Here is a 288,358-nt window from a genome sequence, read left to right as displayed (position 1 = left end):
ATTTGGAAGATTATTTTGCATCTCACTTCACCACTGTTGTTTTCTGTTGAGATATTATAGTGTAATGCATACTGCACATTGTTATTCAGATAATTATGTACAAAACACCTTATGAATGCATATTTTTACATCTTAGATGATTTTAGATGGGAGACCATATGGAATAGATACATAGAATCTTAATTTTGTCCTCATTCCTATCCTATATAGATTCCTAGAAAGTAAAAATGGGAGATAGCAGTATCATCTTCATTTTCCCTAATGCTACTTAATAGTTTTGTCACAGGTCTTGGAACATGGCTTACAACTGCTGAGGCTTTCTTCTTTTTTGTGCCTTTCTGTTGATTGCACAGATTTCCAAGAGAGTGGCTTAATTTAGGTGCTTAAAGTTTTCAATGCCCTTGTCTATCGTACCACTTCCTATAGATAATGGTGATTAATAGTGGGATCAGATTCTGTGGTCTGTATGGAATGAATGATGACAACTGTAGGACAGCAGGACAAGTGTTTGCATCACTTTTCACAGTTATATTAGAAAAACTATTGATACGTGACTCCTAGTGGTAGCTAAGGTAGCTTCATAAATTTACTGAATGCAGACTAGGTTTAATTTCCACCTCACCAAGATTTTGTAGTTATATTTCAGGAGCTCCTTTTAAGACACTGTAAGTTCTGTTCAGTTCTAAACTCTCATTCACAGAATCTGTCTTGCTTTATGAATTATTTGTTGGGGACAATAAATTGGGAAAAATATGGATATGGACCATAATAGGATATTCACTGGAAAGAACTTGATATAACACAAGTTCACTAGCCGATTAAGCAAAACATCAGTCAATGACTGATTTCGTATGCACACTGTAGGCTCAGTTGCAGAGTGCTGTAGGTAAGCTGACCTAAGCTTACCTTAAGGTAAGTTCAGGATGAAGCAGTTTGTAGAAGACTTTTCTAGAAGAACTGGGTGTCTCTTTAGGTATTCAGAGGACTGATTTGGGGGAAACCCGGCTGTTTAAATTACGCTGGTGACCGAAAAAATAAGTCAGTGTAACACAGTGATCGCCCAGCAGAGGGAGAGCTCAGCACGGGAATATCCCCGCGGACTTCCCAGGCAGGGCGGCCCCATCCCGGCTCTGCTTTTGCTTGCAAACAGTTTGGAAGATTTAATAATTCATCACTGCTTGTATTTACCTGGGAACTATGGTTTGCTCTTTCCCTGTTACATGAAAAAACTTAAAAAAAAAAAAAAAAGAAAAAGAAAAAGAAAACTGAGAACTCTGGTTTTGTTTTTATTCTACTACAGGTATAGCTCTCGTGGCTTACAGGGAGTAAAAGAGAATGTTCAGTTTGCAAGCAACTTTTTTTTGGATTTTCACTCTTCTGAAAAGATAAAATAGGATAGAGAGGATAGAGGGGATCATGCAGGTCTGGACTCTTGCTTTCAAACAATGAATCATGACCCACATTGCCTTACCTCTGCCACGTTTTGGATTTTAATCTTCCACTCCATATTTTCTTCCATAAGAAAATGAATTATATTGTTCATATTTTTATGTTTACAAAGACAAAGAAAATTATGTCTCAGCCATCCCTGCCTGATAACCGTCTAGCCTATTTTAACAGCTTAGGAAGCGAGCAAACAATATGCTTTTGCTATTAATATTTGTACAGCAAATATACTATACTACATTTGTTTGTGGTTTTCATTTAGAGTCAGATGTCTCCGTAGGAGATGGAAGTGTCCGTAACTTCAGTGAAAACCTGGGCCAGAGCTGCACAACCAGCAATTCAGGTATGTTTCCCTTCTGTTATTTAGAAATTACAAAATAAGCTCTGGACGGGAAGCACTCTGTGAATGGTCTGGAACAAAAATTAGTGGAAGGCTTTCACTGTGAACACTAGTTCACTGTATTTAGATGCCAGACTTACTCTTATTTTTTTGGAAAACAGATGCCATTTTTAAGTGTCTGGACCTAAGTCCTAGCCCCCAAAAGAGTTGATTTACTGAGCTTGTCTGGGTAGGTCTCTAGACATTGTCATCATATGAAATAGTCAGTGAGACAGAATGATAAAATCACATGGGCTGAAGAGACTCACAGAAGTCATCCAGTGCAGTCACCTGTACAGATATTCACAATGCTGCCACATAGACGTGTCTTTTGCTCTCAGAAAGGAGGTAGATTGTGCCTGGTCCCTGCACAGGGTAAGTGAGAGGGAATAGAACATGTTTTAGAAGTATCTAATTGTGAGCAGAAGCATTTCCAGGGTACCTGCAGAACAGTAATGAAGGTCTACGTTCTACCTAAGTATTTTAGTAGCCCTAATTGTAAAAGCAACCTAATCAATGGGGATTACTATCTGAAGATCTTTGCAAATCCCACATTTAAACACATGTGCAAGTTTTAAATACAGTTTTAAACTAGATATTGGGCCGTGTTTACATAATACTTAGCAAACAGGTATTATCTTGCTACGTATAGTTTGAGCCTAATTAAACACTGCTGTTGTAAATGACATGCCAATATTTTTTCTTCTTTTTTTTTTTTTTTTTTTCTCCCAAATCTTAGACCTCAGGCAGAACAAATTTGTAGCTGCCCACCATGGTGATCAGCCTGTTTGCCTACACAGAATTCAAAAGCTACTCTTTGGAATCTATCCTTTCTAAAATTTGTATTGGGACTGTGTCTTGTAAAAGGGCTAGAAACAATTTGGGTACCTTTCAGTCCAGCTCTGCCTAATAAACCTATAAACATCATGTAAATGTTATATATGATATGCCTGCAAAGCGCTTACTATAAATACTTTTAGTTTCAAGCTTTTTAAATATTAAAATCCACATAATCTATAAGTATGCAGAAAATTTAGGGTAGCTCAAATCTAAATTGCTACACTCTAGCTAAGATTTTAGTCTATGTATTGCTAACTCTTGAGAATACACTTTACACTTCTTCATGAACTGAGGAGACTCATAAGTCACATTGTATTTTTTTCCTCATTGTGTCATATGAAATGTCTGGGCACGGAAACTTCTCTGTTTTGGGAGTGGTCACACTGTATCAGTTGGTCAGGTCAATCCAGGCTGCTGGTGTGTGGCAGCACATATATATGTGTGGCCTGATACTTTAAGATTCCTGAAATATCTCCCATTAAGTAAATTGGACATTTACTATGTCTAGTAACCAGCATAAAAAAAAAAAAAATCACTACACTTTGTTGAAGAATGCAGAACAGATTTTTTTTCCAGTGTTTACTTTCTATATGTTTTGTTTACATGTGGGCTTTAAAAACAACTACTTAAAAAGTTTTTAAAAACATTTATGCTTTTTAATCATGCCTAGTAAACTCAGTGAGAACAACTAAGCATCTGCTAAAGAGATGCAGATGAACTTTGAGATATTTATGGATTTTATAATTTGAAATTTTGCAGTGAGGCTGCTGTATTAACAAAGATGTTTGGATGGTGTCTTAATACATTGATATGTTTTGGATTTTAATGCAAAGAATCATGTGGATTCAGTTCCAGTTTTCTGTGCAAGGATCATTTCACATTTAAGAAAAAATGGAATTAGCAATTCATATGAGCCTTGTACAAGGGCAGACAACTCCCCTAAAGTTAAACTGTGCATTATGAAAATCCTTTAATTATTACATTTTTTAATCTGTGAAAAGATTCCTGTGTGAGCCTTTGTCTAAACAGGGGCTGAGGAAGTTAGGAAAGAGCTAAGTTAAATATTTTTTAGGCCTACACCGTTAATTGAGGATGTTAAGGAACTGAAATTTAACCAAACAGATGGGTGATAAAGTGCTAGTTTCAATATGATTGAACTATTGAATTTAGCCAACCAGAAAGCAAACAACGTTCTTCCTCAAAAGAGAGTAGTAGAAGTCAGATAATTGACAGCAAGTACTCTTTCGTGCAAATTTCCCTGCGTTCCAGGTAGCCCTGCACTCACACTAAAAGGCAAAACAAGCAAAAAACACTTAAGAATGGCATTCAGATGTTTCCATCAGCAGTATTTTATCAAGCTTCATTACTTTCTGTTAGTTTAATTTTATTTAATGGAATCAGGAATACTAGAAAAATATACTTACTTTGTGTGTAATGTCTCAGTGATAATAAAATCCTCATGATTCTTCACTAAATGATATCAGGGAACAAAACTATATGGTTTTTTTTCTCTCATTTTTTGTCTAGTAGAATGAATTTGTATCTTTTCTTCACTGAGGGCAGTTAATAGATGGAGGGTGATCTAAACATATTTGTAGAGGAAAAAAAACACAAAAACTCCATTGAAATAAATCCTTCTGATATTAAGGTATATATAATTTCTGACTCCCTAAATATATGTAAACTCAAGAGACTTTATATGCTTTTCTTACTGCTTGAAATAATTCAACAACATTTTTCTACTTTTAAGTTTTGAACACTGTTTGTTTCATCTGTGAGCCATAGATCTAAACTCTGCCATTTCATTTTAAATGAGAGATGGAAGGCTTTGGCCTTAGGTGACAAATGTATATGGCTTTTTAATGAACAGCTCAATGGCATTATGTATGAGTCAGGCTAAGAAGCAACATAATCTACCATGACTAGGTGTGATATGTTCTGCAGTTAGCTCTGTCTTGTATGGGCAGTTGAATTTTCTTATCTATTTGATCATTATATTTTATAAGTCCCTTCATCATTTTTAAGTGGTCCCTATCTCTTTTTCTCTCTGTGGCTCCACTCTTGGAAGTATTTAAAAAAGTAGCTCCCTTGTGACCAAATAAATTTCAGTATTGATGAAGGAGAACATCACATAAATTTGACTACATTATAATAAATACTGCAGCTCTGAACACAACTTTTGTTGGTCCCTGTGCTACTGAACTGTATCTTTGAATTCATACATAATAACAGTCATGTCAACATAGACAGGTGAAGACATACTGTGGCTTATTCCACCTATTCAGATTGGTGACTGGATATAAGCAGTTCTGATCCTGAGTTGCACAGGTCCACAGAGTAACATTGTCTGTCCTAATATGCCCTGTTTCTATTTATTCAGAAGACACTTGATAGTAAATCAGTATTTTTCTCTTTGAAATTTTTTTTCAATATTCTGATATATGTTTTATGCCTCCTGTTTGATACTTATATTTCTTTCTGCCCTTAGATGAAGATGAAGAGAAGAGGAGAGCTTCACCTGAGCCAGATCTGACCCTGAGAGATTACCAGATGGAAGTTGCAAAGCCAGCACTGAATGGGGAGAATATTATAATATGTCTCCCTACAGGCACTGGTAAAACCAGAGTGGCTGTTTACATTACCAAAGATCACTTGGATAAGAAGAAAAGAGCATCAGAGCCTGGAAAAGTCATAGTACTTGTTAATAAGGTATGTTAGTCCACATTTTTAAGACTAATAATTTTTAAACATCATGCATTGTTAATATAGACATTGTAAAATGAATATAAACACAATTCGCAGCTTCTCTAGATGTAGCTATGTTAAAGACACACAGCTCTAGACTGTCATCTCCTTTGCATCATCATCCTGGTGCAAGCTCAAATTATTTCAGCGTACCCCACTGCAAGTGCAAATTTAGATGTGCCCTAATAACCACATTATTTTAAAAAGTAAAATTTCAAATTAGAATGAATTTTAAAAAATAAAAATATTCTTCACATTTTGTGTTTCAGTTTGGTAATGAAGGCCATCTAATGAGTCTCACAGTAGTTAAGGAATATTTTTTCAGATTTTCTGATAGCGGCTGTAATTTTTACAGTTAAATTTAGTGCATATAAATTAATCTTCTACTGTAATATTAAAATATAGAAACACATTTAAGAACTTTATTGAAATAATAAACAATATCCATATCCTCTTATAAGAGTAAATTTTATAGCATGTTATAAGCTCAGTTAAAGAGCCAGAGCATGCATGGCTTGTTCATTCTTTCTAAGGCACAGATAAACCAAGTTTCTTGGGACAAAAAAAGTTTCACAGGAGAAACTGGAGGGGAGAAATAGGTTTGGGGATTTTTACTGCTTGGTTTTGTTTTGTTCGGCTAACAACATTTCTGGCAAACAGGCATGTATTTTTAATCCTGTGTATGCTCTGGTTTAAATTCTTTGGAAACTTTTGTTCAGGTACCACTGGTACAACAGCATTTAGAATCAGAGTTTCATCCATTCCTGAAGCGTTGGTATCAGGTTATTGGTTTAAGTGGTGATTGTCAACTGAAAATCTCATTTCCTGAAGTTGTCAGAAGAAATGATGTCATCATCAGTACAGCACAAATCCTTGAGAATTCACTGATAAATGCAGACAAAGAAGATGAAGAAGGTGTCCACTTATCAGGCAAGTTTTTAATTCTGAAATTTTTACAGAAGGAATAAAAGTATGTCTCAAGTCTGGAAAATTGCAGAGTAAAAATGTGTCACATTCAGTAGGTTTTTTTCAATTTACTCATTTTATAAATGCAAGCGGGAGTCAAAACCAGATCTTAATTAATGAGCATGCAAATTTTTCAAGCCAAAATTAGACTCTTATAGTTCATTTGTACTAAATATTTGTTACGCTTCCTGTTTTATCTCACTCAAGCACAAGTTCGTGCATTTACAGTTGTACTGGTTCCACTTTACAAGCTTGGTAGAGCATTGAGTCCTATCACATAGAAGCCATAAACAGGATGAGAAAAACCATAATAAAAACTCAAATGTAGTTTGTAGTTTGAGAAATACAATGGAACACAAGATAAAAGCCAATCTGTTATAAAAGTAGTATTCTTTAAACTCTTAAAATTTTGCTAACGTACAGTGATATTACTTATAATGTGTGTCTCTCTGAGCTTGGCAGATGTAATAGTTTCCTACAACAGATGAAGGAATTTGAAAACAAAATATAAAGAGGCAAGATTGTTTTCCCAGAATACTAAAGTGGCAGGTATCTATGGGAGATCAGAGAAGAAGTGGTATTATGTGACAATGACATAGAAATAATGGAACAGCTGATGACTTCAGCTCCAGGATCTGGGCTGCAGTGACCTTCCTCTGTGAGAAGTTAACTTCTCCCTCTATTTGCATGCAATCAAATCCTTTTCAGATGGGGCAGGATGTAGCTGAGGGGAGACCTATGATATTCAAAATAATGGACCTGAGATAAAAGGAAGTATTAGTCTGGATGTTACAGAGAAAGCAGAGAAACCTGAGGGTCAGTCTGTGTCTGTCAGTGCCTAGTGCTGACTGCAGTATTGCTTGATCCAAAGTAACTCTTGCAGAGCCACTTGGGGACATCAGAATTGCCTCTCCTCCTTCAGAATGCCTTGTTATTAACCTAGGCAGAGTACCAGAGATTTTCTTATTCTTATTTCCTTTCCACTGCACCTAAGTTAATAAACTTTCCTAAATCTGAATAATTTTGTAATCTCGTATAGAGGCATCTGAACATTTATACTGGAACTGCTGACCAGTTTAGAACTGGGCTAAGTCCCAACCAGCTTGTCTAACAAAGTGGGTTTTGAATGGGTTGCACACCTTGCCAAGTTTCCTTCATAAGGAGCTACATTTTTTCCAGAGCTGAGGTGGCCCTGCACCTCATTTTTGCTCTGTGCTATTACACCTGTGCTAGGAAGTTTAGCTGGACCAAAGCCAAGAAAGCATGAACACAGCCAGCTCCATTTCTATGGCTGTGACTTGGTTAACTTGCAGCCTATATAAATCATCCTAATTAGTTGTAAGTTTTTTATTCCAAACTTCTGTGCTTTCTTTTTTCATCTGTTTCCACAGAGGTCTGCATTACATGTTATGTGGAATTTCAGCCTTAGTGAAATGGAAGGGGGTCTCTTAATTGTATTTTACCAAATGTTTACCCTTTTTGCCAAATCTAAAATCACTGTGTGCGTATATGTACAGCTTCCATCCACACTTTCCTCCAGCACTACAATTCCCTAATACATTAATTAGTCAACACCATCCTTACCTGTTATAAGATTTAGTCACACAAATTCTACATTTGAAATAAAATTGTTAATTGTAGGAGTCTTTTTTTTTTCCAGATTTTTCCCTTATCATTATTGATGAGTGTCATCACACGCAGAAGGAAGGTGTCTACAACAATATAATGCGACGTTACTTAAAAGAAAAGATGAAGAACAGGAAGCTGGCAAAAGAAAACAAACCACTGATCCCACAGCCTCAGATTCTGGGACTTACAGCCTCACCTGGTGTAGGAGGCGCAAGATCCTACTCAAAAGCTGAAGACCATATTCTGAAAGTAAATAGCTCTCACACTTGCAAACCATCAAAGGGCCATTGTCTTGTTCAAGCAGAACTTTTAAAGTCGGCATTAGGCTCCAAATATACAATCTAATTTTTTTTTTTCATGTGTATGTGGAAGTTCAGCTCATGGGCATTCAGAAAATTGACCCACTACAAATTAATGGAAATCCACATACAAATAAAGTTTACGTTACAGGAAAGTAGGGTTGTTGAAAAGGAAGTAAAAAGATTGCCTCACTTGAAAAACATTCTGAAGTTAAGATCAGGGGCAAGAAATCCAAAATATAGTACGGTTTTACAATTACTAAAACATTTATTTTTCCATTGATAGATTATAATTTACTGTGTATTCCTAAACACTAGACAGATGATGTATTTTATACCTGCATATCTAGAGTGACTAAGCTGAGCTTTTGTGTGGACCAAAAAAATGAAAAACAATGTTGAATACTTATACAAAGCAGAAAACACTTGTGAGATACAGGTAGCATACAAATGTGTTTTGTTTTTTTCAGTTATAATTACTCACTGAAAGGGGAGTATTGTGGAGTTGCATGAACACCGGAACAGAGATAATTTGTTAAATTCTATACTTAAAGAAACTATATTTTACTTGAAGTTAATTGGATTTACATTAGTAATACAAAAGCCCAGTGATACAAAAGACTCCAGTGAAATCTCCTGACTAGTAACTTGCACAAGAACAGAATGTGATATTGAATAGGTGAGACCTATTCTACTTTTATTCTGTATTGAAGTAGGTAGAATTGTGACAAATTTTGGCAAAACTTACTTTCAATGGAAAAAGCAGAAAACTCCTTTTCATCAGCTCTGAGATCCTAATGATAGGATGCTGGAGTTTGTATCTAAGCAAATGTAATCCAAATATGCAAGCTGAAATAGATAACTACAGCTGAAGACATTACAAAGGTTATCTGCCAGACTTCCTTTCTTGTTTTCTCTGCTCATAAAAATTGTAAGGTTTCCCCTTATTACTTGAGACTCAATGACAGACATGTATGTATTTTCTCCTTGGAAGAGATCAAAAGCAGAAAAGTCCAGTTCAGTTGTGCAGTTAGCACAGAAATGTTCTCTGCCTTCCTGTTCCAAGAATCATAATTTCAAATTATTTTCTACTCTCATAACAGGTCTTACTTTTACAATTAATCCTGAAATTTTTTAATTTTTTTTTATTTCACCATTGTTTTTATTTATTTTGTGCTCCAAAATCTACTCTTCCAAAGTACTGATACTATATTTTCTTTTTCAAAATACCTATTTTCCACTCCCATCTACAAATGTTTTCCTGTATGCAAGAATCATTTTTCATGCCTAAAAATTAACTTGTGCAGCTTATCTCAAATCCTTTTCAAAGACTTGGCCTTTCTTATGCTGATAGAGCCTCTATCCATTTTTTTTAGGAAGATAATAAAGTTATATAAATATCTAAATGAGAAACCCTGTTGCATTAATTCAGTTTTCATGTGGAATAACTCATTCAATATTTAAAGAAATAACATTTGGTTTTCTCCCAGATCTGTGCCAATCTTGATGCATGTAGAATTATGACTGTTGAAGAGCATGAGGACCAGTTAAAGAATCAGGTGAAGGAGCCGTCCAAGAAGACTGTGGTTGCAAATGACAAAAAAAGGGTAAGTTTTTTCAAACAAATCAGTATTAAAGTTGTATTTCTGTTTAAAAGGATGTTGTATGGTATCAAAACCTTTTGCCCAATGCTCTTTTTCTATAGACTTTTGATGATCCATAGTCCTAATTTGAATATTGTTGCTTTCCTCTGTATGGAAAAGTATCAGTAAAGTTAAATAGAGCTAATTTTTTACTTATGTCAGTTAAATTTTTAAGTGTCTGGTCAAAAGACCTTCTGAACCATAGTTGATATGTTTGTATTGGAGTGACATTATATTCTGTTTAAAAAGTGTGATTTCACAATATAATTTGTTTAATATTGTGAACTATATATTTCCATAACACTAAATGTATTTAACAACCTTACTTGTTTTTTAATTGGAGGTTTAACTTTTTAAAAAATTACTCAGTGTGGTACTGGGCAAGTACTTCTGTTGCCAGAAGATGCTTACTTACTTTGCTAATCAATGTATTTCTAGGATCCATTTAGAGAGAAAATTACTGAGATCATGACAGAAATACAAAACTATTGCCAGCTCTATCCAAAATCCGAGTTTGGAACTCAGACATATGAACAGTGGGTGATCAGAGAAGAGAGAAGAGGTAACTGCATAGCAAATATACCCAGCTTTGGATTTCTTTGGGTCATTCTATACACAGACATGTTTTTGTGGTTTTGTATTTTTTTCGCTTCTAGCTGCAAAAGAAGAAAAACGCAAGGAACGTGTTTGTGCAGAACACTTGAAGAAATACAATGATGCTCTCCTGATAAATAACAGTATCCGAATGGTGGATGCATACAATCACCTAAATAACTTTTATAAGGAGGAGAAAAGTAAGAAGACAGTAAGGAGTGATAGTGATGATGATGACGATGAACCAGCTGTATCAAAACAGGATGAAACAGATGAATTTCTAATAGGTTTATTTCATGGTAAGTTTGAAATACATTGTGATATTTAATATTTGAAATCCATAATTATGCACTAGCATGGTTTGCATGGGCCCATTAGTTATTACATCCTAGAGATTGCTGTGCTGTTTATTATGACAGTACCTTGATGTCCCAGTTCATACAGTTTTGAATACATTAAACAACACCAAAGTGGGGTCACGTCACAACGTGTAATAGAAGTTCCTCAGCTCTGGCCTAAGGGCTCTTTCTTTTTGCTGCCAGTAAGTAAAAACTGTTCTCTGCTTTCCTCCAAGGAAGTGTCCCTGAGGAAACTCTGACAGATACATAAAATGTGTATTCCAGTAGACACTCTTGAGGGGCAAAAGGTTGAGCAAATGGAATACAAAAGTAATGAAATGATGGGTTCTTAACCAATGCTTTCTACCAAATTTTTTTTTTATACTAAGAAATAGGAGTGATGACCTTGAGTTAGTTTCAGGTAAAGAGCACTTAGTGAGAGAATTAAACAAAGGATAAAGCCTCAAAGACCAAAGTTAGTTGCCTTTTTTTCTCAGATCATTCACCTTGGAACTGGGATTCATTCAGTCCTTGACTCATGAATCTTTTTTGTTTTTTCAAATTTAGACTGTGATCATTGAGAAATTCAGGAAGTGTTGAAAAAACTTATAAAAATAGGTTATATAATGTCAGTGTGTTTTTTTAATAACTCTTCATACTTTCTTTATGCCCCCTTATTTAGAATTTCAGTACTGAGCTATTTCTAAGAACAAAAAGTTAATTCAAAATGAAAATGAGTTTTCTAGATTGTTTTTATTTCCACAGATAAACAAATTTCAAAGAAATTATATTCCAGTTTGTTATGATTTTACTACTAAAAGTTCCAGGAGTAATAGAAGAAAAACTAAAATTTTTCATCTTTTAAGAGCAAAATTCATTTTTTGGGGATAAACCCCATGGAGACATTAGTGTAGGTTTAACTAAGGGGAAAATTGTGGGAGTTTGTTGTATCTACCTACTTTTTGTATGGCTTTCTATATGTTTGATTACATTCTAAAATATGAATAAGACTAGTCAGAAAGCCACTCTCTAGGTGGTGGTGTAGTTTTATGGCCGTTGAGTACAATTGCATTGGACTAGATGCACTGCAGTAATCTGCACAGGGTGATGACTTCAGTGAGAGTAGTAACACACAAGGCCCCCACCTTAAAGTATTCTTGCTGAGTTTGCATAATCATCTGACAATGACCTACACTTTTAAATATTAGAAGTTTTTTTAAAAATGAGAACACATGAGGAATCTTCCCTGCTCATGGTCAGTAGAGCCAGTTGAAGAGAGTCATTCATTTATATTGAGTATATTGAAACATCTAAGAGCATAAAATGTGCTCATCCTGATATGTACTATATTACATGTTTCTAATGAAGGTTCCTTCTTTAATTAATGTCCCAAAGACAATTTATGTCTAAATTTATAAAAATATTATCAGCTCTGAGGCTGTGCATATTAATCTGTTTCTTCTTGTAAGTCTTTTTTCCATTATTTTAAAACTATTTTGCAAATATAAGCTGATATTTAGCCCTTTAATACAGTGCACTTAACTGTACCACTTGTTTTGTATAGAAAGGTTTTTTCCTTTGATTTATTCTCACCATGAGGTATAGTGTACAATAATGGTAATTTATTTGATTGATTAGTGTGTTTTTAATGCATATTAACTCATTTCAAAAATGACTGGTATGCCACAGTTCTTCAAACTGAATGTGAATTAGCCATGCTGAGAGTATTATATAGAAAGCTGCTCTTTGCTTTGTTATTTGCAGGGTTTTTTCTAGAGCTGTAATTTTACATGGTTACTTTTTCTTAATTTACATCCATTATTTTTAAAGCAAAAAAGAAGTGGCTGAAAAAGTTGGCTGGAAAGCCAGAACATGAAAATGAGACTCTAATAAAGTTGCGAAATACTTTAATGGAGGAGTTCACGAAGACTGAGGAACCTAGAGGAATTATTTTCACAGAGACTCGTCTAAGTGCCTTTGCTCTATTCCAGTGGATTCAAGACAACCCAAAATTTAAAGAAGTGGGAATTAAGGCCCATTATCTTATCGGCTCTGGACATAACAGTGAAATGAAACCCATGACTCAGGTACAGAACCATACATTTCAACATTGCATCTTGTACATGATTTCAGAAAACAGCTTGGTTTATTACTAGACCAGTGGAGCCTAGAGTTCTGGTTTCATACTTGCTAGCAACTTACCTTCATAAGCTGCTGGATAGGTGAATAATAATGTTGGAATAATTTCATTTCCACAAGAAAGAAGGTTTTTTTGGTTATGGATTCTATGGCAATAGGAGTAATCAGCATCCATTGCCCAGAGTAGTATATAGTCAAAAGGGGCACAAGCTGTAGTGAGGCATATAAAGGAAAAGTAAACAAAATGGAAAGAGAAAAAATGCAATCATAAAATGAGTTTATACTTATCAGGACAACAGTATTTAAAATGATATTTTAGTTATTGAATTAAAAAATAAAATTACAAAGTTGAATATGCTTGTCTTTTTCTAATACCGTGGCTTAATCAAATTATACCAGCTTATATGCATGCTTCACACTGAGACATAACCATAACTTGCCAGAATTCATAATGAAAATATCACAATTGAACACTCAATTGTGTTCATCTTGTACCATTGTGTTGATTTCATACACCACTTGCAATTTAAACATTTTCAAAACAAAGTACATTAGTATTGTGAAACCTCTCTTCTATTCTGCTCTTTACTCCCCAAAAAATTGCTACTTCAGCTTTTAAGCAAAAATGGTGTGGTTTACTGTTGGGCAGAACCCATTTTCTTCAGCTGCTCTCAGTTTCAAAAAAAGTTAGAAATTGTTCCCTCAAAAAGTTGCTTGTTTTCCGTGGAAACCTGGAATTTAATTTGTAGCCCACATTGCACAAAGAAAACAATAGCTTCTGCATTTTGAAACTGAATATAGCAAATAGCAAGTTTCTGTCCCTCTGCTCAAGCTGGTGACAATACCCAGATGATTCAGAAGTCTATTTTTTGGATGCTTTATTTTTTAAGTGTATCATTGTTGTGCTTTTTGGTGCTCCCCAGATCACTAAAATTATTATCTCCATTTATTATGGGCAATTTTAAGTGCTTTGGAGCTAGACTTAGAAGCCTATACTTTGATTGGACATGACTGAAGTGGTAGAAATCCAGACTTCTGAATAAGTATTTAAAGACTTTAAAAACAATAGAACAACTACATTATCAAATCTCCTAGTACCTGTGACATAGGCTACAAACTCCCAAGCTCAGTTACCTTAAAAAGATTGGCTTCTGCTCCCTTCTCCCTCAAAAAAAGATGCTAAACACCTATTATATTCAATAGGAACTCCTCATTTGTGATCTTGCAAGGTGCTTAAATGCAGTTGTTAAAGCCACATGACGTTTGACACTCAACTTGGAAATGATGGGACTATAATTACTGAAACTTGTTATTGAAAAAAGAAACTTCTACTGAAAGTTAGTATACTGATTTTTTATTTCTTTTTTAATTTACAGAATGAGCAAAGGGAAGTTATTGATAAATTCCGATGTGGAAATTTAAATTTACTTATTGCTACTACTGTAGCTGAGGAAGGCTTGGACATCAAAGAGTGTAACATCGTTATTCGCTATGGCCTTGTCACCAATGAAATTGCTATGGTGCAGGTATGAATTTTCTGCACACACAACTTATTTTTAATACTGCTTTTCTGTTTGGAATGTGCAAATGGTGAATCGTATACCTGGTGTTTGGAAATAATTTTGAAATACTTGAGGGCTAAAAGAGAAAACGCTCTTGCAACAAGGTTCATTTCCAGTTGCCACCCTCAGTCTGTAGGCAATATAAAATCTGCCTCCATGTTTTAATGGTGTAGCATCCATTCAAAGTTCTACATAAACAGTAAGCTCTTTTAGTAGAAAAGGTATGAGAATATGATCATCAGACCAGTTGATATCAGAGAATTTGTACCACCAGTATATGTACAGCAAACCACCAACAGCTAAAGAGAGATAATTACATATCAGAATATCAGTTTGACCATGCTCTCATTTAACTTGTGAGCACAAATATTTATATATTTAATATTTAAATGCATGTTTATATTTTGGTGACAAAATACAGTTTAAGCATTGCAAAATGTGCTAATCACAAATCTCTGAGCAGTTTTCACAGGTATCATTGACAATAATGCAGAAACACTATATGTTATTCACTGATTCTTTATCTGTCTGAGTTAAATAGAAAAAAAATGCTCTTTGGAGACACTGCATAAGGAATAATACATGTCCTCCATCATGAAACTAGGAAAAAATGTTGTGTGATGTCATAGGGAACATTGTGCTGTTTATTGTTGTATTGCTCGCAAATTGTAGGCTCGCGGTCGAGCTCGAGCTGATGAGAGCACCTATGCTCTTGTGGCTCCGAGTGGCTCAGGAGCTGTTGAACGTGAAGATGTTAATATTTTCCGTGAGAAAATGATGTATAAGGCCATTCAGCGTGTCCAGAAGATGCCACAGGAAGAGTATTTAAACAAGGTATTTACTACAACTCTGCACTTTCCCACTAATTTATATTGTATGAAATACTTTCTATTTGAAGTCTACTTAGAGAAGGAAAACTTAAAATAATATTAGTTACTACATATGGCTTTGAATTCTTCTGTAAGTATTTGTTGTGTTTTCTAGTCCTTTAGAAAGGTCTGGTTTTCTATTGGTAAGGGGGGAAAATTGACTGGAAGTCATGTTGTCAGTGAACTCAGTAAAATAACTGGAAAACTATTGCTGTCATTCCACCAGAATGTTACAGTGGTCTTACTGATCTGTTTCTAGATTCAGAATTTCCAGTTGCAAAGTATAGTGGAAAAACAAATGAAGGCAAAGAAAGATCAGCGCAAGACATACAAGAAAAATCCTTCACTAATAACATTCTTATGCAAAAATTGCCACAAAACGATATGTTCTGGAGAAGACATACAAGTTATTGAGAACATGCATCATGTCAGTGTGAAAAAAGATTTCCAGTAAGTGTTTATGAACTACTTTATCTCTTTCAGGCAGAAACAGATTTTCTTTTCAGCAAGGCTCTAAAAGAGCCTGTAACCCTCTAGGCCCTGGGAGGAAAAAAAAAGATTATTCCAATATTGTCAGGTCCTAGGCTCTATAGAATTTACAGTTAAGGAGTTTGAATGAAATGTTTGTTCTTACCCCTGATTCAAGGTGAATAGAGTTTGAAACTGAAAAAAAGATACAGGTTCTGTGGTAATAGAATCTGTAATAGACCTGGTAATAGGTCACTTACTATGTAGTATGGTATGTATTCCACAGTGTAAGTGGTCTTACAATTCTAACAGACCTGGGATAAGAGTTTGCCTATGGCCAGGTACTTAAATAACATACTGCCACATGCTGGGCATTGACAATTGTGTATTTAGAGGATGTTCACACTGGTGACACACCCCCTTAAGTTCTCCCAGTGATGCTTCTGATGCTATCTAATTTGGTAAACAGAATCACAGAATCACAGAATATGCCGAGTTGGAAGGGACCCACAAGGAGTCCAACTCCTGGCCCCACACAGGACCATCCCTAGGAGTCACACCATGTGCCTGAGAGTATCATCCAAAGGCTTCTTGAACTCTGTCAGGCTTGGTGCTGTGAGCACTTCCCTGGGGAGCCTGTTCCAGCACCCAACCACCGTCTCGGTGAAGAACCTTTTTCTGATATCCAACCTAAACCTCCCATGACACACCATCAGGCTGCTCCCTTGGGTCCTATCACTGGTCACCACAGAGAAGAGATCAGTGCCTGCCCCCCCCCTTCCCCTCACAAGGAAGTTGTAACTGCCATGAGGTCTCTCTTCAGTCTCCTTCTCTCCAGGCTGAACAGACCAAGTGACCTCAGTCTCTCCTCATACATCTTCCCCTCAAGGCCCTTCATTATCTTCATTGCCCTCACTTGAACACTCTCTAATGACTTAATATCTTTCTGATATTGTGGTGCCCAAAACTGCACACAATATTCAAGGTGAGGCCACACCAGCACAGAGCAGAGCAGGACAATCCCCTCCCTTGACTGGCTGGTGATGCTTTGCCTGATGCCCCCAGGACACGGTTGGCCCTCCTGGCTGCCAGGGCACTGCTGACTCATATTCAACTTGCCATCGACCAGGATCCCCAGGTCACTTTCCCAGCACTGCTTTTCCACATCTCATTCCCCAGTCTGTCCATACATCCAGGATTGCCCCATCCCAGGTGCAGAATCCAGCACTTTCCCGTGTTGAACGTCATATGATTGGTGACTGCCCAGTCCTCTAATTTGCCCAAGTCTCTCTGCAGGGCCTCCCTGCCTTTAAGGGAGTCAACAGCTCCTCCCAGTTTTGTGTCATCTGCAAACTTCCTTAGTATCCCTTCCAGTCCTATGTCCAAGTCATTTATGAAGATGTTGAAGAGCACAGGGCCCGAGATGGAGCCCTGCAGAACTCCACTAGTGACAGGTCTCCAGTCTGATGGTACCCCATTCACTATTACCCTCTATGCTCAACCTGTGAGCCAATTGCTCACCCCCCCACCATGATGTGTATATCCAGCTGTGTGCTAGACATTTTGTCCAGAAGAATCCTGTGGAAGACAGTACTGAAAACTTTACTGAAATCTGAAAAGATTGCATGTGCTGGCTTCCTTTGATCAACCAGGTGGGTTACCTTGTCATAAAAGGAAATCAGGTTTGATAAGCAGGACTTTCCTCTCATGAAGCCATTTATGTTAAACTCTGTTAAACTTTTCACTGACCTGATGGCAGCAGATTACCTTCTTTTCCAACTTATAATGCAAATTAAGAGCTCAAGAAAATAGTTTAATTCAACTTAATTTGCATTTACTTACTATAGTAAATTTGTAACGGGTATCATACAAGCCAAGTCAGATGTGCTTTACTATCACATAACAGAGACCATCCTACCATTCCATCGTACCAAGATACTGCCCACCAAAGTTCTCATTTCTTTGAGACCTATCATTGGTATATTTTGTAAAGACATTTTGAAGAGGTACGAGAAATTAGTACCTACATATTGGAAAAATTAAAATTGAGCAGCAGCCCTAAATATTAAAGTGTTTTTCTGTGAAATTGCCTTGTCAGCATAATGTTAACTGACAATTCAAATACAAGGTAATTATTCTTATAGCTCCTCTGCATAGGCTAATAGTAACCATCAAGATCAAGTACTCCCTAAATAAAATGATGCAAGAATGTGCACATACCCTGCAGCTCTGGAGAGTTAATCCAAATCATTCTGTTAAGGGCTAATGTAGAACTACAGGGAATAAAAAGAAAACCTCTAACTTTCAGGTATTATTTCTTTGACAGTTCCACAGCACCTGAAAAAAATTAACTAGATCTGTCTCCTATTATAACAGAGAGCCTTCTGCTCCTACTTTAGACTTGTGAGGAAGGATGCAGCTCCTGAAATACAGTGAAGAGACATGGATTATACATATATTTCATCATTATGTAGGAGCATGAAGTATGACCTTGCATTTTCTCCAACTCCTCAATGTACACAACAGTTAGAGAGTTTATGACTTTTTAGGTTTCGTATCTGTCTTCAGCAATTGTAGTCACTGTGTGTTTGTAGCATTGAATGACCAGTGTATTCTGATGGGTGCTGTCTGACTGTTTTTCAGAAGCCTTTATCATACAAGAGAAAATAAGACACTGCAAGATAAGCATGCCGATTACCAGACAAATGGGGAAATTATATGTAAAGATTGTGGACAAGTGAGGAACATCTTATTTTCTTACTCTTATTTTGTTGTATTTATTTCTGTCTAATGATCTTGTCTATTTTATCTGAAATGTAATTTTCTTATACTTACAGGCTTGGGGAAATATGATGGTTCACCGAAGCCTTGACCTACCTTGTCTGAAGATTAGAAATTTTGTGGTTGTGTTTGCAGACAAGAAAACAACAAAGCAAATTTTTAAGAAATGGGGAGAACTGCCCATCAGGTTTCCTAGTTTTGATTATGCAGCTCATTGTCCTTCAAGTGATGAAGATTAAGGCCTTAGAATGAAAATAAAAGCCCTTTTCAACTTTCTCAGTTCATTAGAAGTTCCTGTGTCCTACAGGGAGTGCTGCATTATAAACAGTGTGAGAGCTCCTGGGCATGAGGAAACTGTGTTTAAGGGGAAAAGAAAAACAAGGAAAGAGAAGGACAGTCACACCTGCACTCAGATTTGCACTGGTACTCCTGGATAAAGATGAACAAATGAATTGAAGTTGTGTATCCATGGAACAAACTCCTGTCTCTTCATTACAAAGTGACAGTGCTTCAAAAGTGTGTTAGATGACCTGTTGTCAATCCCAGAACACTGAAGAGACAGCTTGAGATGTGCCATGGTGATTATTTTATGGTTTTCTTCCTTTTGAAGATAAAGTATCTCAAAAGAGGAGCCATGTAAAGGGAACAGATTACCCAAGGGTTACTTCTGAATCGCTGTTACTTTGTCAGTGTTTTCCTGACTGAATTCTTCCCCTCATATACTTAGCTGTAAGCTCACACATTTTGACAGACTGAAATTAAGTTTCCTTTAGAAGACGTTTCAAAAAATCAAGCCTTTAACCTGAAATTGATCAATTTAATGTCCGAGAAGCACATTGCCAAAGTGACTTTCTGTGTTATTTCATAGGATTGTTAGATTGGCTACATAATGGTGTATGGGGGTTTTTCAATAAATTATTATAATTACCTTTGCCAATGCTCATACTGTTTTTTCTCTTCCACTGGAAGTATTTTGACAATACCAACACCATGGTTTCACCCTAGAAATTTAAAGGGTAGTGGTATTCTAACTGCAAAAATAGCATAATCTGCCTTCGTAGTTATCTCATGGACAGATTCCCCAGCCTACTCCCCCACATTTGTAAGTATGATATTGAACAATGGAAGGAAGATTTGTTGTTACAACAGTCAGCTTTGCAAATTCAGGATAAAGTGGTATGTATACTGGCAAGGACATGTAAACACTTCAGTGGCCCCAGGTAAAATTTGTAAGTTAGAATATAGTTGAAAAGTATATCCCAACCAAAAAAAGAATCTTATTATGTCTAGATCTGTAATTGCTCTGCATTTTTAAAAGTGATATAAATACTGTACAGTTTTAAAATCAGATTTGATTTCAGGTTTGCATCAGAACCAGATTTGGGGTGGGTTTGTGGGTTTTTTTTCATATTTCTGGCCTTGCTTCAGGGGGGGGGAGAAAAAGCCAAATTTCTCACTGAAGAGAAGTACATTTCAGACATCACCAAGCTAATTCAGGCCATATTGGGATTAGCTACTTACTTATAAACAAATCATAGCATTATGAAATAAATATACACACTGATGAGTTTTCACTATAGCAGTTTTGCAGATGAGAATGTGCTTAAACTATAGAAATTGTGGTCTGTGTATAAATTGAAATTATTCCATAACAGTGATTTATACACATAAACTACTACCTTACAACTGTAAAAAAAACTAGAAGTATTGAGAGTTGAGATTATATATGCAAAGATGTTTCAAGACACAGCAATTCCACAGGTATTTTTGAATGATACAACTAAAACAGGAAACACCACTGGGAGATGGGGAGTGTAAACAATTTGTAGTGTATGTGTTTTACATTTGGGTATTGAGTCATATAATTATATTTGTACCTTTTGTGCAGAGTAGAATAAATATGAAATCTTCACCAACTTCATTATTCAACATATTAACTGATAAACCAACATTTATCAGTTAAAAAAATTCTCCTCATGTAATTATTATTCTTAGAAAATCTTATTATCTTTCTTGTATAGTAGTATCTTGCTTAATACTGAGCCTTTGGCTACTTTTAGAATATGCCAATTTAGCATTAAGTGCAGGACAAATGCACTTAGTCTGAGAATGTGACTATCTAAAAATGTGGGAAATTGATAGATTACACAGGATTGTAATTTAAGAGGTATTTTCTTCAAGTGCTCAGAATCTGATGAGATGCTATGAAATATACTAAATTAATTATTAGAATAATCTGTCTTGGGAAATAATCATCATCCAGATCATCTCTTGATTTCTATATTAACAAGTTGTTACAGTTACATAAATGTAACATGTAACATGTACACTGTACGTAGCATTTTCAAGTGTCTGAATTAATTTATTTAGTACTTTTAAAGAAGTGTAAAACCCTGGTAAAAAGATGATATAATTACATAGATTGGTGCTGGGTCTTCGATCAAATAAATTTCCGTGCCGAACAGATTTTCTGCTGTCTGAGCTTTTAATGCTTCCCTGTACTGAAGCAACAAGAGTATATGAAGATGAATTTCTGCATATATGCTACAGATCTGTACGACAAACATGCCGGGGCTACTTGTAGTTCACCTGCATGCTGCTGTTATACTTCCAGTTCGTGGCGTAACTCGGCTACATTGTCACCAAAGCTTAAAGAGTGTTTGCACAATCTCACTTCAGCATAACCTCTAATGAACCTCGAATCCTGCTGGTGTGTAGGATGAGGAAGTTCCAGTCAAGTTATTGTCTCTGAGTGGGGTTGTAAAACACACCTATATTGTTCATCCAGGAAGTGTGAAGTTGTAAAAAACAAGCTAAATTGCTATATTTTATCTGCTAGTTACCTCTGCATTTATTGCCTTTATGGACCCAAAGTCCTCCAGACAGTGTGACAAATCATGATTGTATTTTCTACTTACAGCCTTTATTTGTTCTCAGATGTGGAAAGAAGAAAAACTTAGTCACTGTGAATTCGTCTGGCTATGTGTGTGGCTACTTAGGAACTGGTTCCACTTCAGTTGTATTTTGCTTATTCTTCCTAATTTTGGTCTCATGTAATGCACAGCCTACATCTGTAAATCTCATTTCCTCACTTGTGAAATGTAAATACTTTAGTAACCTTAGAGTACTTGCATAACTGTTTGTATAGTTGCTGACCAAACTGAATTTTTTTTGTTGTTCCATAATTTGTCCATTTCTCCAAATGACAGAGCTTGTAAATATCATTCTTTGACAGGTAAATTTTGTTTTGCTTCTAACACTGCCACTATTGTGAATCTTACTAAAGCACATGGCTAGATAATTAGACTTCCAGAGTAGACAAATACATAGTATGAAGCAGCATATAGTCATTTTGCAAAGCCTTTTGGATCATATGAGTTTGAATCACTTCCTTTGAAGCATTCTCTAACTGTGCATTCATTAAAAGAAGCTGCGTATTTGGAAAGGAAAACTAGGCTGATCAAAACCTACATTTGCAGTTTTGTGATGTTCTGGTTGTCAGAAATAACCAATGTTGGTAGGAAACAAACAGATTTCTCTGAACCATGTTATTGAAAATACAAATGGCATTAACCACAGAATGCTAGGAAATAAGTATCAGTTTAGAAATATGAATATGAACCATGAGTTACATGGGGAAAAATACATTTCTCACAATTCTTTTCTGTTATGGAAATTTTGAGTAGTTGCAGTACTGTCTTATTAGGAAAACTACTGCGTTTGAGCTCAGTTCTGCCCTTAATATACAGTGTATCAGGAATAATGTATTTTAGCCTTTCCAGCCTTTTTGTCCTGCATGGCTTATATCAACAGGATGGATCTTAGACACTTTATCTTATCTAACTTGTACTTTGCTGTTGTGACAAGAACTGGGGAGAGAGGTGAACTGAGTGTGTGTATCTGTGTGTGTGTGTATATGTGTGTGCATGCATGTGCGTGTGCATGTATGCATATCTCTGTGCATGTGCGTGCATGTGTGGCTATGTGTGTATGTATGTTGCATTTATGTGTGTCTGTGTGTTTGTGTGTGTCTCTGTGTGTATTTATGTGTGTGCATGGGTGTCTGTGTGCATGTGTGTGTGCGTATGTCTTTATGTGTGTCTGTGTGTGTTTATGTGTCTCTGTATGTGTGGGTGTGACTGTGTCTGTTTATGTGTGTCTGTGTGTTTATGTGTGTGTCTGTGTGACTGTGTGTCTGTGTGTTTATGTGTGTGTTTGTGTGTCTGTGTAACTATGTTTATGTGTCTGTGTGACTGTGTTTATGTGTGTGTTTATGTGTCTCTGTGTTTATGTATCTGTGTGACTGTGTCTGTGTGTTTATGTGTGTTTGTGTGTCTGTGTAACTATGTTTATGTGTGTCTGTGTGACTGCGTTTATGTGTGTTTGTGTGTGTTTATGTTTATGTGTCTGTGTGACTGTGTGTTTATGTGTGTTTGTGTGTGTGTTTGTGTAACTATGTTTATGTGTGTGTTTGTGTGTGTTTGTGTGACCGTGTCTGTGTGTTTATGTGTGCATCTGTGCATTTATGTGCGTGTGTGTCTGCATGACTGTGTCTGTTTATGTGTGTGTTTGTGTGTCTGTGTTTGTGTCTGTTTATGTGTGCGGGTTTAAGTGTGTTTACGTGTCTGTGTGTTTATGTGCGTCTATGTGTGTTTATGTGTGTGTGTGTGTGCATTTGTGTGTGTCCGTGTGCGTCTGTGTCTGTCTCTGTGTGTGTCTGTGTGTTTGTGTGTTTGTGTGTGTGTGCGTGTGTGCGCGTGCGTGTGTGTGTGTCTGTGTGTGTGTCTGTGTCCGTGTGTGTGTCTGTGTCCGTGTGTGTCTATGTGTATGTCTATGTGTATGTCTGTGTGTGTGTCTGTGTGTCTCTGCGTGTGTCTGTCTGTCTGTCTGTCTGCCTGTTGGCCGCCAGGGGGCCCCGCTCCCCCTCACCCCGCCCCGTGCGCGGCCCCGCCCGAGGGCAGCCCCGGGTGCGGGGGTGGGGTTGGGGCTTTGTGGGTTCGGAGTGCGGGGTTTGGGGTGCCCCGCTGCTCACGGCGCTCCCCGGCCCGGCTCCGAGGCACACCACGAGTTAGAATATTTGGGTAAAGTCAGTGTAATGAGCACGGCATACTTCGCTTTTCGAGCGTTTCCCCCCTCTGCTGAGGGATGGTTTATGTAACTTGACACTGCGGTCTTCGGATTTTTCCCAGTTTTCAGCTGACCGCGTTGGAGTGGGCTGAATAAAATAGGTGCAATTGGTGGTTTAAGAACTATTTCAGAATTTCCTCTGGGCCAGTATGTATTTAGTTCTCTAAGCTCTCCTACGTAACCTATAGAAGGGCATAGTTTTCAGGCAAAAACAGTAATTCTCCTCACATGTGGAAGACATTAACAGTATCCGTTTCTGCTGCTTGATTTGCATTCTTGCACTATAATTTATTTCAGAAAGTAAACATATGTGAATTACATATAAACAAGCTATAGAATTCTATTTTAATTTCTCTGTAGAGAGCAGAAATAAGGTCATGGCTATGTCCTGAGAATGTGAAGATTGCCAAAAAATACAGCAGAAACTTTTCAGAGAAAAACAGTGCATGTCAAGCATCTGATGAGTCATAAAACCTCAAGTTAGTGTAAGCAGATGTTGGTTACAGCTCACATTGATGGGAAGTACATAATCACCACCCCTATAGCCACCCACTGTCCATTTCTGGTCCAAGAACTTCCCCAGAAGTGTGTTTTTAATTTTATGGAAACCCTTTGAAATTTGGCACAGTTTTCAGAAGTATGTAGGAAAAAAAAGTCTGCCAGAGGTTTGGCCTCCAACTGTGAAAACAGACACTGCCTTTTCAAACTCGTCTCCTAGATCTGCTGACCAACACCCAGAAGAGAGAATTTACATTCTTTAAGAATACGGCAGGAAAATGAAGGTCTGTATGCTCTGAATTCAACTTCTGATAACATTTACATCTTTTGTTTTAAACTGTCAGCTGTTACACAAGGCCAGGCTCTGATATGAAAATGTTTGTTTTAAAGAAAAAGGAAAGGGAAGTTTTTTCATATGTGCTGCAGGGACGTTTTTGCTTTTTACTTGGATGGATTACAGCAGTTAGAGAGTGGGAGGATTTAATTTGCCAGCCATAGAAGTATGCTTCAGGCAATATTAGAAATGTAATTTTTTTTTTTCTGTTCTGCAGACCCGGCTAAAAATCATATTTGGTGTGGTTATATGCCTTTTGCTTTCCTTATTACTTATGTGTATTATACTGCTTCCATCAAGAGGTAAGGCATTTCTAATCTAATGTAGTGTAAAACACAGTATGTTTAGCTACTGTGACTTCTAAAGTTCATGAAAGTTCATCAAATCATCTTTAGGATTGTCCTGTCAGAATTGTTCCAGCTTTATCACTTTACAGAAATGTACTGACAGCTGAAATATCCTGAAGGTGAAATTGAAATGCCAGCAGATGTTGAAACAAGGAACTCTTTGAAGTGAAAAGCACCGAAATTAACTTTATTGTGCATGATGTATAGTGTTCTTAGTCAGGACTGCAAAAATAATTCTCAGATCTCCTCATATTATGTAATTTTCTCTGTTAGGAGTTAGGAGATTCTCACAAACTGTTAGTAATTTTCTTTAGCTTGGTGAGTTTGTATTTGGTTTTAAATGGTTGTGTAATAATTACAGAAGTTCTGCATCCAATTACAAGTTAAACATTTTGTTGTAGGTGGGGTATGATAAATTATTTGTGAATATATTCAGGATTGTATTTGAAAATTAAAGTCAGCATTGTATAAAATATGGATGGATAGTTTGCTCTAGTATTATTATGCCAGCTGTATCTAAATCAACCCAGTGTGATCTGCTGAGTCCTCTGGTGAAGTCTGAAGTAAGTGAGGTTTGAAATTTTGAGCATGAGTGGCACTAACTTGATGGTAATTTTTTCTATGAGAGGGGGATTAGGAGCAATACAAGTATTTACATGGCCCTTTCACTATAGCAGATTAATTGAATGCCTCTGAAATAATTAACATTGTAATAAAAAGGTTGTATTTGACTGAGAGTATCTATTTAAAGAGTTTTATTTCTATTATTATTCTCTGTTCATGTGTGGGCAGGGTGACTGAGATAAGGAAATTGGTTTTGTATTTACAACTAAATGTTATTAAATCAACCATCTGCTTAATCTTGTGAAAGTTAAGTCCTATATTTAATATGCAGGTTTTGTCTAAGGTGAAATCTCCTTCCTACCTGATATTTCTGTGAAATATGGTTATCAGGGGTTGTTTTGTTGAGAGAAGTGTTGGAGGTTTCTGAAGCATGATGCTGAAGGATGATGCTGCTGTGCGGCACGTGAACGTGAGGATGGATTATACCAAGGTGGTATGCAGTTCTGTGAGACATAACCACCTCACAGTGATAGTTTGGACTTTGACTATCAGTGGTGGGGTGTCAGATTTTTTGGCTAGCTTGAGCATGGCAAAATCTGAGTTTTCACTACTAGGTAGATGTATCGTATGGGGTCAGACTAACCCATACCAAGCCTGCATGTTAAGACAGGGAGGGCAGAATATTTTTATGAGATTTAAACAAAAAAAGAATAGTGAGGAAACAAAGAGCCTGGAGACCAAGGATCAGTTTGGCAGCCTGAAGAAGTTGCTGAAGATGATGGATGGTACTGTAGGAGGAAGTGAATTTATTTTTCCCTTCTGAAGTTATCAAATACAGCTCACTGGCCTCTTCAGTACTTGAGCAATTATGAAGAACTCTTGTCATCTCTATAGTTTCTTGGAATAGTGACTTAGTAACCAGTCATATTAAACATCACGTTTAGCTAATAAGGATAATAAAGAAATTTTCTTACTTCACATAGGATGATAAAGAAATTATCATACTTCACAGAATGCTTTTGAAGGAGCATTTTAGACAATTGTTGACACACTTTAGACAATTGTGTTGAATGCACAATTATATTGTGCGTGTCACATTATGGCTTCTTATTCTCAGGTGGAACTGTAAGTGCTACAGTTATCTGTTTGAATGCCTCGGCCTTTTTGAATGTTAGTTGTCTACTGATCAGCTGTAAATAGAAGAAATATAAATTAATTTTACAGTTACAAATTTTGCAAGTTGAAGACAGACAGGAAATGGCTACATAGATGGAATGTTGTTTGTACATTCCACCTTTACCACTACTTAACTGAAAGGATGTGGCAATCTAGGAAGACAATTACTTGCATATGAGAAGTGTATAGACACAGAACAAATAAATTTCTTCTTAAGAAATAAGCAAAGGAAAATGTCATTTATAATTCTAAAAGAACTGGAAGTATTGAGTTATGATTTTGTCTGCAAAATTTCTAGTTATTTCATGTTCTTCAAACTTCTCAAAATGTGATACCTGGTTTTGGCTTAAACATGCAAGAGTATAAAAATGTCAAAAATTCTCAAAAGTTATACTGGAAAAAAGTTTTCTGTTTGGAGAGGATATTAAGAGGGAAATACTTGCAGTTATTGCACAATTTCTGTGGGCCTCAGAAGAGCAAGGTGGGCAATCTCAGTATAGCAATTGGCCTCTGTGCCTAAGAAATTACTGACCATTTTTTGATGTGTCTTTGAGTACATGTGGTGTGATTTACCTGACTATGGTAATCCAGCTATGATCACCAAACCCCAATAGTTCGGAAAGGTTCTTTTCACCTGTATACTGGTGTACCTAGTCCTGTTCTTCTGCAGCATAAACAGGAAAAAAATATCAGTTTGCAGTGGAAAAGCTATAGCAGAACCACAGGCAGAGTTACAATCAACAATGCATTGCTTAGGCTCCAAATTAATCTTCTCTTTTGCTATTTTTAATGAATATCCAGAATCATGTCTGTCTGTTTCTGTTCCCAGTGTATGGTTGGCCTAGGCCTGAGACCAAGTCCCTCATTCTCCGACATCTCAGATGAGGTGATAGGGCATTCCTCTCAGCCAGGAAGGGGTGAGCAGCCAGTTCTTAGGAAGTGGTATTGTTCTTTGCTACACATCAGCCAAATCCATTTTCTGATTCAATTAATACCTCCCTGTGTTCTGATGCCAAGTCAAACCAGGTTGTGTCCATCATTGTGGAAGGGAAGAAAAGTACTTCCCGCCAGGAATTCAGTTGCTGGCACCAGCTGGAGGTGGTGCTGTTAGTTGCTGCTTTCTAATTGAAAACGCCTGGATATTTAGTTGAAAATGCCTGGATATTTGACTGAAGACAGAAATAAAGTTAAAGAGAAAATCTCATCTTCTTGGCTGTCTGTCAAAGTTAGCATGTTAAAATCAGAGTTAATAAACTCTCTGCAGTTGCTGAAGTTTCTTGCAATTGAAAATCAATAGATTACCATGACAGAGTGCCTCCACCGCTCTGGTGATTCAGTCTTAGCAACAAGTTCAGGTTCGGATATAACAGTGTAAACCTTGCTACAGTGATCTGCACACTGGTGGCATAGAGCTATAGGGTATTAGAACAGAGTAATAAAAACCAGTATTAAGATGAGTTAGCACTTTAACAGATTTCAGTCTACTGTACTTGCACTCACTGTAGTATGTGACAATACTCCTAGGAGGCACTGGGTGGGCCTTTTCTTCCAAAATCTAACTAGTGCTTTGAAGAAACTCTACATTACTTTGATTCTTAGACTAGAATTAAGTGCTTAATCTAAACAGGCTCTGTTAATTTTCTGTGCTTATTCACATGCTGGTGGCAGAATAAAATCTCTAGTTTAGGACTAATTTAAAAGGGGTTATCCCAACAATCTCACCTCTCCAAGTCTATGCTTAGAAAAAAAGTATGATGACTGTAATACCATGCTGACCAGTTTTCTTTCGGCTAGTCCTCTAATTGATGTTTGGCAGTGAATGCTAAAAAAATACATATAAAAATACATATATGTTAAATACATATAAAATACATGTATGTAACTACATATATAAAAATAACATATACAGAAACAAGAATACTTTCAGATTATTATGTACACTTGCTTTAATTTGGCAGGAGTAGACACAATTTATTCGGATGCACATTAGAACATGTTGTGGAATAAGCCAGTAGGCATTTGAAATCTAAAACAAGGGTTGTGCTGGTTTACCCACATCCAGTCTTTGAAATGGAATAATCCTCATAATACAAACAGAATTTCACAGTGATGGATTGGTGTGCATAAAGTTAATGTGAGTTTAATATAATTGAAAGTTTTGCTTTCTGTTTTTTATTAAGCTCTCTCATGACGATGAACTGAAAAGTAAAGTTATCTGCATAAAGCCAGTGGCAATTATTAGATGTTTACATACTTTTATCATCACAGTTATATATGTAAGTCAAATACATTCAAATGCAAGAGTGAGTAATTATGATCATTGAATATATAAAGCAAGTTACACTGTGAAGCAAAACAACCAGTTGAGTGCACAGAAAAATACAGAGCTGCACTTTGTAAATGAGAGCAAATGGACGACAAAGGATTAAAACTGAGACAGCAGGGTGGTGAAGGGAAGCGAGCAAAGCTGAAATTTGGTGAGCTTTCATTTCTGTAGTGGTTGGCTCTCCTTTTTGCTTCCTATTTGTCCCTGGGCATCTTTTTTCATCTTTGTTATTTTATAGAGAAACAAACCACAATGAAAGAATTTACCAAGCCTGCCAGCAGCCATCCAATTTAATGTCTATAGAGTGTTGCAGACATGTAAAGTACTTTTCATGTTAGCATCTGTTTTGTGAGCAGAGATTTTGGGTACTGTTATTGAACAAGTCTTTAATTACAGAAGAAGGAATCGGCAACAATTGTAGGAAACTATATTAAAGATGCTACTGATATCTTCTGTTGCCTAGAAACCAGCATTCAAAATTATAAGTGCTCAAGTGAGAAATAGTTGTGTTTGGATTTTTTTGCAGTCCAGTGGTAGAAATTCAGAGCTGAGTGGACACATTTTGAAAATGATTAGTAGTCATAATAAATCATCACAGAATATTAAGTATGTAAGGGTGAGATAGCTAACAGAGTGAAGGTTTAAATTAGAGCTGTGAAAATTAGACCAGTGATGACAAATGTGTGTTATTGCTTGTCTTTATAGTGCAAAATCCTCTTAAACTGAGAGAAGGAACAAGGAAATTTTACCAGATTAAGGTATGAAGAAGGACTGCAAATTTAAGCCTCCTATACACACAACCTTGGAAACAGATCTTAACAGGAGATTTCTTTTGCTAATAAGCTTATTCACTTAGAGAATATAAACTGAAAGATAGTGATAATTAATCATCACTCAATATAAATAGAATTGGGTTCTTCTTTGGAATTATTTTCTGTGCATTTTTTAAGAGTCTGCCATCTTCTATGTTTATCATTAGTGTATCAAAGATCTCTAATATACAGTCATGGTATTAGCAAGCGGAATTAACTTCATTTTGACCTTCTTGGGATATTTTCTGGACATATTGCTAGCTCAGAGTTTATATGGATAGGTTTTTTCCTATGGATTGGCATTCAGTTTTATTTCTTGTGACAGCTTTCTTCTTCATTAGTGCAGGCAAGGCTTGTGTCAACAGTCAACCTGACATGTGTATTCTACAGTAAGTAATAGTCACTTAGCAGAAAAAAATATGTATTATCATTACAAAGTACCATAGAAGATAATATGAAGAAACATTTCCCAGGAAGTCAGTGTGATCTTAACAGAGGGGGCAGCTGTAATGAGCAATTGATGGAGCATGATATGAAACCCGAGGGCAGCGAGTCATCTTGATTATCTGACTGTCATCTGAGAGCTCTGATGGAACAAACAGGGGAAGTGGCAGAGATCTACTAAGCTGGTGTGTGACATCCCCACTACCTCTGAAGACCTTGGCAAAAGTGCCCTTGAATTTAAAGGAGAAAAAAAGCCCATACAGAATGCCTAGACTTGAAAGCTGCCATTATTATGCTGCTGAACTTTAAAAACTGGCCTTTATCAGAAAAGTTCCTGTGTCTTTTGAGGATTAAGTATTTTGTCTACTCTCACTCTTGGAAACTGCATAGGTTCTGCACAGGAACTGCACAGGATAATCCTCATCCAGTTGATTGTCCTTGAATTTTGTTTTAAAATCTGCCCTATCTTAAGGTTTTTAGTTTTGGGAAGAAACATAGACCAAACCACAAAACCAGTCACAATTTTGTGCATTATTTTAATGCAGTTATCTGACCTGCTTAGAAATCAAAAATCTGAGTACTTTTCTTCTCTCCAGAATCATTGTCAATTTTCTTTTGCAGCATTAAATAAAAAGTTCAAATTTGGGTTCATTCATTCATTACTTCTTCACATTATTTTTGCCTGCATACCTACATTGATTTTTTCATGTGGGTACTGAGAAATATATGTAGATGGGGATTATTTTGCAAGCTTTATCTCCATCCTCTAACAATGGCTGATGAGGCATTTATGAGATTTAGCAGTAAAGGTTTGTAGGCACATCCTGTTGTTTGACCATCTGCTGAACATGTGCAGGTTCCGATTAAAATAGTTGTTTTTACAAGTTTGTGAAACTCATGCTTTAAGGGGAAAGAAAAAAAAAAAACAAAACCTTTAATTTGTCATTTGTGTGAAAAAGGGTTGGTTTTTTTGGACTCACAGGGTCTACAAATAAATGTGTTTGACTGAATAAATGACTGGGTGAAATAAATCAGTTTGACTCGTTTCTAATTTTGTATTCCTAAAATTGAATCCTTCAGAGGCTAAAGGACCTTATCAGAACAGTAACAGAGAACTTTCCTTTCTGCTGTGCTTATTCTTTGTATGTTTCCAGGATTATGGTATCCTCACTGTTCCATGGTACTAAATATAGAAAAGAGGAAATACTGGACTAGTAATTATTTCTTTTTCTTTTTTTTTTTTTTCCCATTTTCCATTAACAGAAACTTTCTGTCTTATTCTTAGTTGTCAACTCAGATGATGGTCCCAGAGCTCTTACACTGGAGGATTATTTGAGTGGAAACTTCCAATATAAAACATTTTTTCCATATTGGGTGTCAGGTAAGCATAATCTTTTCTCAAACATAGATAAGACTTTCTAATATATATTTCCAGACTGGTTTACACAGACTGAGAAATGTATTTTTCCTCCAGCTTTACTGTGAATGAATCCTAACTATGAAATTAAACCATGTGCTAGTCAAAACTTACGGTTGAAATTTACTATTCTGTCAGTCATTCTAGAAAATCCAGGTATTCAATGTTTCAACAGACATGTTTGAGTCAAGTATAAACTATAATTTTACAGAGGCCTTCAATGTTTTATTTCTTTTACTGTCATGTTCATTGCAGCAAGTGAAAGAAATATGTCAACGTGTCAGTCATTCCTTAAACAATCTCCTTTTTATGTTTTTCACAGCATTTTTTCACTTACCATTTGTAATGATTGAGGTATTCTGTCTTACAGGCCCTGTTCCTTGTTTTCAGTAGTACCTGGCTCTGCAATGAGCCCAACTGTTCTTATCTCATTTAAGGAATGAGATACATTCAGTTCTGAAATTCCTGAGTTCCAGGGCATTGCATTGAAAACAAAGCTGAGTTTCTAAGTTCCTTACGGTAGAGGGCAAAGACATGAAGTTAATTGCTGCTGATAAATGTGACTGTGTGTGTCGGAAATACCGGTTTTGTTATCATTGAATTGCAGCAGCATGGAAAGGCTGGAGCTGGACTGGTTTGCCTTCAAGCACACACATCACTATCACTCCTATCGATGAGCTGCCTCAAGCAGTTACTGTTCTCTGCCTAGAGCAAGAAATGTAGTGCCCATTCACTTGGATTCTTACCAAGCTGGTTTTATCCCACAATTTTAGAACTGAAATGAAACCTTATAGGACATTGCTAGCAGCAGTTAAAATTTTACAATTAACAATTTGAAGTATGTTGATATGACTTGTATGATTTAAAAATTAGGTCACAATTTGTTAGAATTATATCTGAATGTCTGAAGGATGTAGGCTGCCTATCACTTAAACCTAATATTCTTCTTCCCTCTTTATAGCTTTCTCACTTAGACTTAGCTTTCAACAGTCACAAAGCTCACACAAAAGTCATGCCATAGATTCCATAGATAGTCATGCCTACAGCATTCCATATGTCTACTTCTCTTCTGAAACAAGGAGTTAAAATTGAATATTTCATCCTAAGGGTGTCTGAGATTAGCACAAATGCTATTACACGAATCACAGAAGTGTGCTCAAAAGATCCAAGGGTGATCTAATTTCCTAAAAATGAGCACCTCACACAAGGTTTCAAGCTGCTTTTAAACTGTTAGTCTTGCTCTTTAACTACACAAAGTATGTAATTCCTTCTCTCTGTTTATAGAAGTGAAAATAGCAATCTGAAACTAAAATTCTGATCTTTATTCTCTACCAACCTATGGCTCAGGTCTCGAGCACAGGTAGGGTTAAATTCCATTCTTGGTCAAGGCCACTGACCCTCAACCCTCACTTTGTAGAACTTGCGTGAGTAAGTAAGGGCAGTGTCACTTATACAATGTCAGTTACATGGTACTGCTGTTGTCTGTGGAATATACAAATGAGAATGTTCTGGTAAAATGATAAGGAAAGATATTGAACATTTTCTTTAAAACATTTACATTTTGATACTGACCTTCTATTGGGTCTATCGCTGGCATTCTTGATCAGACATTGCTGAGAATAAAATCTGGAATTTACTTAAAAAGTTAAGTAGCTGATCCTACGTGCAGAGTATAATCTAGAGAAGGTAGTCAAGAACCTTGAAGACAGTTTCTTGATAACTCTGTATTTGGCCTTATTAAAAGAAAAACATTTTCTATCTAGATACCAAAAGATATTTGCTCAAAATCTATTCATTAAAAGGAGTATGAACACATTGATAAACAGCTTTGTTCTGTAGTAACTTCTGTGAAGGTAACAAACATTTTGTCTTGTTTATAAAGATAATGAGTATCTACATCAATCTGCAGAAGATGATATTATTCTTTACAATGTTGAAAGGAATTATGCAACTACCATCATGACTAACAGAACAATGGTATGTACCTTTTTAATTAATAAAAAGGCAGAAAAGTGGAGTTGCATTTCAAGTACCAGTTTAAAAGTGAATGAGACTAGAACCTAATCTACTTCTCAATCTTTCAGAAACAAGTTAATGCTTCAAATTATGTGTTGTCATCAGACCAGTATTTCATAGCTCTGGAAAGCAATTATTCAAAGGTAATAACTTTACTATATCTCTTAATGAAATATTTCATTTAATGAAGTATTTTTTTGGTTGTGATTACCATAGATAAATGTTTTTTGGTACTTTCTTGAGATGGGGGTAGGCTGTGAGAAGGCAGCTGATTATTTGTAATTAGATTATCTTTTTCCAAGCTAATAGTGTTTTCTTGCTTAATTTATGCAGCTGTGGAGATACTCTTATACAGCATCATACCACATTTATGATCTCATATATGGGTAAGGCCTGATATTTCTTACAGAGGGCTATGGTGAATACACTGTAGTGTATTGTGCTTGCAAGCTGAAAAACTGTAGTAAAGTGACTACCACCCTGCTTTGCTTTTTGCCTGACTCTATCAGGTTACTTATTCACTTAAAAAAAACATTCCCTAAGAAAATCATGCATTCTTTTCATTTACTCACCCAGGTATCTGGATTGATTTATATTCCATGCCGTAATACTTTCACTGCTCAAGGCTCTAATTTTTTTTCTTCTTGGCATAATTTTCACCCACCCTGTCTTGGCTGCTTGAGTCCATTTCAGTCTCATACCTGATGTCTCCATGCCCTTCTGCTAATTCATTCTTTTTATCATTGATCCAGTGTTTAACTTTCCTAAAATATTCACATGTCCCTTAGGGCTCCAGAGATCTTGTGACAGTTCATCCTGCATTCCTCAAAAGTTTACAGCTTCTTTTTTTTCCTCTTTCCCAAGACCTTCCCCAAACCACTCCTCTTTCCACCCAAATCCAAAGGAGGTCATGTGCTCATCTGCCCTGGTCACCTTTTTATGCCATAAGTAGCAGCGTGACCAAATGCTTCTTAGTTCTGAGCAACAGGGGCTGCCCTGAGCTGCACCATTCTTAGGAAACTGTTGGCTCAAGGTGACAGGAAAAGGTTGCTTCAGGCTAATGTGAGTGGAGAGGTACTGCATGTGGTTTGTGATCCTTAACAAATGCTGTAAATGCCATTGTAATGCTTGGCTCAGCATGCTGTATCCTGAGCTCACGTTTCCCAATAACTTGCTGAGACTGTAATGCAGACTGTAGGTGGAGCAAATGACTCCTTCAAATGTGCAGCATTTGAAAAGAGATAAGGCTGGCTTCTTAGGCTGTTGAATAAGTTTTCAAAGGGTTAAGTTTAAGCCTTTGCCAGAATTCGTGAACACCATCATGTTCCTGCATGTCTCTGCCTGCCTTAATTGTGCATTGCTTGAGAAACAATAAGCAGTTAGAAAATAAAGCCATTCATGAATTTTTTATTAATGTACAGCATAATGATCCATTTGCACTGTGCACGAAAAGCCATCTCAATTTCTTTCCTTTTTTTAGTGGTTTTGTGACAGAAAATCAGCTTCCACATAAAATTCAGTATATATCCTGGTCACCCGTTGGACACAAATTGGTTAGTAAAGATAATTGTTAGAATGAATTTGCTTTGTGTGGTTAGAAGACATTTGTCTGCCTTCGGTTTTTATTTTGTTAGGCCATATTTTTGACAGGCTCGTGTTTATTAATCTTGGTTGTGAGCAAGAATGACAAAGAAAAGTTTTAACTTGTTAAAATTTAACTTGTCTGTGTCTCAATAGAAGATAATCCATGCTCTCAGCTATGTTATGTGTTTCAGTTTGCTCACTGGTCTCTTATGAAGAATTGACCAAAATAATTGTATATAGGATTAAATGGAGTTTCAAGGTCTGAAAACTGATAGATTTTCCTTTGACACTGTATAACACATGAATTTATTATGGAGCTTTAGACATGCAGTATTTAAAATCTGTTCTAAAATTTTTAGTCTAGGAAATGGCTGCCAGATTCTTATTACAACAATGTTGCTTTCTCTTTTTTTTTAATAGCTCCTTGATAGCCAAGTGTATATTTCTCATTAATTGTAATAGAACTATCTCGTAACAAGTTTATAAACTTTTTTTATTCTTGATTCCAAAGCATCAGCCCAATAATAGTGTTTTTTTAAGCTGCTTATCCACTATTGACAAAATATATATGCAAGAGAAAAGATTTCAAGCATTTCAAAAAATACCCAAGGCTAAATATTTAGCCCAGGGGGATAAATATGAATGAAAAACTTATTAGGATTTTTTTTCGTGTTCTACCAGAGTATTAGTTCTCTCACATTAAATATTGTTATTTTCTTTATCAAGAATTCAGAAGACAGAGCACAGTGAAGATAGTTTCCTATCTTTCTAGTAATAATAGTCTGTGATGTTTTTATAAAATACTCTGGAATTGTTCAAGGCCAGGCTGGGTGGGGCCTTGAGAAACCCAGCACAGTGGAAGGTATCCCTGCCCATGGAAGGGAGGTCGGAACTAGATGATCTTTAAGGTTCCTTCTAACCCAAACCATTCTATGATTCCTTGTATTGTATCTAAGAGTTTCAGGGATTGCTTTGTTTTTCATTGGGAGCACAAAGTAGTTAAAATGTTATGGTGATGTTGCTAACAAGTGCTTACAGCTTAAAAAGGCGGGATTTTCTGAGGCTGATGCTTCTGGTGCCGGTTTCTTAACCCCATGTCAATTCATTTGATTGAAATTTAGAGATATCCAAGACCTGCATTTAGAGATATCCAAGATAAGCATTCCTTACAAGAACTCTCTTTGGGCAACCGATTTACTAGAAAAGAACAAACGAGCCCAGACAGAGTAAAGCCTTTTTTTGCCTCTTCTCACTTCACGTAGGCCTTTTGTCAGATTTGGAAAAGTCCAATTATTTTCTTTTCAGTCACTTTGTATTTGTTTTTATCTTCTACTTTTGGTGGAACAAGAAGAAAAAGTCACAAAACAGTTTGAGGGTCTCTTAAAAAACAGCAATTTGAATGAGTTGCAAAGGTTCTAATTTTTTTTCATGATTTTCCACACACAATGTATAATTTATTTGCTGACCTACCCTTGAGAAATTTGCAAGGGCCATTAGTGTAGCATTTATTTCCCTTTCTGTATTCATTAGGTTGTCCTTGTGTAATGTAAGAGCATTGACTGCAGAAGATTGGAATCTAACCCCTGTAATTGACTACACTCATAAGAAATACTTTCTCTTCTTTAGGTGTATGTATATCAGAATGATATCTATTTGAAACAAAGTCCAAGAGAGGCACCAATTAAAATAACTAGTGATGGAAAACAGAATGAAATATTTAATGGGATTCCTGATTGGGTCTATGAAGGTAAGTAGATCTTGAAGGGCAACAACTAACATGATAAATGCTTTGTTTAGATTACCCAGTTCTCACAATCCATTCCAAAATATCTGTGATGATACTTTTTTAGAGCCCTAGGTTACTCCATTTCCTTATTGTATTTGCTGTACAATGGCTGAATTTTGTATGCATAGTGCGTAATCAAACTACTGAGTCTTTGTTACTGAAACTGTGTCAGAACTGTACAAATTTGGCTTCCTGCTGATGCACAGGCAGTGGCTGTGAATTAAGCTTTAATGGGAGTTTTAATTTTGGTGGAAATTTGGCACTTCAGTGAATCCAAAAAAGTTAAAAAAAAAAAAAAACCGAAGACATGGACACAAGAAAACCCCAAGTGGGTTAAATAGGATCTGTATGCCTGTTTTGAGAGTTCTTAAGGCTTCTCAGAATTAAGATGTATTGCGGTATGTTTGATGTTATTTATTTATTGTAACTGTCTTTACATGTCTAGGTTGCTGAGTAGAATGCTAAAATAGATTAGAAGATAGATTATAATGATAAACTATTATTTTATTTGTTTTTCCTCAGAGGAGATGCTAGCAACAAAATATGCACTGTGGTGGTCTCCAAGTGGAAAATATTTAGCATATGTACAATTTAATGATTCTGACATACCAGTTATTGAATATTCATATTTTGGTGAGGACCAATATCCTAGAAAAATAATTATCCCATACCCAAAGGTATGTTTTATCATTCTTTTGACTTCCTTTCTGTTGAGAAATAAGTTATGAAAATGATAAAATTAACTGTACTTAAGAAATTATTGTATTACAGTAGTTAAATCCATTGTGATTTAAATGAAAGAAAACAAACTTGGGCCAAGTTCTGAAAAGCTGTACATACATTCAAAACTGTAAATATAATATCAGTGAAATAAATTGAATTACTCATGCAAGTAAAAAGCCTGTGCAAAAGTGCATGTTTGCATAGTCAAGCCTTGTTTTTTTCAATTCAGTTTATTTATTGTGATGTGCTAAGTATGCAGTTGTTATTTTTCATTACAGTAAATAAATTATGAGTTTGTTTTTTTTTTTAAATAAAGGCTGTGACAGCTTCAGTTTATTTGCATACTTCATAGGGCTTTTTGATCTCAAGGGCCTTAGGATTTCAATTGCCTTCTAGTGCCAGATCTAAGGCAAGACAGTTTTGGGTTGGCATTTCTTCAGCATGTGTTAGAGAGCTCTGCTGACTCTTGTCATGTTCATATGATTGGAAGGGATCATATTAATGTGTCTTAAGAAGTTGCTCACCTGTCAGCTGGGTGGGTTACAGCTCTAAGGTAAAACTGGATGGTTTAGACCACACATGGAGGAGAATTGAAACACTAATAATGTATGCAATGAATAACCAACCATGAAATCAGTTTAAGCAACCACTTAACAGCTGGGATCAAACAGCACTTGCAATCATGTGAATGTACTCCTGTAGTTTTATGCCAAAGTAAGTGTAGTGTGTGCTGCAAAGATCCACACTGCAAACAGAACACTGGTTCCCATCAAGCACGTTTTCCATGTAGAAAGGCACTAAATTTGACTGTTTAAAAGGTTTTCTTCTTTATATATTAAATGATGCAAAAGTAAGTAATGTACTACTGCTGTAGTGTCACTCTGAGATCTTATAGGACCACATTTGCCCTGTTATACTCAACTGAATATGCATTTTGTAACATATCTACTTTCTTGCAAAAAGTGTTGTAATTTTCCTCGATCTGAATTGTTCGGAGCCTGGTTTGAATAACCTGATACATTTTCTTTGAAGGCTGGGGCTAAAAATCCTACTGTTAAAGTGTTTATTGTAGACACTACTTACCCTGAAGTGTTTCATCCTAAGGAGGTGCCAGTTCCTACAATCATAGCATCCAGGTAGTGTGCCCTCAAGTATGTTTTTTTGTTTTAAAAAAGTTTTTGCCTATGTGTTTTAAATGCTTGAACTTCTGAGTTGTTCTGTTTCTAACAGGGGACTGCCATATTAATCTCCTAGAAGGATCAGAAGCTAACTAGAAACGCTGTATTTCGATTTAGCTGTCCATATGATACATTGTTATAAAGGACAAAAAAATACCCTAAAACAATGGAAGCTTTGCTTCTTCCACAGAACAATATGGGGTATTCAGTCTGGAGCAATGCTGCTATATTCCTATTGTTTAATAACCACCATTTCTTTCTGGTTTTATTTTTTAGTGATCACTATTTTACTTGGCTTACTTGGGTAACAGATACTCGAATCTGTGTGCAATGGCTAAAGAGAATCCAGAACTTTTCAGTCTTAGCCATTTGTGACTTCAAAGAACGTTCAAATACTTGGGACTGTCCAGAGGTAATAAAGTTGGAAATATAAATTTAAAATTGCTGAAATTAGCATTTACTAATCCCTGCCATAATTGCATTTTACAGCATTTGATCAGATTCATTTTTACTAGTAGTGATACCTTTTTTCAATATTTTAATTGCTGGAGAAGGGCTGAAAAAATATTATTTACTCCAACAAGAAATTGAATCACCAAAATATTTTTTTGGGGGAGGCTTAAATAACAACCAAAGCAACAAACCCCAGAAGAATGCTATTGAGAAGCTTTTAGTACTGTTGTTTAGTTCCTCCTTGCTTCATCATATCCAAAAGTGGAACCATACATGATCTGTATCATCTTTTAAAAGAAAATCTAATTATACCATGTTGAAATTTGATGCTAAGTCTGACTAAATCATGTCCTTTATGATTAATGTTAAATTAGTTGAAAGAACATACTGATTAAAAGAGGGGAGCTTTTCAGGAGGAAGAAAGTCTTCTCTCTTATTAAGTCTACATTTGGAGAGAGCAAGCAAGTTTTCAGAAACACAAACAGATCTAAAAGAAAACTTCAATCTAATTGCAACAATAGCTCTACCTTTTGTTTAAATATATCATTTTATGATTTAGACAGTTTGGAAGGAAAATGATGTTCTGCTAAGCAGAACAGAGCTCTGTAAAGCCTGAAGAGTGTAGACACTGATAAATTCATATAGATCCTAAAGGAAAGACAACTCTAAATTTCAGTAAATCTAGTATAGAAATCTCTTTTATTGTCTTTTAGTATTAATGGTGTTTGCTTGTCTTGTTCTTCGGGTTGATGGTACAGAACACCTATAAAAACTAGCATTAGGATGAAACCTTGAACTAATGGAAAATAAAAGGCAAGAATATTTATAAAAGTGTTCTATATAACTGATAAATTGTAAATTCAGAGTTTATTGACACAGCCTTTTCAGGCTGAAAATAATGTTTATTCCTCTGTGATACAATAATTGTTGCAAATTTAAAGGGATGTTTAGGTCCTGTTATTTCAAAAACATAATCATTGAAGTAGTTTTCCACAGAGAACTATCATAATATATTAGGAAAAAATACATATTTCATGCAACATTTGAAGTATTTCCTACATAATCATTCCACTTTATAAGTACATTAACATTGAATCTCTATCTTGCCTTCACGTAACCTATATTTTAATAACTACATATTTTAACATACAGAAAAAGGTGTAAGGGTTCTAGGACTCTACTATAATCCACCAAAGTACTTTAACACAAACTTAACTTTTAGCACATAACCAGTTTTATTTATGTCAATAGGTCTGTTTATGTGTTTAAAATTAAGCATGTGCTTAATTGCTTTGCTGGAACCAGACCAGACCAATTAACATCTTGCAGGACTGTGTTCATGATCCTTGTTTAATTGCATTTCTCCATGAAACCTTATTTATGGAGTCACTACTGACGTTTCTATAATTCTATATTTATACAGTGATACAATGCTTTTATCACATTAAAGTTTGCACAAATGGCCAATCGAAGGAGTGTGAACAGATGGGAGTTCTGCATTAGCTCTATTTGCCATTAGAAAGTATATCTCTCTACATTTCCTTTGGCAAAAATAGTTCTCTTGTTGAATTCAGATTACATTGAGTTTCTAATGTACAACAATCATGCTAAGATTTATGTACTTGAAAATAACAAAATATAATCTACAAGATGTTCCTAAAGTGTAGATTCATCAGAAATGTTCACGTGTTCAACTCCTGCTCATGTGAATAGGCTGTAGAAATAAATATTACTTTAGTAGAACTATTCATGTGAGTAAAAGCTAGGCATGTGTTTGTGAAATTGGGATTTCCTATAAAGATGCCAGTTCTCTAATTAAATTCTGTAAATAATTTAATATACAGAAAAATCCCATAGAAATCGAGGAGACTACTCATATGAAAGAAGTTAAATATATCCCTAATGTACTATGTCATCAAGATCTGAGTCTTAATTTAAAGAAAGGAAAATAAAGTTAGGATGCAGCTATAAAACAAGATATCCCATTTTTCTTATCTTAAAAAGAAATAAAATCTATCTTCTCATTTAATAGCTCAGTAGAGCCCTTGCAAAGTACTAAACAGTCTTCTAAGGCACAAGTACCTGCAATTTTTTTTCTTATTCTTCTTTATAAATGCATTATTTGCAAGATTTTGTAAAATCAGGCCCTTTATTATCTCTAAGCTAAGCACCAGATCTGGAGACCCTAGATTTTTATGTTCTTTTAGTTTAAGTATTTGGCTTTTATTTTTAAGTTTTTTAAGGTTTACATTTAAAAGATGTACCCAGCAGTCACATCATCCACTGTTATAAATCAACATCACAGCTCTTAACTGAAAGAAAATATGAACCAGCTGAAAATCTGAAGTAGACTTTTAATATTATTATTCCTGAAATTATTTTATTTGGGTTTTTTACTGAAAAATTCATGAGATTAAGAATTTGTTCATTCTTGTTTTCAGTCAAAAAGATAGGGTTAAAGTAATTACTCTAGATTTTATTTAGCTCTGATGATAACTGTTTAAAAAAAATAGTTTAACTAACATAATTACATTAATACAAGAATATTTACTGCAGACAGCCTTCAAGTCCCTGCAACTTTACAGCAAGTATTCTAAAATTCTCTTTTACAGGTGGCTACAGATTTGTTTATTTGAAGATTTTGAATCTCCAGAAACTCAATCTTCTTAAAGACTGTACATTTGATTTTGTTTTTCAGAATCAGCAGCACATAGAAGAGAGTCAAACAGGATGGGCAGGCGGAGTAGGTTTTCTTGTTGTACTCTGGTTTGATTCACTGAAAAGCTACGGCTTTCTGCATCTTCCCATCAGTGTTTTGAAACATGAAGCACCCTTCTGAGTCATAACAACACTACTGCTTAAACCTGTTGCACTGTAGGACTGAGACTTTTAATACTGTGCTAGATGTAGTATCTGGCTACCTGCTTTCTGAATTTAAAAACCTATTTCTGCCTCCGTTTGAAAATCTTAGACCAACTGACCAGACACAGCACTGAAGGGAGGGAAGTCATGAAAAGAGGTAGATTTATAGTGCAATGTAATTATTAGAAGCATCCTGGAGGCTAAGGATAGATGTAAAACTCCTCTGATGACACTAGGGCAAAGGATCAGATTGGCTATCATAGTACTTGAAGAGTAAAACCTGCCCATTCATAACAGTTTTAGTGCCAAGTGCTGCACATCTTCAGCTGGTGGGAGCCTTCAAGGTAAGACACCCCACTTGCAATGGTAGGTGATACTTCTCTGTATCTACTTCTAAGCAAAAGAAGTTTTTCTCCACCCAGTAGAGACAAAACACATACCTTTCGAAACTTGCAGTGAAAACAAGCCTTCAAGGAAATTTTAAGAGCGTGAGATCAGTATTTACAATCATATAGTCCAACTGTGAATATGTACTACTGCTTATGTTTACTTATGTTTACAGGCAGGGCAAGTTAACAGAACCCAGTGTGCAGAACCTCACACTGTGCCTGAATGTCTTGCAGTGGACTTAACTGTGAGCTTCATTTTCAGTACACTGTCCTTTAGGAGACGTGTTTTAATATGAAGAGCACACATTTACAAGGATTAGTTATTTTACTTCATCCTTTTCATTTTTTGCCACTTCTCTTGAGATTCTCATGGCAGGTTTTTATTACAGCTAAAGAAATTACACATATGCATAAATCCACATTTGTGGGGTGCTTGAGGTATCTGTATTATCAGTTTAAGAAATTTGACATGACAGGTTAGAAATTGTAATCTATAATGACTGGGAGATTGAATATCATAGGTCCCCTTTGAACTGATTTTATTATGTGCACTATAATCTGTTAAACAGCTCAGACAGTCTTATTTACATCTCATCTACTGTTTTTCTTCCATTGTTTCAGTTCTTTGTTTCTACACCTTATTTTACATCAGACAGCAGTTCATACTACAAAATTTTTAGTGACAAAAATGGTTATAAGCATATTCACTACATCAATGGCTCTATGGTAAGTCAAGCAAAGTGTTCTACATTGATCTACTGTAAGTTCCTGAAATAATGCTACAAAATTCAGTAACTTAAATATTTTTCTACACAGGAGAATGCAATCCAAGTTACAAGTGGAGAATGGGAGGCAATATACATTTTCAGAGTAACAAATGATGCAATGTAAGTGTCATGAAGAAAACAGACTGTAAATGATGTCAGTAAAAGCAACACAATCATTTGAACACCATTTGTTAGCTTGTTAGGTTATAACTAGGTATAATTTGGTTTTTATCTGAATGCATCCACTACAAATTCGTATACAAAGGCACTGCATAGGTTTGCAAACATGGTTTACTTCTGAGAGATTCTTTGCAAATTGTCCTTAATTTTCTATTTAATCACCTCTCTTAGACATATTTAAAAATACTTCATTTATTCATGTGTTTAATCCTTACACAATTTGCAGTTACTTGTCTTTTTATGATGCCTCATTCAGCTTACTGTATAGATAGATACAGCTTACATAATTGGAATGATTAGCTCATGAGAATTAGAAAGAACTATTTATATGTCTTATGTGTCATCTAATCATAGATTGAGTGAGGATTTATTAAAATAAAAAGTATATAAGCATTGCATGCAGAAATCTCAAAAAGTCTAAATTAACTTCCAAGATGGCTTTTCATCTTGCTGCAGGTTCATAGGTCATAACTTTGTGGATTATTTATTAACATATAAATGAATTTACAGTTTCTATTCAAGCAATGAATTTGAAGGCTATCCAGGAAGAAGGAATATTTACAAGTAAGTGTTATCAACATTATCTTAATGATAGTAGGTTGATAGAAGATATCTGAATTTGTTGATAAAACAATTTAATTTCAATATGTTTAAAATGTAATTTCACAAGTATTGTAAGTAAATCTCAGATTATATCTGAGAATTGAGAAATAACATCTAGGATTTAAATACACTCTTGGGAAAAAAATCAATAAAGAGACCAAGCATTTATTTTTAAATTGAACAGTTCTGAAAGTACAATTCCTGTATTCAAGAATGTGATGCAGACACATGTGAAGTAAACTGTAGCAAAATAACTATTTATTTTATTTTTCTCCTAGAATCAGTATTGGAAGTAAACCTATAAGAAAACAATGCATTACTTGCAATTTAAGAAAAGAGAGATGTCAGTATTATACAGCAAGATTCAGTGAACGTTCTAAGTATTATGCCTTGATCTGTTATGGTATGTATAGCATGGAAGCGGATATATAATCAGTTGTTCTTTCAAATTTATCAGTGCTGTAGTTAATACTATAGTTATGTGGTTAATACGTATGAACAGTGAGGTCACAATCTAAAAAAAAAAAAGAAAAAAGTATCCAAGGTTTCCCTTTTGTGTATTTCATATAAAGTTTACTGTTCTTCTGATTCTGCACTGACTGATCAGCTGAAAAGTTCCTTAGAATTTCTGTTGAGCAGAGAACCAAATGTAGCAAATAACAACACCTTTCAATCATTCCTGCACAGAACAGTCAGTAAGGTCGTCACCATGTGAAAGGCGCACACCTTCACAAATACGATGTGACATATTCTCAGAAGAATGTTTCACATTGTTAATTCTGCATTTGCCTTATGTAATCACATCTCAGGTATTAACTAGATGTCACTTCATCTCTAGGGTGGAAGAGTTTGTTAGTGGATTTAAAGTTCCTTCTATTATGTTTGCTAAGCAATGCCTGTATGTATGCAAGCCTTTGTACGCACAGTACCTTATGTATATCGTGGAGCAGGGACTTGTGGGTTACCCAGCAGAGAAGATTCAGATCTGTGTGTCAATTTAAGCTCTTTAACTCCTGTCAGTTACCAATGTTAATGTAATATACACTACATCACCAAATTCCAGCTTCAAACTGTAAAGTGCCTTCTTATGATTCTTATGACAGGTCCTGGGATTCCCATTTCTACCCTTTTTGAGAACCACGGTGATAGAGGTACTGCAAGTATCCTGCCTATTTCTGACCAATTGTTATACTCCTTGATCTTCACTATGCAGATCCTATAATACAATATTTAGGCTTGTAATCAAGAATTTTTCATCTTATTTGATATTAAAATATCTATTATCCTTCTAAATTTGTTAATTAGTGAAATCCAAGTATGAATGAAAACACTGATGCCTTTATTTTAATTCCTGAGTCCATCACTTTTATAGGATCCTGATGTTTTCCCTGTTTATCCATTATAGATAAAATGAACATCAGCAACTCTTTGTCTACCAAATTTTGAGTCAAACTTTGTGGAAAATACTGTGCTTCACAGACTATTCCTTTTCATATTTGGATGAACAAAAGACTTCTTGCTTTCTTTCATGAGGCAACACTACCTTATACAAAAGGCAATGGTGTGCTATTTAGAGTTTGACCCATTGTGCTGTACTAATTAGAATTTGGATCAGTGACTTGCGCTTTAGCCATCAGTAGAGATGTCAGGGAAGAGCAGAAGTTCTTTCAGATGATCAGTTCAAAAAACTGCTTCAGACAAGGTGTAATTATTGATGCAAAGTGGAATCTTCAGCAAGAAACATTCAGAGCCCTCATTCTTTAAGTAGCCTGTCAGTGAGGACTGTTTGCAACCAAGCCAAGGAGGAACTTTCTAACAATGAAAATATTATTTGCTCTGAAGTGAATTTTCTGTCTCTGTCCCTTCTTTTTCTCTAAAAGTTCATCTTCATCTTAAAGCCCTCAATGTTAAGCCCTCTTAAAGCCCTCCCTGAAATGTTACAAAAACTAGCATGATCCTGTATAAAATTTCAGTGACTTAGCATTCTCCTTCCTTCCCCAATAATCACTGGAAACAAATTGGTAGTTGTAATGGTCCTTGCAGTTCATCCTGTATTGATAACCCAGATCACTATTAACTGAGTGATGTCTGACCAGAAACATAAAGACATGAAAACATAAGGAAGACAAATGCCACAATATTGTTAAGCTAAATTAATCTGTGGTGCTTCAGGTAGAAATCAATTAATTGCAATATAATATTTAGACTCCAAAAGCAGTTGGTACATCTTAGTTTTTAACTACTCAAAAATGTTTGCAGATGGAAAAGATTGGTTAACATGTCTATTGCAATTATGCTATAAAAACACTGTGTTCTGATACTTCTTTTGCAAAAGGTTTAAATACAGTTCATGCATGGATTTTTTCATATATAACCTATTCTCATAGGTCTCTGTTTTCCCTGATTCATTATTACCTTGTTTATCAAGGGCCCCTACTACCTTATCAAACTGTGAAGTGCATGAAATGCAGCTAAGTGCCCAACTACAATTATGTGTTTCTTAACCTCTCTGCAGGAGAGAAAAGTTTCATGTAATGCATTTTCACTACTGGTTTCATGATGACTCATTCAACTGTGCTATTATTCTTCAAGAATAAAAACAAATTCAGGCTTGTCTTAGACTTTTTCATTACCTTTTTTGGATTAATTTTCCTTATGTCCCTTGCTTTCATAATCTCTTCTGTGGTACAAAACTGTTTTTAGTAAATCCATTTTCATTGCAATTGGCAGCATTTTAATATCATCCATGAATTTTAGTAGGATATATGCAGGTAAACTAATATACACCAATTTGGAAGCTCCTTCCAGAATGTCTACAATTCAGTTGTGGTATTGGACAAATTTAAGGAGTTTTGAGGGGAAAGGGAAAGGGTTCAGCTTAGTTTGGGTGAGTATCCAAAGCTAGGATGATCTTTCAGCCATACAAAAAAACACTTGAGGCTACTTGTCAAGAGTACTTTGAAAGAACAAATTCCACTGTTATATTTCCAGCATTTCCTGAGCAGTACTATCGAGCTCAGTACATATTGAGAGAAGAAGACTTCTTGTATTTTTTTGAGCATTTCCAGAAACAGGGAGGTGGGGAAAGGTAAACTAAAAAAGAAAAATCTCCTGCAATTTTAAAAGGTTCTTTCATTTTGAAAGTGAAGCTAAAAGTCACAGATTTCCATTATGTACAACATTTCTTCATCCATCACTACTCATTGGAAAGCACATAAATAAACAAGTAAGACACATGATGGGATGAATTTTGCATTTCCAGCTCCCACTATTTTAAAAAAATGGAGTGAGGACTCTGCAAGAGGAAGAAGTTTCTTCCATAACATGTGGGACTCAAACATTTAGAGGCAACATGTGAAATGATTTGCATTGCAAAATGTACATCTTATAAAAATCTAATGAGTATTTGTGCACTGCAATACCAGTGTTTTGCTTTCATTTAGCTATGTGATCAAGCCCAGTTAGAAGTGTCTGAGTGGATTTTATTACTCTGCTTGTAAAAGTCAGATTTCCTTTCTGTTCTAATAACACAAAATAAATGAATGTTAATTAATGAAGAGAAATTAACAATAAATCAGTAAATAATTCAGGCATTTCTTTTACTTAGAGCTCAGAGTATTGGAAGACAATAGGGAATTACAGTCTGCTTTGCAAGAGATCCAGCTGCCAAAAGAAGAAGTTAATAAACTTGAAGTGGATGGTATAAGTAAGAATTACACATGCTTATTATACTTTTTACTGCTACCATTTTAATATTTTTCCTTAATTTTGTGATAGTAAGTATTGTCTTTCTGTAGAACAAACTTGTTAGCCTGTCAGATTGGGAAGAAGAGGCCTGGTTCTGCCCTGCTCAACAACTAATTTGTCTTTGCCTCAGGGTATCTGTCAGTAAAATAGTAGCTAAAATACAGCTCTGCTTCACAATACAATTTTTTTAAAATTCTTTAATACTACTAATAAAATATTTAAATATTGTGTAAAAACTATATAATGTGGTGGTAATAAAATGTGAAATATAAACTGCTGTTCATGTTTTATACATTAAATTCATTTGCACGCACTGATCTTTTCACTAGTGACTTTACAAAAAGTATTCCGTGGTAATAAATTAAAAAAGTTTCAAAAACTAATTTCTGGTAATCTTAGCAACTGTTACATTCCTAGTTATGCTTTTCTAGGCACCTGGAAAAACTGAGAACTAGGCTTTTGTGAAATAATAATTTTATGCATAGCTAAATTAAACTAAATGTGGGTACTTTATTTCTTCAAAGTTGTTCTTCAGCAGCTCCATATAAACAGTTAATTGCATCAGTTCTGTATTTCACAGTTCATGTGTTGTGTAATGTGTGCTGATTCATGTTCATATACTCTTACACCAAACTCTGGATTATGCGTAAAGGAATCATTTTAACCACTAAGAATATAATTTTAATATGTCTTTTCTAGCTTTGTGGTACAAAATGCTTCTACCTCCACAGTTTGATAGATCCAAGAAGTACCCTCTGCTTATTCAGGTGTATGTAACACTTCCTTTCTTTGAATTTTGTTTTGTCAAAACCCCCATACTTTCTATAATTTAACAAAACCTAGTACATTTGCAACATTTTAGGAAGTAAAAGCAAAACTACGTAGTTCTGTACTGTCTGTTGTGGTGGGTTTTTTTAATATATTTCTGGAAAAGAAATTTAAGCCAATGGAGATGGATAAGGTTTTTAATGTTAATCTTAGCATGGTAAAGGTTAGTTTCTCAGAGAAAGGAAAGGCTAAAAACATGTGGGCTATTCCTTGTAGTTCTTAGCCCTGTAGCTGCTTCTGTTTATTATGAGGCAGTCTGAAAGTATTGATTTCAGCTTTTTTAATATGAAAAATACAGGAGCCTGCTTAATTTTTTAATTAAAAAAAATGCCTAAACTATGTGGACTGGCTTCTCTAAGAGCATTGGAAATAATTTATTGCAGGCAAAAAAGGCAATAAAAATTGCAGTGGAAAAAAAAAACATAATAAAAAAATATGCAGAAAGGAGAAATGAGTAGATGTAATAAACTTTGCATCATTTTATTAACTAGTGATGATCCAAAGGTCCAAGAATGCTTAGTATGTGTGAATGAAGTTTAGAGTAGAAGAGTCCTGTCCTTAAGGTCAAATGTGTATTTGCTTTAGGCCATTCTCATGAGGAGTGTCTCCCTGTATTGCTCAGCTCTATAGGGTGTGTTCTGCCCACAGCTCCAACAGCACATGATATTTCTCACTGAAACAAATAAGGTCTGGTGATGGCCAGAAAGTGTAAAGAGCTCTACTTCTTTCTTCTGTTTTCTTTGGTATTGCTGCATGTGGAGATCAAATGCAGAAAAGCACCAAAAAGGGCTATCACCCCTAAGGAATGTGGAGAGAGAAAAGAACTGAGTCTTTGAGGCATAACTCTTCCAAAGATTCCCCTTAGGACAGTCACCTGATAGTGCACCCCTTAACCTGAGCTAAAACTTATTATTTTCCTTAGGCATAAGACCTAAATGATTAAGATAGATTTTAGATAGCAAAATCTCATAAATATATGAAAATGTTAGCTGAATTGTTTGTCTACTGGGCTCTCTGAACAACAGACACGCAGCAAAATATATGTGGAGAAAATGTTAGCATACATAGCATGTATAGCTATAGTCCAGTGTCCAGTAACCATTTATAAATGAGTTGAAAATGTGTGAATTTTCATCCTCAGGTATGGAGGACCTTGCAGTCAGAACGTGAAGGAAACATTTAGCATTAGCTGGATAACCTATCTTGCAAGCAAAGAGGGAATTATTGTTGCTCTAGTGGATGGCAGAGGGACAGCTTATCAAGGTGACAAAATTTTGCATGCAGTATATCGAAGACTTGGAGTCTATGAAGTGGAAGACCAAATCTCAGCAGTGAAGTAAGTAGACTATCTCCCTGTAAAACTGTTGTACTTACATGTCTAGAAGTAGTAATGTGAAAAAAAAATATTAAATTCTCAGCCTTTCTTCTGAAGAGCTGAGATCTTCAGGAAATAACACTTGTAAAAATAAAATATTACTGTTTGCTTCATGTCAGTGAGATTTTGGGTGGTATGAAGTCCATATACCACTAAGTCCACATCTGGACCTCACCACTTCCATTGTGTTAGAGCATCATCAAAAGCTTCAATCCTAGGCCTAAGGAAATACAAGTGAAAGTGGTGAGAGGTAAGCCAATGTATTATCCATTATCCTGAAGTTTTCCCTGTAGGGCAAACCCACCTCAGTGACCATAGAGATCCACAATGATTATCTAAAGTCAAATGTGAAGTTTGTAGCAAAACCGAACCTGCCACAAACCTTCTAAAGGTCAGTTAGTCATAAACTTGCATGCTGTGCTATGCATAAACTTGCATTATAGGATAGTTAAGAACAACAGAAAGTGCCTGAGGTCCCCAATAGGTGTTCCCCAACAGCTGCTCCTTTGAATCAAAACACTTAAAAGTGTTCCCAGAGAAAATAATTCCCTATGCAGAGTTTTGGGGAGGGAATGAAAGCTGAGGATTGTAAAGAAAGACTGACTGGTAATCTTACAGATGCAGTAGCACTGCTAAAGTGAGCAGTTAATTTGTTAATTTTTTAAGTGTTAATTTGAACCCCACAGAGATGAGTACAAGGCAGGAATATGGAATTTAGTCTAGCCTAAGGAATTTGGCCCAGCAGAGTATGGATAGATTTCCAGGTGCAACAGTAAGTACCCTCTTTCCTTCAGACCCGAGTACCTTAGCTAGAAATTGGATGTAGCAATCCAGGCCTTCACAGCTTTCTCTGCTTGTTTGAGAACACTGCCTGTACTTAAAAGTGTGTGTGAGGAGGATATCTGCTCCTTCCTCTTTCTGCCTTGTGATAATTCGTTTCCTACTCAATGATATAAACACACCATTTTCCCTTTCAGTGATAAATGAAACAGAATAGCTGTATATCATGTCAGGTTTTTTCTATTAATCTATTATTTTATTTTCTTTATTGAAAGTTTAGGAAGAGTGGCATACTTTAAAATATCACAAGAATGGTTTTTCATTACTCTGAATCATCACTCAGACATGAAATGTCAGAGACAGAGGGAACCTAAACTGATTCTGCAATTGCAAAATCTGCTGAGACAGGCCATGAAGAAATGACCTCAGTTTTCACACTTTCCAGTTTTCTGTCAGCACCTAAACTAAATTTTTATTCAGTTAAATGTAGTGCATTCCATCTTCCTGATCTAACACATGGTTTAAGATGCATGATTTTTAGAGAGGACTCTATACTCTAGAGGGAAGTTCTTGGAATGGCTTTTACTGTTGGAGGAGCCTTGGGGATTAAGATAGTAATGTAGCAAAACTGATTCATTTTTTTGCTTTTCTAACTTTGTCCCACCCAGACAGTGTCCTGAATTTTGGCTGTTGTCAGTCACTCGTGCTTGTCCTAATAAATAAGGCTAATATGTGTCCTGGGATATATCTGAACCTATTTGGTTTATCTGTCACTGTCAAACCTTTATGTTCTTTTGCCTCATGTCTTTTCTTTGCTGTTAATAATACCTCTCTAGAAATACAATCTTCAGACTCTGATGCAGGATATTTTAGGACACCTAATATTTATTATTCTCTTTAACCTGTTTGACTGTATTTCAAGCTCATTACCTACTTGGAGTGTTAGAAGATATTTTCCTCCTTATTGTTTTTTATTATTATTATTTTATTATTTCTCCAGGGAATCCCTAATCTCAGAGGCTGATACTGTGCCTCTCAAGAAATAAGAGGGTAAATAACCAGGTGGATTTTAAGTATAGGAAAAAAGAATTCTTTTGCCAAGAAGCCAGATGAGAAGAGTCCTCACCCACTGGAACAAAAATTATTATGATGAAAGTATTAATTTCAGTATTTTTTCTTCTTTCAGGAAAAATTCTTCCCTTTCCTCTGAAATACCTATTAATTGAATAATTGTTGCTTTGTAGAAATCAGACATGCTATGCTGTATATCAGTTTGCACAAATTGGTGGAATGTGTGGAAAAAATAGAAGAAGGACTATTTTTTGCTATTTTTTATAGTATTAGCAATCTTTTGTAATAATTCATTTATTTCTATGATTTTCATTTATTTCTATGATTTTCTTTTCCACAGAAAATTTATAGAAATGGGCTTTATTGATGAGAAACGAATAGCAATATGGGGCTGGGTAAGTAAGTGATTGAGTTTTTTGTATCTAGCTTTAAATAATCTTGCAGTATAATTTTTTTAACTCTTCCTTATTCTGTATGAAGTTTCTTCTACCCATGCATAATGGTATTACCAAAGGGGATAGTTCCTATTGATGCTTATGTACTTACTATTGCAACAGTGCAAGCCCTCAAAAAGGAATCTTTGGCAGCTCAAGAGGGAATTTTGAAAAGCTTATGTCTAATACATTGTTTGGACTTTAAGTGAAGCCAAATTGAGATGTTTTAATTGGCTTCACTTTTAACTTAGGGACTTACTGGCATGGTTTCAAAATTCAAGTATTGTCTGTTCTGATCCGAGATTAAAATAATGAGAAAAGTCCTATGACTATCTCTCATGAGAAAATGTGACCCTTGCATCATTCTGAGTCACTGTGTACTTTTCTGTAATGGTCAGTAGGGATGAATGTGGGTCTGAGACGTTTTCAACTTTGATAGCTTCACCAAGAAGTGGAAAAATTGAACAGTATGGGAGTTATTTCAAATTATTAGCTTTGTAACACTCCCAGAACCTTTAATAGACAAATGTACTGCAAGTCTTTATTAATAAATGGACATATTCCACTGCCCTGAGGCACTAAGAAATAGAGTAGCATACCTCAAGTACAAATTTTAGGATAGCACTGCATTCTAATAGGACAAAAATAAATTATTGGAATAGTTGGAGTTGTTTTTCTATGCTGTCAACTTCAAAGTAGGACCATTCATAAAAATGAGATGCAGAGCTATTAGTGGTTTTAATGGGAGAACTGAAGCCATCTTCAGTGACGGCACAAATGCCCCGCAGCCCCTTTAGAGAGATTTTTAAGAGGTTTAGGCCATTTGACTCAGTTGTTCATGTTTATTGTGAAGGGCTGAATCAAGAATGCATAGGCAGAACTGCTGCCCTGCCTCCCACCCAGCTTCAGCATAACTTAATTATACTGTATGGGAGAACAAGCTGATAAGCAACACCTGAGGGTGTCATGGATTAGGGATGGTACTGTCAGGAATGCTAAAGGGAGTTGGAGGCCACACTTAGTCCTTCTCTGAGTAAATTAGTAGCAGCTATCCAGCAGTAACAGGTTGCACCAACTAAAAAAACTTACAGAGTAAACTGGTATGTTAGACACTAATTAACATTGTCCAATATTTTTCTCCACATACATGTTTGTTTTTCTCTAGTTATCATCCAGAAAGACCTCTTATTTCATTCTCTTTAACTGCCTGTCTTTGCCAGGAGAATTATTCTGATCTTTCCCTGTTTGGTTTGTTTATTTTTGCTGGGGTTTGTTTATTTGTTTTTGTTGGCCCAGTTTCATTGTAAGAGGTTTGCTCAGAAACATTCTAGAGGATGGATCTTTTAAGTTTCAGTTCAACTCTAAATAAAGAAATTGCCTGATCTTAGATAGCATGTGAGCAGGGTTGCTAAAATCTTTCTATGAAGTTTCTACCAACTAATATTTAAATTACTTTGATCAGACACTGCTGTAACACCAGGATAAAACAGGTAACAGGATAAAACAGATGAAATTAAGTGACACAGACACTTAAAAGTGTTTAATTCTAGAGTAACATTAGATAATTTAAGGCCACATGAAAATATTTTAAGTCACATCATATTTTATTTCACCACAGTGTTTCCAGAACCAACTAAGAGCTTGCACATATCTAAAACATTGTATCCCAGTAGCAGATATATTAAAATGATGGCACTACTGACAAACCTATCAGTGTTTTTTCCATTTTTCTTTCTATTTATTATACCATTTCCTGGTCCATAAGCTTTGAAAGGAGTTGAAAGGTGTTTCCTTATTTATAGCCTGCAGCTTGACAGATACGCATGAATTTGTACTTTCAGTCTAACCAAACTTTTCAGGACGGCAAAAGCTCTTAAATAACCCCTAAAGCAATTCAGGTTGTGAACTCTATCTCTCTGCCTGTTACAGCGAATAGATTTATCTGCCCAATCCTAATCCTTTGCTTTATAGCCTTGTGGACTGATTTTTAAAAAGATCAAATGAGCAGATCAAATGAGCAGGAAAAATTCTATGAATTGGTGTTTCTATTACCATATCCCTCACTAGCATTTCAAGCTGGAGTGTCAAGAGAAGAGAAGAACTAACTTAACTTTTTTACAAAAAAAATGTGTAGTAGTTTTGCTTATTTCCCTTAATCTATCATATGCTACTGAGATAATCTTCAGAATTGTTCATGACACACCCCATATTTTTATCCTTCCCTCCATTCCAAAGTAAACAAAACCCCACTATTTCCCAAAGACCTTACATGAGCTTTTCCAACCTCGGTTCCATGTGCTATGGAGAGCCAAACCAAAGGCTTTTTATTTACAGCATTCTCCTGTCTCAGAAATTAGCCCCACACAGTTTCACAGATCTATTCTGATAGCCAGGCTTACTTACTAGAGCTACTATTTATTTATTTACCTACCTAACTTCTGGCTATGAACTTATTCTTCCTTTCTGGGTCTCAGTTTGAGGAATCAGGCCAGAGAATAATAACAGGAACAGTGGCAGGCAGTAGAGGGGAATTGCTCTAACTTCGAGTTCTCAAGTAGCTGAGTCTGTTAGTACTGATGATTGTGTTGGTTCAATATGCCAATCACTATCAATAACTAGGTAGTTTGTTAAGGGAGGGAAAAACCTATAGCTCTTCTTGAGGTGAACATTGAAAGGATGAGAGGCAGAGAACACAAGTTGTCATAAGGGAAGTTTTCTTTAGGTTTTAGGAAAAGAAATTTATGAAAACAGGGATCACTGATGAAGTGGATTGAGTAGGGAGGCTGTATAAAATGGATGTGACTGATTGACCTCATTTAAATCTGAAGTTAGCCCCATTTTGAGATATAGGTTGCATTAGATTACCATGAAAGACCCTACCAACTTAAATTTTTCTTTGAATAAGTGATAATAAGAGCAGTATCCTGTGATATGCATTGAAGAAGAAACAAAAAAGAAGTGATTCAATAAAATTGTCTAATCTGTCTCACAAGGAGTCACATCAGATCCATTTAAAATCACTGATTTGTTTTTAAAAAAAGCTTTTATTGCTTTGTCTGCTATGCATTCAAAGCAAAATATTTACTTTGGAATTGATTTATATGAGTTTGATTCTTCACCAGTAATTTTAAACTGTCTGTGATTTCTCCTTAGTCCTATGGTGGGTATGTAACTTCTTTGGCACTTGGATCTGGCAGTGGAGTATTTAAATGTGGAATGGCTGTGGCTCCTGTTTCCAGCTGGGAATATTACGGTATGGAAACTGATCGTAAATACTGATTTGGAAAGCAAGATGTAGCATTTAATGGCTTCTTAAATGAAATCATTGCAGGAGACTGGTGATTTGAAATGTAAAGATGTTGAAATTACTTAGACATAAAACTCTTAAGACCTTAACTTTAATGTTTTCCTTGCTGAAAATAACTCACTGCAACTGGCAGTTTGGAACAGACTTTGTTACATAGAAGAAGGTATGCCCCAGTAATTCCATATGCACATCTGTAACAGTAAGTGTGTAAAGCCCTCTCGATAAACTGCTATAGTAAGGAGTGATCTTCCTAAAAATCCTATTAAAACAGTATCACTGAATTCAGAAGCAGCTGAACTGATTTTTCTGCCAGTAATGGAATCACAGTGCACTTCAGATACTCAGATGACCTCTGTCAGGAATCAGTATCTCTGAAGACTGCAAGGTTATTTCCCAAAAGCAGTGGAAAAGAGAGGGGCTTTTGTGTCTGATATAATTTTTTAAAAATTAAATATTTTTCCCTTTAAATGTTTCTCAGCCACACGCTCTGTGTTGTTGTGTTATGATACGTATTTTTATTTATGTTTATGGAATTAGGCTCCAAACTGTTCAGAGGAAACAACTCTCAGAGTATACTCCCAAGGCCTTCCTGTGTGAATAAAACAGGCACATATTCATACTTGCCGACCTGTTAATCTTTTGGCATAGTGTAAAGGAACCTTAGTGTAAAAAAAAACATGGCATGCATGTTTTCAATGAGTAAAATGTAGCACTTTGAACACATTTACTTAGCATATGGTCGTTTGCTAAGAAGTCTTGGTTATGAAAAAATTTTTTGGTTAAATGGAAAAGATTCCTTCCCTGACTGCTAGCACAGACATTCCTTGTATTTATGGTGTTTTGCAAACAAAGGGGGAAATATTTGTATGACACAGGAAGCATAGTCTTTATGTTTTCACAGGCATCAAGATTTTTTTTAAGACATTTTTACTCACGATCACAAAATTATTACCAAAATGCAGGCATAAAGCACTGTTTTTGCAGAAGTCCTTTAATAAAAGAAGAGTTATAAAAATTTGTCTAAGAATTAAAAATTGAATGCAGTTTTTTAGTTAAAGTAGATTAGATCTGCACCATTGCAATCTTCACTTCAGCTGAATTTTCAGGAGGAAGTTTAAGAATCTTGCTAAAAACATGTTGTAAAATCCAAACAGGCAAACGTACCTCTACTAAGGAAGGAAGGAAACAGGAGGAAGTCATGAGTCATAAGTTTTGGCAAACAGAGGGCAAAACTACAGGATGCTACATATTTGAGTCTCTAAGTAGTATCAGTATATCAGAGAATGTACTGGCCCCATAGAGCTTCTAAATTCTGTCCCACAGTTTTAGACGCACAGATTCTGGACCATAATCTTTTCTCAGGAACCATCCCACCCCTCTCCATTTTGAGTCAGAGTTAGTAACAGCTGAACAGTTACAAGATGTAAAGGGAAATTCTATTCAGGGATAATGTATGTTAAAAGCATTAAATCTGTGACTGTTTGGTTAAAATTTATTTAAATTTATCTCCTTTTCCTTCTTTAATAATTGACAAGCTGAATCTTCCACTTAGTCATCATAATGCAATTCTGCTGACCTCTGTGAACTTGCTGTAGCTATACTGCTAGAAGAGAGTGGAGAATTTGGCTCAGAATACTGTAGAAATGCCAGCCATTCAGAAAGAGTCTATTTTATTGAAAACTTAAGCCCAATATGGTTGTTTGACACTGTGTTGACAACAGATATTGCACATTTTCTGTTTTCATGGAATGATAAAGGATTTTGATAAAAGATAGGCTACTTGGAGTTTTTGGTATGTAGTATATATATAAATTATCTTCAGAAGCCTTGTTTGGCTGATCTGGGAGACATAGTACACATCTCTAGCACTCAATGATAGCACATGTAAAGGATACATAATAAACCATGGGAACAAGAGTATATTGAGTCATTTTCCTTTTCTAGTAGGATTCTCATTTCTATTTTTTAACAAAATTATTCTAATACAGTGTATCAAACTGGACAACAAGATAGACAATCCCAATTTGTAATGATTACAATGGCAGTCACCTCTCTTTTGAAAGGGAAAGATGCCAGGTCTTCTTTGTCAGAAAGCCCTGACTCCGTTAAATAAATAAAATTCTTGTAATACTGCAGCTTGACTGCTCAATATGTGTCAGTTACTTTTTCAAGGCAAGGTCACAAAGAAAGTAATGTTCTGGTAGTGACAGCTGCTGTGTCAGTTTTCCATAAATTTTCATAACAGCTCTTAGTTAAAGTACAAATACCAAGGCAGCTCAAAGATAGATGTTCCTACCGATTTCATGGTGATAGATATTTTTCAGTTATTGACATATATTTTGTCAAATCTGTTAACAGTCTTTGCTGTAGTTAGAAAAAGGAATTGAACAGAGACCTGAACTGCAATGGGCCACTTTTTCAGTTCATGCCTGTATCCTTTCCAGCTCCTCCAGTTGCTGCATATAGACACTCAACAGGAAAAGGACAACATACATATCCATATTTACTGTATATAAAAATACAAATCCTCAAATACTTTTTTAAGGTATCAGAATTAGTCTATGTCATCTTTCCACCATGCACCTTTGTTGGCTTATTGGCTTATTAAATGACTTCTGGAGTTCAAGCCAATAACATAAAGCAGTATCAATTAATTGCCTTTATCCACAAAACCTTCTGTTGGTTCCACAGCTGAGTATTAAACCACTGTTTCTGCAAAGAAGAGAGAACAGTCATTAATTAGCCTTCTTAGTTGATTTTTTAAAATATGTTTAAATTTTGTATATTATGAGGAAACCAAGCTGAACAGAGACAGTTAAACATCATTTAATTTTCTATGTGTCACTGAAGGCACAAAAATATCTGTACTTTCTCTATCTATAGCTTTCTTCTTTAATTTCAGCATCTATCTACACGGAACGATTTATGGGTCTTCCTGTAGAGTCCGATAATCTTGAGAACTACAAGGTGAGAATTCTGTATGTGTTGATCTGAATTTGAATCACACTTCCATGGACAAGTAGAATTGTGAAGAAAGAAAATGACCCACCAAGTCTCATAGTGACAGTCCTGCAGTAGCTAAGCTACTGCTGTGAAATTCTTATCTCCATAATGAATTGTGGGTTTGTATTTATAAAGCCCAAAAATGCTAAATTGAAATCCTTATTTTCTCACTTGGACAAGTCAGACAGTTCTATCAGTGCAAACCATTACCCTAGGAAAGAACTCAAGTGAGAGAGAGGCACTAAATATCAAATACGTTTCTGATAGCGTAGAGATGCTTGTGATAGTATAGACAGAGAGCTGCAAGCCAAGCTTGCCCGTGGAGATTCACAGATTCATAGTTTGGAATTAACCTCTTAGATCATAGTCTAACCACTAACCTATCACTGCCAAGTCCACCACTAAACCATGTCCCCAGTGCCACTTCTACACATCTTTTAAATAACTCCAGGGATGGAGATGCAACCACTTCCCTGGGCAGCCTATTCCAATGCTTGAAAACTCTTTCCATGAAGAAGTTTTTTCTCATATCCAATCCAAACTTCCTCTGGCACAATTTGAGGCCATTTGCTCTTGTCCTGTCACTGGTTGCCCAGGAGAAGAGGCCAACCCCCACCTGGCTACAACCTTCTTTCAGGTAGTCGTAGAGAGCTATAAGGTCCCCCCTAAGCCACCTTTTCTCCAGGCTAAACACCCTCAGCTGTTCCTCATATGACTCACTCTCCAGACCCTTTACCAGTTTCACTGCCCTCCTCTGGACAATCTTCAGAACCTCCATATCTTTCTAGTCATGAGGTGTCCAAAACTGAACACAGGATTTGAGGTGTGGCCTCACCAGTACCAAGTACAGAGGAACAATCAATTCCCTAGTCCTGCTGGCCACACTATTTCTGATACAGGCTAGGATGCCTTTGGCCTTCTTGGCCACCTGGGCACAGGCTGGCTCATGTTCAGCTGCTGTTGACCAGCACCCCAGGGCCTTTTCTGCCAGGCAGCTTTCCAACCATTCTTACCCCCGGCCTGTAGTGCTACATGGGGTTGTTGTGAGCCAAGACCAGGACCTTGCGCTTGGCCTGATGCAGCTTGTTCAGATGCCTTGCGCTGCCTGATGCCTTGTTAGATGCCTCTATAATATATATATATATATATATATATATATATGGCTTCTCTTGTAATCTCAGATTGTTATGAAGTCACTGCTGTCATTATTTTGTCAGGTCAACTGTTTTGATTGTTTTTCTACAAGGTAATGAAAACCTTTTAGCAATGTGAGTGAATGAGTGAATGATTTAAATTGAAGTTGCTGAACTATTCACTTTTCCTCTCAACAGAATTCAACTGTGATGGCAAGAGCAAAGAATTTCCAAAACGTGGAGTATCTTCTCATCCATGGAACAGCAGATGGTGAGGTTTGCAAATGGCAGAACAAACACAGAGCCAGAATCCCTTTGTTTGAAAAACATTAAGCATCTATCTGTGCCTTTGATTAGAGTCAGTACTTAGATCTTTGGTAGATTTCCATTTGACTTATTATAAGATGCTTTCTCATTCTTAGTAATGTCAATTGTATCACTTGATAATTAGTGGACACAACTTAATGCACTATAATTTTATGCTTTGTGGTATTTACACATTTCAACAGGCAATCTCTTTTTTTCCTTTTTTAGATAATGTACATTTTCAGAACTCAGCACAAATTGCAAAAGCTCTGGTTAATGCACAGGTGGATTTCCAGGCTATGGTAAATAATAGACTATTCATTTTGAGCAGTGGTTCATAACTTTATCAATAAGCTTATCTGACACTTGGCAATATTTTAATAACCCAGTTCAACAGAACATAATTCAAAATCTGGCAATTACTAGTGCATTTGTTACTCTTCATAAAAACAATTTCTCAATTTCTTCCCCAAAGGATTTGCCTGCACTTTTTTTTGCCTTGCCCTTTGCATGCTACCAGGATTTCCCCTTTGTCAAGAATAACTTGGAGGCTTTTAAAATGAGCCAGGGAAAAGAATAAGAATCCAGCCTCCTTATGAATGTTGTTGATAGCTAGTAAAGGAGATGAAAAGAGCTGGCTTCTGGGGCCAAAATCTCACTGGTTCTGATAGATTTTATCTTGAACTGGATTTGCCTGCCACAGGCATGAGGTGAAACAAGCAAAAAGGGTATAAGGTATCCAAAAAGTATATTCAGGATCAGGAAAATAAAAGTTCTCTGAAAAGCTTGCTTGGGGTAGCAGGCAAAGAGAGAACCATATAGGCAAGAGGTTACAGGATAGAAAGGAGGAATGAGTAGGGGGAAGGTAGTTCTGACCTACATGCTAACCTCTGCTTCTAAACCTTTTTTCTCAGGGCTATTAACCAAAGTGTTTGCTTGCTATCAAATATACTGGCCTTCTGCTTGAGTCCAGTTTCACAGGACCATGAACCCCCGGAAAAGGGATCACACATCTCCCTGTACTTGGGGTTTGTAGGCCCTTTTGTGTATTTTCTGCCTCCTTCACTAATATTGAGCAAATCTGGGTTATTCCTTAAGCATCTGGAATACTGTATGGAGTTGTAGTCATCCTGGTTCAGCTACAGTGGAATGGCAGATATTACTGAGAGTTAACATAATTTATATATGTATTTTATTTCCAGTACACTATTCACTATGTTCATGGCTCTGCTGTAATATTTGTATATTACAATATTTGTATATTAGGATATTTTTAATAGAATTCAAAAAAAATTAACTGAAAGTTTGTTGCTTAGAGCCCAGTATTTATTCCTAAGCAAGACTATGACCCCTATTGCCCAGGCTATGCAGCAGGTTGAGGACTTTTCATCCCTAAGGGCATCTCAAAGCTCTTTTGCCTGGCTTGATACAACTGACTTGTAAGTACTGAGGCAGTAACACTTACTCTTAGGTTACAGAAGGTTTAGAAACTTTTTCATCAAGAATATTAATATATTGGGCACATATGAAAAAACATATGAAAATATATGAAAAAAATTTTCGAGTCCCTCTGTTTTCTTGTGGCATTCACTTTCTCCTTTATGGTAAGAAAATACATTTCTTGTATTGCTTAACTCTGCTGAATTGAAAACATAACATAGGAGGTTTATGTTTTGGTTTTTTGTTTTTTTTTTTTTCAGTGGTATACTGACCAGAACCATGGAATTCCAGGGCTTTCCAGCAAACATCTCTATACACATATGACCCACTTCCTAAAAAAATGTTTTTCTTTGTCTGAATAAGTAGGCTATTCAGAGCATCCTAAGGCATCTGAGACATCTCTGGGAGAATGCAATGGTAACAGTGCCCAAGTTATATAGTTTTCAGGTGAATTGATAGCAGGAACTTTGAAGTTTTAAACTCGATGTTTACATCCACTTTGGATATTATATATTACCAAATGTTATGGAAATACATGTTTTGACACATGTAACACCTGTTTGATAGAATAAATAAAATCAGAATGTAAAATGTCGTGTGCATTTATTGCCAACTTGCTTAAACTTACGTTCTGCAGTCCAAAGAAAGGTGTTTTGTTGCAAAGACACACTGTCAGATTAATATGTTTGCATTTGTTAACTATAACTGTAAAATGGGAAAGGACAAAGAAAGCAGTACAAGTACCTAATTAGCATCCTAACAAGAACCAGTTTCTCAAAATTCATTTCCAATTTCTTGAAAAGAATCCAAGTGGGTATAGCTGAAGTTTGGATACTTTTTGAGAGTATTGAATGCTGTGTTCAAATTTTATTCAACTCTTATCTGAAACCTTGATTCTGCAAAACTCTCAGTGTTCAGGTTTAAACATGAAAGCAGGACATTCATGATAACTATTTTATCTCAGTGTTTTTTCTCCCTGTATTCAAAATATGCAAGCCATATTTGCCTGTTTTTAATCTCTAATCATCACCTCAGCATTCAAATTAATCTCAGTGTCATTCATCCCAGACTGAAGGGGAAGGATCAAAGGATTATGCAAGCTTTCTTTGCTTTGTTTCCAGTGAAACTATTTTAGGGGGTCTTTTAAAAATGATAGAAGCTAATAATGATTGGAATACTTGTATTCTTTTGATTAGTAATTAAATCAGTCCTGTCATAATATAAGAATATTAACCAGATAATTGGCAAGAGATCCATTGTAGATTAGATGATTCCTTTTTCACATGTTTAAAAAATTCTGAGGTAGCCTACTGCATAAGAACCATGGTTTGTCTAACACAGTATCTCATCTCTGCTATTATTGGGAGTACAAAATAACCTGAAAAAGATTGTGTTGCCTTCCTACAAAGCAAGCTGCTTCCTAACTCTCAGTCAGAGATCAGTTGCTGCTTCTTTGTGGAAAAGCAAGGGGTTTCATTTGACTTTCTTGACAAAAACATGGGACTTAGCCAAAATAATTAAAATGTGGAAGTGATTTGCTATGTAACAGCTTCCTTCGTTTGTTAATGGCAATATCAAATCTGATTTTCCACACATGAGAACATTCCTTAGATACATCTTTATGTAAATGTAGTTGCCAAGCTGTTTGTAATGGTTAAATTATACTTTGATGGGAACTCTTCAGAAAATACTCAATTAGTTCAGGTTTTTTTGGAAACGCTGCCAATTATGTGACGTTAATGAGCTTTTTGTTGGTAATGTAATTAAAATTCAACTCCTATAATGGCTAAAGGAAAAATTACAGCTCTAAGAAAGTTAACATTAAGCAAATATAACATGAAGTGGGGCTAATTAGATGTTGATTATATGGTCCTATGTGCATTTGCTGCACACAACAGTAGTCTCAGAAATGTGATTATCTTACAAATAAGGAATACAATTCAGTTGAAAATACTGAGATTTAACTCTGAGTTTCTTATATTGATACAGCACAATGGAAATCATCGCAACACTGTGGTGAAAGAGATAAAAATCTTATCCCAGATGCTTGAAGGTTTAAGATACCTGAATATGTCAGTGGCAACCCAGAGCAATTTTCGAAAGAGCATGGTATCGATCTCACATAAATATCAATATATTAAGTTCTCTTTCAATTTCTGCACCTTTATTTTATTTATTCTTTTGAAAATCCTATAAGCTCTGGAAATATGGGCAGATGACTTGGCCCTTTGTGGATACTATGAGTAGTAGAATGATGCAATGTGTTGTTCACACCCGGCCCACAGGTCTGTTGTCAGAAGCTTCTGGAAATATTTGGAATAAGGGACATTTCAGGAAAATCTGTGAAATAAAATAACAGAAGGTACCACTTTCTCAAGGTGTGGGTTAGCTGTTTCATTATTAATCTGCCCTGAAGTCTGTTTGTTTCCTAAGGCAATGAGAGTATACATCTTTCAAACTGTCTACAATTTAGTTTTAGGTAACAGTTGTGGGGATAAAAAGTGAAAAGAAAAAAAAAAGTGAATCTTGCTGCTATCATTTTTCCTTTGTTGTTTTTCATGGTAATTTCTTTGCCTTACACAGTGTTCTCACCAAAGAAAGGGAATATGTCTCCAGTAGAGTGACATTTACACTGAGTTGCTGAAATAATGTCTAACCTGAAAGCTTTATGATTGAGCAACCATGTGTTTTGATGACCTGGGGGAAAACATCCTAGGATGCTGTGAGTGTCAAAGAAACCCTCTTAAAAACATAATACAACATCAAGTTGCTGTCTGGCCTGTGCTAATGACAGATAATATTGCAGTCAATCATAGAAATGGTGCCGAGCACCTCAAACCTGCCCTTGCAGTATCATGGAATCACAGTATGGTCAGGGTTGGAAGGGAACTCTGGTGGTCTACTTATCCCACTTCCCTGTTGAAGCAGAGCTACCTACATCCGGGAGCCCAGGACTTTGTCCAGATGTCTTTTGAATATCTAAAAGAATAGACACTCAACACAACCGCTCTGGGCCACTGCTGTCAGTGCTTGGTCACTCTCATGGTAAAAAAGTGTTTCCTTATGTTCAGACAGAACATTCTATATTTCAGTTTGTGCCTGTTGCCTCTTGTTCTGTTACTGGGCATCACTGTAAAAGAGCCTGGCTCAATCTTCTTTAGACCATCCCTTCAGATATTTATACACAGTGATCAGATTCTCCCAAGCCTTTTTTTTTTCTCTAGAAAGAGAACTTTTTCTGTTCTGCATGGTTATCTACAAATACAATCCATGTTAAAAGCATTACCACAAACACTCACTGGACCTTCAACAGCTGAAGGTGAAAGGGCTTGTCCTGAGGCATCAAGCTGAAGCTAACAAAGTAAGTTTAAGGGTTAGCCTTATATATGAATAAAAAGTGTATATAACTATGCTGCAGACATAGAATATGGTGTGTAAGAGCAAACACTGGGACACAATTTGAATTTAAGCTAAGCTCTTATGACAATTTTTCTGAGCTGATGAATGAATGTCCTCACAGTTTCGCTGCCCACTTTAAAATGTTTTAGAGGATCTGGTTTTCAGAAAATGCTAAGCATTTTCTGCTCTTCTTTTGTCTTTTGAATAACACTTTCACACTTCAGATACCCAAACACACCACTTCAGACCATGAAACTTGTCTTCAAATATCTGTCATACAAACAAGGTATACAAGCCTCTGAAGATTGGACATAGTTTTTCTGAATTAAGTAAACAGGCCCTTGATAAATACCACAAATAGAGTTGTTTACAAGTCAGTTTCTACTGTAAATCTTCTTTTGCTTTTACAAGATAAAAATAGAGCAGAAAAGTAAAAATTGCTTTCTTCTAGGAGCTGAAGTGTACATAAATATTAGAAAGCCACTGATTCCACTCCAAACCTGTTTTCATCATCTACGTCATTTGCGCTGTGTGAGCTGTACATATCAATGAACGTGCAATCCTCACACTTCAAATATGGAGCTACGTCATTCGCTTCACTTAGGATTACTGCAGCTGCAAAGAAGAAAAGGCCTGAAGAGAAATTTACTAGAAAATCTAGTAAAACTCCAGCCAGGTTCTAGAATATGGTTGGTGTTACACTCATTTTACTCAGACATCAAGTCAAAATCAGACTGCATTCAATACTTTCCAGTTTGCCAGTCAGTTCCAATTACAAGGCACAGCTGTTTAGAACATTTTATGGAGTCATTTGAAGGCTCTATATTTAATCTGAATAATTCATAGTATTTGCTAAGAGCATTTGGTATTACTTTCAATTATGAACATTGTCTTCTCAGAATGTAAAATAACTAGTACATATTTGGCCAGCTCTTCTGCTTGCGCAAATTGATGCAGCTCCATTGACTTGCAATGGAATGATTCCAATTTAGTGAGTAGACAGTGGGCTACAACATGGTTACAATAGCTGTCTATCCTGAGGTACAAACCAGTCAGCATCCATGGAGTTGCATGCTGTGGACAGGCTTAGAGACCCTAAACTAATCTTCCATGTCAGAAAGCCATTCTTGCTCTCCAAAGGGTAGCCATGGAGTTGTATGTGTACAAAGGTACACATTTGTGTGTTATGCACAACTACACATGTATGTATACAACATGTTGTTTCATGTATGCATGTATTTACACAGATATTCTTCCTATATTAGTTGCACTAATTCTCAGAAGGCTCTTTTGGCTGAATATCATCTAGCAAGGATAGGAAAATGAAAGGGGCTGCAAAGCCCAGCCCTCTGAACTCAGGGTTGACAAGGGTAGGGAGAGAATGCTTTCTGTGCAATACAAGAAAGTAAAGGGTATGGGCCTGTAGTCATATACTAAGATACATCCTCCTTCCTTTAGACATGGAATGGATAATAATATAATAACAATAAATATGTAATGAAAAAATACACAGAAAAATTTGAACGGGTCACTTTTTTAAAAGCATTTGATAGGGATTTTTTACTTTTTACGGTCAAAATTCAGCAAGTTCTTAATTCATTAAAATGTTCAAATCTTGACAATTTGAATTTTAAGTTATTTTTTATTGTACCAGCAGTTAACGAGTTGAGAGAAACATCCTGGAAAATTATTATGTTCAGAGTGTGCTAGCCAGTTATAACAAATAGATGGATCCTATTTTTCTGAAAAGCCATGTCAACTGGAATTGTCACTGCTAGAGCATCAGGTTCAGTGTGCATCTGCTAAGAATTCTGCTTCTTGTTTTAATTCTTCCATAACTTTCCCTGCAGAGATTTTGTCCAGTGAGTGCCGTACACTGTCCTGAGTAACAGACATTACCAGGTACTGAGATGATGGTGCAGGAAACTGATCAACCCCAAATGCAGTGAACCAAAGATACAGATTTTTTAAGGACTCCAACTGAATCTTGAAACATGACACTTTCCTGAAGGCAGGTCACTTTCAGGTTCTGTCTCTTAGTCTGACTCAAAGTTTTGTCTCATATGAGGACTATGATATAGAGGAGAGTGAGGTTGCCCTTGATTTTTGCTAAGAGCTGCCAACTAACTACTGTATTTTAAAACGTGAGAGGAAAAAAACTGAGTACCTATGCATATTTCATACACATGATATAATTTTCTGCTTCTGTTTGGTAACTCTTGTTTGCTGTGCTCTTGAAGTATTTACTGTAGACTCGGTTTTGGCAACAGAAGGTTGCATGATTCTTGGTGGCAGTTCACTTCTTTCCTGTATTTTTATTTTCTGTGTATCACTTGAAAAACAAATAACCAGTCACCTTCTAAATTCTACATGATATAGCCTCTCTAACAACCTGCCCAACCAGGTGCACTGAGGTGCTCTGTCTCATACTTTTTGCTGGAATCATTCTACTGTAAACAGAGAACTCTATATGACACAAGAAAATAAACTGAACTAAACAAAAAGAGAAAAACTGTCTGTTTCCTGGAGGAGATGACATCGTCTCACAATCTGTATTGCCTGTTTAGAAAGCTGTCTTTAACTCAGGGTGTAGAGAGAGAGCTGTAGCAATCTAAGACAAGTGTATGTGTGTCCTCCTGGAGCAGAGCCGGTCTAAAGGGCCCTTTGATCCCCATCTGCTGCGCTGCCGGGGAACTGCAGGGTCGTGCAGTGTGGCCTTCGCGGGAGACGCCGGACTGACTGGCTCCATGGACACACCGTGCCTCTAGGATGTGGTACTGGGCTCACATTTAGACTTTGATGTTTCATCCCCTACATAACGCTCATAAACTTTAAATAGAAAGTAGATTAAAAAATAATTCTGAGATAAAGACAGCAAAGTATCTCAATGACATCAGCATCTCACAAAAATAAGTAGATTTTGGGGTATGAGATTGTTCGGCCCCATCAGCACCATGTCTTAGACATTACACAGTTGTGTGCCTAGGGAAGGTTGGTGTATGGAAATGGTAATTCTGCTAATTTCAAACAACAAATTATGAAAAGCCAAGTTTAATAATTATGTATGCAAGTTTGTATATTCTATGTCAGTCAATGACTGGGAATCCATGCCTTTGAACGGATGTGAAAAATACAATTAGAAGCAGGAAGAAAGAGGACATGGGTAAGAGAACATGTGGAAAAGAGAGGGAAAGAAGTAGTAATTAAAAACAAATGCGTAAAATAAGGCTCTCAGAAATGACTGAACGTACAAACAGAAGGCAGTGATGAGAGGAACCAAAGCTGTGCACTTAAATTTGTAGCAGCAGTATCAGTAGACACTTGTATTGCAGCTAGAAATGAAAAAAATAAACCATGAATCTCAGTAGATGAATCAAAGAGCATATAAAAATTATTCTAAAGAAAAAATTAAACTTGATTATGTGGACTGTGTAGTGAGACAATGTTTCCCTACACCCATACTGTGGTACCACAACAAGGTATTTAGGCTAAAGATCTAGGAAAGATCCATTAAATTTTGCTTGCCACACTAACACTACAGTTATGAAGCTTATACACTGCCTCAATTGTATCATATGGGCTATGCCAATCTGATTATGGTCAGCCGGCAGGAAATTACCTCAATAAAGCAGATTCTTTGTTGACTTCAAGTAGCAGTGTTGGAGGAAATAAGAGGGTTTGTTGTGATGTGTATGCCTTGTGCCACAAATCAGACCATGGGCCACTCCATACTGAAGGACAGGTTGTCATTCATGTTCAGTGAGATGTCCACTGTGATTCCAGAACCTTCCCTCTACTGAACAGAACTGAAACTCAAGGTGGAGTCCTTCATATTTAATACATTTTCTGACTGCCTGGCCCCTCACAATTGTAATAATAATACTATTTAATTTTTGGTGCCCTTTTGCATTTTGCAAAGGACTATCATGATGTATGAAAAAAGTCTGTAAAGGAAAACTTCTCCAGCAGCTTTTTTAAGAGGTGTGTATCTCTTCCTTCACTGCTGGGATAAAAGACCCATATTCAAGTTCTTTTCAGCTGCCAGAGCCATTGACAAGCTTTTAGTCAATCTCTCCTACCTGTCTCTTTCCTGACTCCCTGAGTCAATCTTTCTATCATCATCAGATGGCCAAAGGTAGTTTTCTTTGGCAATGCTGCCCCACCACAACTATGAAATTGTCCCCATTGCTGAATGGTTTACATCTTTACATAGAACATACACAGATACAAAGCTCAAATCTGTTTTGGCTTTTTTTATTTTCCTTGTAGGGAATGGAAGTGTGAGCAACAGGTTTATCTTGCATAAATCTATAGGCCATTGTGTGAAAGTCAATTTATAATGAATGTTTGGCATACAGTTCTCAAGTGAGTATGAATTTTCATATAGTAGCATTTGCAAAATTGGAATTTTACAGCTAAGGTTAATCAAAACTTTTATTAAAAAAGGCATTGCATAGTAGCCATCACTGCAGAACTTCACATCTCTTTGTGTTTGTTACATTGGCACAAGATTACTTGAAGAATCATTCCAGGGCTTTGAGGGAGTTGTATTGGTTATTGTTAACAGTCTATTAAATTTATAAACCTTGATTTAAAATTGATAAGTGAAGACGATGCTATTGATGTCAACAGAATCAGGATTTTAAGTGTTAAATGTGGCAAATCAGAAATTGGAGAAATTGCTGCCTTAATCCAGGCACCTTTTGCCCACTGTTTGTCACATTAATGCCCTCCTGTTTGATATTTACTTCTTTGGACATTGCTACCTCACTCCTTTTGCAAATTCATGTTAGCATTGATGTCATAAAGTAAGCAGAGTGAATGTGTGAAATTGCTTGTAAAATCATCAAATGAAATGAAGAGCAAACATGATGACTTTTTTTTTTAAAGTTGAATAAGGAAACTGTCAGCAATGATGCACTCCTGTAATGCTTACTAGAGCTGAACAGTATATATATAAGTCTGTGCAAAAGAGGCAGCTAGGCAGAGCTCAGGATCCTCAAGGCTTGCCATAGTTGCAGAAGAGAGAGTAGCAGCTCTTTCTGCAACTGCCACATATCACTTCAAAGTATAATAAGGTAAGATTTATATGAACTATCAGTACAATTTATTTGAGGAAGCTGAGTGCATTATGTGCATTGTGTTGCCCAAAGTTTGCAACAGAGGTGTAGATCTTTCAGCAAATAGGTGTTTTCTTCTGAGGTTATGCTCACTGATATTTGGAGTTAATGACATCATCATTTAAATCTTTTAATGTATGGAATTAGTTCAAAAGTTAATGATTTGAAAAAGGGAAATCAGCAGTTTGGTTTGCAGAATTAACTGAAATCAGGAAGATTAACCATGAGAACATGAAAGTCAAGCATTGTAATAAGAATTTAAATGTCAGATACACAATTATTGATTTTTATATTTTTATATCTTTAGTATCTTCTGTAGAGATATTTAATTAATGTGAGTTTAAAAATATTGACTCCTTAGAGATACTGCCTAAATATGAATCAACAAGGATTAAATTAGCAGCATGCAAACAAATTAAATGGGTTTATATAGACACTGATTTAAAACTGTCCAAGACCGATTGCCACTCCATCACCCTACAGATTGTCACTCCACTGCCCCACTTTTATTAATTTGTCTGAAGCAACTATTATTTTCATTCAACTGAAAGATAAAAAAAAAGGAAATTTTATAGGACAGAAGTAAAATTCAAGTCTTTCAATAGTTATTGTGATTATTGTCTAAAATTTAATTTAGTCTTCCATCCTACTATGGAATTCCTTAGCCTAGAACTGTTGTATCTTACATAACTTTTCACAAAGAATTATAACATGGTAGGTAAATTGGATGTAAAGTACCCAAAAAAGTACTTTATTTATAATTAGAAATCATTACTATTTGCAAGCAGTTTCATGTCAATAGAAATCTATTTTATTCATTCATACATTTTCATATGAAAATATTTCCCTTTGTACTACTGTAATGTTATAATTTGTATTTTTAAACTGGAGAGAGATACAAATCTGACTTTTGAAAGATTTTTTGAAAACTCAATGAAATTAAGCTAGTTAAAACTGCACATAGATACAAAAGATACCTGCAGTAAAATATATTGGAAAAACTAGCAAAATCAGCTTGAGTAAGGAAATATTCAAATAAATGTCTGATCAAGATCTGAGAGAGGTATTTGCTCCATATTTCTGGTTGTTCAAACTGAGATGTCTTAAATTTTTCATTTCCAATCAGAAAGAAATAAATACATTTTCATTAGTCTAATATGCATAGGAACAAAATTCATCTGTGTAAGATTAGCCTTAGTTTTCCTGCACCTTGACAATGAGATTCCACACTTTTTAGCATTATACACTGGTAACCCAAATAACTTAGAGCAAATAACACCTTTCTGTTGATTGGGAAATTAATTGATTAGCTGGCATAAACTAAGCAAATGTTATTTTGCTGATCATCTCTTTTTCTCTATAAAACATGTTTGTGTTATCAAGAAGAAAATTACAATTTTCTCTTTATAAACTGTAGCCTCTTTAACTTGTCAAAAACTGGTGTTGCTGGTTTGACTTACCAATAGCAAGTAATAAATGAACAAAAAAACCTGATCCTAAATTTTTTAAGAACATATTTGACAGGAGGTTAGTAGTTTTCAAAAGAGCTTATTTCATTAATTAGGGTTCTCTTACTTGAAAATCATATTAATGTCAAAAAGCTTGAAATCTTTCTTTTAAGTAATCTCCCAATTTGGATTCTGAAAAATTTAGAAAGAAGCTGAACGTGCATTTAAATTTAAACATATTCTTAAGGGATAAAGTTGCCAGTGGGACTGTTCACATTTGAAAGTCCTATAGGCCTGAGACATAAGAGCTAGAGCCAAGATAAACTGAAATCACTGAATATCTCTTTACTGACTACAATAACTTTGAATTATTTTTAATAAGTTTTATATAAAGGAAAAACTTTTGATGTTTGATATTTCATTCCATCTCAGTGACTTGCATTTATGGCTAATCTGGATCATGGTTTAAAAAAGCTACAGGCAGCTGTGAACTAGTTTTCTTTAGTTTTTCAGGCTACATGAAAGTATACCAAACTGCTAGCCTTCTATTAAGCACAGAACATTTACTTATGTATAATAATCAAACTTTATTTGGTGTCTAAGTCCAAGTTAACTCATTTACAGTCGTATCAACTAGTGTGGGGGTCAATCAAACCATTTTTGTGACCACAACAGTGTTATTTCCCAAAGAATCGGGAGAGCTTTTGTTCCATTGCTGGAAGCCTATGACATGTGAAATCATGCATTTTTAGTGATAAACATTGGATGTCAGTGTTGCACCATCAAATTACAGCTCCAAATGAAACAGTGAAAATGGAGCTTAATACTATCATTTGGGTTGTAATAAGACTGACTACATCACCGCTATGGTATATGCTGGTACAATAACAGGGTATGGTATGTTCATGTGAAGGAATCAAATCTCATATACCAGGACACTGCACAAGGCAGAAATGAATCTTCATACACGCTGCTGAATAAATAAGCAACACTAGCAGTGGCTTCTGTGAAGAGAAGGAAACTGATTCCATTGCTTAATAGTAAAATCCATCAGAAAATCTTATATTTCTGATATTATTCATTAAGATTCTCTTAAAAATTTGGCCTCTCAAAGTACCAATAGTGATACATTCTTCCTAACTGTTGGTTATAATACCTGCTAGCAGTCAAGCTTTGCATCTCTAACTACAAGTTATTTTATAACAGATGGAAGAAACAGGTTTCATAAAAAATCTGCTATGAAGGGGCAGACTACTGGGGCAGAGTCGAAGTCCTACAGCAGTAAGATTTTTGTTGCAGGAATTTACTTTTTCAGAGATGTTCATATAGCCCCCTCATTTGCATTGCTCAGTGCAGAGGCAACTGTAAATCTCAAAATAGAGTAATCTCCACCTTCACTACACATTATTCTCTCATAACTTTATTATGGCTTCCTCTAGGCAATGGTATACTTAAATTCAGCCACTTGTGTCAAGGCATTATAGTAGAGAATACATATATTTTCACTCAGACTGCCTTATTTTATAAATCATTGAATTACAGTAAGTTACTCCTCCAGTGGAGCCACTGAAGTTTGGCACAGATTACACTGGGGAGGGTGGGTTTTGACTTGGACTGACTTTGCAACCACTTTACTTCAATGCATTCATCTGTCCTATCTCCCTTTGTTTTTCAGACTGTATCATAAACTTTCATAGGAAAATTTAACAGATGCCAGAAGGGCTTTTTCAAATACACAAGTATCAGCCCAAGTAAATGATGAAATTATTCCCAGTGCCTTTTTGCTGATGTGAACTCATTGCAACTTCTATTACCTTACAGCAGATTAATACCGTGATCCATAATGATTTTAAAGTTAGAATGAAGGAGCATTTGCTGTTCATCATTCAGTGAATGAGCATTTAGCCATTGAATGAATGGCATATTCAATTGCTTTGTGAAGGTCAAAATTACCTAACCAAATTTTAAATTAATTTTCTTTTATATACTTTAAATGTTCCAAAATAATTAAAATAAAGAATATGTAGTACTTCAATTTGCAAGTAGATTTCCTCTCATTTCTTCTTTATGCAAAGCACTTTTGAGTCTATTGATAATAGACTCATAGTCCCTTTTGCACAGGGTTTTGTGAGCCTAAAATGAATAGCATTTCTTTGTTCAACAGAACTTGTCCAATAGGGGATCATATGTCAACAGACTAATAATACTGCATTAAACAATGAAAATTGCAGCAAACACAATTTGGGTATTAGAGAATGCCTTATTCCCATTGGGGACTACTAACTAAAACTTAAAACTGTACAACTTGCATGAGTAAACAAGTCACTAAAGCAAGTAAGGGAGTCACAGCTTGGCAGTGGATCACCAAAGCATTTGTACAGACTGTAATACTCTGGACTGAATGTCACATTAAAGTCAATGAGACTGGCCAAGTACAGTGAGCATGATGAAGACACATGTAATAATGTGGTCATTTCTGTGACACGGACAAAGCCAAAAGATTCACCTGTAACAATAAGAATTATATCTGGGATACAATATTTTCTGCTTTGTTTTATTACCTTTAATATGAAGTATATACCCCATATCTCATGTATCCCACAAAGGCCCATAATGGAAGCCCTTAGCTGAAATACAGTATTATGTCAGTAGTACGACAAACAAAACTTGACATTTCACATCATGAATTGAACACAAGTCAGTGTGCGGTTAAGTATTCTTTTTTTGCCTAAGGAGTCACACCTATTAACAAGTCATTTTTAAGGCCAGAGGCCCACTGCTGCCACATCTGTTCTTTCAGGAAAAAACAACAACAACAAAAACAAACAAACAACAAAAAAAAAACAAAAAACAAAAAACAAAACAAACAAAAAAACCCACACAAAAACAACAAAACACACACACACACACACAAAAAAACCTTTTAAAAGGAGGGTGCAGGGTGAGCAGGAAAGAATAGGGAGCTGCTAATGTGACTATCATTGACAAAGATTTGCTTTTTTCTCTAGTGAATGAGCTGGGGAAAAAATCACAGTCACACCAATACCCTTAGTTTTGCAATAAAACAGTATTCCAGATCTAGTGCTTGGCATCAGCAGAACACGGAGTAAAGGAAATAAGACACCTTTATCCTCATATTGCAAAAGAAAGTGAGGATGCAGTTGCTCTCAGGTTTCCTTGCATTCTAGAATACACATTAGAGCCTAAAGACTGGAACAGAGACTACATCTTTTGAATGCCTACCCAATCATGCAAGTGTCATCCACTGGACATGGAGCCCATCCTTACAGGGTCTTAATATATTTCTTCAAGTTTGGATGAGAATTAAGAATGTTTATTTTTTATGTAATTCATTCAGACATATGTAAAGATTATTAAATTTTTCTTTGTTGCCTTACTTCTGTTTTGACAGAAAATGAAAATGAAAAGCATTTATTTTGTTGCTGGGCTCCTTTTAATGATAGTTCAAGGCAGCTGGCAAAATCCTCTTCAGGAGACAGAGGAGAAATCAAGGTAAATTCTTAAGATCAAACTTCTAGAAATACTTGGTCTGAACTTTTTTTTTCTTACTGTTTGAAGCCAAATATACAATGACTTAAACACAGTTTTACACAGTGCTTAATCTACCATTGGAATTGGCAATTTTTTTCAATATTGCACAGCATAGCAGAGATGTTTTGGGTATTAAAACAATAGCTGAGTCAACCAAGAAGACTGTGTAATTGTGCAGTATCCAATCTGCTATATGGATCCATTTTACTAGACAACTAGTGATGAATATGTCACTTTCTTTCACTTTGTGACAGTAAAAAATAAGATTTTTAAAAGAACAGTCAATGCACCTGTAGAACGTACTGTGACCATTGCCAGTTAACAATGTCTAAACTTTTCACAGATCATTCAAAGCTTCCCAGTCTGAACCATTAGATGAATCTAGACAGCCGAATGAAGTGAAACGTCACTCACAAGGCACATTCACCAGTGATTACAGCAAGTACTTAGATACTAGACGAGCTCAGGACTTCGTGCAATGGTTAATGAGCACTAAAAGAAATGGGTAAGCACTTTGGTCACACTGAAATAGATCTCCATATACAGAACCAGCCAAATATCTAGCTAAGTTTTTTTGTATCAGCTTCCCATTACAGATCATGGATAATCCTTGAATAAATAAAGTATTTGAGAAAAATTCATATATACAATCACAGAATCATTTAGGTTGGAAAAGACTTCTAAGATCATCGAGCCCAGCCATTAGTATAATGTTTATGTATTATTAAAAATGAGAAATATGTGCAAAATCATTCAAAAGGACTTAGTTGAATCAAAGTGCAGTATCAGTATATTACCTGATATGCCACCTAAAAAGATTATCTCAGCCTCTTTGGGGCAGATTGTTTCAGTGAATGAATTAAGTTCAATAGGAATAAGAGACATATATATAATGTACAGGTCTGGGCCATTAGGCCTTAACAAAACTTTCCTATCCATGGATACTCTAATTCTGATGTTTCATTTGTGAAAAGGGAGCTAAAGTTTAAGTTTTGTTGTCCACTGGATACTTTACCAGTATCACAAGTATAAGTTGGCATGTTTTTTAAAATATACTTTGATTAAACACAAACTACCAAGTTGAAAGCAAGAATGATGTAAAAGCATGTTGGTCCTGTGTTCTAGAGAAAATCTGTCCACAGAATCAAAAAATCTATTACAATAATGCTTTTAAGTTTCTCTGGAAGTCTTTAAAGTATAAAGGAACAATTTCTACACATTGTATTAATTTAAATCAATATGCATTAATATAATGAATATGATATTCATCTATCAATTATAGTTTTTTACAAAAACATGTAAATAACCAATAAAGGCTTATGCATGCTCTGCAGTGTACTAGTAGTAATGATCTAATGATTGTGGAATTACACTACAGCCAACAAGGACAGGAGGACAAAGAAAATGACAAAGTCCCGGACCAGCTCTCCAGGTATTCTATTTGCCACAACTTGTTACTCAAAACCAATCTGACCTCATTTTCAGTTAAACAAGAAAGAAAACAACTAGTATTCTTTACAAGGTTACCATAGACCAAGAAATATCTATGAAAAGATATTATCTCACAGCTGCTTTGCACAAGGAAAGAGGAAATGTCTCTATGTTATTTATTCCTCTACCTGTGTTCTACAGCTGTATACAGTGGATCCAAGGAATGCAACAGGGTGAGAATACGTTTCAGAAAAGAATATTCCAAGTAACTGAATAGAGAATAACATAAAAAGAAAAACTTGGTATAGAAAAAGTCTGGGAGAAAAAAAAAAAAAAGAGGAAAAGACGAGGAAAAAGTTGAGGGAAAGAGGAGGAAAAAGTTGAGGAAAAGAAAAACAGTGAGAAGACTAGTGAAAGGAAAATGGCCAGGCAACAATTTGCAGAGAGCTGATTAAACACGATGCAGTGTTCAGTCCTAAGCACTCAGTCTTATGTTACATAAACCACTCATTACAGAAAGGAGAACAAGACCTCCTGAAGGCCAGACTTTTATTTCTTGACTGTGGTTTTGAGAAAGAGTTGGGGGGATTGGAAATTTTAAATAAACAAAAGAGATATGAAACAAGTGTTTTTGCAAAACAGATTGAAATACCTATATTAATTCTTTCTTTTATCAGAAATTCCCAAAAAGATAGCCCAGATCACAAAGATCCTTAATTTCACAGTGTCAATATTAATAACAAATCTGTAGTAATGTTTCAGCTTCACTGAAACAGCATATCTGAACAAAATTAACATTTCATTAAAAATGTTCCAAACAACTCTAGTTAGCATGCTGATGAAAAGTGCAGATGGTACTAAATTAGGAGGAATGGTGAAATCCAGAGAAGAAAAAATAATAGAAGGAGATAGAGGCCCTGAAAATTGGGCAGAAATTAGCAAATTCTGAAATAGAAATGCTAAGGAAATTATTAGTGGAAAATATTCCATAATATGTGTACTTAGTGCAGTTGGCCTTCCTAAGAGTCAGTGTGACATAATTTTTATGTTGTATCAGGGAAGGAACCACAATGAGGTCTAAGGAGGGAGAAGGCAAATGTCTTCAATAAGAAGGAGTTGATCAGACTTGAAATTTTTCCAAGATTATGACTTGGTCGAGTGATTATTAAAAGGGTGTTCAAAAACAACTCAAAATGTAAACTTGAAAGGAATTAAGTCTGAATGGTTTGGCTAAGAAATAATGAAAATGAAGATAGGAAGAGAGCTGAATGGAAATGTTTAGGTTAACACAAGAGGTAACAAAAAGCATGTCTGTATAATACAATACAATTTCTTGATCATAACTAATTAATTTAGCAGAATACCATTCCAATGCAGCTATAATTGCTTTCTGCACCTGAACTTAGTTGTTCAGAACTAGTGCAGGAATCCAGACAAAACTGTGTTGCATACTACAGGCAATGCCTTCAGAACTGAAATATCTCAAGAAAAAATATATCAAGACTAATTTGAGAAGCAAAAAAAACCCTCTGTCTTGTAAGAAATGCTAGTCTGATGAGTGGGAAATTTAAATCAATAAAGTTTTTACGAAATATTAAGTTCTTAAGCAGACCTACAGTATTGCAGTATTGTATTCCTACTGTATTCTTTCAGCAATGCCATCTCCAAGCGTCATGCTGAATTTGAGAGACATGCTGAAGGCACCTATACCAGTGATATCACCTCTTATTTGGAAGGTCAAGCTGCGAAAGAGTTCATTGCTTGGTTAGTGAATGGACGAGGAAGAAGAGAGTAAGAATCCATCCATTCCTATTACTAAATTTTGCCTTGCATTTTGGGTTAGAAATCATGTCTGATGAAACCTTGATGTGTTTTTGATCATTCTTGCTGTACTTCATGTTTTTCTTTTGTAATAGAGGATATTCTGTGGGTATTCCAAATATAGATTTTAAAACAAACCTGCTCAGTATGCTGTTACACTCTAAAAGGTCAAGTTGTATTTAAGGTCAACACATCTAAAACTAAACCAGACTTTCCTCTACCTACCACCTTTCCCCCTTCACGTAACATCGTTTGCAGTCTCTTTAACTATCATTGATATGATTCAAGTCAGTGTCATCTTAAATTACCTTCTCTTTTTTCCCTTTTACCGTCAACCTTTTCCTCTGCAATATTTTCAAGATTAAATTTTTACCAGTGTCATCAGTTGTACACCATATGCTGGTGATCATTCCCAGTAATAACTGACAACTTCTTTTCCTCTTTCTATGCTCCTCAGAGTCTCCCCAAGTTTCTGCTGCCAAAATAACTATCATTTCCTATATTTTCCTTTTTAAGATGCCTCTAATTCTTTTGCTATGGTTTGCGGTTTCCTGGACACAGTGCTCCTCAGTTTTTACCTACCATGACTGATTTCTTTCATTTCTATCTTATTATCCACATACTCATTGCAGATTTCTCAATCCTTTTCACTTCATGTACTCATGACTTTACATCTTTTTTCATGATGGTCTTACACTTAGAAGAGCATTACCTTCAGTCTCCTGCAGGGACCTTCTGTCTCATCTATTTCCAACCCTGCCTGGTTAGGAGCTACACCATGCACATGCCACTCCCCACCTTTTAAGTGTTCTGTACTTATTTGTGCCTTTAGACTGTAAGCTCTTTGGGGCAGGGATTCCAGTTCGTCCTCTGATTATATATTCTACCAGCTGTAAAGTACTATGTAAGTCTCTTGCACTATATAAAAGTAATAATAAATAATAATAATTATAATAAAATACAATCTGTAAGACAAGATTGTGTGTTTTAGTTAAGGGACTAAATAGGTAAAAAGTAAATTTTGTAAATAAAGACAATTTCCTGAAAAAAACAGAGTTAAATAAATTAGGTAAGCTATACAGAGAAGGGAAAGGCTGGTTCCTCTTCCTAGTGATGTTCAGATTTGCACTTGTTTTTCTGTCATGTTTTATTTTCATGAGCAGAATCAGGTATTTCTGTATCAGTTTGAGAGAAATACAAACTACTGTGATGAACTGAACTTAGAAACCTAGATAGGCAATTAAATGTAGACCAACCTTCTGCTTTCCAATATTTAGTATTATTTGTGGTTGCAAATAATACAACCTTGTGTACAGCCTTCCTTGAAATGAACCAGTCTGTCTGTCTTTGGACCCAGAGCCCAGTGTGCTTCAGCATCAGCCCACCTTAATGGAACTCATTAAAATCTTCCTATATTTGATGGCATGAAACGAGAGAGGAAAGTTTTCTAAATCAAAGTCTTGACATACTGGTTTTTCAGTCAAAAATGAATAGAACAAGGGTCAGGATCTGATTCTAAAAATAAAATGCTACATTCTATGATTTTTACAGCAAACAAGCACACAGATTTTATACAGGTGCTTTAACTGAGCTATTTAAACCTACCTCCATGCCCACCCCCCAAAAAAATTGCTTCTCTTGATATCTACATTCTTATGCAATATAACTGTAAGTAAATAACTAGAACTCAAGTCCAATTAAAACAGAAAAAAGTATGAAAATTTGACTATAATATTTTAATAGTGATACTTCTTAAATAACATTTCTTAGTAAATCTACTGATGCCTAGTCTACATGGCATAGACATTGCACTGAGATATGTTTTTCCATGTACGGCTTTTTCAAAATTACTAAAAAGGAATTTAGACTCACTGGAAGGAAGTCCTCTGTTTTGAAAATAATGCCTCAAAAGATGTTCTGATAGGCATCGTGCTGTACTGAACCAGAATGTCAGGCTCAACCCTTAACTCCTTAAAATCACAGGAAATGTGCAGTGTATAAGAAACCTGTAATAAGGCCCTTTTAAATGGTTTGTATATTTTGATTTGCAAATTGATTGATAATTTCTTCCCTTTGAAGTTTCCCAGAAAAAGCTCTTGTGGCAGAAGAAATGGGTCGAAGACATGCAGATGGCACTTTCACGAGTGATATCAACAAAGTCCTTGATGACATGGCTGCCAAAGAGTTCCTAAAATGGTTAATTAACACAAAAGTTACCCAAAGGTGCCTGATTTTTATACTATACTTAATATACTGGGGTTTAAAATGTATTTGTCACACATAAGGAAAATACTAATTTTTCTCTTAAGTATTGATGTATCTCTTACAAGCTTTGTTGCAGACAGATTAACAAGGGTAAAACACTAAACTGAACTCATTCAAAATAGTATTTGTATTTTGTATCAGTGGTCAACCTCTCTAATAGTTTCCTATTTAACTTGAGAGGAGCTTTGCCACTGAATGTTGCCCTAAGTAAGGTCATCAAATTATTGAAAAATAAAGCTCTGCTTTGCATGGGCATTATAAAACCAGAAATATTTATTGGTAAAATTACACCAAATTGCTTGTTCTTTAAAGGCTGTGATATAAAACACTGCCTTAAAATGTGGCTTGTTATTAGGGAACAGTAATCTGAGTTCCTGAGAGTTAACGGTGAAGAACTCTGCTTTAGTTTGCCTATATATAGGCAAGATGATTTCTATGTGAGCTCTGTGAACAGGTTAGTATTTAAGAATTATTTGTTAAAATCAACTAAGCATTTAAAAATAATAAAATGCCAACTCGAGGCACATGTGAGTGGCCAGATTTTTTTAAATGTTGGATGTCCACTCTGTAAAATTTAATTACTCTTAGTCTTTGCACTACTGAAGCACCCAAAATGACTAGTTGATCTTGGAAATCTGAAACGACAAATATTTTCAAGGTATAGTTAAAATACAGTTTTTCTTAACATGATACTATTTTTGTGTCTGTAGTTCAGCATTGAAGCAAACAATTTAGAAAAATAATCTAATAGAAAGTACTACAAAGTTTTTCCTTTAGGAATAATTGTTTTCAATCTGTTATTAGAGAGAGGCATTGACAGGTCTGTGGAACTAACATCTGCTCACTCTTAAACAAAAAAAAAATATGTTCCAAACATATTTCATAAATCTTGGGAGACTTAGAATATTTCCTAATTGCTGCTGCTTTTTTTTTTTTCCCAGAGACCTTCTGGAAGAATACCAGTAAAAAGGCAGAATAAAATGGGATAAATGAAGATCTTCATTGCATCAACTGCCAGTTATTAAGAGATTCTGAAATCTGTATTCTGTCATTTACATTTGGTGTAACAAAGCTATGTCACCTTGCATGCCAGGAAATAATTGTACTATAGTTTAGTGTTGCCAAAGGTTTATATATGGAAAACCTGATATCTAAGGGATGGTTTTCTTAACCGTTTAAGACTGTGAAAGTTTCATATCTTCATATTTTCCATTTACTAGGACTAAAGTAACTCCATTTATATTTAATGATAAAATTATTTTTCTAAAAAGTTTACTTCTACACACAAATAATTCAATCACCAATTATATGTGTTATTCATGAGGAGCTGGCAGTTACAAATGCCTGAGAAGTGAATATCCCTCTTAAACCTTTGTTATAAAAAGGCTAAGCTTTAAGGATATTGAATTATAGCCTTAAATAAATTTTTTCAAGCTTCTTTTCTGTTGACTTTTCATGGTATATCCCTTGTGCCTCTTTACACTCCATTTAATTTTATTCTAATATTTTAGTGTCACTGAGATCTTGAAAGTGGTTTGTTTGGAATGACAAAACAAACTCAACATTTTGTTCTGTCACGTTTTCCCTGTAATGATTCCCAGGAAAGAGCTGTGTGAACTCTGAGTTACCTTTAGTTGACAAAAAAATCATGTGAGATGAAGCTAGAGGAGGAAACACGACTGAAGAGACAATTATTCTTAGTAAGTATAAATTCTGGTTTCTCAGCAAAAGCAGGAGGATGGCTTTGAAAAATATTAAGTGCAATATACTCAATAAGTGATGAAAATTGCCACATAATTTCTTCAAATTTTATAAGATTTCCAAGTAAACCCAACTCAAAAGGCCCCCTAATCTGAGTTGTATTCTTTCCTGCCTTCTTCCTCTGAAAACCACTTTGTCCATCATCTCTTGCATTTAGCAACATTGTTTGGGACTTGTCAGCACAACCGTCATTTCAGTAACCTGTGCCTTCTCCAGCTCGGTAACAGAACATTTTGCATGCAGATCTCTGCGTTCCCAGCAATCCAAACGCTTATACTCTCAGCTGGCCAAAGCATGGTTTTGTAGGTATGATTGTAGCTGCAACTCTCAAATAGCCACAAGTGCTGTTACATAGCTCTTACTTCCAGTGACTACCCAAAACTCCTTTTCTCCCCTCGCTATAACAGCAATACAGCAGGGATCTATATTAAAATGTCCTAAAGGGCAAGTGTTTCAACAGAAAGCCAATGGGCTTAACAAGTATCAAGTAGAAGTTGATGTGAAGCAGGACCGTTGCTGAATCAGAATTAGCACCTATAACTTTTGCTAGGAATAAAGTGTTTGTAAAATGAGATTTTTAAAAGCATCTGAAACTTTCAGTGATCTAGAATTTTTGGAAAAATACTAGACTGTACTTCCAAAGTGCTACAGGAATTAATATATTGTAGTTTCAGATCAGGACTGATCACATCCAACTTGGCATCTGGAACAGCTTCTTGACAGCAACAGAAAGCTGTTCTAAGATCCCAACTTTAAAAATTAAAACTCAGTAGAACCTTGCAATAAAAAAAACCATAGTAGCATCCAAAATACCACTGGAAATTAAAAAAAAAAAAAGGGGGGGGTATGTATACATATTTTACATATTTGTTGCTTATTTAATCCCATTTGTGTATAATGTTTTGGGTCCAAGTGCCTCTGGAACTACAAAAAATCAGTTGTACACAGTTGGATACACACAGTCCAGGCTAAAATGGTACTAACAACACAAAGCTTCAGTTTCCATAGACTGAATAATTGTCTTTGAAATGTTTTATTCCATTATGTCCAGAATATTTAGTGCTCTGAAGGACAGGATTCCTAAGTTACAAATCCATTTTCCTGTGATGTCTGTCACCAGGGTATTTGAGCTCCTCCTGGTGATGGCTTTGTCAGCTATGAATATACTGGATTTTCCACATTTTTAAAAATTGTATGCTTTAGGAGCAGAGAGGTATTTAATTTCTCAAATTTATGCCCCTTGTCTGGAACACAACAAAAACATTTAACCTTTAATTTTCTAAGTCCCAATCTAGAGCATGAATCAAAAGAAGCCCTTTCTTCAGAAGAGATGAAGCTGAGCTTGTAACCAGAAATTCCAAACACATGTTTTAGCTCAACAAGATTAGGATTTACATATCCTGAAATCACAGAGCAAGTCCACATGGGAATAATCATGAGTTATGTGCCAGATGTTTCTCATACATGCTACATGAAATTCAGGGAATGGTACAAATATAGGGAGAAATAAGTTACAGACACTTTGTCTTTACTACACAATAGCTAGAGTCCTCTGCGTATCTGCACATGTGCTACCTATGACTTCCAGGTGGCCTTATATTAAAAAGTGTTCCCAATATTATCTCTTTTATTAACTGCATTTTATTTGCTGAATGTGCAATATCCTTCCTTTTCCACACTATTTACTAAGTATCTGGAAAAATAAGCATAGTGAGGTAAAAAAAAGACAACTGGGATTAATACAAAAAGAAATTTACAGAAACCTGAGGTATTCTAATCATTAAACTGTGCTCTGTGGACATGTGGTGAGAATCTACAGTTGCCTGAAAAATAATTTGATAAAGAAAAATACATAAACTTGAAAGAACTGAATGACAGCTGCTACTAGCCACATTGAAATGGTTGTCCCAGTGACACAATCACATAAAACAGGATTTTTTCTCATTAGCTTTCCTGATTTACAGTTAACACTCTCTTCACAATCCTCTCAAACAGAACCAGTGCAAAGACATATTACAAAACTTTCCTTATGCCATTTCAACCTCAAACGCGAAGAAAAAATAAAAATTATTTCATAAAAAAACCCAGACATTTTTAATATATTTGTAGACACTTCTAGTCCAGCAGAACTTGAACACTCCACAGTGCTAATAGCACTTTTGCCTTCTCTTCCTCACAGCTCATTTGAAGTGCTGTGAATCTGTACAAAACTTTCTCCAGTACATATTTTGTCTCCCATAGTCACACATGGAGACACCTGGAACACATTATTGCACCTGTAAAGTAGACTGCACACATTTTATTCACAAACAATTTTTCTTACTCTGCAGAGAGCTTATGTTTTCCATTTTTCCTGTTTGACTTCTCCAAATATTTCTGGAGGAATCAAATGTATAAACAGACACATAACAAAGTTTTAAGTTTCACTAGAGGTCTGAAGAAGACATTGCATCTGGGAAAGCCAACCTTCAGGCTGAAATCTGTGTTTGTTTCTGTCTAGTAAATAGATCTTTGCAATCATGCAACTTCTTTATGAATACACTTGTGTTGAGCATACAATATGATGAACAGCTACGGCTTCTCAAATTTTGTCATGTAGCAGCCACCACTGGTTATTAATTTGTTTAATCTCTTGGCATCATATTAATATGTATTTGATTGCAAAAGAACACCATGGTATTAAGTAACTTGAAATATTTAGCTGGAGGAACTTTTTAAGTCTCAGGCTATCACAAAAGACAATTTGACAGAGCATCAGAAGCACAACCATAACAATTGATCAGAGAGGAGGAAACAAATTTTTTTCAAGGTGTAAAGAATCACTGCTAGAAACTATTGCAATTAAGTGGAAAACATATTCTGCTATACTGACTCTTACAAGATCAGTGAGGTGGTTCTGAGTACAGATTCAAGTCCCATAAATCTCTCTGGCATGACCAGAGTCAGAAGTACTGTAGATTATTAACAATTCGATCTAGGTACAGGAATCCAGATTTGCAAAGGCACATAAAGCTGTGAGCCCACTGAAACAAGCAGAAGCCAGGTATATATTTTGCCAGCATTGGTCTCTTTGCCTCTTTAGAATTTAGTACTAAGAAGCATTAAAACCTTGCAGATAATCTCTCAAAATTTTATTAATCTGCAACTTGGCTATGAAAACCTTGGTACATTTTATCACAAGACTGACATAATTTGACCATGCTATACTTTGAGACACTGTGATGATCACTACTTAAATGTTCAGGGGGGGGGAAAGAAAAGCCTAGATTGGCTGAATTATACATATGTTGTGATTCGTACTCACCCGGAAAAGGTAAATTCACCCTGGGGTGAGGGGTGGTGGTTTTGTTTTTCTTTTTTATTGTTGATAAGACTAGCAAGTGCAGTGTATACTAGAGAGATATTTAAGTGGAGCTGTAAGACATTCTGAAACACAGGTCATGCATCTCACAGCATATAATGAGATAGTAGTTTGAAAAGTAATGTAAAAGACTGCCACTTCACTGTGATTTTTACTTTATAGTAAATTTATAGTAATTTTATAGTAAAAATTAGCTAGCTGTAAAATTGCAGTGTGTTAGATCTTCCATGGTAAACTTACACTGACCTACCTGGAATCACTGTCAGAGCAGATTAATGGAATTCCTAAGGTAAACTGATATAGCCACCATAGTGCAAATTCATAACTAGTAGCAACTGCTACCTTCAAGGGGAATGATAGTGACCAAGAACATCATCTTGTATCTAGATGAGTCTAATATCTTCCATATATACTTATCTTTACTGTTTGTAAGTACTTTGGGTTATTCTAAAGGAGATTTATCCATCACAAAAAGTTATTAATCCACTTCCAGACAGTTTGCTTAAGAAACAGCAGCAAAATACTAAATGCTGTGCTCCATCTGCATGGAGCAAGGAGGAACGAAGGTACAAGCAGCATAAGCTTACTGAAAGCTCTGAGAAGTATTTTGAAGGCAAGACTAAGAACATTTGCTGTTTCCCTTGACCTCTCTTGCTTCAGCAGATCATATACTTTTTCTGTTACACTTCTCAAGTTGTAAAAAAACCTGCACCTCTCTCTGGTAACTGTTAGTGTTCTGCAAATAGAGGGGGGAAAGCTAAGACAGACAAAAACAAAGGCACCACTTATAATTACTTTTTTCAGGGTAGAATTCTCTTAAAATAATTCCCTCAGCCTTTTAAACAATTAGAAGCTTTAAAGTTTGGGTTCACAAGTTATTCTATCTTTTCCACCAATTAGTCCTACTACCCCAGCACATACTCAAAATTCTCCTTGGAAATTGAATTATCTGATGTGATAAACCAAGGTCCTCTTCAGTGCTAAATTTTAAACTTTCATCGTACACTTCCATTTTCTGGTCTTCATTTAAAATCCCAATTTGCAGACTTACAAATCTATCTCCAGTGCAAAACAAATAAATATAAGCCCTTCCTGCAATTTTATCAGTCCTTTCATGACTTGATTGCCAGAGAAAGAAGTTCAGAGAGCAGAAACTTTACAAGAAATGCTAGTGTTATCAAAGCATTGGGCGCTTTGCCACCAGCGTTTGAAGGCATTTAATTTCTGGGCCGTTATCTGATTTCCGACAGAAATCCCTCCAGTGTCCCAAGTCCCTCCTCTGCCGCGCACAGCTGTGTCTCCGCGCTCCAAGGGTGTGAGCTGACAGAGGAACCGCCGCTCAGACCGCAAAGCCAGCAGGAAACCCGGGATCTTGCACAACTCCCGGTGCCTGCCGCTCCCAAGGCAGCCGCCCCCAGCCCCCGCCCAGGCGCCGCTCCGAGCAGAGCCGCGGGCAGCGCCGGGCTGCAGAGCCACAGCCCGCCGGCACCGCTCCCACCGCCTCCTCCGCTCCGCTCCTCACGATGCCGGTGGGTGAGGGAAAAGCGGGGGAGTGGGAAGGCGGCAGCGTAGGAGGGTCCTGCGCGACTGCCGCCTGACGGGGCTTCTCCTTTCAGAGCTTCCTGAAGTGGCTGCTGGTGACCGTGGGGGTCGCCGTCGCGGTCGTGGCGATCACCGTGCCCCTGGTGCTGCTCACCGGCAGTGAGTGCGCGGCGGGCGGGATGGGGAGGGATGGGGAGGGAGGGGGCTCCCGGTGGCCCGCCGGGGCTCGGAGGGGATCCGCAGCCGCGCCGCCCACGGCAGCGGGGGGAAAGTTTCGCGGAAAGTTTGTGCTGTAGAGGACGGGATCCATAAAACTGGAGCTCCCGAGTCCGGGAAACTGGGAGGTGCGTCGCCAAGAGGGCGTCTCACCTGGGAAGATAGTGGGCGCGGGGAGAGTTAAAAAGACCCTTATCTCCCCGTGTGCGCTGGTAATAGTTATAACCATTATCGTTTTCAGCATTTTCTGTTCTTGTTGTGGCCCCAGGCTGTCGAACTAGCCGTAAAATGCCAATTAGTCATTTTTCTGGGGTGTATTGAAGAGGTAAGATTATATTCCCTCTCGTTTGCTGTGTTTGCACTTTTGTTAATGCCACTGAGTGATGTTATATAAACAGCACAGTTACAGAGGTCAGAAAAGTAGAAGAAGATTTGGAATGCAGTTTTGGACTCTGATCGGTTTGTACTTTTCAGGTTGCCCATGTGGCTCTGGATGTTAATATGAAACAGCATTAAATCCTCATTAAGCAATGCCTTGCTTCCAGCTGGTAGGACAGAGCTGCACCTTATTCTCATTTTGTGTTCTTACGATTAACAGCTGAGCAGTTGCCATATGTAGAATCAGCACTGCAAACTCTAAGGAAGTGTTTTCTAGACTAGACCTTTGGTGGTCCACCAAAGGTGCACCCCAAGATGCGTGAAGATGCGTGTGCTGATCTTGACAGTGTGTTCAGAAATGAACACAGCAATTTTTTATGTGCACAGAAAGTTCTGGTGGGTTTGTTGTATGTCATTTAAAGAGGTGAAGCTTGTGTCACTAGTGCTCAATAGTCCCTAGTGCACAATGTAGCATAACTTACATGAAACTGTTTTGCAGTTCAGCTCTATCAGTATCTCAGTCATTAAAAACTAGATTTTCAAAGTCCAGATATCTGAATTACATACCTTCTGGGCTAAAACTTTCATCAGTGGATGCTGACTCCCTTTTCTGTTATTTTTGGGCAGCTTTTTGCCACTTATCTCAAAAAAGCAGGTTTTTGAAATGACAGAAAATGCTCTGAATTTCACAAGTTGGGAAGAGCAAGAGAAAGGGTCTTGATAACTTATCAGATGGATATGTGCAGGCATAACACCTAGTGAAAGAATTCAGTATGCAGGCCTGAACTCTGCTGAAGAGATGGTGCTTGTCTATCTTGATGCCAATTCTGTGTCTTACTGTGAGTCAGATGGGTTTTCTTCCTTTTAGCATAGGAATTCTTCTGCTGTAGAAGTGGCTGCAATTCAGGACCAGTCACTCAGTTGTATAGTAAATTCATTTTACTTCAAAGAAACACTTCTGTTGTATGATATACAGAATACCACCATGCTGTCAGCCTTGGCTTACATCGTTTTGGTTGTAGGAAAACGAGGCAGTCTTTTTACTGTTGGCTCAAATTAAGACATAGGAAATTGCCTAGCATGCCCCAGTAGTTCACTAAGTCTCTCTGGATAAAGTATGGATTGAGATGGAGTGGTCCCAGTTCAAAAACTTGAATTCCTGTCTCTTCCTAAATCAGGCCAGCAGTGACATCTGAATAACAACTGTGACCATTGTAATTCAGGAACTGCAGGGTGCTTTTGAATTTTTAACTGTGCTAAACAGATGTTTTCTGTTAGCTGAGGGTGTATAGTTGGTGTTCTTATAAAGTAGTAATTTATAGGTTAGAGCACTTAATGACTGACAGTTTGATTATATGGTTTTTATTAACAACCATAAGGGCATGTGAGTTAGCTGAGGATGCCTCCTGGGCCATACAGGTACTCGCCTGAGTACGAAATGAAAATGGCAAAATTACATTTGGGATGAGCAGCCCGCATGACTGTGACTATGTGGGATCAAAGTCTGCTCTGATAAAAATCTTTATAATTGCAATTAAGTCTTTATTTCATCCCAATTGTTCAAACATTGTGCAGGGAGTGAAAATGCTGGTTATTGATACAAACAGATAATTTTGAGTTTGGCTTTCTTACATCTGGTGTGCAACTGTTTTCCCTTCCACACTTCTCAATGTACTTCCCTGTCATAAGCTTAGTAGTCTTGCAGCACATAATTAGTTTGATAAATGGGCTCCAGTGCTGTGAAAGGTTGTGCAATTTTGCCACTCCAGAGGAGTTCTGGCTTGTTGCCTGGCCTGTAGGCCTGGCAAGTAGAACTTCTGTTTCTTCTCTTGCAGCTGTTTAGCATGGAGAAATACTTCAGACTTAAATTTGCAAAAAGTCTCCCTAATTTTGGGTGCAGCCCTTCGCTATTTACCTTGAGGGTCTTCCCAGCCAGAACTCTGTACACTGTGTTTCCACTGCCTATTTTGACACCTTATTTTATATTTAAAACCACATGTGACTACTTTCATCAAACAGTTTAATCTCAAAATAGCCTCGGGGGTTGTATTTGAAGTCCGTTGACTAAAGCATTGTTATGCTTTGAGGTGCTATCCAACAGGTGACTATGGTAACAAGTGGTTACCTTTAAAGTATGAGTTTTTTCTAAAAAAATTTTGGTCTGTCCATGATGCACTTACCCATTTACTTTCCATGTAAAAGACAGATTGAAACATCCCTAGTCCATGTACCCTTTATCTCTTCTCTGACCACAGTTCTTGTTCTTCTGGCCAGCTGGGCAGGAAGTCCAGGAGCAGGAGTATGAGCAGCAAATGCTGAGAGCAGGAAGGAGACAGTGCAGTATCAGGCTGCTGCCATGAGAAGTCATAAGTGGCCTTAGAGTGAGGTGTCCTGTACAGCTGGTACGGCTTCCTTCACTCACAGGTCTAATTCTCTAAGGGTGAGATATTCACTAAATCAGAAGGTCATCACTGTCATGATTAGGTGATACTGTTTCTGCATCTGTGGTCTTCTAATAGAAATGTGCCTAGAAGAGGCTGGAAAGCGCAGTTAATGACCTTAAGGTGTCTGAGAGTTCTTTGTGAGTCTGAAAAGATAGGGAATGGAAATGTTTTCCTGCTATACGTCCTTGACTTCTGTCACTGTCATTTAACTCACTTATCTACCCTAATTCAAATGTTGAGTAATATCAAACTAAAAAAAAATTATCAGCAGTGGATTGCTATTTACAGAACTCTTCTGCTATTTTTATTTCCTTGCTTTGCATGAGATGAGATAACTTTGAGAGGGATTCTAGAGCTATTGATTACAAAGTTAATGATTACATCCCTCTGGGATAGTCTCTGCAGCCCCGCAGAGTGGCTCTTGGATGAACTGCCCCAGGTGTTCACTCATTGGTTGTGGTCTGTCCTGAATGTCCTGTATCAACTCCTGGGTAAAATTCTGAATGAAGTGAACCTTTGGCCTGACACAGCAAAGTAGTTTTTACATACTTTTTTTCTGGAAACGTACTTCAGTGCTCTAATCGTCACGTATCTCAGGCAGTAACTGTGGGCTTGAGTGTACATGAGGGGGAAGAGTTAGAGCACTTTTTTACACATGTTGGAATACAAATGAGGGGGAATAGGAAGGTTTGGAAAAACTAGCCTGAAATGTCTCCTACTTTTCTAACCACTGAATCAATTGGGTTTCTCTTGCATCTCTCCTGCTGCTCCTAAATTACATTCTTAGACAGCAGATTATTCTCACTCTTGTTCTGCTGTCACTTTAAAATTGAGATAATCATTCACCTTTTCTGATTTTTAGCATCTCTCTATCCCTGTCTCATTATTGCTCAATATCATGCTTGTACTTGTCTTTCTCTTTTTGTGTTTTTTTCCAGTCTCTCTCTTGGTAGTGGTGAACATGCAGTAAAGCTTCTATTATTCCTGCTTTATATAGTTTTCCATCACTTTAAAGTTGGTTGCATGATTTCATACACTTTTTTTTTTATTATTATTACATATGGAAATTATTAAAATGCACCTTGACACCCGGAATAAACAATACGTATACCAAAAGTAATTTGTCAACATCTATAGGTTTTGGTGTGGTGATTATCATACCATAACCCTTACACAATAGTTAACTTCTTGTTTACTTTATAGATGTCCTGGTTGTGGCTGGGAATCAGGTAATTTTCTTCCTAGTAGTTGGCACAGAGCTCTGTTTTGGATTCAGTGTGAGAATAATGTTGATAACACACTGATGTTTTGGTTGTTGCTAAGTAGTGCTTACTCTAAGTCATGGACTTTTCAGTTTCCCAGACTTTGCCAGTGAGCAGGTGCACAAGGAGCATGGGAGGGAGCATGGCCAGGACACCTGACCCGATCTGACCAATGGGGTATTTCATAGCATGGAATGTCATGGTCATATAAATGGGGGGGAATTGGCTGTGAGATGCCGATCACTGCCCAGGGACAGGCCCTGGGCATTGGTCAGTGGGTGGTAAGCAATTGTATTGTGCATCACTTGTCTTTCTTGGGTTCTTTTTCTTCCTCTCTCTCCTTTTCATTACAAATATTATTACTATTATTAGCAATATTATATTTAACTTTAGTTCAATCATTAAACTATTCTTATCTCAACATATGAGTTTTATTTTTTTCTGATTCTCCTTCCTATCCCCACTGAGGGTGGGGAGGAGAGAGAGGAAGAAAGCGAGTGGCTGAGTAGTACTTAGTTGCCAGCTGAGGTTAAACAATGTCAATACTTTACACCTGCAGAAAGGGTGACGTTCTAATAAAAAATTCCAAAATGGAAACAAAATTGTTTAACAGCCTCATATTAGTACTACTTACATAAAAGGTTAAGAGCCTTCTTCCCAGAAGGACTTACTTATATTTTTGCTGTTGTGACGGGGGTATTATGATGTTATTATTTCCAGTATATCACTATGACAGTAGAAATATGTACGTACTGCCAGGAGTGAGAATAGGATAGAGATGAATCACAGAATCATTAAGATTGGAAAAGACCTCCAAGATCATCAGGTCTAACCTTTGACCGAACACCACTTTATCAACTAAACCATAGCACATCCAGTCATTTCTTGAACACTTGCAGGGATGGTGATTCCACCACTTGCCTGGGCCCTTTCCAGTGTTTAACCACCCTTACAGTGAAGAAATTCTTCCTTATGTCCAGCCTGAACCTCCCTGGTGCAGCTTGAGTCCATTTCCTCTTGCCTGGCCTGGGAGAAGAGGCTGACCCCCACCTGGCTACAGCCTCCTTTCAGATAGTTGTGGAGAGGGATAAAGTCACCCCTGAGCCTCCTCTTCTCCAGGCTAAACAACCCCAGCTCCCTGAGTCACTCCTTATAGAACATGTGCTCCACACCCTTCACCAGCTTCATTGACCTTCTCTGGTCACACTTCAGCACCTCCGTGTCTGTCTTGAATTGAGGGACCCAGAACTGGACGCAGGACTTGAGGTGTGGCCTCACTAGTGCCAAGTACAGGGGGACAATCACTTCCCTAGTACTGCTGGCCACATTTCTGATACAAACCAGGATGCCAGTGGACGTCTTTTTCTGTTGGGCAGCTTTCCAGCCAATCTTCCCCCAGCCTATAGCGCTGCATGGGGTTGCTGTAACCAAAGTGCAGGACCCAGCACTTACTAAACCTCAGACAGTTGGCCTTTTGCCATTGATCCAGCTTGTCCAGACTCCTTTGCAGAACCTCCAGCAGACCAACACTCCTACCCAGCTTGGTGTTGTCTGCGAACTTACTGAGGGTGCACTCAATCCCTTCATCCAAATCAGCAATAAATATATAAAACAGAACTAGCCCCAGTACTGAGCATTGGAAGCTAGTAATTTAGAAAATTTGGAATTTAGAAAAATAAGTCTGGATCTGGAATAGTCAAAAAACAAAAATAGCAAGAACATTTAGTCCTCACAGCCTCTCTGAGGAACCCAAGAGTGAAAGAAGTGGTTGTGCTAAAGTATGAACATACATTGATCTGTATCCAATCTTCAAAGCCAATAAAATGCTCTTGAATGTCAACAATTACTTTATTTTGTCAAAAAACCCTGTTTGACCCTTCTTTTCAAATGGAATCTGAACAAGGAGAACCAAAATGCAGAATTCAATGTATGCTGAGTCTCTTTGGTTGGTGGCATAATGTGGATAAGTATGAATATAATGGTAATGGCCTATCTTGTAAATTAAGAAAATACTTCAACTAGAACTTCTACGACTACCCCCTTACAGCTTGGCGTACATTTTCATATTCAGATACTACGTGGAAGGTGTTGACAGAAAATGAAATTTTAATTTTATACACAGCCAACAAATCTTAATAGTGGCCTGATTTTTTAGTAATGAGACCTTAGCAAAATATGTATGTCACCAGGGGGAAAAACATTCATCAGTTTGGAAAAATCCCTAAACCTGTTCATCAGCCACCTGTCTTAAATTGCTTCTCCCTTTCCAAGAGAGTTTTCTTGCTTTCTGAAGCTGCTCTGATTGAAAAGTACACTTTCTCAATTAGGAAGGAGAGAAGTCATATTCCCAACTAGACAACTCTGTGTGAATATCAAATGCACACTTGTTCATAATCCATCAAATTATATATTCAGTTAATATCGAATAATTAACCTGAGAAATTAATATTCTTAGAGACACTTCAAGAGCAGTAAGTCTAGCCTAATTTTTTAGAACAGTCCAGTTTCAAATGGCATTGAGCAAGCATTTTTTTTAACCTTTGCTGAGCATTTTAAACTAAAAATCACTGTTATGTCTCTTGATTTTTATTGCAGCACTGGTTGTACAGTCTGTGCTGTATATATACAATTTGCTTATTGCTTGGAAATAAGAGTAAAGCTGTAATAGCTAATATAAATATCTTCCTGCTGTGTTCCATTCGACACATGTATTTAACCTGCAGAAAGATACCCTGGAAAAATTATTGTGAGGTGTTTTCCTGTGTGTGTCCCCAAGGGCTTTGCACTCTTTTTCTTCTTCACTATAATGAAAGAAGAGGCAGTTCTTAGGGATGTGTTAAGTATCTTGGTTGATTGGTCACCACATCTGTACTTGAGTGTTTTTATCAGTTGCTTTTATTCTAGTCTTTTGATTTAACCAGTTGAAATAAAAATTGCTTCCCTTCTGGAATGTGTAGGTTTGTATGAGGGAGGTTTTAGGTTTCCATTAAAAGAAAAAAAAAAGGTAGAGAGGAAGCAGGGAGAGAATTGCACACCTGAATTTAAAAACTGTAGTCTTTGTTTTCATAGGAAAAAGATCACAAAGACTCACAGACCAAGTTGTTGTTGTTGTTATTATTGCTATTACTTTTCATATTTTGGAAAGAGCAGCATGTGTGTTGCAGCCAATAAGAAATATTTTTCTCAGAGGTTGACTGCAATGGGCTGAAGCCAGTGACCAAACTCATTAGCTTAACTGCGTTCAAAGTTTCACTTGGTCTTCTCAGAGTAACCCAGTTACTTGGCTTTAATTTTCCAGTCAAAATTGTAACATGGCAATAAATATTAAGATATCTTGATGAAAAACACATCAAGAGAGGAATAAATATTTAACCAGTTATTTCATCATAAGCTTATTAGAAACTGCTTGTGATTTTTTTTTTAGTTAGACCTTCCCTGAAAATTTTACTGCTTCTCAGATTTATTTTTTTTTTTGAGACATTTCTGAAATTTGAGTTTAATCATAAGCAGATAATTCACAACTGAAGGGTTCAGGAACAGGAACAGCAGTATTACAGAATATGTGATCAAGTACAGCAGCCACTTTCTTTTTAGGGCATCTTTCAAGGTCTGTACATTTACTCACATGGATGTCACTTTTCAATCATATGGACAACCTTGCCTGTCCACCACTCTGTTTGAGAGTACATGATGAGCATGTACATCTCTGTTTTGTGTGATCCACCCCACAGTTGATGTCTGATGCAAATATTAGCAGGTGGGGCTCTGCAGCAAACCTCCCAGAGTGAGCATGGGGAGAAGGGCACTAAGAGCGCTTCTTTTCAGTTTTTGAAAGTACAAGTACAGTACAAGTATGTGTTTGCTGAAATAAGATGGCTAGAGGTCTTTCATTCATTTTTGTCACTGTCAAAAAAGTATTTTCATTTCCATGAGTTTGTTGAGTGATTTTATTGACACTTTGATGCTTGCTGAATTCATCTTGCGGTAAAGTTTTATTGTCTTCCTACTGCTAGTACTTTAGAGGTGTTTAGCTTAAACACTTTAATAACCAGCAACAAAAACCCACTCGGTAGTCAGGTTAAGAAGCTGGGGTGGAACAATTTGCAGCAACATCAAAATCTCTCTTCTGTCTCTTTTTTTCAGAAAGTCCCTCTAAGCCTGATTCACGAAAAACATACACTCTACAGAATTACTTGAACAATGACTATTCATACAAACTATATGATCTACAGTGGATTTCAGGTAATTAATTTATAGATACAACTTAAATGTTAAGAAAATGTACTACCTTCAGTAAACACATATCTTCAGTAAACACATATGCTGAGGTGACCACTGTATCCTGAAAAACAGTTAAATTATTTAATAGTACCATTATAGAACAGTGAGTAACTCAAAGAGTTGATATTTCCCCCCCTTAGATACATGCTTACCTTCATGGCAAGCTATATTCTCCTACTGCTAAAAGTGCATACTTTTGTGCTTTTTGGTAGAAGCATGTTTTCCTCTGAAGCGTGTCAGCTTTCTCTGCATTGGTCTACCAGGGAACAGGAGGACACAGGCCACTTTTCCTTTTGAATATGCCTAGTGCCCCAAGGGAAAGAGATGCTAGAAAGTGGATGCTGTGAGGACTACATTTTGTGAACATTCTTGTGCTATAAGCATCCTTTAATTACTGAACTGGGAAACACAACATTGACCAGATTTTTGAATTTTATTTCCTGCTTATAAACATAAGGGGAAAAGAGAAGTAAATGATAAACATTTTACTTATTTTTTATGAGCATCTCTCTTGTTCTTCTAGGAAATCAGTATCTCCATGAAACAAATAATGGGAACATCCTACTTATCAGTGCTGACAATGGAACATCATCAGTAATCTTGGCGAATACAACATTAGTATGTTAACTTATATGTTATATATGCAGACATTGAGAAAGGTATTGAGTTTACTATTTAGTTCTGCACATTTCTTTGGAAACAGTGCTTGATGTGTTCCTTTTCCCCTTCCTTTGTTGACAGGATAAGTACAAGGCAAGCACAGCTATATTGTCTCCTGACCAAAAGTTTGCTCTTCTGCGGTACAACTATAGAAAGGTACAAGTGCACTTTACATCTGAGGATGAAACTGGGAAATAAAGGTTTGAGAACAACTGAGAGGCTGCGAGAATGTGAGGGAAATGCAGGAGGAGGGCTGAATGAGATGGATATATGTAGGGGAACAGTCAAGTTGAGCAGGCAGGAGGAGGAGAAGAGACTGGTATTATCTGTGGGCTTGTCAGAAGAGACATTACTGCCTGAGAAAAGCATCTGGATAAAAAGTGGATGGACAGTTATCACAAGAAGAGCGAGGCTGGATGGTTCATCTGGGAAGACAATCTAGAAGAGTAGATAGGCATGGCTGTTCAAGGAGTTGTGTGGGTAAGGAGAAGTGATGAGTAGATATGCTGGTACATCTGCTTGTACGTGTATGCTATATATATATATATGTGGTTGTTACATTGTGGTGGTAGGATGCAAGAGTTGAGAACTGAGGTGACTGAAAAGCAGCATGTGCTTATAAGAGAAGGCTTGTGCTTGGAGTGGACTTGTGTGTCCTTGTTCCCTACTGTCAGCAAGCACATGAAAAGCCTCCAGCAAAATGCTTCACACTGGCTTGATGTCGAACTGTGCAAGAAAGGTCAACCTACATTTATGCCAGGTGGCATGAAAACCTGGCTCTGTGTGCCAATTGAGGAGCCTGATGGAGGCAATAATTTGCTGTACAGTTTGTGCACTGAGAAACCAGTAACTTTGTGCTTCTTTCCTTTATTTTTTTTTCTAGAAAGCTGCCCTGTTTTGTTTGTAAAAAGCTCAGTGCTGACTTCTGCAGTGTACAAATACTTGAGCACTGTGTCATTGAGCTCTGTCTACATGTTCTGGCCTGGCAGTCCAAGAATGGCTCTTGCACTGTGCCAGGCACAGTCCGTGCACTCAGTCGTCACTTTTTTCAGTTTTAGCTTCCTTGCTGCATTACCTTAGCCAGTTACCTTTCATCTTTCTGAATTGTTCAGAATTATTTAACTTTTCACTGCATCTTTAGTGGCCACAAAATGCCTAATATTTTTCCAGCCACCCTACACGTCACGTCTACTCATAATTTATTATAAGTAATTGCATTTTTTTTGTTGCATTCATAAGAGTTAATTTTATTTTAATGCTGAAGCAAGATCTTTTAACCTTTATATAATAGTGTGATTGAAAGTTCTGTTATTATTAATCTTCATTGCAAAGAAACAGAGTAACAAAATGAATCATGTGGATGTAGACACTTGTTATGTAATAGCCATCTGGTTATGTAGTACTAAGTTGTTGTTTTATATCTTAATACAAATATTCAAGAACCATCATAGAAGATAGCATTATCGTAACATGTCAACACTGTGGGCTAAATCAAACCTCTCCAGCCAACATGAACATGTTTAAATGTCTGCATTATCATCATCGTCTTTCTCTCTCTAAGTGCCCACAGGGGGATACAGACTTCAAGAGGCAGATTTCTGAGAGAAGAGGGTTATTTCTGTGACAGTATGAATGGGAATAGGTCACCCTGTACTGGAGGAACTGCTACAGACATACTGTGGGACTTGTGAGAACTACTATAAGATGCCAAGTTCAATAATACGACTTGAAAAATGAGACAGAAAACAGTAAGCAAGCCAGTAAGGCACAAGGAGGAGAATTTACTCTGCATAGTGATGATAGTCTGCCGTGTAGCTACAAGGATTTCTGAAAATCTCCATCATCTCTGGTGTCTGTATATCTGTCCTTAATCAATCAGTGGCCTCTGTCATAGTGAAGACCCCAGAGGGGTGGCAATGCTTTAGTCTTTTCTTAAACCTTGTAGAGATCTGTTACCCTTGTATGTTCATTGTGTTCTGTCTTAAGAAAAAGCATGAGGAGAGTTTCAGAGGTAATTCAAACTGCAAGAGATGTGAATCCTGGTGAAATTTAGTTTCTTAATATTAAAATAATTCTTTTACAGTTGTGGAGGTATTCCTTTACAGCTTCATATCACATCTATGATTTCAGTAGCAGGTCAGTAATCTTTTCACGTGAGATGTGGTTTTAAGATTCTTTTGCAATGAAATGTCATTTCACTGATTTCTCTTGGCTGCATTTTTGTTTTGTTTTTCCAGCTCTATTCTAGCTGATGGACTACTACCTAATGATACACAATATCTATCCTGGTCACCTGTTGGTCACAAACTGGTTAGTAAAGATAAGTGACACTTTATTATAAACAGTCATTTTCGTACACGTGACATGGAAACTCACATTGTCTGTACTCTTGAGGTTTCGGGACTTTCCTACTGCTCGATAAAGTAGCTGAACTTGTTTCAAAATTGACTACTGTTGCTGGAAAGACTCCAAAATCCCTCTGTGTGTTTTCTTTTGTTCTTTAATGAAAATACATTCCTGAAAGCAAGCAGTGGCCCCAGTAGTCATGTAATGCACAAATGCACAGGAACTTCATGTTATTACAGTTGCAGACAGGAGCTCATCCCTTTCAAAGGCAGCAGCATTACGAATGTCTGTTTAATCATCACTGTGATTTTTATCTCCTAATTATACAATAATCAATGAAGTTTTACTTGATGAATGCATGTAATGAGATTAGAGGATCAAAATCCTCTTGTACGCTTTCCCACTGTCCTTTTCTTTCTCCACTCCAATCCTTAACGGTGAAAGCCACTGCATTTGCAAGGCTTGTGTATTCCCTGTGGTGAGCATTGGATCTGACTGTCACAGGAGAATGTGGTGCCTGTTTATTCTCATTGCTTGTAGTATATGAATTATAGAGACCAACTGTTGCAAAGCAGTTTAAATTTAGTAGTAGAATGGCTAAGGCTTAAGTAAAAGGGTAGGCCTAGAAAGCAACACATTACAGTAGTGAGTTAAGCAGCAGCCTTGTTCGTGGGAATAGAATGTACTGAAGAAGTAGAAACAATAATCAAAAGATGTAGTCAAGCATGTACGTAACGATTTGTACCTTAGATGTGGTAAGGGTCTGTTAAACAGTTCTAGGGGGGTAAGGCAACTTAAGCAGATTTATGATTAGAGTAGATGATTGTTAATTGTTATAAACTACTGCACCTGGGTTGCTATAGAAACTGTAATTGTTTTAGCCGTGAGAATACATGTAAACTTGTTTGTGTATAAAAGTTGAACTGAGAACGAGGGTCGTCGGAATCCTGACTTGGGGCGTTAGCCCGCAGGTTCCCGGGGCCCCGAATAAAGCACCCATAAACCGGCACTCTGTTGGTTTGTGTCTTTGTTTACGGGCAACACAACCACAGAAGCACAGGAAGTCAAAAAGAGCTTTCTGCATCTTGTAGCGAAGCTCTGGAATAAAACTGTGTTGTTCAGTTATTGGAGAGAAAAACCAGGGGTTATTAAAGAGGCGGGCAGGTGCCAAAACCTAGAGGAGTTCTGAGTGCTGCTGCAGAAATGTACTGTCTTTGCAGATCTATTGGTAGTGCTGAGACCCCAGTCAATGTTTTACCAAAGCACTGATAGTTTTGTTTGAAAGACAAATTAGTGAAAAACAACTCCTGGCAAAGGAAAATAGGCTTGTATATTGGCAGAAAATGAATAGCAAGGTTTTCAGAACTTGTTACAGTAGTCATGTCACTTAACGTAGTTGACTTGTTTTTTGCAAAAAAACAAGGTTAAGTTGCTACACCTGGTTTGTATTTGTAATTCAAAGTTTGTTAAGTATCAATGATTGGGGAAATGCAACTTTTAAAAATAGTTTCTGTCATCTGTTGTGAATTTCCCAGTAGATAAAGTAAAGAAAGGAAGCAGGATTTATAATAATAGTAATTGTCATCATGATGATGTTTTGCAGGCATATGTTTGGAAAAATAATGTTTATGTAAAAGCTTCACCAACATCAGCAGCTGTGCCAGTCACTCAAAATGGAGAAGAAAATAAAATTTTCAATGGAATACCAGATTGGGTTTATGAAGGTAATTATGTCAAGCAAGTCTTACTTTATATTATCATATAAACCTTTGGTTTATTGTAGTTATTATTATTGTCTTATTTCTTATACCATTGAAAAGTTCAAATTAATCAAAATTTCTATTTTAAAAGAAACATGCATCCTTACCTGAGCTTAATACCTGGCTAGTGTGAGGATCAAAGAATGGAAATGAGTTTGCCTAACTTGCAGTGCATCACTGGAAATTTTACTATGTGACTTAACTTCATATGATAGATTATAAATATTGGTCTAATGTCTAATTTCATAACCCCAACACTTTACAGTTTGGTTTCTGAATTTCAGTTTAAAAAAAGATATCCTATTAAAAACTTAAGAGAACAGCACCTAGGATAGAAGAGCCAATATCAATTATAACTTAAATGCATTTCTGTTTCTTTCAGAGGAAATGTTTGGCACCAATTCTGCTCTGTGGTGGTCTCCAAATGGCAATTTTTTGGCATATGCAGCCTTTGATGATACAGAAGTTCCTGTTATAGAGTATTCCTTTTATTCTGACGACACCTTGCAGTATCCAAAGACCATCAGAATCCCATATCCCAAGGTCAGTGTTATTTATTAAACATGTTTGTTCTACAGTTTCATTAAGAGAGTAGTCTCATTTAATCAGTTCCTGCTAATGAAAATATTGTCTGTCTCTCCTCAACAGCTTGCTGTGATTACTCTTTATGAAGTCAACAGCATCTGGCAATGTTAAAGTATTTTATTATCTCCAGGGTAAAGAAAAAGGAAAAAAGAAGTATGATTTAAGGTTTTGTTGTTTCACCATAAAACTTGGAGGTAGCGAGTAGATGTTGGGAAAGAAAAGCTCTCAGGGAGTTGAAGTTGGTACAAAGCATTTAGCAGATGTACATTATGTTAGGGTTGTGTGTGGTATTGATAATGAAATCTTCTTCAACTAAGGTAGCATTTTCAGTTGTTGGATGCTTCCTGTAAAGGGAGGAAGAGGAGGAATCTGCTGAAGGAGTTTCTTTGCCCACGCCTAAAGGTCTTCCAGTTTTAGCTGTGAGAGTGAAGCCTTTAGCGTAAGCAGCTCCTTCTCCTTCCCCCCTCCTCTCCACATGACTTTATGCCCACTGCTCTTGCACAGTTGGCACTGGACTGAATGGGGTGAGAGTCAAAATGCTCTAAAAGGTTCTTTCATATACTCCACATGTGAAGGGTTTCATGTTTAATACAAGACTTACCTGTGTGAAGTTATTTGACATATACAGGATTTGGATTTATCAGAGCAATGCGCTTAAGACACAAAACAAGTACAAATTACACTTAGAGAACAGCAGTTGCACTACAATGCTGAGTCTCAATACAAACGTTCTCATAGCTGATCTCCGTTATATGCTCGCCATCACAGTGCTGGGCATCCCTGTTGCTGGGAAGGAATAGATGGGTCGAAACCATCTCAAGCCCATCACTTTCTTTAGTTTTTCTGTTCATCACTGAGGTTTTATACTCTGTGTTGGCTTAAGGCACCAATATATACCCCCCTCTCCCTCCCACCCCAATCCATGATGGTCTGGCCATCTTGGAAAGATATTTCCACTCTCGATTAGCTGGAGCAGAACAGCTGATAGAGCTGGCTGATCACTCAACTGTTATGGCTGTTTGTCTGCTGAAAAAGCTGCCCTCTTCATGCCAAGCTCAGCTTCCTCTGCAGCAGCCGTGGTCAGTCACTCCAAAGGTTCTGGAGCACATGGCCTTTGCCTGCCCACTTGCAGCCTTCCCCAGAGGGGTCACTGACACTCCACATGAGTAGCTGGGCTCACTGACAGCTGCAGGTGCTCTGTCCTGAGCATGGTGCATAAGAAGAGACGTAGATGTAGAATGAAGTGCCAATTTAAATTACACATTCTATTACAAACCCATTTTGTTTGGAATATTGCTGACTTTTGGAGGTGGATCAAGTACAGCTACCTAACTGTTATGATGGTGAGTTAACTTCTAGAGAAGCAGCCCTTACTGACAGAGTTATGTTGCTCCCAGTAGCACTACATTAAAAATAGTGGAGTACATGCTGCAGTCACAGATTTTATTGTGATATAGGTAGCTGTGATGTGCCTTGTTAATGTAAGGTGCTTTTTCCATGGAGAAGCACTTTACTGTGTGTTAGCAATGCATTTGACTCACTGTTAGGTACTGTGTATGGCATGAAAGATGAGATATGGTCAAATACTGCTTTGAGTACAGCAAGCCCAATGTAGTTATGAATGTTTGTAAATGTAGTAGTCTTTCTTATCTAGAAATGCATAAGTAACACTTTTGTGTAAAGAAAAGGATAACTTATGCATCAATCTTAAAAACTGCATTTAGGAACTTGTTTTTTCACATGTTTGAAGTCAGCTGGTTTTACCCTTCTTTCTGTAGTAACTTATTCATCTATAATTTGAAACACTTAATTCACCAAGAATATTCTCTCCTCAGAAGTACAATTAAAAATTTTTTTTTAGGCAGGAGCTACAAATCCAACTGTGCGATTCTTTATTGTGGATACCGAGTCATTACCAGATTCCACCCCTGTTGAAATTACTCCACCTACAGAAATAAAATCAGGGTAAGAAATTTTGATTCAGTATTTGATTGGGGTTTTTGTGGTGGGAGAGGAGGAGCTTTTATATGTGACCTCCCTATATTCAGTGTATGTGGCAGCTTTTCCCTGTCATGCAGCTCTGGTAGCAACAAGATTTACCAGAGAAAATCTGCACAGAGATTATTCTCCTAGTGATTATATATAGATGGCATATTCCATATATGTTATATTCAGAATGTGACAAGTTCTTGGCTCGTCACATTCAGTGGAGTCTAACTATGATGAAGTCATTTCACAGTACAACTTTAATATGAGCAAGTTTTGGTATAATCAAATTATAATATATGTATTCCAATTCACTGGGGGGAAAAAAGAAACCAAAACAAAACCTTAATGGTAAGTGAAGATTTGATTTCATTGGAAGCAAACTCCTTGCTAAGGCAAGGTATCATGGTTGTCTTCAGATTTATACTTAAGATGTTTGTTTTCTTTGGAAACATGGTGAAAATCAGCACCTCTCACAGTAAATGGAAAATTGTATTTCTCAAAATGCCACTGGAAATGCACAACATGATATAAATGTATTTTGTAAAGAGCAACTACATCAATTTAAAGTGCATGCACAGAGAATTTAATATCCCGGATCTCGGGTTTTGTTTTTTCTTTTTAACAGTATTGTGGAAATTGTTTAGAGGTTTGCACTTACAAACATGATGGGTATGAAAGCACAGGTTATACTGATAAACCAGAAAAAAACAAAGGAGGTCTGTTAGCTTTGCATAAAATGTGCATTTTGTACATGGTGGCCAAAAAGCTATAACTGGAATATCAGTGCTCTCCCATTTCAGTCGTCACCACAGTCTAACTAACATCTGTGTGTTAACCAAGATATGCGAATTTTTATGAATATGTTGTTCTTTATCCTTCCGTTACAGTAGCACTGCAATAGCTGGATGTTACATAGCTGTCATGCACCGTTTTTCTCCAGAATTTCAATGTCTCAGAATTAAAAGCCTGTTATGTTTAGCTTAATGCTGATTAAGATCTCTGTTGTTTTAGAGTTATGTTTTACCTTTTGTTAACACCTTATGAAAGTTGATGTGGGGACAATAACCATCAGCTACCTTACAGCCTCGTACTTATCTGGCTAAAACAGGCATGAGTTACATGGAGTTAATCCATTTTGAAGTGAATGTAGCACTCTGCAAATCAGGATTAATACAAAGATAAATCAAGTCTTGAATGATGAGTGCAAGGATCAAAACTTACTCTTCCTCCCAGTCGCTGATCCAAATAATGGTCAAGTTTCACCATATGTGTCCTGCAGAAGTTGAGGTGGCCAGAATGAGTCTTGGGGAATTTTGCAAGAACAAAGGTACATGAGTAGGAAAAGGCAAGCGATGTGCAGTGTTGCTGTTGGGTAGTTTTGCTTCTGGAAGCACAAAGTAATGGATATTTACATGGTGTTTATATTTATACCACTGTATGACAGAAAAGGTTAATTTCGGTGGTGGAAAATTCTGTTTGTACTTCCACAGAGCTAAATTCTGAACAAAACTATATTTGAACTGGTGGTGTACCTCACCCCACCTGCCTGGTAGGGGATGTTGAGGGGCAGTGCCCCTGCAAGTGGTTGCCTGTTACAGCGTTATCCAGAGCTTGTATGAGCAGCAGTTGTACCCCCACATTTGAAGTGCACTTCTGTTTCAGAGGAAGAGTTTTATTTGTCAAGAAAAACTGCCAAAATCTGGAATGGCAGTGCTTTGCCATATGATGATAGATGAAACCTGACATTTTTTGCATGAATGACCAGCACGAAATCCATATAGTGTTTAAACACCATTTTTGGCATCCTGGGTACAGGGGGCTCCTGTTAGCCAACAGGAGGCTGAAGGGAATGGACGCTTTTTGTCTGAAATGATCTGTCCTAAAATCAGCTGACTTCTGAGTAGAGAATGTTTGCAGAGTATCCCTCTCAGCAGCAAATGAGGAAGGGCAGTGCAAAACTACTGTACTCTACGCTTGAATTAATTGCAGCTTAGTTAACATTTTGTGGGTTGTTGAATACTGAAGGTGCATTCCCACTCTCAATAATAACAGTAAGCTATTTATTACATTATAATAATAGCTTGATTATTAATTGATTTTTTTGTTTATTAATTCTTTTTTCCTTGTAATGTCCATCTTGTCTGATGAATGATTTATAGTCACCAGAACTGTTAATTTCTCTGACTTTGAAGCAACGAAAACTATGGGACTAATTCCCCTTATACAAAACAAGGGAAACCACTATTATAGGTACATAAAGAATGGCAGTTTCTTTTTTCTTTTTTTTTCCAAACAAGCTCCTGCAGAGAGCCAGTGGCAGTAGCAATTAAATGACCTACTGACTTCCCAGTCAAATGTAAATGCAAAAATAGACTTTATCCAAACAGGATTTTGAAACTGCAAGCCAGAAATAAATCTGAAAGTTGTCGGTAACCAGTTGGCATATATTTTTAATCAATCCACACTAATTGTAGTGTTTCGCCCCCCAAACCGCAGTGATCACGAAGATACTCTTATCACAAAATTTCCCACACATTTTTGTTAACTAACTTCGGGGAAAAAGGGAACATGAACTTGGAACTAAGTCAAATGTGCAAATTCCGGTTAAAAATGTATACTTGCCTTGGAGGGGAGGTTTGTTTTATTTTAGTTCATAAGGCTTCTAGGAGATAGGAGAGATCTAAAATAAGAAAAGACAGTACATCTAACAAATCGTAATGGTAAACAAAACCACTAAATTTGATGTGGTGCCTTTTAAAAATTAATATACAGGAATATCCATGAAGGTGATTTTTTTTCAGATACTCCAGTTCTTCATGTCAACAGGTTGGTATTCTGAAGATTAAAGTAAAATATTCAAATAGTAATAACTGGTTTTGATATGATCTCTCCCTCCATTTTAACTAATGGAAATAACTACTAAATTAAACAAAAATATGTATAATTCAGAAAATGCTTACAAGCAACCAACTTCATGCAGCTAAGGGTAAAATTTTGAAATCTAAGGCACATACAACTTAACATTCAGAAGGATTTCTTATAGATGCACACAGTACATTTATGGAGTAGCTATTATTTTATGCATTAGAGAACAGTGATCCGGCTGTTAGAATTTAATTGCAGTCTTTCTGGAAGTCGGTTTGTACAAACCATCTAATTCTTTATTGTATCTCTGAAAATAACCAAGGCATCTACTAGCAGAAAAAACAATTGACAAAAAAATGGCTCAATTAGGTTTGCATAATTGTTTGTTGTTGAAGAGTAGATTGAAATGAAAATAGCCAGATGAGTGTCATTCAGTGAATTTCTGAATGCTATCGTATGGTATGCAATTACAGAGAGGATTTTAAATATCTAATGCTGTTGCTGTTTTCAGAGACCATTATTTGAGTGCTGTAACATGGGTGACAGATGAAAGGATTTGTCTGCAGTGGCTCAGAAGAATTCAGAATTTTTCAGTCCTCACAGTCTGTGACTTTGAAAATGCTAATTGGTCATGTCCACAGGTAAGAAAAATTAGGTGGAAGAGTTCCAATGACAAATGAAACTGAAAAGAAGTAGAGTATGTCTGTATGTTTTTCTTTGTAGAAATAAAGCCTGATGTAAAATAAGCGTAATTGCAATGGGATTGTTTGTTTTTTCTTAGGGAAAACAACTTACGGAAGAAAGTACAACTGGCTGGATTGGCAGAGTGAGTGTTCAGTTTCTAAAACTGCTACATGCTAAATAACTCTGATAATTAAGAAAAATTCATAGGAACATCTTGCATTTTGCAGTGCCTCTTTTGTGCAGGTCCAGTCCTCTCGCTGCATTTTTACATGTACAGGAAAAAATGTTCTCAAATGGAGTTGCTGTGCCACCCTGCCCCCTGAGTTTAAGCTTTTTTTGGGGGGGAGTATGGGGTTCTGAACTCCCAGGCTGGGCTGACAGTGTAGCATGGGCTGGAGCTGTAACCATGTCCTCTTTGACCTGTGCATCATGTTGACAGGACAAGGGGTAATGCTTTAAATTGAAAGACAGTAGGTTTAGATTAGATATTAGAAAGAAATTTTTTACTGTGAGGGTGGTGAGGCACTGGAACAGGTTGTCCAGAGAAGCTGTGGATGCCCCATCCCTGGAAGCATTTAAGGCCAAGTTGGATGGGGCTCTGAGCAACCTGGTCTGGTGGAAATTGTCCCTGCCCATGGCATGGGGGTTGGAACTAGATGAACTTTAAAGTCCCTTCCAATCCAAACCATTCTATGATTCTATGATTACATGTTCAGCTTGCCAAAAAGCATAGCACCCTTTCCAGACTCCTTTTGACTTCTGACCTGCTGCTTTGGTAGCAGTAGGTTGTGGGGGGAAATGCAGGAGCTAGGATTCAGAATTCCCTTTGTTCTGGGGGAGTTGCCAGCTATGCTGGTTTAGCTGCTTTCCAGTCTTCCTGCCACCTCCAGAAAGATCTACAGAATAAAATGTATAAAGCATATCCTATAACCTTTGAATCATATTAGAAGAAAGGCATAGAGGACAAAAGTAATTTTTTAGTATTTTAGATTGCTACAAACTATTCCAGGTTCTCATTGGGGCTATTTATTTATTTATTTCTCCCCCACATGAAATAGCCATTGAAGAGAAGTGGGGACAAGACGTATATAACTGACCAGATTAAAATTTCATATGCTTCTGCCAAACCAGTCGCTGCTGTCTGGATGATGCTTTCCAAGCTGCTTCTCAGTCCTTTTGTACATGGTAGAGAGTAGGCACCTAATGAACTACACAGAAGATCTGGGGGAAGTGAAGCAGAGATGCAAAAGTTCAGACTTGGAGGGAGAAATGAGTTTCAGAGTTTTTGATGAGAACACAGAGTACACTCCACTCCCGCATTTTCCACACACTGATTATGCTTTAGTCACTAATTCACTTTTGAAGTCAAAAATGAGAGTTTAAAGAAATGCAAAGAGGGAGGCAACAGCAGGGATGAAATCATCCGCAGTATGAAGATGAGAGATCAACCCACCTGCTGTCAAATTTGATATGGAAAGGAAGGCCTTAACGCTGACACATTTTGCTTCTCTGCAGCAAAGGCTTCACAATTAGACAATGTGATGATCAAGCTGCAGACTTTGTAAACAGTTGTGCAAAATGAGAGGGCAAAATGCAAGTCTGTGCCATCAAACTAGGTTGTTGGTTTTTTGTTTCTTTTAAAGAGACAACCCACTTCTTAGGAGCTGTTGGAAGAAAGGATAATCTCACTGTATGATTCCTGGATTTGAGAAGGGAGTGGAGAGTAGGGAGAATTGAAGAGGGGATAGGCAAGGTATATTTATTCCTTTCTTTTCTTTTTACCTATTTAGGGATGATAAAATAATACTTGACTGATAAGGAATATTTTTATACATATGTGAGATGTATATTTACACATACATAAGTATATACAGATTTCAGTAAATTATATATATGTGTAAAATATAGACATAGTACTCTCTTTGTATCTGTAATGGATTTTGGGTTTGGTGGTTGGTTTTTTTTTTTTTTAATAGAGATGAAATTACATTTAATCTAAGAATGCTCAGAAAAGCCTGTGTAACTGTAAAAGGCTTCCAGGTCATCAGCTAACTTAGAGCTTGCCAGTTGAGTTTAAGGAAAGTCACACTTTGAAAAAACAAGACTGTTATAAGGGAAAGGCTAGCAAAATATTCAACAGGTTACTTTTTGAAAAAATATTGCTTGGGAAAAAGGAGAGATTATTTGCAGCACATGGGTTAGGAAGATTTAATTTCTGTCATTGCTTACTGAATGACCAAAGGCAAGTCACTTCAGCTTTCTGTTTCACTTTCCATTTCAAAATGGGTATAACATCTCAGAGGCAACTGCATTGTGTCAGTTGTGTCATTTAACTCATTAAAAATCTGATTTTAACATTTTGATCCTTTGGACATTTATCACAGAAGTATCTTTTATTTCACTCAGCTCAGTTTCATTCCTCTCTTTCTTTATACCATGTGTAGCACATTCAAATGGCAGTCAATAGAAGAATTAATTTCTGTCACTCTCAATTGATAAATGGATAGTTCCTTTATGAAAATATCATTCCAATTTTAGTTCCATGTCATTCTGTAATCACCTACTTACTAGCAAAATTTCCTCTTGGAAAGCAGCTTGGGTTTGGGTTTTTTCCAAGAGAACAGGACATTTTTTACTGTTAAGCTAAAAAACCAAATTGAGTTCAAAGAATTTGTTCACAAACACATTTTAAAATGTAAAATTCGTGAGAAACGTATTTGCAAAGTTCACATTTTTATAGGTTACAGCTGCACTGGACAGAATAAAACAGTGACTTTGAAAGTAGATACACATATTGTTTCCTAAAATGTAAAAAAATATGAACACCTGAAGTACGTCAGATTCAAGGGAGGGGATACAGATCACTGCCAGGGCCAATACTCAGGAAATTCTGCTGCTTAAGGAGCAAGATAATATTTTAAGTGTGCTTACTTTTAGGGTGATGGCTACGGGTTCTACCTACTAAGTCAGTAGGCAAAAATTTTTGCAGTACGTTCAGTGATGCATTTTTTAAAGTCCTGAGACTCACGGTTAGAGATATCAAAACCTACATTTATTGTTTTGGATCTAGAGTTTTGTTTTTTGCTTTAATAGACATCTCTCTTATGTTCAAGTTTCAGCCATCTGTCCCTTACTTTGCACCCGACAATGCTACCTACTACAAAGTCCTCAGCAACACAGCAGGTTACGAGCACATCTATTACATAAATGGCTCACAGGTGAGTAATAATGTGTAGGACAGTCAGTGCTGGCTTGTGGTTCTCCTGGTGATCAAGAAGCTTCATGTTTTACTTTTTACTTTGCCTTCCCCCCCATTTCAGGATCCAGTACCTATTACTTCAGGGAAGTGGGAAGTAATCAGCATAGAAGCTGTAACAAATGACTTTTTGTAAGTATTTGTAAATAAGCTACTAATTCCTGTCATAAGGGCTGGTAACAAGGGTCTAAGCAAGCAGGGATGGAGAACAGGGAGAAGGTGTCATTTAACTCATTAAAAATCTGATTTAAACATGTAAGGTAAAACTTTTGAATGTTGTAAGGTACTGTAAATATTTTACCAAAACCAATATGTTTTGCTTTTATAGATACTACATTAGTAATGAAAATGGTGGAAAACCAGGAGGAAGAAATCTCTATAAGTAAGAAATTTTTTTCTGCACTGTGGTAAAACAGTTGTTAATGAAAAGAAAATAAGAAAAAGCATTGAAAACTTAAAGATTGTGAAGTTCAGTCTAAGGTGGGATCCTCTATAGGATATTTAATGAAAATCGGTGTAAGAGTATAAACTGCAAAAATAATGAAAATATTTTTCTGTAAATTTAGTTAATAAAGGGAAATTGTGAGAAGAAACAACCAATCCTCAAGCAACAAAGCCCCAAAGAAAACCTCTCATGCTTTTTTTACTATGATTATAATTTCAATATTAATTGAACTCAAAAGTTTAAAGTCTGTTTTCTCTAATCTTTAAATCAGTTAATCACTTCTGAATTTAAACGCTTCATTCGGCCATCTTATTTAAAAAGTATATATTAGTTTAGCATAGCTTAAAAAAAAGTAATCTCTGAAATGAAGCTCAACTACTTTGCAGAGTGCTCTTGGAAAGCAGTCCAAGTTCTACTAAATGTGTTAGCTGTGATCTGAATCAAGAAAGATGCCAGTATTATTCTGTGTCCTTCAGCAAAGACGCACAGTATTATCAGCTAAATTGTCTTGGTGAGTATATCTGGAATTAATTGACATTAACATGACTCACAGATTAGTTGGGTGGGGAAGTTCACTTCATCAGGATCTTGATATGTACTGCTTAACAATGATATGTGTTGATAACACTGGATAAATTCATTGGCAGTGGAAAAACATACTGCCTCCTAGGCTCAAAAGCACCTTGACAAATATTACTAGGATAAAACTTGTTAGTTCTGTCTGTCAGTGGACCTGAAAGAGCTGCAAAACACTCCTGTCCAGTGCACATCTCTTCAAGAGCTGCATGTGGAGCTCTGCCTGCAGAAGGAATTTGGAGGCTCTGAAAGCATGACAAGCAGGAGGCTGGGTAAAGAGCAGTGCTCCATGTGTGGAAATAAAATTAAGATAGATAGTGCTGGTCAAAAAAAAAATCCAAGTAATGTAATCAAGGTAAGCAGTGGGACTATAGTCTGTCTCTGACCTGTAAGTGCTTGTGCTAGGTAGTACAAGGGATAAATTAATCAAAGGGTAAGAAAAATGAAATCTTCCCTTAAATGTCTTTAAATTGAAATATATGCTGTTTTCTAAGATGCCAGGATCTTCCTTATCTGTGGGCTAGAAGGACAGACAGCAGAGAGGGAATTGTTCTGTCAGGTTGTAAAAATGGGTGAAGACTATTGCTGTGGTCTCGGTGACAAGGCTTACTGATTGCCCAGCCGTGGTCCACAACCTATGCATAGGCTTTGCTAAAGAGTGGAATTTCAGTTCTTCAGTACCTCGCAATAATGTGGTTCATCTGCAGACAGTATGAATATTTTGTGGGATCCTGTGTCTTGAATTTGGGCCCTACTGAGTTAAAATCCAGCTTGAGCAGACTGGAGGGAAATGAGTTCTGAGCTTTTATGATTCACCTGTTTCCAATTACTTTATGAGAGTTGTGTTTCAAGACAGCATGCACACATGAAGGTTTTGTGCCCAATTAACAGGTCCTGGCCTGCCCATATCTACTCTGCACAGAAGCAGTGATGATCAAGGTATGGAATTGTCTTTAAATCTAATTTGTGTTGAGCCAGAAAATTGCACTGTAAATTTATTTTAATTTTGTTGTCATTGCTTAGTATAGTAATAAAAATGTCAATTATAAAGGGTAAATTTAATTTCAAATAATTACCAGAAGAATAAATTATATAGCTTGGCATACCTTTATTCATAGTTTATTTAATATTATTTTACATTGTGCTAGAAAACAGTGAGTAATGTATGACTTGTTTACTGGATAACTGCATTTAGATTAAAAACAGAGAAAAGAGCTTTCTGGTTCCTAAATAACTGAAGGAAAACTATATTGTAAATATTGTAAACATTGAATCTGAGAGGAAAAACAAAAACTGCAATGTAGGTTGCTGTCATCTCAGATTGAATACTTAGTGGCTCATAATTAAAGAGCTTATTTAGAACTTATTATAATTAAAGAGATTATTTGAAAATAATGTATTTAATCTTTGAATCTTACTTACTCTGTTATTTAGTCCTCAGATACTTGAAAAATAACACTGAACTGGAAAATGCATTGAAAGATATTCAGATGCCTTCAAAAAAATTTGGCTCCCTTAGTGTAGGTGGATACAGTAAGTTCAAAAACATCTTTTACCTTTCTATCCCTTTTTCACCAAGTGCTTCAAGGTCTTCTGCTGAAGAACATGACAGAACAGATGGGTGTAGTGGGGATTATTGCAGTTATTCAGCACTTAGAGGCAAGATGATTTTTTTTTGAAATCCCAAAATATTCTTATCTAAAATGTGCTTTTTCCATAGTGTGATATCTTGATGTTTTTGCGATGAAGTGGCTTAGCTCCTTTTTTTTTCCTTTATAATAAACTGAAAAACAGAAGTCTCTAAGACCACATTAAATAAAAAAAATAAATAAGAGAAATGAGGGTGGGGCACAAAGGTCATAAGCATTATTGAATTTAAATTACATTATAAAGTCAAGTAGGTCTTAATTTACAGGTGCAAGTTGCTTTGGCTTGGGTTAGCAGGTTGGGAAAGTGGAGAAGTTCAGTTACTGTGAAAAAAGCAGGCACAATTTAAATGGAAAAGCTTGAAAAAACCTATAAGCATCATTTCAACATCACCTTTGGTTTTGTGTGAGGGAACATTCGGATTGAACAGCCACATTCTTAAAAGCACACTCACGCTCCAAGACTACATAAACCTCAATACAGACTATAACAAAATGCTAGAATGTTAACTGTTAATGCTTTGTGAGTGGTGCTCCTTAGAATTTGGATAGAGAGACATTCTTGGTGTGGTCATAGGTTGAGCAACATCAGATAGACCATCAGTGGAAGGCCTGGCACCTGTCTAAACTGTTCTTGCTCCAGCCTTTGCTACTAGCTTTTCTCTTCATGACAAACTTCCTCTTAAAAAAACGGATGATATTCTTAATAAAATTGTATTTTACAAACCTTATTGGGTTTGGTCAGTCATTGCTTACTGTTCCTTTTGATACCTCCCTTCTTTCACTGTTACCTTATTTTTATAATAACTCTCTTTATCTTTGTGTTTTCTGTCTTTTATTTCTGTCACATTTTTACTAGGGCTAAAGATGAAATCTTCCAGGCAAGATGGAGATTTAAAGATGTTCTTCGTGCTATCAGTTGTATATTCACTTTTTTTATTCCTCTTTGTTCTTACTACTTCATGTCTTCAGGGTAAAAGCTTTTGGGTAAGGGGAAACTATTTTTAATGTCACAAGTAGGAGAAATAAATCCATTTATCTAGTCCCACTTCAAGTTTCAAGTCTGCTTACAAATCCCTTTATCTAATTAAAGAAGAAATCCACCCCTATGACTACAGAGTACACAAAAAAATTAAAATTAGTATTTTAATGTGTTCAGTTTAGGTTGGTACTGTTTCAGTGTTCTGATGCTTTGCATATTCATATCTGGGCAAATTTCTTTAAGACTCGCACTCTGACTATTCCTGCAGTGTAGTCCATCAGCATTTGCTTTGTGGTTCCTTTGCAGCACCAGTTCTTTTAAAATTCATGAGTGAACAATTGAGCCATTCGGTTTGCAAAACTTAAATGGTGCGCATTTAAAATATTCAGCTAACTCTCAGCCAACTTGGGTGGAAGGAATAACATGGATGGAACCGGAATAAGTGTTGCTTCAGAAATAATAGATACTTGGCTATGTTTCTGAGATGCTTTACAAACTGTCACGCAAAGTCTATCTGGCAGGTTCAAAATATTTAGAATTGCTTTCTATTGCTGAGAGAGAAACTTTATTTTTGAGCCTGTGATAGATTTACCACTGTAGAGACATAAAAAGTTTTACATGTAAGCTTAGAATAATGTTACAAAACAGCATGTTGAGTCCTCAAATTTTATTGCTTTCTGCTATCTTAACTGTACAAGATTTTAAAATAAAAATAGACTAGCTAGGAACTTTTACCTGTATATATTAGGACAGCTTCAGATGAAACTGCTTTTTAATTTTTAGGGGACGGCTCAAATGTGCTCTCGTATGAATTGCAGTGCATGTCAAATTATTTCACTGGAGAACTGACCTAAGTAAAACTCTTTTCACTTTTAGACCTGTGGTATGAAATGTTACTGCCTCCCCATTTCGATTCATCAAAGAAGTACCCTCTGCTCCTTGAGGTGTAAGTTTTCAATTACATGGCAATGTTGTGTTAATAATCACTTTCATCTACTTCAAATGCTCTTAATAAGATCAGGAAACACAAAACTGGCATCTTTTCTAATTACTTCTTGAAGTAGTTTTAAGACAGAATGAAAAATTGAGGTATATCCTAATCCATGGTAGATTCTTGTACCATAAGATGATGTAATGCCTAATGAGCACTACTCTGTCAGTGGCACTGAGGCAAATACATTCTATATCTGATTTAAAAGCCAGGATGTTAGTGTTAGCTTACCTCCTCCTCTGCTCTTGAAGATTATTAGAAATAATCTTCAATGAAGTGACATTCCAGAACGAAACCTTGAATAAGCCTTGTATCCTAAAGCTGAAGTAGTGTGTGATGTTGCATTTTCTCTGTGACATTTGACTGTCAGCTAGTGTTAACAAATGTCATCCTGTGGTCAGGATTGCATTTGCTGTTGTTTTTTCATAATTCCAAGACCATGAGCACGTGGTGTTTGGTCTGTTCTTCCTCAGGCACTTCTCTTCAGGCTGGTATATTTTCTTCTAAATAGAAATTATTGAATTTTAGCTATTCGTGGAAATAGAAATGTTAAGCTTTTCCTCTTTTTACAGAAAGCTGACTCTCTAAGGAAACTAACTGTTATTTCTTAGATACATCTTTATATAATGTAATTTGGTAGCACTGTAATACTTTTTGATATGCCTGTTGAACATTTTTAATGAGCAGCCAATGCTCTTGGCTTTTTAAGACTTGTTTTGGTTTCAATAGAAATTTATTGACTTACCTGGACCTTTGTCAGGATCACCTCTGCTTCACAGTGATCAGAAATTCCTTCAGAAGTATCAAGATCCGTAGCTTGAATTAAAGAATTCTGAGTCGTTTTTTCTTTGCTTTTAAAACTGCTAAGAATGGGTTATAGAGCCATAAGTGCATTCTTCCATTTCTTACTCTGTTGAACAGAGAAGTGCAATGCACAGAATTTTACCATCAAGGCACTCAGAGTATGATTTCATATTGGTCAAGTGTTTCTGAAATATTTTTAATGTAAAAAATTAAAATTATAAGGTTTTTTCCTTTTTCTCATCCTGCATAAGAAAAAGTTTAGACTGATGAGACACTAGAAATGCAGTGAAAGGTACTATTCATTTTTCAAGTGAAAGCTATTTGTTGATTTCAGACTTAAACCAAATAAACTTTGAGTGAATGGAACAGAAATAGTTAGAGAACATTACTTTGAAACTCAAGAAACAAAAGCAAATTTAGCCTGGATTTCTGATAAGCTGCTTAAAGTCAAAATAATGAAAATTTCTTATTAGAGCAGAAAGCAGTAAAAAAGGGAAAAAAAATCCAGTCTACTTTCTTGACTGGCTGAAGTTTTAGAAAAGCATGCTGCTTTCAGTTCCAGCAAAGCAGCAGTTTGGAGTCAGTCAGTGATGCTTTTCTTGTTTATTCAGTTGAATTTAAAAGTTTATCCTGCTTAAGTGGCCAAAAATTGTCAGTGATAATTGTATTTCAAATGCTTGATGTGAGAATATGTAGAGAGTAAATGCCTGAATTCTGCGGCACTTTTCACCCAGCTATGCAGGGCCTTGCAGTCAGAAAGTAGACTATACCTTCGACCTCAGCTGGGCTACTTACCTTGCAAGCACCGAGCAGATCATCGTGGCCAGCTTTGATGGCAGAGGAAGTGGATACCAAGGGGATGAAATTATGCATGCAATAAACCGAAGGCTGGGAACATATGAAGTGGAAGATCAGATAACAGCAGCCAGGTGAGCTACAAGGAAAGGTCAACACCTGCTCCTTCTTCTATGTGCCTATTGTGCAGGGGGGAAAAGGGTGAGGGTTTTGAAAGGTCATCTTGAAATTATTGGCAAAAACATAAACATAACATAAAGTCTGCATTAATTTTGTTCACTGAAGTGTGTCATTTACAGACCAACCATCATTTTATGCTTAAAAAGAGAGAAGAGTTACTGCTGTAATACAAATTTACCATATCTCTTATTTTATGAAGCGGATAACTGTCACATTAGTAGAAGAACACACTACAAAGGAACTTGGAGATAGAAGTTTTACTCCAAGCTTTTTGCAAGTTTCTGTTGTGGTGAAGTTACTTGCATGAAATACTCAGCTTTTACATCATAGTTCACGTTTATCATTTGGTTTATGTTTGTAGAACATCACTACTGTTTATCACAGTAGAAATCTCTCAGAATAACAATACAGTGGTTTTACAGGGGTTTCTGTTTGGAATTTTAAAATATCAAGGAGTTTAAACACATAGCATTTCACAATCTTTTTGATTTTTTTTTTTAAATGGTGACTGGATTTACATGTGTCAGCCTGTCCCTTTCTGCTGCAATTTGATCGTTGTGCATCTTAAAAAAAAAAAAAAAAGACAAAGAAAGGCAAGACAGGTAGTGAAATCTAACCTAATACGATACAAATGTCAGTGAGTGTAGTTCAAGGGGTTTTAGAGTGTCACATGCACAGATGTTTTTCTGAATTTCCTAAAGACACACGTACCTGAATTATTGTATGTTTTCATACGCAGTTACTGTGATGAAGTGGGAAACACTTATTTCAACAATAGAAAGCAGCAGATTTGATGGAAAACAGGCACGTCTGTAGAATGGCAGATACTTGCAATCCGTTAAGTGTTTAATTATTCTGTTTGCTTTCAGAAAATTTTCAGAAATGAGCTTTGTTGATAAGGACAGAATAGCTATTTGGGGTTGGGTAAGTACTCAAATAATTTTGACAGGCATATTATTTAATTATAACAGCTGTTTGTTGTGCTTTGTGGGGGGTGCTGGAGCACTTCATGTGAGGCACCTCTGGAGTCACAGCACAATCCAACAACTGAACCAATGAAGCGCATTTTACAAATGCCTGTATACAGTGCCCCTTTGCAATCATTCAGGAGCCTTTGTAAGAGAAATTAGGACTACTAGAGGGATTTAAAACAATTTAAAGGGATGCTGCCAAGTTCCTGTGTACAGGATGAAGCAACACTAAAAAGAAACAAAATCCAGTATGTATTCACTAGTATCTCTTTAGTTGGATGATTCACTTTTTAAAAAAAACGTGAAATTTTATGTGAACCAGCTGTGTGGCATGGTTATTATGGTACTTGCCAGATTTCTCTAATTTGATGCATCTTTAAAACCTGTCACAGTAGATGGAAGTGTTTAATAGCATATAGATATCCCCTCAGCTGCAAGGCTAAGTGTGTATGTAATGTTAGTGATTCTGGTACTGAACAGTCCTCTGTCCCAGGCTGATGTTTCGCTGCTTTTTTTGGTTAACAGGGAGAATTCTTGCATGTTCTGTTTAAACATACTATGTTTTAAGTATATGCAGGATTGTATGCAGGATCTTGAATTAAATTGCTAACTGAAATTTGGACACTGCTGGTGGCTGGCACTAGTGAATAAATTGCTTGATGGCAAGATGATGATGAGGGTGCCTTTAGCAGCTTTTCTTCTGGATGTAAACACCTCTGTTATATGAAGTCATGTGTAGTAGTATTAATTGTAGTGGGAGAAAAATTCTTTCTGCAGAAATTGAGGACAATGCATTTGCATCTTAAGTCCTTAAGAGCCTCAGGATGAACAGTTGAAGAGCATTCGTCTTTGGAGCTAGGTTGGGATTATGCACTCGGAATACTGAACCTGTGGGCAAACAGATTTTCTTTCTCTCTTGAGTTTTCAGATTGTCAGCCTCTCATTGTCAGCCTGTCACTGTGTACATTAATTATGTTTGCCATAGATTCATCAGTAATATCTTTACTGTGAGTAAGTTAGGCATTTATACAGGGGTTTAATTACTAAGTGCATGTGTTACTTTGGTGATCTCATTGGGTAGACTTAAGAACTAAGTTGGAGCAAACATATAAGGACTATCAACTAAGATGCAATTCCATTTGCCTGTAATCTGGTTTCAGGACACTAATGAGATCCAAAAATTGCTCCTTTTTGAATGTGGGTGGGCACATTTTCCTAAATAATCCCTTCACAGTATTGTGAGGGAAGTCATTTGGGCGGTCGGTGAATGCATATAGGTATCTCGTTGCCTGGATGCTCAAGTGTGTCAGATATTTACTCAACTGTGTATCAGGCTAGACTGCAAGTAAATTTTCTGTGTGTACTGAGGAGTGTGTTGCTGCACAGTTCCTCCCACAGACTCAGCAGAAGATCCTTTGCTCCCAGTCACAGTCTTGCTCTTGACGCTTTGGGGGAGAGTTAGGGAGCGAGCTGCCATAGGCCTGCTCCTAGGGAACTGTAAATTTTTGGATGCCCTGTTGCAACTACTCATCAGGCACACTGTGGGACAGAGCTCTGCTTCCACCCACTCCCCCAGCACGGGAAGGGACACAGCGGTTCAGCAGTGTCTTGTTTCCTGTCTTTCGCTGCTGCCTACGGTGCTACCAAACACTGTCATCCTCAGCTGAGTCACAGTTCAGCAGCGCTTGCGCCCTTTTTCCCCAGCAAGTTCTCATTCATCAGTGCCACAGCTGCCATGCGCTGTTTGATGCCTGTTTCTCCGACTGAGCAGGCTGGCTGAGATCTGACCCAAATTCAGAATGGAGTTCATTAATATGAAAAACGCTGAGCCTATAAATGCCTGATGAACTGTGTAGCAGATGGGCCCCATCCTTTCCTTTCCGACTAAAATAACAGCAATGTTTTCTTCTCAGTCTTATGGGGGATATGTGACCTCCATGGTGCTTGGCTCTGGAAGCGGCGTGTTCAAGTGTGGAATAGCGGTTGCCCCCGTGTCACATTGGCAATATTATGGTATGTGATGGCTTCCTCATTACAAGGATTCCCATATGTCTTGCAGTGCACACGCTGCAAAGTGTTGATTCATAGCACAGAACTTTGATTATCTACTAGATGCCATGTAAATGCCACTTGGTCTGTTTTTATGAACTTGTGGCTACTGCATTTCAAAATTAATTCAATTTGCTAAATATTAATTCCCATTTTAAAAAGTCAGATCCATAATTTCCGGCAATCTCTAACTTTTAATGAAGGCTAAATTATTGTAATATTTGTAATATTACTGTAATGTGCCTGTGTTTGCTTTGCAAAGCTGCCATGTGTTCTGATACCAGTATTGTGTGTCAGAAATCCACCATTAGGTTTTGCATCTTCAAAATGCAACTTCACTTACAAGAATGAGCTGTGAGGATTAGCATTGAACTTGCATTGTAATTTACTATCTGAAAGTAACAGAATAGGATTTGAAGTGTCTTAGCGTTTGGGGGTTTTTGGTTGTTTCAGTTTGTAAAATTTAGATTTTATAAATCTAATTCATCTTGAGAATAGTTTGATGTCAGGAAAACATGATCAAATGGGCAAGTCTGTATGTGCTTCAAGCTTATAGTGCATAATGCTATGCTTGAATGAGGCTACTAAAACAATTATATAGGCCCTCCTCCTAGATTAAAAAAAAAAAATATATATAGTTATAAATGAGTGCTGGTACAATGTGACCACATTTTGATATTTTTCTAGTTTGGATTTGTCCAAAAGCATTTGAGAGAAAGCTTTCCCTGGCAAACCTCTGCTAAATAAGGCATAATTTATCATTGTGCAACTAGTGCAGTGGCTGTGTAATAGCTAATTCAGCAGATCAAATCATACTGCCAGGTATTAGCAGTAGTCTGTTGAGGACATAGTGATTCTTCATATTTGGGACATGAATATTATAGTATGACAGAAAATAGTTTTTCATGGTCAGGATCTCTCAAATTCCACTTTTAGTTGATTAGATAAAGAATTGTGGAGGCATGCATATTCAACATGAAAAATCCTCCAGTGTGACAACTCTGATGAGAACTCAAATGGACATTAGAATATGGCAGCAGAGCTTTGACTGTATGACTTAAAACAAAGCAGCAATCTACAAAAAGGTAACATGGTGAAAAATGTGTGGAAAATCAGAGATACTTAATTTTTACTGTGTATAACAGAGCCAAGATGAATCCTAATTTACTACCACAATTTCTTTTTATAGATTTTTGGTAGTAAAAATTTAGATAAAAAAGCTAATTTTTTTTTCAAATGCTCATTATTTACTGCAACATTTTCAGTAATTTTGTAAGCATTACTGAAGGAATAACAATAGGGAAACACACAAACTACTGTATTAATATTCAGCATTCAGGTGTCCATGGCAACAAGAAGATTAAATATTCTGAATAATGATGGTTACCTACATGCCTCATTGTGGAAAACCTGGTTGCTTTTATTTTGTGCGGTTTTTTTTAGTTTCCAGTATGCATTATTACTGTTTGTATTCGTAAAATTTATGGTAGACTGAAAATGAAGTAGCAGATTCTAATTTTTTTTTTCTTAATTACAGATTCAATATACACGGAGAGATACATGGGCCTTCCTACAGCAAGTGATAATCTGCAAAACTATTATGTAAGAAAGAAATTACTTTATTTCGTTCTTTAGTGTTTTGTCTCATATCTAAATAACTGTATTGTTCTTTAAACAGTTTAGTTCCTTCCCCATGGGAAGCAATAAGTTTGCTGCTTCTTTCCAGCTAGAACCATTGCGTTGTGGATTTAGAGGCTGTAGTCTCATGTGTTTGGATTTCTATGAGGCAGCTTCTTGATAGATGGTGTGGGTTTTCTGTTGTTTGGTGTGTTGAGTTTTTTGGGTTGTTTTTTTTTACATTCAGTTCCATTTGGGTACTTTGCAGACTGTAAAACAGGCTGTAAACACTGTTTTATTTTAATCACCAAGAAACAAATTTGTTTTAAAATTTAATATGTTCGTGGGCAAACTCTGCTTTATCTTAGACATTTTCCACCAAAACAAATGTACTCTCAGTCCTTCTGAAATGTAATTTTTTTTTTAAAATGGGGATGTTAGAACTTTCCTGCTTAAGGTTTTTTCAGGGAAAGCAAAAGCTCCTCAATACTGGAAAACTTCGGCAGGTAGGCAAGTCTGTCTGTACTGTGATCATATCAAATTGCAGACCCACTGAGAGCCAGCAGTGTCAGGGCTGGAATTTTGGCCTGATCTTCGTGAACACGGGGTGTCCAAAGTTTGTTCTAGAATTACCTATGTTTGCACAGCAGTGAGGGAATTTCCATGTGTCCTAATGGAAGCCAAATACATTGTTTGTCCTTTTTATGGCATGATGAATCGTTTGCCTTGCTCTTCTGTGTGCCAGTTGCTTTTTCTTACCTCAAGGGCTGTTTGAGGTCACAGGTAGCTGGGCACAGGGCAGAGCAGCAAAGCCTTCTGTTAGGTTAAACTTCAGGTCTAGGTGAAAATACAGGGGCTATTGGAGAACTGTGAGGGATCCAAGAGGTACTTTGTGCCCTGGCTGTTAGAATGTTTCACAGAGGTGTTCAGCCCTGGTGATGCTAGAACCAAGCACTGATGTTAGAGGAAAAAGATGGGGCATTTCTTGTGTTTGGGTTGGTAAGTAGGCTAGAAGACAGTTTAGCACTAGTTATGTGCATTAAAATAATGTGATGGGTAGGACGAAGGAGGGATTGTTGCATTGATTTAAAAGTATGATAAAACATATAAATACATACCTATATGAACTGAAACATCTGGTTTGACATATTACTACAGTAATCTAGTTTTGTCAACTGCTATATGAGGCATTCTGGTCAAGACTGAGGACAATGATAGAGACTGCTGGACAGCTTGGTACTGTGTTTGCCTCTTCTAACCAGTGAGCTCCTGGAGCCCACCAGGGACTGTCCAGCAGCCTGCAGCCGCCTGCCTGCCTTTTTCCAAATGTATTTCTTTAAGGCAGTGGGAACAGTAGGAGGTCTGCGAGGTAGCAGTGTAAATACAAGTTACTGTCGCTGTGCAGAACGAACGTTAACACTCTGGGTGCACAAAGTCATTCACCAGCTTCACGGCACAGATGGCAACAGAGGACTGTTTAATCCTTTCAAGCCAGGAGTCGAATTTTCTTGGCATAGTATCTATTGCTGGCAATGGCCACGTTGAAACTGCCAGTACCAAAGAGCTAAAGGTTTCAAATGTGTTACTCAGAGGACTAATTGGGGAGAATGGTGGCTAGATGGAGGAGGAGTAATTGCATAGATCAGATTGTCACACTTCGCTGCTGCTCGTGGAGATAGGAAAATGCAACTTATATCCTCATTTGTTAAAAGCTTCAAATTACTTTTACTTTACTTTTAACCTGGAGGGGTGGGGTAGCTCAAGACATGAGTTGGTTGCTTTTCATGTAGCATCAGTGAAAGAGTTGTGGGATTTTGTTGTTGCTGAAGACCCTTACTGACTTCAACCCAGCATGTTTCTGGCTTACAGCCCCTTTGTTCTATGTCCCAGTCCCAATAGCCAGCCTCCTGGCCCCTTGTCGCTGATGAGAGCTGTTTGCTGAACTGAATGTTTTTAAAGTAAATGCAAAATATGTATTGAAAGCTCTCCTAGCTGAAGCTGTTAAAGCATTTTTTAGCTGTTAACTTTGTACTGTCAGGTTTGCCTGCTGCATTATATATTCTCTCATTATCCTACTGCATCCGCTATAAAGCTGGCATGAAAAGTGAAAAGTTGCGTAAACTCTGTACTATGTGCCCTAATTTAAAAGAATGAGGCTGTGTACACACCTGCTTAGAGAAGATGCACACTGCTAGGCACCTTCCTAATGTGAAGTGTTATTAATGACTGAATATATATTAATGACTGTGAATATATAGACTCAAGAAACTAGTTGTGGTAAGAGGGGCACATCCTACCTTTGTATTACTGTAACATAAGGTTTTACATTTATTGAAGGCAGAGAATCTGAGATGTTAAATATTCTTTTGTCAAGAATCAAGTCTGAGGGATGACTCAGACTCCTAAGCAGGCTAATTGGGTGTGCTCAGTGTCTTTTAAGGTAGTTGTAAACTATTAAAAATTAGAGCTTTGTAAGAGAGGAGCAAGCATGAGTGGAGCTCCCAATATAATTGTGTAGAGATCCTAGGCAGAATGGCAGAGAAGCTGTCTACCCAGAAGAAAAGTCCCTGGTGAATAAGACTTGAGACTAAATCAGGGCAGAGCTCTAGAGGTCAGATGCAGTAGCCATGTAAAGCATACCGAAGAGACTGTTCAACTTGTGAGAACATTATTTTGCAGTTCACTCTGAATTTGATATGCTTTTGGCAAGTGTTTGAAACAGTCATAGATTTGGCAATCTTTTTCTAGCAGATTTGAAATGTTCAGTCCTTAAGAACTGCTGCATCATTAGGTTATGCAAAACAGGGTACAATTTTGTAAATATGCCATCTTGTACTGATTTGACATTTGTTCTATTATCTGAGAATATGCTAAAGGGAGAGAGACCTTCAGTTTCAGCCAAACCTTAACTTGTTTGTAGAGTGCTGATAAAATGTTGACTGCTGCGTGATCTTTAGAAAAGCCAGTTACACTCAGCAGGGCCCAACTCTCAGTACTTGTGCATGTTACCTTTCTGGAGCCTTTGTCCCAGCAGTATAGCTATGAAATGGAAGGGTAAATAAAGTTGTATTTATTTGCTGTGCACTTGAGGTTTCTTCAGCTGATGTCGCTGTTGCTTTATCACTGTGCCTAACTTGAGATTGCTCTCAATCTTGCAACCTTCTTTAAGGACAGAGATATACTCTGTCCTTAAAGCATGCTTTAGGGAAGGGACTGTTCATGTTGAGTATGAGTGCAGCAAGTGAAGCATCACAAGTGATAAAAATGCAGAGAAGGTATCTCTTGTGCTTCTTCTTTCTGAAATATTTTTACAAATAACTTTATTTTGTTTAAAGCTTGGAGGGGAAAAATGGTGACATCCTTTTTCTAAAACTGCTTTTGCAAAGTCACGTTCTCAGAAGTGTAGCTAAAGTCAGGCTTCCACTCAGAGAAGGTTTGCTTAAAACAGCATTGACTTGCTGGAAGAAAGCTTAGAATAGTGATCTATCAAGTTTCCCTCTACACATGTGGAAAATGATGCACTCAAAGGATACTGCTTGGGTTTTTGGTTTGGTTTGGTTTGTTTTTTTTCTTTAATATCACAGGGCCATTTCTTTCTGAATTGATTTTTTGGTCAACTGCTTTACCAGTGCATCAGTCCTCTCTCTGGATTTTGGCACTTGGAACTAACTGTTCTTGTTCCATGATACTAAATCATTTCCATGGATAGCATCACGCTTCCACTGCATGTGGATTTTTATATACTGGATGAGATTTCTGGTGCTCTGCAACCTTTGGCTATCAAAAGAGGGCAACTGCAGTGTTACAGACTGGAGGGTGGGGTTTTTTTCTCTCTGCTGAACTTGTTTTTTAGATTTAGTTGAATAAATACAAAGAATTCCTTTCATGTATGAAAAGGTTGTGGTACACTATTCTGCCATGACAAAAGGAATTTAATATTTATACTTGCTTTGAAGATTCATGAGTGTACAAGAGACATAAGGAAATTAGAACACTTCTGTGTCTTGGCCATATAATGTATTTGACTTTTTGCAGGTATTAAATGCAAATCCTTGTGCAAGGATACAGCCTTAGTACAAGGTGGGGAAGAAAAAAACAACCCACTACATTCTTCTGCTCCTAACTTTTACTATATTTTTTCTTGCCAGAGTAGCTGGTTGTTTTATCAAGCCTGAAAAGTCTTGTCTCTATTGTCTCTTTTCTTCTTTCCCTTCTTGTGGCAGAGCACTATGGTATTTCCTTTCCTTGCCCAAATTAAAGATCTTATTTGCAATCTTTAGTGTCTTCATTCTTTAGTCACAGTAGCAAGTTGGGGCCAGTGTGTTCTAGGGAACGTTACTGTGTTTTAAGTTCTTTCATTAATCTTAGTTGCTGATTATTTCATTTTTTCATCACTGTGTTGTGCTTCCATTCCCAAAATGTAGCTTGAGTTCTATTTAGAGATTTGGTTAGTGTGTTTTTCCTTCAGGTATTTCTTATTTGGAGAGAGCATTATTTTAAACTTCTTTAAACAACCCAATTTTACTTGAGTCTGAGGAACTATTTGCTCTGTTGCCTTCCCTGCAGGTAAAGTAGTATAAATTTCAGTGGGGAAGATAACGTGTGTAGCCTCTGCAGGATCTACTCCCTGCTATCATAGGGTGCACTGTTGCCATGGCAACATTTTTTTTAATTTGTCTGCAGTCACACAGGAAACCTATGGCAAGCGGTGTGCTGCAGGCTAACAACATGTTAGCAACGCATTAAATGTGTACCTCGCTCGTAAAACTCTTCCCCTCTGGAACTGCCTGTTACTTTGCAGCCATAACCCTTGGTAATAATTGCAGATGGGTGTAGAATGATTTGAGTGTAAGCACGCTGCTGTTGGATGTGTGACCACGCTACTTGGTGGTTCGGAGAGGGGAAAGCAGGCTTTATCTGAAGGACCCCAGACTGTGTCAGCAGGAAGCAAAGTCAGTTGGTAGCAAGTCATCTTCTAATAAATAGCACCTTTTTTCTTTTTTTTTCTTTAATTTCAGAATTCAACAGTAATGGCCAGAGCTGAAAAATTCAAAGAAGTTGAATATCTCCTTATTCATGGAACAGCAGATGGTGAGTTGCAGTTAATTAGACATTCTAGTATTACAGACAGGTTCGCAATTCTACTACTGACAAAACAAAAGCATGAAGGGGCAAGGCTGTTACATTTATGTCAATAAAATAATACTGCTTTTTGCAACTAATCTGTTTCAGTCAGCAGTGATGGGGAGTCTAGAGTGTTCATTGCTTTGCTTTTCCCCCAGAGTATTACAGAAGCAATTTTTTGTTTACCTTTTTCCTCTTCCACTTTTCAGATAATGTTCACTTTCAGCAAGCAGCACAGATTTCCAAAGCTCTCGTTGATGCCGAAGTGGATTTTCAGGCAATGGTATGGTCCCGTTTTATTTATCATTATACAAATGAGTTTGTATTATGAGAATAATAGCATGAGCTCCCTGTGGTTAGGTATAAATTCACTGCCATCTTAAATGAAAGTTCACGTACTTGCATTTCACGTTCAGTAACTGAAATCTGTACATAGAGCAGCTATGTATTTTCTGCATAAGAAAAACTCTTAAGCAACTCTTTTTCATATTTGACCCTGTTTACCTAATCTTTCATTTTGTTAAACTTTTTGTGTTCTCAGACAAACAGCCAGTCCAAATCTTTGCATATACCCAAGTGCAATGAATATTACCTTACAGATAGAAGGAAATGTTAGCTTCAGCTAAGTCCATAATAACCTGTCCATCATGTTTGGGGTTCACTGATCTTGTAAGACAAGCAGTTATTTTCCCCTTCTTATACTGTCTGTGGAAGATCTCAGACTAAGGTGTAAGCTCTTCCTTTCGTACATTCTCCCAACCACTGGGGAGCAGTGGTAAAAAGGATGAAGTATAGAAAGAAGCCAAGTGGACCAGTGCATGATTGTCCTTCAGCCAAACTTGCAGGGCAGACAGGGGAAGAGGTGAGATACCCCTCTTAACAGAACAGCTGCATCTACTCTCCATGTGGACGAGCCACGTGTTCTTTTATGCCTTCGGCATAAATACATAGTATATCACACACACAAAGCCAGGACAAAAGTGTCATAGCAGCTTCCTACTCCTTCATGTCTTTGCCTCCATGCTGAAGGCCTCATGCTGGGATAATTTGAAATGGCTGCACACGTTATTATGTCTATCATGTTTGATTTATATCATTTAGATGTAGCTACAACTAACACTCTCTGTATTTCTCTTTCACACAGTGGTATACTGACAAAGACCATGCCATCTCCGGTCAAGCACATAAGCATATTTATACCCACATGAGCCACTTCATAAAGCAGTGTTTCTTGCTGCCCTAGAACCAGCATTTTGCTTGTTAGTGATGGTACTTCTCCAGAAAAAAACTCTAGATCATGTACTCTGAGCCAGTACAAATCAAGATGAGATAGAAGTTAGCTCTTGGGATACCAGTGTACACAACGAAATGCATATCTTTATGATTTCTGTTGCCAAGCAACTACTGCATTTTTATTGATTGTGGTTAATCAGGTCTTAACATCACCAGAATGATGTTGCAGACTTCTAGGAAGCATAGTACTTCCTTGAGTTTTTTATTAGTTTTTGACATTTCAGTCTAAATGAGAAGCCATGCAGTTTGTGTATTATGGTAATGAATGATAAAAATGCCACAGAGGAACCAACATGGAAATCAGTTGCAGAATATAAGTAAAGATGTTTCCATCAAAAGTGAAATGTACTCTGGGATCATTTCTGTGAAAACACTGACAAAAAATTTTGAAGGAATTCTGTAAGGCTTGATAATTATTTTTTTAGAATCATCATCAGGAATACTGTGATGTTAATATTTTCTGTGCAGAATGAAAGGCTGTTTTTACTGCTGTTCCTTAAATTACTGTCTTCTCTGCAATCTCTTGGATTACAATTGTAGAAGTCTTGCAAGGAAAGCATGTATCCAGCTTTCATCAAACATTTTGAATGATACCTACTTAAACCAATGTCACTGCATTTCTCTGTTTGCTATTATTATATAGAATTGTGATTTTTTCTTATTTTTATAGTAAAAAAGGCTGCTACTGTGGGAATCTACTCTAGTAGAATCTTCCCTGGGAAATCTAGAAGACCACCATTGGTTTTTTTTTAAATGTAGAAGTTTCTTATTTACTGATGAATAGGATCTGTTCCTTACACTCAAACATAAAACATTACAATGAAAAATAGTAGTCACTTAAAGCAAGGGCTGGACCATCACTCTTCTGTGAACATGCTCTTTGGCAAACCTGCTTTTCCTTACAGCCTACCAGTAAATGTCTGTGTTATCTTCAGCATTCCCAGTAGGCTTCTCCATCTGAGGATAAGATTACTTTTCTCAATTTCACATAGCTAGAAAAGATGCAACCCGCTTGTACTAAAAACTGTTCTGCTTTAAAATAATAAAGACATTAAGTCATTAAAGAAGGTGTAGTCCATATAATTGAAAATGTTGCTTTAGAAAAAAAACCTCATAGAGTTTTTACAAAAATCCCCATTAATTTTAAGGAAGACTTACAGTGAAGCTTCTGCTTTTGTGTAATGGTATCATGTAATGGAGTGTGACATGATTATCTAACACTTAACTTCTTGATATTACATGCCAGCATGTGATTATATCTGTATTGTGGGTTATTAGTGGCATTAGGTGTGAACGTAAAAGTACAGTGCAGACAGCTAAAGCGTGGGGGAGAATGTTAAGACACTTCGTGCAGCTTATCCTTAAATGATAAAAGAGAAAGGAGGCTGAGGTACAAAATAAGGGGTTTTTTTTTCACAAACAAACCACCAATCACTCGACCCACAAAATAAGGTGTTGGGGTTTTTTTGAAACACATTGGAGCTAGCTGGGTTTTACAAATACCATCTTGGGTTCAAGGCAGGAGTGGTTCTAATATAGACTGGCACCACTATTAAAGTTCTGTAGGAGTACAGGCTGTCAGTTGTCTCCAAGAGGTTATAATATCACATCTCTCATTCTTTTGACTCAAGGGAAAGAAACATAAATCAATATAAGGTAGATCACAGCAATACACAGGTTATAAAAAAAGATTATCATTATGAATTTAAAGATGGCTTGTGTACACAAGGTAATAGTTGGGATTTATTTTAATATTATCACTCACAGTGTCATAAAGACAAAAAATGTATTTCTGTAATCCAAAAAACTACTTTAACTAGGCTCTCATTAAATAACTGCAAGTATTAGTGTAATCAGAGAAGGATTTTTTAAAAAAATAACTAGAAATTATATGGTCTGGGTAAGTCTTTCACTAAGTAAAGATGCAATTCTTTGCATCTGATGTAACTTAATGATGCTAGCATCTCACTGGGAAGCTCTTCTGTACTCTTATTACATAGTCCTCTTTTAACTGTCTTATCTACAAGCCATAACAAAATACAATGCTAATTATCTTAAATTTCTTTGTCTGGAAAGCAACTTATATCCTGTTGATAGAGAATGATGCAACTTTTAAAACAAACAAAAAAAGGTTTTATTGCTATAATAAGTGTCCTAATAAACATCAATTCAGTGTCAGATTTTTCACTCTGGTGGAACTCCCTCAGCTCCAAAAATTATGCAAGCATTAGGATAATAGAGCTGCCTCAGGGAACTGAGAACTTGCTTGAACTGCATGAGCATGGATAAATACCTAAAACTGAGGCCGCAAAACAAAGTCAGCTCATTCCATTATGGTACAAAGCCAGAAATCACTTGTGCCTAAAAAAGTGCCACATGCTAGTTAGTTAGGCAGCTACCAATCTCCTTCTTGCTCTGTACTTTTTTTCCTATGTGAAAGGGATACTTAAGTTTATTGTAATACACTTTGTGTAAAATCCTAACAGAAGTAGCTGAAACCTGAGGTGTGACTGTTACCATTCTTAGGCTGGAAGGCTTATAGTCTTTGGTTTAAAAATTGGTGAAGAAACTCAAAGGGATTTAAGTAAAATGTAATCAATACTGTAAATAATACTGGGCTTTAAGGCCTAAAAGTTTTTCAGTACCAGAAGTTTAGGGTCCTGAGAAGAGCGGAAGCACTGAGGAATTTTCAGTTGTATGACCTTACCTATTAAATTCTAAAAAGACCTAACCACTCCTGCATGGTCTGCATCATCTCTCTCAGGAGCAAGGGGGACCAACTCATGACTAGTAAATTCCCATTCTTTTCCTCCAACAGGGCAGCTGTGTGCTATCCCCGATGTCACACTTACTGTTAGAGTCAGAGCAAGTCACCATCAAATACACCCAGTGAGCCAACACTGGCAGTGTTGCCTGTTTCAGTGAAATGGAGCAATACTGGGCTCTAGCATTCATTAATCTGTGAAGCAAAATGTCAGGTAGACATTTTGAATACCATATGATATTGCAAACCTGTTTTGAGTCTTGTAGTGTAAAAATAAAATTGAAAATTAGTTAGGATAAATATTTATTATCACATAACATATCTTAATTGTGAAAAACACAATAGTCTATTCACATGTACACATAAGCTTTTGTAATAAATTACATCCAAGAAATTGAGTAATTTTGACCAGGAATATGAAATTAGAAGTAAATATAGCACTACATCTGCTTTATATTGTGTGTGATGTCAGAATGTTAAGATTAACATTGGAATAGCATTTAAATTCACGCAAAACCAGAGTGTTTTAAAATAAAACTTCTCTGAAATACTGAACAGAAATACAGAATGCCATTGAATACACTGACTTCTTAATATTCTAAGAGTTGGTCAAGTGAAGCTAATACATTTTGATTGTACACATTATCTGTAACAAAGTCAGCAACATGTTAAAACACCATCAGGCTGCTTTCAGGACAAACCAGTATTGAGCTCCTATACTAACCTTAAAACAACTGGAATCTTACAATTTATCATCAAGTACACAAAACAAAGCATTTAACCTTAATGCATCAGCATTTTTTCCTAAATTTACAAATACAAACATTGAATTAAATGTAAATCCTTCTTTGTGTCCACTAGATATTTTTTTTCTTCATAAAAATGGCTTTTAACGGGCTTTAATAATGTTAAGGTAAATTTAGAACAGTGACCCTATTAAGTTTGCAGCAAAATGCAATTATTTATGGCTAAAATAGTAAAACATACACCCTCACATACACAAAAACATTAGAATACTTTAAATGTGGATGGGAAAAATTGCTCAGATGAGGTGTATAGAAAGATTAGTATTTTGGAAAGCTGGTGAATGTTAGAGCCCTGTGGATGAATTATTACAAAGATTGCAATAATACAATTCTTATTTTTAGAATTCAAAGTAATAGCATAATAATGAGATTTAGCCTTCATTTTAATAATTTAAAAATTTACCTTAAAAAATTTAAAAATCAGTGAATTCCAAATAACACAGTAAAACTTTAGCTCCACATCTCTATTCATTCAATACCTAATCTTGCAGTCTTTTACACAAAAGAACAGCTTAAAGGATCAGGCAGTAACAAATTCCATTACGAAAAATGTCTTTGTAATAGCTTTAAAGCCGCATTTTACTTTGCAATGTTGTTTTTATCTTTTAATCAATACGTACTTGATGGAATAATGAAGAGCTGTAACAAAACAACAGCAGGATACCCATTTAAGTATTATACACAATCTCTGAAACTAAGAGGTTTACAGTTGTTAGAAGACAGTATAAATATGCCCTTTATGTGGTTGAATTTTAGGCAATAAAGAGGAAGATTATTGGGCAGGTGATATAACTGCATGTGGGGTATAGTTTGTACAAAATTTTTCCTATTATAAAATAATGGATTCATTAATGATAAAATGCATTTGTTTGGCCTACCATGGCAACACTCATACAATACAAGATACTGTCATCACAGATTGCATTTTAAGAAATACTGTACCCATGTTTCACATCAAAGGGTGTTTTTTGACTAAGGTGAGAAAATGTTTCAATATATATTTTTTTATATATATATATATAGGACTATGTTCCAGTTACATACAAATTTTAATATTAGATACACTGTATTAAATCAAGGAATACTTCCCAAATACAGAATCTGAACCCTGCAATCCTCATTGCAAGAGTAATCCATGACTTCAAAAGGACAGTTCAAGGAGGAAAGTAGTGTCCTTGTTAGTTTGTTCATAAGGTCAGATCAGTTGTTATTTTATAAACTTCTTAATGTTTGCTTGTCAGTTTGGGTCTCCTGAAATTATTTACTAGAGTTAGGTGATGTTTTAAAAAAATTGTAACTAGGGTTTTCAAGTTCATCCTGAATGAAGATTATTAAGTATTCTCACACAGAAAAAGTAGCAAAATACAGTACAAACCTATTAACAGGGAAGTTGGATTTAAAAGAAAATTTGCTTGTTACAGTTCTGATACGAATACTGATAAATGGCCAATATCAGCAATGAACACAAAGATTTTTTGCATTGGCTACTGCAGACATTTACACAGATACTAGACAAGGTAGACAAGGTGAAATGAGACAAATATTGCACTACATTACCTGTGCTAGTTTGAGATGAAAGACAAAAGTTACAAGGTAAATCATTTCTATGTAGTGGTTGTGGCACTCCTGTCATTCGTTTGTAAAAAAATTACTTGAAGAACAAGTCATAGACAAGTCTCCCGGTCAACACCTTTCCCTGAGTCAGCTTTCTTCTCTTTTCTGATTTCAGCACTAGGAAAAGAAGGGGAGGGGGGAAAGAGTTATAGTAGCATTATCTTATGTATATTAATGATCTAACCGAAAACCAACATTACACAGATATTTTATTTTTCATGCTGCATGGCACAAACTGGGAAAGCAAGTGAAAATTTCTGTGCTAAATGGTGCAGAAGACATCAGCCAGCATTTTAGTGACAAGGTAGGTAGAGAAATTAAGATGTACAGAGACAAGTCAGCCAGCATGCAAGCAAAGATAGCCACTTTTTTTTTTCTTTTTTTGGCAAATACAGCTGTTAATTTACTAAATAATGGTAATGGTACAGTTCTCAGACAATACCAGCACATTCTTAAATGGCACAAACAAGAGGTCACAATAAGTATTTCTTGTCTTTAAAATGTATTCTGTTGCTCAATGTACATTTAGAAGGAATGTTTCTGAACTAGGGCAGTGCAAGCCAATTTCCAACTAATATTTGGCTTTCGGTCTTGATTGGGGAGAGCAGAAGAAGGCTGGGGAGGGTGAGGCAAGACAGTATTCCCCATCTGGAGTTTAATACATACTTCTTCATGTATACATTATAAAGAAATAACTTTAAAAAAAAAAAGCCTGAAAGATCACACAAAAGCCATATCGCTCAGAACTCTGAAACCAGAGTTCAAATTTGGATTCGGCTTTTTTTTTTTCCCTGGTTAAAACACTGTTGATTTGCCTACAGAAAGCAATATATGTACAAAGCAAATGTTTTGGGTTTGAGTTTTTTTGGTGAAGAGGTTCTAATTTACAACAGTGTAAATAAATAAAAAGTCATGTTCTTGCAATGAGTCTCAATCACACTATGAAAATGCAAAGGGGCTTCCACAACACAGGCAAACCAAGCCTTCAACAAAGAGTGGCAGGGTATCTAAAAAAACCCCAGATGCTTTTGAGAACAAACCTGTAGCAAGCACATAACCTACCAGGTTTCATGGGAATAATTCCTTAACTAGAATGAATGAGAAATAGGCTGAGTTACACAAGGCTTAAAGAAAGCAAGATCAATTCTCAAATTCTTAAGGCAATTCATGCACATTTTTACAATCATCTGACATTTTTCTTCACATAAAAATTGCTTTAAGGATACAATTCAGTTCAGCCAAAGCTTACTTCTATGCCTATGGCAGCTTCCAGAGGTGTTAATGGAAATAGCTAAAGAATACCAACTTCTGCCACTTCAACTGCCAAATCTGTCACCTTCTGTAGAGCAGTGATAGAATTGGGTATGTTACACTTTCTGCACACAAAGGGTATGCAAACAAATTCCAGGGGTGGGTGAATTTAAGGTGCAGCAGTACAGCAGGCAGGGAGTTACCTGTGCTTAATAAAAGCAAACACTGAGGTGTTGTGTGCCTTACAGTGTATAATATTTCCACGTTTTAGGTGCCTCTGTGATACCAGGAAAGTCTTCTTTCTATTTAGGATTCACATCTCTGAGCATCTCCTGCAGATGTGGGCTTTAATGCCTTGAGAAATTTGGAAAAAAAAAAAAAAAAAGGGACAAGACCAGTCTTTTACCAGTAAAATATGTAACTGGTGGATCTAAAAGGGAGTTAGAGCTCTCTTCCTTCCTACCAAAGGAGCAGTCTAACATGCCTCAGCAGGAAGGTTTGAGAAGATGTAGGATTTGCATATCTTCAAGTAGAAAAGGGAACTCATACCATCTACAAAGTGACAGATGTCTTTCTCCAATACTTTAAAAGACCAACTAAGTCTGCCTTCTATACATGGTCAGATCTTCTGCATATCCTTTGAAATTGCTATCTGAAGGGCTTAATATTATAACCAAAGACAGTGGAATATTTAATTACATGTATCAGAGAGGGCTGTGTTTCAGAAAGGTGCCTTGGTGTTCAATTCTACAAAGACAGGGTCAAAGGCAGACTTTTAGGTCCCTAGGAATTTTAATAATGAAAAATTAAGGTTGTAAAGTTGTAAAGTTCATGTGTCCCTATTGTTAGGCAAGACTTGACTGAATCTCGTGTAAGTCCCCTCTTTAGACACTAAAGCCTGGGATGTAAAAACTGTCAGACACACTAGGCTAGGGGCTAGGGGCAGATCTTATGATAGAAATTATCCATGTATCAGGCTGGGAAGTAATTTGTATAAATCCTTCCTGTCTAAAATCTCTCTTTGTAGATGATCATAATTTATAATTGGCCAAGTCAACTCCGCATTTAATTACTACAAGAACTTCTAGATTTTAAATATTCCAGAAATCACCCATGTTGTTAAATGGACTATGCCATGCATAAAAGGCATTACATGAAATCATAGTACAATATCATAATTTAATTATCCCCATTTAAAAATATTTTGGGATATTAGTATAAGAAAGCAGACCTGACAGCAGGAAAGGGAGTACTAAACACTTCGTCATTGAACTTTGAAAGGCATCAGGAAAATTTTTTTCAAAACATGATTTTTCTCCCCCCTATTGTAAAATACCCTTCACTGAGGGATTTGTGTAATCTAATACTGCTGATCTTGATCATTTGCAAAAATCATCTTTACAACTGCTACCATTCCAAGCTTTCTTTCTTCTCAGTAATTACCTAGAATTTAATTATATATTCATGCAATGATACATGCATTATGGTTTATAATGTTTCTGTAGTTCTGTCGCTAATATGATCTAAGTTTAAAGTTGTCTATGGTTTTTCCTTATCAGAAAGCAAGACTTCCAGATTTAAAGTTCTTTGAATCTACTCCTGTGTGCGAATCTGAGACAAGGTAGAGCACATGAAAATGCAGGATTTCAGAAGTTTTTAAGGCTGTTCCTTTACAAGAGAACACTCATACCTAAAATCATAAAAGTCTTTTCTCCTGAGTCTTTGATTTCATGAGCAAAGATACAAGAACAGATTGAAAACGAGCTCATTAGAGAATTACTTTCTATTATACTGCAGTGGAAAGGCCATATCATCTCTTACCAATGTTGTCTGTAGCCACAGTCTATTTGGATGCTCAGAGAGTTTTTGAAAATTTCAGGTAAAACCAGTACATGTTTACATAATCTGTCCTACCATCAAAGAAAGCAATATCCACCAGAAAAATTGCAACTCCTACATACCCAGGGGGTGTGAATGTACCCCATCAGGTTCTTTACTTTCTCCAGGCTATTATAGCCTGGACAGCAGAGGCACTTAAGGTAAGAAAATCCTCCAGTACATCCTTCTTCCATGCACCACACTGATTTCACTGTGACATGTGTAGGGTAGAAGGCAAATCAGAACTATACTGTTATTTTTACTGTCAGTGAAATATCATCAAAATGATCACATTAGTGGGCCATTCCATGGGTTTCTGAAATGAAGCTTCTCTGGTCATCAGCTGTTCAGTCTTGTTTATGCTGTTTAGGGAAATAAACAACGCTGAAATGCCATTTTGGGGTGACAAAATTAAAAAATGTGTATCACTACAAATTTTTTTCTTACTGCATTTTTTCACCATAAAACAATCACTAGCTGTTTCAAACACTGAGCTTCTTTTGAAAAGTACATTTAGAAATGGGCAGAATATAATTTTGTATTTTAAAAAAGATTATCTAGGAATAAATTCAATTTAAAATTTAAATACACTACATCTAAAGTTACTATTTTTAATATATATTAAATTTCAAGTTTTAATATTTGGGGCTTTTAATGAAGACATTTTACATTCCCGTTTGAAATTTCATTCTGTCTCCCCAAAAACTACACAAAGTCAAGTCATTTGGGTTCCTAGGTGACACCATTCTGAATTGGAAGACACAAAAAAAGGAAAAGGTTGGGGACAGGGTCTTACCTTTGGGAAATCAGCTTCTAGAGTGATTAGGAAGGGGAGCTTATGACAGAAGTGTGATACGAAACAATTAAATAGAAAATAGTTAAATTTTAAATTTATGGAGTCAGAGGAAAAACTCTTAAAAATCACACTGTGCTTGAATTTAATATTTTCTCATTCCTGTAGTAACTCTGCAGCAAAGATAAAACATTGTGGCTTCATTTTACATTTGGCTGGACTAAAATTATTTAACTGTTTTGAGTACAAGTGAAGTAGGCAGAAAAATGAAGTGATGCAATCTTAAAATTATTTTCACTCCGAATATTATTAGATTGCATTCAGAGTAATGGGTTCTTCATACAGCTATTTCCAGGGTGGTGATGATCACTTCTTTGTCAAGAGGAAAGAACAAAAGCAAGCAGAACAGACACAACAGCTGTTGTGCAATATCCAGGTGGAGGCCGGTGGTTCATTACACAAGCATCAAACATGCTCAACTTCATTTTCCACTGGAGCATAACTAAGTACCATGCAAATATCTGTAATTTATTTTTTTTTAATAAATAGGGAATTTGCATTTTGAGCTCAGAATATTATGACTGGACATAAGAAATAAAACTGCAAGATGCCAGAAATCTTTCTAATCCCTAGCAAAATATTCTAATATTGGTTTGACACCAATATATAAAGTATAATGCAAGTATAATATAGAAAGTAAAAAAATTAAGACCTTTTAGAAGGAAAGCTTGACTCCTTATCTTTTGCATTCTCTGACGATATCAACAATGTCTTCCACACAGCAGTTTTTGCCATTTCGTCAGAAATGTTTATCACAGATGGGTCATCTCTAGACAAGAACAAAAGTAAATACACAATAAAACAATCAGTAATCAGCAATCTTTGCTACTTATTAACTCTATAAAAAGTTATTGAAAATTGATAGTGATGACAATAATTAAGTGCAATGTAAGTTAAAGAATTTTGTTAAACTTCAAAAGTCCTGAACAATTACTTATATATTTTCTTAGAACATCTCAGCACTTTTTTAGTATTTTTCTCCTCCAATGGCAATTAATCACAGTAACATCAATAAAACATAGTGTCACTCCCAACTAATGGACAAGAGAAAAATGAAGTGTAAATTAAATATTGCCCAAGATCTCACAGCATGCCAGCAGCATAGTTGGACTAAATATGAATCCCAAGAGCTTCTAACAGTTTTCGAAGTACTTATGATCTGAAACTCCACCCACTCTTAAAACAATTTTAAAAGCAATCAAAAACCCTGACAAAAATAAAATATTTAAGAGATTTAATAAAAATGCCCCAATTAAACTGATCAGTAGCTTTCAGCAGGACTTTCCAGCCATTATGCCCTCTGCTTTACCTGGTCTGCTCCAAATAAGTATTTATACACTGAAGAATAAAAAATCTTAAATGTGTTAAGGGTACATTATTCCTGACTTCATGGTTTACATAGAGCGTGACATTCATTAAGCCCTCAGTAAATGTGCTGTCGTGTTTTGGGGAATCACTTTTAACAACCAATGTCTTGATTCTTCTTTTTAGCTATAAGACTGTAAACCTTACAGTACAGAGAGTCAGATATTATCCAGGTAGCTCTACCAACATAAACACACTATAGATCAATATAGATCACACCACAAGATAAATTAAGCTACATACTACTAATATAAATTAGAACAAAAAGGTATGGACAAAAGAAGAAAAAAACCAGACCATTAGTAGCATGATGAATCAAAAGGAATAGACTGGGATTTTTCAGACACAAGACACTGATTTACATTAGGAGACATTAGGGTAATTTTGTGTTAAAATATAAAAGAGGAGCCCACTGTGAGACAGTGTTCCTATGAATTCAAAGTTCATTGATGTGTCACCAGATATTTCAAATCTTTATTAAGAATTTCTTTCTCAAAACTGTAAATTATATTAATTCCTTATAGGCTGGTCACATGTATTATTACCATCTATAACATAGATTTTCATGCTTTTTAAGCTGAGTAAACTCTGCATTATGTCTTATCTACCCTGGACAGCTCTTGATTTCTTCATTATCTTATACAGATAGTGTCTTAATTAGAATGTTTTAAAATGTAATACTGTAAGAACCTAGTTTTTCTGCTGTGTGTTCAAAACCTGTCCTAGCTCCCTGCTAGCACCAGGTTGAACGGTTTGACACGCTCTACATCTTCCTTTTGTACTCTGTGTGTCAGAAGCCAAAGTTCATTGTGAACAGTCTGATCCTGCAGTCCTGCCCTATGGAAAATTTCAATTAGTATGTCCTTTTCCTAGGGACTGTGAGATCATGTGGAAAGACTAGAAAAGGGCTGAGCTTGTTAAATGCTGCAGTATATAGTTCAGTTCACCTATCTGTACCAGACAAACATCCTCCTGACATTGAGTAAGCATTAAGAATAAACACTGTGGCATGTTGATTTTATTTGTTTAATTGCAACTCACCTAAAAGAGGAAAGGTATATTTTACCTGTAATGTCCTTCTAGTGGTAACTGAACAGTCCCTTCCTCTTCCATTGCTAACATACTTTGCTCTTCCTAGAACAAAGGAATTTAGACATGAGACAGGGTATGATGTTGTAAAAAGTGAAATTTATGTACTTTAATCCTCTTTCCGTTTTCTTTAATATAAAGTATTTATTCGAAATTCTTAAAGTAAGGTACTTTCCAACTCTTTTAATTTAAATATTTGACATTTTAAATTTTCTATTTTAAAAGATGCATCTTCACTTCATATTATTTTATAATGCCAAATAGAGCACTGTTTTGTAACAATAAAGAAAGAGGAAAAATAGTAACACTGAGTGAGCAATTGTATGGTGAATTTTAAATAATTAATTTTAAATTAATAACAGGATATATATGTTGATGTTTACATGCAAAAATTAGGGAAGTTGATTTAAGTTTGAACACACAGTTTTAATACTGATAAAGTTTTATTTCAGTGAAAGGTAGTGAAACAAGATACCCAAAATTAGTTTGCACTTGAAGAGAACAAGGAGATATAACTACCAAAATTCTTTTTTTTTAAATAATTACAAATTTGGAAAATCTGTCTTAGCAGGATGGAAGAACAAAACAACACCCCTCAAGCACCATGTCCTGCCTGCATAAACAAAGAAAAACAAGTTTCTGTCCTTCAGATATCAACTCAAGGCTCCACAGCTAGGAGGTTAACATGCCTTTGCACGACTGTAACCATCAAATCCTGCTCTAAATTGTTATGGTGTGTGTGTATGAGTGCAACAGACACCCAGAGACCTTCACAGCTTTCTTCCTTTTGTTAGATGGCTTTGTAACAGTTTTTGCTGGTGCCTGTCTGAAAGCATGACTTGATTCTCCCAAAAAGAGAGCTTACCATTTTCTGGCAGGTCACCAAACCCCCACACACTGATTGTTGGTATTAGCTGGAAGAGCCAGTACAATTTTCCAAACCTCTCTACTCAAACATTTGTTTCTTCTGTGCTTCACTATTACAACTATTATAAAAGTCACAATATTTTTTTTCTCCAAATGGGACAAGTTCTTTGTTCATTCTTATCTCAGAAAGACTTAACTGGTTAACATTAAAGTGGCTTCCAGAGGAGGTCTGTGAGGAGAAGGCATGTATCATATCCACTGTAAATGTGCAAAGCCCTGGAAAAACATGGCCTAAAAATATAAAAACAACTTAAGTGATGAAATCAGGATCCAATCAAGTAAGTTTCAGATCCTGTCAACTATACTTCTGAATATTCTTGTGGGTAGAATACTTCTATTTTTAAAAGCTGTGTGATAGCAACTCTCCAATTAATTCCTTAGGCTACATGTCAGAAGTTTTTTATTACTAGTTAATTTTGTCATTTCTAGGCTTCACAGCTTCAGAAGTTTTTGACAGTTGAACAGTTTTAATAATAGCTCCAAATATTTAGAAATGCCAAAATATGTAAAAATAACCTCTCAAAATAGACAGTGAATGAAATAAAGTAACACCAGTAAATCAGATTTTCCCAGTTTTGTTTTCTGATGCCATGCAGTCAAGCATGGGAAAGAAAGTGACATATAACCAAAACATAAGGATAACACGGAATTCTTTACAATAATCAGACCCACATGAAGAGAGCTACCTTGGTTACTTCTACTTCTACTATGAATTGTGATGACAACAGATACTGTGATTTAACAACTCTCTTCGTCTGCTTTGATTCAAGGGAGAAAACAATGACTCATATTTTAATTTCATCCTGGTAGTTTTAAAGGCACATACTAAATAGTAAATAATCATCATGATGTTTTCCACCTCGGTAAAATCTTTTCCCCAAAACATACTCCATGACAGTATGTTGAATGTGTCAAGGAAATCAAAGTCATAGTTCTCCAGGTTACAGATGAGGCACTGAGTTGTCAAATGTCACAGAAGAATCCTAAAGGCAGAGAAATCTAGTTTTCATAGTTACACGTTCAAATTATTAGCCCATGTCCTATTTCTTCAAATAGACCAACTAATGGGAATCCTTAACACACACATTTCACTGGCCTCAACATCTCAGGGCATCCCTAAGCATAAATTCCTGATTTATCCATTCACATTGTCTAATCTTTGCAGTAGCCTTGTACCACCAAAATTTATTCCTCAAGGGTCCTGGGCTTTTGCAGAGGCTTTCAGAGCATCTTAGAGGTCATATGCACATCTATCCCCAAAGCCTAGAAATGACCACTGACTGCCAAGACTACAAGGCATTACCTGCATATTCACCTCCCAGTGCTGCCACAGCCTCACACTGTGCTGCTATACAAAAGTGCTGATGCAGGACACATGAATCCCATTTAAAATAACTTGGCACCAACATATTCTACGTACTGCTCCTGCAGTTAAGTGTTTCACCATTAGACTTGTCCCTCACTTCTTTTGGCCCAGTACTGAGGTTTCCTAGCAGTTGACACTAATCAGGTGGCTGATACCAGGGGGAGAGATAGAGGCCTTTGTCCTCTGTCCCTCACACATAAAGTTACTTTATACCTCTACAGTTTTATATGATATTCAAACAAGCAAGTAATGAAGCAGCAGCTAGATAAAAATGCTGTAAAATAGATGCAAAATTGTTTAGAAAGCTACAATCAGAAAGATTAGTGTTTCATTGTCAAAATACAGGAACATTTTGAGTGGAAATATGTAAGAATCTGTCCAGTATCAAGTAAGAAATTATAAAAGCATGTTCTTTGAAAGAAGATGAGGAATCCAGATCTGAAACAGCCAACTGAGTGGTAATGCCAAAGGCTGTAAGTCAGTCTGAGGATTTGGTTAAGAGGGTTAGCAGTGTCACTGACCTTCTCATTACACAGTAAAAGTAAATTGTTTCTGCAGCAGCAGAAGGATAACACGGGCCTAGAGTGTAACTGGGATACTGCACAGCGTTATGACATTGCTGAGAAAAAAAGGGCACAAGGTGATGCTGTGTGACCTGTGTATGGCTCAGAGGCAGCTGGGACATGCCACACCCCTTAAATTCTGCAGTTGTCTCTTCAGCATCTCTAGTGAGAACAAGACTAGTCCCAGTGCAGCATCAAAGTGCCCCAGGCATCTGAGGGCTTTCCTACAGACATAGGTTCATCTCTGCACATCATCTGAGTGGGTCTCAGAAGCAACCCCAGGAGCACTGTGGATAATACGTTATATGACAGTATGGCAGCTTAAGAATCTACATCCCCACCGAAGCTTATCAGATTTGTAACCTTAAAAGCACTTATGCAAAATATGAAAATATTATACTTAAGACACTGTTAACAAGTCTGCCTGTTGCATGGAATGTGCCGTACTTACAGAACTTTCTGTAAATATCTGAAGGAGAAATTGATAAAATGCTACACACCAAAAACACTTGAAACCATAACCCACCTCTTTCTCCGCATCTTCCAGTTTCTTTTTCTTGCTCTCAGGCATCAAATCATCTAACCAACTGAGCTCCCGCTTGGTAAAAAAGAAATCCATGAGTTTTCGGACAAATACCAAAGCTAGGACCTGCAAAGATATCAATTCAAAGAATTAGGAAATTAAGCAAGTAAAACAGACAAATACACTTGTAGAGGAATACTTTCAAAAGTGCCCAGTTTGCAGCTACAGTTTTATCCTTTAATTTGAATAAGCCAACAGCTGGTATTCCTTTGTTCAAATGAAATATGGCTCAAAGCATTTAACAATCATTGAGGTCAATAGATCTCTTCTATTTTCTATTAGTGAAATAATTAGAAATCACTTAAGCAGAACACTTATTTCTAGCAAGACACAGAACTGTAAAGCCCCTCAATGAAAAGTGCAATCAACAGTCTTCCTTAATGAGTGAATGTTCTTTCTGTAACAGGATTGAGTACTATCCTTAAATAAAAAATATAAAATAAATTTTAATACTTTTCTTTAAGAGAAGAATTTTCCCTAAGAGAATATGTAGTTGGGCTATCCACACAGATTTAAAACAGAGGTTACATGTCAAATTTTTCCTTACTTAATAAATTATGAATTGTCCTTGAACATTGAATCAAAGCAATATTGTAATTATCTGCCCGCAATTAATTTTTTTCTTCAATAATAATTATTCACAAGTGAAAAGGGATTTTTAGAGGAAATAAAAAATTTCATACCATCATAGGAAAGACAATGGCAGCTCTTGAAACCTTTATAATCCAGAGAAGCACAAGACAACTCAGCTGAATTATAGTGAAGAGATGGACCTTTCTAAGAGGAACATGCCTCAGATAAATGAAATCTGGCTGATGTTTTGCAGGCATCCAGAATAACTTTATTCTGTCAAAAAGCTGAAAGAGAAAATTTTGAAAGTATGGATCAAAATGAGCTGTAGGATCATCTATGTTGGTATTCACACACTGCCTAAGAGATGCTGAATATCCAAAGAATCTGGCTTGTGATTCTAAAGGCAAAACTATAGAAGTTCAGGAGCACAGAAGAGACTATCTCAGTTACAATCATGAGCCTTTAATCTATACTAGTCCAACAGTGGCAAAGGAATCTTCTCTCTCACTGAGCCACCACAGTAAGAATGAGAATCATATTATTTAATTACTTGGTTAGTCAAACTGAATGGAAGCTGGCGGGATCTCTGGATCCTGTTGGGCATATGCACTATCACACTACCTTTCTAATACATTCTACATTTTTTTTCTCAACAACCGAGCTCTGCCTCCTTTAGCACCTAAAAAGTTGACCACAAAGGGATCTCTTCAGTCTTTTATTTCCTGTGAAGGAACGACCTTTTTTTCTTTTACTTCACCAGACACTTTTCATTTTTTTCTTTTCCATGTTCTACTTTATTCACAAAACCAGAAACAGAAAAGAAAAAAAAAAGAATGCCAGAAAGCTGACTGCCATGCTGTTAGGAATGTAAGAGGCTCCTATTTTTCAGACCTATTTAGCTCCATACTGACCCAAGACTTTTGTGTCAGCTGCCAAGGCACAGTGATGATGGTGATGCACCATTGCTCCCTGCATGAATGAGCCATGCTATATTCACACAGCCTTCAGGAGTGTCAAGTTTCAGAAATTTTTACTGAGCATGTGCGAACTGCATTTTTTTTAAGGTTTATAATTTGGCCAGATTTGAGCAGATTTTCACAGAAACAGCAAAAAGCACATCCTCTCACAAAAGCCGTCTTATCAAATCTCAATTCCTTGTCCCAGCTTGGGGAGGGAGAAAGAGAGGAGGATGCTATCACTTTTCCAAGTAAAGACAGCCAGATTTTAGTATGCTTTAAAAGCACTCAGTAGTGTACTTTCTCATACCCCTGTTCTGAGAAACAGCTAACCATAATAAATTGAAATTATTTAAACTTCAGTAAAAGCCAAACTACACTTCTGAGAATATCAACCCAAATGAGAAGAGCTAGGCAAAGATATAAAAGAAGAGTCTCTGAATAGAGACCACCAGTCAAAAAAAGAAGTGTTCCCAGCTTTGCCTATAAATATAGAGGTAAAAATAAAAGCTACACACTTTTAACTTGCAACTGAAAATTTAAATATAATGAAAGAAACAACCAGAAATTTCCTTTGCTTTTTGAATTTCACAACCTTTTGCATAGCATAACTTGTGTTTTCACCATGTGATTGTTCTTTCTCAATTGTCTTGGAAGGTGTATCGATGCCTCAACTTTCAGTAACAAACAAAGGCACACTTGAAAATGTGTTTGTGTCAGGTGGGCTGAAGGATTTGACAATGTGCCATTTAATGCTGCAGGACAAATGGTACACAGGATCTCACTCCCAGCCCCAACCTGAATGCTGGAATGCCTGGCTTCTGCCACGTAGTCCTACTTAAGGCACCACAGGAATGCTGCCCTTCCACTAGACTTGCCCTTCATCCCTGAAGAACTGTGGCTTGCAACAGTTCCCCCTCCCTGCCTGAGGCATTTATTTGCACAGGAAAGGTCTTCAAAATTTCACTTATGTTAGTTTTAGGGCAAGTTAGCCAAAAGTCTCATAAAGGCAAAGTTCAAGATCAGGTGTAGCCCTGCAAAGGCCCTAACTTGGAAGCTAAAAAGGCAGCAGGCAAGCAGGTGAATCGGGAGGTAGGAGAGAGGGAAGAGCTCCTGATAGTTATTACTCGGTTTTTAGGACCAGGCAAAATTTCCTTGGTAAAAAGAGAGAACAGCACCTAAAAAATAAAATAAAAAAAAAAAATGGAGCACCTTACCTAAAGGGAATACTCTATTTAGAGAGAATCCATTTTCAAGTCAGTCACTTTCAAAAATTTAAGGTTGGCAGCACTCTTTTAAGATTATACACAAAAGATAACACAATAATGTATAAGAACAGCTATATTTTTTATAGAAAGTATCATCAATAACATGCTCATCATAAATCCATTTTACCTGAATTCCCTTTAGAGATGAAGCACCCATGTAAAGAAATACTCCATAAAGTACTGGCATAGGAATAAACTGCACAAACAAGCAGAGAAAGGGAAGAGCATATTAAATACTACTTAACAATTTTAAATGCTTCATGAAAGACATCTGAAACAGTTGAAATACAAAGAGCCATATGCCTGCATTAATCAGACAAGTTGTAAATTCAGAGTCACTCAATTACAAATTAATAATGTTTCTCAGAGTATAAAGCATAAGAAGAATCTGGCTCCGTAGTTTTATTTTCCTCTCATGGCTAGTCATTACAATATACTTTATTCACTATTAATAAAATTAACAGATCTACACAGAGACATGAAAGTGTTAGATATATACTTAAATTCTTTACTTAAAAGACTGCTCGGGAGAAGATCTGAAGACTAAAGCTATAAACCTCTGAAAAATATTCAAGAGACACTAAATACTTCTTACTGCTAAAAGAAATATTTCGTGCTGTAAGCATTTAAAATGGGTGAATAACTTTTATGGAATGATTTTGTAAGAGACTATTTTAAATGTTCAGGTTCTCTGCATATAGTGTTTAGGTAAAGGAGTATTTCCATAGATAAATATTTGTTTTAAATACTAAATACACAAAATGCATGTTCTGTGTGTTTTCAAAGTGAGAATTTTATGATATACTTAATAAAATACTACTGGGAAGTACAAGTTCTAAGGGCTTACTGCCTTCACTGTGACAATATGCAAGTCTAAATTCTGGTTTTACTGAATCCAGTGGCAAAACTCTTACTGATTACACAGAGGTCAGATAATTCTTTAAACAGTATGAAGTGTATACATGGTATTATATATGCATATAACCAGACACCCATTTGAGTGAGTTCTGTTGAGTACGCAGGAAGCATGAGATAATCTCCATGTTCATTTCCAAGACACAAACCACAGAACTTCTCTTCCAACTGTGAAAACATTTTTAAATTACCCAGAAATCACAAAATATTTTTAAATTTTCTAAATAAATTTAGAATTGGTATAACAAAACTGTTTCATGATAATTTGCCATGGGCCCAAAATATAGACTAAGTGTGAATCTTCATCTACTACAGGTCAGTGGCAGAATTCCCTTGGACTTCAGTCAGGCCAGATTTTCATTGCAAGGTTTTTGTTTAAAAAATGCTGGAAGTCCCTAGCACATTATTATGCTAAATTAGAATTCCACTTTAGACTACCATTGTGTAACAAGCATTATGCTAGTTAGTAATGTGCCTGAAAAGAGCAGTCATTAAATAGTACAGTGACAACAATGAAATGTTCAGTGCAGTATTCTTTAACTATTCCTTACTTCCCCAAATTACCTTTAGGATACTTGTCAAAAAGACAGATGAGCCCATAAGGACAAAAATCATGAGCCCTGTGACTCTTTGCTCCCGGATTCCAAGAAATTTTGGCTGCTCCCCTGGAGCGGAGCACTCCGATTCCAGTTTTAAGCTATTCACATGGGAAATAGAGAGGACAGTGGCTGCAACAAACCATGGCAATCCCATAATAGAGCACACGCCAAGCATGACTGCCACCATGAGTAGGTCAAGATGGTATCCACATCCTTTCTGTTAAAAAAAAAAAAAAAATGACAGCAAGAAGATATAAAAATGACATCTGAATTAAGGAGAACACTCCTGGCAGGCATTCCTAATGAACAGCTAGAGACAAATAAAAAATTTGTGACTTGTAGAAAAAAAATTGGTTTCTTCTCTGTGTTATCCAGGTTGGGTCAGTAGTGATGGTAAACTGGTTATCCAAGGAGAATTCACACTAGTTCACAAGAAGTGCTCGATAGTATTGGATTCTTTCCAGTTAAGCATACATATCATAAATCCACTTTACAGTGGGCACCAAATAGCTCTCCTGCTTATAAAATAGATACTAGCAAGACACTGGAAAATGCATAAATTTTCTTTCTTAACTAAATCTCTTTTGTGGATAACAGTAAGCAGAACATCCAGATGCACTGCACATTTTCCACTGCACTAACCTTAAGAGACCCTCAATCCATTCTTATACAGGAGGCAGGAAAGTATGTATTTTATTGTTACCTACACAAAAATTCTTAAGTTAACATTTGCAAAATCATTTTATGCTATAAAGGGCCATGATACCACAGTCATCCTTTTAAAGTTTTTAAAGATGGTAAGCACATGATAGTAATACATTTGCACTAATGTACTTCCATTGTATCTAAGAGCAGATAGCGAGAAATTAGGAGAAATAAAACTATACATTAAATTAAAATATAAAATCAGGTACTGTTTTACTGATTTCCTTCCTAGAAAGTAATATCATAAACATCCATATGGAAAGTAAGTACAAAACCTTTTAGTTTGGATCAGCTCTGTAGTAGTCGAATACTACATGAATTTACCAACAGGTGGATAGTGTTTTGCTTTTATAGTAGAGCATAAAATTTTTTTGTCAAATCTTCAATACATTTAAAAACCTGCAATTACAACTTGCACTTGAAAAGGAGAAATAATGAATGCACGAAGCTTGGTTCTATAGATAACTGTTACCACAACTGAGCAGGATATTTCATTTAAATTTTAGTAAGTATCCAGGACCACCTCACAGATGCAAGCAGGAGCTCAAGCTATTTTCCTTTAAAAAATCAGGGAATTAGCTATCCCCACAAAATTTTGCAATATGGCAACAAATCCAGTGTCACAGTCTGATGAAACAGTGATGTTCATGCAAACAATGTGAATATGTTGAACCATAATCTTGCCTGTAAACCCATGCAAATGCCTTTTGACATAAAAAAAGTAACTAAACTAAACTTGGAAAGGTTTGCTACAGAGACTGCCAAGAGCTGAAATGTACACTATCCAGAATTTGCTATGGGAAGTATAAAAAAAGAGGGGAAAATGAGTTGGAAGCAAACAAATCATTTCTTTCTGAAGACAACTTTTACTTCTAAAATGGGAAGCGTCTGGGTTTATGAAAATGTAAGCCATATATCGAAATGAAAATGCCATCTTATTTGCTTACATTATTTAAAAAGGGGGAAAAGTAAAGAAAATTAAGAGAACCAACTCCAGCAACCTTCCCTCACTCCCCAAAAGCGCTTATGAGTCTTAACTCCAAGACACATCTTGACAAACTCAGAGATGTGTCAAATACAGATATTAGTTACATGCACAATGCACTCAAAGAAAGAGTTTAATTCTAAATCCTAACAGAGACACCTTTTTTTACCTTCTGACACATTTATGAGGAATGTATCTGCTAATGCATACAGAATCCGAGAGCATTTCCTCACATTCATACATGATCTGAGGAACCTGACATATGGGAAGAAAAGGAAGCATAGCAACAGGTGATGCTACACCAGACCCCAGCAAAACTAAAACGCAGCAAGACAAGGGGGCAGCCAGGAGGACCATCTGACTCCCAGATGCCAGTGCTGAAAAAACACATTCCAAAGCTTGGCAGCAAATTCCTGCATCTGTCAAGTTAACCACATGCAATGCTATGGATTGACATGAAGAGCCAGGCTGACAAAGAGGGCAAAAAAAGAACATATCAAATGTCACAATCATCCAAGAAGAGGCAATGCAAAGTGAAGGTTGCAAATGCATTTGCTAAAGCAACTTGGGATTGGATTGCTGCTTATTAAAAGTATGTCAAAAAAAAGCCTAAGCTTTCTGCATATACATGTACAGAAACCTGCTGCTAGATTTTGCCCAACAGTTTTTCAGAGGGGTGATGTCCCTTTTTCTCTCTCCATCTGTAGGCAACTAAAGTGTTAGAGAACAGAGCAGGAAGTTGTCCTATGTTGTTTTAAGAACCCATTGTGCTTCTAAGGCTCAGTTTTATTCTTCTCCCTTCTTTAAGATAAGAAAAGCATTTAAAAAAAAAAAAAAAAAGATGAGTAGAATCACAGAGAAAGATGAAGAGATGAAAAAAGTCTTGCATTACAAAATAAGCTCTGAGTAGTTTTTCAAAATCCAGTCCAGTAGAACAACACTGTCAATACCTGAAAAGACAATCAAGATGGTACTTAAGGAAATCATTAACGTGAAGATATTTTTCCTTAAGTGAATGGGTAAAAATAAAGCACAGATGATAGCACCTTCTTAATTGAGAATCTGTATTGAGATTACATTCATAAAGACTTCTGTAAGGCAATAAATCACTGACACAGGACACAGGTACAACAGAGACCAAAAAAGAAAAAGTATAACAATTTAAAGGGGTGCTGTATAACATTTAACAAACTAGCATGCTCAAGTAGATGATCTCATGTTACATAATCTGAAGAAAACAACAGTGAAAACATAAATTTTGACTGAATACCTTTAGTTTGTGTTCTTTTCTATTGATAATGACAGCTGTGATCTGCTGGTCCATAAAGATAAGGATAGTACAAAGCAGGGCTGGAATTACAGCAGCTATCACTGTCCACCAAGGATTAGGCCCCAAAGGAGTAATAAACCAGCCACGATCATCTCTGGTGGGCTATAAAAACAGTCATGCATGACCAGTCAGAACTTTAAGGATTATTTACATTTCAGCTTCACAAGACTACATACAAAACATTACTACCTATATAAGAGCACTAAGAAATGCTAAACTTCCTATGATACCCAAACAAGAAATTACACATAATGAAACCATCTGGAATGTTACAGGCTTGGTTGCATTTGATACAGTGAACCCAGAATTTGGAAGAAGCCCCAGAACGTTACAGCGGTCTAGGATTTGGGTGATTTGAGCCTTGCTAATCTTTGCAGAGATTACATCAGAAAGCATGAAGGGGCCTGAAAAAAACATGAAGAGGCTCACTTAAATGATTCGTACATCTAAGAGGTTGCATAATACTTGGAGAACACAAAAATTTTAGAATAGTATCACTACTCCCTGAGGATAATAAAAAACTAATAAACCCACTATAGAGATTATTTTGTAAAATACTAAGGCAGTGCAATGTATCAACAACTTACCTTAAAAGCATTTGGAACCTGAAGTTTTGGCGATGGAATCCCAATGGCATAGTCAATTAAAACCATAGACAGAATAGTGAGAAAGACAGCAAAATCGCTGACAACAGATCGTACCTACAATTATTGAGAGAAATTACTATTTTAACTAAAACATTCACGTATTATTTAAGATTTTTCTTCACTTTTTTAAGACATTTTGTGCTTACAGCTAAAACAATGTTTATTCTGATGCAAGCTTCTAATAGAGAAAAGATGCAGTGTCCGCTTCAGCAGTTTACTGAATTTGCAATGCAGATGGAATTTATACTTACATATGACTAATGACAACCTTTGAATTAAAATAATGGCACACACCTTTGTTGGGAAGTATCGACTAGTTTTGAACTGCTTCAGTGTGGATGACAGCGTTACTGTGGAAAAGAATAAGATGACAGACCAGAAGAGGACATCTGGAACATAAGGGCCATGATGACCACAGGCTCGTCCAACAAACTCCCCATGAAATTTTTTACATTCCTATTAGGGAGAGAAAAATAGTATTGCTCTAAGAAGTATCTGTGCTTACACTAATATTTTCTGTCCAATTTCTTTCCTAAATTGCAAGCAGACTCTATTACTAGAAATAGTACAAGAATTCTTATATATTTATTTTTTTTAAACTTAAAACTCACTATGTTTGCATTTAGTCTGCACAGAAAACACTCAAACTCTCAAAAATAATCTCTTTTTTAATCAGTATTAAATGATGAAGTCACTAAGACATACCATAAATAAAGAGATTAATATAAAACCAGATTTATTTCAAACTAAGTTCACTTATTTATTTTCTGTTTGCAAATACGGATTTACACTTACTAATTCTTTTCAAGAGTGGAAAGCAAAGTTCAAAAGCCACCAAGAGAAAGGCTGCTCCTGGTGCATTGTCAAGAACTGCTTTTTTTTTTAACTTCACAGGCCTAGCAATTGAAGAAAAAGCTATTTAGAATGTGCAGTATCAGACTAAATGTTGCCTAAAAGGGACCAAGACATTTATTACCACATGGGGGCAGCACATTCCACAAATTGTCTTTCTCTTAAAGAAAAAATCAATCTGATAAAGTACCAGAAAACCCTAAATCTGTAACATTAATTCTATTCAATATAATTTATGATCAATTATGGAGATACAGTAGAAAACATATCCAGCAATTCTCCATTACCATGCTTAGTTGTCTAAAATCATAGAAAGTAGCTCTAAAAAAGGAGCTACCAGCTCTGGACTCACAATTCTTTCCCTCTCCTTCCCAGTGCCTCCACACTTATTAAGAAAAATGAAATGCAGCACCCAGAATCAGAGATTCCTGGCAGCAATATCCTGCCAGATCAGGATCCTTTAGTGTTAGATTAAGTGGGTCATTGGCTCGTCAGACTGGCATCACAATACTGTGGGCTTGACATGTTATGAGAAACTTTGGCTTTGAACAAAGATTGGCTTGGAAAAAAACACAGTTGCTATTTGATGACTGTGAGACAAAGGAGTGCAAAACCTTTTATATCGGTATAGGAGTAAACTAGGGATAAATATGATGCACTTCCAACTGATGAAATAAAGGTTTCAGGTGGGGAAAAAAAATAATCAGGAAATCCGAAAGAAATTCTCAAGATTCTGGGACATCAAGTATAAAACTTGTCCTGGCCTGAGCTAGACCTTGATTATCTACTGAAAATTATTTTGTCACCAACAGAACAAGCATTTTGCTCATACTTGTTTTGTCTTGATAGCAAAAGAATTGTTAGTCCTACTGTTGTTTTTTAGAGAATGAAAATCCACATCTTCAGAAACTTGGAACATTTCAACCAGACACAAGAAACTACATGAAGATATGAGACGTAAAACAGACAGTGGGGTGAGTCTGACCAAATATTTACAGGCAGCAAGGTCTAATCTCTTACTGCAGTACTCTTGAACAGAAGTTTCTTGATGATTCTTGCAGGAAATAAAGACACAAAAGTATGAAAAAAATTCAGTTATTTCTTTGGCAACTATAGGAACTAATGAGAAAAGTTCATCAGATACTGCTACCTAGGTAAACTCAAATTTTGGTAATAAACTTTCACAGAAGTTTTAAAGGGTTTTATATAATGCAGCCAGCCTTTTACATTTATAGTTAAAACAAAATCTGTTATTTTAAATCTCCTCAGCTGCAAATGTACTCTGAAAAACACTGTCAGAGATCTGAGAAAGTGAGAGGAGGAGTCTGCCCCTGCACAGATGCTCTTAGAGTGTGCTGCAATTTTGAGAATATTCATTCTGGACTGCTGGAATCCCTTAGGCCAGCAGTTCTCAACTTTCTCTCTGCTGTGTCCACGCCAACAGAGTTAAGGAGCAATTCTTGCTCAGAGCAAGCCATGGAAGAAAGCTCTTGATTAATTCACAATAGGAGAATAGGAGTTCTTCTGCATTCCCATCTTTGAAAGAAAAAACAGTATCTGCTGGAGACAGTCCACTAGGTTGGCTTTTAAGTGTTCAATTTGATTATGCCTGTTGATTGGTTAATTCAGTTTTGTTTTTTGAGAGAGCTGTTTAGTTTGGTGTCTTTTGGACTCAATTCCCTTTGACTGTGCAATGAAACAACCCATTTTTGAGAAAAAGTGATGGCCCAATCTCAAAATGACACTTATCAAGTTGTAAATGTTACTTTGAAGAAGGCAAATTTGAAGTAATAAATCCTTTAAACTAAGAAAAGTGTACCACTTAGAAGCTAGTTACGCATCCACACAAGCCCCGCAAACTGTTGCTTCTTCCCCTCCCTCCCTGGACAAAACAAATATTACAGGCATATGTAAGAAAAAATTGGTCACTGAACAGCAAATGTTACAAAATTTCTCCCCTTCCTCTCTTTTATAGCCTGAACAGTTGCAAGAATGTTTTAGAATGTTTTAGGGGAAATAAATGCTTCTGAGTCTTTCTACACAAGGGAACTTTGCGTTTGCCATCTGGCAGAATTAGGACAAATCCATTGTCATGTTTAGACTTAATCTCAGCCAAGCTCTTGTGTCAAGGAGGTTCCAAAGCAGAGCACAAAATGCACACACTTGCTTTAACGTGTACTATCAAAGGTCCAAAATGCTTACAAAAGGAGATAACACTATAAAGTCCATGTAAATTTTTATTAAGTATATTTTATGCTTTATTTAAACAAATATGATCACAAAAACATGGTATTTTTTTCAATATATTTGCTGCAGTAGGAGAGACAGAATTATTTATACCTATGCCTTTATTTATTAAGTTCCAATATTTCACTTACTGACACAGTTAGGTTCCCCCATGGCACATCGGATGCAGATATATTGTAGTCCTGCCAGTATCGTAAGGTTTTATTGCTAGGATTTTCTGGCTCCACACAATTGCATCTGAAAAGACAAAATATTTTTCCTTAATAATAAAATATATATCAGATATTAATCGAAATTATCAATTTTATGACATATTGAAATTATGCTGTACTTTGACAGAAAAATTTAGTTTACATGAATTCTGTAAATGCATGCTTTGAAGCAGTTTGTAGTTCAGTAGCTAGTGTATTACTAGAGTATAATTTGCCGTGAGGTGCATATGCATATATAGTACGTAAAGTGACATATTTAAACCACTGTTCACATTAAGTTTTACCACCCATTTTCCTCCTGTTCTATTGATACTTCTGAGTGCAGTTTGTAATACTGAGTATGTGCCAGTTCTGTTCCGCCCCCTTATACCTAAGATTTCCCTACATGGCCATTACATGCTATGTACAGTTCCAGGCTTATACATTTCCCAAATAACAAACTGTCTTTCTCTTTACCAGAGAAATGCTTTTGCATACAGAACTGTCAAACTACTCAGTCAATTGCCAGGGCTCTAAGAGTGTTGGCATTATCAGCACCAAAAACTCTGTGAACTCTATGTCCACTGATTTTCCTTTCCCCACAGCTGCTGTAGAAGCATGCTCTTCATTTTAAATTGTGTATTTTAACATACAAAAGGTGACAAGGCAATGTGGGAGGACAATACTGCAAATAGGTAATTTAAAATCAAACTTAAGCCTTTAAAGCCTCTGAAGCAACTGTGGGAGACATTTTCTTTGACAAAGCCTTCAAAATACACAGGATACTTCATAGGTTCCAAGATGACAAGTGTCCTTTTCAGTTCTCCTTAAATTAATCCTACATTAATAATCTATAGTACCATCCAGCCTGCTAGTATTTTAATGTGCTTATGATGGCTTTAAATAGATTATGTACTCTCTGATAAAGTTTTCAAGAGTAGCTGGGGACAAGATAACATCTAACTATAGAGTACAGAGTCACTGAGCATGCATTTGCATTAGCTGTAGCAGAATATCAGTTTATTCACTTACATATACCATCTATTTTCCTGTGGCTGTTTAACTTTCCACAAAATTACAATACTCATCCTGATTTGTACAATTTTCTATATAAGAAATTCTACCATCTACATCGTGAGTACACAACACTGCCATTCTATTTCAATTACAATACTATACATGTGACAACAGCCGCATTTAATATATAGAAAGGTAAAGATGCAGGTTGTCTTTGAGCAATTCCTCGCTTTTATTTTAAATGCAGCTATTTATCAAAGAAAGAGAAAACCCTTACAGCCCATGAACAAAAAGCAAAATAAAAAAGCAACTGCATTCAGAGAAATAGAGGGCCTGAGCCAAAAGTCCTTGACTGGATCTTTCAAATATATTTAATAGGCTTTGGATCAGGCCCTAAGTGCAAAATGATTGCGTGTTCAATGCGTAGCTCAAATATTACAAAATGGGTTAAATGAAGCAGGTCACTACTAGTGAGCTACAGTAGCATTATAAAGCCAACAAACGGTACAGCTACATTATCGCAAGGGAGTATTGGATGTTCATGCAGCGATACAGAGGTGGCTATGTCAGGTTACTGCTGTTCTCTGTGAGCACAGGAGCTTCTTGGCCCCTGATGTCCATCGCCGATCGCAGACTGGGCAGACGCTGGGCCATGGCCCATTAGGGTTTGATTACAGTAGGCCAAGGTGACATGGGCTGCTCAATCAGTCACTTCCTCACTAGAAGGGAAGACTGTGCCTGTCGCCAGCACTACATGGTACAGCTACACTTGCTGCAAACTGCAAAATTACATTTAAAAGTTAGAGGAGCCAAAATTTCTATTTCCTTAGAAACATGACAAATGAAGCTATAGTTTAACACAGCTCAAGTAATTCATCTTCAGATGAAATCATCTGTTTATTTCTATAGTAATATCACTTTCCTTTTTCTCAGCATTCCAATTTGGTCTTTACCAAGTTGCACAGGCATTTAGTGATGGCAGACTGATCACCAGCAACTAAGTGACTTCTGCAAACTCCACCCACACAGACCAAAATGACCCTGCACACTGCTTTTGTCACTGAACAAGTGCAGAACTGGGCCCTAACTGTAGAGATCAGATCCTGCTTTCTACTGAGAAGACCATTCAAACAATGATTTCAGTCTTTTGAAATATATATACAACATTATATTGCTTTCAGTATTGTAAGTGTTTTGGCAACACTGACATTTTGGTGTGAGATTGTACCACGGTATGACTGTCTTCCAGCATCACACTAATTGCTTAACATTAGAGAAATGTGAGATAGTAAGACACTCCCTGTCCAATCCAGAAAACACAAGTGCAGGTACCACTCAGTGCCACAACACGAAAACATTATCTACTGTGTCATTTCATAACACATGTAATTGCTTCAATAATAACTATTTCCCAACACAACTGACCTGCAAGGAGAAACTCACACTAGTGAAATGAGGCTTTCTAGTCTAATCGTTTGAATATTTTAGTCTCTTTCATTGCCATTTTTCACTTGAGAGCTGTTGGAAGAAAAAGTAAAATGCACTGAATTTTTAATACTAATACACCCTTCTATTTTCCTGATAAAAAATGTATTTCTTCTTGGATGTTCAAAATGCTCTTAAGTTCTTGTAAAGTTGTTTAAAGTGCTGAGCACTTGTGTACTATGTGGAGTTTATGCTATTACCAAATGAGTAAGAGACTATACATACATCTATATTTTCTAAGCAACATATTCAGCTCTAAATACGGTACCATTCAGCAATGTACTCTCACACCTTGTAAGACAGCAATCATCTTTCTTAGGCTAAAAGATACAGAAGGATTCATTTGATTCTCTTTCATCATGGCTAAGAAGAAACTGGTTTCTTTCACGGCTAGAAAAAAAGTCTTTGCTGCCAATCTCAACACATCCATTTCATCACACTGATGACAGAACAATTCTTTTTGCATCTTTACACTTCTGGCTACTGCAAGACATTCTGATCTCCTGGTAGCAATTTAGACATTTAAACATGGGTGCCTGTAGACTTCATGGTATCTGTGACATCCATGATGAGTTGGCACATACGAGAGGGTCTGTGGCGACTCGTGCCTTTGTTTTCAAGGCAGCTGGAGGCTGAGAGATCTAAAATGGTACTAGGTACCCAGTCACAGGTCACTCACTATCTTCTGTATTTAAAATGTCCATAATTTGCAGGTAGGCAGAAATCAGCAGAGCTTGCTTTCTTCTAGGGTATTTAAAAATCTAATACACCCTATTATAAAGTGGCTTATAAGTCTAAGGTATATTAATAAACCATTTCAGACAAGACAGTCTTCAGAAAATTGCAGAGCTGTTGTAAGATTAGAACTGACAAAAGGAGAAAGTAACAAAGAGTAACAGCCTGAACACGCTAACTGGAAAAATGACCAGAGGAAGGACTCTTTATTGTCTTTACGCCTTCCAAAGTGCTCAAAAAATCTCTTGCAAATCTCTGACAAATCAGGATAGCTGTCAAACTGGCATCCTCTGGAGCATTCTCCTCTCTCCCTTTTGCAGGTGGATCAAAATTTCAGCTAAATCTTCAGCACCAATCTAACTGTAACAGTATAGGCACTTGTTTCTTAAGTCTCAATTTCATTAATTTCATTGCCTTGAGGCAGCCATCATAATTTCACTGCATGCAACATCTCCTACAACTTGTACGGTTTTCAGAGAACAGAGATAGGATCTGACAACAGCAACTTCAGGACATCTCAAACAACTAGCAGTCTTCTTTGTTCCACAAAGGGAATAGTTACTACTATACTTAATAGCACCAAAAAGACTGTAGGACTGCTCTTTCTTTGGACAATGGGAAAGGGAATATCGGTTAGTAAATTAGAAACCTGGTTTTTTATACATAAAGTTGGGTAATACTTCTCCCCTCCTTTGTAGATCAGTAATAAAAGATAAATATCATGGCTACTCAACAACTAGTCAGCTGAAAGGTTCTGTACTAAATCCACTTTCATCCTGACTGTAACTTTCTGTTTAATGCAAAACAAGAAATGCATTACTGCCTGCGTCTATTTGTTCCATTGAAATTAACATCGGTCTGGTCCTTCCAATCCTTCCAAAATCCACCTTTAACCCCTGATTCTTCAGGTTGCTTCTTCATCATTTTCTTCTCTCTACCTGGTCACGCACACTCTGCTCCCCACACAGATTTTAAATATGCAGCATGGTGCCAGTCCAGCTTTGAACAAGAGCTTCAGACCGTGTTTTTGTGAGTACATAAAACACACTTAAATGGTGCAGCTCCTTTTTAAGCCCCATGGCCATTCATCTCTAAGGAGTTGCCATTTTTCAGTATGTTCTTTTCAAGACTAGGAGGTACTTACTATTGATGGTTTTATCCAACTCACAAGGCACTGGTTTGGATCTCCTATTTTTCCAGCATTTACATATTGCAAGCTATACCTATTTATACTTACTAAGGATCTGATCTATAAAAGATGCAACTGCAGCTTCTTCATGATTAGTCAATATACCATTTCCCCTTCCTAGAAGGGCAAAATGTCTTTCTCGCTCACTTAAGATATCTTGAGAATGAGATTTTCTCAATATGAATATCTATAATATTTTAAAGACTACAGGGAAGTATGACAAATAAGTTGCAAAATGTGCTTGTTTAAACAATATGTCTCACTGAATATCAGAGCACATATTTGGTAATGTGAGTAGGAAGTTTTTCCCCTAACACAGAGGATGCTCTACGAGTATGCTGTGCACAAAACAGAGAAAGAATAAGATGACAGTATGAAATGGAATATAACTAAATTTGTTTTAAAGTAAGGTATATTAGAATATATGTGTAAGTATTCTTTACGTTGCATTTACAAGGTTGAAGGAAATATATCAATAGCAGAATGCTGTGCATGTTTAGGTTGTGTCCAAATACACCATTTTCAAGTGTATTATGGGCATTCACAGAGTCCTTCTGTTTGTCTAACAATTGCTATGGGAAGGGGACAACAACATCATAAATGATGTCTTCTCTGCTATCTTGTACCTACAACACCTGTATATCCCTGGCATTATATTTACCATATTCCTTCTCATGCCAACATCCATAACTAAATCAAAGTCTCAGTGCAGAAGAGACTGGAAACAAAATAATTAATAGTGATGGAAAACGAAATTGTCAGCTAAGTTCTATTCTCAGTATCACGAAATCCTTTCACAGCACAGCTGTCATGGCAAGACAAGATTTTTTCTTCATTTATTCATGAGATCTGCCATCCTGAATTACGACCATGAAGTTAAGTAGCCTATCTGACAGTCACGAACATCAGCAGGCATCCACATATATTCTCTAAGGTTGGAAGTCTATATAGTTTAGTTGGTGAAGCTGAGGATGAAAATAGAAAAGCCTATAAAAAGTACCAAAACAATGCCTTCAGCAGCACAATAATTTCACAGAGAGAGAGAGAGAGAGAGAGAGAGAGAGAGAGAGAGAGAGAGAGAGAGAGAGAGAGAGAGAAATCTGAGGCAGGGAACTGATGCTAGAGTGAAGAAATCTCAAAGAATCAGTTTCTTCAGATCACACATCAGGAAGAGAACGTTCTGTCAAGGGGAAAGTCTAGAAAACAGATTTATAATCACATTGTAGCTTTTTTGTAGCTTTGATTTGAACTCACAAAGGTTGGCTTTTATTAGCTGCCTGATGCAGCATGAAGTCCATGCATTCTTAGCAGTACTATGGCATGTAACTGCCATACATAGAAGTTCATATGCAGTGTAACTATGTGGGGTATTGACAATTCATCTGAAAGCTTTCACTGATAAATATTTCTAGGATGCCACTTTCCCCTGTTTCCAAAGCTAAAAAAAACATACACCTGAGGAGAAGAGATTCAATATAATGCTGATATGGAAATAACATATTGCCATACATCATAATGCTATATGGTCAGCTTAAGTTTCAATTGTCCAGGTGTGGTGCATCAGTACACACAAATGTACTATAACAAAACCATACAAGAATTTTTTATAAGCCTTTCTAGATTTTGAAGGCATTGTGTAGACCAGCTACCAACAAAAAACTGAATGCTGTGGAGAACTGCTTAACAAGGAGATCTATTTTGAAAGTGGAGGGGATGAATAGTAGGAAAGAATAAAGCAAAGTAGCCACTCTCTGGCTTCACATGAAGGAGAAAGAGACAAACAAGTCAATTGGGTTGGGCAGGCATAGGGAAGTCCTAGAATAAATAGAATAAAGAAAAATAATGTCTAGATTCCAAGGTTTGTCAAGAAGCAAAAGGGAACCAGCAGTTAAACTCAATGACAGTAGTTGCATGGTTCTGGGAAGAAGAGGGATATTCTTAGGGAAAGACACACAGGATATAGCACAGTTATTTAACTGTAGGAAAAAAACTATAAAGGGGAAAAGAAAAATCTATATTCATATCTAAGTTCAAAGAAATCATTATAGGAATTGGAATTCAATTACATGCCTGGGATTGTAATGAGCACTTCTGTGCTTATCACCACTGATTCTTCTCATTCCACCTGCAGCTTAAGGATACAGGGTATAAACCAATCTAATTTGCATCCAATAATGATGTATTTAGATTAAGTTATATAAATAATAGAAGATGTAAAATTTCCTTGTGCAAACAGTGGTATGCACAAAACTAATCTTCACAATGCCTTCTAAAAGCAATGGTTTCTATAGCCTGCAAACGATACTGAGATTGACATGATCTTGGCTCTCTAATTACATCAGAGTGGGATTTTCTACTCCTAATGCTTAAGTGCATGTCAATACCAAGACAGATTGCAATATGCATATTACTATGCCAAGAAATCACTTTAAAATTATTCAATGTAATCTGTTAATAATTGAGTAACTTCTGGTAAAGATTTATTAAAAACAACATGAATTCATCATTTTGAAAAAAGAATTAATAAAAAATGAAAAGGTATATAAAGTCCCAAGATCTAAGCACCTCACACTGAGAAATAACTCATCTTCTGTATTCTAAGATAACGGTCTTAAAATGCTTGTGTTTTAAATACTGGGTTGCTTTCTAAATCACATTCCTTTCATCCACAATTCTTATTCTGTTTTCCTTTTGAGAACGTGTTTTTTATTCGCTCCAGTTTGGGGTTCTCCTTTCCTAGCAAAAATAACATTCTAATATTTAATATATACATTAAAACTGATGGGCATCAGCGTTCCAGACAGGATTCACTAACTGGAGATATATTTGCTACAGGGGTAGGAAAAAACAGGAGGAAGAGAGTGCAGAAATAAGAGAGTTGCTATGCCAACCTACAAATGCTAATGGCATGACAAATACAAAAAGGTCACATAAAAAAAAATAGAAAGAAAAGCCCTGATCAAAAAGTATGTGCAATTTAATTTAATAAACGATGCAGCTACTCTATTCAAATTCCTTCAAAACAATGCAGTTTAAAAATAAAAAGTAGCACACAGTAGCACACTGAAAATGAGGTTGTCTTTGTCCTTCTTTTGATTTAGCTCTTATTCTTTATCATTCATATCAAAAAGATGGTATTTTAAGAAAAAGTTACATATATAAATGCCGAATGGATTTGCCTGCAAGCAGATCACCTAAAGATTAGGACTAATACTTAAACACAGAGTAACAAATATAATAAAAAAATGAGTAAAAAGTGCATTAGGTCTAGTTTTACATTAATTGGATCATGCAACAAAATACATTTCTGTCTTCTTGAGACAGAATTCTGTAACTCAAATACCTATCTTCTACTTAAAATGGCAAAATGCTAGATACAATTTTTAAGACATCTTTTAGGAGGATTTTCAGCCAATTTTTAAATATTTGGTTCTGCTTGATTAAAAATTTAAAAATAAATACAAAACCAACCCAACTGTTCTGAATGTTCTTTCTATAGTCTTCTAAGGTTTGTTACAGCAGATAGTAGTAATTATTCCTGTACTCTCAAATATAAGAAGAGATGCATGCAGTACAGTCTTTTACATCAAACTCCTGCAACAGAGACTGTCTGTGACAGAATTCAAACCCACCAAAAACACAGAAAGGGTTTTCTTTCTCACTTGAAATATGGTTTCAATCTAGTGAAATAACAACCATTTTAAATTACTACTTTCTTTGTATTTCTAGTACTCCACAGGAGAGCACTAACAGCATGCCAATGACTTTTGCTGGGTCAAACTCATGTCTTCACCAGGGCAAAGGAACAGTAGTGGTATGTAGACAGACTACCTGTGGACATGAGAGCATCCTTGGAAAGCCCATGGGAGAGGATAGGAGGGCTGGGCCACAGCATACACTGAAAACTTTCAATATATACAAGTCTTTTGACCTATTTATCATCAATTTTTTGAGTGGGCAACAGGTAGGATACAGAACACACAGAAATTTTACAGTATAACCTGAGTTTTCTAGCATAGATTTGCAGATCCAAGACAAAGTTTTTCATAAGCTTTGGCTGAGCATTCAAAGAGAAATGAGTTACTCAACCTTTTGAAGTTCACCCAAGGCTAATTAAAGAACTGCCAAGGCTTTACTAACAATTAAAAACTTGTCTTTAAATCCCCAAAGAGGAAAATGCAAACAGCTGTTTTAATTAGCAAAACAGCAGATACTAATTAGCTTCTGTAACAGAGTATGCTGGTCCTTTAAGGACAGGACCAGTTTCAGCCCAAGTTTGTTACCCATTTAATCTACAAGTAGAAGGACTGGAGTCTGATGCTGCAGCAAAAGCTTCTAATTCCTTCTGAAATAAATATTCCCCATCCTCAAGTACACAAAAGAGACAGTTTTATTTCAAGTAAACTTTTATGCTTATCCATCTTTTAGTTTCTTATCTTTCTGGAACTGAGACAGATATTTAAGCATGGACTGAGGGTTACTTGAAATGTCTTGTGATGATCTCATGGGGATGATAAGTGTGACACCTCATCTTCTGGGCAAAAGGCCACTGTATCTGGACAGTCATATGTGAATATTTGCACCCGTGGAGTTCAGGTGGCACCAAGTCTGCTGCGAAAGTACTGGTCATTTGGGCAGCTGAAGTAGAGTTGTTCCAACTGAGCACATCTTTAGGTTCTCCCAATCTTTTGAGATCAGTTCTGAATAACTAAGAAAAACTAAGAAAAACTCAGATGAAGGAGAAAGGAGGGGAGAGAACAGAAGAGGCTGGAATTACCATTTTGCTGTTCAGAGCACAGATCCTTGGATTCATCAGATATGCTCTTACAAGATAATCAATATGCATTGATTATCCATACACTAGCATTTCCAATGAGCAGTTTTAAAGTTAAAAAAAATGTAAGTAACATCCCAGAAGAGCTCTGATGCTTGCTCATTTTTGTATTAGCAGGGTCAGTTGCTATGGACCTGATTGATAATAAACAGGATATTGTTGCAAGTAGAAGATACAGTATAAATGCCAAATGTGAGATGTAATGCAAGACTTTAAAAGTCAACTTAATTGTATTATCTACACAGAGTGAAAGAATAACAGAGAATATAAGTATGAAATAATAAACTCATAAATAACTACAAAAATACTATATCAAATAATTTTGGTTTGAAACCACTAGGCAGTGGTTAAATCTTTCTTCCAAACATTCAGAAGACACTTGTCCTTAAGGAATTCTGTTTGAAAAATCTAAAACTGTCGTGCTGTAGGACAGGACAGGTCAATAGGTGTAACTGGAGATGACAATAGCTGCTCTTACACCATTCTGTGTGCTCTGCACATTCTACACTCAATGAAGAGAGTTACCAAGGACAGGCAGAAAGTAAATACCATTCCTCAAAAATCAATTTGGGATTCTGATTAATAAGTGGAATTCTAAGTAAAACTTACAACATTTATTTGTGAACAGAAGGACTAGGACGACAATCCACAAAGACTGTGCTATATGAAGATCTTCAGAGTAAAATACCTACCTCATAAAAGTTAAGTTAAATAAGAGAATACAACCTCAACTGCATGCTTGGTCTATTCTTGATGTTTATTGCTTTCTCTTCAAATTATTATTCCTTTGTCTACTGATTAAACTATTAGAGAGGAACAGAATTATTTTCAGCATGATGAGAGAGTATGTCACAGCAGAACTACAGTTTCTCTGACTTAACTTGTTCTGTGAATTAAGCTATATAATGTACATTCAGATTCAGGATTTGTTAACTATTCTTGTAGTGATGATATACACAAAGCTCAAATGTTTTCTCTGTTGCCGTGTTCTGTTTTCTCCAGCTTAAAATGCAAATGAGACATTTGGTTGAGACACTCCTATTTTTCCAGTGAACAGAAGATGTGGCACTCTTCAAGCATTGTTCTGTTAGGGCCCCACCCTGCTCATGCAGAGGGTTCAAATGGATTCAATGAAATAATAAAGACATTTCTGGAGAGGGATTTTCATTGAAAATGCTTTTTAATGACATTTTAGTTGCTGAGGTGACCAAGCTTGATTGGCCTCAGGAAAGACTAGGATTTTGTTCTTTACTAGAACAACGTTTCTGTTCTCATATCACAGAAACAAGTCCATGAGGTTTTTCTTCTAAATGAAACTATATTGATAAAAGCAATTCACTTTTTTATTCCCCAAGTACAATAGTACCTGTCTGAACTCCACAATAAAGTAAAACTGCTTAAATGGAGTTAGTTAAAAAATCTTATTATTAAGAAAAAATTGATTATGACGTAATCAATAAGCACTGAGAAGCACCTCACAATTTCAAATCCACTTCAGTTCTTGGAGCTTGTACCTTAAATGCCAGAAAGTTAAAATAAAGGAAGTACATCAATTTATATCCTTTATAGATAGGTGAACATTTCAATTGGAGAAAAAAACAAACAAACAAAATCAAATAATATATGATATACAAACATTGCCTGAACAGCCTGTCGCCAGTAGAAGATTATAAACCATCAGTACAAGGTTACAGGAAGAGATGACTTAGCTAAACCTCATTAAATAAAAATGTGAATAGAGACCTAAAACTGAGGTCCCTTCAAGTCCTATTTTTAATTCTAGGACTTCCAAATTGCATGTATGGAAGCTTTTTGAAACTCCAAGTCAAGACATTTTTACTTATCTTAAGTAAATGTATCTTGCTTGTACACATACATCCAGTAACTACCACTTCCAAATGACAGCATAATAGCTTCAACATCTTAAGTTTGCAACTACTGCAAACTTGTCCTGCTGTGCTCCTCAAGGAGAAAACAACCCATTTACAAAACCTAACAGTTTAACAGAAAATATCTTACTTACGAGTACTTGGTCAGCAGATCTAAATCATTATGCATGTTGATTGGATATGTCTCACTGAGATGAAACAGCTTCTCTAAGGCCTCATAAATGAAAATGATGCAGATAAGAGAAGCAAAAGCTTCTTCGGTAAACCGGGTAATGTAGCAGACTAGGGAGCTCGCATCAGTTGCAACAAGGATGATGCACAGGATTGCAGTCCACAGCCCAATGCTAGCTCTCAGGGAAAGGTATGACAACCCATACTCTCTAAAAACAAGGAAAAAATTAAACACACTTAATATTTTTTCCAGCCACAGTGAATGGAGACAAGGCAGCTACAAATTTTCCTTTCTAGAGACAGTCTTAATCAGAAACTACATACCTATGTGAACTGAAGATACTGTCAAGTCACTTCCTGACCAGAGCTCTCCTCCAAATTAACAGGACACAAAGACCTCTATCTCTACTAAAGCAAGTCAGAAGCTTTGAGAGTAGTCACACACATGAAGCGTGTGTGACTCACTTTTTATCCCATATCCTCCTTTGCGAACAGCCAACACCTGTCAATTTCTTTTTAAGCTGTGAAAAAGTAGCTGTAACAACTTTCATCAAAATTCTGTATGCTTATTGCATATGATAATAGAGCTCCAAACACACCAGGTGACATTAGCACAGTGAACTGAAAGCTCTACCTGAAGGTGCTAGAAAATTTATTGGGGTGCTAAGTGGGTCTCTCATTCTATGTTGTTCAGGAGATCATGGTGTATAAGCCCCATCACAGCAGTGAGGCAGAAAAGCAGACAGGATAGCAGAGAAGCATGATGGCTTCCAACATGGAGATGTAATTTTTACCCACACTGTGGCAGAGATATGTCATATAACATAAATGTGAGTATGTGCTGTTCTGGCATGACACTTCACTCCGGCATGGTCTGTATTAGTGACTATTGAAAGATGGCACCACTTCCACTGCACTTACTTCCTTGGCTTCCTTGGTGAGAGGTAACACCTTTTGAGTTAGGGATGAGATAAACCAGCGATTTAAATGTATTGTCTCAGAGTAGAAAATGATAAAATAAAAAACAAACAAAACCCCAAAAACAAATAAACAAAAAGCAAGCAAACAAACAAACAAAAAAAAAACAAACAACACCCTGAAGCTGACATTCCCTTCAAAACAAACAAAAAGCCAACAATTTCAAAGTCAACCTTTCTGCATCACCACTGACTTGTCTCAGTCACTGCATAATTTTCAGACTCTGAAAGCCTAAGCAGTGCACTCCAATACAAATTGTTGACTATTCTGTTGGAACTTTGGGATCAGTGCCTCTACTATTACCTAACATGTGAAGGATGACATATATCATGATCTTCACTTACTTGCAAAATTTGAATAAGATCTTCTCAAACACTAAAACTGGTCCTGTGCTGCCAAGTATAGTGAGAGGCTGTCCACCAAAAAGGGAGTAGGCAATTCCAGTCATGGATGCTCCAAACAGCGATTCTATTGCACTCTGAATATGATACAAAGAGAAGTGTCCATAAATTTTCAAACAGGTTCTTTTTGCAATGTCTTAGTCTGTAGCCTTCCAAACACTGAAACACCAATATTTAAAGGTGATTCATGCAACAGTAAGAAAATACTAACCACAAACCTAGGAATGCAAGTTTGTTTTAAAAGTTCAGATTTAACACATACTATACGACCTTCAGTTGCTTCTCCCAGCAGACCACCAAATGTGATGACAGGAGACATGCAAGCACAGTAGAGAAACAAAAATGATGCCAGACACTGCAGACTGAGAGCATCCCTGAAGTCACTCCAGAAGAAGGGAGCTTTTCTTTTGATATCTAAAATCAATCCTCCAAAAAATCTAAAAAAAAACACAGAAGAACTCAAATTAATTAAGGAGGCATACCAAACTTTCTTCTATAGTATTGCTTCAAACATAATGCAGAGAAGCTACTGTTCCTTGATCAAATGATACATACTCTTATACATCCTTCCCAGGAAAAAAGGTTTCTGAGAAGCCTGTCTTGGTAACTTCAATCAGGAAATTTTGTTTTTTAAAAAAATTAATTTGCCTGTTTCTTTTATAAAGTCATCTAATCATCCAGGCCTAAAAGTTCTGAACAGTTGCTTGCTCCCATGCATTAAACCCTACGGTTTATTATGTGAAATAATTCCTTACATTTGTATAATCAGAGAGCTATCACAGTACCCATTTTCCCACACATCTACATATAGAGCTTCACATTCTTTACTTGAGAATCTGTTCCTAAATACAGTGGATTATAGAATTGAATGTACACTACCATTTTTCAAGGACAAGTGTCACCTTTTGTCAAATACACTATGCCAAAAAATATTTAGGAACAGACACTCCCTTACAGTATACCATACAGTTAAATGCTCTTTTTCTTACAGGCACACAGTGTATCAGATGCTGCTGAGATAAAGAGGAAGATGCAGCGCCACTACCTCCTAAATATTAAAACAATCCTTCAAGCTGTCAATTAGCAGGTTTCACTGGTGAGAGAACAGCTTACAGCCAGACTGGCCATCACCTCCCCTGCCTCCGTGTGTACACCAGCACTGCAGCTGAATCTTTAGTTTCATGCAAGTAGGAACAATATTTAAATATCAAGAGGCAGCAAGGTAAAAGAAAAGTCTATCGCCCAACTACACTGCACTAAGGCAATTGCTGACAGCCGAGACACACCACACCATACCGGATGAAAGAAATAAAGTATTCCTTGGGTCAAATTGTTCATTCTGATGTGTGTATATTGCAGCCACCGTGATAACCATAGCCTCATGTACCAGGACATACCATGGCTTACTGAGGTAAGAAAGAAATGCCAGAGCTGCACAACTCAGAAACTTCAACCACAAAACAACTGTAAGTATTCATAATATACGGCACATAACTATTTCCAACTTTTCCTTCATGCTGTACAGAAACAAGAAACAGTAATAAAGTTTAACAGAGGTCTGACCTTTGTAACTGACAGAGAAAGGAGCCTGCAATAAATAAATTGTGAAAACTCAAATCCCTCTTGCCCTGTCCCCCTCTCTACAAACTAGCATGTTTTCCTTTTCAACTATGTGGTAAGTAAATCAGGAAAAATGACTGAAAGAAATCATGTGCCAAAACAGTCCTTTGAGAGAGAAAACTGTGATTCCTTTGGAAGTGCATCACTCAGAAAGCTTAAGATGTTGCGTATGTTTTCACTAACTTTCCAGTGCGTTGCAGTTCTGGTCCAGAGTGTCCCCCAGGATGTTCTGCTTCCCCATGGGCTGCAGTACCATTTGGCACTCCCGGGATCTTACGCTTCTCCTGCCAGAAGGAAAAGATACTTCTCATGGGTCTTAGCATCAAAATATAATTATAGTAAAAAAAAAAGGCTCTGAGAGTTAAAAGCTTAAACATAAAATTTTAAGATTCATCAACATAAGCTGTAGAGGAGCTTTATTAAACAGACAGTTAATAGTAGAAGGAATTGTGATTCTGTGAAATTTAAAAAATTGATGACAAAAATTCTTGTATCAGAAAACATTTTAAAGAATAGCAAGCTTTGATAAATTCTTGCAATAGGTAAGAACAAAAGCAAACCATGACTATTTGGAATAATCAAAGATGCTTATGGCCAATTATCCCTAAATTTAAGATCTTTAGATACAACTGTCTGTCTGAACTACAGGAAATGTCATCACTATCCTGTTTGCTTCTAAGTCAAGGGCTCTCTTAAAGCAAATTAACCTAAAACAAAAAGAGGATACAAAATGTTTACATAGTGACTCTGCTAAATGCTAAACTAATGAGACTTAAAACTACACAGTAAAAATTCATCATAACATTTAACAGTGTCTGAATTTTACACTGTACAGACCTGGGAGGGAACATTTTTAGGTGGTTCTATTCGAATTGTTGGGTCCCACTCTCCAGGAGGGAGAACAGTAACCTGATCAAGAAACTCATCAATTCCAGACACCAAGTCATTCCGGTCTTTTGCTTTGTAAGCAACATCATGGAATACCTGTGAAAAATCGAGAAGGGTGTGGGAAGAAAAAGAGATGGAAAAAGAAGCTCTCTCTAATGTTTTCCACAACGACCCCTTTTCTCTGAAATAGAAGGCACTTCATACAGTTCCCATTAAACAAACAATTCCAGCTTCAATTGACTAAAGTTTCTGGTATATAGTTCTCCTAGAAGTTCCAGCTGCTGTAGAAAAACATCCTTAAGGTTGATAAATATTCTAGAGATTTTACAGCTTAAACACGATTAAATCCACTGAAAAGTAACTGTGTAAAATGGAATCTTCTCAGTGAAGATATCTTCTCTTGTGAATCTTGTTTCTCATTTTGCTATCTCCTTATGGCAACATAATCTGTTAGAGGATCATGAAATGAACTAAAATGCTCTTTGTGTATCAGCAGAATGATTAGCCACATTTCATCGGGATGATTGGAAATTACCTACTATACCTTTTCAGTTAGTACAAAAAGACTAAAACCAAATCATGAATAAAAATACCTCATCTGTCATTAGTGTTGCAATTGATCTTCCAATTTCATGGTACTGTTGCCCTTTACCCAGTGGTCCAAGAAGAATGAACAAAAATCTGCAAATGAAAGTTAAATTTTAAAATTTCTAAAGGATAGATGGTTCGAAGTAACTATAAATACTACAGAAATACTTATCTAAAAAGTGGACTAGAAGAATCTATAAGACAAACATGATATATAATCTCCCTCAAGATCCTCGCACATGCATTTAAACATGAAGCTCTGCTTAGAAAAAAATGTGAAAATAACTTCCAAAAATATATCATAAGCTTAACAGTCAGTCTTGATTGAGAGTATCAAAACCTCCTTACATAACAAACCTTATCTTACATAATAAATGCAACTATAGTCTAAGTACAGAGCATATTAACATTAATTTATTTAATTCTGTTAATTCAACAGAATTAACTATTTTATGGTTGCATGAATTATTGCAATATTGGGGAAGTTAAATTACCCCAAATAAAATAATTTTTAAATTGTTTTTACTCCCATTAAGGCTTTAGACAGCCTATATGTGAGGCTGTTGGCAAGTAAGGTTCTATAAAATGCAGAACATTGGTTCAAATGAAACAACTGAAATTCTGTTTTGCTAAAATGCACAAAGCTTACATTGACTTACATTACTAAATTTTTTTTAAATACATAGTTTTGCAGAAATTCTTAATTATCCTAATTTGTAATTATTTATTTTTCTTTTGGCCAAAAAAAAGAAATAATCAAGAAATCTGTTCTTTTCCTTTTGGTGTGTGTGGCTTTTTTTTCCTGTGGGAATTTGGGGAGGTTACCAGGAAAGGCTACAGAGGGTTTTTTTCAAGGCCAGCTCAGTTCCTCAGTGTTCCTCATGCACACGCAAAAATTAGAAAACATTTTAAAAGTCATATCCAAAGTAACTACAAAGTAACTACAACTTAAAGAAAATTTTATACTGTTTATCTGGCTAGGAGCAAGGATCTGAGTCTCAGCCTTGCATTTCATAGCATTATGCTCCTTCCTGAGTGTCACAAACAACTGGAATGCACTACTGCCTTCTGTCAGAAGTCTGCTTTCATAGAAACTAAAAGAGGGAAGGGGGAAAAGAGACAGAATATGTGTACAGACATATACACAAATACAAAAAAAAAAAAAAAAGTGGAAGATTGCAATAATAATTAAGTCGATGAACTCAGAAATGGGAGAATCACTTCAGAGTTTTCATCTGAATTGACTTTTATTTTTAAATTCCTCATAATTTGTTTTCAGAATCAAAGTACTTCATCAGAAAAAGTCTCAAATTAGAAAAAATTAATCTAATAAAAATTTATGGTTACAAGTCACATTCTCTACCATGCAACTATCAACAAAGTAACTTTTTGAAGAACATATTTACTGCCTGTTCTCCATCCATTCATTCACTATCCCTAGTCAATCAAATCACACAGTTTGGTTTTTTGCCTTTTCTCCATTCCTTTTTTCATTTTTTAGTTCTGGACATAATTACACAAGTAGTTTCAGTTCCAGATAAAATATTCTAAGAAGCTGAATATTTCACCTTAGTATTTCATCTGCAGTAATACTAGTCTGTGTAGGATAAACTGTGTGTTGTAATCTAACAAGCCTCATTTCTACTTCCGCAAAGTACACACAAAACAGTATGTTTCTGAATATACCCATACATCATTTAGAGGATCTGAGGGGTGTCTCTGTTAAAGAATGAACCAAACTCATAACTCAGTAAATGACAGAGCTGAAGGTTACATCACCCTGTCTCCACAAGGTGCTCAGAAAAACATGAAGTGAAATAAATCCAACTGTACCTTGTTGGAATGGGAACTTCAGCTAGTCCTGTGAGCAGCACTGCAGGAGACAACCTAACAAAAGCAACAACTGCACGGTCCAGGAACTCTAGTTCACCAACTAAGATGTTTGATGCTTCAGCTCCAGGTGGTATCTTTTTCATGAAGTGTAGGTCAACCTGGGAAAAGTATATTAAATTAAAACCTGAAAGCTATTCACATGGATTTTTTTTTCCCCTGATTTGTTGACAGAGACTTTGTGGTCACTGCAACATTAACCATAGTTATTTCAATTACACAGTGCCCCCTGTTCTTGTCATTTGAATAATATCTTTTTAAATAAAAATGTTTTTCAAAACCAAACAACTTGACTTTAATTATTGGATTAATTTTTGTTGAAAACAGAGTACTGCAGAATTAACTTTTAAAGAGAACAAATTGAATTAAAAACATTGTTAGGAATATAGGATTAAGTTCCTAGTAAAGCTTTTTATCAATAATCATAACAGCATCAATAACTGAATCAATAAGTCAAAACAGCAGAAGAAATTAAGATGCCTTATTTTTCCATAACTAACAATTCTGGAAATCATTAATTCCTAGTTCACAGGTGCTGTATTACAATCTCAGTGAGAAAAACAACATGTTCCACTACACATAATTTTCTAAGATGTACTTTGATTTCAGGTTTAACAGAAGATAGTTGCCCTTCTGCTGAAAATAACAGAAAATAAGCTATGATGACCATGACTGTCTCAAGAGCAAATTGAAGAACAAAGCAAAAGAACAACTTTGGAGTTTTAGGCAGTGATATTGACTTTTGCAGGATGATAGGAAAACACAGAGACACAGTTTCATCATGACACTGCTATATCAGCTAGAGGTATTTGGCTAGGAATGTATCAATCTAGACTGAAGTCTAGATTGTAACAAAGTCTCTGTAACAAAGACCACACGGAGGAATAGAGTATAAAATGTATGTCTGCTTTAATTATGCACCAGTATTGTCTACATTTCAAAATGCATGAATTTTGTCATTTGCTTTCCTTTTATTAATCTAAACACAACAACAGCAACCAAATCCAATATAAACTGTTAAAGTGGACCATTTTAATGTCTATCTTACAGCCATCTGTCAGTACTAGTTTGCATAGTTTTTGGTAATATTTAGAAAATTGTTTTCTTGCAAATGGCTCTGGCACTAAATCAGAATTCAGATATAACACAGTTGCCTGTGTAATGAAATCTTAGTTTATTGAGATCACAAAGAGATATCTAATGCTTCCCTAAGCTACAAAGATGACTGAACACCTCACAAAGCTAAACAAGCATGAAATCAACCTGTAAGGTTGGAAACCAAGTACTTTTTTGAGGTAAAGTATCAGTGAGGTAAATTCTGTTCTTCACTCAAATCACAAATTAACTCTTCAGGATTAAATACAATACTAAGGTTCACTTTGTACCTAATTTTAGTGTCATAGGTCATTTATAGCTCAGAGAAAGAAAGCAATCTTTCAGGCACATAGCAATGTGCATTCTGTACCGATTTTAACATGTGAATGGACGGATTTAACATTTAAATACATTTAACATTTAATGTCTCATGTAAAACATGCCACAATTGTCACCTTGAGGTCACTCTAACATAGAAATTACAAGATTCAAAGCTGAAAGAAACATTCTGTCTCCTGTGTACCAGAAAGTATTTTCAGATGTTTCTCGTACTATTTATCAGCTTGAGACTCTAATACCATTTAGGTAGTGAAGAGAGCCCCAGTTGAAAGGAAAGTAGCTGGCAGAGGAGCCAGCTACAACAGCAGAGATGGCCCTGCAGGGCATTTAGGGCAATGGAGGAAGCTACATATTTTGAATGCTTCATCTAAACTATCCATTATACATCTCTTATCCTAGGAGAGCCTGATGTGCATCATGATCTGCACCCTAACCAGAGTCACATTCATGACCTGATACTAAATAATCCTAGCAAGCTCCAGTTAAAGACAAAATCAAGCAACTAATGGGGAGGCCACGCCCCTCCAGAGCAACTCAAGGACTGAAAAGAGCGCTGGAGGCCTGTCCTGAAACCAAACATAAACTGACATGAAGACAAAGAGAAAATACCCAACATCCTTTCTTACTAAAACTGTGACACATATTAATCGAATTTATTTATAAGAAGGGTCAACTAGCATTCAAAACAAGTCAGTTGCTTCATGTGGTATTTAAAAGACCAAACTCTGTCAGTATGGGATGAAGGTTGATTCAGAAATAGTGTTTCCATGTGGAGCACAGGAACGTTGCTATGAGAAGCGATGTGGGTGCAGTTTCTTAACGCATTTTGTATTTCAGGACTAGGGTTCCCTTCAGTCTCTGGCATAAAAAGTATAAACAAACCAGATGCTGTTCTTAAACCATCACCCCCATTCTGCTCAGACACGGGGTAAAGTGGTGCTGTGACAAATCACCACTGAGAATACAAAGTCCTAGGGGTGGCAGCAAAGAAAGAGGAGTGACACATTTACAGGCTCATTACAAACTACATCTCCCTCTCCATGCTACTGAAGGAACATTCAAGAGAGCTTTCAGTGCCTGCCTGACATTCTTCATAGATAGATACCAATACAAGCAGCAGTCTCACTGCTGTATCCAGATTAAGTCAGCTTTTTGAATCAACTCCAAATTTGGAATATTAGAAGTAGCCCAAAGGAGATGGATTAGCAGGGAGAGAACACGTGAGGTAGTCAAAGGTCCTTTTTTTGTAGAAGATAAATGAAATTAATATGTGGAACAAAATTAGAGCAAGAAATCACAATACTCAAGAGAAAATTAGTGTACTGCTCTACTTTCCTCTCAATCTGTGCAGATAATTCCAATTAGAACCATTGGGAGTTATTGCAATAGCACATTTCAAGGGGAAACTGTACTTTACTTATGTATCTTCGAAAGAATAAATGGATCTATTTAAAGGCAGTCAAAAAAAGGTATTAGATTACAATTCTTTACTGTTATTTCATTTCTGCTAACAAAAGTTGTTCCTTTCATATTCCTGACATCCTTGTTGGTATCTATTACTGTTGAGGCTAGTGAAAGATGAAATGTTGATCTCTTCTCAGGCTAGTTTAAATAGGAAGAGCACTTTTGATAAGCAACACTGCAGCACTACAAAAATAATGAGTGAAGGATCAAATGATGCAGCTCTCATTCTTGTTTAATACAAACATCATGCAGAGTTAGATAATTGACTGGGATTTGGATCCTAAAACACTCAAAGCAACTAGGGAAATGTTCAAGAAAAGCACTACTGAAACTAATGGCATTCCCTTCACCCCCACATAGCTTAATTTTGAATAGACAGCTTTATTTATATTTTATATCCTTTACAAAGATTTCCAACTTGATATTAGAACGCTTCCCAAAACAATTAGTTTTACTTAACACTTTTAATATAAATATCAGGAAACAAATGTCACATTTGACTTTTTAAAGCATTATAATCTTATTTTGAAATATTTTTAAAGGATTAACATTACATATTTAACAATCTGTCACTATTTATAGATGTCCTTGCTACCTCTGTAGAAATGTCATCCATATTACATCCCCAGCCAGCCTCCTTTCTTCCCATTGTCATTGACAAAAAGATCTGTTTCCCATCTTCATTTCAGCCATATACCATTTCTAGTCTGGCATGTTCAGTCAAAAACTCAAATGGTGCAAATAGTTACTGCTGCTAGGAAATAAGTCTGGCACCAGATGGAGCAATCACATAACTCTACTTTTAGCTCAGCTGCACTAACATTAAGATTTCACAGACTCAAAGTGCTGCTCTTCAGAATTTTGGTTTTAATCACCTTTCTTCACGTACTCAACTTTTGTTGTATTAATCCATCAGCTGAAGTCATCTATCCCTGTCAGGTCTATCATCTGCACCCAATGTGAACAGTTTAGGTACATATAGACTTCTTAGACAAATGATGATTCTCCTTTACACTAAAGCTGAGAAGCTGTTTGCTTTTCTTTGCTATCTAGCATTGAACTGTCATTGCAATCTCCCCTACGGAACAGTTAACATCTTTTGCAAAGTACATTGAAATATCTTGGCTTGCCAGAAGAATTAATTTATAGGTTTATAGAAACACATTCTGTTTGAGACATCTGGAATCCACGAGTTCAGGTTATAAAAAGCATGGTTTGCATTCATGTATCACTTCTACAAGGAGGAAAAATTGGAGATAAGCATGAATTATAGGCATTCCGAATCACTTTTATTACTTAGACAATTTTCTGATAGTTTGTAAAAATTGCCCTTACAAATATACACCTATGATATTGTCATAATAAATTTAACTATGTTCCCAAACTGTGATTTCCTGTTACCTATAATTTAGCAAGAAAATGTAATATTCTTTTTTATCACACACAAACTGTGTTGCAGTGCACACAAAACTTCAGTGTTGAAGTAAAATCTGCACTTTACAGCTTTTTCTGACTCACATGGATTCATTTTATTTAATTGAAAAGATCTGTTTGGTAGTCGGGAAGCTCTCTTCACCATTAGTGAACACTTACCTTGCTAAAGTCAACAGTGCTGTTTTCTCTGCTCACATCATTTTTGTTTTCAACACAGGCTGGAGGAGCTTGTGGGGAAACAATCTGACCTGCTAAAGAAAGTATCATTATTACAGAATACTAACAATTCTATAAATAAAGCAACATCTAATGATACAATTGTAAGAAATCTGCATACATTTCATATCATATGTATATAATGCATCTAAACACAGCATTTTAATTACAAACTTATTAAGAATAGCACATTCTCAAAAGACAGAACATTCATCATGTGCAGTTGGGAATTGGAGAATATAATTTAGAAAATGTAAAAAATACTCCTGGATATTAGAAGACAAACTTTTTATACCAATTAAAGCTTTTGATTCTTAAGATATTATATCTGGGGAGAGTGCTGCCTTCACATAGTTTTTGTAAGTAATTTGAGGAGCTGCCAATTTGGGGCAATATCTGTCTACAAAAGTACTCCTCATTGAATAAAACAGGATTACTAATTTTCATAAAGTTACTCGTGTATAAGAATGTCCTGATTACAACAACAGCTACAAAAACAACACAAAAAGGGGTTGGTATAAAAATAAACAAATTGGAAATTAAGCTAATTTATAAGCTCAGTATTGAACAACATGATTATGGACATGTGTAAACCAAATGTTACAGCAATTACATTTTTAAAAAATTTCAGTGCAGATTTAGTAAAGTATTTTAAGTTTTTATATTTTAATTTTTTAAAATTTTAAAGTTAATATATTAAAAGTTGAAATATCACACAATGAGAAGCGTTTAAATGCACCTCAGTCTTGCATAAGCAAAGCACAAGCCTTGCAACCAGCAAAATTCTGCTAGCAAAAGCTCAAAAAGAAAAACAGGATTAAGTGACAAGTATACGACATACAAAGCATATTTTTACTTAATGCCAACATTGCCCCTGTGCATGGCCAGAGGGTGTGGGAGCACACAAACCCCACAGGGTGACAGGCCATGCCCTGCTTGCCTTCACTTTCTCCCTCCCTGGCATGGCAGAAGCCACACACAGCTCTGAACACCACCATGAAGTACAAGAGAAAGTACCAAATATATGAGCCAACTATCTCTTACTGCCCTAACACATACCCAGGAATAACTACTGAGTCCAACTGGCCCAGAGTCAGCATCTCGTGCCCAGCATATATTTGTTTCCATAGCAAATAAAGTCTCTCATATGACTGAGATTATGATGTGAAAACATTGGTTCTCGTGAAAATCAACCTAAACTTGCACAGTAACAAAGACCATATGTTCACGATATTTGAAGACGAAGACAGTCAGAAAGTCCTAAGCTAGGCACATTGTCTGGGCAATTCAAAAAGCCACAGTGTGGCCTCTCACACCGCTGTTACACACATTTGCATGTCCTCAGCCACAGCCAGGAAACAGAGAGGTTTGCAGGATCCAGTCTGAACAGGACCAGAGACTTGCAGGAGTACCTCAACCACTGCCAAAATGCTGAAGTATCCAGCTTCTGTCACAGCTGAGCACCACAGCATTCCTGACTAAGTCTGGTCATGAATTCCCAGGTGAAACACTTTCTCAAGGAAAAGGTTGGTTTTCATATCGACATCTTATTTTCCATTAGACAAATCTCCCATGGTACAAAACAGTTTTTAGATGCTTGTGCTGCATCCTGGCAGCACAGAGATACTGTACTTTGATTAGGAAGTACAGGAACATAATGTTTTAAAATGAAGCACTAGAAATCTTATTATTAAATGTATCCACCTTTAAAATGCAAATATGTTCATTTTCTCTCTGATTCAGGGCAAGGACAGATCAAAATAAGAACAGAAATCAGAGCTTTTGTTCAGCACTACAGTGAAATAAACAGAGAATGGCAAAAATACCAGACGTGACAAGCATGTTAACTTAACCAACTAGATAAAAATAAAGTCACAATTAGAATTTACATATGACAAGAATATAGGATTTATTTTAGAAAGCCACGTATCAATGTAACTTAAAGGAATTCACGTAAAAAGAGACTATTAATTCCTAAATGTCACAAGAGACAACTTTTGCAAAACAGAAGCCAGAAATTATTACATATGCAAGATATTTATAAACAGTCATTCAATTTGTCTACTTTGATTAGAACTTAAAGAAAACCAGAGTTCCATCGCCGTTACACCATCATCTTTAAACTATGTATTCCAATGCACTACTTCACATGGTAATTTTTTTGTTTATTTAGCAGTCTTCAAATTATTTTTACAGGAATCATTCTGTGGTATTATAGCTATTAAAAATAAAAAATATATAAATTATATAAATTCTGCTTCTGTACTATATTGGGGATCCTAATAATGTGACAAAAAAAACCTGTTATTTATTCAAATAGACAAGCCATAAAATGCTCTGGGAAAGCTTCTGTCCTAACTTACTCCCAGAAAACTTTAAATCTAATATAGAATTAGATTTAATAGAAATAATAGAAGACCTTTTAATTCTTAATTTTTTCCTTTTAGACATTCCTTTATATTCTGGGATCTATATAAAGAGAAATAGTTGTAATAATTTAATATTTTCTCATATAATATACATTCTATATTATAAAGATGTTACAGGAAAGCAACAGAAATAGTAGTTCGTTATCTTTCCATTGCTAATTAGGCACTTACACTTTTTTTTTCCCCTGGACCCAGAAATTCAAGAAAATGAAAACAGGGATATCTGCCAGCGAAAGAAAAATATTGACCAACAAAGGAGTCAAAGCACGGATCACTGGTTATAAATACTGAAGTTTTAACATCATAATTGGAGGTGTCAAAAGCAATTAGCATAAGAGTCCAAAGGACTTTTAAACATTGTGTCCACTTTTCTTTTAAGAGAAAAATATGTAAAAATATACATAGAAGGAAATAAAAGCCACAACCAGTAAGTATGTGAAGTTTATAAGAATAGCATATGTTCTTTTTCTGTGCCAACAGAAGACCTCAAACTTTGATTTATCCATATGCTGGAGTAATCTGAAAGAACACTAGTTTTACCTTGAGGCAGTAAGATGTGTTTAAATAGCTCTACAACTTAAGACAGCTCTCTGGATCACAGAACAACAAGTTTGGGTTTTTTACTGTACTGAGTAACAAAGATACAAGATAGAGACAACAGGTAATCTCTTTTCACAAAAAAACCCACCAAACTAACCCCAAACTGTAGCCCAATTTTAAACAACTGCTCTGATAAAAACCATTTGTGATGGTTTATTACTTCTTTTCTTTGAATTGGAAATATGGGCTTAGGCTGGTAAGAATGTTAAGGGCATAAATCATCGACTCTATAAGGAGAGTAAAAGCAGGAATGGCCTTGCCATTCAACTCCTTTATGCCCTGTCCTTGCCAGTTCCATTTCAGCACTCCCAAGCAAAATGGTAATTTACACATTGTACGGGCTAAATACAGTGTTTTATTTTTCAAGAGTGCAATGTAGTACTTTGAGTCATTATAAATTTGAAGTTTAAAATATTTGATTTATCCTGAAGTCCACCTACATAAAGCACATGAAGAGTTGGATTCTTTGAGAATTCATCAAAGAACCATTCAGATATTTTTATGTATCAAATTCACAGTGTGGTAAAACTGAAATATCCAGACTACATACAAAGGAACTTAATACATACCAGATAAAACCATGCTAAAATGGGTATTAAGGCTTATCTATGCATTACAAAGCAAATAGCAACATTGTTTTAAAAATTATATTTTTTAAAAAATTCAGTGTATACTAAAGAAGTGTCTTTTTCAGATAACGTGAAATTGCCAGAGCTTTGAATAGAGCAAGAATTCACACAAAAAATACTCTGTCATGCAAAGTCAAGCCACTTGAAAATCAAAATCCATCAAAGTAAGGTCCACATTTGTTACAGTAATAGTAACAGTAATAGAAGTTTGCATTTGCAGATAGTTTGGCATTTTGAGACAGTTAGTCCTGCCAAATTAAAAGAAAAAATTAATCCCAGTAAATTAATGTCACATGTAACATACTCTTCTTCCCTAAAATGTAAAACTCAAGACATTTAACTATGTGCATTGTATTTGTTAATCAAAATCCAAGATGCATCTAGAACAATGTATTCAGATATAAATCACAGTTAATGGAAACAAACTGGATGCAACTGACACACGAAACTGAACCAGAAAAGAAGCGGTTTACTTTTCTAGACCAAACAGATTTCTTCCCATTCAGGAAAAAAAAAATCTGATATGCAAAGCAGCTATAGCAATCTTCAGACTTTCTACTGCAACTAGTCACCAATTTTCAAAATCTAAATTGACAACACTGTCCAGATAAAAAAATCAAGGATTGAAAAGCAGTAAGTTCTCTTAAGTATATGATGAAATTCTAATGTAACAGAACACCGACAGCATCTTTGCAGGCTGAACTGTGTATGTGCCTTTAGGCCTCTTAATGAATAATATTTTAAACCAGTGGAGAATCATGTCATTCCCACTGTACATGTGTAACTGCAAGGAGATTTGGTGCTCACTAATGATACACAATTTAAGAGGATGAGGAATAAGTCACTTCAGCTGTTTTTCTAATGCAAGGACTGAATCTCAAGCATAGTTCACATGAAGTCATGCAGTTTAAACTAAAATGCTATGATTTGCAGCTTCACAAATTGATGTAAGAAAATTAACTTATAAAGAAATAGCATTTTTTTTCCCCCCAAAACATCATTCCACACAAGCTTCTCTTAAGTGTGCCACAGCTGCTGACAAAGGCCTGAAGTATTTTTTTAATCACTATAGCAAGAAGTTGCATGCTGACAAGAAATTTAGATGAAGACATGGGTGTACATTTGAAATGATCCGAAGCCCAAGCAAGAATATGTATTTATACTACCTCTGAACCTTCAGGGAGTTTACAGAACCCAAAGGATAGGAGATGAGGAAGATACAGAGATGAGATGAGCCTGTTAGAGACAGACACAACAAAGACAGAGCAAAATAAAGAAATACAAAGATGAATGACACAGTTTATACATACAGATTACATATTTTATCATGGATACAAGGAAATGTGGAGAAAGAATACACATCAGATGAAAATGTTCATAAATACAAATTATGTTTTAGGAGTATAAAAACCTGTGGATAATACAAGCTGGATAAAATATATACATTTGAGAAGAATCTAAAACAAGAAAGAGAGCATTAGCTCATTTAAGATAGAATTAACTACCTTTGAGTATGCCCTCTCCTTAAGGAAACCTGAAGCAATCCACCTGATCCAGATCCAATACTGCCAGAAAACTTGGGTGTCTATATATGTCATTCATTGTGACTTATTCCCAAAATGAAGGAACATGGTCATGTTTTTAGGAATACCTCCCTACCCTTTTCATATGGCTCCAAGTAATGCCCATCCTTCTCCAAATGGTACAATTGACATCAGAGTTTTCATGCTGTAAAAACTAGCACTGAGTTATGGTATAAATCCTTGAACTGATGTTTAGGAGAGATTGGGAAACTGAAGAAAGTAACTAACACCATCACATAACTGGTAATTCTGACTTTCTGTGATACTAAAAAATGCTGTCCTAAATTAGACACATAAGCATAGGCTCCAACACCTCCGCTTGTGCTCATACTGACACAAAACAAAGAAGTCCAAACCAGCCCATCATACTAATTGAAATAACTGGAAAAAGGCTTGAAAAAGAACCTGTCAAAACAAACTGCTCCAGCAACTCATGTTGTTAATTCTGAAGATCCCAAATTTAATATGCCACTGCTTTCTTTAAGCTCTTTGGCATATCTCTCCTTGGAATTTCAGAATTTCTCAGAATCAGGCATGATGTGTGGTATAATGTAGTTTTTACACTAATAATGTGTCTGCTCTGACATCAAGGGAGAAGAAGCTGTTATAAATGGCATACGTATGGAACATAAAACATACTCAACATCATGTTACTGTGGGTAAAGAACACTTCAGAAAAGTGCATGGAAACACAAATAACTTATCCTGCTGTGCTCCTCTCCCCAAGTTGCTTCCTTTAATCAGTGTAAGGCCTATTAGATCTCATTATATATATATATATATATATATATATAAATATATATAAATTCTGAATTTCAGGATGCCTCCCGTAAAAGGGGAGAGGTTTGTGAAATTATTTTAGTATTTCTTTAATAATAGAAAGGTGTTCTATATTCACAATTGTCTTTTGCTTTTTATGTCATGTCATGGGAATTTATAAACTCAGCTCTGAGATATCTGAGTGATAAACCTACCGATCTCTATAAAAATAGGTTGAATTGCTTGATAAAACAAACTTTCTAAAGATGATTTACTAAGGGAAAATATTCTTATTTTTATCTATCTTTTACAGTATTTATGCTAAAATTACTTGCCACTCTCTGTTTTGGGTATTTGGTGTCAAATTAGCCTATAACAAAAAAAAAAATCATTTTTCCTGCTCTTATGCCAAATTTGACTGTCGTTTTTTATTGGAACATCAAAAGCAGGCTTTTAATTCTCACAGTTTTGATGCTTAATGAAAAGTGAAAGTTAAACACAGCATGGCAGCATTAAAAATGCATGGTAAATCCATAGCACCCTGACATCTTAGCCCTGCAGAGGATGTGAAGAAAAGCCATTGTAAACAAAAGATAATACTACTAAATACAAAGCAAATTAATTAGATGGTCTGACAGACTCTTAAACAAAGAAAAATGGAGGGAGAACATATGTACAACTATCTTCCAACAAAGATATCACAATAGTCTATCCAATGGTACTGCTGTATATTGAATTAAAGTTTATGTCTTCATTTTCAGACTTTGCTCTTGAATATCTGGAAAGTAACCCCTGGATAAGCTACCATTGTCAAGAACTTGGACAAAGAAGGGGGTTTACATCCTCAGATGTACCATGTTACCCAGATGTCAGGGACTTATGGCTCTGAATCACCTATTTTACAATCAACAGACTGCTAAGTATTGTTATCAGTTCACTGTCTACACTAACCCCAAATTTAACCAAACTGAGAATTTCCTTTTGTGCAGAAAATGTGTCTAAGTTCCCCTGTCTCATTGCAACAGGAACAAATAAGTGGCCCTTCTAAAGCTCCTGGTACCTGCTCTTTATGAAAACTCTCAGCTTTAATAGGGGTGAATTGAGCTGGAAGCTCACTAGTAGTACTAGAGATGATCTATTTCTCTTCCTGCAGTCTTCTAGGAAATAAGCTTATCAACCGGAAAGTAAAAGCAACAATATTTTGATTCCTGGTTTTTTATTAAAAGGAGAGAACAACACTGCTACTGATGGCAATATATGCAATATATGGATCATTTTACATTCATAAATTCTACACAATGTTTGTACACAAATGGGAATAAGCAGACTAAAATGATGCCTTGAATGCATTTTTACCAGTTTGACCTCACGAAACAAGATGTATCTTACAGCACATTCTTGACAATAATATAAGTTGTTTATACGTCTTAATTTTGCTTTCTTTTACACATACTTAGTTGTTTTCTTTTGCTTTCACAGGATTCAAAGACATATTTTAAAAACTCATTTTTGTATTATTATGAGAAGCTTGTACAGACACTCCATAGCAATCTAAAAAGAAATATACAGCTGCAGTGAGCATAACATTGTAGCTGAACTCCAGCACTTGGATCATGAGGCAATGGCAGAAGAAAATGATCAGAAACCTCGCTGCTAGTCAAGCTTCTAAGAACAGCAGAGTTCCTGAAAGCTGAGCATTTCAGTGTAGATTCCTGCATAATTTACTGCTTTTTTGCTGTTGTCTTGAAAAGGGAAAAAACTGTGGTTCCTTTTAAAACAAAAAACTTAAACTAAATTTTCCTTCTAAAGCTAATACTAATTTAAGTACAGTTCAGGCAATAAGATTCTAACATTTTAATTTAACAGAATAAGGGATGATAAGAGAAATTTAGAATAAATCAATCTTCCTTGTTTAATCACGGGATCATCATAGATTTTGAAGAGGTAAATGCAGGAGACTGCCAAATGTGCATTAGCACTTACAGGATGCAAGCAGAAGAGCAATGCTTCAAACTGATTAAAAGACACCTGTGTCCAAAAAGATTGCATTTGGAATTTTTCACTGTAATTTAGATAAAAAGCTGATTTACTTTCAAATAAATATTCCTCAAACTACTGAATTTCTATTGTTCATGGTACGTTTAACTTAAATTAACACAGTCAAAGTGACTAAGTTCTTTTTTTAACAAGAATCAGAATAGTTTGAGACATTTCTACATGAACCAGAATTCAGCGATTTTTCATCTTGCAAAATAAGGTCAGACAAATAAAAACATGTAAGAATACGTCTTCCTACTTAGAGAATCACTTAACCACTGAGTGTATAAAATTAGGGTGTTTAATACAGACTTAGATACTGTCCTGATGAGAATCGATTTTTTGGGAACTTACAGACAGATAGGAAAGTTCCTAGAAGAAACTTGGGCAAAACCAAGACGTTTCTGGAGTGAATTACTGCATCAGTTCCATTAACAAACACAGAAAGTTACTGAAATTGAATTCATGATACTTACGCAGCTTGCCCTGAGGGGTCCTTTTAAGGAAACCTAATGTTTATTTCTTATATAAGATCTAGTGCAAAAAGTTTATGGAATGCAAGCTGCCACCTTACATCCTGTGGAAACTGAGGAATAGGAATGTTATATTAGCTTTCTTTAGTGTCTCCTGAATATTTATTTAAACTCATTAGCAAGACCTGTGCAAATCAACAAAAAAGTTGCCTTAAAAAGGATGGACAATCATCCTACTTACTTTTACTCTTGTGCATACATATGCACAATCACACACATCTTAGTAAATATTATTTTTTTTCCTTACTTTAAAAATGACATTTTGGCATAATTAATGTATCTATTTCATACCCTCATCAATTAAATTATATTGCCTTTTAGATCTGAGAATCTTCCCCAGGGAAGCAAATAGAACTAATAAAACTTTATATGGCAATAATTGAAACAAAGGTTCTTCCTTGAAACCACAGGTAATCTTTATGCCAACAGTCCCGTCTTTCCAGATCAGCCACACTACTCCTCTGTGCCCTTCTGTCCTATGCCTCACAGCACACAGTTTCCTCTTCCAACCTGCACCTTCCCTGTGCTACAGCTGTTTCCTGGTTCCCCGCTTCCCAGGGTAATAGGGGATCTCAGTAGGGCTCTGAAACAGAGCAACAGCAGAAAGGACTGAGATTTAACTGAAGTTAAGGTGATTTCTGGAATAAGAGTCACTATGGTCCAACAGTATTCAGACAACAATGTTGCAGGTAATGTGATGACATTGGATACAGAGACTCAGTAATTCTGCAATGTATAAATCTAGTGAATTAATTGTAAATATTCGCAAAATTTGGCTGCAAGTTTCGTAACACAGACCTGTGTTTATGGAAATAAGCAAGGGGTAATAAGAAATGATCTTTCATTATGATAACCTGTAACAACAGTACAGCTTATAAAGTTTTCTGTAAAAGCAAGAAGAACAAAAAAAGTTATGCCAATAATACTGTAGAACCACTCTGCAAACATTTCTCATTTGCATTAACCTGATTTTCCCAAAAGAGATTTTCTGAAAGAACAAGGTACAGTTCACGTGACATCTCTCTGATAGTGTCATCTTGAAAATGTTTTTCTCATTTTTCAACTCTTCAAACTCACCTATGAAATCTGAAGCAGCAGTTCAGCTCTAATACACATACTGTTGTAGACTTACAAACTATTTTAACAAACATTTTAAATAAATAGGTCCTGGAAACAACAGAAGGCAAAAATAGTCCTAGCACATTCCTGGCACTAATGGAGCATGTCCACAGTTCAGAGTAATACTGTGCAAAGATGCTCAAGCTTAGTCTGAAGGATTGCACAGAGTACCTAAAGCAGCACAAGTGTCCTTAAACTCAGCTGCACTGGAAATCATGTGCCAGGCCAGTTCCTCAGGACACAATGGCACACTAACACAGTTAGCTTCCAACACTTGAGTTAGTTCCCTTGAATATCTCTGCCCAGCCTTGAACTGTGCAGGATACCTGAATTTCAAATTTAAGCAGGTACATTACTGAAAAAGAGGAGCCACTCTCATGTAAAAAGTACCGCTTTTACAGGGTAGCTATTCAGAGCAGAATCACACTGTCAAGCTGTGGGTACAAAGCACAATGCAATACTGAACACGCAGATGTTATTGAAAGCTCAAAATGCAAAATAAAGCAATGCATTACCATTTTTATCCATGGAATGAGGCTCAGACTGCTTCTTTCCAATATCAGCAAAGGATCTTACAATTGGGATCCTGTTGCTCAGCTTCTTCTGGTTCTGATGGTGATGCTGTTTCAGTAATGCCTCATGCACCCTGTGACGAACATCCTCACTGAGCTGCCCAGAACTCACCTGCTGGTCCAGAATCATATCTGAAAATATATACATAAATATAATAAAAGAGGGGAAAGAGGAAATATTTTATCTTTTAAATTGCAATAATAAGTACCCTACAGGATTACAAATAAAAAGTATCTGTTGCTTTAATGCAACACAATGAAATGGTAAGTTTTATCTAGAAGTCTTTCACTCGGGGAAAAAAAATACGATGCTATTAATGAATATAAAAAATTCAAATCCTCCAGAAATGATGCAGTTCACAAATTAAGGTCACCTATGTAACTTTGAGTTTAAGTACACCCATACATAACACATTTAAACCCAAGATTACAATGTGTATAAGGTGGATTTTTTTCTCAAATAACCCCTATCCTATTTCCTACAAAGGACTGGCGTGCTGTGAGAATATAACTTTTTTATTCCCTTTGTACTTACAGGAGATCACAGTCTAACTCTTTATTTCTTATAACTATAATTACAATACTTTCAGTGCAATATAAAGAAATTTCAGGTAAGACAACACAGAAAAATTTGCAGCAGTATTTGTCATTACCCAATAGGATCTGTTTCTGCTGCCAGATGTACGTGTTGCTGCTACAGAATCACTTCGAGGAGGTGTCAGTGAAACTGATCCCCATGCTAAGAAATCACAACTGTTTTTGCAGTCCACTAGCAGAAAGTATTTTTAAATATTCATATTCAACACTATTTGTAATACATTCCTCTAGGAAGGTGACATGGCCAGCAGCCCAGCTGACATGCCTTTACACCAATGCACACAGCATGAGCAACAAACAGGAGAAGTTGGAAACTACCGTGATGCTAGCAAGTTATGACCTTGTTGACATTATTGAAATTCAGTGGGACAAGTCCCAAGATTGGAGTGTGGCTATCAATGGTTATGGGCTGCTCATAATGATGGGGGGGAAGGAGACAAGGAAGGGTTGCCCTCTACATCAAGATGGGGACGAAGTGTGAAGACCTGCCTCTGAAGAACAGCCATGAGCAGGTAGAAAGCCTGGGGGTAAAAATCAGAGACCAAGGCAACAAAGGGAACTTTGTAGTTGGGGTCTACTACAGGCCACCTGATCAAGGGAAACCTGTGGATGAAGCCATCCTGCTCCAGCTACAGCAGGCATTGTGCTTGTGGGCTCTTGTCCTGCTGGGGAACTTCAACCACCCTGATATCTGCTGAAAAAGTAGCATGGTAAGCTGTAGGCAACCCAGGAGACTCCTGGAATGCATAGGGGATAAATTCTTCAGCTAGGTGATAGACAGCCCTAGCAGAGGGAAGGTGATACTAGACTTGATAGTCACTAATGTTGGAGGTGCCTAGGTTACAGCAATCATGCACTGGCGGAGTTTGCAGCCTTGAGAAATATAGGTCAGATAAGGAGTAATCTCAGGCTCTTGAACTTTAGGAAGACAGTTCTTCAGGGAGATTTTCAGTGGGATCTCCTGGGAGACCATGCTTGGGGACAAGGGAGTAGAAGAAAGCTGGCAGATGTTTAAAGAAGTCTTCCATGGAATGCAAAAGTTAGAGATTCCCAGGAGCAAGAAATAAGGCAAGGAAAGCAAAAGACTAGCACAGCTGAGTAGGGAACTGCTGGTCAAACTAAAGGGCAAGCAGCAAATGCACAGGCAGTGGAAACCAGGACAAGGAACCTGGGAAGAGTATAGAGAAGAAGTACAATTGTGTAAGGAGGGGTTGAGGGAGACCAAAGCAAAACTGGAGCTGAACTTGGCAAGGGATGCAAAGAATAACAGGAAGGGCTTCTCAGGTACATTACTCAGAAAAGGAAGGTCAAAGAAGGTATATCCCTCTGATAAACAGCGCTGGCAAACAGGTAACTACAGACAAGGAAAAGGCTTAACTTTTTGCTTCAGTCTTCATTGGCAACCTCTCTTCCCACACTTCTTGAGCGGATGGACAACAGGATGAGGACTGGGAGAGCAAAGTCCTTCCCTCTGTAAGTGAAGATCAGGTTCATGACCACCTGAGGAACTTGAATATGCACAAGTCTATGGGATCTCATGATACACATCCCAGAGTCCTGAAGGAATTGGCTGATGTAGCTGCCAAGCCACTCTCCGTGACATTTGAAAAGTCATGGCAGTCAGGGGAAGTCCTGGGTGACCAGAAAAAGGGAAACATAGTACCCATCTTTAAGAAGGGCAGAAAGGATGACCCTGGGAACTACTGACCTATCAGCCTCACCTCTGTGCCTCCGAAGATCACAGAACAGATCTTCCTAGATGCTCTGCTAAGGGACATGGAGGACAGGGGGGTGATTCGAGACAGCCAGCATGGCTTCACCAGGGGAAAATCCTGTCTGATCAATCTAGCGGCTTTCTATGATGGAGTAATTACATCAGTGGAGAAAGAAAGGGCTACAAGATATCATTTATCTGGACTCCTGTAAAGCCTTTGACATGGTCCTTCACAACATTCTTCTCTCCAAACTGGAGAGTGATGGATTCAATGGGTGGACTGTTAGATGGATTAGGAACTGGTTGGATGGAAGCATCCAGAGGGTAGTGGTCCATGGCTCAGAGTCCAAATGGGCATCAGTGATGAGCAGTGTCCCTCAAGGGTCCATATTTGGACCTGTGTTATTTAATATCATAAAATCAGAATCACAGAATATTCTGAATTGGAAGGGACCCACAAGGATCGAGTCCAACTGTTAAATGAATGGCCCATAAGGGGATCAAATATCTTCATTAATGATATAGACGAGAGGGATCAAGTGCACCCTTAGCAAATTTGCAGATGACACCAAGCTCAGTGGTGCTGTTGACACACCTGAAGGACAGGATGCCATCAGAGGGACCTAGACAGGCTTGAGAAGTAGGTGCATGGGAATCTCATGAGCTTTAAGACCAAATGGAAAGTGCTGCACCTGGGTTGGAGCAACCCACAGTATCAATCCAGGTTGAGGGATGAACAGATCAAGAGCAGCCCTGGTAAGATGGACTTGGGGGGTGCTGGTGGAGTAAAGATTGGACATGAGCTGGCAATGCACACTTGCAGCCCAGAAAGCCAACTGGATCCTGGGCTGTATCCAAAGCAACATGGCCAGCAGGTCAAGGGAGATGATTCTGCCCCTCTGCTCCGCTCTGGTGAGACCCCATCTGGAGCACTGTATCCAGCTCTCAGGTCCCCAGCACAGGAGGGACATCTACCTGTTGGAGCAAGTCCATAGGACGTCAAATTGATCAGAGGAATGGAGCGCCTCTCCTGCAGGGAAAGGCTGAGAGGATTGAGATTGTTCAGCCTGGAAAAGAGAAAGCTTCGGGGTGACCTAATTGCAGCCCTCCTTTACTTGAAGGGAACTTACAGGAAAGATGGGGCAAGACTATTTACATGGGAATGCAGTGACAGGGCAAGGGAGGATGGGTTTAAATTGAAACAGGGTAGGTTTAGCTTAGATACTAGGAAAAAAATCCTTTACTGTAAGGGTGGTGAGGCACTGGAACAGGTTGTCCAGGGAAATTGTGGATGCCCCATTCCTGGAGACGTTCAAGGCCAGGAATGGGGCACTCTGAGCAACCTTGTCTAGCTGAAGGAGTCCCTGTCCAGAGAAGGGGAGTTGGAACTAGACGATCTTCAAGATCCCCTTCCAACACAAACAATTCTAAGAACCTATGATTTTATGACATGCATTATGTGATTCAAATGGGAAAGAATTACTGAGAATTTTGTTGGATTTTTTTTTTAATTATTATTTGGGGAAATACTTCTAAGAACAGTAATGATGATTAACAGAAAAATAAAGGAAAAAAATTCTGTATCAAAGTACATATAACATCATTTAAGTACACGCTGCCCTTGTATATCAATTGGAAGAAACTGTACTGCACAAAAATAGGGATATAATAAGCTGAGTCAAAAACTCCTTGTACTAAAAATCCAGACAGCTCATGATTCTGTGCTGGAGTCAGATTCATATCTACCAGTAAAGCCAGTGGAAAAGCAAGTAGAGCAAAAAAAATAAAAAGTAGATGCATCATCACAGAGACATAAGTTGTCATGCCTTTGATAACTGCCAAGAGCGAGAGATAATAAAAGGCATTACATAACTATGCTGGTTAAAAGTAGAGTTTAATTGCTAGCAGTCACCTGTGCACTGTAAAGACATTTAAAAAATACAAGTTTTTCTGAAGTTCTCAATATTGACATAATAAGCCAATGTATCACATACCTGCTTTGAGAGCTGAACAACAAATAACCTGCATGTTTCACTTACTATGAAGAGGCTGCCAACAAATTTACATCTCTATGACGACATACATACAAAAAGACTATGACAGGTCCACAGATAAATGCAGCTGACAACAGATGTGAACATGAGTGATGTATCTGCAGCTTGCAATGAAGAATCAAGTTGCAGTTTTCAATGTTGTGTTAGACCCCCTCCAGCCATTACATTCTGCGCAGTATTGACAACAGTTTTGACCAAATGCTCATACTAAAGGGTAATGTTGCCCAGTGCAGTGCCCAAACTAATAAAACCTGAGTCTGAAGGGAACTTTTATCTCCAGGGTTAACTGAAACACTATCAGGTCAGATATCTCTGCGCTCCCAGTGTAGACAGAGTTTTTTTATCACTCTAGACTATAATGGAAGTGAGAGAGGGGCATAGCAGCAAGATAATTGACAGAAAGGCAAAGGAGAAGGTAACACAAATTTGAGAGAAAGTCTTCAGCAGAATATTTTCAGAAGGAGACGAGAATTTGTAATACATGAGAAAATGGAAAGAAAGCTCCAGCTCCAAGAAAAATATGCAACTTTCCCCTCAACTCAGAGGAACTGCCTCTGCCCTAAGGATAAGACTATCTTCTCTTTAGACACCTTAGTATATGAATTTGCATGTTACAGTTCCCAAAACAGGCCTGTACCTTATGTAACATGACAGGAGATCTTTAAAGTTAAAAAACAAATAATAAATTTATAACTCAGGACATCTGTGCTAAAGCACAATTGGAATTATCCTCTCCTCTCTCCTTTTTAATTCTGCTGATCAAAACTGCAGAAGATGCAAAACCAAAGACTGCCTTCTTTGCGTTGGTATAAAACAGAAATCAAAAGGAAGAGCTGAAAAAAAGGACTCCTCTAGAACAGGCAAATTTATGGTTGTAGTCATCGCCTTGCTTAGACACATACTCTACTTGTATGGTGTCATTCCTGGAATTACAGTATTTTACACATTAAATATTAAAATATATAAACTGCTGAGGACAATGTCTATATTTAAGATTATCCATTTGAGAAGAGAAAATGACAGGAAGAAGATAATCACATCCCTATCCTCTTCCTTGCCTAGATGCTCTGCTAGACTCGTTAACAGCCATACAAGCCACAGAGTTGGTGCCAGTGTGGTAACTAACAATTTTTATTTCCTTCCAGAAAGAAGAAAATGGCTTGAGTTTTCTGGTTTTTTACAACTTCCCCTTTACTGTAGCTCCTTTACCACATGTAGAAATGAAAGAATGCATTCAGCTTTGGAAAGAGTGAAGATGTGTTTTCTTGCCTTGATATTTCCCTCCAGTTGTCACTCCTTTAACATAGACCCAGTTGCAGTAGCAGCTGCAGTAGCAGCAGGAGGAGTTTAAATGCAGTGAAGTTACTGCCAGATTACTGTATTTTGACCCCTTTTTCATGCCCTGAACAGGACTAAGAAGGACTACGTCCATCAGCCCCTACTGTTATGGGATTCCATTTCAGCTTCTTCCAAAGTTTTTCAACGTATCTTTAAAAGTCCAAGCAATATCAGTAACAACATGCTTGACTGTACAGATAAGCTTGAAAACAAGAGCACCATGGCTAAAGTCCAAGAGTAAATGGCCAACAGAAGATTTTAAACATGTAATTTTCAAAACAGACTGTAATTCCTTAATCCTGTGAGAAGATCCTACACGCTCACATCAGTTGAAGCTGTATGTACTTTTCAAAGCCCTGGTCTTCACTTTTGTATCTAGAACAGATGGCCATTTCTCCACAGTCCCTATGACAAAACAGAGTAAAGAATAAAGACACAGAACCTCACAGCACTCTATCTCAGCTACAGTCCTGTGTAACAACAGAGACTCTCCAAGGTTTCTATGCTTAGCAACAAAGTTTGAGGGATTTCTTTGCTTTAAAGAATTTTCCTCTTGAAGGACCTTTTAAATTCTGCACAGCCCCCTTTTAGCCAGAGACACAGCTTATCATTACGTTTTCAAGGACCCTTCACAACTATATGAAGTTTTCAGAAGGATGTAACATGTGGAATACCCACCAGCAAGCACAGTGTTACACATTCTGTTAATCGTTTACATCATGACATTTCTTCTGACACCAAGTACACTGAAGTAGGACGTTTCTTCAGTAAGGAATCTTGATCCATGCTGGAACCATGAAATCATTTTTTCAAGCTATTAAAGACAGACATTCTTCCTGCCTTGGTAATTTAAAAGAATTCAAAGAATATTTGGGGTTTCATATAATTTCAAGAATGCTTTCTCCATTCCAACTCAGTTACAATATATCATCTACATAAAATTAATTTTGTGAGTAAATGTGAGCAATGTGAGTACTTAAACAAGCTATTATAGTAACTCAAATACAACTCATGACACCTGTGAACAATTTACCCAGGCTATGAATTAGAGCATCTGGGTGCAGGCAATTCCTATTCAAATGCAGCACAGCTCACGTGTGGCCCAGCAAAGAAAATTCCATCTGTTCCACCTCTAGGGTCAGCAAGGATGCAAAAGCAGGCTGGCTGCTTCCACTCACTCTGGAGATGTCTGTTGCACACTGCAGCTTTGTACAGAGACATGCGGCCAGATCCTTGTGGAGTCATCACAGGTCCAAGCAAATGAACAATAAGGAGGCACTTAAGTGTGGCCACAGCTCATTTGCCACTGCACCAGGCTCAGAGTGTGCTCATCACTCACATTCAGTACTACAGAGAACGTTCCAGTGAAACATAGAATAAATTTATAGAAGGCATACTGCATTTGCACAGAAATATTTTTGAAGTCCAAAAGGAAATTGCTGGGCTCATATTCTCCTGATAGAGGTTGGCACTGACAGTTTACAGCAAAAGAAACTGAATTCAGTACATACCAGCAAAGTTGCTGGTATTCACACCTCTCAATCCTCCAAATTTTATAACTGTGCAATTGTAGGACAAAATGAGAGACTAATGACAAAAAATTAAAGACATAGGCTTTTGTGTGCATCACAATTGCAGTCATAGCTGACTATAATTTAAAGGCCAAAGTTTGTCTGGTTTGTCGTCATTTCCCTTAAAACAGGGAAGAAGAAAACACAAGCAACCCTAAAGCATTGTTTTATGGAAGACAATAAGTTGAAATACTGTCCTATATCTTAACTCATTTCTAATAGGAACCCAAACATATACTTCCCTAATAAGTCAGACACTAGGAGCAATAAAAACCCCACAATTAGGATTCCTGGCCTGCACTTGTGAACCAAGACCCATTTACAGCAATGTGCTGGTTTCAGCTGGCATAGAGTTAATTTTCTTCACAGTGGCCAGTATGGGGCTATGTTCTGGATTCACGCTGGCAGCCATCCCCACGAAAGCAAGGCCCTATCACATTTAACAGTTACTTGGGAAGACAAACATCATCACTTTAAACACCTCCCTCCTTCCTCCTTCTTCCCCCCTAATTTTATATACTGAGCACGATGTCATATGGTATGGAATATCCCTGTGGTCAGTTTGGGTCACCTGTCTTGGCTGTGTCTCTTCCCAACCTTCCAAGCACCCCCGGCCCCCTCACCAGCGTGGCATCACGAAAAGCAGAAGAGTGCTCTGTGTGAACACTGCTCAGCAATAACAAGAACATCTCTATATTATCAACTCTGCGTTCAGCACAATCTAAAACATAGCCCCATACTAGCCCCCAGGAAGAAAATTAACTCTATCCCAGCTGACACCAGCAAAAGCATTTACAGTGGTGATTATAAACAAGCTATCTAAGCCACAGTGTTCCAGTGCACAGTTCTACCTGAAATTATTTTGTTCAACTTCTCAGTTGAAACACTTGAAAAGCAAAGATAGAGAGAGAGAAATGTCTGCTTTCTAAAATAGCAGTATGTAATTTTACCGAGGAAGAAGAGCAAGTATTTCACAAAACTGTAAATAGTAGAGATGAGGTCAAAATTTCCAGCTTGCAGTTCAGAATTGCAGACACAGTGGATGCTATCAAAACAATATATTTTGCAAGCTGAGGTTGACTTGTGCAATCTAAAAAAATTTCCAGATTTGTGTTAACATGGGAAAACATAAAACAACCATTAAAACCTCCATTCTACTCAGAAGTTGGTATGAGATTTACAATTTACCCACAGACAAAGGAAGAAAACCTGATGGAGGTTTCTCTGTAGAGTTATTACCACATAGTAAGCTGAAAACAAAGCAAATAAATACAAAAATAAGGGTAAGTGAGAAGGTGAAAGCTTAACAAAAGACAGGTGTAGGGTCAAACAGACAAGCAGACTGCTCCCAGACAATCCCATGCTTTATTACAGTGTTTGTAATAAAAGTTAAATTTACCATAAAAGTACTGACAGAAACATAACACAACATGTCGCAGACGAAACAAAAGGCTCTAGTGAAATAAAATCTTTACTTGAGCCAGTTAAAATATGTCATTATTATGGAGTAATATAGCTTAAAGCAAACAAAGGCAAAAGAAGACTTGTTCAGATTGAAAGCTTAACATGATATTAATGAAATCAATGAAATTGCACACTTGGGATGTAATGCCCTGAGTTGCTGAGCACAGAGTCCAGTGACCTCAATCACAAGATTAAGCTGTTACACAGATTGAAAATTCGATCGTGAGGAACATAGAAAAAACTAGGAAAAAACAGTCAGATCTTGGGATTGGAAAGCAAGAGAAGATTTAAAATCTAACTTAAAAAAGAAACCATTATTAAAATTAAGCTATTTAAAATAGTTTAATGTGACTATTTGATATTTCAAACATATGCAAGTCGCCAAAGCCCCACTGTGCAACACTGAGGCCACAGTTTGTATTTGACAAGGTTTGACGTTTGTTCACAGAACGTTCTGCACAACTAAAAGAAAATGCAAGATCTGTGGCTCATGTGTAAAGAAAGTATAGCCATTAAAGGCTGGACTGAATAGTTTTTGAACCAAACAACAGAAAATGGCATCATATGTTAAATACAAGAACCTTTTGGGTTCATTCAGTAGTTATAATCAAAAAACCAGATGGTAATCTGAGAATCTACATGGTTTCAAAGGAACTAAATGAAAATATCAAAAGAGAACATTTTCATCTGCCAACTTGAACAACACAGTGAAGCTGCTCTCTAATGGTGCAGCCAGATTCTGGCAAATACCTCGTCAAGAGCTAAGTTCCAAAATAAATTGTTTTGATTACATAGATTTTTCAGACTTCCTCTTAGCATATGTTCTATACAGAAGTGATCGATAAAATATTACTACATCAAATGTTCAAAGGAATTCCTTGTGCATGGAGTGCTAACTTACTGATATAGGAGTCACTGCAAAGACATATGAAAAAATAACGTCACATATTAAAAATAGTTATAAGACCCCCTAAAATATGTGTCATAAAAGCGCATTTTTAAACAGGATAAAGTTCAGCAGAGGAATTGAGCTCTTTTCAAAAGAAAAGTAAAATCCATCATACAAAATTTAAGAACTATTTGAGAAACTTCAGGAACAAACATGCTGTTTTAATGCATAACAGCGTTAGAAATTCATCTCGGAAGTCTCTGTTATAATAAGATACTGCCTGTGAATTGAGATCATAGGTATGAATAACCTCTTTTGTAATAAAGAAAACTGGGTACCTGTCCTAAGAAATATAGAGTCTTGTAAATCAAGTCATTTTTTAGTAAGACAGTTGGAATGAAAAAGAGTCTAATAGAGAATGGACATGCTGGAACACAGGATGATTTAAAAATTCTCACCACATCACTGGTACCAAAGTATTTTTATGCAGAACTATCAAAGTTTCCAGGGATAAAATACAAAGTGTTCTGAAAGCCTTGCAAACATTATAAATGGTGGTTTTCATCTGTAGATTTTACCACAAGCCAATTAAGGTTTTAAAACACAGACTTTAATAATCAACATTTTCAAGAGCTAAGTGCTGAGAGTTTAGCGCCTTAGTGAATAATTGTTTATAGATTAAAAGCCTTGACTAAAACAAATAGAAATTCTTCCTCTCAATTTAGCAATGAAGATTAAGTGTATCTCTTTCAAGGATACAAGACTGGCACTGCATTAACAGAAATATAATTCAATATTGGAATATAGCCCAGATAGAAATACATTACCAACAAATACACAGCACACATTTCTAACTAACAAAGCATTAAGGCAACTAAAAAAAAGTACACATGCGCAAATAATGTATTTGTTCTCAAAAGATGATGCATTATAGCAATATAGTAACATTATCAAAAGATTGCACTAAAAAAAAAACAAAAACAAAAAAAACCCCACAAACCCTAAACTATGAATCAGAAGGACACAAGAATCAAAGTTAATTAGGAGTACCACTTAAAGCCATAGGATAAATCTGTTTTCACAAATTCTCCTACAGGTGATATACACAGTAACACTGAAACGAAACCAAAAGCAACCATCAGGATTGCTGGACAAGTCTAACATGAGGCTAGCTCACAAGCAAAATAAGAAGAGTGTTAAATATTGAAAAAAATTGAAGCCAAGAGGTGACAGCAACCATTTCTTTAAATTCTAAAGTGTCAGGACTGTCAGATAAAATCAGTATACATACCAATTCCAGGGCGATAACAGTGTTTGCATTGTATAGCACAAGATAAGTAGGATCATAACTACTGACAGTGAATAGCAACTGACTGGAACAGACAATAAAAGATTTCCTGAGAGATACCAGTTCTGTCTAATCTTCAGGTCCAGCAGTCACTTCTACGTAAAAAGAACTGCTGTCATATTATTTGGAATTACCACATTTCTAAGATACCTAGCACACATATCTTGGTAGTGTGCCTGTTACCACTACTATTAGTCGTTCTTCCTTGCAGTGCTGCCTAATGTGTGCCACTCTTTGTAACGTTTTGTGAGCACTGGAGAGCAGGAATTACCTACATATATAGTATTAGAGTAACAAATTACAAAGGAACTTGATCGAGGAAAAGGAGAACAGCATTGCTACAGCACAAATAATATTAATGGAGAAAAGCAACTGGAATGGCAACTTTATTTCTAGGGGAAATAAAAAAAATCAATATATCTCTTCAAAGCAATCTGACAGAACGTGGGTAATTTTCTGGCAGGTGCTTGCCAGAAGCACCTGCTTCAAAGCTGTTTAAAAAAAAAAAAACAACCTACCTCATTGCTTATTGAATCAGCAGGAGGAAAAATAAAATCCTCTCTCAAAGACAAAGCATGACCCATGCAAATCTTATCATATGTCAGATCACCTTATCAGAAAGGGATGCCTACCAGCTCAAGCAAATAATATAACAAACAAAATGCACCCAAACCTGCCACAACAACATTTTCACTTTTAAAGTGAAAATGGTACAAACCAATTAATGGAAGTCATGCTAAAGCCTCTTCTCAGAAGAAAGCAGTTTCCCTAATCAACAAACCAACATAATCCACAAGTAGGACTGATTCAAAATAGTGTGACAGTAACTCACCAAATTCTCTGCTGAAGGACAGCTTACATCTGTGATGAGTTTCCAAAAAACATTAGTATTATGAATGCTCATATTAACTAAACAAACAAAAAACCTACAACTAACTAATAATTGAGAGATTATAAACATTAATTAATTGTGGCCTCACTATATTGGAAGATATACAATATCTTCCAAAACCAGGAAAAGGATGTTCACTGAAGTTATTTTTATTGCTTTAATTCTTACTTTTTTACCTACTTAAGTAAAAACAATTCTGGAAGGGATCTCTTAGCTCACTACAGACGAAGTTGAGTGATTTCTGGATTAAGAATGAAAAGCTCAACATTGAAAATAAGAGGGTACTATTTAAGCAAAAAAGTAATACAAGAACATCAAGCTGATCTAAGTAATTCTTATTTATTTATAAATAAATAATAAAGCAGCATACTGACAGACATCTTTGTTCTTTCAAATCAGCTGCTTTTTATTCTTCATGTTTATCTTTTATCATTATCAAGACAAATTCTGAAGCTCTGATTCAGACCATGAGTCATAGGAGAATCAGATCTCGGCACAGAGTCGAAACCCACACAAGTTTCTGCAGATTGGTATTGCGTCAGTTTGACATAAACAATTTGGGAAAAATAAATACAAAAAGCAGCTACTATTATCTGAGCCAATTTTAATTCCGCTGTTAAATATATCCCACCAAACAATATCTCCCTTACCTGATAATTTAAATAAGTAAAGTAAATTTTTTCTGGCCCTTACATAGATTTATGTATCATCCATAAAGCAGTTTTCCCAATAATCTTGAGTGTTAGAAAACTCCATTGCTTTGTCTTTTGTATCTCTACCGAAACTAGTTACAGTCTTTATGGGAAACACCAGGAATGCAGAAAATGGCATTCAGTGTCAATCTCACTTATACTTTTGGAAGAGAAGACTCATCCATTATGTTCTTGCTTTCTGCTTCTGCTGTTCTCAAAAGCCCTAGAATCACAACTGTCAAATACACCTTTATTGGAAAAAATGCACTCATCTTTCGCTTGAGAAGTTAATGTACCTACAAATTTATTTAAAAATTTACACTTAGTATTATTACTTGATTCCCTTCTCAACTCAGAGACATGTCTGTCTTCACGTAACTTAATTATGATAAATAATTCCCTATATTTTTGTGGCTTTTTAAACTAGATTGCCTTCAATTAGCATAGCAGGAGATTAAGTTTGTGAAAGTTAGTACATTCATCATTCATAACATGAGGCAGCATGGTAGGAGCAGAGAACATTCCAGCTCTAATTAAATATAACCAAACTGTCCTCTCCTCCATTTTAACTTTTCTCCTTTATAAAAGAAATTGATTCTTAAAATAGCAAAGTCCATCTAAAAAACAGAAATTAAATATTTAGCAAGTAAAATATTTCCCAAGAGTTTCTAAACTGGACTAATTCTTACACAATAGCTTTCTGGTAAGCATTTAATTTTTATGATTAATTTTCATAACCAATACATGAAACATCAATACATACCTGCAATTTCTTCTATGGAGTTAGCTCTCATGTCCAAAAGAACTGTGCCATTCAGGATACAACTTCTCAGCTCAAACAAGCTATGAAGTGACAGTGTGGCAACATATGGTTTGCTCCACCTCTCTCCACCATCCTCTACATCTTCTTCAAACTTCAACCACCTATACAAACAACCAATTTTATAACTCCATTATGCATAAGAAATTAAAAATAAATTCCTTCTATGGATATTGACAGATCACTGTTAAACATGTCTTTGGATTTCACTTTATTCTTCCTTTGTAGGTAATATATAGAAACTTCCCTGGCTTGTTTCTTTGCATATAATGCTGTATTATACCTTTTTCAAAGATAAGTTCTGACCACAGAGATGAAAAGAGAAATGTATTAAGCATCATTGTACTTTACAAGAACTTTTAATAATTCTTTGGCATGCAATGCTATTTCTGTGATAGAATAACAAGTAGTATGAAAAGGAATTTGGAAAGACTTCCGTAAAGTAAAAAGATATATTAAACTGGCATGGAAGGATCAAGTCTTATGTTACTAGCCAGCCAGATGAACTGTCTTGTGTGACTGAATTGTTTACCGATAAATATAACACTTAAAATGTTAAAAGAATACTAAACGAACAAGAAAAATCTGACAAGTCTGCTGACATTTACAGAAGTTGCCCAATCACACACAGATGTTGCTGCGTGGAGCCGTGCAGCTCTTCCAGTTTGGCAAGGCTTGAACAGCTGCAGCTACAGGACATCCCTGTACCACTTGACTCAGCAGCACTCAGCTATTTTATATGGATATGGTATCAGAGAAGTCAAGCAGAGCCTCACACCTTGACAGCATCTTCACACTTATTTCCAGACAGCAGGGAAGTGTAAAGCCTTAAGAACTTTAAAGCTGAGGAATTTCCAGTTTTACCAGGCCTCACAGCCCAGCAACACAGCAAGCACAGTTGTTCTTTTCTGTTCCTGGGCCACCTGTCTAGCTCTGCTCCTACTTGTAAAATATGCATGTGTACCCATATTTTAGACACTGTCCCCCTTTCAGTCCCTGTGTACCAAATTCTTCAACTTCTACTGCCATCCTGTGAGCAGCCACCACTTCAGTGACTCACTCATAATCAGGATATCTGCTCCCTTCCTGATGTATTCCACTTCTTCGAACTGTCCCAGCTGCCTTCTAGTCATACTCTCATTATTTTCTATAGAAATAGATAATTTGCCCCAACCCCTTGGGTCCTTCAAAATCTCTGATCTCCTGTGTCTAGCCCTCTCTCTGTATTTAGACATTTTCCCTTCATTTCCTCAGAAACTGGCTAGCCTCTGTATCTCACCTCTGCCCACAAGAACTCCTTCCTCTCCACCAGACTTCTGTTCTCCACTCCCTTTGTTGCAATCTCTCTTCTCTTTCCAGCCTAGCCAGGCCATCTCCTTTACCTTTTCATTCTTCCAGAGAAGCAACAAGGACACAGCACACACCAAAATTTGCTTCCGCAGAGCTGAACCATGAAACTGAGTTTGTGTATGCAAATGAGGTTTTCCAAATAGATATTAAAAAACCACGTCCAAATTGTGATCAAACACAAATGAACACACTCCTCCCCCACAAATTCAAAGCTGTGGTTTGAAAAGGATGAGCTATAACTTAGGAAAGTTAAAAGGAAGCACATGAGAAGGAAAAAGAAGTTCTTAATTTTTTTTTTTTTCATTTTGCAGTTGCACTTGAATTCCCTAAGAAGAGGCTGTTCCTGGTCTACTCATCACACTCATGTTTCCAAGCTAAGAAATGTGGTAGACCTATTTGTGGTCATAATATCACAAATGGTGTATTTATTGTTCTGTTTAAACTATTTAAACTATTATCTCCCAAGACTCTGCAAAATACCTACGTTTTCCTCTTCTCATACCTCTGGTTTCATGCATGTTTCTAATCTCTTCAGGAGATTTATAAGATTAACATCTTTACGCTTGGGTATTCCAAATTATTTGGAATAATTATTTCTGATGTACCATCATCTTGTTTCATGCTGATTCAGGGAAAAAAAAATCATCCTACCTATATTCTAAAAATAATGATTCAAGCACAGATTCTTACAGAATATCATCAGAAACCTCATATTGTCATTACCTTCTGTTCATGTAAGTCTTCAACACTGCTTATCTGATTACACTGCTGCAGTCTGTCCTTGATACTTTCTATTTTAAATATACTGACCATTTGTAAACAGATTTTAAATGAGCTGTACAAGACAAACATGTTCTTAAAAGTTTAAGAAGGGTGACTGGACAGAGGCAGGCTCATTACCAGGGCTTGTAACTTACTAGGGACAAATGGACAAGAGAAGTCTAGATTATGAAAACAGCTTTAGTTAGAGTTTATGGTATCAGACATCAAAGGTTACACACAACATAAAAATCCACAGGAAACTATTGCTACTGCTCAAATAATTTTACTTGCCATTTTGATCATCTCCATCTGGGTTTCAATGAATTGGAATAGTATAATTCTATGGGTTGAATCCTGTTTCCTACTGCTACTGAAACTGAAAAGTTTAAGCCCATTATCATACATTGTTACTTAATGAGCCAACAGGTGAGTACACGAAACTAAATCAGACCCAGCTGAAAGGATGCTACATTTGGAATAAACTTCTATTTTGATTTTAATAAGCATAACATGAGTTTACACATCTCATCAAGGGAACATCATTATTATCACCTTTTATCTTCTCAGAAACATTCCTGTTATGTCAGATAATCCTTATAGAACATATCAAATGAGAAACAGTAGCAGAAAACATAAATCTAATCTTATACAGTTTTTCAATTCTAAGTGTTCAAGAGGTTTTAAAAATCATAATACCATTTTATCAATCCTCTCAATTCATGTACAAAATTAAATTACAGAAATGGCTTTAAAACCCAAATTCAGGTGTAGACAAGTTTGCCAATTTTCTACTCCTTTTAGTTTCTCAAAGACAAATTTCAATACATTTACTTTCGCAGTTTAAGCCCTTAAATTGGTATGATTGATAGATAAAAGCCTTTCATAATTTCCTGGGAAACGCCACCAACCATTTGTATATTAAGCTTGTGTCACACATACCCCATGTGCTTGGAATATATTTAGAGCTATCTTATGTCTGATTGCATAGAAGAGCACCTTCATTCTAATGGCTTTCTTATATGGTGAAGACTAACATAGGTCCATCCATCATGCTGTTTAGTTCCTCTGACAGAATACTTGCTGGAAAAAAACTTGCCAACAAGAGTTTTGGCAAGGTGAGTTCCTGTAGGAAAAATATTGCTCTGGCATGTGTGTGTACATACACCACATGCATATGTTACATCTTTTCTAAAGCCCTCTTCATCAGTTTTTTAGGCATCAATAAAAGGGTGTACATGCTTCATTGTTGATTCAGTTACAACATTTTCTGCACAACATGAAGTGGTGAGTTGAAATTCTATTTTATAGTCTGGTATGTCTGCAGCAGAGAAATGGAGTTTGTACTCACAACACACTCAAAAGTCAATAGTATTAATGTAATCTTACAATCTGTATAAATTTCCACGAGCTTGTGGTATTTTTTAAAACTTCTAAGGCTCAAAAGTGTGTATCATTTCAGTCAAACTGAAATTACAAAGATACAGATGTACTTCATCAGTCAACCCAGCACTTCAATCCATGCAGAGTTTGGTGAAATGAATACAAAACCACTTAGTGCTATCCCTCTCATTAAATGCAATTAATCTACCTGGAACTACAAAGCCAGACAATAAGATTTACAAATACTTCCAAGTGGCATTCCACACAGATGGAAAACATAATAAAGTTGGAACAGCAACAAATTCAGGGTGTATATTCCCCTTACCATGCTTTTATTCAAATTAATAATTTTGAAGTCCTGAATCAAGCACAGGTTGATCCACTGTATTAGTTCGTAAGCACATGATCTTTCATATTAAACACCATCCTACTTCTATTACTCTACTCAAAGCCACCTTGTTCTTTGTATGATATCTTTATCTATTTCTAGAGAAATAATACCTCCTAATTTCTTACCATCAGCAAGTTTCATTACTGTAATCCTATTTTTTCATTCAATAGTAAAGATATTTACTAAGACTAATTCTTCAGAAATTAGCTGTCACTACCTTTCACACTAATAGCATAATCTTTCAGCATGACCTGCTGTACCTCTTCAGTTCCTGACCTGCTAATAGAATTTTTACACTAGAATGTAGTTTAAGTAATAAATTTCCACTGCTGTATCATATCAAATGCTTTACTTAGAAAAAAAAAAATTAGATCAATTTTTTTGTCAGAAAACCAAAAATCAATTAGATAATTAGAGAGCATTATTAACTTAGTCTGACATGATATACCACAATATTGCATTTTATCCAATTTTCCACTTAGTTTCAAGTCTACAATTTTTCTTTCCTTCAAGTATTGTTCGTATGGCTCTGAAATTAGACTATAAGGTCTCTGTTTGTCCCGATCATTTTTATCCTTTCTTGAATAGCATTGATGTGTTTGCTATAGTACAACAATACACCTGACAGACTCACAGAATGACAGGAATTACCCTACCCTTAAAATACATGTTCTTTCAGCTTTCTAAGATGGAAATTATTGCACTCTCTTATTTGCACAGATAAAGCGCTTTGATTCGTCTTCATTTTGAATTTGGTTATTTCCCTGCCATCTCCTCCTTTTCTAACAGCCAGCCACCCCATCACAAATGCAGTCTGAAATTTTTGGATCCAAACTGAAAAAGGTCATTTATCTTGACCAGTTCTTTCTGCATGGCAGACCCACTCTTTCTTTGTTTCCATCTTACTTCTAAAGCTAAAGAAATTTTTACTATTAGCTACTATGCTTCACTCTTGTATTTTCTGAGGTCCAAACGTATAGTATTCTTGGTTGTTTTTTTCCTGTCCTTTTTAAATATTTCATCTTGCTTCTATTAAATATTCTTGATTCTTTATTTCCTAAACAACAATTGGGAAGTACATATAGACAGATCAACCTAAACAGAAATACATTTCACCTATTCCTTTCTAATTCTATCTTGATCAGAACCACTTTTAAATAAAAATTGTTCTAATTTTTCAGCAACACAATTCTTTGACGATTTGCAAAGGGTTGGGTTTTTTTCAGCTGAACTAAAGAAGTTGCTGTTTCCCTGCTTTAAAATAGTGTAAGATGGTGGTTTTTAATTTTTAATCACAATAGAAGCTGATATCCCTCCTAGGGGGGTATGTTCTATGTATTCCTAATCAGCATGAGAACACTGCAGATGATTACCTTGATTAAATTTTCTCTCTCTGAGTAATAATAGACTATTAAGGAAGACTACTACATTCCTTTTGCAGCACAATCCCCATATGAGAATTTTCTACACATAAAGATCTATATTTAGCAGCTGTCTATGCCTCATATGGACAGAAAAGGGAAGGGAAAGTCATAGAAAATTCATTGGCCCTCTGGGAAAGCGGGAATTTGCAGTAAACTTAAACAGAAAACTAACAGCCATATTCATGTCAGACAGCCCACATACATGGTTCCCCACAAAATCCTTCCAGAAATTCTGCAATTTTTATCCTACTGACACCACAGATGTGGTCCACAGACTTCTGGGCACCATTCAAGAGCACTATCAACAACTGGCAGGGAGAGAAAGAATTAAGGTTCTAAGAAGAAAAATTAACCAAGAATTGCTGAGAAATGTAAACTCTTAATGAAACTAAGCAAATCATCTCCCATTTCAGTGCTCAATGAAAAAACACTCAAAAAAAAGTTCTGTTTCAGTATTATTTTTTAATCAGAAATGCAATTTAAACAGCCTTTCACACTAATTTTCCAGAAATAAAATAATCCAACATCGAATACTCATTCTCAAAATAAACTGTTCACTGATAGTTAGAATATGTAAAAGTTCTATTGCTCCAAAAGTAATCTCATTCCTTGCTTTAATCTTTTTATGATGCTAGCTTTATCAGTTTCTTGATGATTCAAACAAAATGTGAAGTTTTAAAATTTATTAAAATGGTAAGCTAAAATATGAATAAAACCAATGATTTTTAACTCCCATAAATGGTATGTTTAATTTTTTCCCTTGATATTCACTCTGACCTATATTTCATAAATCCAGATGAAAACATTTGGCTCTGGGAATCGACAAATGCTGTTGTAATACTAGCAGTCTAAGGATTAAAATTATGGTTTTATTAAGCTTTATATCCAAAATCTGTTCCTGAGCTTGCTACAGTTTTGAAATCATTCCTCAATACACCAGCAACCAATACTTTAAAATAATTTGTAAGAAGTCATGAAAATACTCACCTTGCTGTCTCCCTCCACTCTGCATCCTCTCCTTCACGCCAACAAATTTCATCAAGTTCAGTGAAGAGATCATGAGGAATGTGTTCCTCATCATCATCTTCTGTTCCAAGAATAAACTGCACCCTTTGTGATGGGGTATCTGGAGAAAAATAAAAATATCAAGTCCAAAACACCAATTTTTTTGCCCTGAGCAAACGAATACTTAACATTTCATGAGATTATCCAGATTCTTTCGCCTATATCACCTATTGCCACACAAAAAATATTATACTTATGCTGTTAGAACATTCATTTATACATGAATACATTCAGATTGAGACCTCTTCATTTACTGTAATTGTCTACTCTGCTATTTCAAAATCTCATCCAATGACAGAATGTGATGTACAGAAGTAGGGTCTATTGGAAGCTGGAATGGTATCTCCGAGAAAAAAAAAAAAGGCAACACAGAGAGCAGCATAGATATAACTGATAAAAGCCTTCTACTCCAGTGTTAAAAAACTACTTTGCAACTTCACAGGTCTAAATCTACAGATCTACCTCAGCTCACAAAGCTAGTATACTAAACGTGAAATCTTTGTTGCACCTGGTAGGAGAAAAAAAGACAAACAAAATCTGTCTAATGCAAGTATACAACTGCAAACATAAAAAGGAATACATGACTTTATCTGCCATCCCATGCCTCTTTGTTAACTTTTTCTACGTGGTTAGGCTGCCTGAGAAGAACAAGTCATTAATCTGTCCCAACTTCCGCATTTTATCCTTCCTGTCTCTGTTTTCCCTTACAATACTATTGCTGGTTATTCTTCTTCATAAGCTTTCAGCACAGTGCACTAAATAGATTTTGGAGACATACTATTCTTTTTTCATATCACTCAAAAAATTTCCAAAGCTCACACAGCATCTTAAACATTCAATGTTCATAGATCAAATGTTGTCTTAAAAACCAAAAATCCCATTTGCTTATTTAAATGCAAATCTCAAATGAATGAACTCTGATGAAACCCAGTCTCTCTAGAAATATATAGCTGCTTTTTCTGTTAATGTATTTTAGATTTCTGAAAGGAACTAAAAGTCCTTTGTGAGAGTGATAGGGGCCAGGCTGCCAGTGAACTGAAAAACTGATCATCCAGCAGAACAGCTCAGCAATTCCTTGAACATTGTCTAAATGAAGTTCTGTTCTATAACCATATTCGTAAGACAACCTAGAGTATTCCATCTAACAGTGAATAGTATCACTGCATAGGATCCTCAAGCTCTTCGAATTTTGGAAAAACTAAGATGATAGCACCCAATGAATGCTAATTAAAGAGCAAATACAGCACTGACCAAAACAAATTAAACAGGCCACTGACACAGAAAATTAAAGTCAGCATTAAAGACATCTTTTTTGGTTGTAGTACTAAACTAGTTATAGCAATGAAACACAAATAATACATGACAGTTTTCACCTGAGGTCTATTTGCTTAAACACAGTGTGACAATATAGTACAGTCAAGCCTATTTACTCCTTCACAAAGCAAGGAAACTAAAATCAAGAAGAAAAAAGGCAGCGGAAGGAGAGAGACGTGGGCTCGTCACTACTAAGCTCTAGAGAATGGAACTGCAGGGGAACAGCTAAGGAGACAGAAATTACTTTTGGTGAATCATTAAAGAACAGCAACAAACTCCTCCACTTGACTCCTTCTTTGCTTTCTCTTCTCTCTTAGTGTATAGTTCTCTTTTTTCTTTAAAACCATTCTATCTTTTTTTTTTAATCTGAGACTAGAAAGTACATTCTAGTCAAGAAGTGTGCAACTTTTCAGGACTATTTTCCAGAAGGACAAAATTCAATTATATGTGAACTTACAAAGGACAAGTGCATATGAGTAGTAACAGAACATGAAAAACAAGCTACTTTGGTAGAGAGCTGGACTGCAGTGATAATCTGAGAATAAGCATTGCCAGGAACATCCTCTTGATAAAATCAGCACTAGAACTGATTTACAGCAACTGCTATTGTTAAGTAATAAATGAGCAGTGTTGTACAGCAGAGCTGAAGTTTCATGACAGTTATGATACTCATGCAAATACACGCTTTCAGCATGGGAAAGAAAGCAGAGGATCAGAAATCTCTTGAAGTCAGGTGAGTAGTAACAAGGAACAACCTTACTGCAGCAATTTGCTCTTACTGGGTTTTCTGTGTAACAAGCTACCTCACAGATAACAGTGAGTCACAGAATCTTTTAGGTTGAAAAGATATCTAAAATCATCGAGTCCAACCACTAAACAAGCTTTGTTAAGTTCACCACTAAACCATGCCCCTAAACACCACATCTATAGAAATGACACAATACGCACTAAATTATCTTCTTACTTATTAACAAACCAGTAAAGAAGGCCACTAGCTATCTGACTACATTTCTTTACTGCTGTAATTTCTATCAGTGTTTGAAACCTGCAAGTCACAGCTTCATTTTGAGACACCAAGCTGGAAGCCAAAAACAAAGTTATCACTTGCTTTATAGCACAATAATTTTATTTCAAGGACAAAACCCTAAGAAAATTAAACAATATGAAAATAATAACAAAAATAACAAATCTGTTCATTCTACTTATAAAACTGAGTTAATAGGACTACTCATGTGAGCAATGCCAGATGGATTTGGCTCCTATTCATAAGAGTAATAAATACCAAATATGTCATTAATATGTTATATAGAAAATTAGTAATATGTGATTCAAAAATAGTATGAAAGTATACTTCAATTGCTGTCAAACTGTGATAACTTAATCCTCAGTCTAGAGGCATAATATTTGCAAACTAGGACACTCAATGTATTCTACAGTCTAGGAAAACAGAAATTGGCTTGAATATTATTTTTGTCTATTCCTACTTCAATTAGTACACCCAGCATAAAAAAAAAAATCCTTCATATTATTATTGCTATTCCTAAAAAGTAATGAAAGCAATCTATATTAATCTTTAAAAAATTAGATGAGTGGGACTAATTTGTTACATTAGTATTTTTATCACTGCAGTTGTTTTATATCAGATTTATCAGAAGCAGCATGAATTTAAAGTTCCACAATAAGCAGTTGATGAATCTCCCAAGTAACAAGATCATTACCAGTTCAGGAAACCCTCCAGGACAAGCTGGGACTGGGACTGGGCAGAAAGTCTGGTACACAACAGGAGAAGGAGTACCATAAACAACCACTTCTGCTTGGCTAATAAGCCATGACAGTCAGGAAAAGCTGAAGCACCTTTCTGTTTGCTGTGGCTTCACCAACCCAGGGGAGCCTCCAGCCAGAGTCCATGTTATACATGGGTTTCTCCGGGCTTGTGCTTACATCATCTGTGCAGCCCTCACAGAGACTTCCAAACTACCTCTGATACCTCAAATTCATTATATGTATGAAAATCCTGAGTACACCAGGTTTAAAAATATGGCTAACTCCAGTGCACTATTAAAAGGGTAAAAACTATGACTTGGTGGATAAGTTACTGTTGAAAGCACAAACTCAGAGTGGGACTCAGTGCTGCAGAAAGGGAGTGACCCAGCAGAAACCTGACATAACTGCTCCCTACTATAACTCTTTGTAAAGTCATCAACAACCCTAAAACAAACTCAAGATGTGGTTATAGACATGTCAAAACATCAGGTCTGAAAGCCAGAACTGCTAATAATCCAATTCCCAGAAGACAATACAAAAAGCTGCTCCTTGGAATACCACTGAGTGCAGGTAGTAGCAAACAGTGGTCAACATCACCATCCTACCTTGCAAAACACATGTAGGAAAGAATCATAACTGGCATTTCCCCCATTTAAAACACCCCCAAGTGCAACCACAATTCTGGTTCAGGACTGCTCCCTCTTGCATAAGGGAACACGGTAAAATAAAGAACTTGGCTGGGGTCACAAAGGAGGACCACTCTCAGTCCCTCCACATAAATTCAGCCCAGCGAACATTCTGCTCCACTACATCAGTCAGAATAATACACATCTCCTCCTCAGAGAGTGCCAGGATTTCTTTTGGGATAAACTGCCCTGCCATCAGCCAGAAATGCACACAATTCACCCAGGTGATATCACATGCAGAAATATAGCGCTGAGTACATATAAAATGTATCTAAATTCTGTCTTCTGCTCTTGATAAACTTAGAAAGGGTGCAAAAATGTATTTCTGGTAACCCTCTTAGCTCACTTTTCAGAACAGGTTTCGGTACTTCCAAGTCTCTTCAACCTGTGTTTAAGGGCAGTATTAGCAGGCGAGTACTTCTTACTGGGGTTAGTAGATATAGGAGTGAAAGATTACTTTTTCAACATTAGAAAACATGCTAAATGTTAAAATAAAACTTTCATTGTAGAAGTTCATGTAAGATAGTGAACATCATATACAAGATTTAATCCATGCCTCATGTTCTTGTACATTCACATTGAAGTAATATTAAATATAAAACTTTTTTTTTTTTAATTACTCACTGAATAGGACAGACTGCAGACAGGGAGCTAACAGGTGTAACACTGACATCCATAACAATCTCTTACAAGCCAAGGGGAAATGGTATGAAAAAGTCACAGGATCAGAGAAAAGAAAGGATCATTCAAATACATTCCTCTTGCTTGCACTCATCACAGAAGTGGTAGATGGGGGCTCTCTCCCCACCTCCTTCCTCTGCAGATTGGACACTTAGCTCAGCAATCAGTAAAGGTAGGGACCACAAATTCTTTTTTTTTATTAGAAAATATGGTAAAAATGAAAACAAAGTTTGCATTACTGAAGTCCACATAAAATAGCAAACAGGATACTTCTGAAAATCTCTTCACAGACCTTAGAAATCATGTGTTAGGCTGGGAGAAAGTACTCCCTTGTTTGCTCTTCCGGCACTTTATCTTGCTTCAGGAAGCCATCCCTGCATTTCCTTTACAGGAATTGTTTCCATCAATACAGGACTATGACAAATAATTACATCTTTTGGATCTGACAATATGGACAATTCCCAAGCTTTGATTCTCTTCTTTTTGCTAGACTCTTAAAACTGCAGTTATGGTACATTATTTTAATCCAGATTTGCAGCAATCTGTTCCACAGCTATGCAGAGATTTAAATTTCCAAGTTCATCCCTTAGCATATAAAGCCTATAATTAAGAGTAGGTGAATTCTCTTAACAGCCATACTCTTTACAAATAATTAAATGTACCCCACTAATAACCCACCAACATTTGAGATTAGGTACCAAATATAGACAGCTGAGTTCTTTCATTATACTTTCTTCAAGCCCTTCTACTAATCAAGAGAAGTTCCCCTTCACAATCCATTTTTTTGCTTGCATTACCTTCAGGGAGTCTTTCCTGAACCACGCATGCAGTCCTCTGTCAGGCTCACCTCCAGGGCTGCTCTTGTGGTCTCTCCACATCCAATATCATGAATTACAAATTTAAGCCTCTTTAAAACTAGGGATTACTAAAGCCAGATTTCTTAAAAGAACAAACCAAACCTTCCACAAGTCCTAATAGTGTCCAGTTCTACAAGATACATGAGGCTGCAATCAAACTCCAGTCCTCACAGTTACATTCACTTTAACCCTCAACAAAACCTGTCCTTAAAGATACCCTTTCCAGAGCTAAAATCTTCATATTTCACCACATTTTTAAAACAGCAACATAAATATCTTTAACTCATGAGTACAAAAGAGCTGTTTTGCTGGTTACAGGCAAACAACAGACATCAAAAAAGCCACTGGATACTGCCACTAAAATCCACATGCATACCAAGTAAGCACAACTCTATCAGCCAAAGTTGGAAATCTGCACCAGGTTTCAGTGCCACCACAACCCACAGAGCTGATGGAACTTGTGGCCCTGCAGCTTGCAGGCGCCAGCACCCATCACTCTCCCAGCAAGCAGCATCAAGGAGATGCTCCAAGCATAAGCAGCTTTTTTTGACAAATTAGTTTTAATTTGCATCAATTCCCTAATTTAATTCACAGAGCAGCCACAATACTTGCCCCACAAGAAAAGCTGTGGACGAGGGGAGCTTAAAGCTGGCATGAAACCGGGGCCTTAATTACAACAGCAGCATTTCAGCTGGGAACAGTGAACCTCTCCAATAAAGCAAATAGCACTACTGCATTTTTAACTAGAGTGGATAATTTCACTGAATGTCTCCTTCAAAAAAATTAAGAAGCAAGATGGTAAAAATCCAGACCTTGAAATCACTTAGCTTACAATTTTTACTACCCAAAAAAAGCCTCTACACAAGCAAGCCATTTTAATCTGCAAATTGTGCAATTCACGGGCACCTCATTATGGCAAAACAGAAACACCTTTTAGAACCTCATGTCACCAAGAGACAACAGATAGACAATGAGAATCAGGTGTAGGGAAAACAAAACCCACACCTGAGTAACTGATCTGCGCCTCCAAATGAAAGGACTCTTTTTATTTCACTAAGTACATATTCTACATATTATTTGTCTACTCTGGAGTTATATCTGAATCTGCACACTGAGAACATTTGGGTTATTTTTGAAAAGTAATAGTAGGAGATTAAAAAAAAAAGCTTATGAGCTGATGTCAGAATGTTGTAAAAAATCTATTCTTCAGAAACCTTCCCTCGAAAAGTAGCTGCTACGGATTTCCCAGCCAGGATTCAAAGGAATTATGAGAAAGCTTACAGCTATTGGCATTACATTGACTACAGGTGTTTTCTAGACATGTTGATACAAAGAAAACAGTTTAAGAAATTGTTTTTTACTGGATATGAACCCTGTGGCACCTGTCCACTCTGCATGGGGCCTGCACAGCCCCACAGCACATCGTGCACTGTACAGCTCCCTGAAGCAGTGAGAGCAGAGCAAGATCTGCACCTGATGGTACTAAACGGATTAAGTTATAAATTGCACAGTTAAAAATTGTGACAAAAAGTAATGCTTTATCCCATGCTTGGTTAATTGAGCAGTCTGGAGCACTTCATGTCTGAATATTTCAGGTCTTTACTTATTCTAGAATCTCTGTTATTCAGTTGTTGCATCTTTTGCTTTTATTATACTCCTTTCATACTTCAATGCTTCAAAACACTGCTAATTTATTCTCTTGTATCATAAAAATCCTTGTGTATTTTTCTGACTTACTTCAAAGCACTGCTTTCTATCAGTTGATCTCACAGTGCTTATTTTCTCTATCTTTCTTCTTGCACCTGCTCATCAAAACGTTTTTTTCTTTTCCCTCCTCCCTTCCAGTTCCCCAGCATACAGCCTTCTCCTATTCAGCAGAGATGCATTAAAAGGTGTCTATAGAGAGATGGAGCTAAGCAATTCTAGGTGCTCAATTAAATCCAAATGCTTCATAAATTAAGGGACTAGTTTGGATCTACTCTCTCAGGTAATACAGCCCCTCATATTGAGTTATGCTTCAAGAGAAGGAAGTGCATTTGTCTTTCTTCCAACTTTCTTCAGCCTCTGGTTACTGTTATAACCTTGTGGTCATGGGGAACGAGAGCTAAGAAGCATTACTGAGGTTTAGTGGATTCAGATTTAGTGTGGGAAGTATCTGTTTTTCTCTCTATGCAAATAAAGGATAAAAAAAACTATGTTTATATTCTCTCTAAAGGCAAAGCTTCTCCCCAGGCAGCACAACAACCTGCCTGAAACTCCTATAAGGAAAAATCATAGCAAAAGCAAGGATGTGAATATACACTAAGATTAATCTCTGTATTATTTTGTCTGCCAGATCTGCATATAACTCCACCATCACTGCAGAATTTTAGGATTTGCCTTCATTAAGCAAATCCCTTTCACTCTTGTCTATATAATGTCACATTTCTGCCTGGATGGACAGATGCCAAGGCTTGGTCAAAGTCTGGTTCACTGGCCAAAATTGCAGGAGTCAGACAGACTAGGGGAAAAACCCTCAAATTTTACCATTTAGATATTGATTCAGGGTGAAAATTTTGGATAATTCCAGACCTGTAGTTCTGTCTTTGGATTCTTTCAGTTGTTATCAACCAAGCACTTTGAAGAGTATCTTCAGCATTCTGAATCCAGAAAAGACTTGCATGTTTCTAGACTATAACTTATCTGTCAGGTGGCATAACTTACACACATCCCTTAACTGGTAATTATAATACCTTTACAAGTGAAAATGTGACTTATAAAACTGCAGACCTGTAGTTGTTTTCATGAAGTTCACCTCAGGACAAGTGCACCAAACATGAAGTTACAAATGCGCTTCAAAACTATCTTTTTTTATATTACTGATGCTCCACTTCAGAGACCCTTTGAACATAGGCTGATATACACTTAACACAGAATAGTGCTGAACACTACATTTTATTGTATGCACAACTCCCAAAGACTATTAAAGACAGATTCAGACAGTTAATTTCTTTTTTATTTTTTTCTTTTTTACTTTTGACATTAAGAAGGACACAAGCCTAGGTCTCCAGAAGTTGAAAGAACAGAGCTAAATTCTCAGCCAGAATGTGTCACATACTGGCACTTAAATAAAACCAGATGACTCAACAGAAGACACTGCTTCATAGTTCAAGATATCTCACTTCTTGGCTAATGTAACTTTCAATTGTTTCTTTTTAATCTGACTTTATATGTATATATGCATATTCTTTTTGAAAACTATTTTAATAATTTATGAACTTTGTTGTTTTCCAAGAAACTGGTTTCAAAGTAGTATTGGGTCTTTGTACATTTGAAATCCATTCCAGACAGGACCCCCACAGCCAATTTTTTTTTCACTATTTAGTCTTCAAAACATAACTCATATCTGCTAAGTTTGAAAAAGTCTTGACTTTTATTCTCAAGATAATAAACCATTGTGCAAGATTTGAGTATTTCATGTTCTAACCATCAGCTCTTATACTTGCTTGAAAGCTTTCTACATATGTAATACAAATATCTGGTTTAAAGAAACTCTTTTAATTACTAGTCTGTAACCTGGAATTACACTGGCACATTTCCCTAATGATTTAAAAACATGCTAGCAAACTGTTTTTATACATGCTTCCATTATATTTTCAACACTTACTACAGCCCTGGACATTTCAGCACATGCACTTTTTATTTTTGAACAGCAAATAATATTCTCATGTGTTTCGAGACAAAGCTTGACTCATTTATTAAGGGCTACCTTTTTCTGTTCTCTGTAATGTTTTTTAAATTAAAATTTTGAGAATTTTAAGAGTTTAATATTAGGTTCGTTTATTGAAGGGTGTTTTTCCTGTTTCCTCTCAAGTCCTCAGTTAGAAGACACATCTCACAATGGCACATTTACAGTGTCATGTAAGGAAAAAGGCAAACACAATCTAGATCACAGTTTGAATCTGACAAAATGCTGCAGGCTCAGTAACATTAACATTATTACAAAACTAATTGCAAAGAACCACAACTCCTCTATGTTATGTTTTAGGGGCAAATACTCCAGAGCCTTCACTGAGGGCAGCTGGTGCCATGAAGTGCTTACCCCTTTCAGTGGTGGTGGCCATCTACCTTTCCACGGTCACTTACAGACAGTCTCCTATAGTGCTCCTTTAGTGCTAAAAATTACTGAGATTTCTCATGTATTGACAACCACCAGCTGCTGCCCTTCAGTGGATTTGCTCAAAGGAATGAATCCTCTGCAGAGACTGAGAGGCTCTGGTGGATTCCCCAAAACCTAATCACATCCAACTGGTAACAGGACATATGCATAATCATACTGATGTTTATTATTAAAAGACCTATCAAAAAATAAAATTTGTCTTACCAAAAGAAGGAGATTCTCTCCCATCTTCTAATCCTGAATCTCGCTCTCTGTCTCTCTTTCTGTGTTTATGTCCACGGTGCCGATGGCGCCGGTGACTTTTTCTTCCACCCAGTGGCACATGAACTCCAATGAACAATGTTCGATGGCCTGTAAGTAAAAGAAAGGTACCTTTTGAAAAGGGGCCATGGCAACATAACAATATTACTAACTGTAATAGCATTAATGGTATAATAATTATTATAATTATGTAATTATATCATATGGATTATTCTAATATTAATAGTCAGAACAATATTGATTACAATACTGATGATTGAGCATCACAGATATACAACCCTCTGACACAGAACAAAATCTCAGTACCAAAGTTCTTATGATGCAGTGACAGATTTATATATTTTTCCTTCAAATTTGCATCTCTGTGTGTGAACTTTCATTAAAGCCAGACAGGTGTTCTGTAAAATGTCTTCCAGAACAGTAACATGAAGAGACACATGGATCTCTTTGGATTGAACATTTGGTAAAGTTGCTGTTTGCTTTGTGTGTACAAGAACTTTACCAAACTCATTTCTATTTATGAGCCAAAACCTTGACAGAATTCTTGTGGGAAATTCATTGAAGGGAAAATGAAAAAAAAAAAAAAAGAGAGAGACTAAAAAAACCCAAGAAAACACTATGTAAGCTTGACTGCACTTATATATGCAGCTAGACTGCACCTATATAATTTTATGTGCTCACATCATAAATACATTGCCGGTAGCTTAGGGTGCTTTTCTTCTATTTTTTTTTTTAATATATAAGAAGGTACACATTGCATGCCTGCTGCCTTCAAGCCTGAGAAATTTTATGTTGCTATCAAGCCCAAAAGATTTAGCTCTCTTAGCTATGTGGGCTAACAGGATCAGAGCACAGTAAAGCATTTAGAAGGGGGAGAGCACAGCACAAATCTGCAGAAAGAACCACAAAATGGAATAAAAGGGAAACGAATCGTGACTCACTACAGGCAGGTCCCCTATGTTTACTCAGCAGAAAGACATAGTCCAGATTACTCATCTCAAACAACATTTATGTTCTCCTTGAAATGAACATAACACAGCTCATGGATAATTGCTGCTTTGCTGTAATCAGTCAGCAATGTCAATCATCTGAAAAGGCTCAAGAACATTAAGATAAGGTAGCACATGATCTTTAATCCTATGGAGACTCAAGTGGGGACAGAAAACACAGCAAGGTAGCGTATGTCACAAAACATCAAAGAAATTCAAGGCTGACAGAAACTCTACACAGAGGCAGAGCTAAAAAATCTGGAGAAAAGACTCTGGACACCACACTAATTACTTTCTCAACTTTGATCCATGTAGAGAAGACTAGAAAGTAGAGGCATGGATTTTTGAGAGACTATTCTTGTAGAGTCGGGAGATTTTTCTAAAGCAATGGCCACAAGTTGAAAATTATGTATTTATTTATTTATTAAATACCTCTTTCTTCTTGCTTATTACATTTAACCCAAGAAATTACTTAAAGAGAACTGCTGCCTTTGGTGTATTTCAAATGCATTGCAATCAGTGGGGCATGAAACAAGGAAAAATGCATTAAGTAAAAAGAATTCATTAAAAAGATACGGAAGGACAGCAGTAATGTAGTACTTAACACTTCCTTGTCCCGTTCCTTCAGGAGAAAAAAACCAAAAAAACATTTTTAAAGGCATGAGATTACTCTTCCTAAGACTTCAGTAACTTCCAGAAGTACAAATAGATTGCTTTTTTAACTTAGTAACTTAATAAATTCCTGCTGCTTTGTGATAGAAGCGGGCATGCTTATCCTGGTTTTGTGCCACTTCAATGATCAGATTGTACCTGCATCAGGAAATGCACATTGAGACTCACATTTCAATTAATTTCCAGGGCTGAAACCAGGACTTGAGACCAGATTGTTTTTTATTCAGTAAACTGGGAAACAGTGCCAGAACATTTGTATGTGCTTGTCTGAATGTCACAACTATTTTCACAATCAGAGCACACTGAAAAGAAAACAGGAACCTGGAAATTGAAATGGACAACCAGGAAAAATCAAAATGGATTTCACTCTCTCTATGTGAACCTTCTGAGACCAACAGTCCTACCAAGGCATAGTTTCAATAAATGCAAGGAGGAATCTCAGTCCTTGTAACAAGGTTCAGTCAAATAAGAGGAAAAGAAACTGACAGGGGAAAAGCAACAGTTTCCTAGAAAACAGGGATAGAGCAAAAAGCAAAAAATCTGAGAGATGAGAAGTTCTGGTTTATGAAAAGAGCACAACTGTGGAGCAAAAAAAGACCTGCTGGGAACAAAAGAAACAGTAATGAATTCTAAATAGCTGACAAAATGACAATGAATGATGGGAGGGGGGGAAAGAGGAAATATAAAAGAAATCCAATGATTTCATTACCTTACTTCGAGTAACCTTTCGATGACAGATATTATGAACTAGAGCCCAGGATGTAATGTACACTTTTCTTGTACAAGGTGTCCGTGCCATTTTTAAATAAGAGTTTCCAGCAAGCTCTGTAAGTTTCCAAAGACCAGAATGCCAATCATAAGGCTGCCCTGCAGTCTCCAAATCAGAGCAGGGCAGATCTCAGTAAAACTGACTAAATTTTCCAAAAAAAAGAGCATCTATAATTGGGTGGAGTCAATATCCAACAGGATATCCACTATCCAGGATAGCCTTATAGTTTATAACTAATTGTATAAGGGCACTTATCTCATTTATCTTTAAGAACTTTTATGTGTGTTTTATTATTTACTTCATTAGGATGCCAACTAAAAATTACTGAATATTGCTTAAATATTGTAAAATAATTCTGCTCTGCCATACGTTTCCACAGTGCCCAGCTCAATTAGATCATAATTTCTCATTCTTTTGGCAAGGCTACGAAGACACTAAAGTATGGCAAATAGTAACAGCTGTAAATTACATCAGGGTACATACTATTGACATCAGGTACAATCTAACAACTATTCTCACACAGAATTTAGACATGAATTAAGAGGTGAGCATAACAGGGTGTTCTTCCTACAAAAGGAGTGTATTTACTGTGTTAAAATTGTGTTTGGAAGAACGTGAGGCACTGGGGCAAAAATATCTGTACTCCTAGCATTCCATTAAAAATATCTTAATTCCACTAAATTAAGAGAAACATTTACAAATACTTTCTATCCATCTCCATTTTTCCTTGAAATGTCACATCCACTCAAATAATTGTAACGGGATTTCCAGAAGTACCTAAGTCAAGTCATCAGACACCATCAGTTATAACGGGGTATGTGTTTTCAGAGCTTTAGAGATCCCATTAGATTTCTTTTTTCTTTCCATTTATTTAATGCATAAGATAGATGGCTAGGATAAGCTGTTTATAAAGACCCAGAATGTCAGGTTCTAAAAACCATTTCTAGATGCTACCTCTGTCATTTTCAAGGGATATGCAGAAAACGCTTGCTATTTGGAGCTTGCCTTTTTAGATGGTTTTTGCTATTGGGTTCTTAAAATAAATTTAGGTGTAAGGAATAATTTCTTCTTTGGAACACAGCAGCCCCAAACAACCCTTCTACTTAGATTTTATTCTGAGAAATGTCTCTGCAAGACGTATTCATATTAATAATGTATATTTCAAATCTCTGTTTTCTAGGGCAATGAATTCATACCTCCACAAACTGAAGATATTTACAGCACAATACATTTTCTCTTCAAAAGTTCTGGGGAAATCCTGATTTTTACATATGGTTATATGGATTTTCATCTGTCTCAAAATTAATTATAATTAACAGGATCCATTTTAAATATTTTATAATATAATTTGGATTTAATGTAATCCTGTAAACATTAAAAAGAATACTTTATAACAAGGGTCATTGTTTCTTTAATCCTTAAAATACTTAAACTCAAGGAGTGTTTTAATGCTTTGAAGGTAAACCACAAGCTTCTTATGCTACAATAATAATGCATAGATTTGAACTAAATTTATATTGTTACCCAGCTATGTGCAATTTGATTCAGAATGGCCTTTTTTAAAAAACAATCTTTATACAATTTAACAGTACATGTATATTGTTGCATAGTGGCAACATTGCAGAGCAGATCAATTCAGTGCATTGCATTTCTTTAATAAGCTTTCAGACTGTAAATAATCTTTCTGTATTACTGTCTTTTCTCAGAGGTTCTGTTTTTAAAAATTATTTCCTCCTAAATTCTAATGCTGAAAATATTTATGCATGTGTTAGTGTTTAGCTTTCCAAGCAACACATCTGGAATAAATCAACATTTTAGTTCAGAGTGTGTTTTTGCAAGAACAGTCATAGCCTTTCTATGACAAAACACTATTGATGCTAGTGTAAGGTTAGCTGAAAAAGCTCAGGAAGACCAGATAAATCCTACAGCTCAAGTATCTAAATTAATTTGATTTTTAAAATAGTAACATAAATTAAACATAACATAAACCACGGAGAGGAGTAAACCTCTTTCAGCATGGAAATTCTTTCAGGCCTCCATGTTAGACCAGGCATGTGGGACTCAAGTGGGTCCTTTAGGAGCTCCTTAGTGAACCAGTCAAGTTGGTTGCTACTGTATAAAAAATGACTCAGTGCCTTGAAGCCTCTTTTATGTATTACCAGCTAGAGCTGACCCAAATGTAATTTTCCATCCTCTCAAAAATGAACAGTGAGGTAAAGACAGAAAACCAGCAGTCCATGTAGAGTTAAAAAAATTGCCTTCTTCCTTATAGGAGAAAAAGTGATTATGGTGAATTGTGTAGGAGTAGAGAGTACATGACTCATGATTCATTATTGTAGTGCAGCAGGGAGGCAGAGCTGAAGAGAAAGCAGAAAGGACAAAAGCAATCCTTCCTAAATCAACAGTTTACATTGCTGTTTGCAGTTATGGTTTGCCCCACAGACATTTTTCACCTTTTTTCCACGCTAAAATTTGGAGGAACTGACAAGAAAACTTTCACAATTTTGTTCTAGGGTAGATTACAACAGAAATTATATAGAAAAAAAGTAAACAATATCCCTGGCCCAAGACAGCATTAAGGACATATTGAACATGGAGGATAAGAGCATTTCACTGAAGTCATTTAAGATAAGGATCTTTTAAAGAGCCACAATCAATCACTTCTCTCCCAGCAAATATTGCCTCTTAACAAGAAGACTTTTCCAGGTTGTGGCTGGGCTAAAAAGTCTTTATAACAGCACTTATGTTCACTACCAATTTTCCTACATTTCTCCAGAGGAGTACAGAGGTGGTGTGCGAATGGTCCTATAAGGTCTCAGACCTTGCAAGACAAAAGAAAAAAAGTCAGCAGACACAGAATGTAAAAGGACCTGCTCAGACACACAAGCTCTTTCCACTGGTGGAAAATGAAGCTGTGGTTATTGAAGGGAAAAATTTGACCTATATTTCTAAATTAGCAACAAGCAAAAAAAAAAAAGCAAACTCAGTACTAGTACAACTATATGTTAAAAATGGAATGTTTCTGTCCTCTGATGCTGCAATTTTGCAGCTTTTACCAATAATGGCAAATTGGTTTGTCAGTTTCATCTCTCAGGACTTCACAAGGTGAAATATTTGGAAATATTAGTCCCTAAAAATATGGAAAACACTTCCTGTCTGTGAAGCTCAGAGCAAAGTCAAACTTCACAAGCACAGTTTATGATCAACAAAAGACTGTGGTGTTCAAGCAACACCATGATACCTGTTTGCTTTCATTATTTCATTACTCTTCAAGTGAACTTTCAAATAGATTTTGTGAACATAACCTTCAAGATGAACCACCTTCCCACAAACACAGAACCTCCTGGGAAGGGACAAGAGACCCACACAAAGGGACCAAGGTGACTGCCAAGACAAGAGTGCAAGAACAGCTTGGGAGAAAAGTGAGATGTCAAGGAATATTGAACTACATAGGAAAAAAGGAAACAAAACTAGATGAGAGGCACTACAGAAAGATGTGTCCTAGAAATCACAAATTGCACAAGCTCGAGTATTTAATACCTGGTAGGCAACAAAATGAAAGAATTCTGTACTTGTAAAGCCAACAGTACAAAAAACACAGACCAAGCTGAATCTCTGCAACTCTACTTCCACAGGTTATATTATACCACTCCAAGCCTAATGCTGCAAGGAGCATGAGCTAGGTCAGAGTGAACATCAGGATGAAGAGGGCACCCAAGGGAAGCAGAGGCAAGGAATCTCGGAGCAGAGGATCTTTACTGACACAGTTACGAATTATTTGCAAAAGGCTGTAATATCCTGGGAGCCAAAGGGAAGGGAGATCTTGGCCGATGTTCCTGTCTGACCAAGCAGAACTCATATCTGACTCACTTCTGCATGGGGGCATGGGTGAATCAAGGCTAGCAGGTTAGTAAAATTTATGTTCTTTCACTTCTATGAGCTGCTAGGTCCTACTAATTTTCAGGTAAATAATGTCAGTGGCAGACAGGTCTACTATGATGTTATTTCTATAAAAAATGTCCGGTCTCTGAGAATAAAAGCCTACTTAGATATCTGCAGCGACTCTGATTTTTACTAAGTAATATATGGAGATTAGAGTTCAATAACAATTAGTTTTTTACATATTAATCCTAACTGTATTTAATCAAAATTTCATGAAAATAATTTTCAAATTATTGTCACAAGTCAGAACAAATCTAAAAAGAAATAATTACTACTATAACAGCTTTGGAAATTAAATATTGTTAATTAAACATTATTTAATTATTATTAAATAATAATTTAATTATCAATTTAATTGATAGAATTTAATTATTCTTTATAAGTAATTATTAAATATTTCACCTTTTTTTGATCAGTAGGACATCTACTATCAGAATTAATCTTCATACATGTTGTTAAATACAAAACATCTCTACTACGTTTCAAAATAATTTTTGCTTTATTAATTTTAAAGCCTCAGCTTCTGTACCATATTCTGTGTTGCACTAGTGATGTTTATATTCTAATTTAGCTTGCAGGGGTTTTTGACTTTCAGTAAGCAATACATGTAATCAGAATTTTGTCAGAAGTGTCAGAATGCATATTCAGATGTACAGTGATTCATCTACTGGATACAGTGATTTAGGTGTCCTGAGAGACATGAAAGACGGCAAACTTGATTTCCCATGAGACAAATTTTTCTCACGCCGCTTAGGCAGATCAAATGTATGAAACATAACAAGCTTAAGCAAAATCTTGACCAAATCAATGACCATTCTGCAATTTTCTCCAACAGAGACAGAATTCACTCCTGATTCATGCTTGACCTCCATCTAACAATCCCATCTCTAGCCATCTCACTGTTGAAGCTGCTTCTCAAATCAGGCCACAGCAGCTCTGAAATCCTGCCACAAAAATCCATGATCTGCAGTTGACCACCTCCATCAAGGACAGCCATAGAACAGTCATTTTCCTACTCAGCTAATATGGTGGGTATAAGGAAAAGACCTCAGAATGCATTTAGTGTCAACCCCTTTGCATATCTATATAGTCCAAAAGTCTCAGCACGTGACCTGACAGAATCTGAGCTCTCCAGACACATATAGAGCAATCCAAATATTATTTATCTATGAGATAAAAAGTACATATATTCATTTTGACAGAAAACTGCTTTTACTGAACATACATTGAAGCAATGGCAGACAGCCAGAGACAACAACACAGAGTAAGCTGAGTGCAACTGTTGATATGCACACCTGTTCATGAAAACTTGCCTACCTGCTCACAGTACAGGTACATGTACAACCTGTCCTTTTGCAATTAAGTACTTTAGTATTCAGAATCAGTGCCCAATTCTCATTTAGGAATTCCACTACTGATAAAAATAAGAGCATATTTATTTCAGTAGGAATTTTGGCTGTATACACATTGAAAGATAACATGCAAAATACGTGATTATAACCAGGGGAGATAAGCTTCTTGTTTTGCTATTAGAAATGCTTTCCTGTCCCTCCATTAACACAACAGTCAGACAAATGACCTATTCAATATTAGTGACTGATCCTGACCTTACAACTCAGGAAAAATTAATTACGTGGAAAAATCATTCATGCTGAAAATTTGAATGCCAAAGCTCTGCAAACAATTCACCTCTGAAGCACTACAAAGCTTAAGTAAAAAGATACTATTTGCAGTACTTACTGCAAGGATCATCACTGGCGCTAAGATGAGCACCACACCTCTTCTGTTCCCATAAGTTCTGCAGTTCCTGTCTTATCTCCCCAGATTTTTATATACTGCTCAGGGAAGGAAAACATTGATCTAAGGGAAACTGAGGCAAAATTCTGTTCTTGTGGCTGTTCTTGCAGACAGCATTAATCACCATGATATCTTCATGCTTTCAGCAAGAAATGTACTTGCAATATACTTGCAAAATGGCTGCCCAAAATAAGCAAATCCAAATATTTGCTGGGCCAAGAAATTTCAGTAGTACACATTTAAATCAGTATTTCTAACATTTAAATGTTGATAGTGTAAAATTTAAAAAAAGCAAAATACTTACAATTTTAAGATTTAATAAGAAGAAATTGAATACTGATTTTCAGATTTAAACAACCTTTAGTTCTTCATATAAATTGCAATTTTTTTAATGTTGCTTACATGCTGCTATTGAAACTTAAACCCTGGCAAAACTAGTCTTTCCCAGAATATTCAGTAACTAGCTATTTACATTTTTAAAACATAAACTAAATTAAATGTCTATCAAAAAGCTAATTACATAATACATATTAATAGTCTAATTATATGATTTTTCTAAGCTATGCAATTGCCACCTGATTATTTAATTTAATATTTTATAGCTGTTATGTCATTAGGAAAAGGTAAGTTTTTCATCAGAACCCAACACGATGTACAGTGAATAAGGCAGATATTTTTAAGTCACTCTTTCCAGATGGAGAAAGGCCTAGATGTACTGGAAAACAAATGGACATGCTATTAACAGCAACTGGATATTAAAATCTGCAATCTCTTCAAAACTTTTTATGTCAATTGGTATTTTTGAATGTAGTGATTATATATTTAAAGACCTACCAATCTGAACTTAAAGTGGACATGAAATTTATCTGAGAAAGCTAACTGCATTATGAAGGATTGATTCCACACTGAAAAATTGTTTTCCTGGAACATGTGAAGCAGTGCTGATTTTATTTTTAATAAAAGCAGATTCACTGGCTAACTACAGAATTTTTCAATGTTCTAAACAATTTAAATTGATAGAAAGATTGTTGGGGTGTCACTACCGTGTTCCAAGGTCCATGGATAACATCCTAGAAGCAGATTTTTGAAATAATATTTTCACTGATATTTCACAGGAGGATGATGAGGAAAAATAATAATTAAATACAGTTCTTAAATTAAGTTCCATGTAGTCACATGTGGAACATCATTATAATTCTGAGTGCCTTAATGCTTGAGTCTACTCATGTGACTGAGCTTAAACAAGTCACTCCCCAGAAAGCTGTCTATTTCTAAAATGCCACCTTACCATCATCAATAAAATGACTTAGCAAAAGGACGTTTTTCTGGGTAGACTCAAGGCACAAAAAGCTCTGTGCATCAGTTTCATGGAGAAAGGAAGACAGAGAGCCTGCATTCTCTTATTGGGTGTTTCTCCAAGAACACCAGATACAATGGTTTCACTTTGTTCAAGAATGTGATTAAGGGACTGAAGACCACAAAAGATTAAATGTGAGATTCAAAAACAGAGCTTGTCTGCCTAAATCCAAAACTTTCATTGCCAGCCTGACCCACTGGTAGACACTTAACCTTTGGAGACACCAAAATTCCAAATGCCACCCTGGAAACATCTTACCTGAGATCTATCCTTGCACATGCTCAGACTTTCCCCAGACTGAGCAGAGAGCTACCTACCTCATACATGTCATACACTGCATGACATTGTCCACCCTTCTGTGAGAGATTACCTCATACAGACACAGCCAGAAACCTTTCAAAATGTAGCTACATTAGCTTTTTGAGGCACTGCTTAAGGAAACAGTAACAGAGAGTTGCTGTGTAACACGGCATTTCCATGAAATCATCAATATGGCTATCATGCAGCAGAGAACACAAAATTCATACAGATGGAGAGAAAAGGAAAAAAAAACCACATCATGATGATGATGATGATAATGATGAAGTAATCAAGGGTAGGCATTTAGAAAGCTCAGGTTTATGCACAGATGGAGACACCTCTCTTTAGACCTGAAGCAGGTAACTTTTCAGATGTAGCATGTTCAAATACACCCCAGATTTTTTTTTAGCATTTGTTTTTGGCTAGTTCATGTGGATCTGTGTGACAAAGATAAGAGCCTCCATGTCCCACTACAAGAAGCTAACAAAATCAGCAAGTTGCAGTCTCAGGAAAGGGATATCACATGCACAACAGAAACTCAGTCTCATCCAATAACTATGACTAGGAGAGGTGTCACACAACTCAATACAAGAGTGTAAGTACAGTAGTAAAGAGAGTAAGTTTGGGATCCACTAAACAAACTGAAATGCAACTAAATCATTAGGCCAGTATCGTAAGACAGTTCTCACAGCTTCTCACTTTCTTCTATATAGTCAAGTTAGGTGGTTTCTGCAGTTTATATTATCAAGTATCTGTCTAATCTCTGACACTCCAGAATGATTTTTTTCAGCTGAAGATGTGGCTAGGTGACTACATGAGGACTGTAATGCAAATGTAGAAGCCATTTTAAGTACTAAATCAGCAGTCCTGCTTGCATCTACATACTTGGAAACTTAAAGGTAAAATGACTTATCTAAAGTCACACATGCATATTTACAGGACTTGATTACAGATCACTGAAAACTAGCAAACACCTTCCACCATAATCTGTGTCTGAACACCACTTTGAGAAGAAAGTAACATTTCTCTTTTTAAAATAAACTACGAGGCTGATTAAGAGATTACTTTCATCTCTTTGCATTCCTGCTCAAATCAATAAACTGTACACATTAAAATTACATTTCAGTACTTTTGGAAGAAAGACATAGTGTAAAGCACAGAAAAATCATCTCTCACCTTCTAGATCTTCCTTTTCAAAATGTGTTTTTAAAATGGAGCGAGTTCCACCCCTATCCACAACAGCTTCTTCATCATTTCTCTGCAAAACAGAAAAAAGGACAGGTAAGCTGCTTCTCATTCGGAAACTATTGGCAAGATTGTACAGTACTATAAAACAAAGATGCTTTTAATATTTAATTGCTGACTCTTCCAACTAAGGAACTAAAAAGTTTTTAAGAATTTCGTTTTTGTTATTAAAATCTATTTCTTATGCATCAGTTTTACTGAGGTATGATTACAGCTAACTTTGATGTGAAGAACTTCTGTTAAAACCTGCAAGATGATGAGTAAGCACTTGTTACTGAGAACTAAAAAAGCTATGAGTCAATAGGACAACGAAAGAGATGAGAGAAGACATGTCTGACCTGGGCAGCTTTATTCTTGCACTCCTGAAGAAAGGGGCTGCACATATATTTTTGTCTTTAGACCAGGATTCTGAGCTACGTCCAGAATTCCCAAATTATAGCACTAACACTCCTTTTACTTTGGCAAAGCTAGAGAATAATACTTTGGTAAGAAATAAAATTAACACCATGAAAACAACTGGCTTCACTTACTGGTGAATTGCAAAGCTCTTGCTTTTCTTTACAAACACTAAGCTGAATTTACTATAAAGGTAGGTAGCATGCACTAATAGCAGAAAACAGAAAAGCTCTTCTTCCTGAGGAACACCTATTTCATGTTTAATTTCATCCCATAGCACTTATGTGATTCATTAGTGTATTGTGCTCAGGTTAGAAAAGCTACAAAAATTGGTGATTTTGCACTTCTGACATGAAAAAAAAAAGCAACACATTTCCCTAAATAGAGAAATTTTTGGGGGGAGTTCAGCAACAAGACACTGGATGCTGTGCTAAAGTATTTGCTTCACTATGAGTTTGACATCACCACTTGTGAAAAAATCTAGCTGCTAAATACAGCCTGTATTTCACAACATGATTTAGAGTGGTTTCCATTAAATTATTATTAAGAAAAAAAGGATGAATTATATAAAAGTATCAATTAATATATCATGAATATATATTTATTTGTCATTAGTGGAGGGTTTTTAGTAAGTGATATTAGAACTAGTATGGCTTAATTTCAATATATAAAATTGGTATCTTAATGGAAGCGTGAAGAAAGGGGATTTGAATACCAGTGCTTGTGATAAATATATATCTATATATAGAATGCAATAAGAAGAAATTAAATTCTCTGAGCACCTCTCCTTAAAGAGCAGATGCCCCAGGCAAAACGATTCACATCTACAGCTGCATATGGCACATTCTGGATATGAGTTTTTGTTTCAAGCTCCTCTCTTTTTTAAAAACAGCTGTCATGCTGTAGCTATCTTACACAGAAAAATCCTATGAATGTGTCAGCACCAAGCATCTGGGCTGTTAAAGAAAGAAAGGAAAACCAAGCGTTACCATGTCTTTATTGGAGTTTTCCACAGACTATGGTCTAACTAAAACATGACAATAAGAGAAAGACTATTGAAAAAGTCTTGTCTTTTAATAATTTATAATTAGTTAATAACCTATTAAGATGTATCTCAGCAGTGCAACTTTGCAACAACCATTTGATCATCTTAGTAAAATGAAATTTAAAGCAGTTAGACATAACTGGGCATGCTTGTCATGCTGGCACAATGCCATGCACCTGGGTAAACGATTAGGCAGGATGTCAAAGGCCAAGTATTACAGCCATATCAGAAGTAGTGCTATTCTAGCAGAAGACATCGACATCAGTATTTTACTGATGCTTAAAAGGACATATGGAAGCAATATTAGGGGAAATTTACAATGGGGGAAATACTAAATTGCTGGACAGCTTAAAGCCTTTACAGATTATCTAAGAAAACTAAATACAAATTAATTCATTAATATTTATCAAAATATGCTCATACACTTTGACTTCTCCTTTCCCATGTGTTCAATTTTCAGCTTCTGGCAATCCTTCTCTTCCCTGCCTCCTTTTCCTGTAATGTCACAGCAAGTCTCAGCCTTGTCTCATTCTCAGAAGTGGGTTTATTCCATTAATATTACAAGGAAAAACAGCTTAATTGGGAGTATCGTGTTGTTGCCAATTCACTTGTCAAACTCTGAGCAAAGTCCAATTAAACAGGCCTTACACTGAACACACTGGCTTCCCAGGGAGCAGTATCAAAGCCACCTTGCATCTACCAGTACAAGAGTTACACTGCATTTATTCTAGAGGTAATTTCTGTGATTCCTGTACTGCGCCCTTGGAGGAGGGGAGAGGTGAGGGAAAGGTACTTGTAGTTTAGTGCAATTAGGTCTTAACCTCATTGGAAGATAAGCACTATTGAAATACCAGTAAAAACAGCAGCAGATCCACTCTACTTTCTCCTGATGATTAGAGACTGGAAACTTAATTTCAGTTGGTAATGCTTTGCTTCTTATTAGAATGTCAGGAAAAATATGAACTTGTTATTTTTAAATGCTGCAACAAATGAGAGTTTGACACTGAAAGTACAGGCAAGACTAATGGTAAAATAGTCATGGAAGATAGAATTCATGCCAACCAGACTCCATACTAACATCCTCAAAACCATGAATCCAGTGCAGTTTTGCCCATCAGTTTCAGCAGGATCAGAATAAGGCATGAAAACTAAATGCTTCTCACTGCCATGCCACGTTTATGTCAGAATTCTACCACTTCTTCCTTTCACCCCATTTGAAGATGATGAAAGTAAGAAGTTTTACACAGGACACAAATCTGCAAGGACTAGAGTATTCAAATCATACTGTCATATTGCAGCAGTCTGCAAACAAATGTGTGGACACACTGACCAGGTACAAGTCCTTGGAACTGTCCATTATTGCAATGAGTTGCTTGCTGAGTCCCGTGAACACTGTGGTCTACTGCTTAAAGCATGGGAGAGGGATCCAGGAAGTCCCCGAGCGCTAATCCTGGATCTGCCACTGACTTGCTGTGTGGCCTTGGGAAAGTCACTTAATCTCTGTGCCTCAGCTTCCCCATCTGTAAAATAGGGATAATAATACTTACTCATCTACCTTCCTCACCGGGCTGCTCTGTACCATAATTAATATTCACACAGCATTTCAGAACTGTAAAGCACTACAGAAGTGCCAAGTCATTCAATTTAAGAAAGTTTACCCATGTGAAGAAATAATGATGGGAAACAACAAATTCATAAAAAACATTTAGGTATAATTTTTTTTTACATGAAACAAATGTATATTAATACCTTCTAATCATTTTACGTTGCATATCTTTGACAAACTTTACATTGAGAATAAATATACTGGGCTCATTTTCTGTTGGCCTAATTCAAGAGCAACACTACAGGAGCCACTGGAATTACATTTCAGCAAAGCTATAATCACAGTGCAATAAACTCGTCATAAACAATCTAACATTTTACTCCCCTTTTCATTATATTTGTTAATTTTTTATGGTTCTATATAGTAATCATACAATATTTATATATAAAATTTAGGCACAAAATTATTTCCCTAAAGCAATAAAATACCAGCAAACACAGTAGAAGAAATAATGTGTCTGGGATAAAAGGGCAAGAAAAAGCCAAGGGTTTTACATGGAAACCACAAGCTCCTTATAGACTAGGGCTCAGCAAGTCTACTCAGTTCATTACTTCACCTCTTACGTTTTCCAAATGAATGCCAAAATGACGTTCACCATGCAGCAGCATCAGCTGCACATATTTCACAGGAAAAAAATCTATTTTAATGAAAGACACTTATAAATACAGTTCTATTTTTGTCTCTCCATACTAGAAGTTTAAATGCAGTGGTGAGTACAGAAAAGCAGACAGTAGAGTCATCTTCTGCATCCTTCACAGTGCAATTCCATGTTTAAATATTTCAGTACTTACACTGAAATATGTATTTGAAGTTGAACAAAATAAAAATAAATAAACCACCTTCAAAAACATTTGACTTATACTTTTTACTAAGCTGTCCTAAAGGAAGAAGGTCACCAGGAGTCCTGGAGTATGAATTTTCAACCCTTAGATCAACAACCTGCTTATCAGAGTATAAAGTGAGGCTATAGCTATTGCCAAGAATTTTAAGTGTATTGGTTAGAATGAATAAAAAGGCCCATGGCTTAGAAACCAAAAACAAATGCCTTAAGTGCCCTTTCCACCAACGTATTGATAAAGTTCACTACCCAAGACATTCCAAAGCTATATAAATGACCTCGTGGAAAGCTTCTCAAAGTGACTCTCTTTAGCTGTGATACAGCCGTAACTACAACTCAACATGTTGCAAAGAGGTTGATCCTTAACCTGCCACCTCCCAGAACTGTGCACTGCCCTTCCACACCTCAGATCAATTTAATTAATGTACACTTTTAGAAAAGCTGAGAAGCATTATTTTATGACAGATGTTTTGCTGTGTTTTTAGTTACAGCTCTTATAAACTGTCTATGCTTTTATCACATTGAAGATGACCGAGTAGAAAGAAAAAGGAAATTAACTGTTTTCAAAGGTAGATCTGTACAAAGGCACATGACACACATTTTTAAATATGCATGTGCTAACGTAGACACATACACTTGTAGAACTTCAGTACATTTCCAGATGATGTAATTAGGACATATTCCTCATGTTCTGTATGACAAGAAGGTAGATTGAAGTCCAGGTGACAATACGTAAATTTGAAGTTATCTATACAGTTTTTATACGTATTTACTAAAACAGGAAAACCAATACCTTATCTTAAAAGACACTGTTCCATATATTATAAAAGCCACCTGAATACTGGACAAACATTTACTGAAGATCATCTGTTCTGATCATGGCAGTAAATGAAATAATAATATAACAATAAATATACATTAGGAAATGGGAAATTGTTAGGACAACAGGAAATTTTTAAATGGTTGCAATGAGTATGTCTCATTGTCTTTCCCTTGCTAGGTACTCTGCTCCACTACTATGATATTTTTTATATATATTTTGAATAGAAAAGTCAAAATGTATAACACAGAAATTTTCATGTTACGTGGAAAACTACAAATCATTTCTTTTCTTGATCTTTCTTTTTATCTAATTTCCCTCATACTTGGTTTCTTTTACTTACTGTCCTGTATATGTTCAGTGTTTTCAATAAACTGGATGATTGCTTTCCTTTGAAATACAATGCAAAAACCAGCTACAAAGAGTATTAATATTCCAGGCAATTTTTTCACAGTTTTTAAGCCTTTAAATAAAATCCTTTCGCTTTTTATTACATTCGTAATATACCCACAGCATAAATCATAACAACATAACCAAAAGATTCTTTTTTTGGCATCTTCCTTTCTGTAAAATATGTAACAGAGCAGAAGCCATTTTGATTTTTTATGCACTAGAAATTATGCATGACACACCTGCTGACTCATACAGCAAATAATCATGGCATTAATTACTTTTCCGTATAAGCCACTTATTGATGATTAGACAACCTACATAATTCTCAAATGCCATCTGGAACTCAGGAATGGTTGTCAGCATAAAATATTAAATACTGCCTTCCTATAAACAGTATAAAGCTGTAATATTGTGCTGATCTTGGCTGGGGTAGAGTTAACTTTCTTTACAGTGTCTGGTATGGGGCTGTGTTTTGGATTTGGGTTGAACGCAGGACTGATAATACAGAGATGTTTTTGTTATTGCTGAGCAGAGCTTACACAGAGCCAAGGCCTTTTCTGCCTTTTGTACTGCTACGCTGGCCTGGAAATCAGGGGTCCATGGGAGGTTACCCCAACTATCCACGGGGATATTGCAGACCATATGACATCATGCTCAGTATACAAAGCCGGGGGGAAGAAACAGGAATGGGGGGGACCTTTGGAGGGACAGCATTTGTCTTCCCCAGTAACTGCTACCCATAATGGGGCCCTGCTCTCCTAGAGATGGCTGAACACCTGCCCATGGGAAGAAGTGAATTAATTCCTTGTTTTACTTTGCTTGTATGTGCAGCTTTTGCTTTCCCTATTAAACTGTCTTTATCTCAACCCACGAGTTTTAAAGCCTTTACCATTCTGATTCTTTCCCCAGTGCCACTGCTGGGGGCATGAGCAAGTGGCTGCATGGGGCTGGGTTGCTGGCTCCGGTTAAACCATGACAAATATATAATTTAGTTATTTTATATTGCAAATAATTACATATACTTAAAAGATGGAACTCAAATATATTCATTTCAGTTTATATGTATTATCATAAAGTTAGTGGTAAAAACCTCGGGTATTCACCTTTCAAATGGACTATAATGAATTTCTAAACATTTATCCAGACACCACACACAACTGCCTTTTCAATCTGAAGATATTTCAGCATTACTGCTTTGTGTTGTATTCATTTTACAAACCCATTACAGAATATTTGTATTCTTAAGGTCATTTTGGTCAAGTTCAGCTTGACAATGCATAAAGACGACATTACTAAAGACACAGAAAACTGAGTTATTCAAACTCAGGAGCTGCCAAGTGCATATTGGAATATCTTGCAAAGACAATTAACCTAAATGGCTAAAAAGCTGTTGTATGTAGATGGATGCCTCCCTGTTGTAGGAGGTAAATCACTGGTGACTGCCATGTTCAGCCTTGTCCTTTAAACTGTCCTTGAGCAGATATGCTCACACGAAACTGATTTAATGCAAAATGTGTATACCCACAATTTAGATGCTACAATTCTTTTCTCTTTTTGAAGACAAGCACAGGGGTTAAAAAAAAAAAACCAAAACCTTTTTGAATGTTATTCTGCTTAATTGCTTATATTACATATAACAACATTTAGCAATCTTCTGAGGTGCAAAATACAGTGAATTTTATCTTTCTGATGAAATAGAATTGCTTTTCCATTCCACTAGCTACATTATCATCCTTTTCCCCTCTATCCACCTATCAAGGAAGACCCATCAAAACACATTTATAATGCAATAAGGTCTGTTCTGTAAGGTCTGAAGAATTATTTTTAAAAGTGTCCCTTTAATGATACTGTTTTTGCAGTAATCACTACTAGTTAACATAAAGCACATATTCCTTTTGGTCAGCTCTACATAGTTCAGGCTATGCAACAAAGTAAAAAGCAATTACTTTTCATCTCAGATTTGCATCTTCCCCAGGGCTCCATGTCATATGCATAAAAGCATCCTTCTGTGTCTTCTTTCTTTCTCTTTTTTTATAGCAGAAGCCAAGATAACATTTAGCATGACTCAATAACGAAATACCAAGTTCTGCAATGCTGCTAAAAAATGCATTAATCAGCACTGGCTCCAAAGAACTACTTTGCTACTGACCAGAGACTGAACACATCTTTAATGTAATAATACAATTTTTTTAACATATAAACATAGATAATCATTGCAGACATTAACTCTAAGCACATACTACTGTTATAGATTCAATGAGACAAAACACAAGGAGAATATACACACATAAATAAAACAAAGCAGTTTTACAGAGAATTAAATGCTCACTAATACTTGTAAATTCCTACGTTTATCTGCATTGAAGCATCCTGTGCTGGTCATATATCATTATGCACAATACAGCAGCTATGAACTGATGCATAAATGAATGCATAATCACCAAAATATTTCCTTAACATTTGATAAAGAATCTTCTATCTTAGAAATGCCACTTTAGGTAGAAACAATACATTCCTTACATTTGCAAAGCAAACATGATAAGCTCTTTATCTATTCTCCATACACCTATCCAACTGAAGACAACATTTCTATTTAAAGAAGATAAACCAGGATATTAAGGCAAAATACTAACTTAACTTGTTGCAGTGGTTAGGTGCCCCACTTTCTCTGTCTAACAGGGCCAGTGGGGTTGCAGACAATGACACAGGATAGGACACAGACCAAACAACGAACCTTCCCACCTAAAAGGCTTGATAAACCTGTTAGAGCATTGGATGAAATAATTAGAGCAATAATGAAATAATGAACTGTTATATTCTTTCTGGACTCTGGTACCTGTTTTAAGCACCTGCAATTAATTGCAGCTGAGTTTACCATGCTTTGTATGTCTTTGACTAAAATTATCAGGACTGTTAAATAACGCAACCACCTTGCACTTCTGTGTTCCTTTGAACATTTTCAGGTTTTTTCAGCCTCATAATTTCTCCCTTTCCTTCTATCCTATCACATCTGCCAGATTTGCAAGCTAATCTTTATTCAATTGCTAGTTGCAGCCAGACCTCTGAATAAATAAAAGACAGCATTACTTGCTGCTATGTAGATGTAGAAGTAGGGTCATATCTGCATGACTGAGATTTTATTGCCTTTACTTCTTTTTTTTTTACTACAACATAAAATACTTAGAAGTTATAGAGGTGAGAACAGCAGAGATGGTTATTTTCTCCTCTTTGGTTATTATTCAAAAGTCCTACATCATCCTAGCGAAGTCCCATCAGCTGAAACCCTGTTTTCTCATTTCATAGCAATGGCTATGTCAACTACTAGAGAAAAGTCCAATAGCAAGAAGATGTATGTGAATATTTTATCCAAAGCCCAAATGAGATTTACTTTTAGCTGGCCTGGGCTGTTTCTTGGCCCACTGCCAGGTGAGGGATAGATCCAGGATAACAGCATTATTTAGGTGTAGTTAGAAGTTAAATATTCAGAGTTTAGCCCACTATGCAATAGGATATTAGCTGCTGGGCAGCAAATGGAAAAAAGAGCATTAACTCCTAGTTTCTTAATCAGGAGTAAAATATGTTGGGTTTTAAGTTGGATACACTTCCCATTTCAAAGGATCTGCCTTCAGCCTCAGAAAAAAATAATGTGTTTTCAGATTTCTTTACCTCAAAATAGGGTCAGGGAGAAGAATCATAGAAGGTAGCCTTCTTGAAGCAGCTACTCATGTGGAAATAGCAAGTGCAAAGAAGAGAAAGGGTCACAACCAACTCAGTAGAACCTGTTTTAACAACAGCTACAACACCACAGAGAGGACTTTTTGTCTTCTTTTACAACCAGTCACAAAAATTATGTAGTATGGCAACTGCATCCTTTAGACGCAAATCTGTGCAAACCACAGTTCAAAACAACACCTTTTTTGACATTCCAAGCCAGCATGACCAATAATAAATTAAATCCCTCTCTCAGAAACACTGATATAATGTTCAGCAATTCTTCTGCTTCTCAGACAATTTTCAATTATATTTGACAAACACTTTCTACAAGCACAATACAAGGATTAATCAAGGCAGCAGGAATGATTCTCATGCTTCCAAATCAGTTTGCCAACACTAGAAATATTGTTGCTTTTCTAGGTAGCCTGACTGAACCAAATCTAACTGAAGTGTTAAAAAATAGTATTGCCCTTTAGTCATCCATTTTCAGGCAAAATTAACATCAAATACCATATAATTTTCTGTTACAAGCCCAAAGATTAAATTGGACTCCTTGTGGTCCTTCAGAGTTGCCTTCTATATGATCTATTATCTTCCAGAAGAGAAAACAAGATTGTGTTCGGTTTGTTTGGCTTTTTTAAAACTGGAACTTGTATATAACTTCCTTGAAGACAACTGACACGCCCTTTTTGACCAAAAAGTATAAATTCAAATGTAGTCTGAAGAGTTTCCAAACCATCTATATTTTCAGGGACTAACTTCAGCAGAAAATCCAGAACTGATGACCCAGTATTTCTCTTCTCCAAAGATTTAGGTTGGTCTATGTGATTTTGTTGTCATGGGTGAATTTTTTATCAACACAACTGTAATTGATGTGACTGAAAAACACAGATTTGTATCACCCTGAAATGTTCTGCTGCATGCAAATGAACAGCTGCCGTAATGGAAAAGAAGAGACCTTTTGCACTGCCTATACAGTCAGAGCATCAGAAAAGAGAAACTCTTCATCTTGTAATTAGACAATGACATTCTGATTATCTTTGCTCTCACTCTTCATCTGTCTCAGGTCGTCAGTGAGCCATGGTGATCAGGGTGAGTAATGCCAGAGAAAACAGTTAGGAGCCACTCTGTTCACAAAGAACATGAAAAAATAATTAAATCCTCCAAGCCACTTATAATATAATCTACTATCTGAAAGTTCAGGTAGTCTAGTTAATTCACACAGGCATTAAGAAAAGCAGTAAAAAATGCAGAAGCGGGGGGTGGGGGGGGAAGCAGAAGAGAAATAAGTGAGATAAAGAAATTGATAATATATTCTGAGAAATAACAGGGCAAATCAACAAATTTCAGATGCCAAGTTTGAAGTCACTTGTGCATCACTTCTGCCCAGGCAATGAAACATTGCACTGGAAGGAAAATTTTTGTATTGAAGACTCACTCAAAATACATTGGGAAAATGATCATGACAGTGGATTAGATAACCAGGGATTTGTATGGCTTAAAACTTTACACAGCACAAATGGAAGACACATATTCAGGAATCTGTGCTGCCAAAGAATCAAATATGAATTAAACAGCAGTTCAACTGGTCTTCCTACCTCAGAGAGATCTAAGAATTAGACTTGTACAAATTGCTCATCTGCTGTAATCTGGAAGCTTTACAATCATCACTTCCATGACCTTGTTGTTCTAGACTAGTTAAGTCACTCGAAAATAAAAACAAGCTAAAAATTAAAAACAACTGATAAGACTTTAACAGTGTGTTTAATATTGAAATTACAGAACCTAACTTTTGGAAAGGAAAAGGGACAAGGATTACTATAGAGTAGAAAATAAATGTGAACATGGCATTTCATGTTTCACCAGTGGTTCTATTCAAAAGTATTTTATTGTTAGAACAGACTGCTATTATTTTCATTGACAAGCTTCTCACAATGCCACTAAATTGATAGACCTATGTGCAAATGTAGAGAACAGTAAGGGAGGACATGATGTCCATCAGACACATCTTTGAAGGCTATTAATCTAAATGTTCCCAGTGTTCAGTCTTTTAGGAAAATGGCAGAACTCACTAGATATCAAGTTTTACTGGCACATCACAGGTAATGCCATTTTTGAATTATGTATCATTACTTGTATCTCATTATACTGCTCTAAAGTGAAAACAATTACAAGCACAATGCCAACAAATAATATCCAACAGATGCCCTTCATACCTTCCTTGACAAGACAACACCATCTCCTTTTATTAAAGAATGGATTGCTTTAAAGAAGAAAATGCTTATATCTTAAACATGATGCCACAAGCTACTTGGCATACAAGTCTTTAATTTATTACAAATTTGTACCAGGTTTATCATAGAATCATTAAGGTTGGAAAAGATCTCCCAAGTTCATCAAGTCCAACTTTTGACTTAATATCACCATGTCCACTAAACTATATCACGAAGTTTTTGAATACCCACTCATTTTTTGAACATCCACTCATTTATTGAACACTTCCAAGGATGGTGACTCCACCACTTCCCTGAGGAGTTTGTTTCAATGCTTAACCACTCTTTCAGGTTTAGTGCAACAGGCTCCTTCTCTTCTGGCAATATCTCGATGTAGGTACTAAACAAATAATAGTAATCTGCTGATCTGTATTTAGTCCTACAAGCATCCCTCCTCATGCCTGCAAATTCTGCCTACCTTTTCTTTGACTAGCATTGCTATTAAACATGTATGTGTATGCACATGTGGAGAAAGAAAAATAGTGTTTTGACATATGTGATGTAAATATATGCACAATGAGCTATTCAAATAAATTATTGATTTGTAACTGTTTCATTAGTCACATAATTTAAAGGACACACAGTAAATAGCCTTGGGTTAAGAATACTTGGCAACCCAAGTATAATAAAATGAACACAACTAGTACTTCTGCCCAGTCATTAACAGGTTATACTTCATCTTATAGATTACGGAAAGAGTTTTGTGGAGGAGTTTCGAAGATCGCGCAGCGTAACACCAAGTGCACTAATAACTGCAAGATGAATAGCAATTGGAAAATCAAAACTGATACTGCCAATAGAACAAACACAGAATTCAACCTTGTGCCAGAATCTCTCTCTTGGAGGGAAAGGAAAAGGCAAGCTGTAAAGCTTCTAAAAGAAAGACTAGAAGTTTTTATTTGAGAAGATGAGTAAATAGACCTTAAATAGCAAGTGATGTAGGCAGAGTGATAAGCGAAGATGATATTAACACCAGTAATCAAGTGAAGCAAAGCTGTAAGAATTAACGTCAGCCAGACAGATGAGATCATAATAGCCATGGTGCTGAGGTGAGCAAGACTTCAATCTGATTTATGGCTACAGGAACAAACAGGAACTGTCAGGTCCCAGAGCAACATAGAGCAAGAATATATCAGGAAAGAAAAGAAAACTCAAGAATTGTTTCTGAAATGATTATATTCAGGAAACCACTGAAGACCAAGAAAATTTTCTGAGCTAGGTAGAGTTTAACTGGAGTGGGGGAAGACCACTAAAAATAAAGCAGTGGCACCTTCATAAAGGTCATGCTTATGGCTACATTATCTGAAGAAAGGTGTGGAGGAGGATGTAAAAAGCTGAGGATGGATTCCTGAGAGATCTAAACACATACTTATATGCAGAAAGAGGAAGGGGAGAGGAGACCCACCAAGTAAGAAACCGAGTTTGAAAAGAGAAACAATCAACAAGGACAAAATAACAAATGCCTAAGAACAACAAAATTTAGCGAAGACTCTAACATAGCATCACAGAGATGACAGATGGAGTGGAGGAGAACAAAGGACTAGCCTGGAATTCCTCCAGGAAGAAGTCAAATGGAACATTAGTGAGATAAATTTCAGTGCAAATGACAGAAACCAGAAGTGGGCAGTTCTAGAAAGGCACTAGAAGACAAGAAATTATGACAAGGGTACAAAGCATACTAATGGAGAAAGGGGCAGGAGATGAAGGACATCAAGGGATAGGACATTAATCTGGTGAATACAAACTTCTGAAGTTGAGGGTTGGCTTGTGTTGTTGGGGTTTTTTTAATATGAAGAGATTCAGGCATATTTGTTGTATATGGGCAGGAATTCAAGGAGAGAAACAGAAATTTAAAAAAAATAAAAAATTTTAAAATAAAAAAAAAAGAAGATCAGATGGTGGATAGGGACAGGAAAAAGTTCACTGGAACAGGTTCAAAGACTACAAAACAAAAAGTCTGTTTCAGTAAACAAGGAGGAAGCTTCAGTTTTGACCTTAGTTGGTTAGTTTTAAGAAGTTCATATGGAGAGGGGGGGAATAGATAAGATGAATGGAGGCCTAGATGACTAATAAAAATACATAACAGGCAAAACTGCAAGCAAAAATACTCATAACAGATGACAGAAATCCCAGAGATTAAGAAATACAGAGAGTCAGCAGAATCAAAAGATTTTCACCAGAGATAGCAGTATCTCCAAGGCATTGCAAATGGCATTAGGAACTGAGAAAATGGATACTGGGAGTCAGCCAGAACCATGAATTGTCAGAAGGGTTTGGAACTGTATGAGAAGAACAAAAAATAGTGCTTAAAGGGAACTGATAAGCTGATAGAGGAAAGTAGAAAGGAATAAAGGAAGTAAGGGCAGAAAAAAAGCCCCCAAGATTAACAAAATAGAAGTTTGTTACAAAGTCCTATTCCTGGAGAGAGGGAACAAAAATGTTTAAAAATTTCAAATACTTACCACAGAAAAGGAACTTGGATAACACAGTGCATAGAGAGACCAATTCAGTTGTGTAGCTGATCTGGCACACGATATACAGTTCAAATGAGAAACAGCACCAGGGTAGCTAAGAGTTGGATGGTTATCCATATGGAAACTGAAAGGTGAGAAGTTATGAATGGAAGAAAGTTGCAAGTCAAAAGCAGACAGAGAGATGGGAATAGGTAGAGTTGTATGCATGCAGACCATAACAATATTAGAAAGACAGGCAGAAGGAAATTCTTTTGTTAAATAAATAAATAAATAAATAGGAACAGGAAGAACACAGAACACAACAGCACAGAAGCACCAAATTCTTTGACCCAAATTGAAAACAGATATTGTTGGAGGTAACAGTCTCCACAGAAAGGACCAGAGGTGAGGTAGCATTAATAAACAAGGAATAAAGCTCTGTGGGCTGGAGGGAACAGCAGAAGGTAAAAAGACAACCTCTAGGTACTCTGAGACTGGTAACCAGAAACATCAAGAAAATAAAAGACCAAGTAATGGAGGAGATGAGAAGTTCTGCACCTGAAGGAAAAAGAGAAGTGACAGGAATGACACAAATTGAACCAAAGGCAGATGTAATTTAAGGGATGAATTAAAGGACATTACACCAAAGTGTAATTTAGACATAGGTTGATATAAGAACATCAAAAGCATCAGAAAACAGAGAGATAAACAAGCACCAATAAAGCAATAAAAATCACAAGAGATTCATATATCCTGAAACTTCTGTTACCTGAAGTTGTTAGACATATACTCTCTCTGACATATATTAACAAACTACATTGATAAGGATGATTTGGTTTGACATAGTTATACTAGGAAAGATTTAATCCCCTGAAGCTTATACTGCATGCCAAGTCCATATAAGTTGTACTGGTCAAGATATTTTATATTTGTACACTCTGTAACTATACTAAAAGTTCATGCCAACATACACTAATAAATCTTTTGTAATGTAGAACTGGACTAATCTGAGTCCTATTCTCCCAGGAATTTTAATCATATTTATGGATCGTTTGCCAGAATGGCATACTGATTGCTTAATTCTTCTCAAGATACAGTGCACAAGGGAGTAAATAACATCAGTGGTCAAGTGTTCTTATGCATCCTTGGATATAGAGAGGCCTGGGTTCTTGCAGAGGAGTGTTAGAGGTTTTTTTAAGAAGCCTGTTTTGTTATTTTAAGATGACATTCTTTTCCAAGCCCAACATCACACACTAGTACGTGTGATATTTAACTTTACCAACAATTATTTTCAAGTAGATTTCTGAAGGTAAAGGACTGTAAACAGAATGAGGCCAGCTATTGTATTCTAAACCAGGCATATCCCTTAACTAATTTACTTTACAGGATCCCTGCTGCCCAGCTCTGTACAGAAGCAGCTGCCATAAGTGTCCAAAGCCAGAGAGTTTGAATCTTGTTTGCTGTGACTTGAATAAACAGCATAAGAGATTCATCAGTTCACCTTGCAAAGAAAGGTGCTATTCTTTACATTCCTCTATTAAATTAGAGATTTACAGGTGTGTACAGTGTGGCCAAGCAAAGACAGGAAAATTAAAAGGAAATTAAACTAGAAATTGATAATGACACTTTTATGAACATAAAAGGAGGCCCATGAGGGAAATAAAGTCTTAGCAATTACCAGCGAAATTTGTTTATAGCTGATGATACAGACGTTGCTTAAAACGTATATTTAATCCTTGTCTCTGCAATTGCAAATGATACTAAAAAGGAAACACTTTAACAGTTCTAATCTGCTGAAGCAGGCAAGAAAGGGACTCAGAGCATGTCTCCCTTCTGTGCCAAGGTTGCTGTTACTGTAGATGTTCAGGACACAAGGCAGTGCTAGTAACTACTTTTGACAGCACAAATTACATCTTTCACTGACTTCCACAGCAAATATGCATGTTTGCATTAGAAGTTAGATTGCTGAAAAACTTCAGCACATCTTTATCCTACAAAATAGAAAACCACTCAGGAAAGAGGAGGAGGAGAGCAGAAGGCAGACTGGGCAATAACCAAGCCCAATGAGTAACTGCAAGACTCACTAGCAGCAACAAGAAATTCATTGATGACTACGTGCAGAAGGACTGGTGACAGTACACTGAGATCTAGCAGAGGATCAAGTCTGCCCAAGGCAACAAGGCAACCACATTCCCAGAGAAAGAGGTCTTCACTTCCTTCTGGAAGAAAAGAATGCCAGCACAGCTTTTCATTGTCACATGGTTCACCTTTCATACATTAGGTAAACTTTACTGGCAATATCCAGACACTGCCACTAAATCCTGTGCCCTGGTAATCTAAGACATGGTATTTTTGCCATGTATTAGCACAGCTACCATAATGTGTATTCTAAAGACAAGATCAAGTCACAGTTATCAGTACTCACAGCTAGGCCTATACTTGTCACATGGAATCTAAGCACCTAGGAATAATCTTCAGCAACACAGTAAAAAATCACTGTATTACTGTTACTGTTATTAAACTATCATTTTGTATTTTTCATATGTACTAGATTTTTCTATTGATCATTCAATGTACTTCATTAAAAATAATACATAGCAGGTAACACTGAGGTAACATCAACCAACCTCAATTTTCTTATATACTAACAGTTGTCTAAACTTAAATTTCAGGTTGTGATGTGCACAATCACCGTTTAAGGCACACATACATGAATGAAGTCTATTTGGTAATATTTACCAAAATTTATTCCTGAAACAGGACTACAAAAGTTAGAGAAACAATGGGAAGGAAAAACAGGAAAGAGAAGTCTGATTGTTATTTTCCAAGTTTAAAGTATTTCAGATAACCTTAGAAGAAAAATAGGAAATAAACACTTAAATATATTTTTAAAATTAACTAAAGTGCGACATTAACTAAAGGTGGTATAACTGACCTGCATGGCTAACTCTCAAACAGAAACCCCCTTAGAGTATAACTCATCCCCTCACATTATAAGCTTGACATCAAGTCTCCACCATGCCAATTCCTATCTCCAAACAGACTCCACACCTGAATGGACTTGCTCAATTGCAGCTCCCCTTACTAACGTAAGGACAAGGTATTTCTCAATTGTTCCACTTGCAGGATTCAGACAAATGTGACACTGCCTTTCCTGGAAAATTTTAATCACAGGATTGGGATACAAAACTGATACTGCTTTTGTTAGAATACTTTTAATTGCGTTAAATGTGGATACAAACCATATGGGTATGATTTCTTGCACGTATTTTAATGACTCTGCGTGCCTGCATAAAATCTTTAATAAAGAGAATTCAAACCAGTGAACTCATTATGCCATCAGGAGAGAAACGGATGAATTTTAAATCACTGCAGGCTCCTATATACATTTTTGTTTCATTTAAGCAGCCTGGAGAAAAGAGGGAAGCTATTATAAAAATGAGCAAGATTTTACAATACCTCAAGACTCCCTCATGTTGCTTAATGCCTGTTTTACATTTTCAATTCAATGCACCAAATTGAATATTTTTTATCACTTGATCATTGCTGCATTACTTGAGAACATTTGAGAGTTCCAAATTTCCACTAGAAATTAACAAATTGTTTTTCACAAGTTGACTAAAAACACAACCCTTGAATCAGTAGAGTTCTTGTTCAATTTAATTTACTCTTTTTTCAATTATTTATATCACACCAGATGATCTTCTTTTATTCAGTTACTTTAAAATTTGCTTAGCTCAAAATGTTAGTCTAACCTTTCCCTTTAGGATTTATTCCCTGCTTATATCAATTGGTATCGGAAGATGCATATTCCATATAAGACATTCCAAAACAACATGAGGTTTCATCACTAAAACAACTGCTATGAATTAAGCAAAGCTATTTTCAAAGCTTTTCTTCTCCATAAGATTCCCAACAAACATTAGTATTTATAATTTTCTGTACATTCAGTCCTCATTTTTCAAGGATTCCTGTCCATATTTTTCCATAAATAACTGACTAGTTAATAGACAATCCAAATTTCCTTAACAGATAATGTGACTCTGCCCCCCTACTCAGCCCTGTTGTAACATAACTGGAGAGCTGTGTGCAGTTCTGGATTGCCTTCCTACATGAATAACACTGACATACCAGAGTAAGCCCAATAAACGGCCACAAAGGTCACAGAATGAGAGGCTGAGAGAGCTGGGACTGTTCCAGCCTAGAAAAGAGAAGGCTCAGAAGTGTCTTAACAGAACATACAAATTACTTCACTGGGGACAATGCAGAGAAGGCTTAGCCAGACTTTTCTTAGTGGTTCCCAGTGACAGGGCAAGACCAAATGGGCACAAATTAAAATATGAGAAGTATCACTTAAACATAAGAAAAAACTTGGTCCCCTCAATAATAAGGGAATAGCTGTATTTCCCCACCTTATCATCAGTCACATCTTGTAATCTCTTGCTAGTATATACATTGCTCAAATGATTCAGGAAAGCAGTTTTAGGGTCACACTGAAATCACTTGGCACAATGAAAAGCAGAATGTAGTTTACTCTGTGGTTTATATTGATTCTACTAATGAAGCAATCTATTAGAATGTACCAGAATTATGGTTCAGCTTCTACTTCTAATGACAGCAAAGCCACTGACCACAACAGTGTAACAGCACTCATGTTAATGGGGTTTTTTTAATTAATAATATTTTTTGAAAAGTTAAGTAAAGCAAAATAAATATGGCTTGCAAGGAAACAAAAAACAACATGAACAAGTCAATTTATTTATAAGGCTCATTACAGGCTAGGGGGGTGAGAAGAGAATGATGCGGAGGGAGAGACAGAGAATGAGCCACAGCTGAGATTGTTTCTTCTCTTAAAAAGGGTACTCTAAGTAATACATAGTCATTCTCTTTCACTGCATTAATACCATCAACTTCCCTACTACTTCCTCTCACGTAGTTTCACCTCCACAGGAATTGATTGGGACTAATTGTGACTCTTCTAAATTTTTTTAACAGATTACTGTGGCATTATTGCTGTGATTTGTTCATATTTTCATACTGCATCTTGGAAAAACTTCTTTAAATAATCTTCATTCAGAATGACTGCATGGTGATATTCTTGGAACACCAAATAGAGTGGAACATTCTTGGAATTATGTATTTTGCGACCATGCAGTTAGTTGTGACCATGTAGTTTGGTCATGATCTCCCATTTGTCCTAGTGTTGCCATTTCCTTAAAAGCTGGCACTATAACTGGCACTATAACCTACTAAAAAAGGTCAGTAGTGTGGAATCAGAATGGCAATCAGTAACAAGTAAAAGCACTACCCAACTGTGTATGTGCGTGAGTGTGAGCACTCATGTTTAGAATTGGTAAATGACACGAGTATTTGGCTTCTTGCCCAACTTGTTAGTTAACACTGTTCCTAAAACAGTGTTTCTGTATAAGATCTTTATCATAGAGTCCTGTAAATAGCAATGTTTAAAGATAGCGAAACACATACTCATGGATGTGTATTCGTTGTGCTCAGTCAAGGGAAAAGAATTCTTTAGTTAGAGAGATCCTTCCTTACACAGCATTCTTTAAATACTGACAGTAGCAATCAACTTGAAGAGGGATGATACAGTTTCAAAGAAGGCACAAAAAGGTCTTCCTGTTAAGTTGATACTAACACACTGCCACTGCATTCAATGGCTCCAAACTTGTGCAATATGTCCAAGTATCTGTGAGTATATTTTAAACATGTCTTTTTTTGGGGGTGGGAGGTGAGAGTTAAACAAGCAAAATAGTTCGTAGTTTTACATTTTCAGATCACTTCAGTCCAATTCCCTGCTCTCATGTGTCCATCTTGCTGCAATTTCTTTTCTTACAAAAGAACTTCACTCCCTTAATACATTCTTTTGGGGTAGTCCATCCAAATGAACAAGGGCTTATAATGGGACTATGTTCGTTGAACGAAAAAACACATTCAAACTCATTTGCGATAGTCCGTAACAGTGTTGTTTCAAAATAGAATGACCTAAACACAAATCTCCTCAAGCAAGCATTTTTCATCAATTCATTTTCCTCTGTAGATACAGTTTCTATCATCAACAGCCTGCAATGGATGTCTACTACACTACTGGAGATTATTATCAATGATACATTTCAAAGCCATCCACAGAATGCAGTTTGCAGAACTAAAATAAACTGTTAAACAGAGTCCAGGATAAGCACGACCTACTGCTGTAGCTTCCTGATGCAAAATTCCACAGAGATCTAATCATTTTAAATAAACAAAGAGGGAACAACTTCAAAATACAGCTAAGTCAAGATTTTAAATTGAATAAGGAAAACAAATAAGCTGGGGGGAGGGTTGGTCCTTTTAAAAGGTCCAGAAATACCCTGCAAAGCACCAAAATACCATGAAACCAATACTTTCAGGAATTTAATTCCAATGCCAAGAAACAGAATGTACTCACTGTGACTAATACATTAAAATACTGAAAATAAATTCTAAGAGATTAAAAGGATCTTGTAGCAAGTGAAAGGTATAGTTAAATCATTCCAAACTTAATCAAGCTTAAGAGCAGGGCAGTCTTTACTCATTATTAATAAGAACGTAAGATGGATAAAGTAGACTGGGAAACTGTAAATTATGGCCAGCACAAGTAATACAACATTTTTTACAAATATGTTTTCAATTAAAATTAAAAGCTATTTTTACTGAAGAAATTTGCTGCACATTCTTGATTTTCATCTCCTGTGGTCTCCCACACTCATATGGTTCCAGCAAAATGTTATTAAATGGGGGTAAAACCGGAATATAGTTCTAAATGCAAAATCAAATCCATGATTACATGTTTATATTTCTAGGTGGATATATGAAAATATTTTCAAAGCTTGATCTCTAATCCTGTGCTTTGGGGTTAGAAAATATTGCTCACCCCTGCCAATTTGCTGTCCAGTTACATGTGAAAATTGTTGTTCCATAAGGGTAAAGCAAGTGACAGAAAAATTGCACACTACTTCCAGGCTTCAGCTGAGCTTTTAAAACACATGGCCAAACATGTTGCCATGGAAATGTTCTGCAAATACATGTAGAATTTCTTAAGATGGAGCTGAATATCTTTTTTTAAAATAAATTCTCCTACAATTTCAAATAGAATTGTTCTATGATGTATTCCCTTGAATACATCATACTATCTAATATCCCTTGAATACATCCACTATCTAATGTTTATAACACCTAAAGTGGTAACAGTGTCTCCAGATCCATTTTGTGCTCTATACATGAAATTAGGCCACTACCTTCCTATGTGAAATACCCATATACGTGTTTTCTTTTATGTACTCTGACTTTCCTATCCATCACCACTATACATTAGCAGATCCACAAGTATCAGCCTTGCAATGAAGTTGGCAACAGTTAAAAACAAAAAGGATGAGACATGCTTCAATAAAATGAATTCAGGTTTAAACAACATTCTAAATTTTTAAGTTATTAATCTTCTCTTTTACAACCCTTTAGTATTAGTATGCGTCACTGAGTGTAATAATTAAAAAGAGGAGAGTTATCCTGCCGAAGTTTCACTGTTATGTTCAGTGAGCTATTTTTAAAACTGATTTGAAATGAAGCAAAAAGAAAAAATCTACTGCTGCAAAATGAAGCAAGATCAGTGCCTGCAGAATAGCTCAGTCCTGTTACACAATGTGATACGTTGTTTTAAATAACCTACTACTGTAGGTAAACACCTGCCTTATACTGCATTTCATATGACAAACAAACACATTCACAATAGCTTTTGTGTGCCATGTAAAGATAAAGCAAAATCAAAATGGAATACAATCTTGTCATTTTACTTTACAGCAAAGGTATAACCCTTTAACATGAATCAGTTAAAAGAAAACATATTCAGAATAAAAACAGGTTGAAAATGTATATGGTATAAATTTACATTGTTCAAATAGGAATTAACAACACATTAGAATTCCAAGATATACATTGCTCTGCTTATGTAAACAGTCTACCCTATAAATCCTGCAGCAAATCCAACATGAAGCAATTACACAGACAAAGAGATTGCAAATGACCTAAAACTGTAAAACAAAGCCTGTGTTAGAAATATTAGTATAAACTATGAGGTCATACCTGATGGCTTAGGGACTGTAATGTCTCACCGGTTCCAAGCTGCATGACCTTTCTATTTCCAGAGACCCCCAAAAATTGCATTTCCTGTCTCACAAAAGTACATCACAGACCCATCTATCTTTCAAAATCTTCTGGGCTAGTGAAGAAAGCATTAACAGCCATTCTGTCCATCAGTAAGTGCTGGAGTCATTACCCTCAAGATATCAGATCTTAAATATAGTTTCCTCCGTGCGATTACAGACATCCAGTAGTCAAGGAGGCTGACACAGCTATATCACTGATGCTGCTAATGCCATCTGAAAACAGTAAGCTTACTGCTTAAAGCAATCCTGCATCATCCAAACAGAACAAGCCACATCCTTCAACTCCTCACTTGCGTTTTTTATAAAACCTAGCACTGCCATTATAGATTTAGTTTTTGTCTGTGGTCAGCTAAAGGAGAAATTAGATATTATGCAACCAGCTTTGCATTAACAAAAGAAAAACGGCAGATGAAGTGACATATCGAGGTTATCAAATTTTGCTTGCATGACCACTCCTCAGCAAGCACTGTCACCATTCAGAAGAAGTATCACAATCTGATTCAAAGGAAAATCAACAGAAATAAATTATAAACAATTCACAGGCAGCAAGGTATTTTAATACCTCTGCAGTACTGAAACAGCTATTTTATGCAGCTTCATGAATCCTAGTCCCTATTAAATTAAAAACATAGCTTGCCTAAGTATTTTTAGTGTTTATTTTCAATAAATTGCATGATCACTGCATTGTTTCCATTACTCCCTGCTAGCAGCCAGAAAACAGCATGACTTGAAAACGTGCCAGTATTATGACAGTAAAAATGTGGTTTGATATCAAACAAAACAATCATGCATGGATTTCTTCTGATATGAGAGACCTTTCAAGCTAACAAATGTACAGTATAGCCCTTAATAATATTTAAATTAAGACTAAAAATTAAAAACTGAAATTTTTATTAAAACATATATGAAAAAAGTGAAAATTATTGTTATAAATCATTACTTGTATTTACCATTGCTAATATTATGGCAAAAAACTTATGCAAAGAAAATGATCACTTCACAGAACTAAGATGAAACAGTGTCACCAAACTGGTAAAAGTCATCATTTAGTAATTCCTCCAAATTCCAGACCCACAGAAAAATTACTTGTGTTCACACAGTGAAAAAGTAATGTTGAAATCCATATCCTTAAATACACAGGAACTTTCCCTCAACACATATTGAAATACCTTGCTACCAACTGAATTTTACTGATAGGTAAAACCTGGAGGAAAAAACTCTTCCCTAAATTAACTTCAGCTTGCTCCAAGTGTTATTCAAATGAATTTGGATATCCCTCTTTACTTAGAAACATACAAAGAAGCTGAAAGCAGAAGGAAATTATTCTAAATTAATTCACCCAGATCCTATCCTGTTAGTTTAAAATTATTATTATTACACAGTTGCAGTAACTGTCCCTTTGTGTAACTGAAGAGTTAATCAAATTTAGCTTATAGTCATTCACATTATGGCACTGGCAAAAGCAAACTGGTCTCATCCATGAATACCACATATTTTCCTTTAGGAGGAGATAGTACCTGCTAATAGATTTTAACTGAGTTCACTTTATACAGTGTGTAGCTGCTTCAACATAAGGATGTTACATCTACAGAGAAAGGGAACTCTGTCAGCCACACATTGGTACAGAGTTTCCAGCAAATGTCCGGTAGCAGAGCTAGTCAGAGAAATCTAGGAGGCTTTAAAGTGCAGCAGAGAACTAGATCAGGCCTGATTTGATGCTGCTTTTTATATTTTCCACGAGATTTAATCCTGATGTCCAACAACCTGACACTGTCTTTTTACTGCTGCTGACAGTGGCAGTCAGGGAGCCACTTTCGAACATTTTGAATGTTCTTGAAAGCTGCCACTTTTGAACTAGTTCCTGATTAACTCATTAATTCACTTTCAACCTAGAAACTATAACTAAATCTACGGGCACAAATATAAATACATATGCACAAGGAGACAAAAGGCCCTTCAAAAATCAAAGAAGAGAGCTGCAACAGTAAATGAAGGAGAAAATAGCATTCCCCACATCAGTATGAAATAAGAGTATCTCCAAAGGTAATATTTTTATTTCCAAAGGTAATTTACAAAAGTAATAATAATACAGCAGCCCTAAATACTAAGTTACTTACTCCTATGCAAATATTCAGTTTTGCAATACATTCTGATCAGTAGCTACTTACAAGGGAAGTAAGGGAATACAACCTCGCATCTCTAAGCTGCTGGCAACCACTTCCAAGTCCCCCAAAGCCACCAAGTTAGGATATGAAGGCCAATAAGATGGTAAGAAGTGATACATCAGAAACGTATGTTGCCAAGCCACCTTTCATAAATACCATGTAGGCTCTCCCTGTGCAAATCTTATGCTACATGATGATCTCAAAGAGTGAAAAACACAAAGCTAGGAGCTATAACCACAGCTGTCAGAAACATCACTTAAGAATCTCTGCTCACAAAGAGTACCTCATCTTTCCTCCAGCTGGACATTTGAAGAATTCAAGAACTAGCAAAACACAAGGCAGAAGACTATTGTCCTGAGTTAGGTTAAGATCTCAGTACAAATTGTAAATGCACTCAGAAATATACTATTATTTCTTCATGCATATTATCCCAGCTAGGAATACTTTCACTGAAGTTATTCCATGTTTTTCCTCATGTCAATACAATTACCATTTTGCAGAAGTGAAAACTTCAACATTTCTTTAGCAATGTTAAAAGAGACAGAGTATAAATACAGTACCATTTTTATAAAGTATAGATATTTATTCTGAGATGTTAAAGGAAAAATCTAGCAACCCATTCCCTTTACAGTATCAACAAGTACAACTTTATGCCATACAAAAGCACTGCTCCCTACAGTTTGCTTTTATTTTTTATTCACAGGAAAAAAAGGAAGAATAAAAAAAGATAAAAGCAAATTCAGAGTTCCTGCGAATTATGCAAGGTGAAATAATGGTCACTTTGAATCTACCACAAATCAGCTTCATATCAAATAGAACTGACCTAAGCAGTGAGGGAGCAAACACCTGAAGCTCTGTCACTCAGCTTTTTAAATTAAAGTCATGTTTGCTAGTACTAATGACCAGGAAAGAGAACACTTGAGATTAGTGCAAGGTATTATGGACTGTAAAAGTAAGGTGACATTATGTAGTGCTGTACCAAAAGAGACGGAAGAATACTAATGCATATTCCTCAGCAGCATTTTGGGAGATTAATTTTACCATATATGTTTTTAAAAATGACCAGAGCATAAGTAGTATAAATTATACTCAAAAAATCAGTCTGGGTTGTTCAAAAATTTCTGATATTGGAAAGCACTGCTATTATATGAGGAATGGAACACTACCAGGAAGACATGGACTACCTCTAGGATCACAAAAATAAAACTGAGGTAAAATTAAATAGTGTAAAATGACAATACGTGAACTCATAGATTATTAAGTTTCTTCTGAAAATTGAGAGTCAGCAGTTGAAAATTACAGTGAATGAAACTGTGGGGACAAAGTTGATCAAAAAGTAATTATGAGCTACCAACCTGAAGTCCCTATGGAAACGAAATGAAATTTTAAAATTATTAGGTAATATGTTCCTAGTACACAGACATCAACATTAATGCAATCATAAACACTATTAAAATCGTATTGTTCTTGATTCTGATCATCTATTGTCTAAAATAGGAATTGAAACTGGAAGAGAAGAAGAATTCTACAATGGTCAGGGAAATTTTGAGAAGAAACTGAAAACATTACCTTTCTTAAGCTTAATAAACAAAAGACTAAGGGAGATCTGTGTAGGTGTGTCAAGAAAGAAGTGCCAAGGGAAAAGGAAAAAGAAAAATACCCAAGTAAAAATTTGGAACAAGCACAAATCCATACTAAGTTATCGTTAATTTGGGGAGGGGGGTGTTAACTATCAGGGGGGTTGAAGGCCTGCAAGAGCAGGAAATCAAAATCAAAACCCAAAAGTGTATCTTGCACTCCTCTATTTCTACAAGAGATGAAAATAGTGACAAATGAAGGAAAATGCAAAATCTTATGGTACAGCAGAATTGGTACCAAGAATAGGACCTAAGGAAAATCAGCAGATTGCCATGTGGCTCAACAATGATTGGAAATTGGTTTAGAAACCTGAATTAAAAAAAAAGTAAACAAAAAAAAGATTTGATAACAATTGTTTTTTCCTGTATTGAAGACACCAAATTTTCGTCTTGACACATAGAATGATATCGACAATATAAAAGGCTCAGTAATTTCTCTTAATCAAAATAACTCAATAATTCTAAGTTTTAGCTGATTGCTCAGCTCAGCACAGATTAAAAAATATCTTTGTACTTGAGTGGAGTAAGCTGAAAAGTAATTAATGGTAGCTCATTCTCCTTTAATCCTGATGACAGGACTATATCTATTACCTTTCCTTAGTCAACATATGTGTCTCTTATTCAATTCTCCGTTATATTACTGTTTTGGTTGGGTTTTGGTTTGGTTTTAGTTTTGGGGTTTTTTTGTTAAAAAGTGTAAATATCCTTTAGGCAAAAAGGAAAGTCATTAGGAAACCGAAGTTTAAATTTATTAATTTGGTTAAAACTTGTTATATTTTATGGACCTACTGTGTTCTCTCAGATGAGATACTGTTCTCCTGGGATTATTTCAGCAGGCATTATGTAAGTCTAATCAGTTCATCTGTGGATAACCATGACTGTGGTTAAAGGAAACTCAAAACATTTATAAAACAAAACAGGAAGCAGGCAGAGGCAGACCTGAAAGACAGATGCATAGTCAAAATTTGCAAATTAACTGCTTTGTTCCAATCCTGCCTAGCAGATAATGCAGCTGTATCAAAACCTGCCTTTCCAAACACCCCATTGGTAGTGTTGCTGTATCCTAACTTTAAAATTCAAGCCTGTATCTCAGGCCAGTCCCTGATGATCCAGATCACTACACTAAATATTACTGACACATTAGAATAATAACAAGATTTCTCTCCAGTATTTTACCCTCAAAAACTATTTTAAAATGTCTGGCATCCCATTTCCCAGAAGATAATGTAAGAGAAGGTTGACATCTCTCCTTTCTCTCAGACTGCTGAGGAGCAATCCTATACTTACAATGTATATAACAGATGGTTGCTCACACTTGTTCTTGGAAAAATACAGAAAATAAAGAGTACAAAAGCTCCTCAAAGCTTGCAATCGTGCATTTATTTTCTTAGCAAAATTATATTTACATAAATCACGTATTCCAGAAAAGTATTTGTAAAATCAGATTGAAATGGTAAATTTTAAATGTGCATCTATAAAGTGAATAGGTTCTATTTAAAATAACCATGTGTCTTTTTCTGACTTAAAGGAAAGCAAAGCTGTTCACCTTTTTAAGCACCTCAACAGTGCAGTAACTTGCGGGTGGCCTGGGAAAACCTTTCTACTTTTATTAACTGACTAAGGACACGGCTGACTAAGGGCTTAACTTGCTGCCACAGAAATTTATTTTCCTGATAACAAAGAGATCATTTAATCAAAAAGGCTGGAACCCATTAGCAAAGCAAGTTCTAACAGCTTTTCCACAGAAGGAGCAGCAGGACAGGTGATGTTGCTCTAGGTGTCTCCCAAATATTACACAATACTGAAGCTGCAGCCTAGTTATATATTGCACAGCTCATACCTTCCTTTCTTTGATCTTTGTTCATCTCTTCCTTGTCCCTGAAGAGGAAGAAAAACCCCTTTTTCTTAAGAAAAATTTGTCAGCTCACTAATTCTAGCTTCTTATATGCCTCAGAATAGATCTGACTTTATTCTAAATATTTTGCATTAAAAAAGTTCTCTTTCAAAGAAGAGAAATGTTAAATTTTGACATATAATTACCATTATCCTCTCTGCTAGCAGAAAATGATGGCAAAACGCCAACTTGCTTGTCTGCTACAGATAAGACATTTCCAAGCTTCCATCCTTCCCTTCAGAGAAAACAGAAGGGGAAGACCAGCCAGGAGAAAGCCTACCCTGTCAGCTGATCCTCTAAGAAATAAAATTAATATTCTCCTAGCAGAAATCATTTTCCTCTGAGCCTGAGGTAAATGATATGCCTTACCATATGTTACGATGGTCCTTTCAAGAATGACAAATTTGATGAATTTTTCCTGGATGGTCTTTCTCTCATCCAATCTCTTCTCATCACCTCCAGCTTCTGCTGCAGGCAAACTCTCAAGAGGCATAAATCAGCATAGCATCACCAAATTATATAACTTCTATCCACTGGGGATTTAGCCCCTTCTATTTCAGCCTTAGCACGAAAAAGTGCCTGTGCATTCTTCAATAATCTTTTTGATCTGTGTAGAGCTTTGGAGAATTACCCTGACACACTGCTGAGCTTCGACACCATAGTGAGCAGAGAATCCAGACATTTTTCTTAAACGAAGAACTATAAAGGTTTTGTCCAATTACAACATATACAGAACTAGCTCTACATCAGAAAAAACTCTGCTTCAGTTCAAACGGGGAAAAAAGGCACAAAGGTTCAGGCAAGTTTCTTCATTGTATATAAAAATACTGGCATACTTTGAATACAAACTCAGCTATGCACTCCTCATTAGTTCACCTATACTTCTAGACAATCAAAATGTCTGAATACCTTTGAAAAACCACAGATACTAGATTGTTTGTACATCATTTGTACATCATGGTCCTTTGAAAGTTTTAATTTATCAATAAAATATAGATACAAATACAGACATTTTAAAAATCTATCTACCAATACATACACTTCAAATTTTCTCATCTGCTGTAAAATATGCTGATTCTAAACAAGAATGACAATAAATAAAGATCAATTTTAGACAATATTTGTCAGTCAAAGCTCATCCAAAAAGAAAACTGCTGGACAGATCAGTTGCCCCAAAATTTTCCAAGCTGTTTTAACTGTTTATTTCAGCGATGTAAAACAAGAGCATTTGTAAGCTTAAATATTAGAGCACAAACATAAAACTGCTCCTATGCAAAATACCCTTTAGAGTCTTAGAAGACAGTAATATGGGATGAGAATTGCAAAAGTTGGGAGGCAAAGTCACTGCTTTGAAGAGAGGTAATGGGAGAAAAGAGCTATTACTAGAGTATAATTCAGGATTAGGTTAGTCTTGACAAAAAACATATGACAGGAAGAATGCAAGACAGTAAGAAGTGCTTTATAAATGCAATTTATCACATCAATATGTAATATATCAGACAGATTACTATCTAATTTTATCACCCCTACAGCTACAAAAATAAATAATAAATATAATTATTGAGTAGTTTATTCCAAAATCAATTTCAAAACGTGAGCCCTGAAACAAACATTTGCTTTCTTACAAAGTTAACGAAACAGACCACATGGAAAGCAAACAGGTTAAGATTAGCTGCACCAGCTCTATCTTGCCATCTTTTCTCTGGGAGGGGACACAGAAAAGGTTTTCAAGCAGAACACACTTCACTAATAGGTAAAGTTCTTATTTATGACTGTGCAAGGTGAGGTATCCATAGCCTAAACAAGCACTGGGTTGGGGGCAGCCCTCCTCAGGCTTATGTAGAAAAAATAAAGAAGGGAGAAGAAAGAAAAGCCCCCTCTAAACTAGGAGCAGGCCACAAAGCTGATGTTGGGATATTCTGGATTAAATTATAAAATCAGAGATATAAACTAGACAATTTCATAGATATTTACAGATAAAAGTGGGGGAAGAGATATAATTTCCCAGAATAATTCAAAATGCTTTGAAAATCTAATTGCCTGTATACTTTTTTAAATATTTAAAACAGAATTTTGCATTCAATAATGCAAGGACATAGATAAAAATGTTAAGATCTCAAGAAAGAAATAGCCAATGATTCCTTCAAAGACAGAAAACTGGGACAAAATGCTCATTGGAACATACAGAGTCTCCCATAGGAGCTTCAAAAGTCAGACACTGCCTGCTTTTATATTTAAACTGCCTTTTAGCTACTTACTTCAGTAGAAGACACTTGCAAAAGAGTAAAGGTGTAAAGGACAATGAAAGATAAAAGAACACTGAAATGAAGAAAATTTAACACTTAGACACGTTCCTGGGGACTTCCCTGGTTTTGAAGTTGTTGGTGTTGCTGGCTTTATACATTCTTCTATTATAATGATAAGTAACAGTTAAAACAAAACAAAAAGGTCCACTCTTGTGAATACTAGTTTTATTAAACAGTTTCCCACTTCAAGTAAAGAGCACATTGCAAACACCACAGTGAAATTACAATATGTGGAGTGCAATAGCAGGTCTTCTGGATTAGTCCCATTGTAAAGACTCTCTACCCTTAAACAAAAATATTGACTGTTGTGTTGTGTAACTGTGAAGTTGGGGGGTTGGGGTTTTTTCCCCCTGAAGTGCAGAGATCTTTATTTCCATGATTCTTCACAGGCATTTGCTCTTAGGTGTACATACATACACCACACATATAGATGTGAGGAAAGCATATCACTTGTCACCCCAAACTATTGCCTGAACTTGGACTGCCTAACATATTTTTTGTGCATTACACACAAAATAGAACTATCGTCTGACAGTCTAAAACTTAAATGATCAGAACTATCATGGGTAAATATACCCAGGCTAATAAACCTCTCCATTCGTACTAAAAGTCAGCAGCAGCTAATTTAACCTTTTTCCTCTCTTTACAACAGTGAGAAATACAGTGCTGGGAGCACCTCCCCAGAGAGTAACGATGGCAGACACAAGGTTCCCGAATTAGACAATTTCTTCCCTGCTCTCATCTCCCTCCAGTGACCATCAGTGGAACCACCACACATCCACCACCAGCACAGGCCTTCTTCAGGTCTTCCTGCTCTCTTAAAGACTTACTGTTTTTGAAGTTGGTGAGAAAAAAAAACAGATGAGTCTGGAAGCAAATCCAAGGCTAGGTAAGAAAAAAAGAAAAGATGTCAATCTGAATCTGCAAGCAAGCAGTCATTCCATTCCCTCATAATCTCCTCTGCTCAAAACCCTTTTTTAAAATTCCTCTTAGGTTAGAGTTGTGAGCTGTTTCCACACAAATTTCAGAGAAAAGGGTTACTATAAAGCAACAGCATTCTCATCACAAAACAGTTGTCTAGCAGTCTCATGATACTCCTCAGAGGGTGTATGGCTTCAGCCCGTGCTACCTCCAATGCTTTGAAAGACATCACCATACAATCTTGAACTAAAACCTGATCGCTGAGTTCTCTGATCAGACTCAGGAACTCAATGAAGGTCTGTAGAAACAGTGAAGTTGTATTGATAAAAAGAAATTACATCAATCCGTCAGAGAAATTCATTAATAACTGAATGTTCTCACTATCCAGAAAAATGTTTCCAAATTTGATACAAAAACGTTATGCTACTTTCTCTTTGTTAGAAGAAAATATTAAGATTCAATACCATAGCATTCACAAAAGTACATGGTTAAAAATTGACTTTGAACTATGTCACCAGTATAACAGTCTTATATGAGACATGGTGCTACCTTTGCTATCTGGCCATTTCAAAACTCAGATGGATAAAATGCTGTAAATCTCCTGCATGAAGTAATCTTTTGTTATCAATGCCCTAAAAAAAATCTACTTAGTGCCACACTTCATGGCTTCTTTAGCAGTACCATGTCATACACTGAAGTCTCAAATATCACATAACTTAATACCTCATATGAATATGAGATCACATCCTTCCAACTCAGCATATTCTGTTAACACCATCAACCCAGATAACTTTTAAAGTTATTTTGGTACTTGGATTGGCCTAAGGTGAAAAGTTTTTTAGGTAAAAATAATAAATGCTGCTTACTATAAAAAAACTTTTAGCAAACTAATGCAAATTGTAACTGCTGGCTGTTTGCAAGTTTGTAACGAGATAACACCACAAAGGCATTAGTCACAGTAGCACTGAATATTGTAATTATTAAGCTTGATTTAAGTTATTTGAATTCTACCAGATGATCTCCAAGTTTTGGATTCACTTCTACTTTTATTATGTAAAAACAAAAGGTAATGTTTTTACATAATAATGTTAAAGAACACATTCATTAATTTGAAGAATTTTCACATAAATTATTAAAATTTAGGGTTTTCAGAAGTGAAGAAGAAGAAATAAAAACCATGAAAACTTGAGCTAGTTTTAAATAACTGAAATTACAATCTCATTAAGTCCATGTAAGGAATATTTTTATATTATTTTTATTAGTTCCCCCAAAATCTATTTTTCAGCAAGTTTTCGAAATGTCCTTAACCACAAATTCCACCTCAGATATAATCCAAGAACACCTGTGTTATTTCAATAGTCTGATTATTCTCAAATTCTTATATAGTACTCATCTTTAATAGTACTACCATTATACATTCTTCATTGAGTCACCAACTCAATTTTTGTCTTTAAGGATGAGTTCTACATTTTAACATGTGTTGTGTGCAAACTCAAAGGAGAATAATATGCAAAGGGAGAAACATGAAAAGAATCATTCAAATGTGGCACCAGACACACACTACTAATAAAAGTTTCGAATATTTCAACTACCTACAGTATTTTCCAATTGCTGCCCAGAGACAATGTAAATCTCAAATGCAGCCTTCTCTCTACTCTAAAAAAAAATAAACTTACTTTGAAAAAAAAACATACAGCAGTCAGCACCCACTTGGTAGCAAGGTGACCAGAGACTTCTATCTATTATTTCATAAAATCTTCCCAATATTAAAGTTGTTATTCATACAACTCATACAAAAGCCAGTTTACTGTAAATCATTTTAAATATCACAGCTATAATATGAATCCCTATAAATAACTCACTCAAGAAATTAATTAGCAACAAAAGATTACAAAATTCACTTGATAGTAAGAGAAGTATTTAAAATAAATGCAATAGAAATAATTCATACTGACAGTATACTGAAGACAGTACTGAGCATTATAAGCCAAGAAAAGCAGTTCAGACCATATCATAAAAAGAAAATTCTCATAAATGTTTCATTTTTTTTAAATTACTTTCTTACCTCACCTAGCCTCCAGCAGTCAATAGACCACAGGCTTATAGATAGACTATTCTAACTTCAGAAACAACTTTCTCACTTGCCAAGAAAGACAGAAAAGTGACTAGGGAAACCAAATCAGAGCTTGAATTTAAGGTAGTATTGTATCTGGGCCTGTTGCCTCTTTCTCACCTTGAAAACCACAAAAATGTGTTCCGCTATCAGGAGAAACAGAATTACTTTACCTCAAAGAAATGAATTCTCTATTCAAACAGATGCTCCATATACTCACTCTATTACTTCTCCCAAGAACACAACGCCTAAAAACGCACTGTGGGTAAAAATTTGAATCTCTAATTCCTAGCACCTTCATAATCCATTTCAAGAAAAATGCTTTGCTCTCCCTCCCTTACGCTCTCAAGCCCCTCTACCAACATGACATTCCTAAGTCTAAGCCTATTTACCAGGTCATCAGTATGACCTTGTGCAAAGCATTACAGCCAGTGGGGTTTATAGCTAGATGGCATTATACCCACATGGAAACTTATACTTTCTATCATTTTTGTATTAGTGAGGTAAGCAAATACTTTGGTTCTTCTAAAAAGAAGCTTTTGGCAATTTCAATCTTATCTTCATGTGTCTTAACCATAGAGGACAGTTTGGAGAATTGGGCACTCCCAGACAGTGCACAAGGCAATGCCAAAGGCTGACCACCAGACCCTCAGATGCTCAAGAAGCTAAAAATTCTCATATGCTACCAAAGCACAACAGGTCATGCTAGTCACAGAAAACACTTTGACATTACAAGAGAAAGACTTATTTCCAGCTCAAACTCTTTAGAATAGTTTCGTAATTTTTCTGGTACATAATTTAATTTCTCATAACCCAAGACATACTGAAGTTAGTATTAAAATAGTATTAAAGTATTAAAATAGTATTAAAATAGTAGGTTATTTGTAAAATTATTAAAATAGTAGGTTATTTGTAAAATTAATTTTTCAAGCAGCTTAAAAATTAGTATTCAACAGTTATCTTACATTTTAATAGCTCAAGTGCAAGGTTTTTCTTAAGAAATACATGTACTGCACTTTATACTAATTATCATCAACAACATTAGCAGTAGTAGTAATATTAAGAACTTTTGATTTGAACCAGTGCTACCAGCAAAGCAATGAAAGGAGGTGAAAGGCACAAAAAGCAGAAGTCAGAGCCAAGGATTTCTTTTGCTTTGTTCTAGCAGGGAACCCTGGACAGACTCAGGGACACCAGGCATTAGCAAGGTCCTGATTTCTGTTCAGGTTCATCCTTTCTTTTATCCCCAGGCAGAACCCTCATAGGAGGCTCCTCCTGCTCCTCTCCCAGCAGACTGCTCCTGACCCCCCCATTCAGCACCATCCCTCTACCCAGTCTGTCAAGCTAGTCTGTATACTAAAATAATAAATACAGACTGTATTAATTATTCATACAGTCCAATCTGACACGTTATATTGAATGTCACGGTTAGCCTGAAGGTAGAAAATGTTGTTTTACATAACATTCATTAAATGTAGTGAACTAAAGTATGTTAATTGGGTAATAGACAAAAAGAACTTAGTATTTGGTAGAGACTGGTCATTGTTAATACAGTGTGTATTGTATTGCGTTAATACCTTGGCTGTAATTTTATGCTTAATGAGCAAAAGAAAAAGCTGATTATTCAGAAAGCAGAAAAAAAAAATCACATGTGTTACGTGTTGGAAAAATAGCCTCAGGTGACAGAAGAAATACATACCAAAGGAACCTGAACTCTAACAAAGAAAGTATCATTTCAAAACCCTGAAACAATATGCTGTCACTGGAAATTTTACATATTCAGATTCTAGGAAGCAATACTTAATTGTTGATGTCAATAAAATGGCAAAAATATGATTTTATTTGCACAAGTTATCTGTTCTCCCTATACTATGTAAACATTTATCCTAGTTTTTTTAATATTTCCATTTACTTTATAGCAATTCAGATTAAGGCCTCCATATAAAATAATTTAATTAGGAAAAAAAATTAAAAGTAAGAATTTATTAATTAAACTCCTACTCACACCAGGCAAATGTTGGTGGGAAATACATGTGCATATGTCTGGCACTGGAAATAAAGCCCATGCAATTAAAACATACTCTGGCCTTATGTTAAAACAGTTTTTTTCTCATTCCATATCTTATCTCCCCACTTTCCACCTGACTTGAAAAGGCTTGACCAAAACTAGGAAGCATTTTGATGCACACTATTAGAAAGAAAAAAAAATCCAGTTAGCATTCTCAGTAAAACAAAGGCCTTTACTGTCTTCAGAAGACAATTGGAATAATGACAGTAACAAAGAGAACAGATGACGATCATAAACTACTCAGGATAAAAGCAAAATACTTAATTTCTTTCTTAAGATCAGCAGCATACATTTTGGGTATCATTACTCAAGTCATTAAAAAGTGAATCCTAGTATAAAAGACTAAGCAAGAAAAATTAAGAAAAGGAACCTCCTACTCACAATGTAATTTAGATAGAATTTAGATAAATTCAAAGCAAGTCTTAAGCTTAAACAAAAAACACACCACACACAAACTTACAAACAGAAGCAAACCTTCCAGAAAGATTAGCAGCCACCTGGCCTAGAAGCTGCACTGTTTGGGTTTTTTTAATATTAAAGTTTCATTAAGGGTTAAAACTCTGCTGTGAGACACCTCAGTCTCCACAGAGCCAAAGAACTCAATGCCTCACCAGCACCAGTCAGGGCCTGAGCTCAGGTGCTGCTCTCACCTCACATCTGTCCGCTCAACTTTCTCTGTTGTTCTCTGAAAAACACATGTCCAATACCAGCTAAAACACAGAGATGGCCACTGCTTTGTTTTCTAGCAATAGTGTAACACCATACACCCTTGTTTGTTCCACTGTAATATGGGAGATATAGGTCTGTTCCTCCTCTCCACCTGAAAGAATTCAGGCACTGTCTTCCCACGCCTCTCAAAAATAGCCCTGTTGGGAAGGCAAGCGAGAGTTGCTTCACAGTTGCAACACTCTTCAGGGACAACAGAAAACAGAAAGCAAAAGGAGTTGAACCCATGTCTCATGTCCAGCATAATTACATTAATCACTGAACCACTGACACACTGGCCACCATTTCCCCAGAGAGAAAGTCAGGGAAATGTGGTAGCAGGTCAACACCCAGGCATCTTGTCGAGGCACCTAACCCAGACTCTCGTACTGAGCACCAAGTTCAGGAGCCTCCACTTGAAAATGAGAACGAATGAAAACAAGGCCAAACCCTTCATAAATGCCCAGGAAACTTAGAAGCTTTAGTCCTGTCAAACATCAGACACCTGGGTGATTTCAGGTGAGCTGGTGCAAATGGCACAGTACAGCATCAGCTGCCAGCTCAGAAGGAGTATGTATGTCCTAGACAGATGTAGCCAGCAGAAGCACAGTACCATGCTGTTGTGGCAAAGCTGCCTCCAGTTCTGGATTTATTTTATCCAAAAATGGTCAAAAACATGTGAACTAAATTTGCGAATGTTGCCATAGTGCAGAAAATTTTTCCACATCAAGATGGCAGCCGTGCTTCAGGCCAGGCCTTAAGGGAACTGCTGGAACCAGCTCAAACTCAGTGAGCCACAAGATTCACAAACATCATTATCCCTAATGCTCACTGCTTAACTCTAAGCTCATTAAAAACAACTTCTGAGCACTCAGTTGCAAGGTCTTTCACCTCTACCTAGTTATGACCCCTGTGAGAAAATTTGGTCTCAAATAAAGTTCCTTCAGGAACAAACAATGCCACTGCCCAGCACTAACAAATACCTACTTAGAGGGGATAACACACTAAGTATGCAGGGCAGACCATATTAACACAAGTTGCAACCAAATTCACAAGAACCACAACCATTGTGTAAAGTTTCTTACCCTAAAAATTAACTGAGGTGCCTAAAGAAATAGCTTTTTTTTTGGATATGGTTTGTCCTCCAGAAGAATTCACAGCATTGGAACCACAGAGCTTTTGTCAGGAGAAAGTTGCAACATTTCCTGCAACACATGAATGGCATCAAATGCAATTAACTGCTCTAGCAAGAGTTCACGTATCTCTACAAACTGAGTATTTCCCTTAGCACATGCACCCTTTCAAGTCCTCCTTCTCTGTGCTTCACATAGTTACCTGCAAAGGATTTATTATAAGTGAGTGCAATTATGCATTGCATATAGTTATTTCTAAACAAGGATGTCGATTTAATGAAGCCCTGTAGATTTACAAAAGGCAAGGAGACTGTCATCATCACATCACACAGAGTTCTCTCTGTAATAAGTTAAATAGATGAAAGAACAATGCTGGTCCTGCTTTTGAGAGATGTAACATCACCCCTCCTAGGGTGTTAGGAGCTCAGGCACTTAGACAATAAGCATCACAATACATCTTAAAAAAATTAAAAACATAGCAAATAATCTTTCAGGGAAGGGATGAATCATTCCCAATTTCATTTCTGTTCATGTTTTACCAATACCTGTGCTTTGACAGCTAACTGCTTTCCAACTGTCCTAAGAGCATTTTACAAAACTGAATCATTTAGATTGTACACCAGGATTTAATTTCTTAAAATGCATCTTTTGAGTTTGACTTGAAGAGCCTAACCAGGTAAAGAGAGGTGTATTCAAATGTTCCCAAAAGATTCATGAAATCCATACAATAAAGTGGTCAACAAGTTTGTTCATTTAAAAAAGAGATGAAGAACATAAAGTTTAAATGGTTTAAGAAGATAACAAGGTACCACTTAAACTGTGGGTTGAGGACAATGATTTAGGATGGTTTAGGCATACATAATTCAAAAGAACATGAATAAGTTTTTCATTATAAAATTCCAGTGCAACTTCAGCAAGATCTTTCAAACAACAGGATTATTAAAGTCTGTAGAACTCAACAATTTAAATGAAATTAAAACCCCAGCTTTCCAGACACCCAGAAGTGCTAGACTGAAAAAAATATAAGGTAAGAGCTGACTCTTTCCTAGTACAATTGCTAGAAATAATAAAGAAATTCTTTGTATTGTCACTACATAAATATCTTTACTAATCTTCTCCAGTGCTCAGTAATGGCTCACAGCTGAATTAGCTTTTAATTGTAAAGGGTAAGAACATTTCTGGCCTAAAGGAATCAGGTACAGAGACTTAATCAAATAATCAAGCAGACAGTTCTTTGTTCCTTCCTTAGCAGCAGATTAGCACATAAGGAGAGAAAAATCTTCTTGATAGGTGACATGATTTAGAAAACCAACCTAATCTTGACAGCAAGACAAGAAAATGAAAATTGTAAAGAATTGCTGCAAGGATTTATATGAGGCTTTACAACTTCAGGAAGAAAATTAAATTTGGAAGTATTTTTGAAAGAACATAAATAACATTTAAAAATAAAGGGATAAAGTTACATATTCAAGAGATTTTTCAGATGGCAATAAAACCCAATGATCATCAAAATTACTTAAGCAACATTAGAGAAACCTCCATCTTCATATTTAATCATCTAAATTTTATACTGGGGTGCTGGGAAATACGCCCAAAGCTGTTACTAGTGTATCAGAACTATTACTGCTGTGATTCTTCAACCAAAAAATTATTACAACTGTGATATTTATAACACAGAGACTAAATATAAGTAAGCCTCCAAGCAAAAATACATTATTCAGATGATAAATGACTTTCACTACATTTTTTGTCATTTATTCTAATAACAGTTGCCCTATTTTCAGAAACTTTATATCATTCAGCCTTAACAAGTCTTTTCCAGAGGGAGAAAAAGACTATTAAATCCATTTTTCAATCATAACTAGTTGGAGAAAATTCTATCTCCTTAAGTGAACACAATCATGTTCAGTATGTGAAGATTTTTTTCCTTGAAAGTCTTAGCATTTCTGCTAGGAAAATGACCATATTTTCCCTATGTAAATGATAATGTTTCATTCCTACTTTGAAACAACAGTCAATAAACTGGTATCAAATTATGAACAGCAAGAAAAAAAACAGTTAAAAAGATAAACTCATGAACACGTTAAGCATGGAAAATATATATACAGATAACTTGGAAATTCTGCCCTTTCCATTTCAAAATTTGACTAGAGTCAAAGTATTAAATTTCCTCCATCTAGGTAGGCTACTGTAATTTAATGCAATTGGTGACGCATGGGTGCGACATCCCTCTTTTGTCAGCCATCTCTGGTTATCCTCATTTAGGCCATCCTGAGCATGCCCAGCCCATGATCCAGTTCTTCAAAATATTTACAGTCCACTCTAAGTGAAGACTGTGAACCTTATCAAATCAAGTACATGTACAATGAAGATGGAACGGTTGTCTATGAACAGCGTGAAGGCTTCACTGTGCTCTCCTAATGCAGGGTACAAAGTATTTGAGAAAGGAGTATAAAAATAATTGTGGCTAGAGAGAAATCTATTGCTAGAATGAAGTCTATTGTAGATCAGCAAATCATGCACTATTATGAAATTCTGCAGAGTGCTCTTGTTTAACTAGACTCTCTGTTCAAAAAGTATACACCATATTCCCTCACGTAATAAAAGCTTGCCCACAAGAAAATACCAAAAAACTATTAAAACTATTTGAAACAAAAAGGAAAAAAACCACAACACGTAACAAACCTTACAGATTGATAAATATATATATAAAACACTCGATTATGCTGTAAGACTTCAGTGAAAAAAGATTCCATCAAATACATCATAGGAACTGAATGAAGTTCCATGAATTAAAAAGAAACTAATAAGTAAGTTAACAAGAAAAGAATCTCAACCTTCATGTAATCTATTATGCAACTTTTTCAATACAGTATGCAACAGCATGAAACCTCTGCAATGCAACAGTAATCCCCATCTTCTGCATGGTACTTGATAGGTCCACTAGGAGGTCCAGCTGCAATTCACTGGGGTGGATCAGTTATTCACCTTGGAATTGGGAGATTCTTTAAGGGAATACTGTGATTAAAAAAAAAAAAGAGTCCCTTTATTTTCTTTCCTGTTTGTTCTATAATTCCCCAAAATAAGACATTTTGGAAACTAGTACAAATCATAGCAGCAATTCAGATATTATATTTCAGCATATGACCTGAAAATTCCATACACTCTGTAAGAATCAGAATTATGAAATACAGATGCTAATTACCTATAATTTAAAGTGTATCATATTAGTCTGTTCATGCTATAGTGATCCAGAAGATGTTCTCAAGCCATAAATGGACCACTGAGAGTGCAATCCTATTTTAGTCTATGTTCATCTTTAAGATACAAAGAAGTAAATGAGGCAGCAATCTTTTTTTTTTCCTCCTCCAAAAGAAAACCAGTATCAGAAAGTATCCCATTAGAGGGATCACAAAGAAAACAGAGTTTGAGAACAGCCTCATCATTGCCGAAGGGGATGAAAGCTAAAAGGTACCTAGAGAAATAAACAACTTTAAGCATTCGACTAACCAAATGTACAGCAGACTTTGCCACCGGCATCTCGCCTGCGTAGTTCTCTCTCTCCAGGTTCTGCCCTTTTGTACCATGCCCTAAGCAAAGCAGATCAATTTAAAACAAAATTGATACAAACATTATTTAAATGAGCTTGTAGGTAATTTTAATTAAACAGTCTACATTAATCTTGGTTTATAGTTAGATTTTTAGATTTTTTCAAAAAAGAGATCTATTGTCTTTCATTAGTATAACACTGCAAGTATACTGAAGTGGAAAACAAGATATATTACATCTGGTAACTGTATATTCACAACATACTGATCAGTATCAATTTTGCATTATTTCATCAGAAAATTACAGCATTTAATTGCTACTGGAGGGTATTTTATTGGGTTTGGGTTTTTTAATAAGATAAGTTGTCCAAGAGTCTAGTTCAGTGAAAATACTACACCAAACCTAGTTACACATCTTTTTTGAAATCTCAGTAGGAATTTCCATGTATTTCTGATGTTTAAATTTCTTTGAAATTTTGTACATATCCTTTAAATTTCAAGAGTTAGATCCCATCTTCTCCAGTATATTCCACATACTATGAGGAAGAAAGGCTTTCTTGCTTTTGCAACTCCCAGCTGGGTTCTCAGCTTTGAATGAATCCTGAATTGACCCATCCATCTGCTCTATCACACTTACACATCTGCAAGTAATACAGACTTAGTTTAGCTGGCTGAAAGTGCAGACAGCTGAAGCAGCACAAAACCCAATTATTAGGATCCCGAGTCTCTAAGTTAATTTCAGGTTGCTGCCACTGTAGTTCTCAGCTGCCAGGATTAGAAAACCAGTATTAGAATCTACTCCTCATGGTGGGGCACAATGGACAAAGAGAGAATCAATGAAATGGAGAAAAACAGAAAACAAAAGGAAAAGAACGAAGATGAAAAGAAGATGCTAATATATGTTTGTGTAGACTGTAAAACTACTACAGAAATACCCTGAGAAATCCCATTTCTAGCTTTTAATATTAATCTCAAGCAACTCCATTAGTTTCAATCAAGTTACAATGTGTTGCACCTCCCTAAAAAAAAAATCCTGAAGCACCAAAACTAGAGGGGACCTTCAAAACTAACAAATTTTCTAATGCCCAGAAAAGCTACAACGTTGGTTTCACATCTCAACAGTCACATGCTGTCACCATGCAGGCAATGTGCTCTCTTCACTTGCCAAAGCAAAGCACACAATGAAGATGCAAGGAAGGTGCAGAGGGCAGCAGCACAGACAAACTAGACACCATCTAGGGCCCATCAGCTGAATTACACACAGCTGGTCACAGCTAAATCCAGTATCATAGCCTGTCATTAATACAATTAAAGTGAAAGCTCTTGGCATCCACCTTCAGCGAGTCTTCCTGGCTCAGTGTCAGGCTTGTGCCCTCCTTTGAGGATCATAATCGAATCTGTAAAAGAATATACAATTATTTGCCCATTGTAAAAAGCAAGTATTTGGCATGTCCTGCCCTAGCTGTAGCCTATAAATTGCTGAGCAGCACACTCACAATGATCACCGAACCTTCTTGAAAGCAACCTAGATTTAAAAAAATTAGATCTGTGATGACAAGTAGAGCTATGACTTTAATAAAACTCCCAAAATTCAGCAAAAGGAAGTGCTTTGGGGAAGAACAGCAGCTCACAAGCCTGTGAAGACATCCACATAGAGATGTCTCCTTTGCTTGTATGAAAATGAGAATGTATGAGCAGAGAAGAACAGTGTTCCTCTTCCTTTGTTACTGAATTCAGCAAGAACATAGTGTGACAGACCTCTCCCAGGCCCCTTCTGCCCACTGCTAAAACAGCAAACATTTGACAGGTGCCGCATCTTCCTAGGTTTGGGACCTCTCAATCAGGAATATCTTTCTCCTGAAATATCCAATCTAAGAAAAAATGTAACTGATCAGAAAGAAAGTGAATTCTTTTGGCACAAGAAAGTAAAGACTCATTTCGGATGCTATTTTTAAATTATCTCATCTACAGGTGAACAAGTCCTTGGTTAGACCAAAAAGAACTATTTCTCTTTCCACAGAGCCATCTGAGGGATAACCCATCCCTGCAAAGTTAACAATGACAAACCCTATTTCATGGACCCCAGGAAGGAAAGCAAAAGCAGAACTGTAGAAATCTTTGAAATCCAGTGTCTCAAGCTGCCTCATTATTTGGTTGTGATAGAACAAGACAAAAAAGGAACTATCAAATGGTCTTTCCTCTGGTACTTAGTCCCACTTTCTGGTGATCAGTAGTTTAAAGTTCTCCAAAGCTGCTGATTCCATCTGTTGAATTAGGATCATTGTACTTCTTACCTAATTCCTTTTTAACCCATTTACACTTATGGCCTCCACAATACCCCACATCGCTGTAATTTTTGCACTTGAACTCTATACTTTGTGGGAGAAGTTGAAAAGTTTCTCTCATTTTTAACTTAGTAATTAATAATTTTATTGAAATTCACTATTTCTGCTATAATGAAATAGTTGGGATTTATTCTGTATTCATTTTTTCTTTATTTTTCACAGTATCACATCCTTTGTCTCCTGAATTGCCTCATTTCCAGAACAACTCCTAATCTACACAGCTTCAATTTGAACAGAATCTATTTCCCCACTAGTCAAGAAATCCTGAATGACGTAATATCAAGATATGATCTAACTTTACAGTCCTGAAATTGAAAGCTCAGGGAAAGCCCAGTCTCAGGTTGCCAGTCCTCAGGTCTGCATCAATGACAATATCTGAGACCATGCCAGATGGTGGCTGTCACTACTTCATGACCTGTGGACAGGTCAGATAACACCCAGTATTCCAAATTTATTTTTTCTTGAAGAAATAAAAAAATAATGTGCTGAAGGCTCTCTGAAACATCTTTTTATATTGTATCCCCATCAGCAGCCACTTAACTCTCAGGAGCCCTTAAACACAGGCAAACACTTGTGTGAAGCACAAGAAACAGAAGCGTGGGAAAAAACGCTCAAGTAGAACACAGCACTGAAAAGGAGCACAACCTGGACAACAAGCATCCTAGGCAGTGGAGAGAAAACCACTGAGAGCCAGCAGTAGCACCTAAAAATCAAGATGTTGCCTGAAAAAAATGAGATATAGAAAGAAGCACACAAAGGATGATTTTTGTCTTCTGGATTATCAAGACTGATGTTTTCACATTTTCCATCTCTACCATGAGAACCAAATCTTGCCTATTTTTTTTTTTAACTTTTAAATAAAGATCTAGAATATAGGCGTTTTCTTGGTGTTGAAGCTACAAGATTGCAAGATTATAGCAGAAACATAAAAGTTAAGAATAATGGTTTGATACTATATTTCCTTTATAATTTCTTGCTTTTGTCATTATACTCACAATTCATATGGATGTCTTGCACTGCTCATGTTCCTAACACATATGCAATTTAGCACTCCCAAATGACAGAAACTTTCCTATCACTGTTTTCATATCACTACCAATCAAGATATCTAAAATGAAACACTTGAAAATTGAGACTTTGTAAAGGAATCACGCTGCTGACTATGGATTGAGACATCTTCCCATTCCAAATAAAGTAAAAAGACATACTTTTTTTTTTCCTTTTTTTTTTCTTCTTAACATTACAACCATTTCTAATACTTGTTGGAAGCTCTTTTAAGGCTTAGAATATTGTAATAAATCTCAATATGATTTTAGTGTCTTGAAGAAGTTTGGTCAACAGGAAATGCTGAGTATCTGTCAACTCAAAACAAAGCCTGGGTTTAGATAATTCCATGATTCTATGTGAGGAACTTGAACAGGTTGCCCAGAGAAGCTGTGGATGCCCCAATTCCTGGCAGTGTTCAGGGCCAGGCTGGATGAGGCTTTGAGCAACCTGGTCTAGTGGCAGGTGTCCCAGCACTAGGCAGGGGGGTTGGAACGAGATGATCTTTAAGGTCCCTTCCAACCCAAACCACTCTACAATTCTATGAAATGGAGTACAACTAGTACTAAAACACAGTTCTAATAACAAATTTTAAGGCAAATTTACTTAGTCTTGTATTTCTTGAAAGCTGAAACCATTAAATTGAAGTGCATATTTGCCGCCAGTAAGAAATTTTAAAAATTACTGCCATTAGAATTAAATGTATTTTCATATTTGCATATGCAGACACAGAAAACACACCCTTTCTAAACACACAAGAAAAGCCTGCTGAAGAAATATTAAATGTTAGCAGGAAAATAAACAATTTATTATGGACTGTAAAAAAAAGCAAACTAAAAAAAAAAAAGAAAAAAACTAAATCAGTCATAAGAACTCTAAATTGATATTATTTTCCTATATAAAATATATCAGCAGCAGAACTAAACTCACTCTTAGGAATGAGTTATTAAAACCTGTACTATAACTGTAAAGCATTAACAATACCCTATTACAGCTTGCAGAGACCATTTATCAATTCATTTGTTTTTGCTCAAGACAATCTTCCCAGACTTATTTTAATTACTTTTTTACCTTTTAATAAATATGCATAATGGAAGTACTATATAAACAGTTATTTCTGCAATCACTGTGAAATGAAAAATTTGAGACTCAAAGATAAGAGCATAGCAGATAGAATAAAAGTCTCTGGGTTACAGCATTTGAACAAGATAAATCATAATCCTCTAGAATTTTTTAAAATTTCATATCCATAAAAAAAGCAATTCCCCTAATCCATAAAATTTGCTAATAGTTGTGTCATGAAAATTAGAAGTTTTCTTCTTCTAAACAAAAAAAAAGTACAAACTGAGAAGTATTTTTAATTCCGTCCATTCACAATTTATAACTATCATTATTTGCACTCTTACAGCAGACACTTGATGTGATTACAGTCAAAAGGGTTATGCTGCAATAGTTCAGTAATGTTCATGAGCAGTCACAAGAGTAACTTCGAGAAAATAAGTAGATTTCTGCACTCCCAGAAATCTATTTGTTTGCAATCATGCTAATAAAAAGGCTTATTACTCATATGTGTACTGTCCTAGCTCCTGAATAGGTCAGTCATGGACCAGGTCCACTTTGTGACAGATCCCACATCCACCCAGAATGAAATCACAGTCCTCATCCCAAAACGTTCACACAATTTTTTTCCTAAATAAATAAACAGAAAATACAACCCCCTAAACTTGGTGGCTCATTTACAGCATCTTATCAGTGCTTTCATATTCTTCATTCTGACTGTGTTTATTCCTATGTGATGCCAAGCATGGAGCATATTAGTTCAATTTTATCAAGGGTAAACCTACCTTGCATTTATGCAAGGTCAGTGCACGCAACTAAGGTATTTGAAGAGAAGACTCTGATTCTGTCTACCTTGACTACCTTGCAGCAGTTTTTTTTACAGCCATCCTTTGTATGTAATCTAAGGGAGAACAGATAGACATAAAGAAATAAAAATGAAATAATTAATGACTTCTGATGAGTGTCATAGTTAGGAATTTTAGTAGCCTAAGAGTCACAAAGAACTGGTTTTGCAGAGATTTCCTATTTCTAACACTGTCATTGAAACACTACTCATAATTTTTATATGATGAGCTGGTCTAAATATCAGACAAACCTGCTTCTGTCCACAGCACACCTTGTTAATGCATGCTCAGTCTTCAGTGACTTGATATTTTTCAAGGCAAAAAGGTTCCTGCTGCTTCTGTTATTTTTGCCCAAATTTGGCCAATGTAGAAGCACTGGACAGAAAAGTAAAAAAAAAAAATTACAGTTCACAAATATTCAGTGGAGAGTTACTCATTTTTTGCATATTTTAAGTTTCTTTTCAACTGGTCTTCTCCACTCCAGAGGTAACTGAAGTTCCATTGCCCTGGGCAATACTGGCTAACGTTCAGAAACCTCTCACCTACCCATAGTTATGGCTGGGCAAATAGAAAAAAACGTTCAAGTATTTGCTGGCCAAAGTAAATCAATTCAGATACAGCAGACACAGAGTCCTGAACTTTTAGGCAAGACCAAGTGAAATGAACACAATCAAAATACACAAACTATAGATCACTGAAAAACATTTCATCTTTTCTAAAACTGATTGTGGTGTTTTCTTTAAAATCTTTAACGTTTTCCTCCTATGCCTTTTTTTTGAGAAAAGTATCTGAATAATTCTAGATTAGGTGAACATGCAGCTACAAAAAAACGTCCTTTTTATGAAATGGGGGAGGATAAGCACAAAGGCTTCTGCACTGCTTAATGCTATTTTTGAAAGCATGTTCACCTAATCTGGAATCATTCAGATACTTCTCTCAAGAAAAGACATGAAATTCACCTATTATTAGAATTTTCACATGAGAAGATTCTAGGATGAGTATGAAACACAGCTTTATGAGTGCTTTTACAGCTCATTACCACATTTAATTTCAAAAGCTATTATAAGGCTGCTGTAAAAACAGGTGGACATAGTTAAGTATTTCACTATAAAACAATCATTAAGAGGAAAAACATAATAAAGTGGAAGCTTTCTAAAAGATAATTATATAATCAGTCAAGTCATATGTTTGACCATTTCTATCTTCTCTTCAAATAAAGGGAAAGGATAGCAGTAATTGAAGAAGATGCATAATATGGGTTACAATCTAAGTTATAAAATTTTCTGAAAAAAAGTAAGGTATGTTAAGATCTCAGAACACAGCAGACTTGCAGACATTGCATGAACATTTGTATTGGTGATGATACTTTTGAAATATATATGAGTCTCAAATGAGGTAGCAGTAGTCTCAAAAGAACTGGAAACTAAGATGTTTCTGAGGAACAGCATTAAGATGGCTGGCAGCAGTTGCTGCACAGATTTGGGAGTGAGGGGGTGGAAGGGAACACTAATTTTATTCTATGAATTCTTTTAAAACACTAACATGTATAATATCCCTTCTGCTGGAACGATAATGCACTGTTCTGGGACACTGGTTCTATATTGGTACCTACTTAAATAGGTCACAAAAATGATTAAAAGAAACTGTTTTTCTGAAAGTGGATACAGGTTATTCCCATCTTCACGAATTCAAAGGTAGACAAATGCCCATTTTTCCATTGGCAATATAAAATTATAATTTTTTTAACATTCTTCATGCTATAGAATATACCAGGAGAATATATCCTCTTATGAATTTTCAGTTCATAAACTTGCAATCTTTTTAATTTTGCATTAATATAACTGAGATGCTGGTAGCGCAATCTCATTTCTGCATTCTTAGTAGATGATATCGAACTTTATCCGTTACCCATTCGGGCAGAACAGGTGAGAAATTTTTTCTTAATAAGGACTGTAGTGGTTCAACCACTTCTGCATGGCTACTTAGCAGCCCTTGGGAACAGTATATCTACAAGCTCAACCTTGAATCCTAAGGTAAAGGATAAATCTCCAGAGCAAATGAGTGATTAATACATGCCATTCCAATTCTCATCATTATCATCACTTAGCTGCAATCCAAATGAAAAATATCAACTTCCTACTTTTAACAGAACATCTAATTTATTGATTTAGCTAAAAGCTCAAGGTTCTTTTATTTTACAGTTGTTGTAACAGGCTTTGTCTTATGAGATAAGCAAACTAAATAACTAAACAAGACCGAGAATGATGTCTTCAATTCTACAGAGTTGGGCCTTGAAAAAAGATTCACATTTCTAGCTCTGCTGTTAGACTTTATTTATCGTCACACGGGAATTTTAACAACTTACTTAAGCAGATTTTAGACATCATTATGCTGCTTAATTCCAAATAGAAAACTCTCATACTCTTCTGTACGTTTTCAGTCTACATTTCCAAATTTAAAAAAAAAAAAAAAAAAAAAATCCACATCTTACTTTGTGAGAAAATTTGACAACGTGACTGATAGGGTTGCTTTTTGGCTCCAAAGATATGGATAAATAGATGGATAGATGGATAGAGGTCGAAAGCAAAATCCTCTTTTTAGAAAGACACTCTAGCTCAAATTTACTAATTGCATCATTGGTCCAACCAGATCTAGTAGATCTTATCTGGGAATTACATTTTGGTTTCTGCTTCATTTTACAGTAGAAATATAGCTTTACAGAATTAAACAGTTTCACTTACTATTCAGAAGCTTGTTGTCCACCAACAAAACACAAAATTTAAAATCCTACTGACTCTTATAAACACTGAGAATATCAATATAATGCAGCCCTTTTTAATTCCTAATTTGCATTCTATAACCATAAATCCAACTATTCAAATTTACCAGTGGCATTTTCCTGAACCCCAAAATTAAAATGCTTAAGAGGAAAGAACAATCGTGAAGATTTTACTCCCCTGTGGATGCTATTCTTTGATTTTATAAAGAAAAAAATGAAAATTACTAGTCAGTACCAATGAAAAAAAAAATCTAAAGCACTTAAAATTTACACACAATCTCCGCGATTGTGCCTTTATTTTCCATTCATGTTTACAACACTACGAACATCCTTAATACCACATAACCTCCACAAAGTTTTCAGTGGGAAGGATTGGACATGAAATCACCTCCTTGCTTATAGATGCTCACTTGTAAAATAAAACCCCTATACACATTCATATGTTGAAATGGAAGATTACATGTACTTATCATCTTCTCCAGAAAAGACATGGCATTTTGCTATTCTATTTAATGACATGACTTTAGTTTGCCAGACTGATTACAGTTTAAGTATCTATTTTCTATTCTTGCCAGGATCTAATAGCACAGTTTGGTCCTTTTTCCATCCTTACACAGTTTCAGTGACCAAGAATGCCTCTAGAGAGAATCTAGTGCAATTGTTAGTGAGTGATATCTGGAACTACTCTCCAGAACAGTGGCTTCAGATCAGTATTTTTTTTTAATTTACAGCATTTTGTCTACTCTTATTAAAAGTCTCCAGAAAAAGGTGCAAAATTATCCAATCTCTCTTCAAAAAGCAACATTAATGTGCAATACTTTCTGGCATTTTTGAGTGTGACAGCTACAAAGGGATTGCTTCCATTGAAACTTGTCCTGGATCTTCTTGCAGCCCCACCGATGCACATAGACTCCCAAAAAGTCAAGAGGATTCCACAAAGGCTTAAAATCCTACATTTAAGATTTAGCATTTTACAGATACAAATTCATAAATAATGTTGCATTTTATATTTTTGAATGGTTTTAAAACCTTCTTGTTACAAAATGGATCAACAGTAGGCATCTATCTTTTTTAAATACTCTTTTTAATGTGTTTATAGTAAATGTAAGTATTTATAGTAAATTCAGGATTCAGGTGGATCTAAATGAGGGTATCAAAATTTATAATCCAGATAAACTGCTTCTTTCTCCTCAGATTGCACATAACCTATCATCCATCTATAACATACTTGATCCAAAAAGACAAAGGCGAGCCCTTTTCACAGAATGACAGGATTGGAGGAGATCTCATAAGGTCTTCTAGCCCATCACTCAGCTCTAAAGCAGCAATAATTGTCTTACTTATTCTTACAGACAGTTAATACAGATTACACAAATATATTAGACAATTTGTTCCACTGTTACATTACTCCTAGCATTAGACAGCTTTTCTTAACTTCCTTCTAATATTGTCCCATAATATTTTCCTTGTTTCAGTACAGATATAAGAAAGAAACTAGTCTTTTTTGCAGCAGCAGCCTTTTACATAGCAAATATGTGTGTCTTCAGCCTCAGGAATCCCAGTTCCTTCAAATCTTCTTTCATATTTTTAGGCCCATGCTGATCTTTGTTGTTCTTCTTGAATTGCTCTACATTTGCTACTCATTTCTCAAAACACACACATAGTACTGTACTAATCAGCTAATACTTTTCAAATGCCAAATATTAGTTCATGTACCTTGAAGACTTAATTTCTCCTAAACACGTTACTGTGCCAGGTTTTTTGCAGCAAGTTCCTAGTTTGATTAAAATTGAGAATTTGCAAATCTTGGCCTTATCTTTCACATCTCTACTGAATTTCAGTATTTATTTATTAACAACTTTGCAATGTCTCATAAATAGCTGATAAAACAAAGTGAAAAGGCTCTAAGTAGGTGAACAGGTAAATCGGCAAAGACACAGAAGACTCAGGATTCAAGACACTATTTTGCCCCAGCTGCACAAGGGCATAAGCTGGATTTCCTGCTTCTGTCCCTGTATTCTTTACCCATGAAACTTAATCAGCTCCTCCTTTCCTTTCATACCAGTCAGCCATAATGTCCTCGATTCTCCAAGTCTGCACAAATCTCCACTCTCTCAGTTTTACCCTCATTTCACTCTGCAACTTCTTTTTGTCCCCCAAGACATTTCCTCTATTTTTAGCAATAGCCTTTGTCATCTATTCCAATTTTCACCTTGCCTATCCTAATAAACAACCTTGTAGAACCGGGGTGCATTTTAATCCTCTTTAAATACACTACACTTATTTTTCATTTCATGAGAATAACTTTTAAACTTTACCAACATTGAAAATTATGTTGAACGTATTCAGTCCTCCATCAATTAGTACGACATAAAAATGGCATTATTACTGCAAAGGGAGTCACATGGGTATGATCTTCAATAGTTTGTTTTTTCAAGGCAGATCTGAACATATGAAAGGAACATGCAGTGCCTGTGGCTTTCTCTTCTCACATCTGACACATAACTAATTGTCCAAGATGCTTTACAGTGGATTAAGTACTCCCTCACCTGCTTAAGCTCTCTCATCCACTGAAGCTGTAAACATTACTTATTTAAGAAGCATTAAAAGATGTCACAGGAAGTATTTTGTTTTAGAATTGATTCAGTATTTTTTCCAAAGGAAAAAGTAGAAGATGCTCTATTATTAGCAGTGGAAATTAAAAGCATATATTTAACAAGTAGAATTTGTAAGAAGAACTCAAACCAGACATAGATGCATTGAAGTGGGATGATTTCCACACAGTATTCATACTTTTTCTTATTTTTGCACAAATATGTATCAGGCTGCCAATTATTCTTAAAGAGTAACACCACAGCATACTATATTTTTTAATTATGACACTGGCAAATATAAGGAGGGGGAAAGGGAAACTTAAATAAATATTTTGTTATTATTATTTGATTGTTGTTATTATCTGATTGTTACTTCATTTCATTCTAGCATTTTCCTGGAAAAAGTTTTCTTTCTTTTCACTCACAACTTGAAATCAGGTAGTAAAAGAGAAAATACCCAAAGCAGCAATTCAATCCTAAATTTATACCTACAATTAGGTTTTGGGGTTTTATTTTCAATAATGCCATTGTCTTGAGAATGTAATACTGCCTCTGTGTTTTTCCAAAAGAATCAGAACATTCCTGTAGTCTCTGTAAACTTGCCTTAACTGCTGCTATAATGCTACATTTTGGTGAAGTGAACTAGGAATTAGTACTGTTATACAAACTGTGGGGTCAGGCTCTGCCATCTCTTCTGACAATGAGCAATACATTTCATCTTCAAGTCTTATCAGAGGTCCCACTCAGCATTAACAAAAGCAAAAGAATTTGGCCTGTTAGTGTGAGCAGCTTCCCACACTCACCTGCTACGTTAAAAATAGTTACTACCCAAGATCTTGCTACACCATTCTCCCACATACGGAGTTCCTAAGTAGCAATAACTGTGTGCCATTTGCAGCAGCAAGAGTACTCTTGATACAAACCGACCTTACCTAGAGCATACATACCATATCATACTATAGCACAAGCATATACAGTATCTATATATAGCTCAGCAATGTCATGCTTTAAGGCCATTTATCTACCAGATTTGAAAATTAAATAAACAAATAAATACAATTAAACAGCTTTTGAAGTTTAAGACTGAATGAAAAGGGTGAGAGAATATGGAAAAGTCAATTACACTTTACATACGTGGGATTTACTGTTACCTTCAGAAAACACAGGAAAACAACACACCAAACACAAACATAGTTAGCAAAAATATTCGCACTTTATCTATATATCTTCCTTATATCTGAAATATCAAACCTCTGTCAGATAACAACCCTGTTGAGAAATCCAATTTTGACTTGCCTACAAGAAATCCAGAATGTACAGAACAAATACAAACACCTTGTGCTATGAATAAATTGCCAATAAAGTCACAATAAAGTGACAACTTGCAACATAATTTACATGCAATCCAGGTATACACGTACACAAACAAACTAGCAATATCTGGTTCTTTAAAAGGAAATCAATAGAAGATCTTTGTAGAGACCTGCACATTGTTTCTCCTGTTCTGCAAACAAATGATGACTCCTCAGCAATCTTTCAATTACTCACAACTATTTTAAAGCACTCTGAATAATCACTGAAAAAATATACTTGATGACTGATAAATAAATCATTAGATGATACCGAAAGCATGTAAGTCTGCATTTTGTTACCAAATTAGTATATGTCCTGAACAGTACAAATTAAGACTCTATTTGCATTTTCAAGAGTAGTTTAAAGAAAATTGTATCCAGGTGAACAATTTCCTTTTTCATTTTTTCTACAATATTGCACTTAGAGATAACTTTCAATAGATTTCTAAAAATTTCCATCAAAATTTGTCCACGCTGCAAAAGAAAAAAACATTGGCACAACTGCTAACAAAGGTGCTGTTGCTGCATAAGACCTGTTTTCAAAAGGAGTGACAGGAAACTGACAAGTATATTATTTAACTCCCCAAAACCACCAGCAACAATGTATTTTATTAGTCTGCAAACTGCTAGGGATTGGGGGTTTTAATTAAAAGATAACATCATAAATCAGAAACAACTTGTGATTAACACTAGAATAAAAATAGTTTCCACTTGGTACAGACTGTGAGATTTTGGTGGCCTTCACAATCTCTGAGCACCATGAGAGGATAAAATTAATCAAGGACTACATTTGTTATCTTTTTACTACAAATAACAATTAAAACATATCATGTGTTATAGTTTCTCCAAAGATAAAAGTTAAATCTATTGCATACACCAAAGCCCTTAGACTAACCCTTGAAGGAAACAAGCTCTGCTAGGAGCCTTTTTCTTCATACCCAGAGTCCACTGAACCAGGACAACACCTGGGAACAGACCTGTATTCGTTTTACAGCTTGCATTTCTGTTCTGTTTCCAGTCAAGATGAGGATTGATCCCCAAACAGAAGGCCTCTAAAGGTATATCACAACATTACCTCCCAGACTAACAGTGCTGAAGTTAGCACCAATTCCTGTTCCTTAAACTCTGTCCTGTCTCTAGGTAAAAGACTCCCATCATGTGAAAGCCATTTCTGCCTTACCACATACAGGGCGCTAGATGTAGACAGGCTGAGCCTGCCAGAGCACATACACACACTATATTGCTTGATGCACAGAGAAAACACCACTAGGACCAAGAAATCTTGAAGACTGAAGGAGCTGTGCCTTTACCATCATTGTGGTAGGAAAACAATGTTGCTTTTTTGAGCCGCACAGGCCCTCTCAGACACAAAAGAGTAAGAGACAACTGAGGAAGAGAACATGTCACAACATATATTGGATGGAGAAGTCTCCATTCCCTACTTGAAGCAAACAAAGCTGAACTAGTCAGCTGTAGTAAATGGAGGTGGGAACCAGGACATAAACTTAACAATTAACAGCACTGATCTGCAGCTCTACTGACAAGGACCTGCAGCTCTGCAGAGAGGTACTGCATCAGGGCAGGGCTCTGCCAGTCAGGGCTGCAGAGGGAACAAGGGACAATTCCCCCCTCATCGGCACACAAGAAATACTATCTTCTTTGCTTCTCTCAACAACAGCAACAGCCTTTTTTATTGGGCACAGCCTTGGAGAAATAAAACTTAAAGCCAGACAGCACAAGGCAATCCTGTATGTTGTGCCTCCTGACAGCTGACTCTTCTGACTCCCAGCACAGTGGCCATTGCACAGAGACAACGCACATTGACAAAGCAAGAACAGCACATAGACTAGCAAGGTATGAGCAAGAGTGAGACTGCTACTGACTGCAAACTACTGCACTGGTGTGAAACACTGAGGACTAAGCCTTCCATGGAATCACAATCATGAACCACAGATGGAAACTGGGTTTACACTTAATTGTCTCTCTAAAGAAAGGAACTCGGCAGCCAGTCTGTCAGTGAAAGCAACAGGACACTCCAGTGTCAGAAACTGAGAGAGCAGCAAGTACTAGGAATTAGGATTCATAAAAGGGATCCAGAGAGCAATGGGGAAAACTGTCCCTGCCACAAGGAGAAAGAAGATGCCAAAGATAACCTCACACTGTGTAGCAACCTGCCACCAGATTGCAAAATGGACCATTTCAACAGATGATGGGAACAGACCACATGAAAAATGGGCTTGCCATGAGTGCATCTCATCAACCTGCAGCAGCTGAGACTTGTCTCTTTCAAGCTTCATCAATGTTGTGCAGCTCGTTGTGCTAACACACAGCCATTTCAGGAGCAGCAAAGCCTCTACAGACCTATGCAGTGTGTTGACAGGGATGTGTACGCACAGTCAGACACTTGTGTATGTACATGAGAGACTTTTCCCTGCCCCAGACAGATTTCCTGTGTAAGGCAGGAACCACCATTCACAAACAGAATCTCAGGATGAGATCAAGATCAACACCCACATTGAAAACCTTCTGTGTGTCTGCAACCCTCTGTTTGGGAAAGGCCTGGCAGGCAAGAGGGTCCCTACTGACCTAGCAGTGTAAAAAGTCCCCCATCAACTGACCCCTTTCCTACTTGCAAGGGAAAGGCTGCCCAGGCGTAGATGTGCAGTCGCACCATGCTCTGGAGGCGAGGGTGCACCGCGTAGTCCGCAGACGTCAATAACCCCATAGATCACCAGCTCCACGACTGAGCACCAGAAACTGCGACACGGCAGCACGAAGCAGAGCCCGGGATCCGGCGGGAAGCAGACCCTGCCGTGTCAGTGCCAGCCCTCAGCAGATTCCTCTGAGGTCTGCAAACAAGGAGGGCCAGGGACCTTCAGATACAGCCCCAGCCCCGTCCCCGTAGCGAGATTTCCACGGGGCAGCCCACAGGTGCTCGCTCCCCTGCGCCGCCCCACTGCCGGGGGGGCAAGGACAACCTGAGAAAGGAGATGTAGGAGGCAGGGGGATGCGGAGAAAGCGGGTACCGAGGGAAAGGAGATGCCTGAGGTGGGGGTCCGGAGGGCAGGGTGCTTGCCCCGGCGGGACACGCGCGCACAAACACACGCCGTTCCATCCCGAAGCGTCCTGGCGTCCAGACACTCCGCCGCCGCCATCGCCCCACGGAGCGACCAACCTGTTTCCCCAGCCAGAAATCGGTCTGCGATGCCCGGCACACGCGGGCGACGTCCCCTGCCCCCCCTCCCGGCTGCCTTCCCGGGCGGCGTCGCTCCCCCGGCCCGGCCGCGCGCTGCCTACCGTGGGCAGCAGCGCTCCATCTGCGCCCTTCGGTCCTGTGTCTCCATGGCGGCGGCGGCGCGCCGCGCCGCGCCCCTCCCCCCCCCGCCGCGCTCCGGGGCGCTGGCGGGAGCCGCTGGGCTGCGCCGAGCTCCGCGCTCCGGCGCGCGCTCCCGCCGCAGATCAAGGATCAGGATCGGATCGGGATCGGGCGCGGGGGCAGGAAGCGCCGCCCAGTCACATGGCCGCGCGCACCGCCGCCCAGCGCCGGGCAGCAGCCGATCCACCTGCGGATCGGGCAGCCGGGATGCGGGAGCCGGAATGCGGAGCCGGGATGCGGGCCGGGATGCGGGATGCGGCCGCGTCCTGCCGCCCCCGGCGGGGCTTTGAAGCCGAGCGGGCCTCGCCCCTGCACACAGGCGCCCGAGCGCCGGTGCCGTGAGCTCCTCCAGGGGCGCTAGAAGGGGAGCTGGCTGCGTGTCCACAGAGGAAGGAGAGAGTAGCGGAGGGACCGGGCCCCACTGAACCCCGGGTGACACTATCGCAAACGTCGAGACAAGGCTCAGAAGTTTACCACTTTACACCAGGCTTCAGCCACAGGCTCCCCAAGGCTGCTGCTTTAGTGCAGTCTTGGGCCAAGATTCATTTTGATGTAGCCAGCACCAGAAGAGCACTGGAAAATAGTGACACTTCACACAGTCCTGCCCGACTTTGACCCTTAGTTACAGACAGCACCTTCAAAACAGAGGTCTGTCCCACTCTCCACAAAGATAACCCCACCATCTTCTTTGACCTGCAAATCACAGACATATCAGACTACCATATTCTTCTGTATACGGTTAACAGGAGTCTTACCCTCTTATTCACCCAATTTTATCATGCAAGCCTGATACACATTTAGCTTCTCCTAGTCTATCTGGCTCTGCAATTCAGTAGTTACATTCAGCTGTACAAAAATCCCAACAGGCTACACAAACGATTGTTGAAGCCTAAATTTGCTATCCAAGTGAGAATACGTTGAGTCCCCACGGTACTTGCATTGCTAAGAACACAAGCACAGTGCTGCCTACCATGACAGCTGAGCTAGAGAAGTTCTCATTTTCATCACTTTCCAGTGCATCTCCCAAAAAAACGTGCCCATCCAAACCTGTGTGCATAAGAATCAAAATGGACAGGGACCTGGCTAGGAAAAATAAGCTAGCAAGTAAACCTCTATCTCCCTGTTAACACTGATCTCCTTGCCAAAGCAGCAGGCCATGCCCTACATTTTGGATATCATTTGCAGTCTAAAAGTAGATCAAAAATAGCTTCGCTAATTCTGATTTAATTTCCTCTGCCTTGGGACACGTTCTTCAAGTCTCCCAGAGATCTCCCAGGTTGGATTATTCGTGCATCAACCAAGTGAGACACAGAGCTGGGGAAGCAATATAAAGGAAAGGGGAGTCAAAGTCTGTTCTTACAAAAGAAGGGGGCTATTTTTCTGAGTCAAAACTGAGAATTTGGTCTTTGTACAAAGTGACACATACATGTAACCCTGTACAGAAAGACAGACAAGACTATGGTCCAGATTCCAGGACAAAAGCCAGATGTGTATTTTCATAACACGATTACAGATCTGCAGTAATTAACATTGGAGGGCATTCGGGTCACTAGAGGTAAGGCTGTGTCAGCATTTGCACAGTAAAACCCTATTTGTAGGAGCTTATAATTAAGCTGTAAAAGTCATGATGAAGCTGGGAAAGAATGTTTTAAAAGTGATTCTCCTTCTTTAAAGAAAAGAGATTTAAAATTAATATACCACTTGTGAAACCAGGAAGACCAAAAACTGTTTCAGTCTACAGGCAGTTATTTCAATGAATTTTAGTATAAGCACCTTGGTCTTCTCTGCCTAAATATCTCAAGCTTGTCCAAGTTTTTTTTTTAGTAGGTACTGCAATTCTTCAAGCTTAATGGCATTTACACATCTTTCACTTCCCAATATATTTTCTCAAAATGCACTCATCCACACAGACACATCTAATAAAAGTAAAACCCACGAACAACTCAGATATTGTGGATATGACACTATTTTCCCACATTTCACAGTGAGAAACAGGATCAAGACCACAAGTACCATGCACAGGATCTACAAGTGAATTACTGAATGGGCCATCAGAAGAGAGTTAGGACCAGCTATGTAATTGTTTTTGCAAAGGTTCTTTGTCAGAGTGTTTTATAGTCAGGAGTTCACCACTGTGGAATAATAGATGAAATATGGAAAAACTCCATTAAATAACAAACCTCCCCAAATCATTCTGCATTGCCCTGCTTCGCACACACAAAATTATCACAGACCTCCATAGCTACAAAGCCGCAAACGGGTAAGCCAAAGTCGAAGTACAAGTCATGGTTTCGACAGCTGTGACAAACATGCTTCTATACAAAGATCCAAAACATTGAATCCAAAAGCTTCAAAGCCAAGGGCTTTGCACATACAAAAGTGGAGTAACACCAATGACCTAGCTGAAACCTAAGCATTTTTTTTTAGCATTGTAGCAGTATATCACACCAAATAGAGAATTAAAAATAATATTTATTCTCTAATTACTTTATAATTGATTTTGAATTCTGTTTTCTCTTCTTCAAGTTGACTTCTTTTAATGTTGCATCTAATATAAGCCATACTTCCAGGCACATCCAGCAATTTTGTCGTTATTACTCTGTTACAGTAATAGTGCCACTTTTCATCCCAAAAGAATTAGCTTTAAAATCAGGCTTTAATATCCAGTTTAAACTTCTGGTACACAACTATGTATTATTTTCAAGCTTTTGTACATGAAGGATATGAAAAAAAGTAAGAAGAGGTTCTCAAATGAGCAGTAATTTGAGAAACGTCATCACAAGAAGAGCAGGTGTTGTGAAATCACAACATGCAGATACACTTAAGTTTTAAGATATTAAGAAGACCTAGGATATGCTGTGGAAATAAATACTTTTGTGACATATTTATGTCAGACTAATTTTTTTCCTATATATATATTTCTAGTGCACTACATAAATGAAATAGTGAGTGTTTCTACATTTACTCTTACAATGATAAATCTTCTAAAGCAAATGTCAATGCAAAAAAAGGGGAAATATTTTTCTTCTTCAGTAACATTCTGAATTTATGTCAGAAACTGACCTGATCCTTGCCTAGTGTCATCTTTCACAAGAAATTGAAGACAGCAAAAGTTGACTTTTATTCTTCTCCTTCCTAAAACTCTCTTTTACCCCTTGTCCTGAAGGGAGCCAGGAACTCAGATGTTCCCTTCAGTCATGGTAAATGTGTTAAACCCCATTGAACAGAGGTTTCATTCCTCAAAATCTATTCACAAGAGGTATGTTTTATATATAAGCTGAATTACATTCAAAAGGCTTAGACCATACTCAGAGTACTTTAGAAGCATATAACATAGATTTTGGAGGCATATGGCATATACCTGTCTATCTGGGTTTGACATAAAAATGGCCAGGGGTGTAAATAATTCCCACTGTCTTGAACATCACTGACATAGCTCTGTATGTACAAAAATAGATATGTGATAAGAAGCAGCTCCAAAATTAAGACCTAAAAATCAGAGTTCAAGCTTATGAGAAGTCTTGCAATACTTCTTTTATTAAGTCTTTTTAATAAAAATACTGGTTTTCTAACTAAGGAGTACTTTCTAATTATTTAGAGTGACAGGTACTTCCTCCACCTAAGTCCCAAGAAGGTATTCTGCTATAATAAGTGATGCTATCTGTATATTTTTATATATGCATAAAAGCTGTTACAGAGTCCTAGTATCACTGGCCCTGTACCGTTCACATTTTAACTGTCGTACCTTTCTGTCAGTTTTCATTTTGTGGTCAATATATAGCTATAATTTAAAAGAAATGCTTTATTTAAAACATTTCTCTGAATACAATTCCTGTTCTAGGAAGACATCCTGGAAGTATTGGCTTGTCTCCCAGTTTAGCCATAAAATATGTCACTCTACCAGGATGGAGGGGGGCGGGAATTGCTACTAAGCAAGAGAGAACACCACATAGCTGTTAGTTACAAAACTGAACATGAGAACTATTTACTTTAAAATGTCCCCATAGTAAAAATATGCTTGAAACCTAATTCACTCATTTACATCTATGTCCAATACTCTCACCATGTTCTTAATTCCAAAAAGAACCTGCACTCTGTCAGACCTAACATGTTTGCCAGTAGATTTTAGCAACATAGTGAACAATTTCACACAATATTCAAAATCAGAAAGGACTAGGGGTTAGATCAGTTTACCCTCTCTTGATTCCTGCCTAAGCTGAAGCCTCAAATACACTGGTAAATAAAATGCATACACAATACACATTAGTTTGAATGCTCATACTGTGCATATCTATCATAAACATATTTCTTTAATGAAAGGAAACATTTTTTAAAATTGCAGATTATTTTCAACTTGTTACAGGTTATTTCGATTTCAACTGAAACAGCAAATTAATTTTTATCTTCAGAGGAAAAGAAATCACTACCAAGCAGCCAAAATCCTTTTCATTCTATTTTGGTCTTGTTGATCATAGAATATGAAATAGTAATGGGTGAACCTCTCAAATTGCATTTCATGCTAATAAAAAAGAAAAGTGAACTACCTTTATATATCAAAAGGAACATCCCATCAGTATAATCTATTCCTAAGAAATTTTTTTCCTTATAATTAGGGAAACTATTCTGACAAGAGGTAAAAAGGGGAGGAGAAAAACAAATTCTGGCAGCAGTGTCTCCACTCTCTATTCTTCCTCCCTATCTGAAGATAAATAACCATCTGGATCATTGTACTGCCTTTGTGACAGGTGGTACTCAGTTATGTTTCTCATTTGATTGGAAAGTGGTAATGGCTCTTTAACAGCTCTTTCTTTGCTGATATAGTCTGCCTAAAATTATTTGACTCTAAGTTAATTCATTTGAAATATGATCCAAAAAGGTTCAGTGCTGATTGGGATATATTCTTCAATTGCAACATAATCTCTTTCTTCCTACTGGCATCAGAACTGGAAAAAAGTATTCTCATAATTGTCTCACTAATATAACTTCTCACATCATTCAGCCAAAAAAAGTAATGCCAATGAAATACGTCTGTGTCCACAGCCTAATCCTACAACTCCTGTGATGGAGTGAGACAATCTGTGTTGGTAAAGAGCACCAAGTATTTGCTACTTCCTTAATTTTCCCCAAAATGTATCCTCTACCAAAGGTCATGAATTTTATGGTATTCTGATTCTGAGCTGGGCCTTTCATTCCTGCTATAAAGTCAACGTTAGAGAATACTATTTTAAAATCTAAAATAAAATTAAGTGGTGTTAAAGGCTCTTAAAATAATACATAAAATTAAACAATACATTAGTTTGCTAATTATTAAGACAGCCACCCTTTCTAGGCTTATTTTTCAAGTGAAAGAAATTCCTCAGACATATCATCCATTTAATCCTACTTTGTAAATAAAATATGTTGAATCAGGCCCTGATTAGTCACTGACCTAAATAATCCTTCAGAAAGATTAAGCAACCTCAACTTAAAACCTGCAAGGGAGGGACAATATACTGTTTCTTGTGCAGTTATTTTAACAGCAAACTGTAACTTCACACGTATCTTACGGATAGTAAGACAACATTTATCTAGATTGAGTTTCAAGTCTTTGGGTCTTGCAACATGTCTTATTTCTAGGCCCAGAAGTCCTCTACCATCAGGAATGTTTTCTTTATATAGGTGGGTACTGTGTTAATACTTCTCTTCCTTTATAGTGCTTCTAATTCTTCTCTGCAAGAGAAGACTTTGCACCATTATTACGGCTCGTCTAAAGTATTCCAATTCACGTGG

The 288,358-nt window shown here is 36.4% G+C and overlaps 5 protein-coding genes across 15 annotated transcripts in view; 4 read left to right on the top strand and 1 right to left on the bottom strand.

Annotated features, from left to right (window-relative positions):
* IFIH1 (interferon induced with helicase C domain 1) overlaps positions 1-19,941 on the top strand; it is a 26,271-nt gene extending 6,330 nt beyond the window's left edge. Inside the window, 13 exon segments of the mRNA XM_018072533.2 lie at positions 1,727-1,789; positions 5,154-5,374; positions 6,130-6,340; positions 8,037-8,254; positions 9,795-9,911; positions 10,386-10,509; positions 10,604-10,840; positions 12,710-12,966; positions 14,395-14,544; positions 15,253-15,414; positions 15,709-15,899; positions 18,561-18,654; positions 18,755-19,941. Of these exon segments, the coding sequence (XP_017928022.2) occupies positions 1,727-1,789; positions 5,154-5,374; positions 6,130-6,340; positions 8,037-8,254; positions 9,795-9,911; positions 10,386-10,509; positions 10,604-10,840; positions 12,710-12,966; positions 14,395-14,544; positions 15,253-15,414; positions 15,709-15,899; positions 18,561-18,654; positions 18,755-18,937 (2,228 nt within the window). The 3' untranslated portion in view covers positions 18,938-19,941.
* Positions 19,942-24,441: 4,500 nt separating this feature from the next.
* Positions 24,442-62,891, top strand: FAP (fibroblast activation protein alpha). Its single transcript, XM_008933848.2, has 26 exons — positions 24,442-24,607; positions 24,875-24,959; positions 31,612-31,707; positions 33,626-33,720; positions 33,828-33,902; positions 34,093-34,145; positions 35,240-35,312; positions 36,970-37,090; positions 37,652-37,806; positions 38,885-38,988; positions 39,307-39,442; positions 42,182-42,226; positions 43,356-43,460; positions 43,551-43,621; positions 44,192-44,245; positions 44,563-44,687; positions 45,388-45,435; positions 47,892-47,990; positions 48,731-48,800; positions 50,001-50,195; positions 52,426-52,480; positions 55,673-55,772; positions 58,729-58,793; positions 60,161-60,233; positions 60,497-60,570; positions 61,969-62,891. Exons 1-26 carry the CDS (start codon positions 24,602-24,604, stop codon positions 62,068-62,070), a joined length of 2,280 nt encoding a protein of 759 aa, XP_008932096.2. The 5' UTR covers positions 24,442-24,601; the 3' UTR covers positions 62,071-62,891.
* A 6,497-nt stretch (positions 62,892-69,388) lies between these two features.
* On the top strand, positions 69,389-82,182 carry GCG (glucagon). 2 transcript variants are annotated; one of them, XM_008933850.1, is made up of 7 exons: positions 69,389-69,472; positions 75,088-75,188; positions 75,571-75,732; positions 76,606-76,659; positions 78,312-78,449; positions 80,559-80,702; positions 81,686-82,182. In XM_008933850.1, the coding sequence occupies exons 2-7, from the start codon at positions 75,091-75,093 to the stop codon at positions 81,708-81,710; spliced, it is 621 nt and encodes a 206-aa protein (XP_008932098.1). In that variant the 5' UTR covers positions 69,389-69,472; positions 75,088-75,090; the 3' UTR covers positions 81,711-82,182. The 2 variants fall into 2 exon arrangements, with proteins under 2 accessions (XP_008932098.1, XP_008932097.1); XM_008933849.1 differs by lacking the exon at positions 69,389-69,472 and adding an exon at positions 70,090-70,185.
* Positions 82,183-87,309: 5,127 nt separating this feature from the next.
* On the top strand, positions 87,310-128,671 carry DPP4 (dipeptidyl peptidase 4). Of its 3 annotated transcripts, XM_018072536.2 has the most exons (26): positions 87,310-87,395; positions 87,483-87,567; positions 95,852-95,950; positions 96,513-96,607; positions 96,731-96,805; positions 98,733-98,785; positions 98,887-98,959; positions 100,599-100,719; positions 101,138-101,298; positions 103,202-103,305; positions 106,706-106,835; positions 106,976-107,020; positions 109,992-110,096; positions 110,199-110,266; positions 110,463-110,516; positions 110,966-111,090; positions 112,047-112,094; positions 112,590-112,688; positions 114,660-114,729; positions 116,313-116,507; positions 117,423-117,477; positions 119,438-119,537; positions 121,111-121,175; positions 126,209-126,281; positions 126,524-126,597; positions 127,459-128,671. In XM_018072536.2, the coding sequence occupies exons 1-26, from the start codon at positions 87,390-87,392 to the stop codon at positions 127,555-127,557; spliced, it is 2,277 nt and encodes a 758-aa protein (XP_017928025.2). In that variant the 5' UTR covers positions 87,310-87,389; the 3' UTR covers positions 127,558-128,671. The 3 variants fall into 3 exon arrangements, with proteins under 3 accessions (XP_017928025.2, XP_017928023.2, XP_017928024.2); XM_018072534.2 differs by lacking the exons at positions 87,310-87,395; positions 87,483-87,567; positions 95,852-95,950; positions 96,513-96,607; positions 96,731-96,805 and adding an exon at positions 96,867-97,495; XM_018072535.2 differs by lacking the exons at positions 87,310-87,395; positions 87,483-87,567; positions 95,852-95,950; positions 96,513-96,607; positions 96,731-96,805 and adding an exon at positions 96,869-97,129.
* Positions 128,672-130,657: 1,986 nt separating this feature from the next.
* SLC4A10 (solute carrier family 4 member 10) lies at positions 130,658-249,002 on the bottom strand. 8 transcript variants are annotated; one of them, XR_001920640.3, is made up of 27 exons: positions 248,623-249,002; positions 226,904-226,985; positions 215,845-215,991; positions 206,102-206,240; positions 199,751-199,911; positions 186,372-186,560; positions 176,111-176,202; positions 171,563-171,720; positions 169,735-169,822; positions 169,091-169,237; positions 168,437-168,537; positions 166,896-167,070; positions 166,577-166,710; positions 165,218-165,463; positions 153,875-153,980; positions 150,939-151,100; positions 150,585-150,698; positions 149,938-150,099; positions 146,943-147,194; positions 145,591-145,659; positions 143,350-143,523; positions 142,610-142,732; positions 139,205-139,272; positions 137,426-137,542; positions 136,717-136,755; positions 133,854-133,879; positions 130,658-132,908 (listed from the first exon to the last, which is right to left on the bottom strand). XR_001920640.3 is itself a non-coding variant. In XM_018072525.3 (26 exons), the coding sequence occupies exons 2-26, from the start codon at positions 229,768-229,770 to the stop codon at positions 132,842-132,844; spliced, it is 3,300 nt and encodes a 1,099-aa protein (XP_017928014.1). In that variant the 5' UTR covers positions 229,771-229,933; positions 248,623-249,002; the 3' UTR covers positions 130,658-132,841. The 8 variants fall into 8 exon arrangements, 6 of the variants coding, with proteins under 6 accessions (XP_017928014.1, XP_017928017.1, XP_017928012.1 ...); XR_001920639.3 differs by lacking the exons at positions 133,854-133,879; positions 136,717-136,755 and having other exon boundaries at positions 130,658-131,816; positions 132,735-132,908; XM_018072525.3 differs by lacking the exons at positions 133,854-133,879; positions 136,717-136,755 and adding an exon at positions 229,744-229,933.
* Between the last annotated feature and the right edge of the window lie 39,356 nt (positions 249,003-288,358).

The sequence above is a fragment of the Manacus vitellinus genome, unplaced genomic scaffold (assembly GCF_001715985.3).
Source record: "Manacus vitellinus isolate BGI_N305 unplaced genomic scaffold, ASM171598v3 scaffold_22_pilon, whole genome shotgun sequence".
Taxonomy (NCBI): Eukaryota; Metazoa; Chordata; class Aves; order Passeriformes; family Pipridae; genus Manacus; species Manacus vitellinus.
This window is presented reverse-complemented; position numbering and strand designations above follow the sequence as displayed.

What these genes read in the sequence shown, in the direction of transcription:
- FAP (XM_008933848.2), top strand. An exon ending in TATACTGCTTCCATCAAGAG is followed by an intron (nt 24,960 to 31,611) that starts GTAAGGCATTTC and finishes TCTTATTCTTAG; the next exon opens with TTGTCAACTCAGATGATGGT. An exon ending in GAATAGCAATATGGGGCTGG is followed by an intron (nt 52,481 to 55,672) that starts GTAAGTAAGTGA and finishes ATTTCTCCTTAG; the next exon opens with TCCTATGGTGGGTATGTAAC.
- GCG (XM_008933850.1), top strand. Translation starts at nt 75,091, where the DNA reads ATGAAAATGAAAAGCATTTATTTTGTTGCTGGGCTCCTTTTAATGATA. An exon ending in GAGACAGAGGAGAAATCAAG is followed by an intron (nt 75,189 to 75,570) that starts GTAAATTCTTAA and finishes AACTTTTCACAG; the next exon opens with ATCATTCAAAGCTTCCCAGT. An exon ending in ATGAGCACTAAAAGAAATGG is followed by an intron (nt 75,733 to 76,605) that starts GTAAGCACTTTG and finishes ATTACACTACAG; the next exon opens with CCAACAAGGACAGGAGGACA.
- DPP4 (XM_018072536.2), top strand. An exon ending in ACCAGATTGGGTTTATGAAG is followed by an intron (nt 100,720 to 101,137) that starts GTAATTATGTCA and finishes TGTTTCTTTCAG; the next exon opens with AGGAAATGTTTGGCACCAAT. An exon ending in GAATAGCTATTTGGGGTTGG is followed by an intron (nt 117,478 to 119,437) that starts GTAAGTACTCAA and finishes TTTTCTTCTCAG; the next exon opens with TCTTATGGGGGATATGTGAC.
- SLC4A10 (XM_018072523.3), bottom strand. Translation starts at nt 248,703, where the DNA reads ATGCAATTTTTGGGGGTCTCTGGAAATAGAAAGGTCATGCAGCTTGGA. An exon ending in AAGCAACTGAAGGTCGTATA is followed by an intron (nt 166,711 to 166,895) that starts GTATGTGTTAAA and finishes TATCATATTCAG; the next exon opens with AGTGCAATAGAATCGCTGTT. An exon ending in TCAAGCTTTCCTTCTAAAAG is followed by an intron (nt 132,909 to 137,425) that starts GTCTTAATTTTT and finishes TTCTTTTCCTAG; the next exon opens with TGCTGAAATCAGAAAAGAGA.